The following is a 287,375-nucleotide window of genomic DNA, read 5'->3' on the forward strand; positions in this document are numbered from 1 at the left end:
AAGTAATATATACAGTGAATTGTATACATTTAATGTAACAAGTATATACATTTAGTGTAACTGAAGTAGGTCAAGAGTCAGAGGATTTAAATCTTCTTTAAGCTTTTTGTAACGTGAGAAATGATTGGTGCCAGGACATACACTTCTATCAGCGGTCTTTTGCTTCTGTTTGCTAACACTATTATATTACTTTCAAAACTACAAAGCATTCTTTCATTCTGCAACCTTTTGCAGAAATCAGACTTCTATTCTGAGCAGTTTATTCTTGCCGTGTTGATAAAACTCTCCTGAGGTCCCCTTCCTCCGACCAAGTCAGAAGTTAGACCCTGAATGCAGCTTGTTTTTTCAAATGTATCTTATAATATTCAATAACTCTCATATAAAAATATAGTAAGGGGATATATTTAAACTTTATGGGATTGGGAGTTCACAGAAGTCTTTGGGATTTGTATCACGTACACAAAACACAAGAGAGAATAGTGTAAAAAATATAATGACATTTATTTGTACAGTGAAATAATATAAAAACAATAAAAATAATTTAAAAAATACAGATTGATTTGAGCTTTACACCATCATAGAGGCTAAATGTACAGTGCAATAAACCTCAATTTTCTTCAACTTGTTTTATCTTCACATTCAAAGTGAAGTTTCCCTCATTTTTCTACGTTTCCAACGTTCTTCACACGATATGAGAAATATTCACATTAACTTCTTAGTTTATCTTTATATTTACAACATTTACACATTCTGAAGTTTCCAGTCTGGGATATGTTCAGTAGATGCTTTTTAAAGTGTTTTCTTGTCACAGTCACTCGGTATAGCTTGTGTTCTGGTGAATCTGTTCCCCTGCTTGGTGCACATGTATGGGAACCCCCTCCTCTGATGGAGCTCACATGGGATGCCGGCACAGCGGGCAGTTGCCGAACTCCTGGGAGATCCTGGCGTAGCAGTCGATACACACACACCGGTGGGCACAAGGTAGAGTTACTCTGGCGCTGTTTTCCATGCACACCACACAGCCTTCATCTATGAGAAGAGAGAAATCACAATTACCAGACTGATCACATCCCCCTCCTCCTCCATGTAGGTTAAAAATGTGCAAAACACTGATCACAGATCGCTCTGGAAATACTTTCTTACCTGTTAGGTCTTCATGCAAAGAGATGCTTCCATCACTGTTTCCATTAAGGCTCAAGATATCAATTGTTCTGTTGTGTTTGTTAAGAGCAGATGAGGTGAGGTGTTCAGGTGCAGGACAGGATGTTTTCGTCGAAGACCAGGTCACTTTCTTTGAGCCTGCAACAGAAAGTACAGATAATAAATCATTTGAACCTCGGGCAAGAATTACTCGTCGCTTTACAGTGCAGAAAAATTGGCTCAGCAACAAACAAAGAATCAAAGAATTTATGCGCTCGTGAACTCACCCAGCAGGAAGATGGAGTATGTGTTCCCGTAGATGTCAATCATGGCCCACAGCGGCCGGCTGAGATCCACTCCTGTCTTCAGCTTGTGCTTGTGCTTGTCGCATCCTGTGACGTACATGGAGCCTCCAGAGGAAACCCAGAACTCCAGCTCTGAACCCACCCCGCAGAGGGATTCCTGCACAGGGGTGGCCCAGTGCCCGGGTCTGTTTGTGATGTCTGGGATGGCCATAGCGGGCAGAGGCAGAGACATGGACGAGGGGGGGACGTTGGTGAAGCCCACTCGCAGACCTCCGTGCCAGTTGTGCAACTCTTTCTCCACCCGCAGACGAATCTTCTCATTGGGCCTCACTGGGCGACTGCTGAACACCAGGCCATTCTTAAACGTGTCCCTCTTCCTCTCTGCGAGGTGACCGCCCTGGCTCAGGCGGATCTTGCTACCTGTGGCCTGATGGTGGAAGGTCAGAGGGCCGAGGCAGGACCAGTTGCACCTGTGAGAGGTCTCTGACAGCACGTCTGCAAAGGAACAAAGACACAGTTATGAATGTGGAAATGCAAATCATATTTATATACAGGGAAATACTCTTCATCAGTAGTTGAATAAGTCTGCAACATCAAGCTGGGAGTTTTTTTTACCTACATCAGTGTAGAAAAGAATAAGTAGTGCTGCAGAATCTTAAGACTACAAGAAGTGAACAAAAACATGCATCATTTTCATTTTATCATGAATTGTTTGCTCCTAATTTGCTACTTACTGCTAAAAGAGATCGCTCCCATCATTGGAACTACTTCTAAGCGAGTTATTTCTTCAAACATTAACAACAATCTTGATGCTGAAGGTCACATGATGCCCACATTGCCAGTGTCTTTTATTTTAACCGGATGTAACCCTTAATCTTGTCTTTCAATAAAGCAATAAAGATAAGCCTGGTAAAAAATTGCAATAACGAAAGTAGAGACTTGCTTTCGCTTTTGCAGCGCATGTGACATCTTTGTACATGCAAACATTATTATCAAGAGTGAGTTCTGTATCTAATCAAAGCATTTGTTTCATTTACCAAATGACATGTCTCAGTTAACAATAACCCACGAGACGGCGTGTTGACTAAAGGATTTATCTCGCAGGTGTTACTCACACATGTGTAGCAATACCATTAACCTACATGCTGCTCGTGTGTGAAGCCTTTTACCCCTCAGTTACAATCTGAGCGTTTCCAGTAAAACATTTAGCTTCTTGTAAAATCTTATCTCAGTTATTTTACAGCTCAAATCCCCACGTGTGTGTTTCGAGCCTTCTTCCCCGCCTGCTGAGCTTTTATTATCACCTAATTATTAACAACAGACTCTGTTACAATAAAGCCTGTGTGGGAAAAAAACATATTTACTAGCTGAACTAATTAACATTGAAAAACAGAACTATAAGAGCTAATTTCAGACCAAAGTATCTTTAATTCAAAGAAATTTGTCCCTAAAATGTAAAATTGTAAACTATTGTTTTTTATATAAGTTTAAAATGCAGTAAAATCATAAAAACTGAAACTTTAAATTCAGTGTGTCTTTCTAAATATAATTAAAACGATGTTTCAGAAGAGTTTAAAACATTAAAAGTAATACTGTAAATTACATATTAAATTATCTGTACATATATATATATATATATATAAGACAGATCAAGAATAAACATCTCACCAGAGTTGTTGTTGAAGCTCTCCTTCATCATCTTGAAGAGTCAGTCAGTGTTTTCCTTTGATAGTCTTGAAAGAAGCTTTGCTCACGTCTGTGTCTCGTTTCTACTGTCATGAAGAGGAAGCGCTGGCTGCTTTTAAATCAGAGCACGTGTGTGCTTAGACAACACAAACAATCCCTGCATCACATGGAAAGTGAAAAGGGCGGGACTGAGGGAGGAACCAAACTTTGGAAATTTACCTAAAAGTTTAGAGCAGGGACGGCACGGAGCCAACATTTTTCCTGCTTTTATCTTGAGTTTCGCGACCTTTAGAGCGTCAGGGAAAACAAGAAACACAACGTGAGGCATGACCGATAAGTGACATATGCTCACATGGAGAAAATCACTTCCCTTATATATCTTCTTCTTGTGTTTTATGCTGACAAAGGTCACACAGACAGTTTTGTGCTTTGTGCACTAAAGAAACAGCAATTATAGTTTGACTAAAACTTTGCCCTTATTTTAACTGTTTTTCAGGTGGTTTAAACTACATTTGATGTTACGTTTAAAAAGTTGTTTTAGTTTCATTATATGTCATGGTAATATATATTGTGTTATGCTGACATACAAAGATCAGGCACTCATACATGCACATTCTTTTGAGCACGAAATAGAAATGAGTGCACAGAAATTTGAGACAATGATAGAAAGGAAATGCTTATATTTCTCAAAACTTTACTTTACTCTACTTTAATTGTTTTTTTTCATGTGGTGTTAACTACATTTGATGTTTCATATAAATGTTGTTTTACTTTCATTATATGTCATCGTCTTGTCACATTGTTTTATGCTGTACAAAGATCAGGCACTCATACATGCACATTTCTAAGCATAGATTAGAACTGATTGCACAGAAATGCCAGTAAATTTGAGAGAATGATAGAAAGCAAATGCTTATTTTGCGTCTTCCTGTATGCGATCTTTTTAACTGGCTTTCATCTATCAGTTGCCTGTACTTGTGTTTGCTGTAAAAATTTAATGTATGTTTTTCCTTTTTTAAGATGTTGAACAATCAAACCACCTGCACATTGACCCTAATATTTCCATTTCACCCAAACCCTAGCACAGCAGCCTCTTTAGGAAATGTGACTCAATTTGACCTCCTTTTAGAGCAACACTGGAAGAGTCATCTGATTCAACACAGGATGGAAAAATACCACCACTTCCACCTCCTCTTCCTGACTAGTTCAGTGGTTTTCAAGGAACTTCACACATGCTTAACTGATGAGACATTCAGAGAGCATATGGTGAGTGTATGATGTTGAGGCTCATACCTTAAAAACTTCCTGGTTTCTTCTGGGTAATCATGGATAAGCGCCCTGTCGCCCCCTGCAGGACACACACATGCTGTCATTCCTTTGGTCCTCATTGGTTGGCACTTGATCATGTGACAGGATGCAGCCATGTCTGGAATTCCAAAATCACATCATCACTTCTGGAAAGTTACTAGGATTGCTGCTTCTGGGACTAAAAACCACATGTCTTTTCCAAAGAATTGCCAGACGTACCATCAGCCCCATGGAACTGATCTTGATCCTGGAAGTATGGGCATGTCTGAACATGTGTTACGGCCTGTATGAAGCAAGAGTTATTACTGTAGACAAAGTGTTTCTCTCTTTCATTCATGCATGTACCTATATTATGGTTAATATGGTAGCTTTTGTAAAGTATCATTTTATTACAAAACTATAGAGACATAAATCAAATCTCAGAAGTGTTGCTCAATTTCAAACTCACATCAGGTTTACAGGAAACAGAGAGCTTTACAATAAGGACAGTAATTGTTATACGAGTATAACAGCATATAATGAAACTGAAGTCTGCACATCAAACGCTATAAATGTGTGGCCTGTTGCCAAAATCGATTATATCACAAGTTGTAACCTGCATACTAATTACAAGAAATGATTCCCGGAATTACTAAGACTGAATCTTATGACAGTATGAGGTAAAATGAGGTTACAGATTTAGCTTTCATTGATGATTTTGTCTTGATTAAATATATTTTTTATTGTAACGTTAGCTCGGTGAAATCTTTTGTCTGCATGACCACATAAAACTTGAGTTTGCTTCAGTAAGGTAAACTGTTTTGTAGGATTTAATATGTTTATATGTTATATTTTGGTGCAGTGGTTAGTGCTGTCGCCTCACAGCTAGAAGGTTACTCGTTCATACCCCAGTGTCGGACATGGGGGCCTTTTGCATGTTCTCTCCGTCCATGCTTGGGTACTCAGGCTTCCTCCCACAGTCCAAAGAGACGCTTGTTAGGTTAATTGGTGACTCTGAATTGCACGTAGGTGTGAGCGTGAAAGGTCTCTTTGTGTCATTTGTGTCTATGTGTGATTGACAGGTGATCAGTCCAGGGTGTTACCCCACCTCTCGCCCAATGACAGCTGGGATCAGCTCCAGCCCCCCTGAATGGATGGATGGATGGATATATTAGCTATTAGATATATATTAGATATTTTTATATGTACATTTTAGAAATGTTTAACAACAGTAAATACATTTTTTGCAAACCTATGAGGGTTGGGCGCTTTATGTGAAACAAAAAAGAAGCAAACAATGTCGAGTTTTCAGTATATTTTTCTAAAGCTTGTTAATGGGAGAAACACTGTAATAAGGATTTCAGACTGTCTATTTATGAACTAAAGCAGCAACACTGTTTTTACTGACAAATGATGAATTGGTGCATATTGTTTTGTTATAGTTATATTGTGCACAAAACAATTGAACCTTATTTTCTTTCTACAGTGTTAAAGCAGGAAACAGAGCAAACCTCCTCCTCCTCCTCTGTGCACTCTGGGCTCAGCTGCCTCCCCTCCACCACACTTGGTCAGACATGGCAGGCCATCAGAAAATCAACTTGTTCCCACTCCACCTGTTCAAAACACTATTAATCTGCTGCCTTCCAATAAAAGGCTCGGCTCTCAGCGAGGAGCCAATAGAGCAGCATTAAAGCGGTGAGACCCAGGCCAATCCCGGGCTGCATTCTAATGTGGCCTATCTTTATCAAGGTGCCACTCCATTTCCACATTCTGCTTATTTATGATTTCTGAGAGGAGAGCCGGCAGGAGGAACATTTCTTTAGGAAAATCTGTGTCCGGAGGGCTCGCATTCAGATATGGGATTATCACAGATTACACTGAGGCTGAGAGGAGGTGCAGGGCCAGAGTGAAGAGTCTGTCTGATGATGCTCTGTTTCTGATGAGGCAGCAACTTTGGAAACACCAGGGACTTTGTTAAAATTTATATTAGTGCTTTTAATTGTTCAAATATCGAGTGGCGGAAGTGTGAACCTAAATCCAGACATCATCCCGCGAGTGAGCGCTCCTTGTGGGCCCATCAGAGCTCTTTTCCTTCCTGGATCTTATTGGATGTGTTCCTGAGACCTGGACGCAGAGTTACACTTCTCCCCATGGATCCAAACATCCAGGGGTCTTTCCTCTTCAACAACAGCCTGAACCAGTTCCCCTCAGACCTGAAGGCCCCGGTGTGTCAGTACTCGGTGCCCAACTCTTTCTACAAGCTCAACCCGGCCCTGAACAGCCAGCTGCAGGCAGGGACGCCACACGGCATCAGCGACATCCTGAGCCGCTCCATGGTAGGGATGGGCTCCACGGGCACCACCACCCTGCTGTCCGGATACTCCACCATGGGCGGGTTCGGCCCCTCCGTCACCAGCACGTCCGTGTACTATAACCGAGACTACAACTCCAACCTGGGCGGCTTCTCCAAGGCGGGCGCAGACTGCCCCATGAAGGGTCGCAGTGTGAGCTGCTGGGCGGAGAGCGGCTGTGAGTGGAGAGGAGGGAGGCAGCAGTGCACCAACAGTGAGTCTCACACATTACAACTTCCATGTGTCTGTCTCTGATCACTATCAGACTAAACAGAAATGACACAGAAATACCGTCAAGACTTAAAGTTAAATTTGGTTTCTATTGTATTGGAAACATCTGTAAGATAATATTAAATGCATTATAAATATTTAATTGTTTAAATGTAGGATACGTGTACATTTCTGAGCAGTATAATCTCAAAGAATACAAGACTATGAGGAGGTTTATGAGGCAATAATTCTAATATGCCACTTTTATATAAAATGTGAAAGAAGCTGCTTATCCAATTGTGGTTAATGGTTACATTAAACTTATACAATATTCCATCTGTATTTAAAATGATGGGTTACAGGGTTCAGAACAGTTTGATCACCTTTTTTCCTGGTAACACAGAGACAATTATTCTCCCACCTATTTGCATAAACTAAAGTATTTGAGTGTCTTAATCTATCTGCAGTGTTTTTTTGTTTTTTTAATAATGTCTTCTCATCTGATATTTTCAGGTGGTGGTCCTCTGGGGGAGATGTCAGGCAGGAAGAAACACACCAGACCTACATTTAGCGGACATCAGATATTTGCTCTGGAGAAAACATTCGAGCAGACAAAGTACCTGGCCGGGCCTGAGAGAGCCAGACTGGCTTATTCTCTGGGCATGACTGAATCACAGGTCAAGGTAAAGATAACTAGATGTACATTACAACGATTAAATTATGCTTTTGTGTAAGGTGGTTTTAAAATGTATTACCCCAATTGTTTTATGTATTTTGACACTCCACCATCACATGATTTTATGTTGTATTTTATGGTTTAATTTGCAATTGTGAGCAACGTTTCACTCACTTACTTTTTACCACTTATTTTGTAAGGTACCATAGAAATGAATTGGATTTGTTTTTTAACTTACACGCGCTTAACTTTGGAATATAGCGTTTGATACTTAAGGTTTATCTAAGTAAAGAGGTTAAGAGAGCTTTAAAGAACGGGTTAACTTTCATCTTGCAAGAACAGGTACTTATCGTTTGCTTTGTTTGTCATGTTGCAGAACGTGTTCTGCTAACAAGTTGTTCCGGCTAACTTTAGAAATTCCCCGTGTTGTGTTCAGGTGTGGTTTCAGAATAGACGCACCAAGTGGAGGAAGAAGAGTGCCTCAGAGCCGAGCTCCACGCAGGCCAGCCTGGCCGGGCAGGGCGGGGAGGCCTCGGAGAACGAGGTGGAGGACGAGGAGTACAACAAGCCTCTGGACCCAGACTCAGACGACGACAAGATCCGGCTGCTGCTGCGCAAACACCGCAGGGCCTTCTCCGTCCTGCGCATCGGGCCGCACCACGTCTGACTAACTTCATGCTAATTACACACACACACACGCGCGCGTGCGCTTCTCAGCAGACCTGCATGCTCTAATGATTAGTTCATTTTGACAACAATGTTTATTCAGTGAGCATTTAAGCATGTTCAGCAGAGGTCATCGAACAAATGAGGGGTCAACAGACAAACTGGTTGTGTAAAAATGAAGCTAAAAAGACTTTTACTTTTATAAGTTACAGAAAGAACAGATGTCCTGTCTGTTGTTACACTGGTATAAGGGAGGGTTATGTCGTAAACATCATTTTGTAAATACAGAAGAAAAAGAAATAAAAAACTGCATGCTGCTATTGGTAATACTGATGAATAAATATGAGGAGCATGAAAACATTCATGTGCTCTCCTGTTGAACTGTGGAGGCTGGTTTGGATTATTTTGTTGTTTAAAAAGTCCTGAAATGTAATATAACCTTAAATATGAAACGTTTTACAGTCTCAATATAGGAGCTAAAAAATATTAAGAATAGGTGACTAATATCCATCAATCACAACTTCAGTCCTACATGCTTAAAAGAAACAGTAAAAAAACCTGTTGGTAAAGTCATTGAACATCCTTTAATGTAACTGCTACAGGCACTAAGTGACTTTCTTTTACGCTATTGTACACCTGCTTTTGAAATACACTGTAACACTGTTAAAGTAGACAATGGAAAGACACCCTGAAACCTTGCACAATAAATGATCAGGACTCATTTATTAAACTTGATAAACTGTTTTTAACTTTTAACTGAATCAAACTTTAGATTATTTGGCTGTACTGACATAAATCCTTCTGCTTTGTTGTAAAGTGACAGTTAAAGTGCAAACAAAAAGGCGCTAACACTGAAGAGAGGTGCAGAGGTCAAGGGTCAAATCTAGTGTGATTTACTGGTGAGGTTTAATTGAAGACAATGTCCCTCACCACCCACCTCAGCGTGAAATCAATACCAACAGACGGGCTCAGACTCAGTGAGTTCAGACTCCATATGGTTCAGTCGACACCAGGCTGGATGTCTCTGTCAGAGGCCGAGGAATGCTGCAGGGACACTTACGCTTTGATTACTCACAGCAGAGGTGTGAAACGTGCTGGAAAGTCAGTAATGTACTTGTGCCAATGTTAGAACCATGCATTTTCAAATGCCTATTGGAGCTTTCATAATGTGATGATCAAGCATTATAAAATCTTTGTGATTTATGAATTTTCAGGGAGCCGTTTATGTTTTAATCTCCCTCCAGCCTGCTGGTATTTGTGATTTGTTTAGGAAATCTGGATTTATCCGAGTTAAACCATTGAATCAGCACAAAAATGAAAAAGCAATGAAAGCTAGAATCAGTCTCTTGATGTGTTGTCCCTTGAAGACTTTCAATCCATCCAGAATGTCCTAAACAGCCCAGTTTTAGAGGGCAGGCTCAACACCTCTTTGTTTCAGGTCTCATTTTTTTTCTGCTGCAAAATAAGCACAGCTCAACCCAATGCATGATTTCTCTACCTATAAGAACTGAATGAATTACACAGACATACAGTAATTCACACCTTGGGTTAAGCTAGTGCAGGCTCTATGTCCATTTAGCATGAATACGTTTTAGAGAAAATGAAACAATTATTTTTTATATTTGTATTTCTGGTCAGTCCAGTCAAGATCCTCTTTTCCTGGAAAAGCTAAAGCCTTGAAGGCAGCTTTATTTAGGTGTGTAGAGAATTTATGGCATGCAGTACTTTAACAACCATTCAGGTTCATCAGCTTTTGATAAGAATGTAGATACAATCCTTCCCCAAACAGGCGTGACTGAAACGTGTACTGTAAAGTGATGACTGTTGTTGTTCCCAGAAGCAAAAGCTGACAGTGTCAAATTCCCCACAAAACAAATAACAAAGCAACATTTTAATGAGAGTAATATTTTATTTACAAAAGTGAAATATTACAATGGTGTAGTGTTTGACCAGAGTTAATCTAAAGGTAATACTGGCCCTTATAATAAACCCCACTCCCATAACTGGTCAACAGTGATTATAACCTGCAAACTGGTGAGTGTTCGATCCCACTTTACAAACTTGTGACAGTCCAAATGTGAATATCTGTTTGCTCTCTTCCACCTCGCTGGTAAGACAAAATAAAACTACATGAAAATGTTAAAACACACATCAGCTGCCCTCCACGGCAATCCTCCAGGATTGATGAAAGTAACCAACTTTAAAAACACGTTAAATTCTTTCAATTAGTCATTACTTTAGTCAAATCCAAACAAATCTAACCCATAATTCACACATCAAAATTATATATTACTGCTGCTACAGTATGAGACTATTAATTACCCAAACAAAAAAAAGACAAAAATCAAAGAAATCCAAACACAAACAGTGCCTTATGTGTGTGTGTGTGTGTGCGTGTGCGTGTGTGTGTGTGTGTGTGTGTGCACGTTCACACACGTGTATCCTCCTTTACCATAGTGAGAAGTAAACACCTGTGGCCTACATTGTAATTATTTTGGCAATGAATTAAGGTTGATACCAACCAGGAAAGGATGGGAGAGATTTCTGCACAGACGCCATGCGTAACAGACGAACAGTGCAGATAACCGTCTTTGAGTGAGGACAGATGAAATTAAAAAATACAGAACTGCTGGGTTAATAAAGCACTTGGTATTAATGTAAAGGTGGTACATGGAAATACAATAAAAGACTGCTACGTTATTCAACATGATGAAACTTTGCTGTGTGAGACAAATCAGTAACGCTCTTCCCAACACATGCACAAACTGGAAAAACACTGACGTATTCGGTTTGTTGTTGCTTTAAAATGTTTTGTTTTAAAACCTTTTTTTTAATCATTTTTACATCATTTAAATTTACGTAATCAAAAGCTCTTCTTTATGTTATAAAGAGTCATCATGTGACACAGATGACGCTGCTGTGAGGAATCAGCTACATGTAAAACTATCAAACCACTCGTACTTGTTATTAAAGATCCAGGATTTTTGAGTTGACATTATTTTGTGTTGACATAGACTGTGGCTCATAATAGTACTTATGTTTCTCATTATGTTTAGCTAAGTGTTATTTTTTGCTGCAGTTTATAATACTGGTTTCTGATGCTGCTAATTTCCACAGCTAATTTAAACTCAAGCCCTTTTCACACATGCACTCTGCAAATTTTCAGGACAGTCTGCCCCTGGAATTTTCCAGAGTTGCCCTTTCACATGTTTTTTTTTTAATCTGTCAAAGATCTTCATCCACGATCGATTAACTTACTGGACGCTCTTCCCTCGCGCTCTTCCCTGTCACAAGCAGCGTCTTCACACATGCTCGTGAGAAAAACAAACATATAGAGAGAGACGTCTGCTGCTACGTCCTCCTGTAAATGCTCCTGCTGCGTTCACACATTGGCTCACCCAGACTTCTTGCTGACATTGTACTCGGAGGCTGGCAGGAAAAGGTCTGCATAAAGTAGCCCATCTGAGTGCAGTGCATGTGTGAAAGAGGCTTCATTGAGTGGAAGCTGCCCAGTTCAGTTACTACAAGGTAGCCTGACTGACTGAGGAGATTTAATAGATCATTTAGGGCATTTAGTTTTGGCTAGAGGTTGCCTGAAACTGCCTCTAAAAACTGCAAAATTAAAATCACTCACAAAATTTAAGAAGGTTTTCATATCCATGAACACAACCATGTAAAGAGCCTGGTCCTGTGTCACATGCTGCAGTCTAAACATCAGCATTTGGACCAACCTGTGACACCGAGCTTTCAGGTCCGGGGACTGTGGAGGATCTTCCTCATAAAGCAACTGATAAATCTGTACTTGAGACGGGGTTCTGTGTCCAGACACACAGCCGGCTGAGCGGTGGGTTGTGGTGGGTGACCGTCGTGCTGATTATCCTCTGATGCTGTGGTGTAGCTCAGAAGATGGTGTGGGTATAGACCTGTAACATAAACATACATCTTACATGTGTGTAGATGTTGTTGACAATGATTATATAATATTATCTGACACTGTTAACACAATGCTTGAGTTAATTGGAAGACATACAAAGCTGCATTCAAAGCACACAGGAGCACCGCCCTCTATAAAGAAGGCTAACCCCACCTTTGTAATCATAAACTAATATAAATAAGTTAGCTCAAGGATATCGGCATCCATGATCTCCTTGAACTAACACACAAGGAGCAGGTTGTAACATCTTCTATGTCCCTTCATTGTGTGGATCTCATCATTTTGCAGCCTCTGCAGAAGAACCCTCATGAAAAAGCAGTTCATCCTTAAAAGAATAAATTCAAACGGCTGCAAAACAAAATCATGGCCGTAAAAATGCCAATACGCCGTCCGGTGAAATGCATGTCTCTCCGGCCGACCATCCACTTGGTAATTAATGAAGAGCGGGCCTGTGGTGCACTTAGTGTGTAGCCACAGTGACAGTGCAGAGGATTCAATAGACATGAATCAGTGAAAGGTGCTGATCGCCTGTGGTCCGACTACACTGGACACAAAGGAGCGCTTCTGTCCCGCAGGCACTTCATCTTAGTTCATATCTCAGCTCCAATGGGCCAGCCGGGGTTATGGCTCTCCGGGGAGCCGTGCAAGATTACTGTGATCGCTCCCGCACATTGAATCCCCCCTCTGGAATCACCACACAGACACCTCCACATGCTGTAGAGTACAGAAACACACTCACTGGCACTTTCTCTTACCATTGAGAAGAATCCCAGTCAATGCTCATTCGTCTTCAGTGAGAAGAACAAGAAAACAGGCTGCAAGAAAACCACATGAACACACCAGAGTTACTCTACATGACTGTACATGTTTCTTTTGCCTGAACAACATTCATCACATCTAATCTGTTACCTTATGGTCTCCCATACAGATGTTGGGACCCACTGTGTTGTAAACGATGGTCTTCTCATCATCATCATCTCTCTGGAAAGAAGAAGTTTTATATCAGCTGGACAAGTAACAAGCAAATTAAATATTAAAGCTTGAAACTGAAACATCTTTATAGCTCAAATATTGCAATTTTCTGTCCTCCACATGGTTGAGTGCAGCTCGATGTGAGGCTAATAGTAGTGGATATTCTCAAGTAGTTAGCATGTAATTCAATTTCCACTTCACAATTTAACAGAGTGGTTTCTCACTTGCTTATACTTTTAACACAAGGACGAACAAGCTTCACTCCAATACTAGACCAATGTCTTGTGTACTTCTACATTGATCAACAACTCCAGAATTTTTTCAGCGCTTAGCTATAGCCTCAGTCTCACAGGTAACCCAGTGTTATCATGTATTGTGCCATTTACACATTTGTATATTGTGTACCTTCTCGACTCAGACTGCAACAACTATTAATATCAGTCTTCCCCATAGTATCATTATTACAGTCGCTAATGCTCATAATAGACCTTTAACTTCAACTGTTACAATTATTACCAGCCTTTCATCATTACTATGCTGTTAATATGTAATGCTGTATTTTAATGTTAATTTTACACATTTGTTCCACTATTATTGGCATTGTAACCACAAGTATGATGTGTTGTTGATGTAACAAGAACATATGTTGTTGTTGTTCTCTTTGCCTGTCTCTATCCTGCATCTCCCTCTATCCCATTTTTCGGCCCATCCAGTGGAGGCAGATGTTCAACATGAGTCTGGTTCTGCTCGAGGTTTCTGCCTGTTAAAAGGATGTTTTCTGCCGCTGTGCCAAATGTTGCTAAGTGCAGCACACGGTGGATTCATGTTGGGTCTCTCTCTAAATAATAAAGAGTACAGTCTAGATCTGCTCTTTTTGTAAAGTGGCTTGAGATAACTTGTGATTTGGTGCTATACAAATGAAATTTGATTGATTAATTGATTAATAAATAAGTCAGTCAAATAAAAATCAGAGACAGTGCTGTTAACCAACTCATGAAGCTACAGTTAGCTTTGTTATTTAACAAGCTATTTACATCTGATTAAGTCTGCTAGTGACAATCATAATTTTCGAGTCTGTTTTGTTTAAATTTTGAGTAGTGAAAAAGTAGCAGTTATTATTTTTAGAAACTTCTGATAAACTGAAAATAGCCTTATACGGAGCTTGAGAGTTGTAGCAACTGGAAGTTAACTCCAAAAGAAACACCAAGGTTGTGTATGTTGCTTGTATATGACAACTATAGTCATATGTGAGAACAAATTACCTGTTTAGAAAATGCAAGTCAACAGTAATAATGAGTTAAAAACCTGGATTGAATGCTATATAACCCAAATAACTCACAGCAGCCATGCAGAGGGTTTTGTATTTCAGCTTTAAATGCATGATTTTAAGCTCGGACTGACCCTGTGGATGAATTCTTGGGCAGCGTGTGACATGAGGATTCGATCACACCAGGCAGGACAGCGAGTGTTCATGTACTGCGTCGGTTTAGTGTTTTCTTCGCTGTAGGGATAACTGAGAGACACAGACAGGGTATTTAACAGAAAAGAAAAGAGTTAATACACAGTATGTCTGCAGCACAGCTCAGTTATAATCCGTACCTGGGTGGAAACTTGATGTCCTCCTCTCTCACTACATCATGAAAGGCTGCGACTTCTTTGTCATATTTCAAAAGCTGGGGGATAGAGACCACGACTAGTTAGCATGACGTTTCAACACATTAAAAACATACAGGAGAAACTAGAGCACGGGAGAAAGGCCTACTTGCTGTCAAAGTCATCGCAGGTTTGTTTGCCTTCCAATTTTTTATATTTACTGTACTTAATAGGACTTCAATTCAGCTGACAGGATCTAATCTAATATCTACAAGGAAGTGCCTGACTGTAGATAAACAGCCAGCTGTATTACAGCTCAAAGTCAAAGCAGCAGCCGTGGTGTTGCTGATAGGATCATTGTGGGTTAAAGTTAAATAGTGTTCTTACTGCTCTGCCGTTGTTCTCCCTGAAAACCGCCTGGTGCAGGTAGGCAAACAGCTTCTCTTCAATGTGGAGCAGCACCTGCAGGTGAAGCGAGGGAGGGTAGAGTGAAAGCAGCTCTAAATACACACGTCAGTTGTCTTTACAGAAACTGACTAATCACCTGGTGGTCGTTGTCTTTTTCTTCACAGATGATTTTCTCCACTTCGTTACTGCTGTCCTTCTTCACTGTCTGCACGTCTGCTGAATTGGACAGATGCTGCTCACAGGAACACAGGAGTGACAAGTGTCAGTTAGTTTATAGAGACTTGTGATCCTTAGCTTGCTTCAGGGGAAATTTAAAGTGTTTCATACCTGGACCAGACTGTGTGCATCTAGACGGAAGTTGAAATCTCCAAACAGGAAGAAAGGCAGAGGAGTGTCGCGGCTGTCTGATATCCTAGAAGGAAATATCACAGTTGGAAATCACACAAATATTTTGCTATTTTTTGTTGAAAATTCCGATAAAAATAAATGTTAGACTTTATGTCCTGAAATATCCAGTTTACATGTTAGGAAAGGCATAAGGATAGCAAAGAATATATGCTAAAATTCTAATATATGCTAACAATATTAAAAAAACTGTACAGTCTACAGATCTTTTTTTGCTTCCAGTTTAACAGTGTGTTTATTTGCCGTCATCTTGCACATTTTTAAGTCATATTTCTTCATCGTTGTGTGCATAAGTGAATCAGACCTGTTGATGACGTATCTGAGAGCGTTTTTGCGGTTGGCTGAGTAAATAGAAGGACTGGCGTTGCAGGCAATGAGGTTGGAGGCATCGTGGAACAGGTGGACGTTAACCAGATCCAGACCTCTGTGGAAAAACACAAGCAGGTAAAATATGGTGATGTGAGACAGGCAAACAATTTAACACAAAAGCCTGGCTTCTGATAGGTTGATTTCTGTGTGTGTGTGCCAATGTGTGTCACTTCTGAGCTGCTTTCCTATCAATGAGTGCACTGGAGTTGACGCTGAATCCACAAACAAGCACATTTGTCTTTTGTGTTCACTTCTTTTCTTTGGCTGTCACTGGTAAACAATTAATGTGCATCCAACCAACGAGCTGTGTGGACTCACAGCGGGATGTTGTCAGCTCCTTTTGTTGTAACCCTCCAGGTACACAGCAGAGCAAATAATGATCAAAGTTCTCAGGGGGAAAAAATGTCTGTTACAGCAGCACTGTGTGATTCATTCTGGGTTATTCCTATAATTCAGCTGATTCATTACACACATGATAAATATATATATTTTTGTTCATTAAATAAAATGTGTTCCCGGATCTTTAACATTCAGCATGTTGGTCTGGGTCAGCACCAGGGAACCATGCAGCATTGCCAATGTACTAACTGAATGTATAATAGGATATAATTTTTAATTTACTGGCTATTGCACAGCAGCACTAACAGAGTATTTTTCTGAATCTAGGAGCTCAAAAAACTCAGAGGCAGGGTTGTGTATCTAACCTATTTTTTTGGGTTCACAACAGAAAGTAAAAACTGTCAAGTATTTAAAGTATTTTGGTGAAAGTTATCTTTTGCATCTGTTGTTGTGAGCTTTTGCCTTAAAGCCACCATATCTGATTTTGTATCCTCCTGTGGGCTGCAGAGACAAGCTGGAATCACAACATTGGCTTATTTTGACCTAGTTAGGTTGATGTAGTGTCCTTGTTTTCTTTGCTGTGTGTTGGTCTCTCCCAACTCCTGAAGGAAATACCTGTCTCTGTAGTTGCATTGAAATGCTCCAGTTTTTTAACTGACTAACTTTGAGTGTGTGCTGTTTGGTGCTGAGTCGGTAGTGTGTTTTTTAAGCCTTTTTGCCAAAAACAGCAACAACAAAACAAATTCACATGAAAGTAAGGTGTCAAGAAAGTCCAACTGATAAAGTGTGGTAGCAGAGCTGTTATTGGAAACATTTCTAATCCACCCAGCCCTCCTCTGAGGTGGTGTCGGAATAGGAAATAGAAAGAAAAACATACTGTCCTTTATATGACATTTGTGATTTCCTCCCTCTCATTTCTCATTACAGAGAATGGCAAGAGATCTGTCTTACAGTATCACATGTCCATAATCTCACTGGCTTTCACAACAGTTTGAAGAGAAAACACGTGGTATACGATCAGAGTGATAGTCTGTTTTCAAAGATTTTGCTTCTTCCCAAAAGGCAGCAAGCCACCAAAAGTGAAAGTGAGTTGAGTGTATCCCTGAACTTTCTTTGTGGAGGTGAGGTGAGTGCACAGTACATACTGGTTGTGTATGATCCAGCGGGTCCTCATGAAGCCCTTTCTGGACCACTTGAACTGTAACAGAGACAAATGAGAGCGAGTCACTAAACAGCAGTGAGCTGTGTCTGTGAAGGGCCAAACTGATAATTATTGATTCTTTCACATAATTTGTCTCATCTCCCTGTCAGAGCGGGCAGACAGCCCACTACAGCCCCAGTAGACTCATTTGTCCAAACATCTCCCTTTGGCTCTCACGTACCCCTCCCCACATCTGCACACACCCACACAGACAAATGCAAGGCATATACAGATGCACACTCTTGCATGCATACTCACATCAGGCCAGAAATTCTTTGGGAATTTTTCTTTCTCCACTGTGGCCACCCCGTCCAGAGAGCCCACGTGCTTGTTCTGCCCCGACACTGCTTTGAAATCCTTAACTGTGAGAGGGGGAGAGAGAAGGGGGGGAGAGGGGTGACATGTAAAAGAGTGAGAAAACATGCAAACAGCAATCAATAAACTGGTGTTAACCTCATCAGAGCGGCATGCGTGATGAGAGGATCTATAAGCGGGCCATTAGATTGTGTTTGGTGAACAACAATCGGTTTGGGCCGCGCGGCCGCTGGCAGCTGCGGGATGTTTATGGTTCTTCCATGAGCTTTTCTGAGGAGCTTTTTCACGCCTAACGTGACTGGACTATGCAGCAGCAAAATAACAGCCTCACTTTAAATTCAGGCGCTTTGCAAATATCTGGCTGTAAATGGGTGGCCATCAAAGCATCATTATACAGAGCAATGTCCTGACATGCCTCATATTAAAAATCTTGCCAATCATATGCAACACTGATGTTACTGCACTAATGTTACAAGCCCTTTATGAGCCAAAAACAGTGCAGGATGCAAGGGGAGGGGTTTATGTTGAGCGCTATCAATTATCACAAGCAATATAAATCCATCACCAGCTGACGGACAGTAAAATGATGAAATCGATGCAAACGTCGGGTATAAGGAGTAAAGTTTTACCATTAAAATCATACTGGTGGATGTTTTCCAGGGTCTTGTGGATGAAGTACATGCTGCCCAAAGCCTGCAGAGAGAGACATGACAAATTCACAATGACGTTTAAATGTATCGCCTGTCAGCACAAAATAAATAATGTAAACATTTTGCAGTAGTTTAAATCTTATTTATTGAGGACGCAGTATTAAAACATTCAAGATTTGACCTCATTTTAAATTTAAGAAAACAACAAGCAAACGCACAAGTCAGCAAGCAAAATAACAGAAGGGAACACAACTATCCCTTTATCCTTCCCCGGGACTTTACTTAATGTCACTGCAAAGAGGGTCATCAATGTCGTATAGTTATCCTGAGTTTGCATCTTCAATATATTGAAGAAGGGGATGCCAAGTCTTGTTAACTTATTTGATAGTAAAAGCAAACGCGAGAGTTTTTCCATTTCTTCCAGCCATAATTTAAGTGTTTTTTTGCTATGATAAGTGCGTAGAGACCATTTTGCAAAAGTGCAGGACTTTGCAGCTGGGGTAAAGATTTAAGAAAATCATACTGACATGACACTTATACTATTTTTGCAGACTTCAGTTTCAGACCTGTGCTGTAAAAAAATACAAGAAAACACCCTGAAGCTAAATCTTCACACATTCGCTGCTTAAAAAAGACAGCTACCCAAAGATCTGCAAGGTTAAATTGAATTATTTTAGCAATAAGGGACTTTAACTGTATAGTAACTTCTAAAATATGGTCACAAAGTGCTTCACGACAGTTGTATGAAAACAGAATTTAAGATATAAGAATTGTAATGGTAATATGTTATCATAATTTAAGTTAGAATAAAGTCAAAGGGAATATCGTATAAGATATTAAAAATATAAGGACAAAAACAATAAGTTTAATTAGACATACACAGCAAATAATTTAATAAAAGCATAATTCAAAAGTATGTTTTTAAAAGAGATTTCAAAGGGGAACGTGTGTGAGCCTTGCTCAATCTCCAAACACAGTTTAAGATTAAGTCAGAAATCTTTGCATTTTTAAAACAGCGAGATTAAACCTGATCAAACTTTAGTATTAAAGATGTTTAAATGGAAGCACTGGGCTCTGTATGACCCATTTACAGCTGTTTCACACAATGATCCACAAAGAAAAATAAACATCTATATATGGTGACAAAAACAGCGGAAATCATCTAAACCTCCGAGATGATAAATTGAATTGTTCATTTCACCATCATGTGAGCTGAATTGTGAGCCTTATATTGAACGATCCAGTACGACACAGTTTATTGTTACTCTCCCAAAGACACATGAAACTTTAAAGAATAGAGGCGTTCAAAGCGAACACACAACTGAGCAGCACATCCACACACAGCCCCTCATGCACACACTTCAGCACCCAATCATCCCTGACATGAGGCTGACAATTTTTAATGTACTAACTGCCTGCTCCACTGATCTGATTAATCATGCCCTGAGAGATCAATAAAGACAGAAAATTAAAACAATTTAAAAGGTATTAAGCAGTAGGCCTGCTGTCTGCCAACGCTGCCGCTGCGACTGGGGGCCGAAGAAAAATCAGCCAGCGCTCAGAGGGCTCGGGGCGTGACGGACCGCCGTGCAACCCCCCCTAAACACACACACTCACACACACGGAGACATCCAGCCGGAGCATGAGAGATCTCTCCCTGAAGAGATCATTTATCTTTAGTGCCAAAGTCATCCTCATTTAATAAAATGGAAGGGTCTCGGTGGTACAGTGAGAGGAAATTAGCGACAAAGTTGTTGAAACTAATGTTAAGACCAGGGAGATGCTTGAACAAGAGTTGTTAGCTTGATGCTAAAACTAAAAGCTGACGCAAAAATACTTTTATGGTACTTTTAATAATAATAAGAGCAAATGCATAAATTAAGGATATCTCCTGATAATTAGCTGAGGTAAACTGATCTGAATTTAGGCTAGGTTTATGTTGGATTGGTAACAATTTTATGTTTAAACAGTCTCCAAAGTAAACATACACACAGTCAAACAGAAACACACATTCTCGTCCACATACTCCGCCAAACACCTATCTTCATCAATCAGGTTTGTGCACAGTTTAATAAAAAAATATTGACTTACAAGTGATTTTTTATCAAAACACCATTTGTACTGGGAATGCATGCAGCTCTGCCCCCTCGGCTGCTGCAGCCCCTCTGAAAGGAGAACCCCCCAAACTCTCTCTTGGCCACATAACTGATGATCCGCAGCCAGGGGGAAACAAATTGAAAATCAATGCAGGTGGCACCGACGAAATGAGAATGAGGCATTAGGAGAGGTGGGAGTGGAGGGGGCTCTCAGGGCAAACAGTGGAGGGTGCGAACACTCGAGCGCAGGGGAAACTTAGTCCCAGCTGTCTTTTACCCCCCCCTCACACTTTATTTATCGTGCACAAATGGGCTGGGATCAATAGTTTTAATCTAGAGTTAAATGTATTGACTTTGGCCTGTCTCCCCAACACCTGGCCATTGACTTTCCCCGTTTTACTTCACACACCTTTGCTCTACAGATGCAGCCGTTGACCCCTACTGTCATACGCACAGTGTGAGGGTTTCACATGGGTGGAGTAAGGGTTAATAGTTTAAGAAATACTGACATTTTTTCGCAGGCGGAGGAATTCGTTTTTGTAACCACAGACTAAACTAACGCTGATAAACCTGTTGTGTGAAACTACAGGTTTCAATTCCAAGAAAAGAAGGAAATCTTGCTTGTGCCGCTGTGTGAGGGTCAATAAAAAGAACTTGTAAACAGTTCTCAGGACAGGTTGGGTACATCAGTCCATGACCTGAGGAGCACTGAAGAGCATGAGCTCACACTTAGAGCCAGACTCTCGGTTCAAAGATAGATGACAATTGGATATGTAGGTAGAGGTGTGACTGACTTCTCTTTAAGGACATTTCCTCGGTCTGAGCCATCACTGTGAAACTATGACTAACATTGTTTCATGCTATATCTTAGAGATCTATGCTAGTAACATACTGTGAGGCTGTTGTTTTGAACATGTCTGAGATTGTGCAGTGAGCCTTGATGTGTGAAACCCAACCGGAAACACAAACATAAACACAAACACACAATCTTTTCCCCTACCCATCATTAAAATATATATATATCAGATATTATATTATTTTATAACAGCTGTATCTTAATGGCCTGATATGTTATCATGTCTGTCGTTGTTGTTGGCCTGGCCTAACCTCAAAACAAGCTGAGCTAACGCTGAGCAGCTCAGCTCCAGCCTCTCCTGACATCCTGTGTCCACCAAAGAGCGTTGGAGAAGCAGTGAACTTTAAGATGAAACTGCTTTATTTTGTGTTAACTGGTTTTAATTATCCTAAAGTTAAAATCTTGAAGTTCTCAGTTTTGTTCTCATTGGCGGCACCTTATGGCGCTAAAAGGCAATTGTTGGAGCAAACATCCCAGATAACCAGACGTATACAGTTGGCTCCCTTTGTTACAGTTGTTACTCTTGATTTTCCTTGCTGACGGTCGCATTCCTTTTTAGACTGTTTGCCTTCATCTGAGCGTCGAATTTGTTTCTTTTTCTTTGGATTTTCACTTATTTTTGAAGTTGTATCTGTAGTCATCGACCTTTTCTTTGTTTGTTCAGCCATAGTAGATTACTGTTTACTCGCAACACTTACAGAGACTGGAAAAGCAGCCGCTTAGCTCCGCCTACCCTCTCTGGCAGACCAACCACTGCTGGCTGATGGAAAACGCGTCACTAACTGAGCGCTGCTTGTGATTTTTTCCATGAATGTCGCCACAGACGCCCAGTCCATAATAATACTATATACTGCAAATACAAAGGCTTTCATCAGTGGGCCATAGGCTCAATCACCATTGTGTTACCTCATTCGTCGATAGATGGTGATTTAACAGACATTTATTTAAATGAAACAATTCGAGATTATCACTTTAACTTTGAAAAAAAAAATAGATCCTTAAAATGTCCTGAATGCTGACATTTTGCTAGTTTTTTTTTTACTAATGTTACACTATCTGCTAGCATAATTAGATTTAATATTGTCACATGACCTGAAATGAGTTCTTCTTTGGTGCTTTTCAAACAGAACTTGCCTGTGGCAGCCATAATATATATATTAATTATGCGGGGGCAAATGTTTTAAAGTTGGGCATGTAAAAATGTAACCCATCTTATTCAGCATGCTTTCAGTTCTTATTTCGGGGAGCTCTACTCTGTCCATGTTTCCCAGTGAAACCATCCGATTAATTAAACATATAAGCATGAAAAAAGCTAAGAGTAAAAAGACTGATGCATATCTGCAGAACAAGTGCCCTCAGTAAAAAGGACATCATATCCTTCTATGACATAAACTAAAAAATGCAGTCGGATGGTCACTGTTTTCTGATCTGACAAAACATCATTAGAAACTGCAGACTATAACAAAAGAAGTGACGTTTATTTCTGCTCCGCCGGAGTCCACAAAACTCTAGCTTTCCCTAAAGAGTCGACCGGCAACCTGCTCTGCTTTTCACTCAACAGCAGAGCACATTGACTGTCTTCACGCAGTAACATGGAGGAGGACCCCATCTAGTGGAAGCACATGTGAACTACTCTGACTCAGTGTGTGTGTGTGTGTGTGTTTCTAACCGTGAAGCTGTCTTCTGCTTGGAACTGGTTGTCCACATAGATGCAGACCCTGTCATAGTCTTTCATTTCCTCACTGGACTCGATGCTCCTGAAAAATAACAAGCGTATCAAAGAGCTGTCGTTAGATAAGAGAGAGAAACAGCGTGTTGTCTTTGATGTAAAGACGAAGAGATTGGTCGATTAATTAATTAGACGATAGACAGGACATTAATTGGCTATTTCTAAGTCTGGTGCTTCCTCCTGAAGCGTTAATAATTCTTTCTTAATTAACTGTAAATGTAATATCAATATCTCTGGGATTGGGACTGCTTTGTGGACAAGACTTGCCATCTAAATATGTCAAGTTGGACCTTTATGAAACATGTGATGGGCATTTTTTGTTCACTTTCGTGATATTTTAAACGCCATGGATTACTGGATTAATAGAGAAAATAATAATTCTTAACAAACAATGAAAATAAGATGATGAAAATGCTAATAAGTTGGTTTCAGAGCATGACATCCAGGGATAATATGAGTTCTACCTAAAGAAGTTTTCAGCGTGGCCCATGTTGGCCATGTAGTCCTTCCCTCCCACCTCCTGGAAGTGTAGGGCGATGAACTGCGGCTTGTGGCTGTGGACAGTCTGTAACAAAGCAGCACAAACAGGTCTTAGTCAACAGCTTTTACATTACAGAGACATATAGAGTAAAGAGGGTTGTAACTGTTTGACACGATAAAGTAAACTATGTCGTATGTTATCTGTTATCAGCACCGTATCCGTTGTACAGACGAAGCTGCTGTGTAATGGGATGTAACCTCAGCCAGAAATGGTTGAGAATACAAACTGTGAATCATTGATGTAAGACAAAAGCTTACCTTATACAGCTCTTGTAACCATTCATTTTGAATTTCACCCACCTACAACATGACAAAGAGAAGACAAGAGCAGAAGATAATATGACACAGTTAGTGATTACAACAATGTGCTGTGTTCATGTCCCTAAAGCTATCTTGTGGACTCATCCTGCACCATAAGTAAGATGACACAATCACGATTTGGAGGAAGTGGTGAGAATGTTTTCCGTTTTTGATCATTTCAAAATCTAACTTACTATCGCTGGTTTGCACAACCAGCCTGCCCCAGTTTTAATTCTAGTATCAATATACACCATCCTTCTTCTTCTAGCTCTGCCTGGTCTCTACTTAGTCCTGGTGTGGAGCTTAAGCTGTAGATGCTCCCACACTTCGTAATGGCATATATTACGAAGGCAAAATATAGTTAGTTTTTTAAGTCCTTATTCTCCTGTTTTTGGTATTGGCCTCAAGCAGCAAAACTTGAGTACAAAAAAAACTACTTTAAAGACAAAACTAAAATGTAAAAAAACTGCAGTTCCTCAAGCGGCCACTTGAGGCAGGCTCCAATAGAGAGTGGATGCCCATTAGGCCCCAGCAGAGTCAAACATGTTTACAACCTCCAACTCTGTATAGCTTATTCTCTAATCATGAACAAATTACAGGAAGTTAATTTTTATATAACTCACCCATTTCAATTACACTGATGCTTAGTTCTGCATAACTAGGGGAAAGGTCACCTTGACTAACAGGTGGGAGCTGCTTGCTGTCTGCTTGACTTCAACACAAGCTAATGCTGTCACTTAACCTCCCAGCTGTATTTGTGTTGTAGGTGCCTTCTGTAGTTTTTTTTAATGCAAATATTGGACACATAATATGATTTGCTGTGGGGACCACCCAAGAAGCCAGTGCTCCTGTGGTCTTTGGTGAGTGCAAATCTAGTATTATGATATTTATGTGAGCAAGTAGGAGTTACTAGGGGCTGCACAAAAGGACTTGGCTTGTTAGCTTGTATGTGGGAGCAAGTGCACAGGAGTCATTATTGTTTTTGGCTTTCGCTCGCAGACAAGACAGCAGGCTGTAATGATGAGAAGACCAGCTATTTTAAATTACGTGGTTTTTTTTCTTGTTTATCTGCCATTTACTCTCTGCTGGGAAATTTGGGCGAGCGCGCCACAAGTCTGCGATGCTCCACAAGCTCTATTAGTATGTTAGTCTAATAAATAAACAACTCTTTTCAGCAACTAGCACAAATAAAATCTAATGGAAACATGATGGTTAACTTTCTCATTCATCAGTTTATGAAGACACCACGGACATAGACTGAATAGCTTTGAGAACTTTGCATCTGCAGACCCCTCGCTCCTCTCCACCACCACCCTCTTGTCAAAATGTTGTAATTTCTGGCTCCAAAAAAATAAGATGGTTGGTGACAATTTGAAGGATTGTGTAGCTAACTAGCATAGCTGAAATCGCAACTGGGTCAGTTTTAGTGTCATTGTGGAAAAAGTTGTACATCTTATCTCTCTTTGCAGATCATTTCCTGTACATGAGTATTTAGTCATATCTAATGAAATATCTCCTTCTGCTTCCTCATAACTGTCAAACATGCTCACTGTGAAACTCCAACAAAGGCTCTTTTGGTCATGATGCTGTTAATTGCTTCGTCAGACCTGGTGACAGCAGTGAAAGGATGACTATATAAAAATAGTCTGTCTTCTAGCGGATGGTGTAGTTTGCTCATATGGGTCATACAGAGGCATCAGTATTATAAGCAGTGACAAAACACTGCTAAAGTTTACAATTCATATTCACTTTAAACTACTGAAGCATCAATGTATAAAACTTTTGTCACAGTAGGCCTACTTCAAGCTTTTTACGCATGCTAACGTTAACAAAGACAGCTAGCTAAGACTGCTTCTATCCTCCTAACATTTTCATCTTCTCTTATATTTTTAAGGCTGAACAACTGGATGTCTTTTGACCTAGAGGCTCACTCTACCTCACGGTCTCTCCCTCCAACCTTTAACTTCTGGCTTTAAAACTACGATGCCAGCTAACAGACAAAGGGGTCAAATGGAAGTCATCAATCTCAGAAAGGAAATACTCTGAGCTAATATTAACTCCGGGCAGGTTTAAACAAACAATGAGGATCATCTGGAAATACTATCTTGCACTTTCCATTGTTTGTGTGTTCCAGGATGTAGTCTCATTCAAGTGTAGCTTCACCTGTCATAACCTGGCCACGGTTCACACATCAGCCCTAATGATGAGTTTAATACTGCATGGCCACGTGTCAGCTGAGTCTACTATGAGGAAGACAGGCGGATAAACCTTACACACAGCAATCTGTCAAACACGGTTGAGGCTTACTGAGCAGGCCCTTTGAAAACACAGCAGGTATTAAAGCTGCACCTGACAGGATTTGCAAGGAATAAAAGACAGTGAGAGATCAAAATTTAATTCATTTTAAGCTCTGATTCTTACATGTCTGTGTCAAGAGTTTGTTTTCGTGGTCGTGGAGTGAAATACGACCTGCTGCGAGGCCAGGTGGGCTCACATTTGTTGAGAAATGGCTTTGCATAGTGTATTTGCATGGCCGTGTGGCAGGGATGACTGCAGATCAGCCATTGTGACCTGAAGGACACATTTTACATCACTCTAGATCAACAACCTTGTTTGCTCACAAACACTGGCTCTGTCCACCAAACCTGATTAATTTAACTCTAATATATTTGTTTTAGAGATAAAGTTCAAGCACAAATTCTACTAAAGAAGCAATCCTGGTTGCTTATTGGAGAAGCACCAAAAAAACCCCATAAAACAGAGAGCATCTTCTTTCCCTTTATTGCATACTTTAAGCAGTGCGTAAAGCAACAAGACCGGGCACGTTGAACAAGCGAGGTCTCAAGCAAACTCCCACAGAAACGGGTTGTTTTAGGAATCTAGCATGGTGATTACGTTCATGCTTTGTTGACCCGAGCTGTCTCATGATACTTTGGAAAATTGGCTGAAATGTGTTTTTTTTGCAATGACGTTTTCCAGCAATTAAAGTTGATAGAGTTCATCATTTGTCTGACACCATTTGAATGAACAAAGGGCAGGTTTGTGTTATGTTTATATGTATTAAATATAGTCTATACATGGTCATTATTACACAGAAATAATGGATGTAATCTGTTACTGCCATGTCACACAAAGAGTTACAGTAAGAGTTTTCTGTCTCACTGGCTAACTGCTCAGTCAGTACACTTGGCCGGACCAGCACTGTAAAGCATCGGATTTATCCTGTGATGTGCTTAAGGTCTTGCTCTTATCCTGAAGGCTGAGTGAACATTTAGGAGTATGTTTAGAGAAATAGAGAGCCTAAGTTAGGAGAAAAGCTCAAGTCCCTTAGGGGAAAGATATTCATCTGTTTACATAGCTCCCACAATGGGATCTAACATGTTTTCATTGGAGACAGATCTGGTAACCGGAAACATGGTCCTGTGCCAAATTTCCATGAGTGTATGAGCCCTCCTCCCTGCAATGTCGGAAAGTTTTGTCATCCCATCATATGTCAAAACTGAAAAGGCCTGGATATTTATCCATGTTTCCAAAAGTTTGATACCAGTCGTATCTCTCTTATACCTTACTATTTAATTTTCAGTGATGCAAACACTAAAGACCTCTTCATAAAGTTACATTATTATTATAAACTTACAATGTGATAAGGATACCATAAACTGCCTATATTGAGTAACACAGGTCCTCTATGTTCTAACATTATACACTGTGATTTAACAGGGATTGATTGCACAGAGGTTAGTTGCCAGTTGGGGCTTGGCCCAGTTGTGATGTTTTTTTGGGGGAGGGACACACATTGAAGGGATCTACCTAGGACTGCATTCTATAAGTAATTACAAGGAGGACATTGGCTACTTTAGGATCTGAAAGACCACTACAGCGGTACACCTATCAAAAGTATGAATGACATGAGATGTCATTGATGTTCAGGGAAATTAAGTCAAACTTTTCTGATTGTTTTACATAAATATACACAATCAAAATGTCTTGTGGTTAACATATGGGGTCTGGTGGAAGACCTACATGGTGGGTCAGATTCTGTGTGGGTTATTTAACCCAAAATGTCCAGGCTAAGATATGCAGCAGCAACTGCAACATAACAGAGGTAATACCAAATACAAGTCCCAGAATTAAAATAAAATAAATTAAGTTTTACACAAAAGATTACTTTTGTACTCCTGCCAAATACAAAAAATGTCAAATACATTGTCAAAATATATTTCACTAGTTAACCCTTGCAGTAATGAAACAATAATTTTAAACGTTACATATACCTTTACTTTGATGAACATTTAAATGTTTTTTCAGGGATGACTCCACCAGTGTCTGTCTATCACATATTTCAGTGTAACACCGGCGTCTTACTAGTCTACTGAGAGCAGGTCACGTGAGGCGTAAAACGAGCGTGTCAAACAGGTAATAATAGGACTTTGGCTCGTGGCTCTGTTTATTTTAAATCAACGAAAGATAATGAACACTTTTGACCACATGCTTCTTAGAGAAAGACCAACCTTTGACACTACGAAATGGCATTAAATGCATATTTAACGTTACTTGGCATGTAATTAGAGGTAGATGTTTTGCGCGCGAGGGGGCTAGCACCCTTGTTACATCCTTGTACGTAAAGATGTTTGCTAGCAGCTGAAGCCATTTAAGGTACAACTTACCTCTCTAACGTTACACTCTCCACCAATTATTTATCTATCAGCCTAACAGCATTAAGTTTAATCCTCTGGCAACATGACAGTCTGGAGTTGTTTTAATTTTACTCGTACCGGTGTACTTACATTGTCAAAGAGTGAGCCGACATTTGCGGTGACGAGCAGCACATCAGTGTACGTTTCCATGTTAACGAGCCTCCTTCTCAAACAGCGCGAGGAAACTCCGTAGCGTCGCCAAATGACGCGCGTGCAGGCCTACAACGGCTACTCTCCAGGAGCTTATAAAGGCTTATTATGTGAGCCAAAACGCAACTACCAACGCTCAAAATACACCAGCATCCCCGTGATGAATTTGTGTTGCTTCTGGTTCAACTTGTTTGTTGGTGGCGGGCTGTAGTATCAAGTCTTCTTCATAAACCGGAGCGGTGTTCATTTCCATCGCCGAGCAGAGGAGCAGTAAGTTAGTTTAATAGCCGACATGGGTGGATTTCCGCCTCATCTACGTTAATTGGACTAGTAGCTTCTTAGAGGACTTAAACCAGCCTGGCCGGCGCATCTGCTGCTCCCTTGACAAACGCTCAGACAACCGGACCGAGCACTTACAGTCAGTGAGTGTTGGGTAATGAACTCCGGTGCTCCGCCTACACTCAGTCTTATACAGTCTTCCTTATGTTGCGTTTATCACGGCTGAGGCAACATCGTGACCATCACCCCAAAGTGAAACCTACTCTAAAAAACAACGAAACTTTGAGTGCACTATAAAGCTGTATACTTTGCATAAACAAGTTTCATAACTACAACATAAACCCCTTTACTAATAGTAAATACCTAACTATTACCATGACTCATAAGATGTCTGATAAATTCTATAACCTAACTACCCAAAGACTCTACACAACAGTCAAAATGCCTCAGCCTCATTCTGAGTAATTTCACAGGAAGTAAGTAATTTTCTTTCTTTGGAACTCCTTTCAATGTAATATCCACTCATTGAGCACACACAGTTTGCTCTCACTATAAGTATTCTTCTCCATAGCTATCATACAACTGGCAAGCCTCAAGATGCATATAGCAGGACATGGTGTTATTTTTATATTTTGTTAATCTGTGACTCAGGTGTGTGTGCTCATTTGTTATCACTGCTGTCAACTTTACCTACACAGTAACAAAAAGTCCTGCATTAGCAATACATATACTTGAGCAATATCAAATGAGAAGGAGTGCTGTTGTACTGAATATCAGCACGGCAGCGACTCAGTCACAAATGCTACTTTGTATAATGGACATTTGTCAATACGATTCCATTTATCGCGCAACCAGTGACATCAAACTGCATTGGCAGTTGTTTTAGTTGCATGTGATAATGATTAATCTAGACAAGCACTGTTTGCTGAACATCTTTTAGTAGTATTCAGAACTCCTGAGGTTGAGTTAAAAGTTTCAGTTCTGTTGTACTTTTTTATCAGCACTCATGGAATGCTTTTTGTCTAATCAGATAACTTGCTTGGAAATTCCTGTTGTATAATGAGTCGATCGTAGAACTAGTTTTATGTGTATTTCATACAGCAGTCATTTGCTCTTGAACAGCATGCCTCCTACGACTTCCAGTCATCACAACAGCAGAGTAACAACAATATTTCAGGACACAGCTCCATTAGCTTTCTCTCTAAACCATACAACTAAAGTCTCATTAGGAGTCGATGGATCTGTGCCATCCAGCAGTCAGCTCCAGTCCAGGCTAAAGCAAAGACTGCTGGGGGCCTGACTCTGTTTCTCCATAGTGCTGTAAGTGAGCTGTTCAACCATGGCATGGTTTACACAGCCAACCCTTTGAGCTCCCTGCTTCCTCCAACTCCTCCTCTCAGCACAGGGGCTTTATTCTCCACCGTCAACAGATGCATTTGAAACTATTGCAACAGAGATTCTAAAGAATGCTGCCATGTCCATCACCGGTTTGAAAACAAAGACAGTTAAAAAGGGGAAACCACCCGGAAAGGAGACGGAGGTGGTTTATTGCAGCCAGGAGGAGAGGCCCGGCTTTTGGATGGAGCAGCTGCAAAAGAATCAGCAACATACATCCAGAAAGACATTATTTAGACTCCAACCTGAGTGCATAGTCAGCAAAGGAATAAATACAAAAGATATAATGTTTAAAATAAAGCTCCCTGTACTCTTGCCCAGACTGTGTTGTAGTAGCTTGGTGCCCACTGGACAATAAATCAGACAGGAAATGTTACCAGAGTCCTGGCTCGCCTGCCAAGAATAGCACAAGAAAGCAACAGCTAATTAAGGCTGGACTGTTTGGAGCATAAACATTAGAGTCTAAAAATATCAAATGAAAAATGCTTTGATTTTGGAAAATATTTTCCAGTGAAGTAAAAACAGCATTGACTCTTGCGTAGGCTTAAAAAGAAGTGGTGAAACACAACTTGTTACCCAAAATTATGTGAAATGCAACTGTAATCTTTAGAAACAAATAGTTTTTGTTTTTTTCAAATACTTTGAAGTGTATCTAAAACATTGCACTTAAATCTCCACATTCACTTGCAGCCGTTATGGCTGTTTTTGCATCACATGATTTGTGAGAATACGTTTTTAACACCTCAGACAAAAAGAACCGTGTTTGTCAGTGTCTGAAGCACAAAGAAAAACCTCAAGTCAAAGGTAGAGTCACATTCTTGAACATTTATTTTGATGAACAGATTTGACACGGTCTAAACGACTTTCCCTGATAAATCAAACTCGAGGGCTGAGCCTCAGGGGTTCCTCCCTGAGGCCATCCACCATGTTTCAGCTCCCGCCCACAGTCCAAACTACAGCTGCACTCTGTCCCTCTTTGAAGAGGCGGCCAAGTAGGAGAAAGATTGTTGATGAGGGGGGGAAAATAAAGTCAAAAAGCTTTTAGAGTTCACATAAAATAAATTAGGCAAGATGGTCACTGCTGAAGCAGGAAGCCAATGAAAACATGATGCCTATTAGGAGAGTATTAGTTATGAATATTTATCAGCTAATTGTCATTATAACTATGTTTTAGTCAGGAGACCGATTGTGATGGTCATTATCCTACATCACTAGCTCTTACCCATGGACCTTTAAAGGGACGATGCTAAAAGCATCCAAAATAAATTCTTAATGAATGGACTAAAAACCCTTTTACTCCCACTATGCTGCATTATTAGCTGGAAGAGAAATCACTGCTTTGATCCATCAGAGGTACTGTGGGTGCACATTTCCACTTCATAATGTGAGGGTTTACACATTCCGTGGAAAAAACAGAAACGGACAACACATAAGAGCTCATCAGCACCGTTATGCCAATAGTGACCACATGGGTTGTTACAAGTCTTAATGTAAAACAAAAAGCTTAAAATACAAGTTTCTTCTCTTGAAAAAAGCCCATAAAAATATCTGAAATGTAACAAAATCTGGCATTGTACCCTAAATCATGGGCACGAGCCAGTCATGCAAAACCCCAACTCAGTCACAGGTTTTAGCTTGAAAACAAACTAGTTTTTACCTACGATAACTCTCCCAGGTATACTGAGGTCTGTAACTTTAACGCAGTGTGTACAAACATGACGGTTAATTAAAATTAAAAACTATAAAACAAAGAACTCAATTATAGATAATTATACGTTTTCCCTCAAAAAAAGACCAAGGAAGACGTTGCTCCTTTTCTGTGCACTCCTTACTTTCCACTGTAATGCCAGCAAGGCTTCAGACAAGCTTTTCCAACAAAGGGCAGCAGACTCAGAATGACCCGTAACAGCGACGCAAACCGAACATGCCAAGCTGAGGCAGTGACCGAGGAAGCTTAATGGAGTACTGTTGACATCAGAGAGGGTATTTTCCAGTCCGGGAGCTCCACTAGAGAGACTCAACCTGCTGACTGCTCATTTGGTCAGAGGAGTCTGAGTGGTTCTGAGACAGTGCACCATCTCTAAAGTCCTTCAGGAGCGACTGCGATCCTCTTGGGTGCCCACCAACATTTTACTGTACAGCTTCTGCTGCTCTTCTTTAAAGGTATCTTTTACCTTTCCCCGCTTCAATCCTCCATCCCTGCAAGAGAGTTTGAAATTAGTGAAGACAAGAATTGATTTAGTAAAAAGAAGTGCAGTTTCTTTCCATGCTCTATTGTGATTAGGTTCATTTGCAGAACCTTAGAGGATGGAAAAACTACAAAGAGTGTTTGAGCAGCAATAAAATGCAGACCAGATACACAGTATAACAATCTTGCCAAAATTGCCAATTATTAAATTAACATTGACTTTCTCATTTTTATTCTTCAGAAACCCCAAACACATTGGCTGGGAATTTAGGGTATCATACAAGGACTATTTGACTGGATAATCTAAATTTAATACGGTTGTTATTAGAGTTATTAATTACACCTGCAATTTCCCTGCTTTGCCATACCAAAATCAGCTGTCACTGGTTACCAATGTGTCGCAGCATGTTTACTACTTCTTTTCAGTCTTGAAATTGGTAGAAACCACTGAGCTGAATGTGTGTTGTCTTACCACAGGAGGTCGACCAGTCCGCCTTGCCTGGCTATGGCTGCCTTTACACGGTTGGCAAACTGAACAGCATCCTCATCCTCCTATTGAAGATTGACATTAATATAATACAGGCAATCATGAGAAATGTCATAACAAATAATAGCTTATGGCAACTATGTTTTGTTGAAATATGGAGCCTTTCCATATCCGGATGATTTAACACCAAACCAAAACTTGATTGTTATTATTGGAGGTGTGACTTTATGAATGTACAGAGTGAGCAGAAAAGAGGCCTGGGTGTTTTAAATTCCTTGCAACTGAGCTGTGACAACTTCTGTGTTTTCAGTCAACCTGAAAGTATTCATCGTGAGATGGGGAAATGATACCTTTGCTAGTTTTGGCCAAATGTCGAAGACGGCACAATCACTCTGCTTGTTACCACACTTAAAAAGGTAAATGCAGCCAACTCAAAAGCTGTCAATCTTTAATCTTGGTGAGAAAGAAAAAGATGCTCCACACTGCTCACATAAAGTTAAAGCCACTGTGAGGAGTTTTTCACTGGTTATGAAACAGACTGAAATGTATTCTGATTACTCTATGTGACCTACAAAAGCAAACCAGACCGAAAAGATTGATTATCTCTATATAGTTATTTTTAATGCCTGAAACTGCTGATGGAGGGGTAGGTGTCAGATGAAGTGATTAACTGCACGCTTAAGCATGTACAGGACAAAATCAGCAGAGAAATAAGAGGTACGGCTTTGTCCACAGGGGGCGCCAAAATCAACACAAACTGAAAGTTATAATACATACATATAATATAATTAAGATATACCTGATTTAGCAACCTCTGTTGAGCTTCAAAATTCATGTGTTATTTCTTCTTTTTTAATCAATATGTTGTGTTATTGTAAACTTGTTACAATGAAAAGTTTAATTGTGAGACAATTTCTCCATTCACCATGTTGGAAAGCTGTCAATAAAACTCTAGTCTTCTCACCTCTCTAGACATGGGGGGAAGGTACCACACGCTGCAGACGATGGCCCAGCTACTCATCATACGTAACAGGTAGTTGACCATCCCAAACTTGCTGCTGTTCCAGAAGGCGTCTCCAAATCGGGGATCATACTGTGATGGTCAAACACAAGTATCAATACATATTAATTTGGAACAAAATGTTGATTAAAGTTCCAAAAATTTTGATGTGTTAAATTAAAACAAAGCAGGTAATAATCACCTTAATGGCCACAGGGTAGACTGTGGCACCAATCTCAAAGCTGCCTTTCTTAAACATCATAACTGACGTGTTGTTAATGCAGGTGCCTGCAAATTTAGAGTATCAATATTAAAAACGTTGCCTGTAATCACACTATAATAATGTTGCAGTTTTCTTTAGCTGTTCAAAATCCTAAAATAGCTCACCTTCAGGGAAAATAAGAATAGGCAGTTTAGTTTTATCTTCTACATGGTCACTCAACCTGCAAAACAAAACAAGTGTTTACAGTAAAATCTAAGTATGATGCAAGTTATTTTCACAAATCTAACTTTTAAGTTCTCAAGACAGAAAATTAAGATTTATAAAATCCAACAATTTTTATAGTTAGAGTTATACAAACATCAATTTCGAAAGCATGAAACTAATTTTCACAATAAAAAGCTGCATAAAAACCAAAGCTGTAATTCTACCTTTTGGCCACTAGATGTCTGTCTTTGACTTCTGAGCGTTCAAACCACACATGAGGGCAAGCCTTGACCATGGATCTCTGAATGACCCCCATCAAGCCACCATGAATTTGGCCAACCTAATGCAACCACAACACATAAATAACAACAAATATATTTCAGGTGAATGTTATCCCAACAAAAAAAATCAAATACCACAGAAAAATAGTCACTAGTGTCAGTGTTTTTGTTACTTCCTGCTTAGCAGCAGTTAACTTACCATAGCATAGCAGCCGTCACTGGCCAAGATGATGACATCAATCGGGGAGGTGTGGTTTGCAACACAGATTCCTCCATTTTTGGGCTTATTTTCACTGGAAAAATAGAGACAGACATCATAAAGATTGTGAAACCGAAACAATGCGCGTTGAGATGGGTGAGTGTGGTAGAGGTGTCAAATGACACTTCAAGTGCTGAATGAAGAAAGCAATGTAATCAAGGGTCAAAACCACTCTTTAAGAAATGGTACACGCTGGTCCAATGCAAAGCAACAAAGCTGCCAGTGATGGAAATTTTAAAAAAGGTTTGACCCCCAGAGCATGCAGGACATGTACATCTGAGTTCACATACCTAAGATAGAGTTACAATCTTAAATAGAGAAAGAGAGAGCCCCACTTTCTATGTCACAAGAGTATTTTTAGCCCAAGACTAGAGAGGAAACGTGTTTCAACAGGCAGAGGCTAGATGGCAGACATTCAGAAACTCACAAGAAATTACACAGATCTTTGTCCCACTTATGCGCAGCACCACATCTGTATCTAGCAATCACTGGGTATTTAAAACTTCAAATTAATTGAAAAACAGAAATATATTTTTGTTTTAATTTTCTAATTAAAAAACTAACGCATGTGAATTTATTAAATCTTCCTTTTCCTTGAAGTATAGCGTGAATTGTCATGCAAATTCACAGAAAGTAATTTTACTTTGAAAGGCACCTTCAGAAATGAGCAAATAAGTGATAAAACTTCCATTCAGATAAAATGAGCTCTTAAAAACAATATCCCTCAAACTCAGATGACATTCAGCAGGTAACTTAAATTTAGCTGAGCCTGCACTGCAGTTAACCCCCAACAACACCAGCTGTGTAGATTACAGTTATAGGGGAAACACACAACGCATCAACTTCCTCCTCTGCATCCTGTTGCAGGTGGCATCATTTCTATAAAAGGCTCAGTCTGTGGTGTCAGGTTCCTTTTAGATTCTTATTCTGCCATATTTAGATAAAACCAGCCTCACTTAAAACAAAATCCCCACCACCTGTATCCACCTGGATTATATTACTGGTCCAGTGCACAGTTCTGGAGAGTAAACCAGAGGAGCCTGTTCAGTGAGAGACTGCTCCTTCCAAAGTGCAGGACTAACCGACTGAAGAACTCCTTTGTCCCTCATGCCATCAGGCTGTACAACTCCTCACTTAGGGGGAGGAGGTAACAGGGACAGACTCTCTCACAAGCGGTAGCCACTAATTCACCTCACAAAGTTAATAGTAGTTAACTTGTTTTATTCAATAGTAATATTTATTTATTTCTCAAAGGGTCATATGTGCAATAAAAATCTGTCAATGTGCAATAATCTCTCACCACAGTGCAATAACCTAATTTAGTTTAATTGAACTATTACCCACTGTTTACTTGTACATTTTCTAAGAGTGTATATTTTATATATTTTGTTATCTAATTTTGTACTTTTTTATATATATCGATAGATATATATATTTTGATCTTTATTTTTTACCCTCTGTGTGCTGATTCTTTCCTATTGTATTGTACTGTATAAGCTGCTGGAGACTGAATTTCCCAGAGGGAGTCATCCCAAAGGGATCAATAAAGTTGAGTCTAAGTCTAAGTCTAAGTCTAAAACATTTTTTATTAGGGTTTTTTAAAATACTGTAGCTTCATAGAGCCTTGGAGTGATGTATGAGGGAGCATTACTGACCAGGGTTTTGTGCTTCACCTAGGCTCATGTCGGCTGAAATGAACATGAATGTCAACAGTCTGGCCTCGACACCTTCCCTTCTATACTCGCACTCTGCATACTCACACTACAGCTGCTAACACACCCTGGTTTCTGTTCTCCAAAGATAACTCATCTGCCATTGTAGGAGCTCATATAGACCCCTCTGCTGTAACAGCACAAGGCCTGCAGTGGATCACGTTTGAGAAAAAAAACAGGGACCATGTGGACGAGATGAGCAGATTTTAGTTGCTTACATTTTTCATGTGATATCCCTGTCGACTAAAAGAAATTATAATTTAAATTGAAATTGGAAAAGCTTTTAGTAGTTAGCGTTTCTCAAAAATGTTTTGCAAAACTCTAAAGATTAAATTTGTACTGCTGATATTGTCCTTTTATGATCATTATTTGTATTGCACTGCTACACTTTTGTAACAGACCTCAAATAAAAGGATAAAACATAACATATATCAACATCGTCAGCGAGAACTTGAGCTTGTCAAGGCAGGGTAACCAGAGGCAGAAAGGAAATTGAGAAACTGCATGTGAACACAGTCAACAGTGATAAAAACAAACAATCAACCAGCTGCTGCATCTATCATGCCAACATTCGTGAAAAAGACTGACCCATTAAAACCCAGCTAGTGGGGCTGATAAGGAGCCTACGCTCCTACTAACTAAACAAACTCAAGGGAAATTTGTCAGCCGCAAAGCATTCTGTGAAAACCTCTTCTGTGACATGCAGCTTTCACAGTAAGAAATGGCTATTTTGCAATGAATCTCCATATAAGGAGGAATAAAATTGAATGTTCAAAGCCAAATGTGAGCATTTTACATTTTTTCTTCAATACATTAAAAGGCAACAAGGGCTACAAAAAGTGATTACTTTCATTTACATCATACATGCCAATTATGTTCATCGTTTTGCTTGTAAAATGTTAAACTAATTTTGTCCAAACACTCTTCATTGAACTGATTGAGTTATTAGTTATTTTTGCTTGAAAAGTTATCAGAATTGTCAAAAATTATTTTTGAAAATCATTGCAACTCTAGATGTGACTTTCAATTTTGTCAAAATATCTGCAGCCATGTGATGCCTTTCATACAGGTTTTGAATTATGTTTTCAAAAGTAGGACACTGGCTGTTGTGAGCAACAAGTGTTTAATATAAAACTGTATCCTAACTGCCAGGGTGTGGTTTAATTAAACTGGTCTGACAGTCTTTAGCGGGTCATTGTTGGGCTTCTCTTATTTATGATGACTCCATCACCACAAGTCATGTTGATCTTAAACTGATGACTCGAGTTTGTAGGGTTTTTGCGTACAGTAGTTTAGAGCCTATCAAGGATGCTACTGTCTCTCCCACACGTGCTCCTTCCCACCTTATACCGCCCTGTCACTATCTGACAGACTGTAAACACTTCACCAGGATGTCTACTGCTGCTGTGTTAAAAGCTCTTTGTTCTGGAAAACCTACTGAGAACAGGTTAATAACCAGTGATAGTCAGTAATCACATCACGTATACAGATGTAGGTACTTTACCTGTCATGATAGGTTATAATGGCAGTCAGAGCTCTGACACATATTCTGTAGCACATCAAATGGACTTTCTTACTAAGAAAGTTTTTCATCCTGCAGGAAGTAGAACACAACAGCATGATTTAATTTGTGTCTAGAGGGCAGATCAAAGATAATCACATTGATGTGACTGAGCTGATGATTCTGATCAATTTAAACACATCGTCTTACCTTCCGTTTGGCAAAAACCCAACAACAGAGGTGAGGAACACGAGGAGTCCTACACCAGTGAAGGCAAGAGTTACCCTGTTGGACAGACAGACAGGTTAGACATAATCCACAGGTAATCCTAAAACAAATAGGAGGCATTCATTTGGTTCAACAACATTCAAATTAATTATTCTTTTAATAATAATAACAATAATTCACTTTACATTATTAAAAACAACTAAAGAAACAAAATAAGAACAGAAAAAAGAAACTCAATAAGAGGTTTTAACTGGCATTTTAATGCAAGAGCATGATCCTATGCTTTAAAAGTTTCCATCTATACAACAAGAGTAACCACTCAGATAACATGTAAAAGGTCATGAGTAATGTTATCCAGCAGAGCAGGGTTTTTGTTATATATTTAAAGCACTCTCTGCTGCTCCTGGCTATAATTGATAACAGACTTCAGAGCCTGCAGTCGGGCATATTAGGCAATGGTTAATCCGGCCAACAGGTCGACTAAATCTGGATGAAGCAATCATTCAGGGTTTGGAAAGGTGCCGATTGTGTCAGGAGCAGAAAATTATTAAAAGAAGTTACATTTTCAAGTGGTGTAATGTTCAACTGGATGAGTACGGTGTGAGAGAATCTATTAGCTGGATGGGAAACTAGAGAGATGTCTGTCTGTGTGGCAGTGGCCTGATTTGTCCCCCCACTGGCTATTGGAAATGAGCCAGCCAGGCTTAGTACTGAGTCACTGTCCCTGTCTCTCTCTAAGCTGACCCCGAATGAGGAAGTCCCTCTTGCACTCACTGCGTGTGCCAACATTTATTGTGAGTATTAAACCACATGCAGTGTGCACACGTGTGGATTTTTACAATCTTAATTACACACAGCAAAAAAAGAACATGTCAGGCTCACATGTTATCATGCAGGGTGTCTACAAGTTTACTTCAACTTAGAATGTTTTCATACTTCAATGACAGTTACAATAGAAACTCTGAACTATATCAATACCAGGGTTTCCATTACAAAGAAATCTGTGCCTGTCCACGTGTCCTGGAAGCTTTCAACGTTCCAGACAAACGGGTGAAATTACGGTCAAATATTATCTGCATTTATTTAGCTTAAAAACAATTGATAGGCAGGCTATATCACAAGTGTAGAATTGGGTATGGAAATTAGTCAATTGTCCCTATAATCATTTTGTCCAAAAATTAATATATGATACACGTAATGTTGCACTTTCAACCTGCGGAGTCGTCGTGCATGAGACAGCCATCACTCTGTCTGTCACTGTAAACAAGGACTCCCGTCTACAGTCAACAGGAGCCGAGTGCACAAGCTGGGCGTAAAAATATAGGTCTTATCTTGACTGACACCAGTCAGAGCTGCGCCTGGTCTCATGATGCGCGTCCACGTGAACACTCGAAAAGCGGTGACTGTTACCAGATAACGGAAACCCAGATCAATACCGACGCTACGGGAAATAAAGGCTGTTCAAAAAAGCAGCGGTCATTTTGACATTGTAATTGGGGCGGCTGTGGCTCAGTGGTAGAGTCGGTCATCTTTCAATCCGAAGGTCAGAGGTTCGATCCCCAGCTCCCTGAGGCTACATGAAGACACTGAACCCCAAATTGCTCCCGGTGGCATAGCAAACGAATGTAATAACTGGTTGACAGTTGGGCACTTTACGTAGCAGCCTCTGCCATCAGTGTATGAATGTGAGTGTGACATGTAGCGTAAAAGCAGCTTTGAGTAGTAGCAAAGACTAGAAAAACACTATATAAGTACAGTCCATTTTACCTATGTCTGAGAGAACAACCCCACACACCACTTGATGTTTTGTAAGTGCTGTGGAGCAAATGTTATTTGGTAACGTTAACGTGATGTAAACAGAACCACAGATGAAGAAATAATGTGCAAGTCGTTTTTTGAAGGCAACTTAAAAATAACATACTGCTGATGAAGATGTCAACAGAGCAGACACAGACAGAGAGAGACGCAGAAAGCAGCAGGTGAAGCCGGTGGCTTATGGAGGTGTAAGTGTGTGTGTGGGGGTGAGAGGACTGGAGCAGGTGAGCAGACTGAGGGGACAGAATAAACTGCACCACAAGGTGTTCAGTTTTTACTCAAAAGCTCAAAACCAAACAATGTCTTTGTTAGAGGAACAGCTAATACCTGAGAGGCAGCAGGAAGCCGTAGCGGATCAGCAGGCCCAGCCCCCAAAGGACGGTCAGCCTAAGGCTGATGTAGTGGAAGTTGTTGTTGCTGCGGGTCAGCAGATTCCAGGACTCAAGCTCCTCAGCAGAGAAGCGCTTGGTCACCTCATCGTCCATGATGCTCTCCACTCCTCGTCGAGCAAAATAGAAGATGTCAGACATCTCGAACTCAGAGGCTGAGTCCAGGTCTCTGTTGCTGCCGCTCCGCCGGATCTCCTTGATCTCCTCCTCCAAAGAGGTGGGCTCCTTGGCAATGATAGCTGAAGGAGTCCAGAGAGACAGGATGTCAGCCACATCGCCTCTTAAACAAATACACCTACTGAACATGGACACGCACAGGAAAACACACTGACATAACATCTTACCATTAGAGTAAGGTTTGTACAGGGGGTGATTCTTTTCTTTCGCTCCTCTTTCTATCCGTAGAGTGGCCCACTACAAAGAAAGAACAGCATTTTAACCTCAAGAATTAAACATTAACAAATATGCGCACACATTAAACAGTTGCTTGTAGGGGGTATGAGATACACCATCGTGGAACATTTACAAAAGTGAGCCAAGGAAACATGTAGCAGCCAGCTGCCACGATTACAAGTTTAACTCTATATTCATACGTTGCAGAAAGTCAATCAACACAGCGAATTCATGATCAAATCATAACTGCATATTTTTTTGTTCTCTACTGGTAACCTGTCTACTGAGTGTGGTGGTTAAAGTTGTAAATTGTCAGGGGGCTTTAAGACCAATATTATCATGGCTTATCTCTGACCACAGCCCTGTTCTCGGAAACGAACACTATGAAGCACACATCTCCCTCTTTAGTATGTACAACTTTGTTTGCACTCTGCATGCTGAGACAAACCCAGCAGGTCTTTCCCAGAGAGGCAGAAAAGGGACAAAGTGTTCTAGCTGAAAGAAAAGCAGGAGAGATCAGGGAACATGCCAGCAGTCTCAGGCTACAGTTCATTCCACAGCACATGATTACTCCCAGGTTTGTCTGCATCAATCAATGTTAGGTAACACACTGACAGCATGCAAAAAACCCCAAAACACTGGAACGGGGCCCAGGGGCACCTCAGCAAAACTTCTAAGAATGTTAATTGAAACAACGATGGTGCCTGCAGCTGCAAAGTCAAGCTGGAAAACACTCCGCTGATTTAAATGTACTTATTTTACAAAAGACATTTCTGACTATTTTGCGTAATAAAACCCATTTCGTCTATGAGATAAATGACACATAACCGACATCCTGAAAATATAACCATTTTAAAAGCTTTTTGAACAGGCACACAAAACACTACCCTATGTAGCTTTCATTTTGCCCTTTTTTATTGAAGCTACCTTTAAACTGTGCTGTGACAACTTGTATTATTGAGTGAGTCATCGTATTAAAATGCAGCTCCAGTGGACAGTATTGATTTTTTTGGTTGGACAGAGACGGACTACAGAGAGCTGATCCGTCTCGTACGAGTACAGAAATGAAATAGAGTGGATCCGTCATGCAAGTATGTGGCTCCAGATCTGCACGTGAAAGAGTTTGTTTTTCCTTATTTATTCCTTATGAAGAATTGGTTGAAGTGTAGGTTTACAGTGCAACATAAGAGTGCAATAAATAGTGATTTTTATGTTAGAACAACCCAAATGCCACTGTAGTTCCAGAGGTTTTGGTTATCAGCTTGTGATGCCCTTGAGAACATTCACTTTTTAATCCAGCAAGCCTGAAATTGTGACCTTTGCATGTAATGAAACAAATGTAAATAATAAAAAAACTGTACAAATCAATTCAGCTTCATACTCGGCTGCATCTGTCCGCTGACCTTTTCTCTTAATCTAATGGTTGCTGCTGGAATTATGAGCTAAGAACATCTCTCAGATGTCCCACCGGCCCATTTATTTCTGGCACAAGATCTGCTCTCAGAGGAACAAGCTGGAAAGTGATGACAGCTTCACTAGTGAAGATACACCAGAGATAGAAACGGGTATGAAACTAGATAACTGCATCTGCAGTGAAATAGGCGAGGAGACCGTCTAATGGTAAATACTGATAACTGGAACTAGCCTCATTTGCAATAAATTAAGTAGAAGCATCAGTTCTATCCCTAGTGATTCAAACACATTTCTAGAAAGAGAAAACCAGTGAACACAATGCCAGGCTGTTGGAACCATGTCACAGATAACCATTACTGACAAGGTCTGTAGCGCTGTTTTCTCCTGTTACATAACAAGGGAGAAATGGCTCTGTGGCTGTGATGTTAATTTGTATCAGCCAGTGAACACAATAGTGTAATGATAAAATCAAGCATGAAGCTGCTCCTGATCGATGTCTTTCCTAAGACATGAATGAGAAGCCAGCAAACTTTTAACTGCAGATGAACTGCAGCTTAAATCCGATTAAATTTTATGCTAACAACTGTTTCCCAGAAACAATAACGCCCTGTTTGATTAAAAAGGTGGGGAAGAAGTACAGCACGAGCAAGTCTCCGCTGTCCCTGAATGATAGAGCCAAGAACTTTGACAAACTTAAGTTTGTTGAATAACAGGATGTTTGCCAGCAGCAGAGAGACAGTAATTAAACCTTTGCCTTATAGTCTTTCAAATGCATCCTGAGCTTCAACAAAATACAAACCATTTATGTTATCATATTATACAACAGTTAAAATTCAGGGTTAGTTATTTAAATCAACTAAACAGAAAGCATTCGGCCACTATGCAGCAAGCTCTTACCTCAAAGATCTTTAACAAAGTTTTCATGTAAAGACGTCGGATGCCAAAGGACACCCCAAAGATGGCAGGCACAATGATGAAGACGAGCAGCAGGGTGAACCATACGGTGAAGGAGATTCCCAGCAGGATACACACCAAGTTGTCAAAAGGGTTGAAGAAGAGCTCCATCTTGAAGACAGGAGGGCAACAAAATCTTCTACACAGTTGAAATCAGATGGCAGAGGAGGCACAGCGCTCCACCTCCTGGCCCCAAGTGGCCCTTATCTTTTGTCAGAAAAAGGCCTTCATCAAGATAACTAGGGGATGGAGCTTCTCCTCACACTGAAAACACAATCAATAAAAGTACATGGGACCATCTTGACGTGGCCCTTCTGAGCAATATAAGCGAATTTCATTATTTCACCATCAAAGGCTCTCTGAAATCCGACTGAATCCTATTCCAGGAAAAGTGAGGTTATGTCTTTAGAGCAGCTGTGATGATATAATGGCAAGTCCTCGCTGCAGATGTCCTTTGCTGTTTCAGTAAAGCCTCCCACCGGTGACAGAGATGTAAACAATGAAACAAAAACAAGTAGATACAGCAGGTGGTTCCCTTGTCTGGGGGAAGATCCGGGTGCTCCGCAGCTCTGTGTGACACGGTCCTGTAAAGATATACAAACAAATGGTCAGGGTGATGCATGTCTGAATGTTTATGTCCTCTATGACCTGAGTACATGTCGTGTTATTTAATAATGCAAGATAGAAGATAGAAAGGCTGTGTGCATTTAAATACAGGTGTGCATGGTTGATGCTAGCCTCGGATATACTGTAAAGAAATTGATGCAGTGAATACTATTTTTCTTTAAATTTCTCTTTTTATTTTTGCTTTAATGTTTAATATTATTTGTACCAGTCTTTACATTGCTTTTTTATTAAGAAAAAGAAAACGATGCTTTAGTCTTGGAATACGTTAAATTCATTTGCACGCGTCCCTTTTTGGTGAATGACAAAATAAGTTTAAATACAAACTCTTTTATCAGCAGCAGTGCAGAGCTAACGTTAGAGGGCCTCCGTCCACATCCCTTTAATGATGCAGCAGGTCGGCTAACTACAAGCTCCATCCCGCATACAACCATCACACTGTTAGCTAGCGTCATCATTACAAACAACAGTTAACGGCCAACACTTTAAAGAACAATTCAGCAATGTGGCAAATAATCCCAAGCACGACAAAGGCTCGTGATGGGTCGTGAAACTAAAGAGACTCGTGTTCAAACGGGCGGTTTTAACGTCTAAAGTTAGCTTCTGGCCTCCGAGCTAACGGGTGTGCTAAATTTTGTCTCCTCGCGTGCTCCACCTCGTTCAGCTAGCTCGCGCACAGCTCTCGGAGTACGTTCCGGTTGTATATAAAATGCTGAGAACCGTTTGTGTCATAAATCTGAATTCGTTACGTAAACTCAATATTTCACAGCTCGTCTCGTTACAAACAGTTAAAATACGTGGAGTTAAATTATCTTTACCAACCTTCAGTCACGTTATTGTCCACTGCCGGTACAGTACGGATCCACAGCCCTATCACTTGTGTCTTTGTCTTGCGGACTGTAGCCAAACTCCACCCGGCGGACAACATGGGCAGACAACGAGAGGCTCGCTGCTGGCTACGTATTTAAAACGACCAGCCCCCCAATGGCTTGACCGTACCCACACAACACACTCAGTTCGACAGCGACATCTGGTGGCCAGTAGACGGAACTGCACTAACAGTTAAAATATAGTTGTAAAACGATTTGACCACTGGGGGCGCTGTAGAGCAATGTTTTGATGAACGGGTGAGCACGTGATATGTGAAAGAGTCCCTCTACTGAGTGGGAAAGGAAATCAAGAAGCTGTAATATATGCAATTACTAGGAAAAAATAGACAGCAGAGATGCGAAAGAAGAAATAAAATGGGAAAAGTAGTTCTTCAATGCTTTGATCAGCAGAAACACAGGAACTTTTCACCTCCCTTGTACTATGGAGGTGGCAGTAATCCTATCTTCACCCTAAGCAAATAAAACAAAAGATTTACCTGTATAGCCACTAAAGTGTTTTGCTGTTAATCTGAGTAAACCAAAAATTTTAAGCATTTGAAAAAATACTGGAATAACAAAACTTTTTTATTCACACATTTACATTCGTCGGCACTCTTTTCAAGTAATTTCAGATATAGAGAAATGAAAACAGTACTGGAATTTGGCACATCATTCAACCCTTTAACCCTGAATTAACATGCCTTTTCCACAAGGAGAAAATAAATTCATATTTATATATAGTGTATTTTTATGTGTTATTGTAGCCACTCTGAAACACAAAAGTGCCATCGACTTCCATCAAATTTGTATTGGATATGAGGTCCAGAGAGAAAGTCCACAGCAAAAGTAAACATCTTCAACAACACCACAAGTGCATCCCCTTGTCAGGCTCCACTGCTCCGACAAGCATCATGCACTGCTCTCCAGTAGAGCCTCAAAGTCTGGGGAGCAAACCATTTTGTGTTTGACATTTCCTAACACAGTCAGGTCGCCTGTTTTTCCCTCCGTCCCAATAGAGACCAGCTCCTGAAGAAACAAAGGAAATACAAGGAAAAGCATGTCAGAAATGTTAAAGATTCTGATTCGATGATAAATATAAAGAAGAGACAAACTGGAAACGAAAAGAGTTGTGCTGTTTAGAGACAGATACAGTATGAAGACGGCCCTATAGAGACACATTTCAATTAATACAGTATTATCATACCTGAAGGAAAGAGCATGATGTTCCTAGAGACACATCAAGTGTCACTTGTCCCAGTATGAGCTGTACCCGGCCAGACTTCCTCACCAGCATCTTCCCAACAAGACCCTCCCGCAGGTCTTTCAGATTACAGCTGTTCTCTTCTGCTTCCTCCTCCTGGTTAAATTAAAACAGAGGGTTTACACACATATCCTGAACATCATCGTGTATTTAACACGTACATAACAACCTCTTTTCTACCTGAGATTCTGTTTTCAGAAGCACAGACTGTCCGTCCTCAGACTGCACCTCCGTTTTCACAGGCCTGTGCTCTTTGGTGGGGGGCTGGCCAGGCAGCGAGTCTGGCAGCTGCATGAAGAACAGCTCATCCCCTTTGCTCAGACTCCATCTCTGCAGCAGGTCAGGCAGAAACTCCGGCTCGGGAAGAGGGGGAGGCCTGAAAGCTGCCTCCAACTTCTTTGTTTCAGCTTCCACTGGCTCCTGTTTCACTGAGGAGAAGGAAATGTGGATTTTGAGAGAGCAGCGATGAGGACACAATTGTAGAAAATGAAGCAGGTGGAGCCAAAAGTACCTTCAACTGCAGATTCCATGGGTTCAACGTCCTCATCTACCTTCTCTATTTTAATAGCAGGTGTAGTGAATTCCTCCTTGAATCCCCATCCTGACACAGCGAGGGGGAGCTGGACGGGACAGCTGCTCTGCTCACTCCTCAGGAAAGGATCGTCTATGAACTACAACAATGCAGAAGAAAGGGACTGTTAAATTCATGCAAACATTTTTTTGCAAGAGCCCTAGTGGAGAAATGTGTGTGATGTGCATTTGCTTTGGATGCAAGTGAAAGAAAGACGATGCTCCTTTTAAATACTTTTTAAAAACTCTTCTGTTTGCAGGAAGCACAACTATGTTGAAATGTATCTATTTCTTATGCAAGATTTATAACTGTATTATGACAATGGTGTACTTTGTTCATATACCTTGTTTAGCGTATAGCTAGTAGATTCCTTTGCTCAGTGAAAGTAATTTTGTTGACGAGTTATTAACATTCCCCAGAGATGTTAAATAATGAGCTTACAGCTTTTAAAATGAATTTAAACCATCACAAGGGGTGTGCACAGCTATATCTCGCAATGTATTAAATAAATAACATATGACATACCGGTGGAGCAGGAATGCATTTAAACTTTTTTGTTCTTCTCTCTGTCTCTGTTTTTTTAAAGGGGTAGTTCAGTTTGTTTGAAGTGGGGTGACACAAACAGCTAATCCGACACCGTACGTTGTAGGCGTAGTAACACGTATGTGTTGCGGTCCACAAAAAGTAGTGCCAAGTAAAGACGCAGTAAAATATTCAAATGTAGCGTACGATCTATTCCACTATTGATTTTTAGGTGGGACGTCCTTATAAGTGGATAACTTACGTGTCAAATGGACGCTATGTGCCGCGGCATATAGCCTAGCTTTCGAGCCGGCACTCCGGGGCCGTGCTGATCGGCATCCAGTGTGTGTAGTACACTTACTATTGATAAGTATCTCATACAAGTCCACTTCAAACAAACTGAACTATCCCTTTAATCTCTGTTCTGATTCTGCTCTGTACATAGGTGATTCGATTCCTGTAAGAAAAACTCCTCGTGATTTCTTTTAACTGCTTCTGTAATACTCTCAACTAATCAAAAACTCCTGATGGTGGGTTTAATAAAGATGACTGATGACTTACATTATCTCGCTCCAAACCGCGCAGAATCTCTTTGGTCTCCTCCTCAGTCTCTCTCTTCTCCTTCTTAATATTGATGATGGGTGACGGTCCCATGCTCGGAGCATCTCTCTCATCTTCATACCCACCTGTGTTTAATAAAGGGGACTCACTTATCTGCATGTGTGATGTGGTGTTTGTATTGGTGAAAGACATCAGAGAGCAGAACACAGTTGGTAGTATTCCAGCTGAACTCCTACCTCTCTTCTTCAACATCATCTCTGCGGGCCCCTGTTCAAAAATAGAGTGGGACTGGATGACCTCTGGGCGACCTCGACCCCGGCCTCTGTCTCTGGGGCCTCGACCTCTGCCTTCATCCCTCCTCTCTCTCCTCTGCCCGCCCTCTGCTTTTGTGCTGATTTGGAAGACACAGTTTGAGTCCACAGTCAGACAAATTTAATCAATTTCCCTGATATTTTTATTCTTTTAAAATCAATTATGAACTTACTCCTCTTTGGCTTTTCGACCAATGATGTTGGGTGTAAATGTTTTCTAGAAAAACAAAACACAAAACCATTTCTTCAGCATGCAGACAATTATATAATCACAAGAATTAGCAAATATATTGTATAGGAATTATTGAGCTGGTATTGCATTTAAATATTTCCTGGACAGTGATTATTTTTTGCACCTCTCTTTTACATTAAGACGGCACATTACCTTCTTCACTCCTCCCAGTGTGAGGTCTCTGGATCTCATTGTGGGGAGTCGGCCGGGAGTCATGGCTCCGCCTGGTCGGCGGCCCATCAGCAGTCCGGCACTGCTTCCTCCAGGGGTTGGCACACGCTGACCACTGGGGTCATTTGAGCCTGAATCTGCCATCCTGAACTGGAGACATGCAGCAAAATGAATAAAAAATGGAATAATAATTCCCAATTATTATCACTAGTATCAACGTCATAATAATGTGTTTACTATTGTGATTTTGTTTTCTTGTCAAAACCTGACTATGAGTGAATTAGCTTCACTTTGTGTGGCACTTATCTACAGTTTATCAGTCACCTATAGATGTTGTTGTTGAACGTTTCAATCAGTGTCACCTCTTCTGTTATCTGACTAACGTGATCTTTCAGTGTGAACAGAAGCAGCCAGCCGCTAATGTTTGCAAAGAGATGACCACATTAGATAGCAGATGTACTGACTTCTTTTGCATTGAAAACAAAAAAGTTGTCCTGTAGATAATAGAATAACAAAGATGATGTGTTTTTTTTACTCTTTGAATGTTTATGTCCTTCTGCAGCAGCCACTGACTGTTGCACACTAGTGCTTTCCTCTGAATTAAGTAAGTTTATCTGAACGGTGAGGCCTGTACGAAGTCAATTTAGAGAAATCTAAAAGTTCTGACAAAAATGACAAAATATTTCATACATTTTTTTTGTTGTGTTTTTACAGGACTGATATTTAGACTCTATATAAGTAAAGTCAAGGTTTTAAATTACCACAGCACATGGTGTTGCTGCATCATGTAAACAAAGCAGAACACATGGGAAAACAGTTTTTCATTAATAACGGCATAATTTCAAAGTAAGTTATAATTTGGCCTTTAGAAAAACATTGTTTTCTGAATAGAGACAATATCAATTAGTACTTAAAAACAGGCCTCTGGTATTGCAGCACAGCAATGCTACATAAACAACTGTCAGCCATTTTAATGTACGAGTCAAATTTCCACGTTTCTCTTTTTGTATGTGGCAACCATGGTCCGTGATATTTAATAATTTCGCGTAAAGAACATCCAAAATTCAGCAACACGTGGCACAATCAAAACACGAATCCAAGGATACAGTACGATTACACTGAACTTTAACGCTGGCAAGACAAACTTTTGACGCGCTTTGCTCCTCCAGATACTTACGTTATGATTCCTCGGATGTCCTAATTAAATATTAATTCCAAACTTGTACGAGAAGAGGCATTTCAAGCTGTTCAGTGATTTCGCTGTTTCTGACACTGCGTGACGCACGGCGCCATGACACTTCCGCAGTGTCATCACCCTCTGTGTTCATGCGCATCAAGCCTGCGTAGAAACGCCCGCATATTTATCAAACGTTGTACAGCTCATTATTGAGGTATCTATCACATACACAATTTAGTTGTTTTTGTCCTATGTATATAATTATGAGTATACAATAAATCATTCACAATATGCGCAGATAAATCACTGCCAAAAGAACCTAATGTATCTAGGACACTTTGTACTTATGGGATGATGTGAGCTTTTAGGTCTCTACACAAAGTGCAGTTGGTTCAAAAAATGTGTTAAATAAACAGGACAAACTCTTAGTTTTTTTTAGACCTTTTAATGTTATTAATGAACAAATGTATGGCCACCACTTCTTGGTGGTTGAAGCTCTAAAACTTGAGAGTAGGTTACATTAGTGTTGCATTCATAAGTATGGAAGCCCTAAGCGGGCCATATATTTTATTAAGGATACTTTTTTCCCTGTGATAACAAGTAATTTGTTTTCTCGACTTATTTATCTTTGTTTTCTTGTGATCCAGAAAACAAAACAACAGGCTGGTCATTGTAATATTACAGGCCAGGACATGCTATGCTGCCATTGCCTACACTAATGAGGTAAGTTTAAGTTTGTTTTTCTTTTGTACTCTGGGGATATGAGTTATGATCATCTGACGTCATAGTGGTGCATTGTTGAGAAAACAATGGGAAATGTCGAAGTAAACAAAATGTATTGAAGCGTATCCACTTAAAGTTTATATCTTTTGGAGACACTAATAATCTGAAATAGATTTGACTCCACCAAAGGTTTTTTTAAAAAATATTTTTCCCCTTGTGCCTGTTTTGTTGATTGAAACAAATATGTCTGCCCAAAAAAAATGGCTAATGTGCAGAAGCCCTAAGCAGACATGCATCCATACATTTTATTTGTTATCCCGAGATAATGAGATAAATGAATCCATTATAATGGGAAAACCAGCTTTGTTATCTCGAGATAACGAGATAAATAAGTCAAGATCTCAAGAAAACAACCGGAAAGTACTCGTTATCACAGGGAAATGGAATAGGTAAAATGTGTGGATAAATGTCTGCTCAGGGCTTCCGTACATTAGTCACCTTTAGGCAGACATTTTTTTCCATCTACACAACACACTCATGTACTTTAAAAAAACAAAACTGATAGACGCCTTTATTTCTACCTCTTAAAGAGGTCTTATAAAATCAGACAATAGCTTCACTTAACAGCAAAATTAGAGTTAAAAACAAAGCTATATTCTTAGAACAGTAGAAGCAAAGATAATATCTAGTTTCATAACACATTTTCAGATATTTCTTAGCTGTGGTGTTGCAACCTTTTTACAAATTGTATATAAATGTTAATGTGTCACTTTTGAAAATTGGATTTCCATACAATGCATAAACATTTGTACATTTGGAAGTAAGTACAAGTTGTTCTGCATCTGCCGCCCCAGGAACAGGAGGGAGAAATAAATCCCTGCTCCCGGCTGTTTCTGACTGCTTTGTTGCCCCAGGCCAGACATCCTCTCCACCCTGCTGCTGTCTGCGCCTGCTGATAATGGATGGAGCTTGGGGTCGGTGGCGTAGTATGCAGAGGGTAGATTGTGGTGAATAAATCAACACAATTAAATCGCAGAATGTTAAAGGATGTTTAGGCATCGCTGAAATACAAGAGGATGTTGGCCTTTGTAAACATCACAAGGCATTTATGTAAATGGGGCAACATCGCCTCTTTAACAGACACAGCCAGGCCTCCTCTTACAAACTATTCCCACCTCTGGAGCCGCGAGGGTTATTTGGACAGAGGCAGACCGTCACGGCATGACTAATGATGGATGATTGCAATTTAATTACACTCTGAGGGTATCACTTATCTGTGGCTGGCTGGAAAGTAATGAAGCTTTTCAATACAGTTCAGTGTGTGGAATTATAGTAATACATCTTTGTCATTTTTCAAATATTGTGTGTTTGTGGACGGATTTTACTCTCTCTCTCTCTCTTAGTTTATCCCTTTGTTTTTATTCTATGCCCACGTCTATTGTTTTATCATCAGATTATAGCTGTTAATCTGGGAGGGGTCTCCTTAATCTCTAATGAAATCCTAAATGAAGTTGCCCCACGAGGTTGGAACAGTTCAAAAACATCCCTTTTATACAATGAATGCCAATCTGCTTACTCTGGACTTACACAGTGGCTTCCCTCGCCTCGGGACGGGGCTGTGGGGGGAGATGGCCTGTGGAGTTTAGTCCATATGGCATAACAGTTGGCACATGTATATTTTTGAGGTCTTGATGGTGCTCTATGGAAAGCGCTCGGGCATCAATCAGCGTAATCTCTTTTGAATCCTCTGCAGCCAGTGGAGCGTGTACAAATGCTTCATTTATTTCCTCTCGTGTGCAAACTGTCTCCATGTCTGAAAGGTGACAAGCAGCAAAGTGTTCAGTCTATATCAGTGTGTGCGTGTGTGTGGATTTTGTGCCTCAGGGAGGACTTACTGGCGAGGGTTGTGATGTGTATGACTGACCGACGAGAGCGTGATGCTGACAAGGTTGACCGAGTGTCTCACTGTGGTCGCACTCCTGCTGGACAATTCTCATCGCTTGCTTCTTTTTAGGTTTTAATTCGCCCTGTGTGGCCGCGCACATGAGTCAAGTAAACATCATCCTCAGAGCCCAGAGCGAAAATGAGAATGGGAGAGAGAGAGAGAGAGAGGGAGAGGGAGGGAGGTGGAGGGGGTTAGAGTGTTTGTGTGACACAGAGAGGGAGAGAGAAACAGACGGAGAGAAGAGGAGAGAGAAAGAGGAGAGGAGTCTGTGTGTTGGTTTCACCTCCTAATCAGTTTTCCCGGGGGATCTATCATCAACTGCAGCACAGGAGGAAAGACGAAGAAGATATTACAATTCAAACCATCTTTTATCTTCTACAATCTGAAATTTGAGCCTCATACAAGTAAGGAATTACTCACTGACTGATGCATGTAAATAAATCTGTTTTGCACTCGCAGCTAATGAACTTACCATGAAAGGAACTGATGATGCTTTTCATTCGCGCAAGTAGTACGAGTCAAAAACTCAGATGAATGCATCACTTTTATTTGCATGTTCTTCTCTTCTTGTGTGATGACATTTGTTGCCAACTTAATGCATTTATTGCATCCCACCAATAACATTTAACACGACACTGTGAGGACATTTCATACAGCAGCATCGGCTGGTCCATGAGATGTGATTGGTGCTTTTTTTCCCTAATATTTCACGCTTGGTTTAATTGTGCAGCGCGTCCAACTGTATTAGTCACACAATGTCTCAGCTTGTTCATCAAACTTTGCACAATATCTCTTAGTGTTGCAAACAGTAAAATAGCCATTTCAGCCTCGTTTTAGTTTAAAGCTGTGCTGAGGATTTGCTGCTTTTTCTTCCTCCCTCGTGCATGCTTCTAAGCGTATTTTAAAGTGTCCTCCTTGGAAGACAAAACATGACTTTGAAGCGCAGAGTTGCTCTCTGTGCCCTGCTCCATATGCACGAAAGCAGCAGCTTCTTTCATGATGCTGTCACACACACAGATAAAAACATCTCTGTAGTGGGAAAGATGCATCTGAGCTCTCACCCACTTCCAGATAAATGATGATTTATGATGCGGTTCCTGTTGTAATTATAAGTCAGACCCAGATGCACGATTAGGAGAAACAAAGCTTGTTTTCAGCAGATGTAATTGGCTGATATTTCTCTCTGATTTATGCATGAGGGAAATGGGATTGTGTGAATGGTATGAAAACCTGCTCTTGAACCGTGCTCACATGTGTTCGATCAAAAAGTGGGGCACACAAACGGAAACATGGGGCTTTGATGACTTGTCCTGTGAGAATCCCCCTCTTCTTGCCCCAGTTTCTGCCTCTGAAAAGACACCGTGGTGCAAAAATGAGAGCAGCAGCTGGATAAAACCGACGCGTGGAAACACACGTGCGTGATGCAACAGACAATCTCTCCCCACTGGCCCCCGTGTGAACGAGCTGGCGCACAAATTTCACAGTTCACAGCCTTTAATGAGCTGCTGCAGCCTGTCCATCATTCTGAGTGGAGAATACCTTAGTAGACCTCGGACTCAGACGCCGCTGCAGCATCTGTATAGGATCACAGGGACAGGAAAAGAAGCATGCAGTGATTGTTTGTTGGGTTATTTTTAGGCACATCTTTGATTTTGCATATGCTCAGTTGGAACAGGAGATTTTTTACTGGATTAGTAAGCAAAGAGATTACTTTTAGAAAATAACAAGCAAACTACAGAGGAACACATGAGCATTAAGTCTTAGAGCAAAAGAGGAGACGCTGCAGAGTTACCGTCACTTTATGGGAGGAGAGGTGACAGCTAATCAAACACAAACACACCCTAACCATCAGATTACCCCCAGCCCGGCACTCAAGGCTGTGTGCAGCCGCCTGGATCGAACCACTGATGGGCAACTAAGGAAATATGATCGTACATCACCTGCAGCTGATACCTACTTAAACCTCCTATTTCTGCCCAAACAACATAAAAGCTGCAGGAAGATTTCCCCCGAGCTGCACGAGCTCACTCGCTCAGCTCTTTTTCAAAAGGCATGCACTTAAACGAGGAGGTGTAAGTGTTTAAAAAGTTACCTTTAGATTAAATTAGTGCTGAGGGTGCAGCTGTGTGTTTTTGTTGTTGACTCCATCCTTGAGAAGTATACAGGAGGAGGAGATTGAGGGAGGCTGCAGACGTGTGGTTGCTGGGAGACTGCTGTAGGTGGATTATGAAATGCGCGGGGAAAGCAGAGGCCAGTCACTCAGCTGGGAGCGTATTGAGTTGTGTAATGATGGGAAATGTCAGTTAAGGGCAATAAAAGAGGGGAAGAAAAGAGCAGGGCGCTGAATAAAACAGCCTAAATGAAAGGTTAATTGGATTCTGTCTGAGGTGTATTCAGCCTGCTTGTTCCTGAGCTCTCCTATGAGTTTGCTTTGTAGCTCTTTGTGAAACAGTTTAATCCCTGTTAGCAGATGTTGCCATCGCTGCTACTACAGTCCCAGATTACCCTCCAGTCTAACTCTCATTTTTATCTCTTGGTTTTAATGGCAGACGACCAAAATGGACGCCCCCCTCTCCACCCCCTGCAACATCCAGATCTGCGAGGTCACCTGCGACTCCTTCCGCATCATGTGGGACATGACGCCTGAGGACACCACGCGAGCCACGCACTTCTTCATCGACCTGAGCCGCAAAGAGAGCAGAGATCCCAACCGCTTTAAACACAGGGTCTGACAATCTGAGACTGTAGCACCTCCTCATGTACCTTCCTCTAACCTTTCCCTGGATTTATTTTTCCCACCTCTGTGTCTCATGCTGTGCCGTACAGACTCACACCATTATGTCCTCCTTCTACTCTACACCCTTTTAAAATAATACTGCGCAGCCTTAATGCGACAGGAAACATGCTTTGTATTTAAATCTTGTTGGTTTAACAAATGCATATGAGCATCCTTTGATATTTTACATTAGAGTGAACACAGAACGCAGTGGTTGCACCCTCTCAGTCACATCCAATACAGGCGAAAGAGGAAAATGAGTGCAGTCAATGGCTTCAGGCCAGTGACTCACTTGTACATTGTTTCTTTTTTAAGTGGACAAAAGCTGACAAATTCCTCTGCAGCATACAACAGTTTTCATATAACAGAAAATCATACATCACAGACATTAGGCAGCAATGTAAGGGTTGTCCTTTTTCTAATTCTGTACTATTTAAAGCAGTGAGAGGAGATTCTGTGTCGCACATTAAACTAAAAGCGTTTTTCCACTTGAGGTCACTAAATCTGCAGATTAACTGCATCTCAGACATGTACAACATAAAGTATATTTTCATGTCATTAACTGGTGTTTCTTTAATCTGTTTAAGTCTAGCAGCGTGGCTCAAGGGATGGCCACCACTTTGGTCCAGGTTAAAATATCTCCAGAAATATATCTGATGGATTGCGCATGAGATTATGTACTCATGGTCCTCGTAGATGTGGCTTTGGTGCGCCTCTGACTTCACCTCTTGTTTTATATTTGGCTTTTAGCTAAATGTTCTGACTATTAGATGGCCTGACATGAAATGCATAAAACATGTTCCCATCAGGATGAATAGTCGTAACTGAGCGCCAATATAGGGTCCATTTCAAAGTGAGTAATATAAAACTGATGGCTTTCTCATTAGCAGCAACTGTAGATTGTGTTTACTATATTATCAGCAAATGTTAGCATGCTAACATGCTAAACTAAGATGTAAAAATGTATCTGTGACCAGTTAGCATGCTGTTGTTACCATTTAGCCAACCTCGGATCCCATCGGCTATAGTGTGAGGACGATATAGCCTCTGGGGACATATGCCGGGCGTGTAGCTAGCGGTTAGCGATAAACGACTTCTGGTCAAGACTTCCTTTTCCACGTACTGCATTGTTTACAGAAAAATAAACATCTCGTGATTTACTTTAATTAACGGGTGTTACCTTTGCCGAAATTTCAACATCCTGATGCAGATTTGTAAAAAGTAACATTGAAGCTCTGTCTGGTCTGTCCTCCAGAGGAGAAGAAAACTAATTTTAAAATGCTAGTTTGTTGAACGGAGGTCGGAGTGATCATTTCTAATGCATTCGAGGAAGTCGGGAAATATGAACACTGAACGGCTTTCGTGATGCAGCGTCAGGGAATATCTGAAGTTATCTCAAGTTGAATTTTAGATCTTAAATGGACTGTTAGTTGTTAGCATGCTGATATCTGTTTATAGAGATTAATAAGAAGCTAAATCATCGTCAGATGACGCTGATGGGAGCTGGAATATCATTACGGCGCATTACGTTCTGCCTGCTTTTGCTCTCCACACGGACTGTTTTTCCTGCGTACACCGCAGCCTGCTGATACGCGATTGGTCAATATTACTCGGACCACAAGAATAGTACAACCAGAAAGCGGAACACTTGCCGTCCCGAAAAACCCACGTCTCTGCCTACATATTCTACATTTCTATGTAGAATCTGTAAATAGAGATTACCATTAAGCTAAAAGTACTGCTCAGCCCCAGTACAGCCACTTAGGTAGGATGGCTTTGAATGGCCCAAAATCATATTCTTAGCATTTCAGCATTTTGATGTCTAAATTTATCTCCAGTAGCTGATGCCTTACATTTTTCATCTCGTTTTGCTTCAGATGCAAAATACTGACTGTAATTATGGTCTATTGCATCTGACATTGAGCAGCTTTTGTGGAGTCATGCAGGCGTAGGACTGAGTAAGCTGGTCCTGAATGGAGGATATGTTCTCTCTTTCTCCCTGTGATACATAAAGTGGCACAAACAAACTTGCATCAGAGATGTTGCTATGGATATATGAGCCTCTGCAGCCTGTGGTTAATTAGCTGAGCTTCTCAGAGGCCTTGGTCGAAACAAAGGAGCTGATTTGATTAGATGTATCCTGGTTACAGCAGCTTGGGCTTCAAGAGGAATATCACACTAATAAGGCAAAGTTTATGGAGGGAAATGGTTGACTTAACAATTGCATTTACATTTGCTTTGAAATGTAAATCAAACGCACAGCAGCCTGTTACAGCCTTGCATCCTGTCCTCCTTTTTTCCTCCAGGATGTGCCCACCAAGCTGGTGGCCAAAGCTGTGCCTCTCCCCATGGCGGTGAGGGGACACTGGTTCCTCAGCCCACGGACAGATTACTGTGTAGCTGTCCAAACTGCTGTCCGACAGCCCGATGGCGACTACCAGGTGTCAGAGTGGAGCCAGGTGGTGGAGTTCTGCACCGGGGGTATGTCTGACAGCTAAAGTAGCACTCATAAAGTATTACTGTATGACAGCTTTAACCGAAGTTATAAAAGAGCAGGACAAAGAACTGCAGAGCACAGAAGTGACAAAAAAAGAAATCCTGTCTCAGCACTGGTTACTCATTAGCATTTCAAAGCAGTGCAGACTTTTGAAATGATATTTTTGTCTCCTATCAACTTTTCAGACTACGCCATGGAGCACCTACAGCAGCTTCTTGACAAGGCGAAAGGCTCGGCAGGAAGGCTGCTGAAGTTCTCGGTGTTTTACCGTAACCAGCATCCAGACTATTTCGACACTGTCAGGTCAGTTAATTGTTAACCTAAAATATTTGAAGCTTCATTTAAGAAATATTATGAAAGTTGCCTTATACTTCGTTCTTGTTAAAATTCAGATGACATGATTGATACCGTTCTAATTTTCGGTCCAAAGCTTAGTACAAAGACGAGCAGAAACAGCTCGCCTGGATCTGTACACTGACGACAAAATCCACCCATCAACTTCACTATAGCTCAATAAGTAATGTGTTGTACAAAAAGACATGTAAAAACAGCAGATATTGTGGTTAAATGGGGAGTTGTGTGACACTTTTTCCTGGCTTGGAACAAAGACTGTACATAAAGATGGATGACGCGTCTCCATCTGCTCTCACTGTACAAAATTGAAGCCATTCTTGCAATGGTGACGTCATTTAGAGCCAGAGCTGCACAGTAGAAATCAGCGGGTGGAGCCGCCATAGCTAACCAAAACACACACAGTTAGAGGTATAATCTCGAACGTTTTCATGTAACTAAATGTCTGTTAAGTCACTATCTATCGCCGAATGAGGTAACACAATGGTGACTGAGCCTATGGCCCACTGATGAAAGCCTTTGCATTTGCAGTATATAGTATTATTATGGACTGGGTGTCTTTGGCGACATTCACGGAAAAAGTCAGAAGCAGCGCCCAGTTAGTGACGCGTTTTCCATCACCCAGCAGTGGTTGGTCTGCCAGAGAGGGTAGGCGGAGCTAAGCGGCTGCTTTTCCGGTCTCTGTAAGTGTTGCGAGTAAACAGTAATCTACTATGGCTGAACAAACAAAGAAAAGATCGATGACTACAGATACAACTTCAACAAGACTAGGTCAAAACCTAGTATGTGGCTGACAGCATCAGGTCAATGTGCACTTTTGTGGGCAATGTGTTACAAGGACTGTCCTTATGAGGTCGATGACAACGTGCACTGCGGACGTAGGTGAGGACAGCGGACGAGCAGTGGAGGAGCAGCCCCGCCTACTCCACGAACAAAGTATCCAGAGCCGTATAGACGGAGAGTCGCGTCAGTGGAGGTCCAATGTGCTCCATGGTCCGCCATTGCAATGTTGCTACTCTCTCTCTCTATGGCTGTGAAAGTACCGTCATTCAGTCAGTCTGTTACATACAGACCTGTGTGTAGGGCTGACCCCAGCAGTCAGCCAAAAATAAGTCAAAATCCAAAGACAAAGAAACAAATTCGACGCTCAGATGAAGGCAAACAGTCTAAAAAGGAAAGCGCCTGTCAGCAAGGAAAATCAAGAGTTACAACCGTAACATCGGGAGCCAATCGTGGACATCTGGTTATCTGGGATGTATGCCACCATAATTGCCTATATCGCCATAAGGTACCCCCAAAGAGAACAAATCTCACTTACCGGAAAAAAAACGTCTGATCCCGCACGTCGGCGTATTTAACAACAGAACAGCTTCGTTCCTCCTCTGCTCTGCTTATCCGGAACAGCTCGGCTGCAGGAGCCTTATTTGTCAACAGAGCTGTCAATCATCCTTTTTACAGCATCAAATAACTAAATAAAAATAAACTTCTATTTAATCTATTTGCCGTGTATTTTGATTTTATAGTTTGACTCATGTCCCATCTGTTAACATGGAGGATGCAGGCTTTATGACCTATACTGCAGCCAGTCAGCAGGGGGCCATAGAGGGGGTTTGACTTCACTTTTAGGGAGCTGTCATGTCGTGCATCTTTTTATACAGTCGGTTTGGAACAGTAATTTTGATTGATTCCATTGATTTCCTTATTAAATCCACATCTTGTAGCTCTACTTCCAGAAATATCAAATCAGTCCTTGAAGTGTAACTCTCTTTTCTTTCTATCTTGGATCAGAAGAGAATGTGGAGGCCTGATGCGTCCTGCCCTAAAAGACAGCAGTGGCAGTCATGGCTCTCCCATCAACGGCCAACTGCAGGGAGTCTTCTTCAGCTGCAACACTGAGTTTGATACCGGCCTCCCTCCCAAAGACTCTCCATACGGCCCCCTGCGCTTCCAGATCCCAGCTGGACACCTGCTGAACCCCAACATCAGCCTGTACTTCGCAGACTTCTACTGCATGTACACAGCGTACCACTACGTAGTACTGGTGCTGGCCCCCGTTGGCTCAGCGGGAGATACCTTCTGTCGTCCCCGCCTCCCTATGCTGGACTTGGCCTCCAACCCCTTCCTGACGTACACTGAGCCCCAGAGGCCGGGGGACGAGCCTCTGTACTGCCATGCCAGTGATGTCATCCTTGAGGTGCTTTTCACAGAGCCGGTTCACCTCGATCAAGGCAGCGTGGAGCAGATCAGCGGGCACCACCAGCTTAAAAGTCTGACCACAGCCAACGCAAAGAAAGACCCGAGCTGCAAAGTCTGCAACATCAGTGTGGGACGCTGAGGGATGCTGATGCAGGACAAGACCTGGGACTGCGTGAGCCTATGGAACTGAAAGAGACAGAGTTGCACTGAACAGTTGAGCCCATCGTGTGTAGGTCAGTGCAAACAGCCCACCTCTCGGGGTGTGTGCATGCTGCTGCCCCTCTTCCCTCGACTAGAATAGTGAGTATTTAATAGAAGACTTTTACAATGATCATGGTCGCAGCTGAAAATACAGCAGTCCTCTATCCACTGCTGAAAAAAGAAACAATCTAAGTACATAACAGGCTTTACAAGACTTTATTTATTGAGATAATCTCTACTCTGTGGCGTCTTTGTGGATTTTTTTAGAAATGTTCAAGTTTTTCCTGAAAATGTGTTTGATTTCATTTTTTGTTTACCGGGCTAAAAGTTTGATTTCCTTTCTGTCTGACAAAACCAAGCTCTAGAGGCGTGTCCCTTTTATAAGTCAATGTTTTTAAACATCACAGAGGTCATAACAAATGCTTCGCAATTTCTACTTCCTGCCATGCTCTCTTTTTAAAGTCACTGCCAGATGTTATTGCCAAATGTCTAAAAATAATGCTCGTTTTCAGCATCTCCGTCAAACACTGTAATGCTCTTTAAAGCGTGTAGAAAAAAATTGTAGAGTGATGGTCTCTGACAGCAAACCTCTGCTCCATAAACAGGGCTGAGCTAAGATTAGCTCGTCTCTTGCTATGGGGCCTGTGTTTGTCCCTGCCTAATAATCTCTGACCTATATGGGAATCCCAGCAATGGCCACAGTGAAAGGGACCCCCTCCCTGGTGCACAACAGTAACGCTGGCAGTGAAGAGCAGCCAAGATGTGCGACATGACAGGCGGGTGCTGACGGGGGTAAAAAAAAGGTGACGAATTTGATTCTTAACGTGAAAGAAACTAGAGTCACTGCCCTGTTTTAAAAACCTTTTATACAAAGCAGTTTATTAAGATGTCTAAATAAACAGGAAGTAAAATTCAGAGTAAAAACAAGACAAATATCACCACATCGTTACCAGACAAAAATAGGGTTCTAGGCTGACTTATGCCCTTTCACACAGACTCATGCTGCGACAGAGATGTGAGCTCACACACACTGTGATGCTGTAATTCTCCCCGTTGTTATTGTCCCAAAAAGGCTCGCTGTGTCTTCCTGGCAAATAGCTAAAACAAAACTCGATCTTCCTTTTGGCATCCAGCACTTTAGGAAGGGTAATGTCAAATTCAAAGATGTCTGTCTGAGGCCCTCCGAAGCGTTTCTGCAGGTGTGTGCAGGGCACATCTCTGTAACTCTGCCAGGAGTCAAAGGTGATGCGAACACACACGTCCTTCTGGTAGCTGATGTTTCTGACTCGGACGGTGCCTTGGATGGACTGTTCAGTTACATTGCAGTTCTCCAGGATTACCATGCTCTCTGCCAGCTTGGCTCGAAAGGCCTGGAAATCTGCCGAAGGCTGCGGGAAGCCCAGTTTGAGGCGTGTTCCTGGGCAGCAGGTGCTAACAGTGCAGCTGTAGCCATCTTCTGTCATGCTTCCCAAATCCTGCAGCGATGGCAGAAGGTCGAGGTCAGGCTGCTCCTCTTCGTCGGAAAACACTCGCACGGCTGTTAGAGACAAACCGTGAGAGTCAGCGAAAACCACGCGTTTGTTCTTGATGGGGAGAAAAACATCATCATCCAAGTCATCCAGGAAAGGTGGGAGGAGGTGGGTGAGAAAGGCCTGGCTGAGAATGTCAGAGGAGAGCTGATCTGAAACTGGAGGACGGATGCAGGGGCGCTGGGGCTTCAGGATGGGAACCCAAACGTGAGGGCACAGTTGTTTACGCTGGTTCAAGCACAGCCTGACAGCGAGCTCAGCGAGTCCAGCTGACTGCGCCGCTGACCTGAGGTCAACCACTGGCAGGACTCTGGGCAAGAGATAAACATTGCATTTAATACAGACTGATGCCCTAAAAGAGGCATTCAACTCTCTGTTTTTACTGGAATTGTGATGATTTTAGTTTTAAGATGCATCTAGAAACACATCACAAGACTAAAGCAACATGATAACATAGATGTGACAGTCATTATAAATCATCCTCACTTACTGATAATGATTAAAAAGTGATTAATGTGCTTACTTTCCACTGGACATTGACATACTGGAAGTGTGGTGTTGGGACTGATGGGGATACTGTCCTCAAAGTTTGGTTTGCAGCTCTAGAGAGTAAAAAAAAACATGTCAGTATGTATAAAAGTCTCCGTCTGCAATTTAATTAAAAAAAATTAGGAGTCTCTTAGCAGTTTAAAATCTTACTTACACACTCCAATGAGCAGCAAGTTGTCGACTGTAGTCTCAGTCATCCCTTTGCCCGCAGGCTACCTTCGCCCAGGATCCTATTTATACTACCTCAGTTACATGTCATGCTGTAAGCTCCTCCCTCTCTACTCGTCTGACCAATCATCTTCCTCCAATGTTGTTTTAAATATTCCTTTAATGTAACGTAGGTGTCTCTTCCTCTCAGCTTAATCCCACATTTTAATGTCAAGACAAAAGCATCCTTATTTTAGCTGTGAAGATGTATGTGAATGTCTGTACTGTATGTGCTGTCCAGTACTGATGAGGTACATGTAGTTCAACTTTATGTAATGCTAGTCTGCATTGTGGAAACTATTCCAGCCATCCCTTGCTCTATTCTCAGACCTGGCTGGTTCTCGCCCTGAAGGGGCCGCAGCCAAACAGTCCATCAGCGCGTGAGACACTGAGGAGGGCTGGATTACAAACAACTCTGAGCATGATGGTCCCCTAACTGAGGAAGCTATTCAAGAATCAGTCTGTGTACGTGTCCACATATTGTGTTACATGAAGTCCAACACTTAGTAAGATATATTTGGAAATAAAACACGTGGATTTTTATGACTGAAGACCTCAGAACTGGTGTAAAATGGATCATACTTGTCAAGTTTAGACTGATTGAGCTGACTGGTTTGAAACCATGTTTAGTGCTGCATTTAAGGAACAATAAAATCAAATGCTTTCACAACTGTTTTACAAAAGTTTTTATTCCTCCCAAATCAACTTTTTCAAGGTCTAACAGAGCCCTGCTTTCATTTCAACATGACAAACATCAACCACATACTCGAAATTCTTCTCTGTATGTTATGAGGCCTCTCCATAATCTTTTATTATTCCTAATCTCTGAATAATCATGGTACGTATTAGCGACATCATCGCTCGGTTTATCAAACTCTATTTTCCCTCAGTCCCTTATTAGTTCCAATTACTGAGCAATTTGTGTGAGGGCATAAAACAGCACTGATTGCAGCCTCTCTAACTCTTACATAACAATAATATTACAATAATCACGTCCAAGAGAAGACAATGTTCCATGTATCATTCAAAAGATACTTTACAGTTGAAGCAGAGGAGAGTGAGAGAGAGAGATATATATGACTTTCAATGCACAGTCATTTTTAGCATGAATGTCATTAAAACACAGCTCTGTCTGACATGCACGCACATTAACGTGCCACCTTTGATTGGCAGGCTCTTTGATGCCAAGCGAACTGATGAAATTTCACCTTCAGAATATTTGATGCGTCTCGTTATTGAGCTGCGGCGGAAAAAGTCCAACAATGTGAGTCATCTGGATAAAGTAACAGAATGACCCATAAATTAGCGGATTAGTTAGACTTGTGTTTACCACTCTCACTGACACCAACACACCAGAATGCATTATTATTACGTAACCGAACTTGATGATTAAAAGGATCCCAAAATAACACTACAGCTCTGCTCTGCTTGTTTATTTGTCTGCGAGTACTCCTCAAAGTACCAGCAAGGACTTGAAGACATGCTGCTGTAAGATGTCTCTGTTTGCGTCCCACGAATGAGTCTTTAATCCTGACAACAGTGGGTTTGATTGGAGCATTTCCAGATGTATTCTCTGCAGTGAATCTTCCTTCTTACTGCTATGTTATAACAATGAGGTCATGCTGATTTAAGTCCTCCTGGAGCCAGAAGCATCCACTCCAACAAACAGACCTGGAACATAATAATGATTATGTGTTAACTGCATTTCATGTCTGCATTATTTTTAACATTTGTACATAATATGTTGCCAAGAGACAATGAACATTACAAAAAAGGGGGAGCTAAAAATAAATCCAGATGTCACTTCAAATGATTTGCTTATGTAAGATCTGCAGAAATGAATGAGCAGATGTCTGTATGAGAGGGTTGTGAGGGCAGTGTTGAGGTAATGAGGAAGGCGACTCAGCTAAACTCACTGCAACTTACCTCAACATTCAAATTAACTGCACAGCTCCACTTGAGACGAGTGGTGCTATAGTTCCATACCGCATCAGATGCTGAGAGCCCTCATCCAGATCCACAACGTACTCTCTGAGAGAGGAGACGGAGGGCAGATAAGTTTATTCTGTATCCATGCAGAAAATTATAATAGCACTGAATGTGAAGAGGAAACGCTGCCACCTAGTGACAGCAGTGACAACAATTCAAGTTGATTAAATGTACCTTTGATCATCGGTTTCAGGCTCGACCAAGATGTTCTCCTGCCTTTCCTTCACCCGCAGAAACACAAAGGAGTCCAGGCAGGGCTCAGGCACTGGGATTACATTAGAATACATAGTTTAGTGTGACCGTCAGTGGAAATGTCAGAGCAAATGCCACCATCTGCCAGCGCATGCTAATAGAAATATTTCAAGCATGGCTCACTGAAGACTGAACACATATTAAGAGAGTTTGTGAGGTAAAACTTGAGAGTGTTTACCTGCTTTGAGCATATCCACTGTTTGCAGGTTGGGGGGCATGCGCTTCAGTGCAACAGCCTTCAGGTAGGTTTCTGTGTTGGCGTAGTACCTGTATGGCAGACGCGTTTGTACCCGGAGTGTCATAAAAACAGCACTGGTTTAAAAGACAAACAGCTGCGACCTTCATCCACCATACTCACTCTTTGGCAAAGGCAAACTCCTCAGGTGAAAGCAGAGACGGATCTCCCTCCCCTCTTGACTTTTCTCTCTCCAGGACATGCGGGAAAAACTTTTCAATCTACACAAACGCAGCACAAAGTTCAGGTCGTTTAGTCAACAGCCACCTCCCAGTGAGATGGGAGCAATATTTGCACGCTGTATTGTTGACCTGACTGACCTTCTGCAGCCGAGAGCGCAGGTAGCTGCTGAGCACAAAGCGTATCCTGTCTATTTCCATACGATGGATGCTGGCCTTCGCGTCACCTTTCTTCACACGCTGGAGGTTGGCTTCCTGTCGGAGGAAAGGTCAGGACACTGTCAGGAATGAACATTAATATATTCATGGTGACTTACAATGAAACAGCAACAGATTTTGTATATTTTAGCATATGATTGTGATACCAGAAGCCATCAATTCTACACTGATTTAGTGGCTCTATCATTTGACCATGTAAGTGCATAGATCCACCTCTGTCTCCACAGCTGGATCTGCTATTGGGATTTCAACAGCAGTAATATAATGTAAGTCACACTGATATAAAAAGCTTTAATTAGTTTACTGTATTGTTACTCAGCAAACCAACTGGAAAGGTAATACTAGTATTCAGACAGATTTTTAACAATGTTTAAATACCATTGCCAGATTTTAAATTCAATCATAAGGCATAAAAAAGTCCTTAAATCATGGTAGGCTTTCTTATTAATAAGAGAGTTTTTACATTTAAAAAAATGTAAACATTTTAAATAAAAAACCAACAAACAAAAAGATGATTGACAATCAATATTTTTTCACTAAAGTATCAAAACTCCAAGCTCAAAAAGTGGCACAGTAAACCACTGCACACACAGTAATGCATCGACAATAACTTAATATAATAATATAAAAGTGCCACACTCACAAGAGCCACTATTCTGCATTGTACACTGATACTATTGATATTTAAAGTACATTTTGCTTTAATATATTTGTCTGTATGCTTAAGTTACATTTTCAATACATGACTTTTACTTGTAATGGCATTTTACAGTGTGGTAATGCTACATTTAATGAAATAAATTACTTTTAAACCTCCACCTCAGCAATTTAAACAATCATCAAATCGATCCAGAAGCATGAGTGTTTCTGCACACACAGCAAAGACAACCCACATAGCAGAAGGTTCATATTCCCGGTGTAATAGTTTACCATGTGAGTGAGCTGCTCCATCACACACTCCACCACCTCTGACTTGTTCTCCAGCAGCTCCGGTGAGAACTTCTCATTCAGCCAAGCCTGCGAGAGACAGACAGTATACGATTATGAAGACACTGCTGACAGTCTCATAAGGAGATTATTCATTTTCAAGAAACTATAGGACGTCTTTGTAGCTTTGTTTTACTGTCAAAGGGCAAACTCACTTCTTCCAGTTTAGCGATCAGCTCCGCCGGGGTCATAACATCCTCCTGGCTGTCATCTTGGTTGAAGTCGCTGCCGTCATCAGACAAAGCGTCCGACATAGTTTTCCTTTAAAAGGTAAACTAACTAAATATTGAGTTTAAGCGAAAAGCAAATTCTATATGAAACTTTAAACTAAAGTTTAAACGATTCAAATGGCGTATGCTAGTAGAATCTGCTGTAGAGACAGTCACAAGCCACACAGCAACATCTATTTACACGAGAAACTCCTTGTTTATTCGCGCCACTGAAATTATTCTCGCGAGAACAAGAATGGTACTTTAAACCCTACGTTTAGCCTGTAAGGCAAGGTTCCTTATAGACCGTGAAATATGTATCATCGATGGACGGGCTCAACAATCAAATGCTCATATTTAGTAGACAATATAAGCTGTTGTTGGTACCATGGTTGAAGTAAGCGTCTGATTTTATTTACTTTAGGAGATAGAATTTCAGCACTGCTCGCGAGTAGTGCTTCCTGAGAGACTAAACTCAGGTAATACAATTGTGATCAAACTGACAGAGACTATTGTAGCCTATGTATGTGACACTATTCTAATAATAATTTAAACAGAATAACTATAATATAATTTTTCACCGAATTTTAACGTTACGCCTACGTTATTACCACCTGCTGCATCTCGCATCATTAGCATGGCCGTTGCAGACGGTTTAACATAAGAATATTTGAAGAAACAGCAACGTCCAGGGATGAAAATGAGGTAATTCGACCTTAAATTTCCTCGTGTTAATAAACTACAAATACACAAGGGGGCATCGGTGTAGCAATGCTGTTACTTTCCCTCCTAATGACGAAATTATATGTGCATACCCTGGTTACAAATCATAAAGCAGCCATTTTTGAAGTGCTTGAAAATACACTCATCTTTTCAAAAAGTAATTGTAACATTTCATCTTGTGGTCAGTTATGGTTAAATAGCGTGTGAAAATTTGCCATCATAGGAATGGTGGTCACATAACCTTAAAAACAAGCCACAACTTAAAAGTCACAGGTGCACTCCAGTGCTTAAAAATACAGCATTACATGTCTGACTAGGGCCCATTTGTCCCTGATTAGAAAACAGAGAAAGCCATTAGTATAATAATGATGATGTCAATCATAAATCTACATCTTTATTTTATTTAAGAAGGAACAATGCACTTTTCAGTGAACATTTACAAACATTTTGTTTAAATACATTTGAATACCAATGAAATCCACATACAATATCTTTAACAATATGTAACACTGATGCACAGTACAATATACAGAATCATTATTCTCAACAGACTTTAAAATACAGTACAGAAAGACCTTTTTTTTTTGGCTTTAAATACAAAGTAAATAGTGCGTTCAAATGTGCAAACTGTGATAACAATCATTTATACGTTTTTCACCTTGGGTTAACACCAGACTATGGTATGTACTCTTTTGTATTTAAACGTACTGTGAGGAGTTTTTAGCTGGTAAAGAAAAGGCGGAAATAAACGCTGATGCATCTACATAAACGACTAAAGCGGACACAAAAGCAGCGAGGAAATTTTTCTTTATAGCAACGGAAATAATAGCATGCAAAACAGGTAGTGCCTTTGTTTACATTTTCCATGGAAGAGTTTCATAGTGAGTGATACGTTTGAATATTAAAAGGAAGCAGGAGGATTTTTGTTGTTACAGAACACTACTCGCACATGTAAAGGACAGGATCAGTGAAGAGATAAGACTGCTTTGTCCACAGGGGTTGCCAAAATCAACACAACAAAAAGTTCCTCACAGTTACTTTAAAAAACTTTAAAAAATACACCTGTTTGCTGCCTGCTTCAGGGTAAAAATGAATGATTATCTACTTTCAAGTAACAACTTTTGAAGTCAGGCGTTGAAAAGAAAGAATCACATCTTGTGAGGATAAATGGGGTTCATGGCAGACAGAGTGTATCCAGTTTGGGGATTCAACAGAGGAAAGGAGTAGGGATAAGGGTAAACGGCAGACCCAATGAGAGCAGGGTGAGCCGGGCCCACTGGGACATGACGGTACATCATCTGAGATTGAGGTCTCGTTCTGTTGGGCAGATACGCCGGGTATAATGAAGGTTGGTGCCGAGAGTCTCGCCCCGATTTCTCGTAGCTCAACAGGACGCTCGGCACCGGGAGGCTGGCGGCAGAATGGGGCGCACTCTGCTGAGTTAAAGAAACTTTTTGCAGCATTGTCCTTGATTTTTCCCTCTTCTCTGTTTGATAAAGCCAAGGATACACGTTGTTCTGCTTCTTGGTGGAAGTCAGAGAGTGGTCCTGCTGCAACAACCGGCCCTGGTGGATTTTAAAGCTTGGCCGGATAGGAGCCGGCCGCAGGAGCTGCACAGAAGATTTTGGAATAACTTTGGTGAAACTAGAGGCTGATGTTGGCCAGTCAGGTATCACACTGTAAGAGGGCTGTAAGTGGAGATGATGGGGGATGTTTTTGTGGATCGGCTTCCAGGCAGAGTCTTTAATCTGGACTTTGATCGAGTCTGCGGATTGGGAGCCGACATCTGAGACATCTTTACTCTGTCCGGAGGAGTCTTTGGATCTCTGAGTACAGCTCACAGACGTGCTTTCCTCACTACTACGTCCGGATGTGCTTTTCACAGAGCTGGAACAGTTTTCGGGTAGTTCAGAGGGAGGTTTATCTTCAATCCCTACAGGACCGTCCTCTGAGGAAACAGAGTAAGGGGAAGGGCTGCGGGAAGAGGAAGAGGATAAAGGCTGCGGAGAGCCGTCAGAGGAGCTGCAGTTGTGGCTGGAAGAAGCTCGGGATGGAGACTGGGAGCAGTGGATGACGGAGGGCCTTTCTTTGTCCTCGCTCTGAGGACTGAGAGGCAAGTTAAGACTAGCCTGAGCCATTCGCTTCTTCTTCTCCAGAGGAGAGATGACCTCTCCGGCAGCGGACGGGACCTGAGCAGACCAGGTGCTGGATGTTGGTACCGGGACAAGGCGGGTATAGACAGTAGTGCAAAGATTGTTGGTGGCTCTGTTTGGCTGAGAACCATCTGGATGGTGTCGATCGGAGGTCCAGAGAGCACGATGAGGATGCATCACTGCTTCACTTTGGCAGGCAGCCTCTGGACTTCTCTGAACGAGTATCTATAAAATAATACAGGATATTTTTAGACACTTTATAAACTGATATCTAGCTTTTGAGACATGTTCAAAGATAGTAAGTTTACCTCAGAATCCACCTGAGTCCTTTTCTTCTTCCTGTCAGCTTTGTTGACCTTGCTGTCCAAACTTCTCTTGTATGGCTTCCGTGGTTTGCTGGGAGGCAGAGGTCTGTCCTCCTCTCCTTTTATGTGTCTTTCAAAGGGCAGCACCAGCCTAAAGAAATACATTTCTCATCAAGAATCTGTTGATGTATTTATTAAATGGACATATTAGTTGGAAACAGAATCATCCTCACTTCTCATAATGTCTGCGTGTGCAGGTGGCAGCACTGGTGCTACCCGGACTTCCTCCCAGCTCGTCATACACTTTCTTCCAAAGACGTCTCGCTGTCACCTGTTGGATAACACAAAGTGGTTAGAATCTGCATATGCACCAACACATGTCTGTGATTGTTGCTTTGATTTAACCTAACTTATTTGCAACCCAGGTTACCAACACATCACCTTTATGCATCTCATGCAGATGCACATGGTAGCATTTGTTTTATTTCTTTCTAACGTGGTTAAATTGAAACGATCTGTCAGGTTAGGGTTAGACAAAAAAAACTACATGGTGAAGGTTTGGACAAACTTATTAAGGAACCCTTTCCTTAATAGTGACTGTTTTTGTGTGGATATCACTACAACATGTTTAAGAATGTATCTGCCATAAAAACGTAACATAGGAACAGAGGAAAATACAGACAACGAAGGCAAGTAGTAAAGAGTATAACAGCAGGGAAACTCAACGTGAACGACTTGAATAAGGTAACACAATCGTGATTGAGCCTATGGCCCACTGATGAAAGCCTATGCATTTGCAGTATCACAGACCGGGTGTCTGGTGTGACTTTCACAGAAAAAAAATGGCTCACACACACAGTGATATAAAACAAAGTGTTGATGGTCTGTATCACTGTTTTTTTTGGTAAGAGGCCTCTATTTACCCTTTAAATGCCATGTATGCTGGCTGTCAGAACTGAAAGAACACTTTCGTTTCTGATGGGTCATGAAGGGTCCTCTTTGTCATGTTTACACCCAGGTATCTGAGGCCAAGTCTTTTGCTCTGCTTTAGTGTCATTTCAGTAGAAGTTGCACTCTCTTAGCTTTCTCACAGTGTCAACATCAAAGACAGCAGAGCATGGAGGGTACGTGAGGGGCTCTGCAACCTCAATGTGCTACGCTGTGGTAGAAACCACCATGCTGCAGCACCTGACCCACTGCTCATTTTCCACTTAGATACTTGCAAACACAAAAACTGTTTGCATCAGGCACTTACTGAATCATAGCCCCCAAGTTTCTCCACAGCTTTGTAGATCCTCCACAGGTTAACTGTGAGCAGAAAAAACATTACATTACAAAAACATTAAAACCTCATTTAAAATACCATATAATTTCATAACTACTAATAACTCACTCTGCTTGAAGCCCAGATGTGGGATCCTCTCTATGGGCGTAGCTCTGTCCTTCATAAAAGAGAACAGACCTTTAACAAACTCCGTCTCCTCCATCTGCGATAGACTGGGCCTCGCTTCTTCTTCACATTCAGTCATCGAGTCATTAATCTCAATCACAGAAGGAGACGCCTGGCGAAGGAAAAACAAATACGTAAGTGAAAATATTCTGTTTTGCATCGAAATGATGAGATACTGTAAATGTGACACGGTTCGTCGCAAACTGCTTTTACAGTTGAAGGTATTTAAAAAAGAAACGACACGCACAATAATCTCCTGGGATGCAAATGTTAAAATGAAACGTCAGAATCAGAGAGAAGGTTTCACCACTACTTTCAATAGACAACCGCTACACATCCTGTCTGGAGAGAAAGCAGCAGACTTGTGGGGTTTTTGGTCTCGAGTTGTCTGACGCTAGTATCACAAATGTCACTTAGAGAAACAAACAGAAGACAAAGGAGAAAAGTGTAGAAAACAAGACGTATCTGTGCTAACTGAGGAGAAGAATTCACAGTCTGCTCTGTAATATTCAAAAGTGGCATGTCGGTTGTATTTCTGAAGAACTGAAGTCAGCAACTTTGGAAAGTGTTTACGATACCAAGAAGTCAGGGAGAGGGAGTAAGTGTTAAAACCCTGGCTTCTGAGAAGTCCAGTTTAAGAAATTGACAATGTCACTGTTTGTGGTTTGTCAGAAAGGGGAAATGAAACAGTGAAGACAAACAGAATTAAAACCATCAGTTGGAGAGATTTCAAGAAGATTTCAAACATCAAACAATGAAAACGTCAGAGGAGTAACCGCTGATGACGCCTATGTCAGTATTCTCACCTTTTTAGTGCAGCTCTAAAGGTTACGTTTTGGGATTTTTCTCACATAAAATTAGATTAATATAAACAAAAAACATGACCTTACTGATTTGTATTTTCTAGGAAAAAGTGGCAGGTGTCAGTTTACAAGTAACAATCATATTCCTACCGTGTGAAAATGGCTCATAGAGCCTGAATACTGATACACTAACTTCTGTTATTGCAGTGAAATCAGAGATTACGGTATTTCGAAGCACATATTTAAATGTGGAATCTCACATCTCCGCTGTGTTGATCAATTTCAAAAGATTGAACGTCAGAGGAGACCACAGTGGACAGTGTCAATATTTCTACTTTGAATCACCAAGCGTACAAGCTGCTTTATTTCTGTGGCAGGCGCATTGTAAAACATAACGGCTGGAGGTGGTTTCATATTGAATCAAGTTCCTCTATGCGGTTCCTGGTTCCGAGAAGTCGGCCTCCAGAGTGAGTAATAGTGAAGGTGCAGACCTCTAACCAAGATAGCCCCGACTGAGTCACAGTTCAGCAGCGCACGGCTGAAGTGTTCCCAGCTCACACAACAGCACAGACTCTACACTGTCTTCCTTTACTACCTGCTGCTTCCAAACTGCAGATATTCTGGGTGTATTTAAAAAGGGTTTGTCTCTAAAACACATTTCAGAGGCACCTTGACTTCATCTCAAGAGCTGAGCTGATAAAGACGACCTAAAATCATGAGAAGTAGCAGAATTTTGCTTGTGATTTTGCATAAAATTCACCAGTATTCACAAAGGGCCTTTTGAAACCAGTTGTGATTCATAAAACTTTCAGGTTTATGCATCATTGGTTGCCAACAGGAAACGTCTGCACACTTTTACCCCTGCAGATTTCAACTCCATCAGATAGTGAATATCATTGTGAAACATTCGGTTGATTTCCACTCGATGAAATTTTTTGGAAATCCGTGTGGGTGATGTTGATGTCAAAGTGTTGATATGTGACTCTCGCTATGATTGTGAATGGCGTGCTGGATTGATGCAATCGTCAGGCCAGAGCTCACCACAGAAACCGCCGTGCTTTCAACTATCATCGACCTTGGAAATTTGATGAGCTAATTTGAGTTTCTCATATTGTGCGTCTCATTTCAGTTACCAGAACAGCGGCTGTGAGGGCCTCCTGCAGTTTCTGTTTGTGCCCTAAAATATTGTGGCGTCTTTTATGTGTTGAGATGTGCGTGCGTGTCATGGCCCTCCGAGAATACAAAGCCGAATCACTTATTCCTTGTTACTCATTTCACAATGGGCCATCAAGATGAAACAACTGTACGCACACAATCAGTACTTGAGAAAATTCAACACTCTTAAATTCTGTAAAAAAAGGGAAATGAAAACTCAGAAGTGGCTCTGAAGAGTCACGCCTGGAGTCTATGATTAACAGTAAGCGATGAAAAATGCAAAGATTGCAACTGACATTTGATCAGCAGAGGGTAGTACCTGTCCGTCTGTCCCCTGCTCTTCATCACTGGCTGCTGCTTGTTGGGACGTCTCACTCTGGTCCTCTGGAGCTGCAAACACAGAACGGACCCGACATTTTACAACTAAAGTGAGCCGTGAAATTTAAATTCAGAGAGCCAGAGCGCTTCTCCATACCCAGAAACACTAGTTTGCATTTTACAGCATAAAGAAAACATTTTTTTTTCTTTAGTAAAAGGGTAAGAGTAGTAATTTGAGTATTTTTCGGGTAATTGATCAGAAAAAAAACCCAGAAATCTGAAGGACATATTGTAAAGTGAGCCTGATATAAAACCACAGGTTGCAAAACCACTTCCTCCTCAAGAATAAAACCGCTTGCATGCTGCACTGTGTGATATTGTCACACATAAACTACAGTACTTCGCAAGGATAAGACAGTCTGAAGCAACAGACTGGCAATTACTGTTAGTAGAGATTAACAACATACTCCTCCTTGTACATGTGAAGTTCTTAGGAAGACAACAACTCAATGTTTCTTAGCTGTTCTCGCTCATGCCTCCAAATGCAGGACCACATTAATGCATCTCATGATAAAAACACAAGTAAAAACTCAAAAGACCACCTGCCCTGGGATTGGACTGTGATTCTGAGAATGAATGACGATTCCTCTCAAACTGTCATCTGAATATCACCCACAATGATATCACTTGTGTGAGAAAATGACATGCTTCTCTTTTCAGATCTCTTGTTTCCTGTGCTGTGGCTTGAACCTTTAATTCTGCTTTCAGTAGCCTCTCAGCTTCTCTATTTCCTGCGCTCAAGACATATTTCTGGATATTTAGTATCAATTATTAAACACTTTCATTGTGCACTGTTATTTCTTATGGGTTTGTTTTTAATGGTGTGTAAACAAATGCCACATTAACCTGTTAGCCATTCAGTTTTTACTAGATATTGAAATCAGTAAAAATATTGTTATAGAATATGTTGCTTACATTTTTGTTGATAATAACTTTTGTGAGATGTCACTAAATCATTTCACTTTTTGCTAAATGAGACTTAAAGCAGCTTTTAAAACACTAAAAAAGTCATGTAAAGTGTTGATATTAATCCAGCACAGTATATCCATGTACAGTATTAACCTTGTTGTAGTAAATAAATAAAACAGTAAATATAAAAAGGTTCTGACTTCAATAAAGATGATAATATTGCTCACCCATTTCCATAAGCGGTCTTCTGTCTCCGTCCTGTCACTGTTTTCTGACAGTAATTCATGCGGCTTCCCTTCAACTTCACACCACCAAACAGGAAGTCCTCTCCACGGAGCAGTTTCATTGGTCGACTGGTCGCTCGGCAGCTAATCAGGCTGGGAAACTGAGTTTCTGTTTTTTGTATTTAGTCACTGAATTCTCACAATGTCTGTTCTCTGTTTCACCTTCTGAGTTTCACAGAAAATTACAGCTGTGTTTAAACTATTTAAAACTCCTTATTTGTCCAACATGAATTGCAGATAAGAAGTAAAAAACATGAAACACACTGATTGTAATGTAATGTGTTGACTTTGTTAAAATTACATGAAGTTATTGTGCCCATGAAAAAAAAAGATATTTAATAAATAATCTAACATAAATTAATTTACTAATTTTGTACATATAGTGGTACAGTGGTTAAATCCTGCACAGTAAGCAGACTGGACTCAGATTGAAGCTGCTGCGTTAGAGGAAGTGAAACAAACATTTAACTGATGTCCAAATAAAGCTTTTAAGTTCTCTAAATGCAGAAATAACATTTCCCACATGTCCACATTATTCAAATAAAGTATTTTTAGATTATTTAACCACTAACTGCCAATAAACATCAATGCTTCAGTATACATCACACAGTCATGGAGCTGTCTAATAACTACAGCAGGTGCTTCAGAACCAAAAGGTTTAGTTTGGTTTTCATACAATAAAATGTCAGTGTTTTGTGTCACTGTGAGACTTTAGGAGGTTACAAACATGTTATCCAGAGAGGGGATTGATCTGGTGTTAACACAAACTGAACATTTGTCTTAAAGGTGGAGACATTTCCTGTAGTCAAAAAATATCTCACATTAAGATCTTTGTACAAAATTCATTTTAAGTATCTATGTTGAAATACAAACACGACAAAGGGAGGGGTTGTTCAGAGTGGAATTATTATGTGAGTATAGTACATAGATATGGTAAAAAAACAGCAGATTTATTTGATGGTGATGTAACTATAAAGTTACAGTAAAGAGTCACTTAACTGGGGTACTGGTTTAGCTCAGCAGTTAGATTGCACGTCCCATATACAGAGGCTACAGTCATCGTTGCCGTGGCCCCCAGGTTCGACTCCCACCTTCGGTTCTTTGTTGTGTTTCATACCCACCTTCTCTTCCCCCACTTCCTCTCTCTCTCTAATAAAGGCATAAAGGCCAAACAAATAAAAAACACACTCAGGATCACTAATTCAGGATCATCTTGCATTTTCACAAAATGTATGTGGGTATGTTATTTGTCATGTAACAAATGTGTCCATTCTGTAAGTAAAATGTCCTGGTAGTTGGAGGTGTCCTGTAATTACGGATGAAATCTAGCTATTAAATATGGCTAATTCCGGCATATTTCCTTTGAAGCATATTGCTGATAGGTTGATTCGTGTGCACTGTCCTAATTCAATAAATACATTCAAATCATATCAAATAATAGGTGTTATTGGAAATGTGCTTTGTTGCACCTGTTCCCTCGCCGAGCAGTGATGTCACAGGGTGCTGGAGTAAACTTCTACATCATCGCAGGAATGTAAATTGGAAAATGTTGCATTTATTTAACTGACCAACTGAGCTATACCTGCACTCCTATTGTTGCATTTATATTTTTCTTTTAGAAAAAGCACTTCCCAAATGTTGCTTCTTGAGTGCAAATAAACACATTTGCAGCAGAAACTGTCAGCAAGTTTAAAAGTGATTTTAATCATAAGTAAAAGAATTTTCTTTTTAAGTTTGCATGTATGTGAATAAAAATGTGTTGGGACTGGCTGGTCGCTGCAGGCATAGAAGACTTTATAATTTAAGGAAGAGGTGAAGCAGCACTTCTTTAAAAGAAGTTTCTGCTGGCCACCGCCTGAAAGATGAAAGCTAAAAATAAAAACCAGGACATTGCAGAAGTAGCTTCTTCCACCAGAAATGAGTAAAACAACGGTCAGCTATTTCTCTACTACCAGTTATGAATCTGAGGGAGTTGTCTTTCGATATTACGCTCCTAATGGCACCATACCAGTAACGCGGGGTCAAGTTAAACTCTCAACTTAAAGAGGACAGTTTACTGTATTTTTGCTCCTCTTTCTTCTGCTGTCCCACACACACTCACACTCTTAGACAGATCTCGTGATAATAATATGAAGAGCGATAAAGCTGCACTCGACACGATCCACATCTCCTCCGCATGTTTTTGATCTGTTTGAAAAGGGGATGCCCTGTTCCCCCATCTGTTGCGGATAGAGTGTGACATTTAAATGATTAACATTTAAATGTCAAAATAACCAAATATCTACAGACTGTCCAAAACGCAGAGGGATTTTTTTTTTTCGTTTGATAGATAAAAAACAAGTTTTTGTTTGGCTGTTTTGAGAAATTGTGGGGATGAACGAGCCTCGCTGCAAAAAATGGAAGAAATGTGATATTAAAACGATGATATAGAGGTTGTGATAAAACATTTTAAACAAGATTAGACCTGAATCTTTACATTCACAATCTTTATGTTACATATTAATAGTCTTAAATGAAGCTTAACAGGGAATTATTCTTAACTCCATTGAATTGCGACATTACATTTTCACAGGACTCTTGTGAGCCGTCTCCTGCAGCTGTCAACAAATGTGGAGACGATGAGCAAAAACAGGGGGTTGTTTGATTGAGAAAATCCCCAGCGATTCATTTCAGACTTTCACTGACACAAACACACGAGGTTGAGGTGAGGGCATTGTGAGGTAAATGAGAACAAGAGGAGAAAATATTGTGATTCCAACACAGAAAAGATTGAGTCACTTTCCTGGGAACAATCTGCAAACATGTCACCAGAACAGACAAAGATTCCAGTCATGGTGAGAAACTGTTTTTAACGGCTGCAGAGGGAAGTTTTATCACAACTGAAGAACTTAAAATGGATAAGATAAGATCATCCTTTATTGATCCCCAGGGGGGGAATTGGGGAGGTGTCGTTTTAGGGGTAATAAGTGTATCTGCGAGAACTGAGAGCAGAGGTGTTGAACTATAATAAACTTCAGGAGTGGGAGTTAATATTCTTCTCTTTGCAGTTTCTAGATGGTGGAGGTGTAGGATGTTGATTAGCATATTGATTCATTCAGTGACTAATATTAATAATATTAATATATTTAAAGGCAGTTTTTATTATTATTTATTTGGGGATTTTTGCCTTTATCTGATAGGACAGCTGAAGAGAGACAGGAAATGAGGGGAGAGTGGGGGATGACCGAATGATCGGCAAACCGGGAGTCTGTCCTGCGATCAGTTTGTCTATGACTGTGGCCTCTGAACAGGGGGCGGCCTGCTCTACAAACTGAGCTAAACCATCACCGCTTAAAGGCAGTTTTAATCTAACATTAATTTAGGCTGAAATTGAATATTTTATTTATTTCATTTCAAAGCACTAATAACAATGTTTTTGCGACACTTTATTGCAGGAGGACGTTAATGAAATCGTACCGATGAGCTGAAATGTCAAAGTTTCTTCTTAAGCAACTTTCAAAAGAAGTTTCCCCAATAAAAGTTTTGTAATTTGTGACCCACGCCTTTACACCGAACATCTCTGATCACCTCCCTGAATATACGTTCAGTAAATTCAGAAATTATTGAAGTAAGTGTGACTAGATGGATATTAAGTATGTGTTTACATATGTAGAGATGAACCTACACACGTTAATAAAACAAGGAGGGGTTGAGGTTGACTAAGAGTTTAAAATAATAAAATATCAAGATTTATGTTAAAAAACAATCAGTTAATACATGTCAGTGTGCAGGGTGCATCTTTTGTCATCCACAGAAGAAAGATTTAACTGCAGGATGTGGGAGAGTAAAATCAGATATTTCATGTGAAAATGAAACCTATGCTTTAGAGGTGAAATCCCCAGCTGTTGCCTCATTCCAGGAAACTGATTGAAGAGAACAATCTGAGTGTGTTTATACGTCTGTGTTCCTGTTAGGCCTCTGAAAATCCCTACAGGCTTTCTCTGTTATCGTCTAAAGTGTTTGCAGCCTCTTACAGAAGAGATGTCAACAAGGCTTCATTTTATTTATTTTATTATGAAGAATGTGCATTACAATAGACTCTGGAGAAACAAACATGATTAATTCAATGGATACATGATGCCCCTTTTTTCAATTCATGATCGATTCGGTTTTTCTTCAGTCGACTGAGCTAAAAGCTTAAAAGAGTGAGAAGTTTTCTTCTGTGATAAAAACTGTGAACTTGCATAAATTCAGACGTCAAACTGCTCTAATTTTCAAAGAAATGTCACCACACACTGCACTCACGTCGTCTCTTTACGGCCACGTAATACCACACGTCACTTTATAGAGATCTATCTGCACTCACACTCAACCTCAGACCAGCGAGATCCAACAAAAGAAAAAATATCTCTTCTCTTCAGCTCCACTCTGAAATGTTAAATCTGTTGAAATAGTTTGGTTCATATGACTTCAGAGGACTTGAAATGAAAACCGTTTAACACTCACAGTTAAAGGGAATTGAACCGTTTTAAGCATTCCCCGCTAAAGTCGACCACCCAGAGCACCGCAAACGTCATCTGCTTTGTTTTTTTTTTTAAATAGTCACTTCAACCACAGCCTGATCAGTACTAAAACATGGTTTGAAATTCACACAGGATGTAGGTTCAATCACATAAAAAGAAGAAGAATTCAGTCTGCCGGTAAAGAAAAGGCAAAAACAAGGCAAAGGATTATACTGTAGCTGGTACCGCCATCTTTGATTTTTTTCTCCTGAAATGTACAGGAGCTTTTGCTACAAGTAAAAAATAAAATGATACCTGAAATAGAACTGAAGTCACTTTGTAAGGAATGCTAACTAGAAGTGCCATAAACGCTCACAATGTCATTTAAGACTTAACAAAAGGCTGATATCGTACTGCATCACATTTAAAGGTAAAGAGATGTATACTTTGGGGGTTGATGGGAGTTTTGGTCAAGTCCCTAAACTATACCATCAGCTGCTCACAACATCAACAATTTAATGGAATCGCTTTCTTGAAATGAGGAAAGATAGAAAAGTTTCTGGCCCGCGATTACCGTCCGATCATTGGTCCGTGACGTGGAGGATCATTTGCTCCGTTTCAGCCTCATCAGCTCTTCTGTGTGCGAGGACTTACTGCCGTGTGTTGTTTTACTGCAGAGGTCCTCTGCCAGGGCTGCCACTGTGATAATCTGGGGTTGCTGTGGGGGGGGGGTCGGAGGGGGCGGGGGGGCGCTGGGCTAGATGAGCTCCACGTAATTGGCTGGGAACATTCCAAAACTGCCGTCTGGGCTGTAGCCTCGCCACCAGCCCTCGTCAATCATCTCGATCCCAGTGATGATTTCGTCAGGGTCGAAGGAGATCTCCGTGTCGTCAGCTGAGGGGGAAGAGCAGCGTCTCATTACAAATAATTGACTTTTAGGAATTTCTCTTTGTTATGTTTGCAGAGAAGGAAGTCTAATGAGCTAAATTTGACAAAGAAACTACCGTAAAATACGGAATATAAGTCGCACCAGAATATAAGACGCAGTCTATTTTTGGGGGTATCCCAGAGTGACGAAAGGTTTTCTGAAGCTATTTATCAATGAAAACATAATTTCAACACTATGAAGACCCGCTAATAAATGCCGATTGTCTCTTTTCCCATTGCCAGTGGAGTATACTCCTATCGGTCTCTTTTCTGTTGCATCACCATCTGATGTCACAAACGCACCGGAAACAGGGTTAGTAAACAACAGTACGCACAAAGAACTTACATTATACTCTTTGGTAAGCAGCATGGAGGCCAGTGAAGATGTTACGGTGGTCTTTATCCTATCTATTACTCATTCAGTCTATTTATCAAACTCGGTGCCGACAAATTTGGAACGATGTACGAGTGCTGATCGGACGGATATGGGCGGCAGCATCGCGTCGTAAAGGGGGCGGAGATTAGCGTATGGGTTTTGAGTTCCAATCATTGCCGATCGGAGCCGAGGCGATAATTACCCGGGTCTACTGCAGAGTCATTTGACCCGGGTCTGGATGCCGATGGTAACCTTTCCCACTAAGCATAAAACCCGGGTGTTAGCGGGTACTTAAAGCAGGCCTATTGGATTTATTTTTAGAACGGCTCAATTAAAAACAAAGTGAGATTCAAAGGAGCTGGACAGTTTTATTTCATGTCAGGTAAGGTAGGAACTTTATGTATTAACAAGCCACATTTTTAAATATTCATTTTTGTGCCCAATAACAGACACAACTAGTCACTTTGCAAAATATCCCACTATCAAAATATCGATCTTCTTATGAACAATTCACTGATGAATGAGGTGATGTTGGCTCTGAACGACTGCATCAACGGTTTGAGAGATCATGTTTAAGGGATGGTTGGGGTTGTTAAAAGGCCGAAGGGGTCGAATTAAAAAGGTTTGATTTAAAGAACACTAATGTTTACACTTCTTGTTTGCGCTGTTACTTGCATACTTAAATCAATTTGCTGTTATTGTGTTCAGATAAAAACTCACCAGCCTGGTAGTCATATAAGGCTCTGGCACAGATGCCTCTATCTGCTGTCTCCTCTGGAGTCACCTCATTGGAGTTGTTCTCCTCCACCTGGAAGAGGGATAGGTTGTTAGTATAAAGTTGTTTGTCTTAAAAGAAAACAGTCGTGGAATTTCTTGCTAAAAGTCAGTAAACAACCACCTGAGCGGGCTCTTCATGCGCTGCCTCTTGGACGTAGGAGTCGGCAGCCGGTGCCTCCTCTGAAAAGAGAGATTACCATCAGTATGAGTGTGTGTCTGTTATCTACCAGCAGGTGGCAGCAGCAGCAGCTGATCCTGACAGCACCGTCTGGCTGGAGGGAATAAAATGTGCTTACAACAGCATTTTATAAGAAGCAGATGTGAGGGTTGGGGGGCTAACATGGTTAACACTGAGGCTGGTGTTGTGTGAAATGGGCCCCACCTTTCAGCTGCTCCTCGGGGGTCACCTCTGGCTCATCATACTCACACCTGGACTGTCCATCATCCACATCAGGCTCTTATCACCCAAAACACAAGCACAGACATGCATGTACACAGAGGAACACGTTCACAAGTCCACACAGGCTGAAAATCACCACCAACACGGCATTCTTTACGAGTAACACCACAATAATCTGGAAGCTTCTCAGGAAACAGGAAGTACACTGAATGGAAGCATGATTTATGATTTAAAATGATGATTATGGGTAAAATAGACACGATGATGCAAAGAAACAACAATGAAGATGAAGCATGCAGCTTAAGTATGCAGCTGTCACCAAATATGAATGTGTGCGTGTATGTTTGTGTGTGTAAGCTCACACCTGTGGCACTGACAGGAGAGGCGGAGCCTGCTGGCACAGGAGAAGCTTGGCGCTGCTGAGGTGAGCTGGCTCGCTCAGATTCATACACTGGCTTAGACAGAAAAGGGCTTTGCAGACGCCCTGAGCAGAGACACACATGGAGCCCCCGAAACATGCCAAAATGAAAAACAAATGGGCGAGAGAGAGAGGAGACACAGAGCAGACGGGTTGAGCAGAAGAAGAGAAGACACCATGATGGAGACGCAGTGTTAAGTATGACCATGAGACCACTCGACAGTCTGATGGAAAGTTAAAGCCCTGAAATAGACAGCGTTAACCACACCTACCACAACCTGACAGAGGAGGCTGACAGAGCCTAGCAGTGATGCAGGAAGGCAGCGAGTGTGTGTATATAGAGGGGTCACTGTGTGTGCAAGGGTGATACCTGGCTGTGGGCTAGCAGGGGCGGCAGAGGGGACGTCTGAGTCGCTGGGGGTTATGCCCCTCTCTCGCTGCTTGAACATCTCTCTGGGGTTCAGAGCACGCTGAGAGATGAGAGAAGCTGCCTCCTGGAGTGAAAGAAAGTGGTTAATAAGCACAATGTGCAACCACAGGGTATTAATAGTGTAGTGGTTGAGAGAAAAACTACAGAGTAGACAGATGTCCAGTATCTGTGAATGATCATAGAGGAAGGAGAGATCATGCAGTGAAGACATAAAGAAAGCTGTTACATTCAGCTTTAAGAGGTTCGATTAGAGAAAGAAAAACACCTATTTTTAGATAAGCAGGAAAAGGGAGAGTAGTCTGTCCAGAAGAGAGCACTGTCAGGAAGGGGAACTCACATTAGCCTTTTCCACAGAGTCACCTCTCTTGATTGCTTTCTTCTGGGCCTCCTGGTTCTCCTCCTGCTCCTCCTGATGATGTCGATATCAATGTTTGATCTGCTCATATTAGCTACCTTCCTGACTGACTGAGTGTGCACTTCCCAAACTTATTTTACTATCAGTGTAATCATTGGAAAGCGGCTAACACACTTTATGAATGTTACCCATTTTACTGTTTTGTAACCAGAGACCCATTTACTCAAAGTGTAATCATGCAATGGGACAGCCAGACTCACCCAGCGCTGTTTCTCCTGCTCTTTACTCACAGAATCCTGCTGCTGCTGGTACTTCCTGTCAAACAAACGACCATTTAAAATGTAACTTGACTCTTGCTAGTCCTAACCAGAGTGCATTTCCTTCAGCTCCTTACTTCTGTTGGTCAATTTCAGAGGACCTCTCCTTGTCCCGTTGGTCCCTCTGCACTGCCTCCTTGGCCTCTCGGTCTTTCCTCTCCTTCTCCAGCTGCTGGCGCTCCTCGTCCGCCTTGCGCCGCTCCTCCTTGCGACGCTTCTCCTCTTCTTTCTAAAACCCACACAGACACGACACGGTCAGCGTTGTATTACTGTCATTGTAATGCTTTATTTCACAATCTAGGAAAACTGCACAGCACTGAGCACCAACTTTTTGAATGCATCTGTGACGGTATGGTAATGAGCCAAAAGTGCAAACAAAGGACAAACAGCAGTGCTTTTGCTGACTACATTACATCAGGTGATGGATAAAAAGTGCCAGCCTTGTATTTTATTTAGAATTCTAAGAGACAGGCAAAATGTGTCCGATGTTTCTAAACTGCTTCCTCTTGCAATATTGAAAGTTTTTGCTTACAATGACTCAAAAACTTATTATAAACAAAATAAACTTTTTATAGAAGTCATTTATTAAAGGGCCAGTTCGCCGATTTTCAACCTCCTATCATGCTATTACAGGGAGCTAATGCCATTATGGTAGAAAATATTGCAATTTCGCTCTGTGCCTTTAGAGGACGCTATCTGCTTCTCCAACTGGCCCTCCACCAGACTACGTAAAACGTGTCAGCTGGTGGAGGCCAGGGAGCTTGCTAAACTACACTTCCTCAATCTAGGACGCCCGCCTCCGATGTCATGTCTCGTTCAATACTGTCAGGTTTGAAATGTAGACTGCAGACCTGAACATTTTTTTGACGATCCACCGGTATATTCTCATTCGGAATATGTACCGCTCTGAGCCATTGCCTGCAGCAAAATGGTAGTATTTGACTCCAGCGTCTCTCGATGGGCCGTTCCTTTCAGAGGGAGGGGCGCAATGCACCCTGGGTGTAGTAGGAATGTAGAATGGGCGAAAACCACAACTTTTTCCACAGCCATGGCGCAAATTTCAAATATTATTGCTTCTATCCATTACAGAGAACAGCAGCTTTGACTGACTTTTCCAGGGGATAATTGCTCCGTTAGCTGAAGTCAACATGAGTTGAGGGACCTACCTCTGCCTGAGCCCAGAAGTTGTCTTTGTTGGTCTTTCTGATTTCAGACATAGCGTTGGTCTTCTGGTACACCGAGCCCTACAAGACAGAAGTCACATGTTAATATGAACATTTCACATAGAAAGAAAACAGGTACAGAGGAACATATGATGTTCCTGATTTATGCAGTGAGTCATTTTTTAAACCGCTATCAGATAGAAACTAGTGGTTGATTTCACTCATAGAGAGGCCATGACAAACAAAAATGAAAACCAAAGCAGAAAAATGCTGGCCTGTTTTTTCCACTGTTTGCGCTTGATTTGAAAAACTGTTTTCCACTGTAGAGACGCTGGCTTAATGGAAAGCCCGTAACAAAGACAAAAAACAAACATTTCAGATAAGTCCATGTTTAAGGAGGAGATTAAGGCGCCTTGTTAAGATCTAGCCCTCTGTTTATCTTTCTACTATGAAGCACAAGCAAACACTCTTGCATACCACGGGGCCCTGCGGACCGCTGTCCTGGAAGCGACTGGAGGCTTCTTTGTGGAAGCTGTAGTTCGCTCCTGAGGCTTTGGCCACCTTTTGCATGATCACCTCAGGTTCCACGTCCTCCTCCGCTCTGGCGTTGATTGTGACATGGGCCCCCTGAAAGAGCATGAATTAAAAGCTCACACAAATAAGGCTTACTAGTGCACCACCCAGTAGTTTGTTTACATGTGCTGTTATGGTGTGGATGACTCCGACTAATCCGACAAAGCTGTTGCATTATTCCGCGAATGCCTGCAGCTTTCTGTGCCGTATTTTCATCATTGTTTTTCTTTTATTTTAAGCCATCATTTAGATTCATTTCAGTCCACAAATAACCTCCCGGAGTTGAAATTCAAATGTGTATTTAAAGTAGACTTTGAGTGCTGTGTTACCTTAAGAAAATTGCCTATGGAGCTGACATGATTTGCACATATTCCTTTCCTGGCGTCCTTCACTCCCTCTCCGGTCTAAAACACAAACAGTTATTGTAAAAGTTCAAATATGGCCGCAGCAAAGAGGACAAACAAATGAACAATAGTTCACCGTGGCACACACCCAGTTGATGAGGACATATTTAGGCAGACCAGAGTTTGGATCCAGGACCCGGCAGAAGGCGTACATCACTTTTCCACTGTTCAGTTCCTCGACCAACTCCTCCAGTCCTCCATCTGATGCATAAACATTGTGGAAAATTCAAATGGTTTCTGTGGTTGGTTGTGTAACTGCAGACTTTTTTTTTCCCCTCTTACAAATGATGGGGTGAGAAAGCAGAGGCAAGCGATCCTTTTGTGCTGATATTCCAGTACTGCAGCTGTATGCTGACAGTGAAATTCCTGCGCACATTTGATAATATCTAGTTGAGATCATAAAGACTTGATTAAAATAATTCTACTTAGTCACTCACCTCCCTTCTCTGCCAGGCGGATATCATTACTGTTTCCCTCATAGGTGAACAAGGCCCTGTGGGTGGAAAACACAAGATTAAGAGAATTTAAAAACAAACGGAAAAGAAAGCACAGAGACTGAATAGCGCTTGTTTCTGAGGTTGATGTGGAATATTTCACACTAAACACAGTGGATGTTTTGTAAACCGGCTTTAAGAACCCTCACGCTGAAGCCCTTTACATGAGAAGCAGTAAATAAATAAAGTTTTGCAGCTTTAATCCCGTTCCAGATCAGCTAAGTAAGTAACCATTACTGGATGAGTGGCCCTGCACAAGCAAAGATTTCACTGGCTTTCCTTGATATTAAAACACTGTACATAAACTGGAAAACAACTTGTGCCATAATCCGATTCTGTGCAATAACTCATCTGTGCAATAATCTGAAATACTGCATTTATACTGTTAATTAACAATGTTGTGTTACTGTACTTAATCTGGCAACTATTTAATTCTGACATTCATATTTAAAGCACCAGAGAGCCCATTTCTGTATTTTATATTTTATTTTATGCTACATTTATTTCTTATTGTTGTATATACTGTATATACTGTACTTGACTTATTTCTTACTTAAATGTATGTTTCCTATATTCCTATATTTCTTCATGCTTCTCTCTGTCAGAGAAACTGTAACTAAATAAAGTATTTGTGATTCTGAAAACCCCAATAAAAACAACTATTCTATATAAAACTGAATAGTGACAAAACACAAAACATCATATTAATCACAGACACGTACTTACAAGGGAGGCTTTAACCTGTTCAGGTTTCGGTAGAACGTTTGACACAATTATTTATGACCATTTTGAAGCCTTTATAGTGTATTATTGTAGTCAATGCTGACTATAAGGATAGAAGGTGGGGGTAAAACTTTAACCTAATGTTCAGCTGAAATTATTTTCAATTATTCAATACGTTTAATCTGCAAATATATTATGATGATTGTGGATTTAAGTTATTTTATAAAAAGGTGAAAAATGCAGATGTGTGTGGATTTAATGCTTTTCTCTGCTGAGTATGATTGTAAGCTGAATATCTGTTGGCTTTGGACAGTTGGTTAAACAGAAGAAATTTAAAGACGTTACTTTGGGATCTCAGAGACTAGTTTTTATATTTTCTCACACATTATAGTAGACATTATAAAATGCTAATTATACTGTAAATACAATGCAGATAAATAACAATAAGCATTAGTTGCAACTATAACTGCTTAATAGTGATTACAAATAATATCTCTGGCATTTCCTGTTTGACAGAAAACTATTGATGCTTTTAATGATTTTGCCTTTTACACATGAAAATCATAATTTGGGCTGCTCCCATTCAGAAGATTGAATTATCTGCCTGCATTATGTTATCTTGTCATGTAATGCATTTTAATGGACATGAGAATTACTTTACATATAGGTCTCAATTGAATCCCTACTTGGGATGTCAGTTTCAGACCAAAGTAGGGCTGGGCAATACGACAATATATATCGTTAAAGCAACATGAAAATGTCTATCGTATGTGTTTTTCTATATCGTCTCTATTGTGATGCCAAAAAACCAGCGGCTAAACAGCTTTACGGCAATTTTAACGTCATTTTGACAACGCTTTACATTCTAATTCTTGTATGCAGGAGTGAACCATAGAAGGAGATGCTGTTTATTAACATGGACATTAACGTGCAGAAAAGGACTTGGGCTCAGCCCAAGTGAAAATGGAAACTCTGTACTTTTTATTTGTCAAGTATTAAATCACACAGGATTATACAAAAATAGGCTTTACCATGTGGTTATTTCATATAGATTAATTATTTGTTAAATTACCAGAAAACATGTTATATCGTGATATATATCGTTATCAATATATGAAACATCCTATATCTTGATATAGGATTTTAGCCATATTGCCCAGCCCTTTACCAGAGTATGTTAATGTTTCAAACATAAAAATACAGGAACATAAACTCACTGATCAGTTGTGGATACTCTCTACTCTCGCAAGGTAAGTGGAACTTGCTCATAATGAAACCTGACAATGAATAACTACTTCTTTTTTCATTTCTACATCCCTGTCAGCTTCATTTCTGAAAGATAACAGTTAGCCTACAGCAGGTTGTGAGCTTACAAGGCGGGGGCTGTCATAATGCCAAAAACTGATGAAGAATGGCACACATGTATTTATCAGAGACACTGAGTGTGGGGGCAGCAGGACTCCCTGTGCAATTACTGCTGGAGATTAATTTTAAAATGAATTCAGGTCATCTTTAAACACTGCTGCTGTCATCAACAGGTTGCATTTATAGCTCAAGGCGAGCACAGACACGTTATTAAATAACGCAAAGAGGAAGTTCCTGATGTGACTTTCTCATATTTGGTCTTATTTAGCTGCTGATGTCTGAACAGGAAGTAGTTGAAGTAGCTCGATCAGGAACTTATTCGTTAGATTTGATGACAGACAAGATTATGAAAAATACACACCATAAAAACTCAGCCTGTTAATTGGTCAGGGTAGCAGGCTAATTAAGGATGTTACTAGCTGTTCAGTTAGCTCATGTTTAGCACTGAGACATGTAATAGATGTGAGGAAGCAAAACTCCCACGTAAACAGAGCTTATTTAAATTCACGTTATCCCTTGTTTAATGAGGGTAAGCTCTGCTGTGTTTAACACAGTAGCACTGAGTCAAGGGTGAAGTTTATCCACCGTTAGGTTACCGTTAACTTACTTTACGACTGGCTCTATGGCTCTATGCTAGCCAACACTACAGCTAACATGATGCTACACGAGGCTAACACTTTTTTATTAATAATGCTTCTTACCAGTTGGTGTTGGACTTTTCATCTACCACTTCTTTAAAAGCAGCTGTTAATGCAGGGCCATTTTTGCTGAGGTTAACTGCCATGGTTATACCGAGCACAGCTAGCCAGCTAGCTATCCGGGATGCGCCCTTCCTACAGGAGGGGTGGCGATGATGCTGCTTTCAGCTGTACAGGAAGCTAGTTTAGCTCGAGGCTACATCTAAGCCAAGGTATGCTGCATAGCAACACCGGGATACACCAACAGAGCGGGGCTAGTTTTATACTTTAAACTCTGCTATGAAGTATTGCAATCAAGTCTCCAAATAAGCTGGAATGCTCAAAATTATCACTTTAGAAAAGATCGCTCTATGGCAATATTTTTGTCTGCACCACAAAAACCTCGCATGAGACCTCATTGAATCAAACGCACCATTGCTGTACAATTACAACTTTTTCTACTGAATGTTTTTGCCATCTAATGGTTTCTATTATCAGTATGTAATTAACGCTGCTGTGAGGAACTTTGTGTTTGTGTTGATTTTGAAAGCCTCTGTGGACAAAGCTGTCCATTCTTCCCCAAAACAATCACTCATTCATTGTGGATCTTACACCGAAAAGTGTGAACTTTAGGGCATGCCCAAAAGAGGTGGAAGTGATTTGCTTCTTGGGAGCCACAATTTTTATAGAGGACTTTTAACTACATTACATGTATAATATTTCCATAATTTTGCTAGTTTGAATGCATGGATATATTGAGGCTGTTCATTTAATACCATCAAGGCACAGCTTGTTCTGGCTCAGACCTCTACTAGTTATTAAAGCCCATTTGCACAAATGTGATGCGGGGATAAAGATCCGGTTAATCATGATAATCGCAATTTTTCTCAGAATTCTGTCTTTGTGTCTCAAAATAATGACTTGGTATCAAAACATTATGAGAAACTTTCTCAAAAAATGACTCTCATTATTTTGACATAGCAAGTCATTACCTGAGACATTAATTCATTTCTAGGAAATTTAATTATTTTGAGTGAGCGTCTTGATTTTCTAAGATACTAGCTCGTTACTTTGACAGTTTCTCAGTGTGAGATATGAACTCATTTCGAGAAAGTCTCATTTCTAGATTCCCGCTCATTATTATGACGGAGGATCTTTTATTTTAAGCACATTGGCGGAAACTGTCTGCCACCCTTAGATTTCACATATTAAGAGACACAAAAAATGACTGCATACGATGGTAAACCAAGATGAACTTTATTCATATGTTATGACAAGGTCAATAGTTATTTTGTGTAGGCTATGTGAGGACATGTGGACGTTCATGGTGGCAGTTCAAGCACACATACTCCAGATTTAAGGATGCATGAAGGCTGGTCCTGCATTCAGGAGAGAGCCAGGCTGAAATTTTCAACAGAAATATTGGTGCTGTTCAAGCAGGTTTCCGTGTCTGCTGATGAAATGACTCACCCATTCTGGGGATACAGCCCTGATAGCAAATTTACAGTTTATGACAATGTTTTCTCTTTATATATACACAGAATGAGGGTTAAGGCTAAAATTTCAGTCCGAGGTGTTAGGCAGATGAATTGTAACGAAATCCCTGATATCTGGCAAATGGCTGTGAGAAGGTTCTCCAGAGTGCAAAGCATGCCAAGCTGCCTATATAAACTCTATTGAGCACACTGGACAAAGGGAGTCAATGTCACGTCAGTCACGTGACAAATTGAGGCTGCATTCAGTCGTACAGTTGGAAGATACTCAGCTTTCAAATAAATAAATAGCCAGATGAACAAACAACAATGCACACAATGAACTACAACTATTACACACAAGCTTTTTTCAGTGGTGGTCTGGCAGCAAAGACATCTTCACTGCATTAAGTGGATATATTAAAACCTTATAGTTTATACTGTGTTTCAGAACTCTTTTGACCATTTTCTCTAAAGCAGCTAGCAATTGTGAAAATCTATATTTTGGGTCTAAACCTTGGTGTTATTTCTAAAATCAAAGCTTCTAAAATTTTCATGCTTTACTATGAACCTTTCTGGATGAATCCTCTCAATAATGCCTCAACAGCTAAATGTATTCCCCTTTATAACATCAAATAATTCCCTTTATATTGGCAGCATCAGCACATTATCAGCCAAGATAAAAAACAAAAACAAATGAAAGCATTTCCTAACTATTTCAGTCACAATGGATTATATTAAAACTAATATTACATTAGGACACATCACAATCATGTTTTTGAACTCTGGTGACTTGAATGAAAAATAAACAATAATGGCCTAAAACTAAAGCTTTCCAAGATACAATACAAAAGGTCACAAATATTTCACCCATACGATTGGTTTGACTTTTAGTGTCGATTGTTAGTCCCCAAACAAAACAAACTTCTGTAGAACCTGATCATGATCCTGAACATAAAAATGCTGAAAAACGTCACATCACCAGATATTTAAAGTGAATACAATTGTGACATCAAGTTACTGCATTCAAGTAACAAGCTGCACATGACTTAAAAATACTGTGATGTCTGTCTGAGTTCCCATTTGAAATGAACGTGACATCAACTGCGACCAAAGGCCTTCTCTATTTAGAGTAGAATAATTTAAACGCTCTCATCTAATATTAATGGATAAATGAATATGATGATGAGAGGAAGTTAAATCAGATAATGAAAACCTTCTCTGTGCCAAATAACAGACCTTCTGGAACATTATATGTATGTGACATACAGGAAATCAGGACGTTCAGATAATCAGGAGTGCTAATCAGTCTTTGATCATTTCGCCTCTTCAGGGAAGCATTAGAGTTTTCTTTTATGTGAACAAACCACTAAACTTGGATCAGCTTTATCTTCAAAAGGCTGATGATTCGAGCCCTGATCATTTTTCTCACCATGGGTCACTGCATGTAAAGGCTGATGATTTGGTTAGATACCTGAGTAACTGCACTGAGGAGGTGGCACACAGCTCGGCTATTGGCCAAAGAGTAGCTGTGTTCATAGCTACACATACAGTATATTAACAAGTCAACAGTAGTATTTTGTGCACTATGGACACCAGCCGTGGGTGGTTACTGAGACGGGATATGAGGGCAATGACAGCATGTGTGAGAAAAATGGAAGTTGACATTCACCCTCCTGAGTCCAACAACAGCTAGACAAGGGCCCGCTAGCTCCAAACAGCAGCTCTCCAGTGTTGTTAAAACCGTTTAATACTGTCGCTTCTTGAGATGCAGCGGGTGATAGAGACCGTTGATTCTTTACATCTTTCACATTGTTTTGGGGTAGAGACAGTATGTGCCAACAGATCAGCTGCTGGTAATGGCACTGCACCATTGTATGTTGAACAGGGAACATTCTGCCTCAATTGCACATATACCGAAAATAATAACACAGAAAGGCCACTAAATACATGGAAGTACAGTAAGAAGAAGACATCCAGTGGGACACAGACAGTACCTCTGAAATGAAGGGAGAGCCGATCTCCTAAAGAAATCAAACTTTTTGCTTCTGAGTAGCACAACGATATGACTCACGGACAGTGAAAATGATAAATAGCAACATGATAGTGATAATCACAATAGCAGGAGTAACAGTTTAAAGTCTGAGGGCGGCGGTATGGGCTGTGAAGAGTTTCCGGTATTCCATATGGGAGTGCTTTAAGGAGCCCATCAGGTCCTGCTCAGCAGATCCATACATGAAGGACAGCACATGGTAGCAGCTCAGCACATGGAAAGCCAGGTGGCACTGTACCTCATTGTTTCGCTTCCTCCTCCAAAAGATGGGCTGTTGTCTAGTTTTTTTTCCCCGTCTGCTGCTCATTTGCCTCAAGTTACAAATCAAACGTGTTTCTTCTGTTCTCATTTGTATTTTGATCTCCCTGGCGTTCTCACATTGCATACTTCTGCGTCCAATCTCTTGCTAATTTGTTGTACCTGCAAAACACAAGCAAAGTTTGTAAAGTTTAAAAGATAGAGCACTTTGTCACAGAAACAAAGAGTCAGCACTGACAGTGGTGGACAGTGGTCATTCATGTTTTACACTCACTTTTCCCTGTCAGCCTTGTATGTATGGGCGATCTCTGGTACCAGTGGGTCGTCGGGGTTTGGATCACAAAGAAGAGAGCAGATAGACAATAATACTGTGGAAAAATCAGAAGGTGTTTAGTCGACATGAACAAACTCTCAATGTGACAATCACCAGTATTTATAGGTGACGGCCTTGAACAGTAAAGGGCGATTCTTTCATCACAGCCAGGTAGGATTTTTACACGTTTTAATAATCCTCAAAATTGGGCCGAGTGATATCGATGGAAAGTGTTATATGACCAAATATCTTGAAATATAACAGATCATAGTTTTGTGTGTTGAGAATTTCAATTCCTTCATAAAATTTTTTCGCATCCTGTTTAAATTCAAGGAGACCTTCACCCCTGGAAAAAGCCACTGTCAAAGCTGGTGTTCTCTGTAATCGTTAGAAGCAATAATATTTGAAATTTGCGCCATAGCTGTGGAGAAAGTTGTACAAACAGCTTGTGGTTTCGCCAATTCAACACCCAGCGTGCATTGCGCTCCACCCTCTGAAAAGAACGGCCCAGTGAGAGACGCTGGAGTGAAATACTACCGTTTTCACTGCAGGCAACGGCTCAGAGCGGTACAGAATCCGAAATACAACGAGAATATACCGGTGGATCGTCTAAAAATCTTCAGGTCTGCAGTCTACATTTCAAACCTGAAGATTTTGAACAAGACATGACATCGGATGCGGGCGTCCTAGACTGAGGAAGTGTAGTTTAGTGAGCTCCCTGGCCTCGACCAGATGACATGTTTTCCATAGTCTGGCGGAGGTTTTCCAGGGCCCACTGGAGAAGCGGATAGCGTCCTCCAAAGGCACAGAGCAAAATCCTATTTTTTTCCTACCATAATGGAATTAGCTTTCCATAATAGTATGATAGGACTGAGGGTTAAAATTGGCAAACTGGCCCTTTAACATTTAAAAAGTATTTCAGAACTACATTTGATACCGGATTCCATTTGCTCCAACTTCACAAGTCTTTTTACATTGAACAATGACACTTTCAACATGACCTGATTTAAAATAGTACTGCACATTTATCTCAACATCTAACTTGAGTCAGTGGACTTACTTGAGTTGAACTGAGGGAATAAAGCGATTGAGTCAACATCGCTTTTAGACATATTACAACCCTGCAGTGGCTGCCATTAATGGAGAGAGCAGCATTCCCATGAGGAAAAAGTAAAGGCCATCAGGTTCAACAATGATCTATACAATGTATTTTCATGTCAGCAGGGATTACACTAAAGACACGACCTGAGGGCTACAAGAGCTAAGGACTTTAGTCAGAATACAACAGGAAGGTAATCGAGATTGAGACATGTTGCACAAAAATGTAACATAACTTTGACAAAATGGCAACTTTATTTTCTCTTGTATTTGTACCTATTGAATCTGGATATGTGCCTACAGTTAAATACTTTTGTAGCATTTTCCCCCCAAATGTAGATGCTGAATGTTTGCCAGTTTGCCACTGTTTGGAGAGTGATAATACTTGTTAAAGCTTGGTGTAGCAAATAAGATTAATAAGGCTGTGACAGAGTCAGGGCCCTAGTGCTGTTCAAGCAGTATCAACATTTGTCTTAATATATAAAAGTATCAACATACTAGTATAAATCACGTTATCCCTTACCTTTTGAAACTGTAAGTGCAGGAGACCATTGTGATCTCAGTATGTCCAGACAAATACTCCCATTGCTGTTGATATTAGGGTGGTAAATTTTTGTTGTGAATGCAACCTGTAACAAAACAAGGAAAAAATGTTGTATTACCTTTATCACAGCAAAATGAATAAAACATGAATAAAAGTGAGATGATATATTTGCCTCAATACGTAAAACAGACCCTCACTCACCTTGGGTGGTTTGAAGGGGTAATCTGTCGGGAAGTGAATGGTGAGGAAAAACACTCCGCTCTGATATGGACTGTCACTCTATTGAGATAAACATAGAAACAAGATAAGTTTGTTGACAGGAATTCTATTGTTTCTGCTGTTTATGTGCATCATAGTTTAAGTGGGTTAAGATACAGTTTCACTTACCGGACCCATTATTGTTGCCTGCCAGTGAAACACTGGGAAAAAAGATTAACAATGCCTTTAGTACAACAGTTTGGATACAAAACACAAAACATTGACACAGTCTTTTAATAAGGTACACAATAAGTTAATAAGGCAGTATTATGTTCAGGAAAACACAAATAAAGCAGTTTCCCAACAACTCACAATCATCTCCAACTGGTCCAGCGGAGCACTGAGCAGGCGGGTCCCTCTGCAGGTCAGACAGTTCCTAAAGAGAACAAAAACATGAAATGAAACAGCCTTGAAATGACTCTACTTGGGTTGCAAATAGAGGGGTTGTTTATATTGGGTACATGTAGATAAAGGAGAATGCTTGAGCCTAAACATAAGAGCAATGTTTCAGAAATGTCAAAATGAAAGACAACGGATGAATATATTTAGTTTGAAATAACTTTCACGCATCCTGGGGGATTAAAATAGAATTATAACTTAACAACAGAGACCAGCTTCATTTGAATTTCACTAGGACTCAATCCATGCAATGTCTGGCTTTGTGTGATGTATATATGCTGTTTTGCGTTTAACCACAAATTTCAGCCAGGTCACAATTACTATCTTTTCAGTGGCAGCCATGTTTGCTGCACATTCATCATTCAGGACTGTTGACATGTTAACAGTGCTTTTAGGACAAAATGACTAGATTAACATTTTAGTCATCAGTTCAATTTAGCCCACAGATGTTGACTCCATAACAGAGCTACATAAAAAGAATATGTTGTCCAGAAATAGCCATGGCAAAGACAGACAGGTTATTATACCAACATGAATGTTAAAGCTATGGCCTAACCCCACTACACACTATCCATGTAATGACACTAAGCACAGACAACATAAAAACAGATGGTTATATATAAATTAAGCCCGTTATTTAACATCTCCTGAAAGGACGCGTCTCTATTCTGTTATATAAATACACACCGTGGCCTGCTCCAGTGCCCCATTTACCATTCCATATATGGCAACACTGACACTAGGGTTCAATTTTGGCAACCAGCAAACAGCTGTCATTCTGCGACCAAACACATCACCAGCCATACTGTAAGTGGGCGACCACAAGGATTAAGACAACTGACAAGCTAAGAGTTTAAAACAAACCCTGTACATGTCAATCAGTCAAACCAATGAGCAAAGTTAGCCTGGCGCTGCACTAAGAAATTACTTTTTAAATTGTTAGCTAGCAACTAATGAAGTACTGATAAGGTGTTCAGTATCAGAAAGAAAATGAAAAACAATCAAAACTTCACTGTCAGCTATCAAAATGACGGCCTTGTTAGAGTGATTATTGATAGCTAGCGTAACTGTAGCAATGCACCAACAGGGCCACCAGTTGTTAGCTCGTCTTTGTCTGTGAATTATGTTAAAAAGAAGCCCAAAAAGCAAGCAAGTAAGGCTAAGTCAAGCGAAAGAAAGGACTACATACTGGTATGATTTTCACAGAATACAAAACACAGAAAAATACGTCAACAAGAAGGTAAGGTTGGCAACATGGAAAAAAAATACACACTCACCTTCTGAATTCTTTTCAACGCCATTGCATCAATGGCTATGCTAGGTAGCCTGTCAGCTAACCGTTAGCTCTTCACACATACAATTTGGCTTCTGTGGCCGCGTCACTTCCAAATATCACTATACTGTAATCAGGAAATTACGTCTAACGTATATCAGGCTTTGGGCTATTAATTACTAGTACAACCTATGCGAGAAACTGTGTGTTAAATGTCGATTTTTCCAAAGCTAACGTTGTAGAACAACCGAGATATTTTGCTCTCTCCTCTCATCCCTACTCCTCTTCGTGCCTGGCAAACGGGTTTTTGTTAATATCGCGAGATTTTTCCGTCAAAACGTGAACTGACAACTACAGCTTCCATGTTTGTAGTGCGAAGTACATTTCTTATTTTCTAGACGGTTTTGACACGGTCTTATTCACAAAATCAAAATGAGATTAATTCCAATATTAATGCAGATAGTTACAATGATAACGTATTAAAAAAACTGCATGTGTCCTTACTTTTCTTCAAATTAAAATGTCATTAAGATATAGGCCTAGTGCTTAATACCAAACAATATTACATTATTACAGATATGCAGATGATTTAATTTCTTCGTGGCTTTGTATTATATCTCTTCTGTTGACACTTTACCACACCCTTACATCAAAAGTACTGTTTTATATTATTTGTGTAAAAAATATCTTCAAATTAAGGTCAATTAAATCAGCATCATGTTCACTATAAGCATCATCCTTCACATGGTCATCAAATTCACAACACCAATAAAAGGCAAAGTTGCAACAACAGGGTAACTTCAATTACAGTCCAACTCCAACACAACAACCGAGGCCAGGTGTCCACAAGATGTCACTGTTTGAAAAGAGCAAAAACACACATGGAGAGACAAGGCAAGAATATATTATGTACAGCTATTCCAAATTACACAGTGTAATTTATGATATTTATTGTATTGCATGCTGAGAATCAACTAAAGAGTGAAAGTTTTGTATTCAAATTAAATTGTTAAAGTGCATGACAATGGAGCAGCGAAGTACAATGAAGCCCAACACGTGTTTTATATACATGTACATAAGAATAAAGAAAAAGACTATAGTATTGTTCATTCAATACCCAATCATTGTAAAGGCATATTCATCTGAGTCAGCTGCGTGCTCCGGTTTCTGCACAGCCTTGTCCCGCAAAGCCTCATGAGCTTCCCTTTATATGTCTTAAACAAGAGTGAAAAAAGAGCTCTCATTATTTTAGTGAGTGTGTATGAATGGGTGCCAGTGTTCATTCTTCTTAAATGGCTGATTCAGTGTCAGGTTGAGGATCCTATCGTCAATGTGACACTGAGAGGGACCATTTTCCTTTGGAAAGCTGAAGATTCCTTCAGATAATATCTTATTGTTTGCTCATCTCTGTGCTCTCAATGACCTGCCTGTCCTCGGGGCCTGCCTGTAATCAGATTCAGCCAGCAGCGGCAGCGGAGGTAGCAGTTTGTGCAGCAGGGGCCTTGTGTTCTGAGTTTGTCTACTTGGAGAGGCCATTTATCAGCATGAGGTTTTCAGACAAAGTCAAGCCCACACTTTGTTGGCTTAAAGCCTCAGTTCACAAAGCCTCCCACTGTCGCTTTACAGTAGTTTCCTCTGAAATCTCAAATCACATTGGTTTGCTTGCTACTGCTAAAGCCTATAGGGTTGATGCTTCCTTGTAAACGTTCAAAGCAATAAGCGGGTAATGTCTTATTTCTTGAAGGCGACATATCACTGACCTGCACGGGGAATTTCCAACCTGTTTCCAGAGTTTTTTGTTACAGGACTGGCGCTCCGAGTTCTGAATTGATGTACGAGCCGAGGTGTGAAAGTGTCACGACTGGGATGATATGGGTGGGGGGTTGACCTGTCTCATGAGGAAAATAGCCTGTAGTGCTGTTATTTGAAACCTTGGACTCAGCAAACTCCAGTGATGTGTCTTTTTGGTCACATGAATCATCGTTAAAAGAAGTTCCATTGTATCACAGAAAGCATTCCATTTATTGGGCCAATTATGCCAAGGCTGCGTCTGACTTTAAGAACGCTCCTCTCATTGGTGCCTTTTCCCACGACAAAGCACATATGCCTGCTGTCATTTTCAAAATTAACTTAAATGCATCTTGCTAATGTCTGAATTATCCAATAAAAGCAGCAGCAATTAATGCTGAGCACAGGCCGGGCTCTCAGTCCCCTGAGGTGTTCTACCTTGGGTCAGTGTATTAGCTTTCTGAGGGCGCTCTTATGGAACAAAGCTCCATTGTTCCCACATACTAAGAGATATTTGTTCACTCCTTGTATCAATGGTCCTGATTTGATTATACACTCAGGCAATATGTGCAAGCAGTGCTCATGTTTGCAGTGAAGTCAGCACTCTGCACAATCAAATAATTCTTCAGCTAAACAAGTGGAAAAAAATGCTCTTTATGAACGCAGCAATCAGCGTTTCATGGCTCATTTCCTCAGCTGTGATTTGATTTTGCTTGTCAGTGTTAAGGTGGCCTTTGACCTAGAAACTCTGAGTTACTCCTCAAATCTCCCCCTCGCTTTTGTGGGTATCACTCTGAGAGGGTTTAACACCTCGGATCAATAAGTAAAAGTGCGTTACGAGGCTTCCTCCAGCTTCCACTCGTCTTCTTGTTGCGGTTTGGACATTTAAACAAGCCGGTACACGACTGCATGTTTTTTTTTATTTGGCGCACAAGGTTTGAATGATGCAATCATATAAACATTTATAGCTTTAAGGATGTGCTTATTAAACGGTATTATGAGCTTTAACTGTTGCCGTAGAGAGCTCTGCAGGTTTTATTGGCCTAATTGCAGAGCTGGTTACGGGATGTCTTGTTTGCAAGCAGGGGTCCTAGGACAAAATAATTCTTCATTTTAATGTTTTCAAGGGACCAAAACGGTTTAAAGTGACAGGCTGAGTGATGATATGTTTACAGAATAACATTTTTTAGACTCACAGTTTTCATAAAAACGGAGTAATATTGAAGTTAATATGATAGAAATGCATCAGATTTAAAGCTCATCATATGTTTTAACATGTAGATCTCATTAGGGAAAGAGAAATCAGCTGTCAGAGAGACATGTGCTGATTAGATGAGGAAGAGTATCCAAGTGAAAGTACAAAAAGAAACGCACACAAAATCAGAAATGGAAAAACAAGTTTCCCAAACTTCGCATTTCTTCTACTTTATTTTCACCAAACATTGATGTTACTAAATGAGCAAACGTGAGTTATGGATTCACCATCTTCAAAATGATTTATGTTTTTCTTTTTAATTCGTCTCTGATTATTTAATGTCTCTCCGGGGAGGGCACGAAGAATGAGCTCAGATCCCGTCCCCTGTGCTCACCACCTCTGATCCGCCCTGATCAGATGTGCATCATGTGGAGCACAGGCACAAACCACACATAGAGTCATAAAGAAGCACTAATCCTTCGGGGTTAAGCACTTAAAGAGCAATCCCCCCGAGCCCTGTGTGTCTCTGCGTTGCACCACAGTTCTGGCACGCTGATTGACAGCTCTGGAAACTGTTTTACTGTGCTGCTCTTGCAATGAGTAGACTCCAGAGAGCCGAGGTAATAACTAGTCTGGAGTGTTGACTAATACGTTTAGCGGTGACTCTCCGTAATCAAATGTGTTCCAGCTGTTTGAGTTCTGATGACAACTTCAGGTTTTCCCAGTTTGCTGAGCTTCCTTGAGAGACAAAGGAGGGATTTCCTCTCAAACAGACAGGCAGGCGGTGGCAGCACCAACAAAAGGATTGGTACTGTTATCACATAGAAAGTCTGACTAAATATAAACTTATCATCTGCAGCAAAGAAGACAGGCTGCGTCATGGTGCTTGTAAAAAAAATAGTGCTTTAATATAAAACATGATAAAATCAGTAAAAAAGATCTCTTATACATACATTTGTTTATTTATGCACTGTTTACATTTATTTATATCTTAGTCTCAGTGTATGGTTTTATTTATGACCGGGGGAAGGAAATATAGTCCTTATCTTTATTTTTCTTGCTAAAGCCAAGTATACAACCCTCTCCTGCTGCAGCCACCTGTTGCCCGACAGGATTTCACTCTGCAGAGGTGTGTAGTAAGTGTCTCTGATTGTGTGTGAAAGTAAGTGACTGGGACACAGGGGGGGCTGTCCATCCTGCCGCACAATAAACAGTTTGTTTCCCAGGAGCACCCCTCATGTTCCTGTTGTTGGCTCCATCGCCGCTCACTGGGAAACGTCCTGGCCTCTATTGTCCGGGAGGTCGGGGGTCACAGGATGCTCCTAAAGGCCCAAAAGGGGAGGTAAGAGGTTGGATAGTGAGGCATGTTAAAAAGCTACCTCCCCCCCTTGCTCTTCATGCACGCACCCCTTAAAAAACAAAACATTAAAATTGCTTTCTCTTTTTCTCTTGTCGCCGTCTGTCATTCAGTCATCATGAAGAGTTTCAGGAAATGGAATCAAGACAATGCTGCGAATGAGAATGTCATATTTAACATCCTGAACGCCTTTAGTCTGCATGTGTAGAGCTCTGCCCCTCCTGAGCGTTCCTTGCATATCTTTAATTGAGACAGGGTAAGACATATCATTAAAGCCAAGAAAGGAGTGGTTGTATTGTAACGTTCTCACCACACAAATGTTAAACTTGAACCACAGACACAGCTTAAACACGGTGCAGCAGATTCATGCCTCTGATTGCAGTGACCTTTTAAATAGCACCGCACATAAACAGACGTATAAATGCTGCTTTTGCAGCCCGATTAAATATGTCGCCTCGTAGCAGCAGACGTTTATGATAAACACAGACACCACGCTGCCATAATGGAAACTTCTCGCACCTCTCCTGAGACTACACACAAGCCCAATTTAAGTTTTGTATAAGATATGTTTTTTAGTCTTATTTCTTGATTGCGCTTGAACCGAAGAGCTCCAGGGCCTGCAGCCTGGCCTGAGCCTCAACGTGCCGGAGGAAAGGAATGAGGAGACATGCTATTCTCCGGACATTCACAGGGACACATTTATCTTTTTTATGGAGCTAAGCTAACCGGAGCTTTGAACAATATTCCAGATGCTTGTTGCATTGCAGTGTATCCGCTTAATACTAATGGATGGCTATCCACTGCACCTTGACAGCAACAAAAAAAGCTGTGATCCTTTATGTTTGTATCCGTCCCCAGCCTGATATCGTTTATCTTAATCTGTGTGTTAAGAGACATTTGATATTTACTGCAAACAGATTAAAGATATATGAACTGTTGTGTAATGGTGAAAGCAGCACCAGCAGTGTAAAAATACTCCTTTTTAAGTTTTATCCTTCATTCAAAATCTTACTTAAAGCAGCTACAATCCATATATCTATAATAACTGTGTTTAACATGACCGTGTAAACATGTGACAATATAAAAATAATCTCTTATATGAATGAAAAAGGAAGAATATTCACCTGAATCTGCAGCTCGATAAGGATCTGTGGCTTCTTGCATAGCTGTTCAGGATGTATCTTTGGTGCTCTGGCTCACTCTAACCACTCTCACCATTTAATTGCAGAATTAAAAACCCTCTAAAAACACACTGCACACTATCAGCTCACACCTAACAGAGGACAGACACAGCTAATGACTAGCTGGTGAAAAGGGAGGAGCATTCAGCTGCTAAAGAAGCAGATATTTCCCCCTGGACTTGATAGAAGACAAAAACAGATCTAAAAGAGAGCGAATGTTAGACTAAAAACAAGACTCTAAATAGTTGATAAAGTTGCTCACTAAGTGCTGGATTTTTAGATAAGCAGCTGTGTGCTAAAAAAAAAGTTTGTCATATCGACTTAAAAATTGATGATATATGAATATTTGGTGCACAGTTTGTACAAGTAAAGCACAGTACCATCCGCAAAAATCAGTTATAACAAAAGGTCCTGTGATCGCTGTATTTCTGATTGGCTGATTACTTTAGAAGCATCAAACTGCACATTTAAACTTTGTTTTGTGTTGCTGGGTGGTTTAATATGTAAATATGTGTAAATAAGTAACTACACTGTATTGTAATCAAGTAAAAAAGACCATCTTTACCTCTTAATAGTGTATAAGAACAAAATAAAGCCGTATCAAGTGAAAAGTACTATTAGAGTAGTATTAGAGTATACTGGTGCACGTACTGGTTGCATTCCTCCACTGCAGGATTGTGGTTGTGCATTGTTCCTGGTCTTGTTATTGTCTGTAAGAAGACTTGTCGTGTCTGATGAAACGTAAGCAGTTAATGACGGTAACATGAGCGACAATAGGTGCAGCACTTGGCCGTCTTCACTTCCCAACCACAGGCAGTTATGAATATAATGCTCATAGTTTGAGTTACATGTCATGAATCTTCCTCGAGGCGTGACCCTCACCTCTTCTTGCCCTGTCAGATCAGGTTAGGAGTTAGAGAGCGCAGCGCGGACGTGACAGCTGGAAATGGTTTGAGGCTCTCTGGACAGTTTGTTTTCGGACAGTGCTGGAGGGAATGGATGAGAGGCATGTGTAGGTTAGCTGTGGTGTGTGTGAGCCTCGTGGTGATAATAGTGTAACTGTAAATGATATCAGTGTAAAAACCTGCACTGCAGCATATCCAGCCTGCTCTTTGTGCTCTCTGTAAGCGTGACAGTGATCCGAGCTGCGCAGGTATCCCAGTAATGTGTCACTATCTGAGCTAATTAGACTCCTCTGTGCTTTGAGCACTTTGACCTATTGGGGATTCATTTCCTGGCCTGTTGCGTTTCTACGTCTGCAACCGGTGCTCTGGCATAATTTGCACTCTCACTTCCCAATGCTTCTCAGATGGTGGGGTGCTTTTCCTTTCTTTATGACCAAATAAATCTGACTGGTGCCAAAGTAAAAAAAAAATGGGATTAAAATTCCCCTTTCGCTGTCTTGAGGAGCCCAGCTGCAGCGCACTGTTTGTTTTCCACAGCGCGCTGCAGCTGCAGAGCCCAGAGAGGTGGGCCAAAGCACAACAGAAATGACTTCTTTTTATTACCTTTCCATTAAGCGGGTGATAATTGTTTGGTGGAATTAGTAAAAGCAAGAACAACAGCCCGGTTGAGATCATTTTAATGTGGTTCAACACCTTTCGTGTAACATCTTCAAGGTGGTTTTTCTTCACTCGGAGGATTTTTACAGTAGCTCTTTTCTCAGACCCTAATTCTCTTCTTCTCACCACAGTCTATTTCAGAAGACACACTGTACTAACAGCAGCACCTACTGTATGACGCTGAGACGCATGAGGGGCAACACAAATAGTGACTGCTACCGGACGCTGATAATAACCTGGTTGGTTTTCAGATAATGTCTATAAAGCTACACGTACAGTAGTTTAAAAACTGCTACAGTTATTAAACAGACATTACATTTATATCAACCACACTTGAGCAGTGAGACAAAGAGAGAGAGAGAGAGAGAGAGAGAGAGAGGTGTCGATGCACGTGAAGATAGCACAGGGAGAAATGTGGTGCAGCAGGTAAGACATGTCTGAGAGCAATACTATCTGAGCCATGGCACCGTTCAGGGGATTGTTAATGAGCTCTAACGCTAACCTTACCTCACCCTAGCGAAAGGGAAAGAGCTGCAGGTGTAGCATTTAGCTTCATCTGATTTAATGCAATTTTTCTTTTTGTTGTGGAACTATTTTTTCCTTCCACAAACACTGCCCTACAATTATGTCATTTGAAGAGCTCTGATGGATCTGATCATGACTCAGTTCCCTGCAAAGAGCGCACAGCCAGTACAACAACAAGCGAAAAAACATTGCATCTTTTTTCTCCCCCCTGAAACATTTACGACAGCAAAATAGATCTGAACTTTACAGAGACGCTGTCACAGCTTGGAAACAAGAGCACGTTTGAGCCCCACATTTATATAGTGCTCATAAATGACCGCATCTGATCATATTTATCCCATCATTTCAACCCAGATCAGCAGAAATGTTTTACTTTTTATGACATGCCATCTTAGTCTCCTTATTACTCCTCATAATATAATTTAAAGTGCACTTAGTTTGGTAGAAACATACACACACACAAGTTTCCCCCCCCACCGCAGCCCCTCCTCCTGTGATTGTGCACACACTACCAGCTGCACACACTCAAGTATGAAGCAACTACCAGCAGTTATCCTATGCAAGAAAGATTTACGCAGCAGCACATAAAGATGATGGTTTCCAGACGCTGTGCATTATTCTGATTGTGTGCTGCCGGACACGGTCAATCTATAGCTGCAGAGGGTAGAAAGAAGCAACCGTTATTATAAGTAATTAATGTGAGAAAGAAAATTCCTCATGCACTGGGAATAACTTTATCATCTCCTGTGGATACGCGCAGACAAAAGCCATGCAAGGACGCTAAAAATATGCAAAGGACTTGTGGTGCAAGTTTCCCAAGGCCGGAGAAAGGAAATAGACTGACAGTTTCTCCCTGACCTCTTTACTACCCCCCTGTAACCTCTTAACAACCCCCACGGGGGATCCTGTCTCTATGTGTAAAACAGACAGTCGAAAAGCATCCTGGAAACTTTAGAGGCACAAAAACAAGGGGACATGAGGAAGTCCAATAAGCTTGTATGTAGAGGAGATAATCTGGAGGCCACACAGACCAGGCGCCAAAGCCTATAGAGGCTGAAAGCTCGGCGGCGCAGCAGAGCAGCGTGGTCATTGTTGTCTTTGGAAAGTAAGCAGCTTCAGCGAGGCCAGCGGTGTGAAAGCCACCTCTCTTCTTGAGTGTCTGCTGTTGACATACAGAGCAGGTGCAGCTGCTTTCTACGGCCGCATCAAGTAGAACCCCCTCAAAAACACACACACACACACACACATGGGGCTTGGATGTCACAAGATGCAGGGTTATATGGACAAAGACAAATCTACCATTTTCTTTAATATCTCTGTAACAATCAGCCGGGCCGTGCTGAGTTAACACAGGGCCCACAGAGGCAGAAACAAAGGCTGGATTCTTCAGGCCTGAAGATGGCTATGGGAAATGGCAGGGATGCCAGTGCTGATAAGTGACCGAGCGGCTCGAGTTACTTCCAGCTGTCTGCAGCCATGCATGCCTGCGCGGAATGTATGGTTCACGCATAATGCAAACCATTGCATTTGCGTAATGCTCATAAAAAATCTGGCGGACATATTAAATAAAGTCAACAGCCTCTCACTCGGGCGAGGGGTTTACATCACAAGAAAGAATCTCCAGTCCTCTGAGGGGCGGTGCAGCACGTCCTCAGCTGAGAAAACACAGACAGATGAGGCCTGTGACCCTGCGAGCGATAGCGTTAACTGGATCAATAAAACCAAAAGCCTGGATGCACATGTGGAAAAAGTCCGGCTTTGTGGACAATTACGGCAGTCACAGCGCTGGACGCAGTAAATAACGTCCAGGAGGACCTGTTGGCATTGTTGGCTCTGCTTGTTTTTATTCCCTGCACCATAAAATCCCATATAGACACAGCAAAATAAAGAGTATAACTGTCTTATTGCAATTAAAACGACGGGAAATTAAAGTTAATATAAAACCACGCCTGTAAAAGATTAATAGCGTTTAATACAGGCTGTATTTTTCTGCTGTAAACCGAGTTAGACTGAGAAAGCAGCGCCACACTGCATTAGCATCACCTCAATACCAGCGAGGGCCTCTTCCTGTCCATTTGGAAAATATAAGTACATTTTCAAGCTGCTGCACACTCCGAAAGGAGAGTGCTTTCTGCAGGCTTTGAAGTTCTCAGGAATAATGCTCCTTAAAAGCATCCCCCTGCAATACAGAAAAACATGAACATGGATTTCAGTAAAGAGGCGTGAGCGGACACTTCTTAGCAACCATGTAAATCCACAGCTGGAGGACCTGGACATGTTTGATGTCTTTAGAGTCTGATAATGTTTCACCTTTTGTAAAAGAAGCACTGATATGCCTTTATTCATCCATTCATTTGAGTTAACCAGTTAAAGCCCTGAACACAAATGAGTTTAATCAGCCACTGAATTAAGTGTCACTTTTCTGATATGATCACACAGACATAAACACACTCAACACTCATAGCTTTAAAGTTAAAAGCCTTAAATTGAGTTCTTCTTCCTGCAGAGGAACACTCTCTCTCTCTCGTGAAAGCAGCACCCTTCTGAAAAAGGACACTACAAATGCAACAAAGCAGCAGTAAGGCAGGAATCAAACTTTCCTTCTCTGCACAGTTTAGTGTTTCAGTTACACCCTGCAGGCAGTAAAAACTGTCGTCTAATCATATCCTCACACAGTCTTAAATGCCATATACGCCCATACCAGCCTGGAAAGGGGACCTTTCTGAGGATTAAAACGGATATGAGGTTATTTTAGTGAGATCCATGATTGCACGAGGCACTCCCATGCAGACTTAGTGCGATGACTGAGGAGGTGAGCTAATGTGGTGATGCAAAGAGAGAGTTGTGTAAGTTCATCTGCGACGGATCCAAGTGTTGCTTTGTGATCTTTTTAGATCTGTTGATCCTTTTGTTGTGTTGCGTGTGTGCGTAATGGGATCATACGAGGGGAAATACATGGCAGGATGCTTTCAGATATTTTTGGATAAATCCACAGCAGTGACAGGTATTGATCGGTTTACACGCTGTAAATAAAGCATGTTAGGTGAAGCCTCATACGTAGAGATATATCGCTACATCTGTTATAATTGTTCCAGATTGTTGTTTTTAGCCAATTTTCTTGCTACATTCAAGCTCTACAAAACCAAATTGAGTTATTCTGGAGGCCTCGTCGGATGAATAAAAGAACATAACTTGGGTACGCTTCAAAGACAATCAAGTGAGACCTAAATCTCCCGAAGTGAGATGGATGGAAGCAGCAGCAGCACATTGTGTGATCTGACATGTCCTCCGCACACTTTAACTAGTATTATTAGAGAGCCTGACAGGGCGGGTTTGGCCCTGGCAGGACGCGTTGGACGCTCTGCTGCAGATCAGAGGGAAAGGCGAGGGGAAAAGCTTGAACACCTCTGAAACAGTGAGGAGAAAGCGTGATGAGGAGGATGGGAATTACTGCTGAATTAAGCACCACTTTGATTGGGGAAGTGATTGACCGGCGGTTGGCAAAACATGAAAGAATGACCTTGAATTCTCCAAAGCGAGTATGGATTGGCACACTGCATCTCTCCCTCTCCTCTCCTCTCTCTCTCTCTCACACACACACACAAGGAGAAACACATACATGGGTATCGACACACATCAGTGCTCCATCTCCCTTTAGTGAGGGGGGGAAAAAAACTGAACACACAGTCACGTACGACAAGCCAGAGTTGAGAGAGCAACTTCAAAGTAAGGCAGATGCAGGGACAGCACCCTCTGAATAAATTTTCTGGCCACCAGTCGATCTGCCCTCGGGCTAAGATTGTGGCTGCTCGCATCTCTCCTGACCCCTCATCAGCTCCCAGTTAGAACCAATCCTGCTCTAACAAGGCTGCAACGAGAGACAACGAGGGATGGAAAGGTAAATATGCAGGAGATTAAATCTTAGCTGCAGAAAAATTAATACTCAGCAGATGCTAAATTGTGAAGAAAGTGAAGGTGCTTTGGTGAGGGCCAAACACATTACAGATACCTGAAGTTTCTCTGTCCACAATTAACCACTTTGTAGCATTTTATTCTCTAAACGTTGGTGCTCTTATTTTGAAATAAAACCTTCCAGACACTGGATTTGCCTCCTTTATTTACCACAGAGGTGATACATCTCACTCTGCTGCTACAGCTTCCTTTACCCCCTGCATGCCGGTGGTGTTTAATAGCACACTGCTGAAACTTGTGCGTGTGTGAGAAGTGTCAGGATTTAAAAGATATTCCTGGTCAGCAACTGCGTCTGCATGTCATTATTATTTTTCTGCGTGTTGACTTGTTTTAATATTTGATTTCTTTATTAATCATTCATGAGGCTATGGAGCGTGAGCGCTGAATAATTGTAATTACACCTGCTGGGACATGCATACTCCATTACATCTCTGACATGAGCTTGATTTAAAGAATAGAATCTGTGTTCTCTCTGCTCGGTGCTGCTTTTGGGTGTAGACAAACTTCACTGTGGGTCAGTGTTCAAGTAAAGGTTGCATCATCAATTGGGATGAGCAAAATGTTGCCCGAGCATCATTTGGAAAAAGCACGCTCTCACATTCTCTGCATACTGTAGCTAAGGAAAACAATGATCTGCACCCTGAGGGCAAATATTCACCTGTGTGAGTGCAACGTGTATTTCTGTGTAGCAGAAACCCACTCTCCATAACGACCCTGCGAGCTATTCATAGAAAATGCAGTATGCAACGGCCGTATATGTTGCTTTTAACTGAATACAAATACACACCCCGACGTGCACGCACACACACACTCGCACACAAACACCCAGGAGGAGTGGGGATCTAATGAGGCCCGTGGAGACACTGCTGGATTGTCAGTCAACCCTCAGCCTGCTGACACGCAGTCGACAACATCAATGACTCCTTTTCTCAAACGGGGGAAGCCTGTCGAGTTGCATCAGATGTAAAGACGAGTGTGGGGTCCACTGGATTTGGACTGAGAGAGGTGGAGAGAGGGGTGAATAAGGAAATGTGCTGCAAGAGAGGAAAAGTTAACTTAGGTGGAAGATTTTGCAACTTTTAAGCAAACCTTGGATTTAAAACACATCTCCAAGTCAGGATTTACGTCCAAGTTCCTCCAAAGATGCAACAAAAAAGTTCTAACCACTTCCCTTCTTCTTCTACGACTCTACCAAACTCTCCCTCCAATCCTGCTCCTCACATCAACAATGTATTTCACAGGATGCCTGGATGTTCTGTCATACCTATATTTGTGCCATAATGGGCCATGCTTATCCCAGGTGTTATTGCTCTTTGTGTTTCCCAGCGTATTGTTTCAGGACGCACAGACGTGCAATTTACATGGCAGTGTGTAATTATGACTTTCTCGCTAAAGCCGGGCCTGTCATTTTCACAAGGAGGGAGGCTGTGTGGTCTCTGCAACACTGAATGTATCAGCTGGTCACACCACATGACAGACTGCAGGTTTACTACAAGTCTAAAGAGGAAAACACATCATTATTTGGTATTAAATGCAACAAGCCAAAGCAGGCAACGCTGACTGATGCTTATATTTGATATCATTCCTGCAGTTTTAATATTATTCGAACTAAAGCTCCTGTGAGGAACTTTCAGTTTGTGTTGATTTTGGCGCCCCCTGTGGACAAAGCTGTACCTCTAATCTCTTTGCTGTTTTTGTCCTGTACATGCGTAAGTGGTGGTTTTTAACAAAAATCCTGCTCTTCCTGCTTTCCTTAACAGTCATATGTGTCACTCACTTTACATTTCTGCCCTGGAAAATGTAAACAAAGGGTGCAGTTAATCGCTTCGTCTGACACCTACCCCCCCACCAGCAGTTTTAGACATTAAAAATAACGATATAGAGATAATCAATCTTGTCGCTGATGGTCTGGTTTGCTTTTGTAGGTCATATAGAGTAATCAGAATTAATTTCAGTCTGTTTCAGAACCATTAAAAAACTCCATACAGGAGCTTTAATGTTATAATCTGTCTGGTTACACTGTTCCTCCATATTCAGACCCCTACTATTCTGCTACATGGTGTGGTGGCTCGAGGCTGGAGACTTGCTGATCTACATGCTGCTGAATGAAGTGTCGGTTTTCAGCTCTAACTCCTCCCCTATGGACGGACGGGCTGCGCTTTTCTTCCACTTGAACAACCAAGTAGTTTTCAGGGCGCATTCCCCGGCAGCAATGTGGAGGGAAAGGGCGACCACGTCCAGCTGAACACTTTTACACCCTTATCTCTCCTTTATACTCTCTAAACTTTTGTGTGTTTTTTTTTAGAGGAAAGGAAAATTCGTCTTCTTGGGAGGAAACAAAGCGAGTTAGAAGTGAAGAAAACTGCAGCCACAGCGTCTCGTGTTGTTTTTTCTTCTTTTTTTTCTGACTCGAGCCTTTGTTTGGATATTAGGAGATGAAATCGGACGTGTTTCTGGTTTTTGAGTAGTCCTCTCGGTGACTTGGACTGTAGTTTATGTGGTCCCTGGGCTCTGTAGGAGGAGGAGAGAGAGTCCCATTCCTCAGCAGCACAACAAGGAGACACACACAGGGGCCACAAGTTGTCCACAAGCTGCGAAGGAGCACAAACTTTGCCAAGTTGTTGCGCATCCGGCCACCGACGCCAAACACTCATCGATATTTTCTACCAGCGCCTCTAGTGCAACTTTAACTGTGGATTATCATCGCCATGGACAAGGGGAAGCCGATCAGAGGATGAATACGGAGTTTTGAATCATGAGCTTCTTGTAGTTAGTTTACTACTCCGGAGACGCGTTTGGACTACACTGATCTGATAAAAAACGCAAATTCTTTTTGCGATTATTTCCCCTCTTGTTGTTATTAAAAACTCTGCAAAAATGCCACAGCTGAACGGAGGCGGTGGGGACGATTTGGGGGCGAATGATGAGATGATTTCTTTTAAAGACGAAGGAGAGCAGGAGGAAAAGATATCCGAGAATGTGTCAGCGGAAAGGGATTTGGATGATGTGAAATCCTCGCTGGTGAACGAGTCGGAAAACAACAGCAGCTCGTCAGACTCAGAGGTGAGGAAACTGATATTTAAAAGAAGTCCGTATGTTACTCAGCGTGGGGAGAAATAGGGTTTAATGGTGTTGAAAGTTTCATCAGTTTCTTCCCCTCCGTGTGTGTTTCTCTCCTTGTCAGCAGGCAGAGCGGCGCCCCCGAGCCAGACCAGACTTAGAAAGTTATGAGAAAACAAGGGACTACTTCCATGAAGGTAAAACTAAAAACTTCCTCGGTTCTTTGTGTACTTGTACTTGCAATTCTGTCTCATTTTTGCTTTTATTAACCCTGTTTTTCCTGTATCCCTGCAGCGCTAAGAAGGCAGCAAGATGGAGGCTTTTTTAAGAGTCCTCACTATCCTGGCTACCCGTTTCTCATGATCCCAGACCTCACCAACCCCTACCTATCCAACGGTTCTCTCTCTCCCAGTGCAAGAACAGTAAGTCCCCCTGTTGGTGTCTTACACTTTCTTTCTTTACTCTCTTTTCCTCATTCTGTCGCACGCTGCGAAAGTTTTGTCCGTGCGTAAAAGTTCCCTGTGCACCGCCAGACCGCCATATTCCCTCCGAGTGGCCTCTCAAGGAGCACTAACTACTTCTTTGTTCTTTTTTGGGGGATATAGCCTACATTTCTGCCTGCCACCCACCACCCTCTGCAGGGCTTATGTTTGACAACTTCTCATTTTGGCTCAAAGTTCAGACACATTAGTCATTCTTTGTTATTTTGAAGGATTTATGGCAGCTGCTTGTCGAAAATATCCTGCAACACTCACGCTGGATCTTGATTATATACTTTACCAAAGCTGATTTATGTGTTTGCACTATTAATTTCCTGCAGGGACTTGCACTTAACAGAATACAGGCTTATATTCTGCTAAAGATTTATTTCACAGTTGCAAGATATTTTAAAGTTCGCCCAGAGGATTAGTAGCGTGCTGGTAGGAAATAGTGACACTACAGACATTATCTGCAGAAGAAGAAAAAAAAGCTGTTCCTGAAGTCACATCCTACAGTTACAACAATGTAACAGCACACATGGGAGGTATTTTAATGCACCCGCCATGACAGCTGCTGTCCAGAGACTTTAAAAGTCTGCAAAAGGTTGATAGAGTTTCTTGTTGATGCAGAAGTTGCAGCTTGTTTTTATTGTAAGCGTAATTATGTCTTTACAATAATTTCACAGCAGTTAGCAGTGACAATAACACGACTAATTGTTGGATATACCCCTCACTAAGGCTAAAGAACATGCCGTACTGCACAGTCATAATTAATGCAGATTTTAAAACAAACATGGAGGATTTAACGCCCTACAAGCACCACTATTTGGATTTATTGAGTACAGTTTATTCAGGACTATGCAAACTTCCTTGAAATAATCCCTGCTGGAGATCTGTGTCCCCCCCTCTGAGCTCGTCCCTCCCCCAATCCATGTCACATCCCCCCCAAAAACAAGTACTTTCGTTAAGGCCTGGCAGGCATCTGACTGAAAAGACAAGCCCCCCTCCTCCCTCCCTCCTCCTCCCTTTTTTTCTGTCTCCTTTTCACTGTTCCAGGCCCACTACTCCCCTCGCCTCCCTCTACCTTCCATTCAATTAGAAAGGCGTTAGTTGACCATTGTTATTCTGAGCAGTCTTGATGGCTTCATTGGAGGTCTCCATTGGGGCTCATTAACTAAATGGCTACTCTGCTCACACTAGGTGATACAGACCGGCGTGTAGATCGACTATCTCGTTGCTTTTGGCCACCAGAGTTTCACTGGGATGATGTCAGAGATAAGGGTAGAAAGGTGCCTTTTTGTTACAAACGTTACAGTTTTAAGTTATAAATGTTTGCAGTTTATCCTCTTCCCTCTTCTTGTTTTTGCCCCTCACTTTCACCGTGTTTCCGTCCAGCTCAAACAAAGTCCAAAATTAAAAAGTCCGCTCCTGTTGCTCAAGGCAAAGTAGCAAATAATTGGAGAGGATTTAAAATTCAGAGGAATAATCCTCCATATTGAAAGAAAGAAAAAAAGAATGAGGTCAATGGGACAGAGTGAGCTGACACTGTCAATCATCAGCGTGGCAGAAAACATGCAGGCAGACAATGGCTGGCATACTTAGCAGCCGTCTTAAGGTCTCAGCATTGCGCTTGGCTCGGCGTGAATGCAGCTCAATTGATTGATTGGACGTTCGACTTAGTACCTTTTCAGGCCCGCATTCTCGCTTTGTTTACCTGTGGGTGAAGTTCGACACAGTCCGGATTTACTGGGTGATATTCACCAGTGGCCTGTGCCCACGTCTGGCCGACATCTTGGCCTGTAACTAATGAGCTCCAGGGTTACATTTATCCTGCATAATCATTGTGTTAAACAGGCTGATTGGCTGCTGAGATCAAATTTGCCCACAGGGTAACCTCGTTTGCGTCGTCACCTCTGGGGCTGGGATACAAACAATCCCCGGAGCCAGCAAACACTTTATTATTACACTGTGTGTGTGTGTGTGTGTGTGTGTGTGTGTGTGTGCTGGGAAGGCCTGCTGGGACTGACAGATTTGTTTTATAAGTGTGGTGTGGTATGTGGTTGTACTTGTGCTGCATGGGACGCATTAAAGTTGTGCCTCTTAAAGTGATCATGCGATTGATAGCAGGCAGCAGAATTAAAGGAGGAATAGAAAAATGCGTGCACATGCACGCATCTATTTACTACTCCCACTTCTGGTCTTATTTTGTGCAAGAATAACAAGTAAAATGCGTTTATATTCTGTGCATATTGTACAAATATGTGTTTAAAGGGATACACTGCTGACAGAATGTTGCTCAAGAGTGATCGAGCAGTGATTTCACCCTGCACGTTGACGGATTTGAGGCCTGAACTCTTAAATTTGGATGTGGCAACCCTCTCATGAGCAATGCGAGACAGGCCTACATGGGATCAGCACAGAGTTCCCCCGAGGGCCGAGCATAACTGATTTAAAGCCTGCTCCGAGCTGACATTCTGCTGTAATCCGCTGAGAGTTGAGGAGGAGGTTTCATGTTTGCAGAGATGTTCCACCACCAGACTTCTGCCTGCTGCCGTGGTGAGAGAGTGTTTTTCTCCTCCTATGACAAATCCAGCTCATTGTTTGTCGTCTCATTGAAGTGATTATCGCCGCATTGTTCCTGTAGTGACAGACTGGTGCCAGATTTAATTGGTGAACACACACTGAAGCTTGACGCCAACACTTGTCAGCTTCATCAGCACTTTGGGATAAACTCTGCCGGTGCGTCATCGTCGTCACTGACGAGCGAAATGCCTCTTGTGTGTGAGAGGTGGAGGGTTAGCGGCGGCGAGGTTAGCCGCTCAGATATATCTTTAGGACGAAGTGGAGCTGCCGAGCATGATGCCTGAATAGAAAATAGTTTGAGATATGAATGAGCCTGAATAAGTCTGAACATGTCAGCGGCTGCACACGCATGCCTCTCTTGACTTCCATTCTTTCTGCTGCTTTCGCTGCTTAAAAATGTGCAGACAAAGAAAAAGTCAACACAGACATTGTCCCGCTGAAGAAAAGGGGCCTCTCCCTGCATAAGCAAACGCCATGTGTGTGTGTGGAGGTGTCTTTTCATCAGGTGGCTCACTCACCTTTCTGAGTATGTGTGTGTGTTCATGCATGCAGCAGGTTTGTGTGTGTAAAGTCTGGTGGCTGGGGGGGAGGTAGAGGGAGGAGGAGGTGGGGGGCGTTCAGGTGAGGCTCTGTGGATACTTTGCAACAGAGGGAACAGTGTGCCGGGCTCGCTTTCTGACAACCCTCAGTGTTGTGTTCCTGAATGTTAGAGCGCAAATATTTTCTCAGCCAAGCGCTGTGTCAACAGAGCGAACGGTTTGGACTAAGTTTATAGTTTTTAAAAGATTTTTCCTTCAAAGGCAAACACATCCACAGCAGTTTAGTGGCTCTGTTCAATTAGAAACAGGTCGCCAGCGGCCGCAGACATGCCATCGCTGGCTGAGAAGAGCGGCGTGGACTGATTCGTGATGAAAATGTTGTTTCAGTTTGAGGAAATTCTGTTGAATTTAGCAAAAAAAATATGTGGAAATATTGCAATAATCAGGATTTAGTTCGAGAAGGACGAGGAGGATGCACTTTTAGAAGCGTTTTTATTGAGTGCAGCAAAAATTGTTACGAATTTGTGTGTCTCAGCTGTAACTTTTAAATTGCACAGAGGTAATGCTGCAACTCGTGATGATCATTTAGTGTTTAAAATGTTAGAAAGATGTCTTTAAGTTGCATCTTTTGTCAAACCAACACTTCAAAACCCAAACTTTGATTTACAAAAAGATGGTGAGCAAGAAATCCTCACATTTAATAAGGTAGAAAAGCAAAAGTTTGACAGTTTTACCTTAAAAATCTCCCCAAAATTTCACAGATAATAAAAATGTTTGGCGTACATTTTCCGTTCGCTTAATTAATCGATTAGTCGTTGCAGCTCTGCACAGGGATAATAAAGGTCAGGTCTAATTAGTGCAACACAATGCAAAGCAGGTTATAGTGGTGATTATATTGTCCTAACATGTTACCATGATTCCACTAAACATGCCGTTACATATAAATCATATAAATCAGTACATGTCAGATCTTGAGTATGAGCACTGTCTGTCTTCAGTAGCTCCACATGCAGCCTGTCTTGTGCATCACACTCTTCCTAACATCACTCATCTGTGTGAAATGGTGTCAGTCCTAGGTCTGCATCCTTCCCTCTGCCGGTCTCTGTGGAAAGCACGAGCTGGCGTCAATCCCTCCTGCTACCCCTGCTAGCCCGCTAGTTCGCTACCTAACCCACCCACTCGCCCGCCTGACATTAGAAATTCTGTTTATAGCGCGCTCTGGCTCCTCGCGCGCAGGGCCCATCAGGAGCATCTCAGCACCCTTTGAGGAAAGGAGAACCAACATCTCCCCTCTCGCGCCGCACGCTCCCCATGTTCAGCGACATCAATGAATCCCTTTGATGTGCCAAGATGAATATGTGTGCAAATGTGTTTTTATCAATTAATGTGTTTTTCTCATTTGAGATGTTTGGCCGGAGCTGCTGTTGGAGTTTGGTGCGTTTGCTTTTCCACGTGAAAAATTTGGGCAAAAACTTGTGTTTCTGAGCTGAGAGACGTTTATGGAAAGGTGGGAGACTCGAGAAGCCCTGAATGTACTCCAAAATATATCTTCTTTTTACACCTTTGAAACAGTTAAAGCTGCGGTTTTAAGCACGTCGAACAACAAAAAAGTAGTGCCGTAATACGACATATTAAAGGGAATCACCAAAGTTAGATTCTGAAGCTTTGTTCAGAGGTCTCTTTCTGTCGCTTCTTTCACACAATCTCAGCCGTTGTCTAGTGAATGGTCAGTTAAGGGTTCAGCTAATTTAAAACTCAAAGGTAGAAGTTGAGAATGTGGCCCAGATCCAAATCTTTTATAGCATCTAATTATTCGGAAAAAAGTGAGAAACAGGACTTAAAGATGGAGATGTGGGTGGGGGAGTCACGTATCATGTGTCATGTGAATACCAGCTTAGTCATGTCTGTTCTGTGGTCTTAACCTGGGGTCCTGGTGCAAGGCGGGGGAGGGGATGGGCCTCTGGATTTATCAGGAGGTTAGTCAGACAAAACTCCCAGGTGACTACAGGCCCGGTCCTGAAACAGAAACTTAACGTGGAGTGATTACGTCGTTCATTCATCCAGTAAAATACGTTGGCTTCTACTTTTAATGCCATTTCAGGCTGTCTGTAAGTTTGAATATAGCTGAAACATTCAACTGATTGAAGGAAATCCAACAATTCTCACCATGTGGAAGCAATGCATCTTGGGAATTTTTGCTGGAAAATTGTTCAAAAAGCTGCTAATTAATGACCCAAATCAATATATTCATCGACAGGTCCAGTGACGTTAGCGTAATCTAAATCTGCCCATCAGAATAATTGTCCTAACATACAGCTACACTTGTATCTGCAGGCACACAGGGGGCTGGGGGGGTGGGGTGACAGTACACTGTGCCATTGGACTGTCCCATATAAGTGCGCTGGGCCCTCTCACGGCCGTAACCACTACTGTTTAGCTCACATAAAGAAATGTTTTCCCTCCATAATTGTACCTTAAACGCTTCTCTCCATGCTAATAAACCCAGCTTGTACAGCAGGAAGAGAAGGAAAACGCTCTAAACAGGGTTTCATCAGTCTGGTATTCCAAGCAGCTGTTTTCAGTTTAAGCACTGCAGGCAGCGGGCGAGCGAGAGAGAGAGAGATTGTTGATGAGATGCGGTGGTGGGAGCATGAACCGGGGCTGATACGGGTCCTGTGCCTGTTATCCCGAGGTGGGCCGGCTTCCAGACCTTGAGGCTCTCACTTATCTGAGGGATTCTGTCTCCCACAGAGCGCCGCTTCTTCACCGTAGACCACAATGCTTTGCCCTTCCCGTACAGTCACAGCCCAATCAGGAAACAGCGTGAGGCTATCAGATCATGCACATGTTGCATCAGTACGTGTGAGATTTGTATCCAGCTCTGCTGCAGTTCACATGGAAGCGCGCTCTCCCTGAACGGTTCTGTTAAAGGCCTCGTCCTGCAGAGTACATGAGCGCTATCAGGGAGGTTGTAGTGGTCATACTAAATTAAGAAGTGGATGGATATCCGTCCAGGATGAGGTTAGTTGACAGTGAGCAGAGCAGCTGTTCTTCGAGCAGAAGTTGTAAATCAGTTTGGCTGCTTCCCACCGAGTTTGTCCTGTAATGGTGGACGGCTGGGGCGGCTCGAGTCCCCTGACGGACGCAACACATTGCACCTGCAAACACGTGCAACCTCCTGCACCCAGATTACTCCAGAGTGGCTTTGATATAAGCATAATAATAGCTTATAAATGCATATACTTTATGTTCTGTTCTTCACTTCTTGATACCGATAAGATTAAAACTTGAAGATAAGCTTTCACTTTGTAAGCGATGATGTAACTGATGAGACTGACGCGCCATCTGTAATCTGAATTTAGCTCCGGCTCTAAAAACACAAGTAGTCCATGTAACGGATCGTATGTTTGACTACATAAATCTTAAAGCGAGCCGCCGGGAACTTTCCATGTTTAATACATTTATATAAGCAAGACACGTGTTACTGTGAGGTTACTTTTACAACACTTTAAGGGAAAGATTAGTCAAGTTTAAAAGAAGGAGCGATATAAAATATTCACAGTATTTCAGAGGTAAAATCAGCCTTCCTTTTAAACAGTTATTATATGCTGTTTTAATTGTAAGATGCAATGTGTTCCCATGGTTAATGTTGATGATAAGCTCACCTCTGGTTGCCCCCGGTTACCCCATGTTACCCTCATCAACCAATTGAACTTATTAAGAAGTCACAATGTTCTGCAGAGCAACAAATTCGATTACAGCCGAGGAAAGGCCCGAGTCATCTCAGATGTGTAGCCTCCTTATCTGCAACCAGACTTGCGGATCCCATTCGAACAAACAGAAAGTTCTGATATTTTTCTGCTTTAAATATCACGTTTTCTTGACCTCATCTGCGAGCCGGCGTTCTCGATTAGTGAGGAGTTGCGGGGGGCTGTTACGAGGGCCTTGTGCTCCTCAGACACAAGACGCTCTTCAGCGTCCGCGGGATTCCCCTCTCAGATGATCAGCAGCAGGATAAGGTTCCTTTGTACGCACATTTTATCACTTGACACACTCAGGTTTAGATTTTTGGCTGCGCTCGTTCTGTAACACAAGTGTTAAGTGGTAGATGATGGGCGGTTGGATGGCAGCTCCACACTTTACCGTTTCATTGGCTCGATACCGAATCCCTCTAAATGTGCCTGACTTATTTGCCTCAAATTTGGAGTCGCTACATTAGGAAAAAAAGATCTAATCAGCCTTATATGACATGGAGTAGGCCAAGGAGCCCTTTTGTTTGATTTGTACATGGGTTGGAGGGGCTGGCTATTGGAAATCCCTGAAGCAGGCTTTAGGGGCAGGTCTGATTCTCGTGTGAAATGGGAAGGCTCTATAGCTCTCGGCTGACTTGACTGGGGCTGTATGGGTGTGTTGGCAGGGGGAGCGCCGGTCATGAATAGGGTCTTTGACTACCTCAGACTTGCCCTGAAAGGCAGGACAAAGACCCTAGGGCAACGGCTTAGAGCCTCACAGCTGAGCTACAGAATGCTTGGCCGAGTCTTCCTCCCTCCTTGCCTGATTTAAATACTACAGTGGCTTTCAGCATTCTGGCGACGGAGGCTCGCATTCAACCGCGGCACATTTACCACCAACTTTTCTCTCTGTTTTTGTTTACACCACACTAATGCCAGAGCTGTTTACGTAATCCATTGTATAGAATCCATCAGAGGAGCTGGTGAATATGCATCAGTGACTCCCTGAAAACCGCCTGGAGATGAGCTTCATGCTGTTCGTATTAAGCAGACTTTAGTTGGATACAGACTAACTGCTGGCATATGTGTGCATCCCTGCTAATCACAACTCAACTCCAGGTCGTTAATTATGGAACGTTTCTGCTTATCTTAGTGCAAGACGGAGACGCTGGCGAGTAAACAAGACGAGTCTCGGCGCACACCTCTAATTGCTTGATTATTTTTGACCGATCCGAGCGACTCTTCAGCTCGGAGATTTGCAGGGGCAGAATAAAAAGCCATAAATCTTTTCTGCAGAGTTAATGGGGTTATTTGAGTCCTGTCCAGACACTCTCTCCCCACAGAGTGTCTAGTTTCAGATGTCACTCAGAGCTTTGTTTGCCCCCCAGGGTGAAGGGTTAGAGGTCAAGGTTCAGGGCCAGTTGGCTGAGTGGCCACAAAAGCCCAGGCTTCCCCTCAGCACATCCGATCCCTGCGTCCACACCAGCCTGTAGCCACAATGAAGGGATCAGTTTGCAACATTTGTCTTTTCTTATTATAACCTAGAAATTCATCTTCACTTGTGTCGAGAATCATACGGCTTCACGGTTTCGCAATGAGGCCATGAAAGTGTTTAAACTTTACGGCTTCAAACTTTAATTGTTTCAGTGGAAACTTGTGTAATTATTCAGTTACAGTCCTGATTTTGTTGCTTTTGCCGTCCAGCTACTGTGAAAACTTTAATTAGTGTAATTAGAGAATTTGTATTTCTGCAAAAACCCTCCTCTTCTCTCTTTCTTCGGGCTACATCAGCGAAATCTGACACCATCCTGCTGGGGAAAAAAAGTCTCTTTGTTCGAAACACCTCAGAAACTTTGCGAGCCCACAACCTCTCCCGCACCAGCCACCACCCACAACCTCAACTTCTCTCCCTGCAGCCCCTCCACCACCACCACCACCCAAACATGTCCTCCAGCCAGGTTTATTATGCTGTTTCACGCAGACCAAAATTGCAGCTGCATGGAGAACAATCTGGAGCACATTAGCTCAGGCGCTGTGATTTATAAATTGTTTCTCAGGCCATAAATCCCTGCTGTAATTGTGCACAAGCAGCCCTCTCTTTCTCCAGTCACTCCCCCTTCGTTCTCTCTCCCTCTCTTTCTCCCTCTCTCTCTCTCTGAGCAGCTTACAGTTCTGGGGTTAACACTAATTGTTTGCAGAAGTGTGCAGTTTGCATGAAGTTTGTTGCATTGTGGGGCAGATTTGGGGCTTGCAGATAACTTCATGAAAGATAAACTTTCCTACTTTTTTTCCCCTACAAACTCTCTCTCTCTCTCTCCGTCACGTGGTTTAGGATCGACGTCCAAAATGGGACGTGAGCATTTTGTCTCCAGCTCCATGTTGCTGTGGTTCGTGCTCTGCATTCCTGAAAACTGTGTAATTGTAAGGGGCCTCCTAAACTCTGTCCCTGGGAATTTGATATTTACAGCAGCCCCAGATCGTAATCACCTTGCCGTTCTCGTTAGACAGAATTGAAACTGAAAGATAGCAACAGCTGTATATATTGTTTTAAAGAGCATGTGCAGCCTTGAGTTCTCGGTCTGGTTAATGTTTGGAGGACATTTTGAGCGTGGACAGGCAGATATAAATCAATGCTAGTTCCTTGAAAAACATTTATTGAATATTGACAGAACAAAAAAGTGACACTCTCATGAAATAGGCCGTCATTGCTTACGTTTCTACTTCATTGTTTTGCTTTTACGAGACCTGCTGAACCTCACAGAGGTATACGGGACCTCATGACCCACGCCTTCCTCTAAAGGCTTTATCTCTGACCCCGAAAACCTACACGTTCGTAATGGAAACTTAACTCCCTACAAAGATTCAGACATGTAAACCGATCGCTGAATATGAACAAGAATTGAATTTATAGCCAAACCAATCCCAAGCTCCTGATTTAAGGCTCAATATCACTGTGCGCAGCATGATGAAAATGAAGTCTGCACATTGCAGGCAGAATGACTTTCACAAATGTTTCAGGTATAAAAATGCTCTGGCGACTTTCCAGACCTCCCTGCAGTCCGCTGACAATACGCATAACTAATCCTGGGGAATGTCATGGTCGTAAGTTGTGCGCTTTGTCGCACTCTGTGGAAGTTTGAAACCACTTTTGAAAATATTTTCTTAATAAATAAGATCCAGAGGAACATAGTGCTCAATTTTCAGGTCAAAGAAACATCTTTTTTTTAGTAGTTTGGTTGATTAAGTTAAGAAAAGACAAGATAAGTATTGTTCTTGGTTCGCCAATATGCAGATGACACCCTCTTGTTTAATGTTTCTATAAGTGCTCCCAAATGGCATGGGTTTCATTTCCAGCAGTCAGTCTGTGTGTGTCCGCGCGACAGGGCTAAGTGTCGGAGCATACCTTCAGCGTGTGAATGTGTGTGTGTGTGTTTGGGCAGAGCTGCAGGGGCAGGGCGGAGACAGGAGCCGGAGAGTGGAGTGAGCGGGGTTAGCAGTGGGGTGATAGGGATGTCAGGTAGTAAAATCTGAGATGAGGCAGGGCCCACAAGTCTGCGGGGCCTGGAGATTTGCGCCTGCACTCGGAGAGCAAACATAGGAGGCATCTGCAGGCAGCTGTGTGTGTGTGTGTGTGTTAGCGTAAGGGGGGTTGTGCTGCTGCTCAGGACAGGGGGGTGGGGGTGTGGAGCTGGGTGGTGGTGTTGGGTGGTGGTGAAGAGAGAGAGAGAGAGAGAGAGGAGGAGGGGTGGACTTGCAGAGAGAACACAATCAGCCCTCTGTTTTCATAAGACTTGTGGTATGTGAGAGCAGAAACAAATGTGTTTAATTTAGGCCCTTTTTTTCCTCCCTCGCTTGCCTTCGCCGCTACACCCACTTATGCCCACCTCAGTTTTTCAAAACTGACGTCCTGCCTTCAAGATGTCTCATTGCCTCTCCTGCCACTGTCAGCTGCTTTTAGGAAGTTTAAAAAAAGAGCCAAGAAAAGCTTAAAAAAACCCTCGTATACAATCAGCCACTGTGCCCTGTCAGAAAAAAACGACACTTTTAGCAGACGCGCTCAAATTTACTCATAGAGGGCGGGGGTAAATATTTATCTGGAAGACGAAGAGAAAGAGATTATTTTTATGTCTTCGCAGAGCGTTTGGAGTGATCACCGAGCTGTGGTATTTGCCCCGTTCAGTGCGAGGGGTGCATGCTGGACTTATTATTGCCTCCTAAAAGCCTTGGCAGGAAACGCTGTATTATATTGGTAACCCATGCTGTCTCCAGTCAATTTGTGTTCGGTCATAAATGAAAAATTCAGCTCTCACTTGTGTGTCATTTGCGTAGACTTACACCTACGTTCCGACACACACACACACACTTGATTTCTAAGTCGAGCTTTACTGTAAACATCCAGCCAACCGCTGCTAACCACCTCGTGTTCTGGAGTTAATTATACGGACGTTTACGGCTGTGAATTTCAATGAAACGAGGCTACTCCCCAAACAATAAAAAGTTGTGTTCCTGGACAAACAATGCCACAGGACATGGAAAAGGACGACATCTTTGACATTTGAGTTGCAGCCCGTCTTGACATCAGATCACGCTGACATTAAGCGAGGCGCTCTGTGACAATTGAAAGCAGATCTCCCAGGTACGGGAAACCACATAACTGACTTCACATAATTGACTTGAATAGCTTCGCGCCCTCCTCTCTGTCTTTATGAGATGGCCTTGCTCTCACCAGATGCATAATTATTTTCTTGTGTGTCTAATTATACAGTGAGTTTTATATGACCTGCTGGTGTGCTGCGTAACAGAATTACTCACATATTCCTAACTTTAACCTTCGCCAGACTGAGCAACTTTTCCTCTAGCTGCACAGCACAAAGTCAGCGAGACAGAGGAGGAACAATGGCGGCTTCATGCGACCTAGACGGCTTCTCTTCGAGCTGTGGATACAGGAAGCAGTAACTCAGGATCGTGTCATGCAAAAGGAAGAAAAAAAATAAACCCTGATACAAATAATTGCTTGAGCTGCAGAAATGCAAACTGCTGCTGAAGTGGCAGCTCCGTCACAGAATGTTAAAGAAGCCTTTAAGGGGGGTTTATGTTGGCCTTGTGTTCTGTTAATGCTGCTTTATTACTGAAACAGCAGTGAAGTCACTCCCAGGACTTTCAAATAAACGCAGGTTTTGCTTGCTAGTTTGGCCTTGTGCAGAATATGCATGAGGAAGTCATGTGACAGCGCTGCTCCTTGACTTTTTGGAAGTTGAATCTTGGAAATTCGTGCACTTAACATTGACTTTTCTCGACAGAGTAAGCCACTTTTTCTGACTTAGGATGAACAAATAACCCACATCTTTGTGTTCCCTAATGTTCTGTGTTTGCCACATACAAACGCGCACAAAGCTGCAGGCTGCGTGTCGACCATCTTGGGCAAACCTTGCCGCTGTGTTGTTAGGACCTCCCCTGCGCTGCCTCCCCTCTTCACTCTCCTCTCTCCCCTCTTTGCACTAATAGTTCTTTTGTGTACAAGAGCATGTTAAGAGGCCAATGAGCCTGGCCTTAATAGGCCACGTTGCCATAGAAACCACAGCACTCTGGATGTCTGACCTTTGACCCAGTTTTTTTTACCGGCTGTGAATAAGAGTGCGGGACGACCAAGCAGGTCACAATAGAAGCCCGGCAAACTGAGGGAGTGCCCCTGTCATAGTCACTTAACTTCATTCCTCTATGGGCTAATGGACACTTCAAATGTGGTCGCCATTAGCAGGATGCTATCTCCACCGCTGGACCAACAGGCTTCTCAGGGTTAAAATAATGTAAGCCAGGAGACTGGGCTTTATGTGGCATGAAGCGAGGAGGTGAAAGAGGGACAAAAGTAGCGCCTGATAAAAGTGTCGAGCGTCTAAATGCCGTTGAAAGAAACATTTGGTGCCCCAGTCATGAATCCAGGAAAACAAACAATATTTTATTGTGCCTTTCACTTCATACCCTCCTAAGATAGCTTTAATTAATAACTTCCTCCCTGACTAATCTACTTACTTCATAGTGCACCGGATAATAGGACATGGTCCCCATTCAGAAAAATTTGCAGTGGCCCAATAGTGCATTGTGGCTGTGACCGGCTGAGCCGCTTGTCGTTTCCCCATCAATTACACACTAATTAGCACAATGACTGCAGAGGTTTGCTTAAGAATTGTCAGTGTAATTGCCTCTAATGTTGGCAAACAAAGAGCCTTAATGCAAACTCTGAGACAAGGCGGGGACTGCTTATCACATCGTCTTTGTCCCGCAGGCTTTAATTGTGTTTCGTGCATAGATCAGGTTGAGGTGTCAATGGCCCCGCATGAGCAGGTGATATCAGCCGAGCAAACCAGGGAGGGGCTGTGGTGCAGGGGGTCTGACAGGGCTATTGTCTGAAGCTGCTGTTCATATGGGCAGGGGACGGTAATTAACACCTCAGCCAAACAGCACGCTGTGCGGCCCATTTGTTTTCTCTTGGGGGGTAAAAGAAAACAATGGGGAGGGGTTCTCCACACAGTGGGTGATTGACATTATCTGCTGGAGCGATCCGCGGAGGCATTCCTGCTGCTCCGCTTTTCACCACAAGTTGGGCGAAGCCATTTCACAAGCGTCAGGCCTCGTCTGAGCTGCCACTTTACACACGGCCGCTCTTTTATTTGTTCCTTGACTTTGTGTGATTGTTTGCTCCTGACTGATCGACTTCGATCGATTCAGCGTAACATGCAGGAACATACACAAAGTAGTCTGCTTTTTTACTGATGCAGGACATTTTATACATACTTATTGTAGTTTTGCACATTATATAAATAATTCTTTATAATGTTGTTTTAACTTTACTTTTCCCCTGATTGACAGTTTTTATGACTTCTCACCGCAGCCCTGAAACCGGCAGATAGTTGCCAGCAAACTTCTCCTCCTTTGGCAGAGTGTTTGACTTAGTTTGACAGCAAATGTCCAGACATCTGTCTCTCCTCCGTGCTCTGATGTGGGTCTGCAGTATGGCACCACACACTTCAGAGATGACAAAGACTCTTGGCTGTGTTTTCCTGCGCTCAGTGAGAGCAATGTAACAATTAGAACCCAGCTCTGGCAGGCCACATGCCCCAGAGCATATGTTACATTCTGTGTGTTCAGTAAACCAAAGGGCTCCAGTGCAGCTTTTTGGAAAATTTCAGCGGCATCACTGCCACCTTTGTCGCATCTGGGTCCTGTAAAAGTAGCACAATCTACTGATGTCTATTCTGAGTGTTGGAGGCAGCAGGGAAGCCTGGAAGACAATTAGAGAGCTGCGAAAATGGATCAGCTAAACTTCCCTTTGGTTTCTTTCAGTACTCTGTCCGAGCGTATTTACCAGAGCCCCCAGCTCCCAGGCTGAAGCAGACATTGCAATGGGCCGCGCCATATGTCTGTGTTTGTTTCCAATAAAATAAGGGCATGTGTAAAGCATTACTAAATGTCTTGCAGCTACATTGATATGAGTTATCTTCCGTTTCAATCTTCCTAAAACATTGAATATCACTTAAGCCATGTCAGAACTATTTGAATCTTCCATTTTAAGTGCTGGCTCTCATTCAAACTTTTCCCTTACACTTCCCTTGTGTGTTTTTGTCTTCACTCTAAAACTGAGAAAGTTTTTGCTGAGCAGCAAGGCGCACAGTTCCTCGCCTTTTGTTTCCTGAAACAGCTCGCAGACCCAAACACCCCTCCTCTCTCTCCCTCTCATGTGTTAGCGAGCCCTGTGCTGCTAGCAGCTAATGTGACAGTGAGCGGCTGGCATTACCTGGCTGGATGTTCCGGGAGTGTGTGAACACTTTCTCCACAGGGCACACTGGCAATTAAAAGAAAAGTAGGCGCTCAGAAAAAAAGCGCCCGGGGGCATGTTCCTCCGTCCTGGCAGAAGCTGTCAAATAAGGGACGGATCGGGTGGGAGAGCCGGGGTGGGCACGGCCGGGAGAGACCAAACGCTCACAATAGCGCTTGTTTCATTTGTGGAAGGACTCATGATTGACATAGATTAGACAGAGAAAACTGCATTGTTTTGGATTTTCTCTCCGGAGAGCAGCATTCATTAGGCGCCCTGCACACAGCAGAGTAAAGTTTCAATAGGGAGCTAGCAGCCTCTAAAAGCAACTGCCTCCTGACAGTTGTATGGACTCGGGCCCATTAGTTGGAACCTGCGATTCAGCCCTGAGCAGTATAGTGAAAATGAAGAGGGCTGATGTCAACTCCAAGAATTTCCCCCTCTTTTGGAAGGGAAAAAGGGTCCCCTTCCCCCTGCCTCGGCGCTCTGTTGGACCCCAGCTGTCAGGAAACAATACCCTCTGCCTGCTCCGACAAACTCATTCCTGAAAATGTTTTTTTTCCCTCCTTCCCTTCTCCCTTTCCCCCCCTCCTGCTATAATGTCTTTTCCATTTTTAACCCACAGCCATCCAAGCTTCCTTCCTCCTTACAAACCCAGAGTGATGAATGAAGTTTTAAAAATCACAACCTGAATGCATGACTCCTCCACTTTGCTTGTTTGTCATCATTTATCCTGCGACTTCTGAATAGTGGACAAAGCTCTGCATATATTCTTTAACTGTCTCTCTCGGTCATTTTTTAAGCGTCAGGCGCTATTTCTTGTCTTTCCCATTCATCACGTGTTTGCTTTGGGTGGACGTCAGACTGTTTGTGCGCAGGAATTCATAAGCGCAATGCTATGTAAATACAAAGCAGAGTATACATTGTAGAATGATAACAGAGGATGCGTGCTGAGATTTTGCAACAGCCTCTTACAGGCTGAATTTATTAGCTGTAACACGCTTCCGTACCCAAAAGGCATCTTAAAAAAATAACTCCACAACATGGGGCTGTGTGAGCATAACATAACTTATAATATAAAACCCTTTTAATTAATTTGAAATTGCACCAGGGAGAAGAATCCACATGCATGACAAGCTGCTGTGTCCGGTATTTAAACTGATTCATAAACCAGATGGTGGAGCCGTGCTTCCCGAGCTCTGGCTTCATGCTATCTCCATTGCTGGAGGACAGAAAAAAAAAAACATGCTCAGCTCGTCGTATCGAGCAGTAAATCATAAAAAAAAGTCTGCTGCGGTACACAGCTCTTACTACATCGCGCAGCAGCAGGAAAATCTTTGCAAAGTCTGAGAAGAAAAGGGTCAAAGCAAACACTTGCACAACCTTCATGATAACTTTGATACATGTGTGAAGAAATGGTGTAACTGAAAAGGAGGAGGGACTATTTCCTCGGGTCAAAAGGCCAGACGAATCGAGATGGACAGACAGGAGTTAGCGTCCAGTTTGCTGCTCTGTACATGGGGCTTCCTTCCAGCTGTCTCTTCCCACCCGCTCGGCGATGGGCGCCCACAGCTGGCCTCTTGTTTTTCCTTGTCAAACGGCAATTTCACAGTCCTCCACCAGTCCGCTGTGTTCACATCGCCGTGCCTGCTCTCCCCCCGTGCCAAAACTCACTGTCTGACTCCAGCAGCGATGTGGGTCTCGTACAGGTGTCTGCTGGAGAGCTCTGCGGGCTTCACACCATTCATACAACTCTTGTAAAAGACACAGACTCGGTTACAGTAAACATGAGGGTTTTATTTTTCAAAATAAGAGCCTTTGAGTTTGCTTCTGTCTCATGTCTGCTTTTCAATACAGTTTGTTAAATCTTTCAGTCTGAACTTACGAATGTTTTTTCTGGTTTATAATTCTTACATTTCTTCTCCTCTCACCCACAGTACCTGCAGATGAAATGGCCTCTTTTGGACGTCCCCGGGTCTGCAGGACTAAAAGACTCCCGTTCTCCAACACCAGGGCATCTAGTAAGTAGACACACAGAACTAAAGGCTTTTTGATGCAGAGAAAAGTGGAATAAAACCCGACAGAAGAGCGACATTGCTAGTTGGAGAAAAGAGAAAATCTATTCCAAAATGAAATTTCACCCACACACAAATTAACCATCTTGTTGCTCAGTAAATTCCTGAAGGAGAACACGAACAGCACAAACATTCCCTCCTTTATTTTGTAGCACTAATAAGTTGTTTCCTTTGGCCGTCTTCCTACGGGACATTCATCTAATTATCAAACAAATCATGTAAACGTATTGGGGCAATCAGTTTACTGCAAACTGTATAAATGCATTAATGAAACTCGCACCATAATGTAGTTATTCACAATAATGAACTCATTGTGCGCGTGTAAATGCTCTGATTCCCACCCGTCCATGTGCGTCTTTCTCTCCCCCAAAACAACCCCGGCAGCACCCGCAGGCTGAACCGCTGAACAGTATGTCTGTCTTTACCACGACAGCTCAGACTCCATCATAAATCTCTCAGGTTTGAACCTCCTTGGCGTTCCTGAACTTTCCCACACAGGTGTGAAGTAGTCATCCGGGTGTCTCACTCCGGTTAGACAATGCGGGGCCTCAGCAGACCTGTTTGGTTTGTGGCTTTCGCTGAGGGATGTGTGTTTCTGGGATTGAAAACATTAGATAACACGAGGCCCGGAGCGTTAATCTGACATCACACCTGTTTGATTGTATCGGGGCGTTTTCTGCATCAGGAAGTCATGTTCAGCACAAAACAACTGTCACTACTCTTCAGTAAAAAAGAGCTGCTGTGACTCAGCTGCTTGACCTTACTTATGCCGGCCAGACGTGCTCACTGGGTTTGCGGTTGATTCGCTGGATCACATAATCGCAGTGATGCACATGACAAAGTCCTCATTGAGTTCAGTCAATGGGAACTTGTTGTTAAGGGTTCGGAGTTTGCTCATGGGAATCTAGGACTGACTTAAGTCTCAATAGAAACCAATTACAGATATTTTATTAGAGTAAATGCTGACCTGTCGCTGACCCTGTTTTCCGCCGGACAAAGCAGCTACTGTTTGAAGTTGTGTTGCAGTAAACCTATTTTAACTAATCCAGCAAACGTGTCCAACTATAAATCCTCATTGTAGGGAGGAGGAATAAGAGAAAAAGGTCAAAACAATGAGCGCAATAATAGCAGTTGGATTTAAAGGAAATGAAAGCACATCGACTGAGGTTGAGTCCCCTGTCGAATTGTTTCTGTTCTGTCCTTCAGCAGCCGCTGCGACTTTTCATGTGGCTCCGTGTGTGTCTGTGCTCTTCTGTTGTTGTTTGGCCTTCGTCTGTTTGAACGTCATTACAGCAGAAAAAGTCAATACGGAGGGAAACATTGTAGAAGTCTGAGAATGTGAAGGATCAAACAGTTTTCTGGCAGAAATGTTGCTCAGTAATGACTTTCTTTCACTTATGTGTCCTTAAATATGGACTTTTCTTTAAGTTTGAAAGGTTTCTTCTTTTGCTGGCTACACTTTAAATGCTTTTAAATGAGCACACAAGTTTTACATAGTTGTTAGCATATATACGGGCGTCTTTTTATCTTGTTTTTCAAATTAAAATCAATACTTAACAGAGACTAAAGAATTGCACTACTCTGTTCAGGCGAAGGCCAAACACCTCCAATAGCAATATTAGATAAAGTTAAAGTGGCATAAAGGGTGGGGAAGTTCATTGAGAGTATAGCAGCTTTCAGTATGTAAACTAAAAGAGGAAGTCGTCCTGCTTGATCTGCTGACCTGTGATACAGGGTCATTTGATGTGTGCTGGGAAGCTCTAATACCGGGCGCGCTGAACCCTGGTGCACGGAGGATAGAGAGCGAAACACCCCGCTGTGGCCTTACCCCCCACTCTGGGCCAGGAGCCCACATGGCCCTCTGCTGTGCTGCTGCTGACAGGGAGCCAGGCTGATTATGTGCTCATTACTCCAGCCGAGGAGGAGAGAGAGAGAGAGAGAGAGAGGGAGAGTGGGAGGGGAGCAGCAGCAGGCTGGCTCCCCAGGCCTGCAGGCTCCCCAGGCCCCCACACTGCACTAATGAGAGCAGGGGGAGCGGATGGGCACACACGGGGGGCCAGGGATTACTGCCCAGGGCCAAGAGAGAGAGACCCGTGAAGAGGAGAGGAGGTGTGGAGGAGACCAGCAGCGGACCTGGTGCTCCTGCAGTCATTCAGCACGCATGTGTTAAATCTGACAGCGTTGTTGTGTTTTCTGACGGTCTGCACGGTTTGGAATATCTGTCAGGACCTGCTTGTAGCCACATGTGTGTCTTATATGTTACATGCATGTCAACTATGCATATTGATAGTGCTTATAGTCTAATCATTCAGAGGCCTGCTCAGTGAGGCGTCTCTGCACATCCATAAATCATCCACCAGCGAGCCACCGCATGAACACAGTGTTGATATTTACAGTTTTTCATGCATGATATAATCTCACATTCCTGCATATGCCTGCGCAAACTGAAACAGTTATTGTTGGTGAAACTGCTTTCACATGGCTTCCAATTCTGGCAACAAGATTCGAGCATGTAAAATAAAAATCTGAGCATGCAGCGGAGAGGAAAGTCCAGGGAAGACCGTCGTGTCACCGCGCAGATTGGGTCCATAAGGCCTGTATGCTAATCGTTGCCTGCTCTGGCCTGAGATCCTCAATTATTCAACACACAGGTTTGTTTAGCATTCAGTAGGTATTGCGCTTTGCTAGTAAGGGTGGTGGGAGGACTGGGAAGACACTTCCCTGTGAACACACACACACACACACACACACACACACACACACACAAACACACACACATGTCCAGCACCCCAAAACCCCCATATAAGCTCCGGTGTTCAGAGGGCTGCCTCTTCATGAATTATACATCAAAGGTGCTGCAGGGCCAGGTGATGCAGTAAGGGAACTTGTCAGCCCATCAGTAGTGGCTGCTCTGGACCAGGGAGGAGAGGAGAGAAAGGAAAGGAGAGGAAAGGAAAGGAAAGAAGAGGAGAGGAGAGAAAGGAAAGGAAAAGGAAAAGGAAAGGAGAGAAAGGAAAGGAAAAGGGAAAGGAAAGGAGAGGAGAGAAAGGAAATGAAAAGGGGAAGGAAAGGAGAGGAGGGAAAGGAAAGGAAAAGGGAAAGGAAAGGAAATAAAAAGGAAAAAAAGAAGATGAGGGGAAAGGTAAGTAAAGGATAGGAGAAAAAAAAGAAACAAAAGAGGGTACATGAGGAAAGGAAAGGAGGAGATGAAGGGTAAGGAAAATTAAGTAAAGGAATTAGGGAAAGGAAAGAAAAGGAAAGGCAAGGAGAAGAAGAATTAAAGGAAAATAAAGAAAATGTAACAAAAGAAAAGGAGAGGAAAGGGGGTGAGAAAATGTGAGGAAAGAAAAGGAGAGGAAAGGGGGTGAGAAAATGTGAGGAAAGAAAAGGAGAGGAAAGGGGGTGAGAAAATGTGAGGAAAGAAAAGGAGAGGAAAGGGGGTGAGAAAATGTGAGGAAAGAAAAGGAGAGGAAAGGTAGAGAGGAAGTAGAGGTGGCACTGCCGTCTGAATCATGTCCCTCTCATGCTCATCTTGAGCGACGCAGCGATTCACAGTCATTAACAGCCTCCTGATAATGATGTCAAGGCTGCTCACTTCCCCTTCTGAGGTCATTCAGTCACTTGCAGTAATTTCTCCTTAAGGCCCGTCCTCTGTGTCATTACCCACTACACTGACTCGTACTGTTGGTCTGGATCAGACTGGGGTGTGACTCCACAATGAGGCCGAACTGACCGGAGTGTCCGTCCGTCAGTTACTGCCCAGATCAGGGCTCAAATATGTGCTGATGTTCACTCGACAGGGCACAAGAATTGCCCTCTTTGTTTCAATATTGTGTTTGTGTCTGCAGCAATCACAGCACGGAGGGACCTGGTGCTGTCAGCGCGTCATAACTCACTTACTCACCGAGCTGTTTAAGTGAATTGAAGTGGCGAGGTCTGGAGCAGCATTCCTGACATGCCTTTTGTCTCCCTGCATGTGCAATCTTCCCCTTTCGGAGCAATAAGTCGAGATATTAATTAGAAATATGCGTTTTCTCCCCTCTCGCAGCGATACATGTGCTCGCTCTAGACCCATATTCTGTCGACAGACCTTTGACTGGGAGTCCGGTGAGATTTTCTCGTTTTGCATTAGGCAGTGAACAACCGGGATCCATCATGAAATCAAAGGCTTCGCGAGGACTGAACTGAATACTGATCTGAGGTCTGCAGTCCTGCTGGGCCGCTGCAGAGACGAGATCCTCCTCAGAAATGGGATAAGGAACCGATGCTTTGATTTCACTCACAGTCTGAAGCGAACAGATTTAAGATCGCAGGGATTTTTCAGAAGATAACAGAAATTAATGTTGTTGTATTCCTGCGCATTTACAAACATTTATCAGCAGCAGATCCCGCTGAGATTTGTCCGTCTTTAAGTCCACAAATGCTGATTTTTGCTGATTTATTTAATGCCCCCTGGGGATACTCACTCCCGTAATATGACGCCGCTCTCCTCTCTATTATTTTAAGCTCGAATATTACCGCCACTGACCTTTTCAGAGGCGATGACCAGACGTAAAGCACGCGTTGTCCGGGATGAATGGCATAGTTTTCGGAGCGGTTGATTTTAAAGACATACGACACGGTCAGTCCCCCTCGCACGTCCGCTTCCTGTTGGCGTTGACAAACAAGGCTTGGATTTCTCAGCATGCCAGGCATTCTTTTCAGCCTGTCTTTCCTGGAGTTTTGAAAGGCCTCTGAGCCTCCCACCCAGAATCACCGAGCATAAAGACACACAAAGCTGCGGGGTTATTCAGTTTGTTCTATGCTCTCTTCCCCATCGGCTGTTTGCCTAGTAATTCAATTCAGATGTGCAGGATCCAAAAACATGTTTGCTTGAATGAAATCCACCCCTCCACCCACATTGACCAAGGACTATGCTTTTCTTAGCGCCGTTCCAAGTTGGACAGCCAGGCGAGGTGCTGCCACCTCGGCCTTTTTACTCTCAAACCCTCTTAAGAGACAGACATCTTTTCTCTGCCACCTTTTCCTCTATTTCTTTCCCTTTAAACCTTCCTGTTACTCCGTCTAATCGCTCTAAGACCAGCTCTGTGTGTTTGTACTTGAGAGTTATGCACCGCTGCAGACATGTTTGCAACAAGCCTGTCTATGTTAGGAGCATGATTTCTGCCTGTGGATGTAGATACCATCTGGTTCCAGGTTGCCCTTTATCTGTCCTATCACGTCCAGGTTGTTTATATTTAAAACACGGCTCATGTTCCTTGTGGTTTCCTTATTACACTCCTGAAACCAGACGTATGAAGCTGTCATGGGCCTCAGGAATATTACCCCTACACATGAAGCGAAGTGAAAGGAGGCATTGATACATTACTGTTTAGTTTAAAGCCGTGATTTTTACAAACCACACGAGCTCTGGAGAGCTTTTTATAATTTAGATGAGTTTTAAGACGATAAAATGTGATTTAATTCGCAAGTGTTCCCGTTAACAGAGAGGAATTTGCTTGATTAAAAAGCCATCTTTGTTCCTGAGGGAGAAACTCTGGCAGGTAGGACGCAGATCAGAATAGTTCTGCACATGTGCGACCTGCTGTCTCCATTTTTCTCCTCATCTGAGCTCAAAGGCAGCACAGAGGCGAAACTAGCGCCTTCAAACTTAGAAATATGTTTAGAGCGCACGATTGGTGTATTCCAGGATATGAATAATTAATAGGCATCATTTCAGATTCTCACTGAAGTGCTTCCCAAAATGTGTTGGCACCCAGGTCTAGAGGTCTCGCTCAGCCCTCACAATATAGGGAAAACTCAGGCATATTGTACATGAAGTAGAACAACAAAGCACAACTCAAATATACATGACATGAGGGACCTGGGATTTCAAGCCAGCAAGTCAACACTATTTCTGCCATGAAGCTTTATCAAAGCCGTTTCTGTGCTGTGTTCTCTGCGCATCATCACACGCGTTGACCTCGCATGCTCCGTGTCTGGAGAAAACCAAAGAGTCCCGAACAGAGTGATCTTAATATAGCCATGTTTAACACCGGTAAATATTTTCCTCACTCCATCTGGCATTAGCGGAATCAAAGCGAGCTTTAGACGCGAGAAAAACCAATTTGCTAAAGATTTAAAAAGGAGGAAAAGGTTGGACTTAAGTTAGAAAAAAGTGGCAGGAAAAGAAGGTAAAGATTTGGAACAATTCTCAGCAGAGAGAGCGCACAGACGTCTCAAAGCAGACCTTGTTCCCGAGCAGACCACATTGGAGAGAGACGAGAGGTTGAGGAGGGGGGCGGGGAGGGATATTGAAGAAAGGTTAGCCTAGAGGAACAAGACTCCTTTCTCCCCCCCCTCCCCACCCATTGACCCTCCCATGTGACGAGTTGAGCCAACAAGTGCTCCATTCAGCCCGGCAGCCAGAGGAAATGACTGCGAGGCCGAGCGAGGCCTAATGAAAGTAGAGACGCTGCTTATTATTATGATTGTCTTCATCATCCTCATCACAGACACATTTATCTAAACTTATACAGAATGCGAAGCTGATTTAGTGTCATCCACTGAGGGGGGGATGATGTCTGCACTTGTTTATGTGTGTTTACTTCGTCTCTTTGACTCTACCTTCGTCTGATTGTGTTTGTTTGTGGCTCGCTGGTGTGACTTCTGGACTCGGTGGCACCGTTGTTTTTCTTGTTGGACTGAACAAACAGTCCTCTCCTCCACTAAACGGCTGTAATGGTCTTGGCATGTGTCTGCGAGGCTTTTTTAAGTGTTGCTTGGTGCCGGTCCAGATTGCATCACAGGGCCGGTCACACGCACACACTGAGATGTTTACCACTCACACATGATGGCCTGTTTACTGCCACGGGTTCTGTTTGAACAATGACCAACAGAAATCATGTGGATATACTGACTGTGGTTTTTAATACATTTGTTCCATTTTTTTACTTCCTGCTCATTAATGTCTTCTCTTTATTTTTCTGTATCAACAGTCCAATAAAGTCCCTGTGGTGCAGCACGCCCACCACGTGCACCCGCTGACGCCCCTCATCACCTACAGCAATGAACACTTCTCCCCCGGCACGCCGCCGTCACACCTCTCCCCGGAGATCCTCGACCCAAAGACAGGTACAGAGTCATGCATGGACACTGATTCACTTCATTGGACATCTTAAAGGGATATTACACATAAAAAGAGTCTTAAAGGGGGGGTATTATGCTAATTTCAAGCTTCATATTTTCACTCTGTGATACCTGTGGAGTAGCTTAGCATCATTTACAGTAAAAAAAACTCAGTCAGCTCTGTCCCTTTAAGAAACCCCCGCCCCTACAAGCCCACTTTCTTCTGATTGGCCGGCTCTCTGAAACCTGCTGAGGCTGCACTTTGTGACGTCACAAAGTGCAGCATATAGAAAAAAACAGCGTGAAACCTGGCGTTCACAGCAGCCTGCAGACTGAGCTGAGAAGCCTGGGGATTACTCCAACATACTTTTACCTACAGATTTGAAACTTCACCCACATTTTGTTTGAACATCCAACATTGTAACATTATATATATGTGTGTGTGAAACAGCATAATACCCCCTCTTTAATCCTAAAATGTTGTGTTTATTCAGCGTATCGTCACGTCAGTTACACTGAATTCAAATGCCTTTCAGTTATCACAAACATCATGTTCCAAAGCATGCCTGTGAGCTCAGCAGGGTCGTGGAGTTTTAAAAAAGGAAACAGAGTGTTCAGAAACTGATTCTGTTTGGAAAGCATGGAGCAACATTCTGTGGACATTATATTCCACCTTTTAGATCAGTAACAATCAGTTAACCACAGCTTCTGCACTGTGAAACGGCTTCCCTTTAAATCTACACTCAAAAGATTTTGAGTGGCCGATCAAGAGTATGATAAAGATCACGGCAGATCTTTTCAGTTGTTTTTCATAACTTCCTTGAGTAAGTCGCATTTTATCTCTGCGCTGTGCTATTTTTAAAGCTGTTTTTTCTTGTGTCACATGCAGGTATTCCTCGGACACCGCACCCGTCGGAGCTCTCTCCGTACTACCCGCTGTCTCCCGGTGCTGTCGGCTCCATCGCACACCCTCTGGGTTGGCTCATGCCACAGTGAGTTACTTCTAATTTCAGTTAAATAACTTACAAGTTCACCTGCAGTTAAAGCGCAGATGTTAGCAAATCAGCTTTCTTCTTTATTGTTTAACAACTTGATTAGAATCAGTTACAGATTCCTTGTTAAAGTTTAAGTCAAGAAGCAAGAAGAAAGGCGGAATAGTTTACTCTGTTGTCTCTCTGCAGGTGCACGTTATCGGCACAATTATACGTCCAAACATTTGAATTTACCAGCAGGAGATTTTGGGTTTTGCTTCGGCTCTACTAATCAATTTTAACGGTGCTGTTGCACAAGCGGGGGATTTGAGTTGATGAGTAGAGGATTAGTGCTGCCGGGTTAGCTGTCAGCTGTGTTTGATCCACCTCACGCTGCAGCGTTCACTCACTCTGTCTCCTCCTCCGTCTCTCAGGCAGGGTCAGCACATGTACTCCATCCCTCCAGGGGGATTCCGTCACCCCTATCCGGCGCTAGCGATGAATGCATCCATGTCCAGGTGAGCAGATCGAGTTCAGTAACACCCCGACTCTCCCAAAGGGTGACACCCAATATGTGCTGCTTCTATGACATCACATTTTTTCCTGCTCTTGCCTCGACTTTTTAAACTCTACATTAAACAAATGGATGATGAGCAGGTTTAAATTTCCTTTGTTTGCATTTAATGGAAAAATTTATTTTGAAAAACACACCTTCAACTTCCTCCAAACATCAGGTCATCGACTGTCAGAGGTTCAAGCCGACCTCAGACAAGTTCATCCTCTTAAATAGAGCATAGAAATTATTTGCATTCAGCTCTCCTCTCCTGTCTTTTCTCTCCCAGCTAAACTTCTGTGCTGGCCAGTGTTCTTAGCCACAACACACACACACACACACACACTTAATGCAGAGATGAAAGGGCTGAGGATCGATTAGGACGAATCAAAGCTCATCTGAACCTACACGTCCCGTCAGACTTAACTCTCTCGCTCTCTTTCGAAACAGAGGAGATTTGTAGCGAGCCTTCCGGTGTTAGCACGAGAGGAAACATTCAGGAGGGTGTGTGTGTGATCGATAGCAGGTGTAGCTCCATCCTGGGACCGGCTCACACCTCACCAAAGTGATTTTGTATTATTTAACGCATTTGATTTATTGCATGCAGAATATGACACGCTGGACGGCCTTGAGAAATATGAAACCTGCTTTATTTTGACATCATTTGTTATTCAGACTCATCAGAATACAGATTAAAACATGTGATAAAGATGTTAACGTTAAGTAAGTCATCAAGAATAAAATATTATAGACACAACATGGATTTTATAAACACGACTCCATTACATGAATGCTAATGGGAGAATTACTTTTCAAAATAAGGGGCTTGTTTTTGTGCCATCACTTGGAGCAGCAGTGAGTTTCTCATCAGGGACAAAGTGATGTTTACAGACGCAGTCACTATAGGTCCAATACCAAGGGGATGAGATGGCACCTCCTTGTTTATACAGCATGAATTATTAAGTGTTTTAAAGGGAAAAAGGAAAATAAAGCAAAAATATCAGCCCTTAAAGGGCCAGTTCACCGATTTTCAACCTCAGTGCTATCATGCTATTATGGGGAGCTAATGCCTGTATGGCAGAAAAAACCTCCGTAAAACACGTCATCCAGCGGAGGCCAGGGAGCTCGCTAAATTACACTTCCTCAATCTAGGACGTCAGCCTCTGATGTTTGCTCTGTGCCTTTGGAGCTTGCTAAACTACACTTCCTCAGTCCAAGCCTCCGAGGTCATGTCTCGTTCAAAATCGTCAGGTTTGAAATGTAGACTGCAGACCTGAAGATTTTTTAGACGATCCACCGGTATGTTCTCGTCATATTTCAGATTCTGTGCCGCTCTGAGCCGTTGCCTGCAGTGAAACGGTAGTATTTCACTCTGGCGTCTCTCGCTGGGCCGTTCCTTTCAGAGGGAGAGGCGCAATGCACGCTGGGTGTTGTAGGATTGTAGAATGGGCGAAACCACGAGCTGTTTGTACAACTTTCTACACAGCTATGGCGCCGATTTCAAATATTATTGCTTCTATCGACACCAGCTTTGACTGACAGTGGCTTTTTCCAGCTGCTCCTTTAAAAAGGGGATTTTTATACATTTCTTGTAGTTGGATACATTTTTGAAAATAGTTTCACTCATATTTTCTGTTTGGTTAAAAGAGAACAAGCTTTTATCAATCTTTCTTTCAGGCAAATGTTTTTGTTTCTGATGGTTAGAAAAGGTAAGAGAAGTCTTTGTATAGAAGTAAACACTGCGTTGCTCCACACCAAGTGTAACATGAGGTAAACCTGATGACTCTTGTCTCACCTCATGTACTTACAAGGCCATATTGTGCATTGTGTCTCATGACCGTCTCTTACAAAGAATTTAAATAAAGTTATTTTCCAATCTAGCATTAACTCCTGAAAGAGGCATGTAGAGCCTAATTTCCCCCGTAGGTCACGACAATGCTCCTTTGTGTGAACAATTGGAAACACTTTGTGAAGGTGTTCTGTGTGGACGCTCTCCGTGGTCTGAAACGTGGTAAGAAAAGTGGTTTCAGGTGTCACGGCCATGCTATCACCATAGTAACAACACACTCCACTTTTCTCCAGCTATGCCTGAATAAAGGGCCTTTTGAGAAAGTCTTTATTTGAACAAAAAGCGAGCATTTCCCTCATTGTGAGTATGATTTAGTCTAGACGGATGCAGCAGGCACGGTGGATTTCGCCTGCGGAGTGAGGCTGGATAGGGTGTGCAGAGTTAACCGATCACATCAGGTTAACAGAGGTTCACTTCTAATCCAGGCTGTTAAAATGTCGTCTCCTTTTTTCTCCTCAGCTTGGTGTCCAGCCGTTTCTCTCCTCACATGGTGACTCCGCCTCCTCACAGCCTCCACCAGACTGGCATTCCCCACCCCGCCATCGTCTCCCCGGCTATCAAACAGGAGCCAGGCGGTGACCACATCAGCCCCTCCATGCATGCGTAAGAACGGCTTAAATAGTGTATCAAAGTCTGCACAATATTTCCCCTTTTTTGCTCAAATCCACCAGCACTTTTTACACTTTATTAACAGCAAAAAATTTTTGTTTCGGCTTAGCAGGAAATCCCCCGTCGCGCCCAAGAAAGAAGAGGACAAGAGGCCTCACATCAAGAAACCTCTGAATGCTTTCATGCTGTATATGAAGGAGATGAGAGCCAAAGTAGTGGCAGAGTGCACTCTGAAAGAGAGCGCCGCCATCAACCAGATCCTGGGAAGACGGGTAAGTGGCATAGACACAGGTGTCTAATATATGTGTGTGTGGGTTTTTTTTTTTTACAATCCTTTGATGTCTCTTCTCGTCCACAGTGGCATTCCCTGTCAAGAGAGGAACAAGCCAAATACTACGAGCTGGCCAGAAAAGAGCGGCAACTCCACTCGCAGCTCTACCCAGGATGGTCAGCACGAGACAACTACGTGAGTAGTTATTTATATATCAACAAGAAGAGGAAGTGAGACTCAGTCAAACATGTCCGCCCCACTGCATTTGAGTAATCACGTATTTTTCCTTTTAAAACAGAAACCTCGAGGTGGTTTACTTTCACTTTGACTGTCTCTAACCTCATTGTTTTATCTGTGCAGGGAAAGCGGAAAAAGAGGAAGAGAGACAACAAGCCCGACTCAAAACCAGAAGGTAAGAGGCTTTTCTCCCTGACCGCCTTTATTTATTTTATTCTCCACGAAGTGGAATAAGCAAGAAAAACTGTTGAAACTAACAGCCACAGCTTTGTTTTTCTGTGCAAACTGTGACGCTGCACCTTCAAACTATCCTTTTTGCATGGATTGTTTCCCTCACTAACCCCTACTAACTTCTCTCCCTGCTTCTATACTTCAACAAGCAGCTTATGAGGTTCAGTGCTAATAGTGGCAGGTATGTCTGCTGTCGACTGAACATTGTTACTCGCCAAAATAAGAGCGTGCCACACTTCAGTGCACATTTTAATGTAGTGTGTCTCCATCTGAATATGTTAAACATCCTGTTTCACTCTCCCTGTTGTAATGTGATCCATGTTGAATTGAGCATGTCATGTTTCAGAGCTTTCACCGCCGCCGTCGTCCCTGTTTTAATAATCACTCGCTCGCTTCTGTCACCGGCAGCGTTGAGGGACATGATCTAGATTTGCAGCCAGCAGCAGATCCATAATTCAGCGTCTTCTTTCCTCCTTTTCTCCGCTCAGACTTCTCCATAAGAAGCAAGAAGCAGTGCGTGCAGTACCTGCCCTCGGAGAAGATGTGCGACAGCCCCGCGTCGTCTCACGGCAGCATGCTGGACTCGCCGGCCACTCCCTCCGCCGCCTTGGCCTCCCCCGCTGCTCCCGCCGCCACTCACTCCGAGCAGGCCCAGCCGCTATCGCTCACCACCAAACCGGAGGGACGCATGCACCACCACTTCTCCCTAGCGGGGAAAGCTTCTGGATCCACATCCTCCTCTTCCTCCTCCTCCTCCTCCTCCTCCCAACCCGCCATCTCCATCCCTATTGGTACTTCAGGTAGCCATTCGACTACACCCATCCTCAGCCGGCCGATCCCCTTCACATCCCTGCACCACTCCATGCTCTCCCCGCCCTCCCCTTTCCATCAGGCGGCCCTTCACTCCCATCATGCCTTGTTCCAGTCGCAGCCCCTCTCTCTGGTTACCAAACCAACCGAATGAACCCGCAAAGGCAATGTTTTTTCTCATTTATTGTGCTGTATATTGCTTTTCTTTTAAATAGCTATTAGAACAAGTTTTTTTTTCTAAATAATGAAAAGGAAGAAATATTATTGGTCAATATTTGACCGCCTCCTTTTCTACATCTCTCAATGAAAAACGAAAATGTATTTTTTGTAAAGTTTACTGCAGAACTGGTTTCTTTTTCGATGCATTTATCCAATGAACCTCTTGTATAAAAGAACCAATGTACATAAAGTTTCTTTATAAAAGACAAAAAGGAACAAAAAACATGTTTTCTTTTTAGCCAAATCCTGATTAATGTTAGTAATAAGTTGAAGTCATAGTACTGGCCAATAATTGCAGCGCCCCTTTTCAATTCACGAGTGTGTGCCCCTCTTTGACATGTTAAATAAACATTTGAAATTGTTTCTTAAAAGAAGCGTCTCCGTTTGTCTTTCCACCATGTTTTCAGCATTTTGAATTGTCATTAAAGGAGCAGCTCGCCCCTGGAAAAAGCCACTGTCAGTCAAAGCTGGTGTTCTCTGTAATCGATAGGAGCAATAATATTTGAACAGCTCATGGTTTCACCCATCCTACATTCCTACAACACCCAGCATGCATTGCGCCCTTCCCTCTGAAAGGAACGATCCAGCGAGAGACGCTGGAGTGAATAGTACCGTTTTCGCTGCAGGCAACGGCTCAGAGCGGTACAGAATCCGAAATATGTCGAGAATACACCTTCAGGTCTGCAGTCTACATTTCAAACCATGACGATTTTGAACGAGACATGACCTCGGAGGCCTAGACTGAGGAAGTGTAGTTTAGCAAGCTCCAAAGGCACAGAGCGAAATTGCATTTTTTTCTACCATAATGGAATTCGCTCCCTATAATAGCATGATAGGACCGAGGTTGAAAATCAGCAAACTGGCCCTTTAAAGCTCCTGTGAGGAACTTTTGGTTTGTGTTGATTTTGGCGCCCCCTGTGGACAAAGTCATACCTCTTATCTCTGCTGATTTTGCCCTGTACCTGCTTAAGTGGTGTTTTTTAACAAAAAATCTCATCCTGCTTTCTTTAACAGTCATATGTATCACTCGCTTTAAATTTTTGCCCTGGAAAAAGTAAACAAAGGCAACGTGCAGTTAATCGCTTCGTCTGACAGCTACCCCCCCACCAGCAGTTTCAGACATTTAAAATAACTATATAGAAATAATCAATCTTGTCGCTGATGGTCTGGTTTGTTTTTGTAGCTCATAGAGAGTCATCAGAATTAATTTCAGTCTGTTTCATGACCAGATAAAAACTCCTCACAGGAGCTTTAACAAGTTGGTTTGGGTTGATATTCTCATAATAGTGACCACAGTGCAAAACAGGCTGATAACAGCCTTTTGTAGGTGTTGAGATTGTAGATTTAATGAGCGGTGTGATTTTACTACAGCCACACAGACACTGAAGAAAGCCACACACCTGCCTGTTTTAGAGTCTGTACAGGGATCATGATTATAAAAAGCGTGCTGATGGTGGCAGATTTTAATGTTTAATAAAGCAGAATTAGGCTAACCACAGTGGAAAATGAGCGCCCCATCCAGGGTGACAAAAGCCCAAAATAAATACAAATAAAAAAATAATAGACATCTGCTCCCGCTCGGAGTTCAGCGTCCCACAACAATGACAGAAAAGCAGGTCAGCGGCGTCCCAGCACACCGAACCCTGCTCGGGTACCCCGTTCCTCTCTCCGCACTTTTTACTGCATCTTTATTCACCGTTTGGCACGCTGCTTAGGCTTTAATTAACTCCGAGGTAATGGGATGGAGCCCCTGGGACCTCATTAGGCATTTCAATTAGTGAAAAATACACAAGGTAGGTTACAGTTTTTGGTGGCTTTGGAGATGAGGAGTGGTGCCAGGGATGGACCAATTATGTCGGAGCATGGGGGGAACGAGCTGGACGAACCCACCGAGCCCCCCCCCCCCCCCAACATCCAGCGAGTGATTTCCAGTCATTATGTTTATTGGCCTAATAAAGATGTGCTTCCAGGTAATAGACGGCACCGACAGGCACACTGGACCAACAGAGCAGTGTGGGTTAATTCACTTTAACCTTGATTTTAGATGATTTACTGATGTTTTTGACTTATTTATTGAGCAGAAATCAATTGTCAGTGACATCATCATCATAACAAATAATTACCCCTCCTTCAGGCTGAAAATAACTACACAGACGTGGACTGAGGATGTGTTTCTGTTTGTGGCACCACAAGTCTGTCACTTCTCCCCCGCCTTGTTTTAAGCGATCATTAGCCACAGTAAGTCTTTGCTTGTTTGCTGTGGTATCTTAGATCATCACCGTCTCGGTGCTGTCCCGTGCCTACTTCACCAATCCGTCAGAGAAATTACAGGTAATGAGTTGTCAGAACAGCCAGCAAATCTGCCTCCTCAAGGCCAAACATCCAGAGCAATGTTCGATTCTGCTCAGACAGAAGCCTTATTATGAAACTCAGTCCCCAGGTGACTTCACATGTGCTGCTTTATTAAAGACATTTCCCTACCTGCGCCTGCTTATTATCCTGCATGAGTGTCATTATAGTGAAGGGAATAACAGAAGAGCTGTTCAAAACATGATCATTATTTTAGTACAATTTTACTACATTTAATCCGTTATATCTATTTGAAGTGGAATAAACGGTGTGTTATCTCAAGATTCCCATGCTCCACTCAAAATGTAACACCTCACTGTTTATCTCTAATAACGTGTGTGCTTGCTGCTCCTCTCAACATCTGCCATGTAAGCACCAGGTCAGATTTAATACATGTTAATTTTTGCTCATTAAATTCTTCCAATCTCTTGCCAAGGTTTCTTTTTTGGGCCTTCCTTTGATCTTGAATTTATTCCAGGGTTAACCCTTTCATAGTTTACATACTGTACATAATAATGCACCAGGAGCTGTCATTTGAGAAGACACTAAAACCTGCGTTAGAAAAAAAGCATTATTTTGAGTAAAAAAGAGTCTAAAAACAGACACGAACACACTGACGCTGAATATTTCACATCATTGCGTTTCAAACTATGCCAACTAAGCAGAAAAGACTGACACATGTGTCTTCCACTGACTCCTGACCTTATAGTCCCATTAATAACAGGATGCAGCGTTTGCTTCACATGTGGTTTCCCAAAGTGATATTAATTGATTGTTTCTGTAACATTCACAGAGCTGAGCAGCACTCAGCTGGGGCCTTTGTGTGGATAGGTATGGCTGCTGTGAGCTTAAGAACCTCCTTAATGTATTATTCATACCCGTTTGACCTTAAAGACGAAAATGCAAATGAGTGTCAAGAATGGGAGGGATCATCGGACTTTTCAAATGTCAAATAGCCTGCCACAATTAAGACATATTCATTACAAGAGCCCACAGGTGCCCGGCACCCAGCTGAGATGTAAAACACCTCCAATTAACATTTTCATGATTATCTTATCTGTGAAGCGGCTGCACATCTTCAACTGTAATCCCATAATACTGTTAATTATCACTTGTGCTGTTAGCAGCTGTTAAATTGAGTGACTTTATTTTAGTCAATGGTGTTTTACTCTCCTCACTTAATACTATTTTATACCTGTTAAAGTGTTTATAGGGTTATTCAATGTATTTATAGTTTCTGCAGTCACACACACACACGAAGTGATCTGCTGTCATGACGTGCTTTTGTCACATTTTTTTTAAAGTGCACTAAATATCAATACTGCCATCTGCTGATGAGGTCACATACTGACTTTACCTCATGTTAACATTTCCATCATGTCAGCGCCTAACCTGTAGGTGGCAGTAATGAGACAAACGTTATCCCATCCAGTCCTGTGGTGGAGAAAAAAGATCTTTTTTGGGGGGTATATATCAGTGCTGTCTTTGTCTTTAAAAGTGTGGGTCAGTTTAGCACAAAAGGGGATAACAACAAGAGGTGGATGTTAACATGACATACCGAATCTAGCTTAAATTTCTATTATTTCATTAACGTATAATTTAATTAAATGTCATACTTTATACTGTACCATTTCACATTGCTAAATGTTGCTGCTTTTACCCATATATGTCACTTTATCTTTGTCACTTTTGCATAGCAGTTGTGTTCACCTCTTATTTTTATTTTTATCTTGTCCTATTCTACTTGTACTTGCCTTCTTGCTACTTGTCTTTGTGCTGTTGCAACAACCGGAATTCTCCTCTGGGGATCAATAAAGTACTATCTTATCTTATCTTATCTTATCTTATCTTATCTTATCCTAAATAACGTGTTCTCACATGTGATATCCAAATTAAAAAACTGAATAATACAGACGTGAAAGTCAGGTTGTATCCTCCAATTGATTACCTGTTTATACCAACATTCACAGACAGACAGAGCTAAAGTCAACTGTCCCAAAAGTGCAAACATGCTTTTCTCAAAAAAGTCACATACAGTGTTATGTGCAGGTATTGTGCAATGACAGTTTAAGAAAAGAGGAAGGGGGTCCTTCACATCCTCCCAGTTTGAATAACTGTCAAATGCCAGTAAACAGCAGTGTGGTGACATGAGGGTGGCTGGTTAAAGTCACTCAAAGACCGGTCACATGTAGGCCATGGAATATTGAAGCTTCAAGTGTATCTCTCAGCCTGGTTACATAACAACTGCTGTAAAACTGCTGATATGTATTCAGTATAAAAGAAAATGTGATTATGTGGAGGGAGGATCTTTTGTTTTCAAACGGGGGGATCCAGGGCTTAAGGCTGTGTCGTATTTACAGAGAATGATGCAAGAGCTGTACAATCTGATTTCAACATCAGTATAAAGTTTAAAGGACAATGAACGGTCTTTTTGCCCCCCCCCCCCCCCCCCCCCAAAAAAAAGTTTACCCCTATCAAAGACAATATCTTATTTTCCAGAACAAATTAAATCTTGTCTTACAGGACATGAACTTATCCTTTTGTTCTCAGAGAAACATCACATGCCTTCACAGAAAAGAAAGGTGTGATGAAAAGATAGTCATGCCTTAAGCAAACAAACAGACAGACGGCCTTTATGAATGCATGCAAAGGCAGGTGATAATCCCTCAGGCAGCTGTAGTAAAAGTATTGTTAAAAGACCATGAAAAATATACATAGTCTATGGGCTGAACCAGCTAGCCCGGTTATGTCAGCATCCGCCTTTTAGGTGGCAGTAACCTCCACCCCTGTGTTTTTCTGCAGAAGAAAAGAATGCTGATTTGTACACACACTTACATCATACAGTAGTTTCCACTCTATGGTCAGATGATTTAATGTTTCTAAATGGGTGGATGCAGGGTTACAGGCTCAGTGTATTTAGCAGTATGATGTAAGACCTGCGCAACTACTGAATTTTAATTAATTATGACTATATGAAGATGAGGTTGGTATTTGAATCTTTGAAACTTATACAAATTAACTTGTATTTGTTTTTGTATTTCAACTTTATAAAAAATTCTTTACTGATGCATCCTGTTGAAACAAAGAAACATCACATGCCTTTACTGAAAAGAAAGAACAGTCAGGCCTTTCGCAAGCAAAAAGAAAGGTCATAGCCCCCTTGTGTTGTGTCAGGGAGCTGGAGTGGCAATATGGTAACTACTGTGAACATAGTTAAATGAGAGGAACATGCTTTATTCATTGCTTTCGCTGAACTAGCACATATCATACAGCCCTGTAATGGCAGCAGCCGGCCGTTAATGGCAGTAGACTCCCTCCCTGCGTTAACGTCCGCAGAAGAAGAGCGGAGTGATTTGTACACGGAAGCAGAACCGCGTCTGATGTCAAATCCTCCAACCTGTCGTTCTGCGTTTGTCAACGCGTATTCTGCCTTCAACAAAGAAGAGACAGCTTGAATAGCTCTATTTTGTGTGGTCACTGGTGTATGGACACAATGAAGACAGCTTTTCTGTTACTCACGTTATTTCTGTGTCGTTGCTTGGTCAAAGGTGAGTGAAGTTTTATATTACTACGTTACGTAATTTTGTCGCCCCATTGGGAGAAATGTTTGACTCACACATAATCCCGATAAGCCAATTAAGCTAGTGAATATATAACAAAGTGTTCACATGCTTCAACAGAGAGGAAATGAAGTAATCAGGGAGGTTCGTTTCACAAGTCCCTTCATTTGACATTTATAAGCAAATATAAATATACAGTATAGGCAATATTATGCCTGTGGTACCGAAAAAAATGTATTTGCTGTTTCCTTTTGTGACCAAACAGGTTTTGTAAAAAAAAAAAAAAAAAACCAGTAAGTATTTAATGCAAATATGTTTTTTTCTTTAATTTCTTTTGTTTATTTATTTTTTGTTTACACAATCGAAATAATGTGAAGAAATAGGAAAACTGAAACACCGAATTTTTACTGGCATAACCAGATTTGTCTGTTAACAAATGGGCCACATCTACTTCATGTTTGGTTTCCTGTCGCCTCTCAGCTCCCAGTAAGTGCAGTGTACACAACAGAGTATATATAGAAGCTTAATCACACACCCAGACAACCAGCACTCTTATCCTGGCCTTAGCATTATTTAAATGTCAATTAGCTTGTGACAATTTTAGCAAACACAGCTGAAAGGAGGAACATTAAATTATCAGCAATCAAAGACAAGATCAGGTTTTACCTGTTTGGTTTGTTTTTTTGTACCTGATAAGAATCTCAGGCCATATAGGTTGAGCTGGGACATACAATGACCTAGTTCAATATAAAAACTGACATAACTTATTTATTAAGTACACAACTGCATTACTTGAGTCAAAGTATAGATACTTCTGGTCAAATATTACACCAATACAAGTGAAAGTGGCTCAGTCAAATTATTACTCGAGTTAAAGTACTGGAGTACTTGTTTTTAGAAATATGTACGTATTCAAACTAATAGGAACAAAAGTAGGAACAACCCAAAATACCTGATGACCAGGAAATATGTCAGCTGTAGCCATCATTACCACCACTAAATGAACTGCCTGCACCGAGTGAGATTTGCTCTGCTTCCTGTCTATGTTTGCTCTACGTTCAACTATGGAGGTACGGCAACAGAAGTTACTTTGTTACTGTCCACCCCTGCATGATTCAGCCTGTTCTACCTTCCTCGGGTATGTAAAATGGCTGGGAAAAGCATTTTGAACACCAGAAAGCCCATTAACTAAAATGCCCCTGCTTTGAGCCTTTTGCATGTCATTCCCGATAGCTCTCTCTCTCTTTCTCTACTGTTACTGTCCCATAAGAGTAAACAAGTGTCTCTGTGCGTTTTATCGAGCTCTAATATCTGTTGTCCACAACTTTGATGACATAGCATAAAATAAAAAGCATAAAAATGTCCAAACTGAGATGCAAAACTCTTCTATGGTAAGAGTTGCTACATTGGAAATGGTAAAAAAAAAGCATTAATGAAAGGGATTCTACTTACCATGTTCACCCTGTATACCAAAATAGTTCTCATTTTTCCATGCTGTTCTCCAATTCATGAAGGCTGCCTCCCACAATTCAATGTCATGACCTTTTATGTTTGCTTTATACTGCATATAATTGAATCTTGTAATAAAATTATCTCAGATAATTTAATCAAAAGTAAAGGGGAAGCTGTCAAGAAGAAGACGGGACATTACTCATAGGGTTAGACAGAACAAGACAAGTTCTGATAACACATTTTCAAACATTTGAAAGCAGAGAAGGAATGACAAGCTTGCAGCTGTGTCCAGGTCCACAGTGGCAGTGTTAATGGAGTTATTAGATGGCATTATAGTATGTTCTGCTTGTGTCACCAGGCCCCGTGTACTATTGTTTTAAACTTTATATTTTCTGTTGTGTTTACTTATTTACAGGGGCTCCGCTAATTGATGGGCCCATCAATGGGGGGCAAGGCCAACAAGTTCCACAAACTTCCAATGACAGTCCATCAGGAGGATCCAGTCCAGGTGGGGAAAATCAAAATTCAGCTGGTAGTAATGGAGCAGAAGCAGCAGATAAGACTGATGAAAAGGCTGGAGTAAAACCTAACAGTGGAAGGACAGCACAGGATGTGAGTGGAATGGAAAAGGCAGTATCCAAAGAGGGACAGACAGAAGGAGAGGGAACCAAGAAGGAAGATACAGCAGGACCGGAAGCAAAGAAGGAAGAGGCAGCAGGACCGGAAGCAAAGGAGGAAGAAGCAGCAGGACCGGAAGCAAAGAAAGAAGAGACAGCAGGACCGGAAGCAAAGAAGGAAGAGGCAGCAGGACCGGAAGCAAAGGAGGAAGAAGCAGCAGGACCGGAAGCAAAGAAGGAAGAAGCAGCAGGACAGGAAGCCAAGAAGGACGAGACAGCAGGACAGGAAGCCAAGAAGGACGAGACAGCAGGACCGGAAGCAAAGAAGGAAGAAGCAGCAGGACCGGAAGCAAAGAAGGAAGAAGCAGCAGGACCGGAAGCAAAGAAGGAAGAAGCAGCAGGACAGGAATCAAAGAAGGAAGAGGCAGCAGGACCGGAAGCAAAGAAGGAAGAGACAGCAGGACCGGAAGCAAAGGAGGAAGAGGCAGCAGGACCGGAAGCAAAGGAGGAAGAAGCAGCAGGACCGGAAGCAAAGAAGGAAGAAACAGCAGGACAGGAAGCCAAGAAGGACGAGACAGCAGGACCGGAAGCAAAGAAGGAAGAAGCAGCAGGACAGGAAGCAAAGAAGGAAGAAGCAGCAGGACAGGAAGCAAAGAAGGAAGAGGCAGCAGGACCGGAAGCAAAGAAGGAAGAGGCAGCAGGACCGGAAGCAAAGAAGGAAGAGACAGCAGGACTGGAAGCAAAGAAGGAAGCGGCAACAGGACTAGAAGAATCAATAAATAGATTTCCGTTTGAACCTAGTATGAGGGATGAGGCAGAAAGCAGCCATTTCTTCGCCTACCTCGTCACTGCAGCTGTGTTGGTGGCAGGGCTTTACATCGCTTACCATAACAAGCGCAAGGTACTTGCCATTTTGTTTGCTATCTCTCTGAAGCACACTTCCTGTTTCCACTGACCCAGATTTGAGTTGCAAACATGTTTGAGTCAACCATGTTGCGAGAAACAAAGACGAAATGGTATTTCCAGTTTTGTTTCCGAAACCCAGAAATGAGTGTTTAAGTTCTCTGGAAGACCTTTTGTATTCTGTCAGGTGGAACAAGTTGACCATAGTTTAACACTTGTTGCACTCCACATAACTGGCATTTAGCTGAATTCTTGAAACATGTCGCCAGCTTGCGAGTTGCAGATATATTTCTAGGCCCAAAAAGGCAAATGGCATCTTACAGAAACCTTGAGCATTTTGGGGTAGCGAGATTTGAGCCGACAGTTGTTTTTACGTAGCTTAACATAAAACTAGAAAAAGGAACATAATATACAGCTATCCAAAATAGAGCACCTCTAACACTCACTAATTTACAAATTGTGTATCAAACAGTACAAAAAAAATGCAGTTTAAAAATCACAACAGGCTAGTTGGTTTACCCCAAGTCCACTTTTTTTAAGTTAAGCTAATGGCAGCTAGCAGTAGCCTCGACTGTACTATAAGAGTGGTATTCATTTTCACATCTAACAATTGGCAACTTAATAGAGCAAACATAGAAAGATGAATGGTCTGGTATGTCCCTTGGTTTAGCATAGACCCTTTTAGAGGCTACTAAAGGTTTAACTATGGACACACTTGTTTTGTGGATCGTGTTTCATACAAGAGGCTACGTCTGTTTAAAATGTCCATTCTGCTCACAAATTGGAAGTCGAAAGAGGAGACAAAAACAAAAACACAATATGTGGTTACCTGTGACAGAAATGCCCTTCCTGTTACAATGAAGAGCATTCAATGAACTGAAGAACACGTTCTTTAAAGTTCACCTCTGTAATTTCAGATGTCAAACTTATTGACCCAAATATTAAAAATACTCCTTAGATAATTCAACATATCTTTCTGCACAATATCCATCAACACCTCAACCTGAGGGAAATTAAACGACCTAGAGAGACACACACACACACACACACACACACACACACACACACACACACACACACATACATGCACACGATATACTGTAAATAAAGTTTCTAATTATTTAAAGCAAACTTCATGTTACATTAATGTTCATATAATTGTAACTGTGTGTTATCCAAGTATTTGGAGAACTGATCTCTTAGTGCTTAAGCAATGTTGTTTTTAAACCTTTCATGAAAACAAAGCCTCCTTCAATTACATTTAAAACTTGCCAATAACATACTAATATATGCCAATACTTTTTTCCAGATCATTGCCTTTCTCTTGGAGGGAAAGCGATCCAGATCGGCACGTCGACCTAAATCCTCAGATTACCAGAAGCTTGATCAACAAGTAAGTTGTTTATCAATGATGACTCCTTTTTTAAAATCAAAGCAGAGAAACATTTTATATTTCAGCCATATCTCGTCAGAGGGAGTGATGTACTGAATATCAGCACTGCTGTGATTTGGTCGCAGCCTCGTGCTGAAGATAATCACAGCAGTGCTGATATTCAGTACAACATCACAACCTCAAGTGTGATATTGCTTTTATACAACAGTTATACAAGCAGCAATTAGAAGTAAACAGTAATAATCAACAACAGATAATTATTTGCTCCACCAACTCAACTAGTTCCATAACTTAACTGAAACTGGACTTTTGTTGCCGTGCAACCCAAACATTCTCCAGCACTCTGTAGCCATGTCCCAATCCAGGGGCTGCAGCATTTGAAGGAGGCAGTCTACGGAGGATTCGTCATTCATAGCCTGCATAGACCGTTAAAGCCAAACTGAAATGAGATGGTCTGCGGTCTACGGAGGATTTCCTGTTTGCATCACGACTTGCAACAGGTAGCTAGCGGCCTAACTAGCATAACTAACATCACTTAACTTAAACTTTTATTTTAAAGACAATTTGTTTGAAGGGCCCTTTCGGTTTTTTTGAACATGTAAAGCTAGCTATTTGACTGAGTTGAAACCAACAACTTTTAAATTTAAAAGTTAATTCCTCGGCCACGTAAAAGTCCGCCATCTTGTTTGAATTTGGCGCGCAATGAATCTTGGGACACACTGGAGCCTTTGACGTGCTGCTGTGACGCAATCAGCCTTTAAATACAGCCCCTGGATGCACAGATTCAGCCTCTGTATTAGAACACAGTCTGTCTACAGGTTACCACAGATCAGCTGGCTTTTTATTATGCACATTTGTCTGTATGTTTTAATTGATCATCAACCAGTGGAATATTAGTCTGTTGTGTGATTCAGAGGTACCAGCTTGATCAATGTAGACATACACGGTCTGCTGTAATGTTAATTAACAGTATTCAGAACACCTGGCGGAGGTGGAGTGATATTTACAGTGAAAAGTCCCAGTGATGTCAGAACTAAGTGTTTTCTAATTTGTTTTTAATTCTTTACTATTTTCTTCCAGATGTGATCTCGCTTCGTTCTCTGGAAGCCATTGCCTCGTGCAGCTGAAACACTGGGGCTGGTGTCAGAAGTGGGTGAATTGATACTGGCTGTAGATATTTTCCTGGTGTAGTTTGCATTGATTTCACCGTGCGGTCAATGGAAATCTCTACCTTTAGATGCTTATTGTATGACTATGCAGATGACACCATTGCCTTATGGAGGGGTTTCGTGAAATGCAGTGGGGGTATTATAAGCATGTTGTTTTGCACTTGTGGCTGTTTTCCACTTTGAAGGCAATCTTGCAATTTCACCTGGCTAAGGTTTTGACTCAGGATATTTCAGTAGCAGATGACAATTTTAGCTTAGTGGATAGTTTGTACAGTACATCAGTGACTACACTGTGTACCTAAATAAGCCATCTGAATATGTGTTGTGTCAAATTTCTTTCAGGTTGTCTAAAATGTCTACGATAAGTCTGTTTCGGTGTGGGAAGTATCACAATGAGATTTCTGCTCGTGCTCATAACCATATGGTGTTGGCGAAATGAATGTAAAAGCAACCTTTAATTTCCAAACAAAATGTTAGCACAGTGCTAACCCACTTTACCTTCCTATATGATATGAGATTAAGGCTGTGCTTAAAGCAATAGTTTGACATTACTTTCTTGTGGAGTTGGATGAGATGATCACTCCTACATCTTTCTCTTAAATGCAACATAAAGGCTACAGCCTACTGTTGGTTAGCTTAGCCTTGCATACGTTTTGAAAATATGTAAACAACTAGCTTGCCTCTGTCCAAAGCTAACAAAATATGATCATCTATCGTCGAAGTCCTACTGTCAAAAATCATTTTGCAGTTTTAAAATCTAAGGTTGCAGGTTGCAGCGTAGGTCTGCTAGGCTAGCTTACCGGCTGATGACTGTAGCTTCGTATTTAGCATACGAACCATGTACTCATCTTAGCAAGAAAGGTGACCAGCATATTTCCAGAAGTATTGCACTACTCCTTTTAAAAATACAACCAAAAAACTGAGTGATGTTTTAATTGCTGTAAGGGTGCTGGGTTCACAAGTAAAAGCCTTTTTATTTATCCTCACTGACTATGAACAGTCTGTGTGGTAAGACTGGTGTTGTTAATATATCTAAACAGTTGTTTGGTTACTGTATGACTGCCCAACACCTCTGTGGATAGGTATGTCTCTTTTCAATCGGCATTACTAACGTGTGCCACTTCTTACTTTGCGTCACAACTCTTATCTGAATTGTTTCACATTTAAACAGTTTATGGGGGAAATTGTCCCACAGCTGCTTTGTTTGGACTGACAGGAATGCATTATGTCTTTCTGGGGATAGGTTGACCACTAATACAATAGCTGAAATCTTTTCTTAAAATAGATTTGTTTATGTTTAGAGAAAACAAACTGACATGTGTGCCAAATTGTGAACATTTTAACTGTGAGTTAATGTGTGATTCTTGTTTTGTGCCTGTTTGCTTAATTAAGATTATGTTGATACTTTGCAGTGGTCAGAATATATAGAGAGCCCTTTCTATGAAGAAGAAGGATATCTTACATCAATAATTGTTTCTTGGTTGAAGGAAGTCTGTGTTATGTTCCCCAAACTATAATTTTATTGTGAAATCTGCTAATTTTGTTTACAACACATTGCCATTTTCACAACTGACAAATCCAACAAAGGTTAATTAAAAACATCACGAATCACTCAGTGACTAAAATGAGCATGAAATAAGCATGTTTTCAAGATGTTAAATATGGCTACATAATAAAGATAAAGTATTTATTTCACTTTGTTAATAATGGCTGTCCAAACTGCTGTCCTTCAAATGTTTTATTGCACAAATGTGTGTGATCAACCAATTAGGGTGAGTATTGATTCACAAAATAAAAGCTTTTTGTACTTTCCAGTCTCAGATGAGTCTCATTGAGTGCTTCATGTCTACTGTCAAACTGCTTTAAGAGATTCAGGGTCAGTGGGACAATAAGTGCTTGGATCCTTAAAGTACAAATACAACAAGATAAAAAAGTTCTGCATTCAAAATCCCACAAAGGATTATCAGCAGACTACATAAATTGTTAAATTGACGGCAAAAGTCCTGCTAAAAAAAGACACTGAAATTGAGGTAATAGTTTATCCTATAGTGCGTTATAATGCCGGTTTAGGTGAAGCTAGTTAATCCCAAAAGAGTTACAAGATCAATCAAATGGGTCAGATTTCAAGTTTTCTTAAATTTTTGTAAAACTTGAATCCTTCTGATCCAGAGTGGAAAATAACACTAAAACTGATGCTCATAGAAACAGGAATGTGAAAAGGGTCCCCAACAAGACACTTAATATAGTCAGGAATAAGTGGTATAATGCTCAAAAATACATTGAATCTCATAAACTTATGTTTCTTTATTTAATCTAAGCCAATATCTTTATTTGAGAATAGAAACTTGCAAGTTTAACTATCAGATAAATGTATGAGTAGAAGTATAAACACGTAGTCAGGAGCACATTGGCTGCCACACACTGTACAGTGTGTTCCTCTTTTGTTGACTTATGTCCCCACACAGCAATGCAGTGACTTCTTCATAGTGGCATCATATTTCTGGCCTCCTCCTCATAAATGTCTGGTATTTCTCCCATGGAGGAGGTTACCATGCGCACAGAGTTACATCCACGCAGCTCCATCTCATACTGTGTAAGCTGCTTCCAGAAGCCATTATTTGGCCTCACCATGGGGCGGCAGGTCTTCACCCACCTGTGGGCCTCCAGCAGAGTCGCACCTCGGTGCTTCATCAGGTAGGCCATGCAAACGGAGGCAGAGCGGCTCACACCGGCGTTACAGTGCACTAATGTCCGGCCTCCGCGCTCTGCAGTCAGATGGATTTTATCTGCTACCTCATCAAAGTGCACACTGAGAGGAGATAGTGGGGAGTCAGAGACCCGGATGTGGATGTACTCCTCAACACCAGGAGGAGGAGGGCAGCTGCTCCCGGTCTCAGTGACGTTCACGATGCAGGTAATGTTGCACCGAGTCACCTGGGAGGAATCACTGGCCGCTCTGCCGTTACTGAGGTAAAGATGGTCGGTGACTCGGCACAGGCCTGACAGACCTGCGGGACCCGACTGCTGCATGAATAGGGTCAAATATACCGCTGCAATAACGTTAGCTAAACTCACAAAAACGTATCACGTAGCTCGGTTGTTTGGGCAGCGCGGGACAGTCTACTGCTATATGAGTAAGGCGAGTCAGGAAGGCCAAATTTATGTTAGCGGGCACTCTGTCGCCCCCAGCTGGATGGAGGTTTCATGAAGCGAGACGAAAGCGTCGCTCATTTTTGTGAGAAACCCCCAACAATCAAATAATTAAATAAATATTTCTCTGCTGAAAGCTTTGATTGGCAATTTTAGATGTTCAAATAGACAACGAACTATGGACATGCAGAATCCGGTTTGGTTAGTCATTTTAACACTTAAAGGAAGAATGGCCTAATAAACAAAATATGGAAAAAAAATAACAGATGAAATAAAATAGACTCTTTTAGGCTAGCCTACAGCATGGATTGCCATAGCAATAACTTTGTTCAACATATGGTTATAGGCTACTGTGTCAGTATTTGTCTAAAATCATGAGAATCTCACTCCAATTTATCTTCCTCTTACACCCTTTAGCACCATCTGCTGACTCAAACATGCAATTACAAATCTCTGAAAGTTTTCATATATAAAATAATCCATTTTGATTAGCTGTTACACTTACACTCCGAACCACAAGATCCATTTAGAGATAAGTTATTAGGCTACTGATATTAATGTAAAAATAGGCTACATAAATACGCAGCAGAATTAGATAATAAATTAGTTTTTACTTTAATTAATTTGTAATTACGTTTAATAAAAACCTTCAGTTGTATTACAGTATGTCCCGAGTTATGTAAAAACAAACAAGAAAAACTGTGGGCTAGTGTTTGGTTGGAGGTGGTTGGTGTGTATGAGCTGCTGGAGCCTGCAGGCAGTCCTCCGTTGCCCGGGAAACACAGATGGTGAATGAAGGGCGCGCATACAAAAGAGCTCAAACCTGTGGCAGCAGCTGGAGCGCGAGCCTGCTCATTAATGCAGCTTTGTGAGGTCCTGCTTAGTCAAAGACGTCGCTGTTCTCTCTAATACCGCCCATCCATTCTCTTTGTCCCGGGGCTTCCGGCTCCACTTCACCCTGTTTTCTCCGCGGACCGGAGCAGTCAGTGCGCAGCTGTTGTCGGCACTCCCACATCTGCTCATCTCTGCTCGGCGGCCATGAAGACGACGCTCCGCCGAGGCTCATGTTAGTGCGTAGCGTGTAGTCCAGAGGGCGAGCAGCCTTTTACTGAAGACGACAATTAGCCTACTACTACACACACAGCTTGTATGTGTAGGTTAGAGAGCTTGAACCCAACATGGAAGAAGAAGAAGAAGAAGAAGAAGATGTGATGTTTTCGCACCGTTTCATGCTGCGGACAGGTGGACGAGGAGCCTGAAGATCACTGGTAGGAGAAAAAATGACCTTTTAATGTCTATTGTTTGCTCTTCTTTTACTTCAAAGCGCCTTTATGTGCTAACCAAACAGGTTAAATTGGGATAAACTGCTAGATTAGATCAACATTTTTTAAAAATGTCCTGCAGAGGAGGGCCTAGTCTGTCTTTGCTCAATCTCACATCCTGGCAAGATTTATGAATTTTAAATTATTCTTTTTTATAGAAAAGCTGTTTCTGGTGGACACATGACAGATTAGAATAAGGCGAAGGTTTATTTAAACTTGAAGATATGTTGCTGTTGGCTCTGCCACAGTAGCTCTAGCCTGCATTTTCTTTCATCCATATATAAGCAGCAGGAGCTGCAGCCACTATACCAGGTGTTTACGCTGCTTGGCCAACAGAAATGTCAAACAAATGTAACTCAAACCTTAGCCATTGTCTTAAGTTCTTGTTTAGCGTATTTTTTTTAGGTTAATTGAAGGTAAATTCAGCCCTTAAATACAACAACTGTAATGCAAAAACATGCTGTAACATCAAATATGGTTATTTATAACAATCTTATTCAGTGTGCTTTCATTTTTTAGGTGACCTTGTGGTCAGCGTTGCATGGACTGTGCACAAGATTCATCTTCTGAGATGCTGACATGTCACCAGTTGGGACACGGGGAGGATCCAGCAGCAGGACAGGTTATGTGTACAGGCTGGGTTATCTTATTTAGAATCATGGGGGAGGATTGTCTTCACTGGCAGAGATGAGAATGGAGATGGAGTCTGTTAGATAACTGATCTAATTGTAGTCCATTTTAAGTGAGTGATATCTTACAGCAGTGGGTGTGCTTCAGTCTCATTTGTGTTTAAAAAAGGGGGGGGGGGAGGAAAGTAATCCCTGGGGTGTCTTTGGAAGATAGTTGGGTCGCGTCCCACTTTTTCTGCTGCTTTGTCTTGTGTGTTTCTCTCCAGTTACACCGAAGAAAATGCAGATCACGGCTCGCACCAGACCTCAGCAGCTGCATCGCACCATCGCCCTCTCCTGCGCCGCCTCACACACCGGATCCGCCTGTAGATTTACACCACGGTGACTTTTATTTCCCTCATATTCTCTTTACACTCCACACTGAGACTTGTTATATAGGTCTGGATGAACATAAACTGCAGAGCCTGTTCTTCTATCGTGCAGGATGTGCTCCTGTGTGTGTGTGTGTTAAGCCTCTGTGCTGGCTGAGCGAGCAGATAAATGGGGAACTGATACAACATGGGAGATTAGTTGTGTGTTAAATCGCTGCCATATTTTCTGCTGTGTGCTATAGTATCCTTTCCAAGGATTACGGTGAAGAAGGGAGATAAACCAACCTGAAAGTGAAGACCATATGACCAAATCAGATTAGCATAATCAGCTTTTCACACTCATTATTCAACATTATGCAGGATTATCTTCACAAATGTTTGCATGTTAGGATGGAAATATGTGTATATGGATATTTTTTAGGTGTTAGAAAGCAGAAAAATCTTAAAATCTCAGCACCATTTCTTTCCTCTTATTACCATAACAGATGTTGTGTTACATGTCCTGCAGTGATCGATGCATGGTGCCATTCCTGCTGTCCTGTACCTGCAGAAGGAGAGAATCCACCTTCATGTGTTTCCCCAATGAAAGACGACTTCTGCTGCTTCTGTGTATCAGTGAAGAGGGTTTCCAGTAGATAAACAGGCCACCACTCTTTTGCATTTACTGTCAGCATGATCAGATTTAGCGGGAAGGTAGTTTTTTTCCCTGTCTCCTTAGAATGTTTTGTGAGTAATACTGATATACTCTCTGATCAAAAACAGCCATCAAACACCTCTCATGCTTTCTTCTTCAGCTGCTGTGTGCAGTGACCTCTCTGCTCTGCTACTCTGTCAAACACTTCTTCTCCTTGTTAAAAAAAACACCTTAAATTCACTAGAAGCTTTGTTGTAACAATGCTCTCCTTTGTGTTAGCTTCCCACCAAAGCTAACATGTATCTTTGCCAGATCCAGAACCGTAGCGTTGTGATATTCTCGGCCTGTGATGTTAAAAAAAAATCTGCTAAAAGCGTGCGAGAAGGATGACTAGTTTTCTCACTTTGCCGAGGTGTAATTCACACAGTATGTTCTCTGTTTGTCTTGAAACAATACGTGCTCGGTGTATTTATTCAGTTGTGTGTGGGTGTGGGAGTGTCTGTGTGAGTGCGTGTGTTTGTGTGCATGCGTGTGTCCGTTCTGTGTGTGTGTGTGCATGTGTATTATATGTATTAGGTAAAACAGACATTTGAAAAGGTCCTGAAGCTACAAGCTGCTTTTCGGTAATCTTCTCGAAGTTTAAAACAAGCCGTCCGCTCTTCTTTTACACCCTAAATGTACCAGACACGGGATAAAAGATATTTACACCTGATTCTTAGCATTATTTCAGACCTCATTGAAGTACCAGTTAGGTGGGGATTCATGACTTTTGCTGTAAATGAATGCTGTGTACTTTTCTAAATGATGCCTGCTGGTGTTAATTAAACCGTCCTGTTGCTACGCCCCCATCACCTGATACTTAAGCAAATTACGCTAAATGCTAATAATTATGTGCAAATAGCTTTTTACCCACGTCTGCGCTCTACTAACAGCCTCTCACTAATATCTAACAATACTAATGTGTGCTAACAGTCGATGATTACTAACCTGAGCTCTGAATGCTGATGGCTGGCCTTGCTCTCTCTAACACACTGACTAACCCTCTGCTTTACGCCCGCAGTCCGACACACACACTCCTCTCTCATCGTCCTGCAATCCTTCTTCTACAAATGACCAAAGTAGATGGATTACTGTAGGAGAAAATCAATGAAGAAGTGTTACAGCGAAGGCAAGAAGGGTTTCAGGAAGTGGGAAGGGAGACGTGATTAACAAGATGAAAAGAGGAGCAGGAGCAGCTGCTGATTTCAAACTGGGTTGACCACATACTTAAAAACTGCAATCTGATTCCAAACGTTGTTAGCGCACTGTGTCACACTTCACAGGCGAAATTCACATCTTTGAAAACCTATTTTCAGTCTCTGCCTGCGCACTGTGTGGTCAACCTTCACAGGTGAGTGCGTGGCTTGTTGTCAGGTAATAAATAAGACAGCAAGACGCAAGCCAAGCAAATCTCAACTCTGCTACTACCACCACCTGCCACTCTTACTAACATCTCCGTTTAATTTTTATTTACTGATATCAGAATGAAAAGAAAATGAAAGCATGCCGAGTGTTTCTAAAGACGACAACTTTACGACATTGTACAGAAGCTTTTATCCAAAACATCCTCTTTTGCCATGAGTAAATGCTTTTAGCAAGTGAGGTCTTAGAAGTGCTTATTAACTTGCAAGACAACTTTGTTCTTCCAATAACCTACTAACATTACAATAAACTGAGACTAACCAACACGTTTTATTCGCTCTCTGCAAACTAACAAACTAACCTACTAATAAACTAATCATCTAACCAACACTAACTCAAATCACTAACTGTGTGCTGAATCAGTGACGCACCCTGATCTTAAGGAGCTGCATCGTTAATGAGTGTACTAACATGATTCAAAGCTACTGATGGGACTGAATGTGCCTTTCTGCATCTATGTGTGTGACTGTGTGTGCGTAGGAGAGAACACAGAGTGACAGTATGTGTTTGTATGTGTGTGCAAATGTAAGCAAATTCCAAACAGGATATGCGATCATCTTATTTGTGTTTAGCTGGTTTAGCTATTTAGCTTAGCACCAGGCTTCATATAAAAAAACAATAACTTTGAATCTTTAGGCATGTATAAAAAAATAAATTGAATGTACACAAATATTTTTGTACTTTTGCTAACCGCTAATTCATCGGCTGTCTTTACAACATACTTTTGTAATAAATGTTCTTTTAAAGTACATTTCACTGTCTCTTTTCTCACATATTTACACTTAAAATGGGGTAGACTACTCAGTCTGTAGGGACTTGGCTTGGGAAGCGTAGGGTGGCTGGTTTAAGTCCCCGGATGGACTGTCATGACAGAAGGAGCAAATAGGTTTAAGGGTGTGTTAATCAGTGTTATCGGGGTGTCTGCTGATGTGTGTATGGTGTAAAACGAAACTACAAAGATGGCCGAAGCCAACCAAACAGTAACATGGTGCTCAGAGCACGGAGAGCGTTGACGATAGAGAGAGTACCACACACGGGGAAGGCCAGGGCTTCGAGCGACTGGCCAGGTACTCCCAATTGCACTGAAGCCACGCCTACCAGGAAACTTTCAACACAGAAAGAACCACAAACAAGGAAACACAAAACAGTAGCTGTAGAGGTGCCAGTTCCACTTCCTGGGCACTGTCGAGGTGTCCTTGAGCAAGTACAAAAAGTTAAGTAAAAAAGGCACCGAATCCCCAGACTGCTCGTGCGTATGTCCATGTACAGCCCCCTCACTCTGACATCTCTCCATTAGTGCCCTAATGTCCATCGGGTCCCTGTTTGTGCACGTCTGTATTTCGGGGCCTTTGTGTGTGTAGCATGTTTGTAAAAACAGTAGGAAAAAAAGTGCGTCTTCTTTCTTTCTTCTTAAATTACAGAGTCAATCACAAAACATCAAATCCAAGCGAGCATTCAAACTCTCCACAACAAAAGGTACAACAGAGTCCTTACAAAGAATATGTTTTCTGCAACCAGCCAATAAATTACAGCGCTTTATTTCTATGGCGATAAGGAGTACCACCTCCAGGAGTGCCATTATAACGAACAATAATAAACAACATCTTTGCTGCTTGATTGCTGTAATCATACTGAAGCATGATTGCTGCCTCAGCAGGTTAAACACATGCAGAGTTCAAGAATCCTAAATATGTTTATTTAGTCATTTATGTGATGCAGTATGAGTTTGGTTTTTTCATGTTTATGTAAGACATAAAGGTGGTACAGCTATGTCACCATGTGGATTAATACATAAACCCTCGAAGATAATGCTGTCCTGTACATGTTACTACTTATCAATGGGAAAATGTAAAGATCGGCATGGTTGCAGAGTTCCAGCAGGGGGCAGCATCTCATCAGGTTAGAGCAGTCACTGCTTTTTGGTGCAGTCTGATCTCTCCCAACAGATTATTAGTCGTTCTGCTTCTATTTGCAGCCACTGGATTAATGTTTGCAAGATTTAACATCATCTAAATGAGTGATAAACTCTATTTATTCTGAATATTTACACTATATGTTTTCTGTCATGTGGTTAAAACTATGTAATTCAGAGTGGCAAGACCTGTAGGTGCAAGTTTAAATGCATCTTTTCTTGTAAAAAATGCACATTAAATTGTTTAAGTGCGTCAATTTTAAGGGAGTGAATTAAATGTTGTTGTTCCAGACACAAAGGTCAGAGGTCATCCCTCTCTGTATTCTGAGATTGGAGGCCATGCAGACTGCAGCAGTGTCCACTGACATCAGATCCACCAAAGTTTCCCCCAAAACGTGGCACTTGTGTTTATGTATTTAACTACATATGAGAAATAATTCACACATATCGCCGGACCCTCACTCCACCGTCCTCCTCCTGTGCGTGTGTCAGACAGAGGGGGCTCTGCTTTGCCCCCCACTTGAGCACGATGTGATCCAGATGACGGGGGTTTCCAGAGGTATAGGAGCAGCGGGGCCCGGGGTCTTCATGGGTCAGCTGTAATTCACCACAGAGCTCAGAGAGCAGGGTCTTAGCACACACAAAACCCCTCACAGAACATTGAGGCTCCACTTAAAGTCTTAAATATCACACGAGCTGCAGTTCAAAGGCAGGTATGTTGGGATGACAAACATTAATCGGCTTAATGATGTTCTTTTTGCCAGACTTTGAAAACACACTTATGCTGGAGTTTACAGGGACTTGAACGCAACGGAGGCATTCGTGGCCCAGAGAGAGAAGAAACTGCGCGCACTGGCAAGAAATAATTCCACAATTATCTCATCGTTTCAGAATTTCTGGAGGTTTTACCGATTGTCTATTTCCGTTTGAGTCTTTCCCTGAGTGAAAGGAGGAATGTCTGTGTGTGTGTGTGTGTGTGTGTGTGTGTTTATGTGTGTGATCCAGAGGCAGCTCTCTGTAACCAGAGCCTCCATCACAGGGAGGATGTCTGCTGAAATAACAGCTCGCTGCCTGCAACGGAATTTGTCTGTAAGCTGTAAAAGATGGTGAGGGAAGAAGAAGAAGAAGAAGAGGAGGAGGAGGAGGAGGAGGAGGAGGAGGAGAGCTGGGGAAGTGTTTCTCTGTGCGGCGCTGTAATCAGCGCTGCTCGGCCCTGCGGATTTTAAAATAGTAAATCCGCTGAAAGAAAGTTCAATCGCTGAGTTCTCTCCGCGTACATGTGTGTGTTTGTATGTAGTGTCTCTTCCTGAATGAAGACGTGTGTATGTGGTTGAGGTTTTCTATTTTTAGGACACAAGTCTTGTTTAGGCCTGCTCTATATTCACTACTGTTAAAGTGTTTTACAGGAGTAAACAGTTCATACTGTCCATATACGTTTGCAAATATACAAAAACCATAATGTAATCTACCTCCATGCAAAATATCAGATTGAGAAACCAGAACAAACAACACCTTTATGTCTCATTGCCAAGTTGCATTTCACAAAACATGCGTGTTACCAAAAGTCCTCTGTTGCAGACAGGTTAAGTTATGAAGAGACGTGTGACCTCGCTGCAGAATGTGAGGCGCAATTGCATTTTCAAAACCTGATTGTGCTCCTGTGCAGAGGTGTCTGTTATTTTTCTGTTTCAAAAATCCAAATTTGCTTTAAAAGAAACATTTGATTTTTGTCAGTGTCATATTTCTTCATGTATCATGAAGTTATCCCGAGCGGTCTGCGTACAGGGAGACCTCAGGGCTCATAGCCGGGGCTCTTATTATTTTGGGCCCCAACACAAGTATCGGAGAGCAGGAATGGAGGTGCGGAGCAGCAGAATTTGGGTCAGGGGTTGCGGGTCTTTAAATGTACAATAGGGGCTTTAACACAGGGGCAGGGGGAGTTCAGGAAAATGGTTTGCAGACTTTTAAAACATTTGAAGACGAGAAAAAATCCAGCTAATCTGTACGAACAGGGCAATCTCTGTTCTGACCAGGCTGCAGGACCCTCTGACCAAAAAAACATGCAAAGAATGACATGACTCCAGGTCTGTCGATCCACAGATCATGAAGTAAATCTGCATCTTGCAGCAAAGTTTACAGAATTTGCCTTCTGTCTTTAAATGACATGATAAAAGTAAATATCAGTTTAATGTCTATGAGTTAAGTAGAGCACTGGGGGAGTTTGGTTTAGCTTTGTATAAAGAAAAAACTGCTTAAAAGAAATACACCCATCAGCACCTTAAAGCCGACTTTTCTACTCATGTTCGAAAAGTTCCAGCAGGTAGCACCGCCTAAAATCACCCAAACATTTGATTTGTTGGTGTATGGATTAAACAAAAAGATTCACGCTGTTCATAGTATAAGAACTATGAGACCACTCCAAATGTTCCTTAAATCAGCATCTCGCTCTACATGTCGTGGCCAGCCCGATCCAGATCTGAACCCCATAGAATGTGATCAAGAGGAAGACGGATGGTCACAAGACATCGAGCAAAGCCGAGCTGCAGAGTGGCCTAGTGTCACCCAACAGCATGTTTTCTTTGCATTATTCAAGGCCTGAAAAACATGTTTTTGTTTTCTTAGCCAGTCGTTATTTTCTTCAAATAAAAGACCTAAATGAGAATATTTTATTTGGAAGCAGGGAGAAAGTTTCTATACAATTAAACAAAAGTTAATTTTGCACAAAGTAGAACCAGAGGAAAATGTATTTTTGCAGTGGACTCTTCCGGAGCTATTTGTCAGGATGGAGCCAGGCTTGTTGTTTCCCCCGTTTCCCGTCTTGCTAGGTTAAACATCTTGGATAAAGCAATCTACTTAATGCACAAGTGTGCATTTCTAAAACATATTAAACTTTTGACTTAAATATGTTTGCACCTAAGTGTGGGTGCACAGTTGTTAGAGTTATAGGTAGAGTTATGCACCCTTTTAGTTTGAAAACTGTTTCATATATTTCAGTCAGACAACTCACGTTGTTATAGTTTGAAATGTTTATTGCAGCAGATAATATCTTAAACCCCCCTAGTCAGAGCCTGCAGGTGGATGCTGGGGTGGTGGTGGGGCTGAAGGTGAGAACAGTACTGGTGCAGGGCAGCGATGGCCATGAGAAGCAGAGGGAGAGACTGGAAATCTTGCAGCTTAAATAGACCGCCAATTTGGAGGAAGTGTTTGTGGAAGTGACGCATATCAATTATTAAATCAGTGCAGCTCGAGTTGTCTGCCTGAACTAGTTCACAGACGTCGCCCCATTTATGTTTACTATATTTTCTATCACAGATATTTGTGTCACAATGTAGGGGGCAAAAGTAAAAAGTTGTTAGAGAGATATATATACTACTATGATACCTGAAAACTCTACATAATGAAGTTATCTGCCCACAGTCACGTCCTTCGTTGCTGATTCTTCATGTCCTCCCCTTTCTGCTCCTAAACTTTTAAATCCTCCTCCATTAAACTATTCGTCACATGATCTGCATCAATTAAACGATTTGACACATGATCTGCATGCTCACATCGTCTCCTCCTCCTCTTCATCCCTCTCCCTCCAAACACTGGATCCTGTTAATAGTGTGAAACTGGTGATATTAAGTCGGAGACCCGGTGCTTCCTGGATGTCTTTCTTCCTCCTGCCTGCAGCCAACATTCACAGACCAGATAAGTGGACATTTGGCGAGGGCCAATCTGTCCTGCTGCCTGCTGAATGATGGACAGTAATTAAAAGTTAGCTAATAACCTCTTCACACCTGACATTTCAACAGGGAGGTCCTGGACACCATTATCTACATATAGATTAAACAGCGTAATTGGCAGGGAGATAGGGTTAGGAGGATCGCGGGAAGGAAGAGGAGAAAAAAAAGGCCAGGCCGTCGCCAAACCATTAAGCAGAATATCTGAGTGACACTCTGATTTTGCTCCTCCTGCTAATGCGACAGGAATTGAGCTGAACTAAAACGCTAAATGAATGAAGCCTATCTCGGTGTGGTTATTACCGGGGCAAACATCGGCCATGGAAAATAGCTTTAATTTCATAATAATTGCTGGATGGACGTGACTCGTTAGAGACACAATATGAGAGTGAGGTGAGGGGGAGAGAAGGGGGTGAGGAGGAGGAGGAGGAGGAGGAGGAGGAGGAGAAACTCTTCTGAGGGTGAATTCGAATACCGTTGGGTTGTACTACTCGTACTCGTGATCTGTGAAAATATGAAATACTTAAATGTTCCTGAATAAGCCTCTACACAGCTTCAGTTACACCTTTATAGAACCTACAGGTTTTTATTTAACACTTATAGCCGATTAAACATGCACCAAATCAGAGCACTCACACTTGCTGATACTTTGTCATCCAGTGTCACCATTAAAGCTTTTAGGCCACATATTTAATACTCTGCCATGTTGAAAGAACGGTGTTACATGACTACACTAATTATGTTTGGTTGCCTAAAGTTGGACGAGAAGAACAAGACCACTCTCAAATGTGTCTGTTAGATATGAAGCTACAGTCAGCTAGGTAGTTAGCTTAGCCTAGCTAGCATAAAGACTGGAAGCAAAGGAAAACAGCTAGCCAGGCTCAACATAAACAAAAATCTGGCTATCAGGACAACTAAACAGGGGCGGATCCAGACTTTTTTGACTGGCCCAAGTAACAGCTTCATTTAATATCAAGAATAACAATTTAAAGTATAGTAACAAAAGAAAATGTGCCACATTAAAAATGCACTAAAAGCTATGAGCGGCCTGTTGCAACACAGCCCAAATAGTTGATTTATACACCCACTGTCTTTACTGCAGGTTGCCAGATAACTAGTCGTGACACCAGGAACAGGAAGTGGCTGCTCCTGGCAAAAGCATTAGAAACAATCATGGAAAATATCAACATGTTGTTAATGGTTGTACAGATTAAACCAACAGGTAAAGGAGTGTTCCCTTAAGATTTCCTGTAAATGATCACAATTCTAGCTATTTTATTTCCAGATGCATTCATAGCCTAGCTTGTGTTGATATCTGCATTAGCCAAAATCAAACTTCAACAATACAATGTTCCTCAGCTAACTCCATACACACAGCCAATCCTCGAAAGAAGAGGAAGAGTCGTCAACACGTCAGTCCGAAAGTCTTGATGTGCTTTAGCAATTCTTCTTATGAGGAAGTGTAACAATAGTTCAAAAAAGGAGTTAGCTTAATACAGCCGCCTCCTTGAAAACAGGCTCATTAGCTTCCTGCTAAAATATATCAAGCTGACAATAATGAAAAAAACATGCAGGAACGTCCCTGAAGTGATCAAACACTTAATGGTTACCTTAAAACCTGCCAGGTCAGTGCTCTGTGCTGCTTCTGACTCTTGTTATTCCCTCAGTGATGAAGAGAGACTCTGTCTGCAGACAGACGAGGGTCATTTAGCCCAGTTTCAGTCAGCTTTTCATTTCTGGACGATTATTTTCAGCGTCTGAAAAAGAGCAATTAGCCTACTGCTTGACGCAATTGCTTTTACACAACGATTGTTCTTTTCATTTTTCTGCAAGAGCCATTCATGAAGCAGAATAATGTACCACCCACCACCACCACCCTCTTTAAAGAAACTCCTCTACTTAATAACAATGTGTGTCTTTGCAGAGTCGTCATGTTTGTTGCAAAACAGAAAGGCTGTGATTGGCTGCTGCCACATGACATCATGAAAATCCTTTTCTTTTATGCATTTCGAATTTTGGAGAAAAGAATGAAGATTTTACATATAAAGAACAATTAATGTATTAATTAAAGTCAGTTTTGAACACTAGGATCAGATGTAATTAACATGTGAAGCCTTGTGTTTATTTAACCCCTTGTCACAAAAACATCTATGCCCATCCTACAGCAGCCAATCAGCAATCATACCTAACATAAGATGAACTGTGATATTTTTCTGATGTTTTTCACACACTTTATGAAAGTATTATGTATACTTGTAAGACCCAGTAATTCATTTTAATCCTCTGTGGGGGACATGAGTGATGTTTCTAAAACCTTATGAGCTATCGTGCTGAAACCTGTTGTGCCATGAAGAGGACATCCTGGCCTTTCCAACGAGCGATCATTTGTTGGGTGTGTCATTCAGCAGCACCATTTTACGGGAGCAAAGGAGGTAAATAGTTAAAAAATATACGTATATAATGTTTCTAAAATATATAGTTGATATGTTTTAACTAACTTACAAAACAGTTTGTTATTAACATGCACAAAAGTTTAACCCCCTAACAGTGTACTTTTTTGACGTCCTCCGTGGTGGTACTCACTTGATCTGTTTTCATATGAAGTTCATGCTATCACAGGTGACAGGAATTTGACTGAGACAGAGAACATTTTGCTCAGGATTGTGGATGGAGACTCTGACTCTGAGCTTTCAGATGATGAGGAGACAGAGAAACAGAGTGTAGTAGAGGATGCGTGACCAACAGCATTGCTCAGGCTGGTGGGCATTCAGTTTAAGTGGTATTATCTTCACTACCACCCGTTCAAAAATCTTGGACCAACCGACACAAGTTCAACTAGTGTGGATAAAAACCAGGATTAGGTCACACATGTTCTAGAAATACAATTTTATTTGTTGTCAAAGTGAGTGTAGCCTTTTAATCAGGTTATTCTTTTTCCTGAAAATGAACCTGTGTTCCTGTTAATGTTGATATCCAGAGTATCCGCTAAGCATTAGTGAAACTGCCAAATGTGAAATTGTCATAATATTGCCACTGTCAACTCTCATTTTATTTAAAGTGATAAACCCGAAGATCTCAGTTTCGTTCTCTTTGGCGGCACCCATGGCGATAAACGGTACCTGCAGGAGCACACACACAGTGTCGCATGTGTGACGTCCACTTGATTTTCCTCACTGACGGTCGTTTTCCTTTTTAGACTGTTTGCCTTCATCTGAGCGTCAAATTTGTTTCTTTTTCTTTGTATTTTCACTTATTTTGTATCTGTCGTCATCGATCTTTTCTTTGTTTGTTCAGCCATAGTAGATTACTGTTTAGTCGCAACACTTGCAGAGACCGGAAAAGCAGCCACTTAGCTCCGCCTACCCTCTCTGGCAGACCAACCACTGCTGGGTGATGGGAAACACGTCACTAACACCCAGTCCAAAATAATAGTATATACTGCAAATGCAAAGGCTTTCATCAGTGGGCCATAGGCTCAATCACCATTGTGTTACCTCATTCGGTGATAGATAGTGACTTAACATTTGTTAACATGATTATATCTTTAAATTAGCATCCATGATTGTTTTAGATGGTTCTGATGCTGCAGCAGGGTTTTGGTCTAATGCAGAATGTGTGTGTGTTATTTTCTTGCATGATGAGAATGAATAGTAGCAGGTTTAAACATTTACTTGGTTAAGTTTCCACCGGTTCAGGATGGAGGAATAGTTGTGTTGAAGTTCCCCTCTCCACCACTAGATGTCCCTCTTGCTTCAGTCTGCAGGCCGCTGTGCTGTGATTGGAGAGTGTTTCCGAGCCATCTGTCCATGACTTGTCTCTGCAGACCCCGGGTTCATCCATCATGTCCGGCGGTTCGAGTCTCTCTAAAACCAAACAAGCAAACATTTCTTTATTCCTCCTCTTCATCTCTCTCCTCTCACATTCTCCACATTCTCTCCCAGTCTCTCCGTCCGTCCGCCAGCCTTCGATAAAAGGATCACTTTACTGTTTATACAAGGGGATTGGTGTTGTTAACAGGTGTAGGGTAATGGGATCCCTACTGGCAGGCAGGCACGCAGAGGGTCGCACCCCTCCTCTTCCTCGCGCTCACGCTCACACCGGCGATACTCCTCTGATGGATTGCACCCACCATTCATCTAAATTATGTCACTGGCAATGAGCTATCAGTTCAATCTGGCCTAAACAGAGCACAGGGTTTGTTTCTGTTGACACTTCCTCAGCATTCACTTCTCCTACTGATTACTGTCAGGGCCTGCAGGAGTGACGCAGACTTACCAGGCTGTGCCGCACACTGACTCTCTCTGTGTGTGTGTGTGTGTGTGTGTGTGTGTGTGTGTGTGTGTGTGTGTGTGTGTGTGTGTGTGTGTGTGGGCCTGTTTTCACTGCCACTTTACAGCTGTTTGGAAGCTTTAATCAGGAGGAGGCGGAGGACTTTGAATCTGTGTTCTTCAGCTACAGATTGGTGTTACATGAACCGTCATATGCTGTTAATCAGAGCAATTTAATCTTGAATCCGGCCCTTTAACGACCTCAATCTAGTCTTAAAAACATTTATAAATAATAATAAAAATAGAGAAAAACAGAAAGAAATTGACATTACAAGTTGTTTTCATTTAAAAAAAACTTTGATACCAAATATGTGACATGTGTAGCTTTTTAGGAAAAAAAACCGCACAAAACAATTGCACAATAAATAGCTTTCAAAATAAAAAACACACTTAAACCCACACAGCAATGTTACAAGTACAGACTACAGTAATGTGTGGTGTCTTTGGCAACTATAAGAAAAAAATGTATATATGAGGAAAAGCGCCGCGGCCCGGTCAGTCCTCCCTACCGACTGCTCACCGGAAAACAGCGGCCGTGTCCGACAGGGAAAGCCAGGTAGGTCCCGCCGTTTAGCGACGGTGATTTCAGGTAAAAAAAAACATAAAACTAACATCTTCGGCGCTTTTCATTATGCATGGTGGTTCAGGATCTGACTCACAAACAATCTTATGTCTTCTATAAGATTGTAAATACGGGACTGTAAAAACAAAGTATCTACAATTCAAAAATAAAGACTTAAAAACAACTTTAAAATGACGGGCACTCTTGGGCGCTGCAGGGCGCTATGGAGTCTAAAGGGTTAAGCACAGAAATGCTTATGTTAGTAACAAGTATAACACCATCTGTTACATAAAAGGGAATTTAGGAGCGTCAGACTGAAGAAAAAGATGCAGCATTTTTAAATCTGTCCGTAAAAGTGCTTAAAGTGCTGTAAATGAACTACTTCATAGGTAAAACGTCACTTAAATACGTTATGAAGAGGATTTTCTGAAGGTCAAAAGGTCAGTATCTAAGGTCATTAGCCCTCAAAGCAGAGAGATTGGTCCGGTGTGACGTGGCTGTACATGACGGTGTTAAATTAAAGGTGTCTCTTTCCTCCTTCCATTTTAATCCAGTCCAGCCATTTTGGATCCCGCGTTCCTCCTCTCTCGCAGCCTCCTCTCTCGCTCCTCCCTCATGTGTTTAATTCTCCTGGCGTCCCTAAGAAATACACCCAGCTGCATAACAGATGTTAAATATCTTTCTTTCCTTTTCTGTCTTTCTTTCTTTTTTTTCTGCCTGAATCCATATTTCTGACCGCACCACCAAAAAATCAGACGCTACAGCTGAACCCGTGCTCGCCCTACAAGCCGCGAGGTCATCTACATTTACTAAAGCTCGGCCTTTCTTCCACTTTTTATTTCACTCCATCTTCCTCTCTCAGTCTCAGCTCGCCTGGAGGACTTCCACCCTCCTCCGGTCAGAGCTTTTTGGCAGGGCGAGTGATGTGGGGCCGCAGACTGAGCGAGAGTGCAAACGGTTACTCGGCTCCTTCCTCTCTCACTGGGTCAAATTATCCCAGGGATGGAGTTTGATTCATCGAGCGGATTCCTGAAGCTGATTATTTGACCATTATGCTCATGTGGGTTCATTCATCATGAGAAGCTTGATGATTTTCCTTTTTTTCCCTGGTGCTTAAAAAACACCTCATGGTTTAGGTTTCCTAACTAGACGAGGGTGGAGAGGAGAAAAGGAGCAGAAATTGGGAAAGAGGAGAAAATGAGGAGACGGCAGCGACATTTCGCTGCTTAATTGAGCCTATCTAACACGTTGTTAGCTTGTTATTTCAGATAAACAACCCAATAAATGTTCTCCAGATTACATTATTACAGTTGTAAAATGTGCCCAGGGAATCAGCTGCTATATAAAAAACGGGTGATCATGCCTCCCACATTGTTTTTTATTGACTCCTTCACCCACAGAAGCCAAATATAGCACCAAAGCGGCACTGATAGAAATAATATGCAATACTTAGTTTTGAATCTACACTCCCAAACGCTTTCAAATGCACACGTTATGCACGCCTGACAGCCAGTTCACAAGCCGCACAAAAGAAAGCCCTTTCACAACATTTGCGTCATTCCTTTCATGTCTAGACATTATATGCTGCTTTTTTACATCTGACGGGCTAGTATGTCATCTCCTAAGAGAGAGGTACTTGACTGAAGTCACTGTGCAGACAGTACAAAGCTTCCACATCGGCCCATATTCATGAAGGTGCAGCTATTACTGACATATTTTCTTATGGGAACAAATCACCAGCAGGGTGTGGAGGAGCTGCAGAGGAGTCTCTGGAGCTTTGTCACATCCAGCTGATCTGAGTCCAGTGTTTGGGTGTTGGGGCCTGTCGTGTTGAGGAAGTTCCCATGGGCGGGACGGATTTATGAGAGTCAGTGGGTGGATGGTGAAGAAGGAGGAGGGTTGAGAGAGGAGGAAAGGGTGGCAGAAGGTAAGATGTAAGGTGAAGATCAAGGAGGTCAAAAAGAGGAGAAGTCGAAGAGATATGAGCGAGCATCTGTTGTGTTTAGCGAAGTCAGCAGTTTGGGTTTGGCCTCGGGTCTTTCAGAGTTCAATCTGAAGCGGGTGATCTATTCCCGGAGCGGCTTTTGTGGTTTATCCGACATGCAACTCTCACTCTTGGTCACAACATCAGGACGAACGCATTACATCAGGAAACTCTCCAGAGACAAGACACATATTCCACAAGCAAACTCCATGATAGCTTTCAGATAACAGAGCATCTTTATGTTGACTTTGGAGAGTACTTTCCCACTTGAAATTAACAATGATTTAATAGAAAGAGAGAAAAAAAGCAATGTTGCCTTTTAAAGGGCCAGTTCCCCAATTTTCAGCCTCAGTCCTATCATGTTATTACAGGGAGCTGATGCCATTATGGTAGGAAAAAATGCAATTTCTCTCTGTGCCTTTGGAGGACGCTATCCGCTTCTCCAGTGGGCCCTGGAAAACCTCCGCCAGACTACGTAAAACACGTCATGTGGCGGAGGCCAGGGAGCTCGCTAAACTACACTTCCTTAATCTAGGACGCCCGCCTCTGATGTCATGTCTCGTTCAATATAGTCAAGTTTGAAATAAAGAAGATCTCTTCGTATTTCGGATTCTGTACCGCTCTGAGCCATTCCCTGCTGTGATTTATTTCACTCCAGCGTCTCTCGCTGAGCCGTTTCTTTCAGAGGGAAGGTCGCAATGCATGCTGGGTGTTGTAGGAATGTAGAATGAGCAAAACCACAAGCTGTTTGTACAACTTTCTCCACAGCTATGGCACCAATTTAAAATATTATTGCTTCTAACACTTACAAAGAACAGCAGCTTTGACTGACGGTGGCTTTTTCCAGGAGCGATAACAATAATTAAACAAAAAGAGAGAAAAAGCAGAAAGTGTTGCCTTTTAATGCCAGGAATTAGTCAGTACCCAGTTTTCCGTTCACATGATGAATTTATTGTGATAAATGCAGATAAATCAACAACTTTAAGTGTTTGCTAACAACAGTTTGACCTTAACAATGCTGCTATTGATCACCTGCACTGATTGTTTTTCTTGTGTTAGTTGGGACCATTTCTCTCTTCCCCGATATCCCTCCTCCTGCAGGATGACATTGAACGTGCTCCGGGTTGAGCACACATGGGAGTGAGAGTTAGCAACAAGTCAATAAGTGAAACGCAGGCGAGCGGTGAAGGTTATGGAGGTGTTGTATGCATGCCGACTGCTAAATGTGTGTATACCTGTGTGTGTGAATTAGCGCACTAGCATAGCGATGGCTTTGCTAGTCTGTTACGAGGCCGAGGTATTCCTCCTCTACCTCATTAGTGCTGATTTACGCCACAGCTAGGTGAGAGCAGGCAGGGTGGACCTCCCAACTCCCCCCACACACTCATGTACACGCACACACACACACACACTGCCCTGCACTCCCCCACCTCCCTCTCTCTCCCTCTTCTCTCCCTATCTCTCTCCTTCTCATTCTCCTGCCACGCACAGACAATGGGGCCCTGGAGAATACCGGCTTGTGCTGAATTATTCAAATCAGCAGTGGCAGCAAGCCGGAGAGCAAAGGAGAGAGGCAAGGAGGTAGAGGAGAGAGAGAGCGAGGGGGAGAGATAGAAAGTGAGAGAATGCAGGATGATGGGAGAGAGAGGCAGTGCAGAAGTGGTGGATCTCGTTGTCTCTGCATGCAAATATCCTCTCTCTCCCATCTCCCTCCCTCTCTCTTTTCTTCTCTATGAGTCACCTCCTGCCCTTCACTGCTTCATTAATACACATCTGTACCCCCGCCCTCCCCTCCACCTCCTCTCTCCCTGCTCTCTCCTAGTGATGAGGAAGAGAGAAACAGAGGAGGGGGTGGGAGGCGGGTAGGCGCTCGACAGCAGCAGCACGCTGTTGGCAGGAGGAGAATGTGCCGGTAATTAGCCAGTACCGGTACAGACAAAAAACAAAAAAAAAAAGCCAGGAAGGAGAAAGGAGAAGAAGAGGAGGAGAAAAAAAAAGAGCAAAGCTCTGAAAACAAGCCTCCTGCCAGGAGAAAGTCCCCAGAGGCGAGACCTGGACATGTCGGTGTGCAGTCTGGGAACAAAGGAAGAAGAGGAGAGCTGGGAAGAGATGGGAGGCTGAAGAGTGGGCCCATGACAGCACCTGCAGAGATGGAGAATCTGATTGTGTGTGTGTGTGTGTGTGTGTGTGCGGCATGTCAGCATTATTTTCTTGTGATTGTGTGTGCGTCTCAGAGAAGGATGCCTTCAGATGCACAGATACAAGATTCATCACTACAACGTCTCCCTCTCTCTGCAGGGTAACAGCTGTGTTTATGCGCCTTAAGTTCAAAATAATGTTATAGAAAATCACAAAGAGAGTCTCCTGTCAGGGCAGAATCCCTCCGATGCTGATTGGTTGTCTAAATCCACCTCCATACTGAGCCTCAGAGTAGCTGCACACCGTCATGTATGTAGACAGGAAGAAGCCAAGGTGTGCTGCTCTGTAACGAGGAAACGTTCATTAATTCATATAAGCAGCAGGATTGCCGAGATGAATGATTTCCAGTTAAAGCACAAACATTTCAGAGGTTCAGCTTCAAACGTGACTCAGCTGATCGGTTATTTATCATAATCTGCAGCAGACAGTTTCAGCCTTTAAATGCTAAAAAGGCAGCTGGCGCCTCCTGATGTCATAAAGGTGCGATGATGAGAGAGGTGCTCCGTCAAAGGTTAATGAACTTAAGTCTAATGAAGAGGCTCTGACCTGTCCTCACTCATTAACTAAGAGCCTCTAAATTTCACTGCTGCGCCTTTTTAACACAGAGCCTCAAAAAATGATGGTGAGGAGACAAAGTGTGTGTGTGTGTGTGTGAGAGAGAGAGAACTTGACCCCTGAGTCCTCTGCTAGCCTCATTAGTGAGAGGACTTGGTTCATTAAGTGATGTGAGCGAGCGGTGTGGGCTGAGCACGGATCACACACTGAGAGGCTGTCTGTGTTTTTCTGCTGCTCGTTTAGTGTTTTTACAGAAGAAGAAGAAGAAAAAAACTGTGGTCCCTCTCAGACACACGTGAGACACAGGTACATGTAAACGTGACCCGCAGATCTATAGAGAGAAGACTTTTAGGGATTATGTATGAACATTAAAGCTGCACAATGCTTCTGTGGTATTTTTCTCACCAAGGCCACAGAAGCAATTGAAGCAGTCTTGTAAGGTCAGGTTTGTATTCCGCTCTTTAATAAGTAGCTTTAGCACCATGTTTTATAAGCTCTTTATATGTATTGAATGTTAAACATTGTATTTGTTGTAATTCTGCTATCCGCTTCTCCAGTGAGCCCTGGAAAACCTCCACCAGACTAAGTTAAACACGTCATCTGGCGGAGGCCAGGGAGCTCACTAAACTACACTTCCTCAATGTAGGACGCCCGCCTCTGATGTCTGCAGTGTTCAGTTGAAAAAACCACATACCATAAAATGTAATCATTTGATCAGTGAGGTGCCTTGAAACGCTGCCTGCTCTCCTGTTTTCCCTCCCAGACTGTCCACATTTATAACTGAGTCATGTCTCGTTCAAAATCGTCAGGTTTGAAATGTAGACTGAAGGCCCGAAGACTTTTTAGATCCACCGGTATATTCTTGTCGTATTTCAGATTCCGTACCGCTCTTAGCCGTTGCCTGCAGCGAAACAGTAGTATTTCACTTCAGCGCCTCTTGCTGGGCCGTTCCTTTCAGAGGGAGGGGCGCAATGCATGCTGGGTGTTGTAGGAATGTAGAATGGGCGAAACCACGAGCAGCTTTCTCCACAGCTATGGCGCCAACTTCAAATATAATTGCTTCTATCGATTACAGAGAACACCAGCTTTGACTGACAGTGGCTTTTTCCAGGGGAGAACTGCTCCTTTCATGACCCTTGAATAAGCCTTTCCCGGTTTTAATGGCTTGTGTCCACTAACAGTGTTTTTTACGCTGGCAGCGCCCATGACATCAATTTCAGAGCGCTTCTCACCTGTGCTTACTGTTGCTAGGCTACCTAAGTTGTCTGGCGGCCCTTCTGCTCCCTTCCCTTCTGCGGAAAAATGAAACGATACGCTCCGCCATTGTTGTTGACAAAGTTGATATCTGAAGTCCCGCCCCTTCTTGATTTTGATTGGTCACTGATTGAGAAGTGACAATGACGGCGGTGTTCCAAAAGTTCAACTATTTTCAACTGAAAGCGCTGTCAGCACAGCAACAAAAAACAGCAGACGCAGAGGGTGTTTTTACGTGTTTTGTTTTGGCTGAAAACACTGAAACACAAAACCACCATTAGTAGACTCAGGCCCTAAATGATCAGAATACAGAAACTGTGAGACAAAAATGTAGAAACTGAAGCCTGACACTGAAGTACAACATGTCAAAATCACAGTTTAAAAGCACTGAGTGCAGTCTGCCACGCTCCCTCCTGCTATCATTGAAGTGCGGTGGCCTCTCATGACTTTGGCTGTGGATCGATTCAGCCCCACGCGCCTGAGAGCGTCGGGCCCCTCCAGCCGTGCGGGGCCCCAGGAGAGCCCTGGCTGTGGTTTGACATGCTCCGTGCTTCCCTCCAGCAGCAGCAGCAGCCAGCCAGCCGGCCGACCAGCCAGTCCGCCCAACGTCCCCCCCACACACAGTTTGGAGTGTCAGCCCAGTGAGCTCTGCTGGGAGCGCGGCTTGGCAGTGCTGGTTACGGGGCTCAGATGGACCGCTGATGGGGCCTTCTGGCCAGCGGCCCCATGAGGGCAGGTAGAGAGGGGGAGGGAGACAGGTGTGTTTGTGTTCCACTTGTTGCCCCCCCTCAGTTCCCCCCAGATGCCCATGACATTGATTTTGGAGCCAGCAGAGACAGAGAATCAGACAAAGGAAATAGACGGACATGGGACGGAGGAAGGGGAAAGAAAATGTGACATGAAGGAATGAAAATTGATCTAATAAAATCTGCTCAATAGAAATCAATGGAGGGTTCAATGGAGGCCTGTGCACATGATTTCCACTCTAACACACATACCGCCCCTCAGGCTACAAACACACTTCCAGGAAATCCATTTTTCTCAATGCTCCCTGGGCGGTTCCAACAGTCCCTTCACAGCCATCAGAGCCTTTCTGAGAGTAATGTGAATATTACAACATCAGTTTGGAACAATCATTATGCTGGTTGACGACGCTGACGACTGAAGCACAGTCAGGTTGTTGGGCTCAGCAGGTTCCCAGGCTTTGAGTAATCAGGGTTTGGGGATTCTAATTAGGACAATTAAATCCTAATTACAATGTAAACACATTCTGCTGCCAAAAGCCCAGACCCCCAGAGTGAGGCCTCTGTACCGCAGCCTCCCATTCTGCTGCGCTGTCTAAAGAACAGCATGGCCCCGTACTGTACAGTCAAATCAGAGGTTAAACTGCTACACAGTGAACTACCTATGGAGCGGACAGGTAACCTTTAACTGTAACAGTAACAGCACGCTCATGACATCAGCTTATATCTTTATAGTATATTTATTATATTTTAACTGATTGGCAAACTTTTTTGGTCACAAAATATGATGGTCTTTTGGTGCAAGTTTACATAGTGCTTGGCGTAGTTGACATACTGGAGGTATTAAGATGTTGTGCTGTCAAGCTTGAATTTAGCTTTGGAATTGTATATTTTAGTTTACAGGTTTCCAGTTTTCCTTGATAACTATCACCCCTTTTCCCACCTTAATTTAGCAAGTTGACGCAGGTTTTTCAGACCTTGGAATACCTGCTTATAGATGCTGATTGTCTCTTTTCCTATTGCCAGTGAAGTATACTCCTGTCGGTCTCTTTTCTGCTGCTTCACAGTTTGACGTCACAAACGCACCGGAAACAGGGTTAGTAAACATTGAAGATGTTACGGTGGTTAGGTCTTTGTTGTATCTATTACTCATTCAGTTTATTAAACTCGGCGCAGACAAATTTGGAACAATGCTCGAGCGCTGAGCAACAGAGCATAGCATCGCTCCAGAGAGGGGTAGGAGATTATCGTGATGACACAGGTTTTGTGTTCCCATCATTGCAGATCTTTTGACCCGGGTCTGAATGCTGATTGTAACCTTTCCCATTAAGCAAAGAAGCCGGATGTTAGTGGGTGTTAGTGGTTTTCTGACCAGTGGGAAAGCAGCTATAGTTGATTTTTGTCAAATTTATAATGTACTCCAATAAACCTTGACGGATGAGTCTTTAGCCTCAAGCCGAGATGAATCTAAGTCCACAGAGGATTGAAATCACTTCTTGCTACACAGATCTTTTTCTTTTTTAAACTTGAAGTCATCAGCCAACAGAATAACACCACTTTAGGCAATGTGTCTGAAACATATAAACAGACTTGGATGTAAAAAGTTGGTGGAATTTTCTCCTTTAAAGTTTACTCTTAAATTTGACACCAGGTGAGCATCCTAGAAAAGATGTTCATAAAAAATGCCAATGAGACCAAAAAAAAAGTCTTCAGATTTAAATTATTTGCATATAAAATGTAGTCAAATCACCTTAAGCAGTGGAAGGTTCAGTAAAAGGTGAATCACGATGAAGTCTCTGAAGTGTTGGAGTCAAAAGTAGTTGAAGTGAGTTCGGCTGCTGAAAGGCTTTTTAAATGTACTTAAAGCTCCTGTGAGGAGTTTTTCACTGGTTATGCAACAGACTGAAATTAATTCTGATTACTCAACATGACCTACAAAAACAAACCAGACCATCAGCGACAAGATTGATTATTTCTATATTGTTATTTTAATGTCTGAAACTGCTGGCGGGGGGGGGGGGGTAGGTGTCAGACAAAGCGATTAACTGCATGCTGCCTTTGTTTACATTTTCAAGGGCAGAAATTTAAAGTGAGTGATACACTGTTAAAGAAAGCAGGGTGAAATTGTGAAAAAAAACACCACTTAAGCATGTACAGGATCAGCAAAGAGTTAAGAGGTACAGGGGGCGCCAAAATCAACACAGGAGCTTTAAAGTAGTAGGTTCAGTAAAAGCTGAAAGTTTGGTTAAAATAATACTTTATTAAACAGTGATGTCATGAAACTATGAATTTAAGCCAAAGCCTCTGATATTGTTTCATCATGTGCATGTATCACATACACTATAATATGCATAACACATGCAGAACAACCTGTATCCTTTCATGTGTGAACACATAGGCGTTGTTTTCCTTTGGTCTTTGTGTAAGTGTGTACAAATATTTAACAGCATTTCATCTCTCACTTTAGATACAGGCTGAAAATGTATTATCCTGATTGTTGAGGGCATTTATGGTCCTGTTGTAGTTTGTATTGTAGAAGTACATGAACATAGGTGAGTGCATACGTAGTGTCAGGGCATTTCAGTGGCTGAGATGATGTCAAAAAAATTAAGAGTACGAATAAAGTTATACATTTGGAAACAAAAGCTCACCTCAACTTTGCATGGAAGGCGAGTAACCAGACAGAAGCAGCAGACAGGACTGAGCCGGTTGTTCTGCCATCAGCTGTGGACGCACAGATACGAGGCACAGCGAAGGACACAGAGTAGGAGCTCCTCTGAGAGCGATGCAGAGAGGTGACAGGGTGTCAGGGCGCTGTCACTGCCCGGTATCACGAGTCTTTGCAGAGGAGAAAGGAAAGCGGTTTGCTGAGGTCAAAGAGCCACCATGAGCTGTTATACCTCAGAGGGAAAAAATATGTGCTTAGATTTTTCAGTGTAAGCTTTTTCTAACTGTTGTATGCTGATGAAACCCCTCTGTCTATCCCGTAATCAATCAATGCCTTGTTCTTTTTGGCAGGTCTCAGTCTGAAGCTGTGAACTGTATAGAGTCCCTGATGTCCAGATTATTTCCTGGAAGCTGATTTTATGGAACATGTGAGTAAAATAATGTATTGCACCAATTCCATCTTGATCCACATTTGGAAGTTGTTACTTGTTACTAAAATGCCCGTCTTCCCCTGGATCATGTTAAGTCACACAGTAGGAGATTTGTTCTACATTTTGTTGTTTTTTTGGCAAACTTTCACGCCAGTTTTTCGTCCAGCAGGGATCCTGGCTGCCCTTCCACACCCAGCCCACCTCCAGTAGCACATAAGCACCCTAATTGTCACGCCACTTCCCATTACACATGTCATTCCTCATGCCACGCTCCCATGCCCGTGTGCCCGGCCAGCTGCTCAGAAAGGCGCTGGAAGGCAAGGGCAGGGCAAAGTGTCGCTGATACCATGTACAGATGTCACATGAACTTTGGTGTTAAATGAACAATAATCCGTTGTAGGCAAAGTTTTCGGGCCAAACTGAAATGATTAATTACAAAAATCTGTATGTATCAAAACTCTGTTTACACCTGATATTAACATGCGTCCTGAGTGATCTGATCACAAGTGGACAGCCTTACGTGTATGTACACAACCACTTCCTGTCCATATTGTCTGACTTAAATTTTCTCAGCTGAGAAATGAGTAATGTAACACGTTTGTTCTGCAATTCAAGTAATCCATGATTTAATTACTTTTTCAATAAAAGTAATCCGTTACAGGAAAAAAATTGCAGTATTTCCCTTTTCCTTTGTCGCCACAAAAAAGAAAATCCCTGTTGTGTCAGTGCGCATGCATAGCTGGCTAATTCATCAAGCCAGACTAGACGGAAAGGAAAGCATTTACTTCATGGAAATATTCTCATTATTTTTGGGTGAAAGGGATAAGAACAACATCACGGTGACATGAAGGTTGTGTCTGGAGGATAAGTGCTCGTCAGCTGTGAAGAGCTCAACTTCAAATTTGAAGTAGCATCTGCAGCTCTGCAGCACTGGTGGGGCTAAGAGCCTGTGTTGTTTTCGTTGAAACAGCTGTGCCTGATACTGTCTGCCTCTGCCCAGTTCACTCCCAGACTGTTACCATAATAAAGAGCTGTAAAGGTTTTATTGAATTATTGAATCTTGTCTGCTGTGAAGTTCACATACTTCACTGATTAACCTCACAAAGTCATTATAAAAGAAAGTTTTTACATCATGTCGATGCTGCTGTCCATATTTTTGCCGCTCCCTCTCTCCCTCTCTTGCTCGTCCACATGTGAACTCTCTCTGCGGTGAATCTGCACAACAATTTTTTTTATCAATGGATACTTTTATATAGGCTAATGTAGACGTTTGAGGCGTCTTGGTGATGGGATCTCACTTTCACTTGTCCGCTTGTGATCAGATCACCCTGGACGCATGTTAATACCAGGTGTAAACAGCCTCTCAGATCTCTCTTATGTTGCCAAAAAATATTACAATTGTTGTTTTTTATTATTTGTGTTATTTTTGTCGTGTATTTTTTTTAATGTTGGAGTGCTTCCCAAATATTACATTTTATTCAGGTTTCTCACAGAGCAGGATATAATACAGTGACAGTAGGAAAAAAGCAGTGTTAAGCACATGAGGAATACATTTGAACAGCTTGATATTAGACAGCTTTTGTTCCATCTCATTACCTTGGCAAATGTAATCTAAGACTCCAGAAGACTACCATCCTTTTAAGCGCATATGCTCTCCATGGTAGCATTTCCTCTGTACACTCCTTCTGTTCTGAGAATAGCTGGACTTGACAACTCCTCCACCCCCACCTGCCACCACTCGGACAAACCAGAAGCTGTATTCGGCAAATGAGGCACAGAACTGAGGCCATGGTTGACTGGTTCTAAGGTAAAGGCAAAGGCTGTGTCCAGGGGAGCGGGAAGCAGGAACCAGAAGCAGAAGCAAAATGAGCCTGTTTCACAGCCACGATGATCTCACTTCCTGGTGAAAAAGGTCTCGTGGAGTGACCTGCAGTTTTGTTGCTGAAGCGGTGCTGAAATGAAATAATAAAAATAAATGCGAACATGAACGTATACATAAAAGTAGGAAGATAAAACTACAGAAGGACATTCAACCTCACCAGCCTCCTTATATCATTCTCACATTGTGTGTCAGCGTGTGTGTGTGTGTCTGCTGCGGTTTAATGCCCATGGTTAAATAACTGTTTCTGGTGGCTCGGAGACCACTGAGACAGATTAACTGCTGCAGTTGCAATTATTACAACGACCGTTTAATTCCCGACTTGTTCATTAGCGCTGAATGAAAAACATCATCCCTCCGTCATAATGAGGATGTACTGGCTTTCTGTGGACACGGTGCAAGATGCGGTGGAGCAAACTGGTCATTTATCAGGCAGGTTTTCATTAGAACCAACAGTCAAAATCATCACCTTTTCTGGCTAGACAGTTATGAGCAGTGGTTGTTAAAATACATCAGATCAAATTATTAAAAGCTATAATCATTTTATATCATTAATGATGGGTCACTGGTATTAAGAGAGCAATTGTCAACTGATTCTGCAGCTTTAGTGAACTTTAGAGCGTCTTTAAGCACATAGTTCAAAGACGCTCTAGAGATTCTTTTCAACTGTTCTACGTACAGTAGGTAACAGTTGGCACAGCTCCTGTTTGGAGAAGCCAGGCCGGAGTTCCTACACGGAAGCTAACCTGAGCATCGCTGCAGACAGGGTCAAAAGTACCACGTACTTTAGCCACAGAGTCCTATATATAAACAAACAATGTTCACATTCAGTGGAGCTCGCCGTGTAATCTTTGAGGTAACGAGGACACCCTTTGTTTGAACAATTTCAGTCTGTGAAAAAACAACTGACATACGGCATAATACACTTCACGGCATGTGTGGGAAAACAATATCCTCTTTCTCCACCATGAACGGCACTTCGGCGTTTCCATAATATTGTATTTTCCTTTATTTGTTGACTCTTCTACAAACTGCTGACCCAAACAGCTGATCCGATACCGTGTGCTGCATTCGTAGGTATACAGGGCCGTCGTGCGGAGCAAGACATCAATGTGAAGCGGTGACAATAAAATAAAATGCAGCGTACACTTAAACTGAAGTGATTGTTTATATGTAGGACTCTTTTAAGTGGCTCAAGTATGTGGTAGTCCTGATTGTCTGCAGCGGTGCTTCGCTTAGCTTCCGTGTAGGAACTCCGGCCAGTACCTCATACAACGACACTTCAAAAAATCCGTACTATCCCTTAGAAATGGTTGTTTCTTTCTGCCTAGCAATGGCAGATGCAGTTAGCACCCAGCTGGTGAAGAAAACAAAGCATTTAGCAGCTACAGAACCAGATAGTTTTATTCAAGAGTAGGTGGAGTCGTGGAGACCAAATCAGAGCTGAAAGGAGAGTACATATTGGGCTTACATTCATCAGGAGGCCAGATAAACGACTCCAAAACAATGCTAATGTTTCTGCCTAACTGCTGGATGTGTAGAATAAGCTACCGCATGCTAGCATGCTTGCGCAGGGTTAACACCATATATTGTTTTAAGATATATAAAACAATATATAATATATATACGATCTCAATCATTTCTTCTGAAGGAAACCCTTCTGGTGCATAACAGATAAAAGTTACATAACAGTCTTTAGTGGAACTTTGAGGTTAGCATGAGTTAGCATCTGAGCAAGTCAATTTGATGTTGAAATCCTCCTCAGGCCGTGCAGTTTAAAGGTTTTCAACCACAGATGTCACCAGAAATAAATCGGAATTATATTTTATGAGCTGTGGTTAACTTTTCTTTCATTTTAATTCAGTTCCAGTTGTTTTGGATTTTTTAGTGAGGTCATGAAGCGGAAACTGGCTCTGGTAAGGAGCATGAAAAGAGGGAAGAAATTGAAGCAATTACATTTTTATTCAAACAAAAGAGAGATCTGTATTTTATTGGCAGACGACGACGAGGCTGCATTGATTTTAGATGAGGCAATATTGTTTCACCCATTTGTTCGATCTTTATAGCTGATTAGGTGATTATTCTGGGAATCGGCGGCCATGTTGGTTTGGTTTAGCAGCTTAGATCATCCTCAGTATTTACAGAACTTTTGTGTTCAGCATGTTGATTTAATTCCTTCTTAGAAAGTTTCTGTTTAGTTCAATATACAGTCATGTTTGAACAGGACGGGGTTGCCAATTCCCCTGCAGCTGGACATAAACTTTTATTCATCTGAATAATCATCTATGAAACGTGGTTCATAAAACAAATTGTCGTTATAAAAGACATAAAGGCTTTTTGTGAGCGGCAGAGAGATGGTGGAGAGGGAGACTGTTGAGAGGGAGGCGATGCCGTCGCCTCGTGTTCGGAGCCTTTTCCTGTGCTGCTTCCTCTTTTATGGTCTGACCTTTCTCTTAATTGGCTGCCATGTCTTTACACTGAGATTCTGTTGGTCTCCCAGCCAAGTAATTTCTCCCTCTCTTCCAGCTAAAGCGTCTCCCTCTGACCCATAAATTGGAAGTGCTTTAACCTTTCCTGAGTGCTCACTTTATAGTGCTCTCTTTATTCTTTTATTATGCAGATGAGGTGGGTTTTTCAAATTTCAAAAAGTGAGCGGTTTCACTCATACATGCTTTTTTTTATTGAATTCCTTTTATTTTGAATTTTGTGTTTAAAATCTGCATTTTTGCAGAGTGTGCATAATAAATATTCTCTGTATTATTGCAGATATTGCCAAGTGATAAAAAATTATATTCTCCTTATTATAGTCGGTAATCCCTAATCCATTTAAATCAGCTGGCATATAATATTGCTCATTACTTTAAACAGTCATACTAAGAAATGATGGCCTTGTTTGCTTATTTCATCCAGTTATCTATAAAAATCATTGCCTGTGCATTAATCAACCATCTATTAGTCTAAACAAGGTTCATAATATATCTGTGAGAGTGTATGTGTGTGCTCGGGGTGTAATATACTTGATGTATTGATATGTTTATTTCAATTTATTTCAAGACCTCATCCTGCGACTCTGACCCTGAAATCAATACCTTCATTTATGGTCCACCACCTTCAATCAATTCTGCCCCCGTCTCCTCTGCACGATGGACTGCCTCAGACTGGACACATGTAAGCAGAGCTCCATAGCTCTCTCTCCTTCTCTGTTTCTCAGCCGGCTGCCTTCTGTGTCGCTGTGCAGTGGGAGGTAACTGGTCACTCAAATGTTAGATTGGCTGCTGGTCATCATCCTACAGCTTTTTTGCTCTCCTGCCCTCCTCTTTCTGCGTCCTCCTCCGGCTTTCACCTCCCTGATCTTCTCCTGACTGGCAGCTATACGGCTCTGATTCATGGTAAACAAAGCAAACGGCAGAAAGAGAGACGCACGTGCAGAACGAGCAAATGGCCTTCAGTTCCATGAGCATCTTCTCTGTCTTAAAGTTTTGACACACTTATCTCCAGAAATGTGTAATCCAATAATACATAAATGCTGTCAGTCAGTCAGAGGCAGGACTTAAAGCACCTGTGAGGAGTTTTTCTCTGGTTATGAAACAGACTGAAATTAATTCTGATGACTCTCTATGAGCTACAAAAGCAAACCAGACCATCAGCGACAAGATTGATTATTTCTATATAGTTACTTTTAAAGCCTGATACTGCCGGTGGGGGGTAGGTGTCAGACGGAGCGATTAACTGCACACTGCCTTTGTTTATATTTTCAAGGGCAAAATTTTAAAGTGAGTGATATATATGACTGTTAAAGAAAGCAGGGTGAGATTTTTTGTAAAAAAACAAAAACCACCACTTAAACATGTACAGGACAAAATCAGCAAAAAGAAAAGAGGTACGGCTTTGTCCACAGGGGGCGCCAAAATCTACACAAACTGAAAGTTCCTCACAGGAGCTTTAAGTTTAATCTAACTTATTGGGCCTTTTTGGAATAAGTCGCACAGACATAAGACAGCGTCTGTTTTGGGGGATATTCCAGAGGGAAAAAGTTATTTTGACAGTATTACAATTTATTTTCATTTGAAACATTCAAAACACACACAAATTATAGCCTGGTTTCACCATGTCGTGTTTGCAATCCTGCTAACTACCGGTGCGATAGCTGAGCTCAGCCTACGGTAACGTTGACTGGCTAAATCCCAATCTCCACACTCATGGCGTCCCGGTTAAGTGTGAGAGTGCTGTAGTGGTGTCCTACTGTCAAATCACCAAGTGTGTGAGGGCTCTGATTCAGACTTTTCAACAACACATTTTTGACTGCAGACTTTCCTTTGGTGGTTACCCAAAGTTCATAGTGAACTTGGTGACGTATACAAACCTGATCGTCCAGCCCCCCACTAAATGTAAACAAATGTTGATATATTGAAGAAGTATTCAATATAGTTTTTACAAAAAAAAAAAAGTAATGTAAATGTAAATAAAGCGAGCATGGATGGTGATGGGAACCACAAATACGCTTATCTGGACAACATGTAATCATTAATCACTTTTGTGGCTTAAATATTCTAGTCACGCCCCTGGGTGCTGTGTACATGTAGATATGCTGTGGCATCCCTTTGACACCGCAAAATTGTGATCATACAGGCATAAGCGAAGCTGTTTGGGACGTCGCTTTGGCCTGGTGAGGGAGAATTAGCCGTTTACTCTGGTCACCTCCTCTCAGAAAAGCGTCAGGCTGAGGAGCGCAGGAGGTTTTATTCTCCTTAAAAAGCATGCATGAGCCGGCAGTATTGCTCAAACAGCCCTTTGCCTCCTCTGGATTTATTAGCCAATTTCCACTACCATTGTCTTTCACTTCAATCTCAGAAGTGAGGGTGCAGCGGGCAGAATATAGGGCCGCAATCATCCGAGTGTGTGGCGACAAAACCTCCAGCGCTCGCACCTGGAACTCAATAGATATTCATGAACATTCTCGTATTTAGAGAAGGAAATAACTTAATACCGACAGTGTCGATGGAATAATAGCCATTTCCTGCCTGACTTGCAGCCCCTCAGAAAATGAGATTGCGCCGGCCGTCATTTTTCTTGTCTGCTGGGTGTTTCCACGCCGAGGTCTATGGCTGCAGCTATGCTCCCTGCATTGGCAATGAGGTACAGATAGATAGAGGTGGAGGGAGGAGGGAGGGCGAGAGAGGAAGAGGGAGACAGAGAGAGAGAGTTAGGGTGAGGGAGCGAGATAGGTCGACTTCAAGAGGAGACGGAGGATTTTTCGGCAGATTTACCATGAATAAAAATGCAGGTTAAATAGAAAATAGGAACATAAAATATAACAGAACCATAAAGTGTGTCATTTTCTAAAAAACAACACGGTGTCCCTCTTTCACCTCCGGTTCCTTAAGGTGACAGACCTCCTGAGCTTCAGTGTAAACAGGCCTAAGGCAAATCTATCGTTACCATGATTAAGATTGATTACTTCTGCATGGGACGGGAATACAGGAGTGTCCACAAACACAAAAAGAGGAAAAAGAAGATAGAAGAGGGAATTGAGTGACGTGAATGGATGCCTGACCTGAGAGACAAAGGAATCCTTCAAACTATTCCTTACCATTACTCGGCCTGTCACGTTACCTCCGCCACCGCTCTTATAAATTAACCATCTCACAGAGGAGCTCAATCCTGCAACCCTCCTCTCTGCGCCACAATTAGGTTTCTCCTCTTTGTAAGCCTTCCTTATCTCTTTGCTTTTACTCCGGCCTTCATCAGCGCAGACATATATCACGATTTTCCTGCTCTTCTCCCCTATTCTTATTCAGACCCTCATCCTCACGAGTGCGCTGCATTCATCATGAGTTTGGGATGGTTCGTTTAAGATTCTAGAAAGGGTTGTTGCTACATTTGGTTTGGCACATGAATCCGAAATGGGGCCTTTCTTTTAAAGATTATCCTGACCTGACATGTTCACCTTTAGCCTTCTTTATTGGGGAGACACTTTAACAGAATTAAGACAATTTAGTGCCAGCTGATACAACAAGATGGCCTGATTGAATGTGTCTCTGCAGAGACCACATCCAGGATTGGGTGGCTGAGCTTTGGCCATTTGAGCGACTCTCTGCAGGGCACACACACACAGCAGTCTGAGCAGGAGAGTCTTGTTATTTCTGGCTGAGCTGAGTGACTCCTTTCTGTCAGTTTCTCTGTGAGAAGCAGGGATGGGGAGAAAAGGTGTCTGTGGGTTTGTGTGAGTTGATATTTGGGAGGTTTTTCTACAGAGAGTTCAGACTTGTGCGAGAGTGTGGAGAAGTGGCGGCTGGAGCGGGGGTTGTAGGAGTGTTTAAATTAATTTGATCTCGGATGCCTCAGAGACATGGCCGATGTGTGCGAGCCACGCACCCGGACAGAAACCTGAGCAGATTGCACCGCTGCTTTGTATTCCAAATTAATTGGCCTCTGAAGATCGCCCTCTGCCCCTCACAACACTACTGATGCACATTTTCCCTCCCCTCAATTAAAAGTGTGTACCCCACACGCAGCCCTCTCCCCTCGTTCCCGACGACTTCTCGCTCCCCTAGTTACCGAGAACAAACTGGGCCCACACATCAGAGCTCTGCAGGGCTGTGGGGTAAAGGAACAATTAGAGGCAGGAGGAATTATACAATCCATCAGTCTGAGTGCGCAGTGATTGTCATTAATTGCACTTAAAGGAGGCTGCCTGCATTTAACATTTTCTTGTTGCAAACGAATCCAATGAAAAGAGAAAAGCAGACGATAATTGATTCTACCCGCTCTGCAGCTAAAGCCTGATACAGCTTATTCCTCTGTGCCATTGTTGTCCAATAACTATTAAAGCACCGGCTTCAGATGCTATCAGACGATTTAAAGACCCGTTATCGGTTGTTATCACTATCATTTGAATGCTTTAGTCATTGCAACAATAATACAATTTTATGATTTATGTTGTAAAAGGGTTACAGTTTATTTTGGTTTACAGCCCATGAACGACCATAAACCTGCATTCTTCTAATGGTCAGCAGAGGGCGACTGCACTGGCTGCAAAAAGGTCTGCTTCTATGCAACAAGATGACAAATTTCCCTCACTTCTAACAAGGGATGGGACATAAATTTCGAATACTCAAGTAATGAATTTATAAAAAACGTAAAGTTCATGTGATTATTATCACATCTAAAAATATTTTTTTCCTGTTGATTCCTGGTTCTAATGCAGCACTATCGGGAGACGGTGGCTGTAGCGCATCTGAAAGCTGTTAGCTAACCGCCATTAAATAACAAAAGAAGAAGAAAGCATTAGCGCCAGGTGCCGGTAAGTGGGTGAAGCGCTGTGAGATTCGGAACTGGAGGAAAATACACAGACTTCTGCAGCCATCAAAGAGTTATGTGTGAACTTAAAGAAATAAAAAAGAAAGAGGTAAAGTGCAAACTTTGAAAAGTAAAACTACTTAAGTCTACAACAACTATGCACAGTATGTCTGTGTATTACTGTATATAGGGAAGATTCACAGTGCATTATACCGCGCGTTTTATGGGTTTTTTTTCTGTACACACCTTGACATAAAAATACATCCAACAGAGTTGTAAAAAGTAAATGGGTCTCTCTCTCTCTCCTTACGTCAGCATGTGGTTGCACACACGGGGGTTCTTCAAATATTATTTGAATAGTTCCCAGTGAATACTGAATTATATTTTTGCTTGAAATGCCCATCCCTACTTCTAAGATGGAAGTAGAATCATGTCAGTAAACATTTTACTAAATAGTTTATGGTCTCAGTCTGTAGCTTAAAGTCTTCCTCAACATGATGTTAATTTTGGTGTCATATAGAGTAAAATTGAAGATATTGCTATCAGGCAATGGGACCTTTGACTGACAAGTCCTTCTTTACAACTTTCATGTTTACACACAGTCCTCCTTTTATTATTTGTGCTTGTTTATAGAGACTCAATCCCACAATCACTGTCCTGCTGGCTTGATTACTCAATATTGAGCCCCAAATATGCATTAATCCGATGCTGAAAATAGTCCCTCAACAAATGAATGTTTTGCTGCTGTTTCAGGGTAATTTTTTAGCTTTAAGCCATTAAAGTTTTTTGTATCTTACTACTGTGAACTGTCTCGTAGGAATTCCACTGTATACAAGGGCACATTAAACATTTGTTTTATGTTTTAGAGGGTAAATTAATTAAAAGCTGCTTTTAACTACGAGCAAAAAATGGCACAATTCATATTGTTTTGTTTTTTACATCCATATCAATTACATGGTTTCTTGTGTGGCAGGCTGCATTACATGTGAAATGTGGCCTGCATTACAGCCCTGATTGTTTGGGTGTTTGGTTCTTTATGAACTGTGAAAGCTCCCTGAGCAGCAGGGGGGCAGTTTACAGCTCCACCTGTGATACACACAAGACATTATTACCCTGCTCCCTTTAACCGTAACCCACCCCTTATACGCTCACAGCAACAAAACCATACTGTGACAAAATGCTGACAATAAACAAACAAAATATCTTAAGTTTTCCTCTGATCCGTTATACCATAACCTTCTCTGTAAAGTCACGATACAGGAGTGGAAAAGTGATCCGTCTTGAAGTAAAAATAGTAGAAAAAATATTCAACACTGACATATTTATTTATGAGAGTTCAGAAGTTTTGAGGGGAAGTAAAAATGTAGGATGAATCTATTTATTGAACAAAGGACAGCAAAACACCACAACAAACATCAGGCGAAAAAACACTCCAAGATCCAAGATGCTTCAGTCAGGAGAGATGTGAAAATGTTCTCAGAGGAGAATTGCCCCTGCGGACGACAAATGCCAAAACAACTCTGACAAAGAAAGAAAGGAGGAAAATACGAGCGAACAGAAGGAACAACAATTATTTATGTAAATAATGTGCCATTGCTGCTTATAATTAGCGGGAAAATTAAGCAGAAAAGAAAAGGAGGGGGAAAAAACATCACGCATGTCACCCAACTAATTTTTCTCATGCAAATTAACAATCGAAATTATAAATGGAAATGGTGTTGTTGTGATGGAGAGAGAAGGAGAGAGATGCCCTGCTTTTCTTCTTTTCTTCACTCTGTTTGGAATTCATTAGCTGCTGAAGCAGGCGGAGGCAGATGTAGTTTGACACAAAGGGTGAAGGCAGAAGCAGAAGCAGGAGGAAGAAGTTAGTATTTACTGCATTCATACAGCGACCACCCTCCCCTGAAAACACGCTCAGTGTGGGAAGCTCAAATGCTGTCATAATGTTGAACTACTGTATTCAAGTTGGTCAAATAAATGTTGAGTACCTGACAATCGTTATAAATGTATCCCTTCTGCATAAATGAGTAAGTTGAGTGAGTTCTAGACAACAGCTAATTTTAGCATTAAAGTACTTCCTTACATTACATTAGCCAAAAATGCGTTAGCTAATGAGTACAATAACTAAATATTTGTTCTAAGCTAACATGTTAGCTTGTAATAATGTTGTCATACTAATGTGGCTCCTGCTGTACACCACCAAGTCAAATAAATGTTGGGTACCGGCCTATTGTTATTATTTCATCACTTCTCAATAAATGAGCAATTGAACAGACAACTGACGTGAAAATCTGGAGGAAAATCTGGCCATACGTCAAAGTAAAACAACACATTTGATAACCTGTTAGCTAGCTTAAGACAACAGCTAATGCTAGCATTCAAGCATTTCCTCAGAAACATTACGTTAGCTAACATTACATTAGCTAGTAAGTACGTTAACTAGTTATTTTTTCCAAGCTAATAGGCCTATTGTGTTAGCTAGGGATAATGTTGTCATAATGTTGTAGCCTACTACTATTCTAGGTTATAAGTAGAATAAATGTAGCCTACCTGACAATTGTTATCATTACATCACTTCTCAGTAAATAATAACCCTTTAGCTACCTTAAGACAACAGCTAATGCTAGCATTCAAGCACTTTCTAGAAACAGTATGTTAGCTTAAGTTACATAGAAGTACATTAAAGAGTAACTGCACACTTAAACATGTTTTTTGAGCTGTAATCTAAATTATATTGCTGTACTGTGATGAAACACATCAGTGCTGGTGTTAATATTGACAATGCTTATCAAATTTATGAAAATCGGCATTTCATGCTAGCACACTGTACATTAGCCTTTTAGCTAACGTTACGTTACCACTCAGAGACTGCGCCCATTCTCTCTTCAGGATCAGAAAAAACTGTAACAGGCTGCACGCACGGTCGGCACATGCACACTTGCATTGCCCCGGCTCTGAAATCTCCTGCTTCAGGTATTAGTGGGGCTGGAGCTGACAGCTCGAACCGATAGGGCTCGAACTGATAGGGCTCGGGACCACCACGGTCCTCCACCACACTAAAGTGCTCTTCAGGGGACTCTGGGGGGGAGAAGTCCTCCACCTCAAAAGAGCTCTCTGTGGCATATGTGCCTTGTGACTCCGTGTCGCTTTTCTCTGGCAAGGGGAGGGGACGTCACTGAGCTGCCCCTCTCCACAGCCCCTTGCCCACTTCAGCATTTTTCAAAATTGTGCATTGGAGTTATGGTCAGACCTGTGGGTGCAGTTACACTTTAACTAGTTATTTGTTACAAGCTAACATTGTGTTAGCTATAAGCCTTTCCTTTTGTATTTTGTAAAACCACGACGAGATAATGTTAGCATTCATTGACTTTCTAGCTTACGGTTATAAGCTGGATGCTAATGTTAGCTGTTGTCAGACCATAGCTAATGGGTTAAGAAATGTGTTGTTTTATCTTAGAATATAAGGCTAAGATAAATATAAGATGATCATAAGATTTCCCTCCAGATTTGTTCATTGTCTTTTGAGCTGATCAATCTGGAAGAGGTGAATTGATGATGATGGTCAGGTATATCCAGCATTTATTTGACTTTAAACCTGGACTACAGTAGTAGAACATTAGGACAGCATTTGAGCTTCCCATCCTGTGCGAAATTATTACTGACACTTGTCATCAGAGGAAAATGGCCGCCGTGTAAATTTGTTCTATTGACGATTCTGACAGAACAGCCTTACTCTGTAAATACCTCATCTACCTGTAAGGCAAGAGGGCCAAAGTAAAACAAGTTTATATTGGTTGAATCATTCAGTTCTTCTGTGCTGGCCCCTCAGAGTAAAAGCTGACCTGAGCTACTCACTGTCCGTAGCATCACAGATCAGGTGTGCTGAGGTGCTGACACAGTTATCAGACACAAAATCCCCTCCGCTCTCCCAGCTCGAGATACAGGTTGCAGGGACTATAAAGGCAGTGTCAATGAGGGTGTGATAACTGTGAAAGTCTGTCTACATGTGTCTCCTGTCTGCACGTCTCTCCTGTTCCTCCTCGCTCACCACCACACACACACACACACACACACACAGTGCGACCTGCTTTCTGCCTCCCCTCTGTCATTGGGAAGTGTTTTTTAAAAGGAGCCGGGATCAAACGAAGTCGGAAAATGCCTGTCTGGCGTTCATCTGACAGCCCTGCATCCTGAACCCTTTTAAAAGAGGGTGCAGAGGAAAAAAGGGAGAGAAAATAGGACATGTTTCGCACAATTTATGCAGCGTTAATTTTCCAGCCCACGCGTCGACTGTTTACAGAGTCCTGTGCATCTCAAACCTCCGTCTCTTGTTCTCTGCACCCCCCTCCTCCTCCTCCTCCCCCTCCTCCCCCCATCTCTTCTCAAACCACAATCCCTCCTTTACTTTTTTCTCCTCCCACCCCCCCTCACTTTTTTGTGGCTTATGTTATTCTGATTTTTTTTCCAGTCTTTTTTGTGTCACTAGTGAGGATGCTCTCCCTTGGGGTGGCTAAATTTACATCTCTCCATATGACAAACACAAACAAAGAAGCAAATAAATCAAAAGTGTGGGAGAGAGAGAGAGAGGAGAAGAGGAGGAGGAGGAGAGCTGCTGTGGATATTTATCAGTCCCAGAACACATATATGTTTGTATTCAACACCATAGCAATATTGGTAACGTATACAGATTGCGGCTGAATGGATACTGCAATGGAACAAATCTTTGTTATTTGTTGAAACACCTCCATTAAAAGCCAAACTGTCTTCAAGATACACGGATGACAATCTGTCTGACTGCTTCTGCATGAAAAGATTTGATATGGAAATAAAATAAAAGAAGTTTAGTTTATTTGTTTTGCCCAAAAAGGTCAAGGTCATACTAACATACAAATCAGCAAGACAACCTAAATATCTACAGAGGCCCTAAGCAGACATGCACCCATACATTTTATTAACTCTGTTTTAACGACTTAAGAGATCTCGACTTATTTATTATGTTATCACGCGACAACAACACGGCACCACCGTAACGTCAGATGATCATAACTCGTATCTCAAGAGGTGTAAAAGCACAAAACGAACATAGAAACAGGCTTAACTTCCCTCATCAGTGTGAGCAGCAGCAGCATGACATCTCCTAGTCTGTAATAATATAACAGTGACCAGCCCGTTGTTTTGTTTTCTAGATCACAAGAAAATGATCCCGTTATCACAAGAAAACGAGCTTTGTTATCTCGAGATAATTGGCCAAATGAATCCATTAGAATGGGAAAACCAGCGTTGTTTTCCCGAGATAAACTAAGTCGAGATCTCGAGAAAGCGTCCAGAAATGACTCGTTATCACGGGAAAACGAAAAATAAAATGTATGATGCATGTCCGCTAAGGGCCTCCGTAAATATCAGTGCAGTTGCACATATGAAAACCGAACTAATTCTTATTGTGTTCATTATTGTACCAAATTAAATGCATTTGAAATCAGTTTAAAATAGATAATGTGTTGTTGTTTCTAAAGGCCTTAAATGTGTGTGTGCTGCAGAAAAGAGAGACTTAACTGCACAGGAGGAAACATTACCTCAACACCAGCACAGTGTCACCTGTCAGACCTCTCCAGGGACCCCTCTACAGCCAGGTTGCGTGTGTGTGTGTGTGTGTGTGTGTGTGTGTGTGAGTCTAAACCCCTCACCTCTCCATACACAAGCTCAGTTTACCATAAAATATCACTTCAATTCAAATTCATGCGGTGGAAACAAAGCCCAAAAGAATCACATTGTGCTCAGTTCCCGTTTGCCTGTCTGTGTGTGTGTGCGTGCGTGTGTGTGTGTGTGTGTGTGTGGTAAGCATGTACATATATGTATGTACAGCAGGATGGAGGATTCATCAACAATGCACTATACACATGTATCAGAGCCGGGTGTCTATTTCCTCCTCCTGCTCCTATATCTGAATATAGAGAGGAGCATCGGTCGGGGGCTTTTGTAGAAGAGGAGGGCTTGATCAGCCTCTTTCCAAATGTGTGTGTGTGTGTGTGTGTGTGTGTGTGTGTGTGTGTGTGACAGGCAGAGGAACCCTGCTGCGTCTCAGCGCGTCCTCTCTGATACATTATTAATTAGGCAGCGTTTAGAGTAACGAGCAGAGCATTTGAGCCCCCTCTCCCCCCGCCCTCGGTGACACGCTCCCTGGGAATCCGCTGTGTGACTGCAGATCAGAGGAAGCGACAATCCGACACCGCATCACCACCTTCCAGGAAAACCAGAGAGCCGGGCTCCCGGGGAGACGGGAGACAGGAAGTATCACAATACATCAGGATGCATCTCTCTGCTCACACACACACTCACTGTGGTCTATGGAAGTGTGTCCGCTCACACGTTACCACACCTCAGATGTACAGATGTGAAAAGTTACTAAAGTGCTAATAAAAAGTTGAAATGAGCACTTTACTGAAATATTTCTACTTGAGGAAATGTGTGTGCTAGTTCTGTTGTTCATGTCTCACATCTGCTCACACTCTCCTCACGCATGCTCACTATTATTTACCTGCAGTCCTCAGCTGTTCTCACCTGGTCACATCTGCCAATAGCACTGCAACACCCCCTCATTGTTAGCCAATCATATCGTTGCTGTCATTTGGCTTTTCTCTGTCTCTAGTTCATTCGTTTCACCGACACTTCCACCTCTAGTGTCTGTACTCCATGGGTGGGTATATCTCGCTGCTGTTCAGGGCCGACACCCTTCGATCCAAGAGACTTCTGACCACGACTGATAATCATATCATCATTGTAAAATAAATATGTATCCTTATTTATTCACTTGTCTCTCTTCTTCGATACCTTCACCAAGTGCTGCTGTAAGAATATATTGTATCACAAGAGAAATAAAGTAGATACCGTAGGTTGAGTTTGATGGCTGTAAAGTTTTATAAATGTTATATCTGACATATCAACATGAAAATACATCTATAATATCAAAAGTGAAGTTCTTCAGAGTGAGCTGTTTCTAATTTGACAGAACTCAAACCAAAGAGTTCATGATGATTCCAGCTTGGTAAGAGTTAGCGTACTCTTACTCTTAATCATTATTATTAAACTTATAATGAACAAAACGAAAGTTACACCTTGTTTTGCAGTATTTCTTTCATTGTGCCATTACAGTATATAACGAGCTTTGAAGAACATAACTTATAGATAATAATCAATGTAATTTGCAACTATTGTTTCAAACAATATTTTACAGCATTTACTGTCACACAAAGTACTGGTGTATATATGCATACTTCTATTTTCTATTGTTTGTCATTTGAACTACTCTAATTTAATTCCTGTTTATTGTTTTGTCAGACATTAACCAACAATTATATTGTCCTCTCAGCTTCTACTGCTGATGCATCACATATTTCCAACTTTACTTTATCAGTGAAAACTTTAATGTCTTTGAGTGTGTGCGGTGTGTCTGTGAGGCTGGGAACACAGTGGGTGAGTTGTGGCACAACGGCATGTAAATGAGCCGCAAATCCTCCTCTCCTCTCCTCTCCTCTCCTCTCCTCTCCTCTCCTGCCCCCTCCTCTTCTCTTCTCTTCTCTTCTCTCCTCTTCTCTTCTCTTCTGATCCTGATGGATGAAGATTGGACTGTGCGTGTTCTTCTACCTCCCTTTATTAAACACCTCTCCCTGTGATAAACAATCCAACTGCAAACCTTCACCTTCTAATTCCTCTGCATCGTCTCTCTCTGCTGTTACTTCTGTGAGTGTTTAGCATGATTTCATACGTTGGGTCACTCTCCCTCCCCCATTAGACTCTTTCTACTATTACTGTCTGACTAATTCAATAATTTTCTCCCCCCTTTGTCCTCCGCTCGGCTCCCCCCTCTCCTCCGTCTGCCCTTCAAATCTTCTGGGTCCGACTGAGTCTCTGTTGTCTGCCTCATTACCGACTGTTCAGCCATTTGATTCTGTGAAACGGCTGTGCAGCCACGCTGAGACCTTCTCATCCCTATTATTGTCCACCACACACACACACGCACACACACACACAGAAGCACAGAGACCTATAAAGACACAAGCAGCCTCTCCATTTTTCTCACATGCAGCATCCATGAATATGTGGACTTTCTGAGTTTCCGGGCTCCGGACAGTGTTATAGTGCAGCCGAGCGTGATGGTGACAGCTAAGATTTAGCTTTTATTTTTCCAGGGCTACTCAGCAGAATGTAAAAAGTGCCTCCATAAAGAAGTGTATCGTGGAGCGACTGCCTGTGATTCCACACCACAGTTGGCGATGACACCACCATTCCTCTCGGTGACGGATGCACTGTTGGATCCTCCAAACTCTCGGCCCCGCTCCGGTTATGAATGTTGCTGGCAGAGTGTGGAAATACTGGGGCAAGTCTCTTTCTTCAGTAGTTTCTGTGCAAGGCAGCATTCTAGTCTAAAACACACCAATAAAAGACTTCAAGCATCAAAAGCAAGATATAAAATGTCAATTATTTGTCTCTCTCTCTCACCCGTAGCCTCATTTCCACAGGTAACCTCACCTTAGCGCTGAAATTACCACCTTCATTTTACTCCTCACAAACTCCTTGAGAATAGCGAGGGACGTCCCAACTAATATTGCCATTTCAGGTTGACAGTTTAACGCCCAATCACAACTTAAAACCTCCCACATTACAAGAAAACCAGCCCAAATAATAACCTTAGATTCAGGGTTAAGGGGAATCTACATCAAAAACGCGCATCACGTGAGCGTCACAGCAGCATCTATTTTGCAATCTACATCAGCTGCTACTACAGCAAAGATGAGTCTTAAAGTTAGCCAATGGTAGTTGCGATTCCTGGCCATAAATAGGGGTGGCAGTGGCGCCAAAAAGTGTGCAGTCTGCCGGAAACAGTAGAAGAAGACAACTCTGCAACCTGCGCTACAGCCACCTGCAGCCTTGTGACAGCGGTGTCCTGTACATTTGAAGTTTTGTGATCTCTGATTGCTTATTTTATTGACTACTAATTTAAAACTAAACAGATTTGATATAAACAAGGAATAAAACTCTAAACATATAGACTGAATAGTTCTCTTCCCATATGTTAGATTTGTTATTTTATTACTAAATGTTTTCTTCTGGCTGATGTTTTTTCTGTTCGATGCCTGTTGTAAATAGGAGGTTGTAAATTCTCCTGCTCATCTAGCCTATCAATCACTCCGATCGGAAACTGAAATCCAAGTTGGCCAAAATGAAGAGATCACATCGTTTAACATGGATTCCTTGGTTGTGGGCATGTATTAACATAGCAGTCAATGGCTTTCTATGCTCCACTGACGCGCAGCAGCGGGGGAAAATAGACTACGCGTAAAACGAATGACTTGTGTATTACGCCTGCAGCCCACGCAGCATTGAGAGATCGCAGCATTGAATAACATTGGAGCGGTTTTGTCCCGGCACACGCGGGTCAAAAACACGCTTCAAATACGTGGCCTGTGTAGATTCCCTTTAAGATTTAAATGATCTTTATTGTACCACAAGGGGAAATTTGTTTTGTAGCAGCACACAGAACGACACAATACACAGGAACAACAGCACCAATCCAACTTAAACAATTGAAATGACAATGTCAACTACGTCAACGGTAAAATCAGTAAAAGCCTGTCCTTAAACTTGATTAAGATTGAAACCGTTTTGTATGAGATAGGAAATAAATCATAGGCATACAAAGCTTCATATCTGCATCAAATAGCTGTAGATGAAATATGAGTTAAATAGGATATCACTACTAACAAAGGCTGCAATCAGACAACTGGAGTGACCGCGTTGCCCCACGTGGGATCGCACACGTGGGGGAGCGGCATCACTCCACTGTCGCTCCGAAGTTGTAGAAAACACGGCTGCTATAAGATCAGTTACTCGGCCTTATATGTACGAGCCAGATTCGCCAGGAGGTATCAGAATGGTAGGTTGAAATCTTGACGACGACTGGACAAGCTAGTGTAAGAAGGCAGCCAGAGGTGAACGACGGTGACTGACGATTTCAGCAAAAGCGAGGTTCTACGAAGGAACCTGCAGCTGTTCTGAACGACCCTTTTCAGAGGCGACCTTTTTAAACATGTAATTCTGAAAAACACGGAATCGTGCAGTTTTCACTTTTTCACTGTGAACACTAAACACCCTAACATGTGAAACCCAAAATATGAGAATATCCATTTAAAAGATATGTCCCCTTTAAGGACCCTAACACGTTGATAATGTTAAAGTAAGTAGACCCTCCTTTATCTCTAACTACGACTGAATAGAACTCATGTTCATCATATATTATTGAAAATATGGGAGTCAAAAATATGTGTTAGACGTATTTAAATCATGCATCTTTCTTTTTGACAATGAAATTACAGCTTGTTACATTATATTTCATAGCCAATCAAATATTTATAAAAGCAGCCATTTTTCCTCTGCTCAGTGTAATCCACAGTTTCCCAATTCAGCAGGAAGCCAGCCCAATGTGTCCACACTGGTCCCACCATGCTTATAATCTATCTATCTACCAGCTCCTCCCAGCCGGCAGCAGGTAACCCTGAGTACAGATATGAATCTGCTGGTGTTTGCTTAAAGAATTGTCTGATCGCTCTTCTCTTTGTCTCTGAGTGATTGTCTGTCATCTTTCTGCACCTTGCTCTGTTTTCCTTGTCTGTGATTGAATCAGCATACAAATTAGACTCAAGTGATTGAGCAGTGAGCTGCAGGTTTGGAGGCCTCTTGTCTCCCTCAGTGACAGATGTGACCTGAAGAATCTTCTGTTATTGTTTGATATTCACCTGAACTTCAGCTTGAAGATTTACCTGAATGATTTAGAAAGGCATGTTTAAAGAAGCCTGTGGAAGCGGTTATATGAACGCCTTATATGAAATACATACATTTCTATATCCTTCTATCTATAATTAATTCACACACATACACAAACACATGTACACAGATGCACGCTTGCACCTGCACATATTCGTTATCTCCCCCCCTGGAGCGGTCCAGAGGGGCAAATGGTGCGGCCACTGCAAGCCAAGCATGCTGGGAGGCTGCAGGCCAGAGCCAAATGGGCCGAGCACCTGCCCTAGGTGTCAACAGGCCCCGTCGGCCCTGAGTGCTCACTTCCTCCTGAAAGAGGGAGGAGATGAGGAGCCAGATAGAAAGCCATCTCATTACCTGCTCCCTGAGGCTGCGACTAAGCAGGGGATGGAGAGTGTGTGGGCCGTCTCACCTCTGCGGACGGCCCTTATGAACTGTCGTTAATTGAAATCTGATATATCTGAGTCCCTACTTGGCGCACAACCAGGAGAACAGCAGGCCGGGTTTCATCCTGCCAAGAGAGGCTGGGAGAAAAACTGGAAAGAGCTCCATCTCTCCCTTTTTTTCTCTGTCTGTTCTGCAGTCATGCAATCCACAGTTATTGATTTGTTTGTGAGCTGTGAACATGCTCCATCATTGGCGCTGCTCTAGCATGGTAAGAGCTGATCATAGAGCTCAGTTTGATGCTAACTCTGTGTACTGAGCGCGACCTTGGCTTGCTAACACAGAGGTGGATGCCAGGTGGGGATACAGGCGGTGAAGACGCCTCCACACAAAGAGCTGTTTAACTGTCCATAGGCCCTCTGGGTGCTCCACCTTTCACTTCACCCTTTTAATATTTCATATCCTGGCCCCAGCCACGCTCTGGCCAAATGCCTCTGCCCGGGCTGCTGGAATATGGATGAGAGTGCACGTTTACCCATTTACCTGGATGTCAGGAGGAAGCAGCTCTAAACAATACACCCCCCCGAAGCTCCCCCCACCCTCACCTCTGCTCACCTCGCTGGGCTCAGAGCGAGCTTGTTACAGAGAGGAAGAGGGATCGAAGACGAGAGGAAAATAGACAGAAAAATCCTACAAACAGGAGCCCTGGGATAACAAACACACAACAGCTGTGCGGAGAAGACGTTGGCTTTCTGTGGAGGGAGGAGTGACGTATTTGCGGTGGACACTTGTTGTGTTGTGAAGCGTACAATAAATAAACTCAAACTTGTTCTACCGCAAATATGACACAAATCACTCAATACATCAGCATCAAAGCTTATAGTGGGTTAACGTTAGCTAGCTTTACATGCTAACATTGGATAGCGAGTTAGAAAGCAAACTTAGCGAGTTCTGTCTGTGGTGGATGCTGTTGCATTGCTCACGTCGTAATACTAATTTGTAAATGATTACTTGAGTTCATCATTACAAATTCATCACTTCACACGAGGTCTCCATTACTTCTTTGACTTGTTTCCCGCCCAAGTAAAGTGACGTCGTAATACTCATTTGTAAATGGTCGCATATCAATCAATGTATGAAGTAACATTCCTTAATTGATGATCTACTAAGTGTAAACTAATCACATAATGTCACAGTGACTTCATCATTTCTTAATGGTGAGCGACAGGAATTCATGATACGTCCTGCATTAATTCATGTATTAAATCATCATGAGTCATGCATTAGTTAAGCATTACTTAAGTATATAAACTCTACCCTTAATGTAAAGTGTTACCAAATATTCTGTTTACTCCAATTCCAAGATATTTTACACATTATGATTTTTCGTTAACATGAATAATCATTTGATTCCATCCTGTTTCGCCTGTGACACCTTAGAAAGACAGTATTTAGTCATCTTTTAGTGCTGTTTGCTGTTGAGACTTTTTCTCATCTACTTTCATTTGTGTCCCAAAGCGGTTAGCCCTCCCCTGAATGTTTGACAAAACTGCAACGACTAGAAAGTCCAAAAATTAAAACATTTTTCTATAGCAGAATTTAGGAAGGGGGTCATAACCTTGGGTTGGGAACAAATGGACGAAACTGCTGTTATCATACACAATCTAGTAATAGAATATACAATCATTAGACAAAAAATTTCTGTCTTGGCTGATTTTGGGAGACCTCTGCTCCCTTGGTAACAGCAAGTGAAGTGTAAAATACAGCGAACACTTAACAGCTACTTTGTAAGAAGTATAACAGAAGAGCAAGCGATGTCTCTGTTAACAGTACAGCCAATAAAATGAAAAGGTTATTAAAGAATTCACTTTATATTAATAGCAACCTGTATCTGTTTAATGCTGCACATTGTGTGAGTAGTTTTTTTTAAACAACAGCAGAGCAAAGTATATTTAGTTACCTTCATCTAACAGCTCATAATTGGCTGCTCCTTCTCCTTCTTCTTTGTCCTTTGCAAAAAATAAAATTGAACTACTTTTTAAGGAAAATACTGAAAATAAACATTTGAAGACGACTTAGGAATGACTGATCACAGTCAGCGCTAAAAGCTCTGCAATTGCTCCGGATGCATCACGAAACCCACTCCAGGATATGCAGGATTTAATTTGAAAGAGCAGCAGTAGGAGAATTCAGTTAGCAATAGCAGTAACTTCCCTTATCTCTTACTACGACTGAATAGAACTCATGTTCATCATATATGTTTGAAAATATGGGAGTCAGTAATATGAGTAAGTGTTTGACGTATTTAAATCATGCATCTTTCTTTTTGACAATGAAATTACAGCTTGTTACGTTATATTTTATTGCCAATCAAATATTTATAAAAGCAGCCATTTTGCTCCGGATGCATCACAAAACCCACTCCAGGATATGCAGGATTTAATTTGAAAGAGCAGCAGTAGGAGAATTCAGTTAGCAATAGCAGTAACTTGGCGTTGTAGCGCTGATACAGTAACTAGAAAAGTGAACAGAAAACACAGATGTATTATCTATACCGCTAATCGGGTCCGGGTCGCGGGGGGCTGGAGCCTATCCCAGCTGTCATTGGGCGAGAGGCGGGGTACACCCTGGACTGATCACCAGGGGGCTGACACATAGAGACAAACAACCTTTTACGCTCACACTCACACCCACACCTACGGGCAATTTAGAGTCACCAGTGAACCTAACGAGCATGTCTTTGGACTGCGGGAGGAAGCCGGAGTGCCCGCTACATACAAACTGGGATTCAAAGCAGGAATAGTGAGCCAGTTTTCTGTCAGCATTATACTGAGATGGATTAAATGAAGTCATTGTTTCCTTTGGCAATTTCAATCTAACTCTTGCAGAAACATGTATCAAAAAAATAGTTCCTTTGAGTACTTTTGGTTGATAACGTCTCAGCTTAAGCAGGGTTTTAAATGCAGGACCAGAAATACCTTGAATTTAAGCATTTTTTTTTACTTTTCTTTAATGGATGTGAGAACTTCCTCACACGTCTTTATTGGCTGCTCGTGCCTGGTTGGTTGCCTCGCTAAACCTGTACATCACTGCGCACTAATTGTTCGTATGGAGTTTAAGATTGGGCAGCACAGACACAAGACTTCACTTAATGCAATTATGCTGTGGTTTAATTGTTCTTTAATATCTATGGATAAAGCCAGTGTGTTATAGAGTAATTATAGCTAATGAGTACAGTGGGAGAGACTAGCAGGAAGTGGGGTGTGTGTTGAAAGAATCCAGTGAATTCATTTTTGTCTAATAGACCTTTTGTTGAATCGCTCCCGTCCGCATGTGATAAGGGTGTTAAAAATTAATGATTTATAACTATTGAGCCAGCAATCACATTTTAATTAGGCAGTAATTTATGATAATTTGTCTTCTTTCACAGCAGAACACTTAATAATTGTTAATTAGCCGTTGATGATGTGTCCTTTGAACATATACCCTAATGGCCAATTCTCAGCCTATACGAGCCCCTGCAGGAACCATCCGAGCGTGTTTAAACACATGTGAGGAGGCAGACGTGGAAAGAATATAGAAATATTAGACAAAAACAGAAAACAGCAACATGTCATGTCCATCTGTACCATCTCTGTACTGGCACCAGATTTTCTCACATTACCAGGCTGGCTGTGTGCGCCTGCCAAGTCCGTCCATCCATCTCTGCCTCCGTGTGCCAAGCCAGCAGAGAGACGCACTCTTGGAGAAGTTCCTGCCAAGTGCAGAGAAGTGGAGAAAGTGGGGAAAAAAGGTAAAGACTCAGGAGGAAGGAGCGCAAAGAAAATACAGGAATCATACCTTCCCCGCTCCTTTCTAAACAAGTGTTATTTGTTTAACAATTTCAAGTGGCTGAAATCGTCTGTATGTCGAAGTCTTCGGCTTTAGATATTGACCCCAGGCTGCTTTCAGAGCTCTAAGTGCTAGCAGATTGCTGCTGGGGCTTTCCACTCTTTGCTGCACTCTCTGCTAACCAGTGCTGTTTTCTATTTGCCGTCTCCATTCACTCACTTCCCTTCCTTCCCTGTGAACCTCAGACTCTTTTAATACAAACCTCACTGCTACTCGCACGGTGGTTTTTGCGGAAAGACTCTCGTACACGTTCTGAAATGAGAGGTCAAAGGTTAGACGACTACAGGATGGACCTCAGCTTTGGTTTCGGTGGATGAGTCAATAGAGGACAGAGCTGTTAAAAGACTGCTAGTCTCCTGTATGAAAAGCAGAGAGGTAAAGTCAAACTAACCCCTTTTAAACCCTGTTCCTGAGTTGAACTGTTCATTCATTCCCCCAGTATATCTGAGTCTTCAAAAGGACGTGTCAAAGTGGCAGAGAGAGGGTGTTCAAAAGGTGACAATGAAGAATGTCAGGATTTGAGTTCCTTTGTAAGATTATTCTTCTGTTGGCTGCTCTGTTTGATGAGTAAAGTTCATCCTTAAGGTATTTAGCAGTTTTTAAATTAATAACAGAGTTCTTAACGTTTCAGATATATAATGGATATTTTTAACTTCTCTTCTAGGACGTCTCTTTTTGATAAAATGTCTGTCTTCAGTTGTTGCTCGTAACATGGTACAGACTGCTGTAATTGGAAGGAGTGTTTTGAGGAGGAATACTAAAAGTCTGCTTGGATAATTGAAGATAGAAATCCTCAGTGTCACTGCAGCTTTTGTCCATATCTGCTGTCAACTTCCTCCTCCACCACTGGAACTAAGTCTCATGGACACACCTCTTTTAGGAGTGTGCGGACCAGAGACGACCTACTGGCATCAAACTGGTGCTGGCATTTGCAACAAGCTCCTTATTTTGTACCCCAACACAAATCTCAGACTAATGCTAACACAAAAAGCTTGAGATAAAACCACACACACTGACTAGAATGCAGAAATTAGCAACAGACAGCACACCTAAACAACAGACGCTACAGTAGTATAATTCAAGCGCTGACGCATGATAACAGCACTTTAACACAATCTGAGAGCAGCAGAGCGCGAGGTGCTAGCCTAAAATCATATGCTCCACTTTAAGCTCAACATTAAGACACGGTTCATAATGCTACAAGAGCTCCAACAAAACAGAGGAAGAACACTGCACACAGCCACGGTATGATAATATATAAATGCGTCTTACCTTCAAGTAGTTATCAAGCAAACATTAGCACTAACGTAAGAGCTGCTAGCTGGAGCGGCACTGTCGATGACTCTAGTAGTTAGACCTGCCTCGCTGCGGCAGTTGTGTCCAGAATAAGGCGATTATTCTTTTAGGCTTGTTTGGAACATCCGGAAATTACTCATTATCACTGTAAATAAAATGTATGGCTGCATGTTCGCTCAGGGCTTCTAAAGCGTGGTGCCCTGATTCAGGATCTTTTAGCCTAGCAATGCTAGCGTAGCTCGTAACTCCGGTCCTGCCCTTGCTTGACTGTTTCACTGACAATATTTAGGGGATCATGCGCAGATTTGAAAATGTGTCTCAAATTCTTTGAGCCGCAAAATTGAAACAACTTTTTGAAACAATATTATCATAAACCAAGTATTTTTGCTGGTATTTTTTTATCTTTGTCAGTTTGATGATGACCCCATCTGAGCAACCCCAGCAGCCTGAAGTCAGGCAGCGTTTCTAGCATTTGCCCAAATTCCAGATGTCCAACCCGTCACTGTTGCTTACTTAACTTTTAAAGAATCCTACATCACCTTAAAAGTGCTCGCTCAGCTGTAAATTTCTTAATTTCATCTTCGCAAACTCACACCTTGTCCTCCCAATTTCCATCTCTTACCACCCAAACACAACTGTTGTTTTTGTGGGATATAAATGCGCAACATTTGCACCTGCAGAACTCAAGTTAAGGTCATCCTCTCAGCACTCTCTCATCCACTTCAGGCCTCTGTGAAACCCATTCACCGCGTTCACAGTGCTTTTTTGTGCTTAACCTCTTTTTTAAGCTCTGCAGTAAACACTACAGTCAGTGTGGTCACTGTAATGACAGCGCAGGACAACAGAGCCCATTGAGACAGTCATTGTAATGTATTCACCTTCTGACGTTGGCGGGTATTTTTGCTAATGCACATTTTCATATGTTTGTCCATGTGCTGCCATCTTTATGCATGTGTTTGTAAAAACTGGCCTATAATTACATTCAAAGGCTTCATGACGTTCACTCTAAAAGTGCATCAACATAAAAACCAAGAAGGATCCTTTCATATACTTTCTATTTAAATAAAGTTTATGGCACACGTCTTTCCTGACAGAGTAAACAGGAAGTCTGACTCCAGGTCTGTGCTGCGTTTCAACTCTTTGACCTGCTGTTCTTCAACTCTGGCTTTGTGGCCTGTGGTCCAAACACACACATTTATTTGTGCGTGCGTGCGCAGGATTGCATGCGGGTAATTATAGTGACACAGCTAAGTGTTGTCATATGACATGCTTTATTGAGTAGGCTCCTATGCAGCGGCGGAGAATATGCATCTTTTGTTTGAAGGCATACCATAACCCTGCGCACACAAGGCTAGGCAGCTGCTAATTAAATCAATATGAGATAATGAAGTGCAATTAGAGGCGCTGGCTGGGCCGATGCCTCGCTGTAAGCACTGTTTCCCTCCCTCTGGGCTCGCGCCTCTTTAGAACCTGTTAGTTTTTCCACTTCCAGGAGCCACAATCCCCACAGCAACCGTTTGGAGGAGTGATCGCTGAGCTCCCGAGGCTGCCAACGCGTTCTCACACTCAAACAGAGTTCTGCTCTGCATTTATCCTCACCCACCTCTCTTAGCACAGCATGCACACACGCTGTTTATCCCCCCCCCTCCACACACACACACTCTGTTCTGCAGCGTCTCACATTTTCACCTCTGCCTCTTATTGCTTCCTTAGCTTAGAAATGTGTAAGGTGCTCTTTTTTAGAAGCTGTTAATTTGTGTTTCAAGGAGAGTTTAGCGCGTTTACAGTCGAAAAATGCTGCATGAAGTGAAAATGTTTAAAACCTGTTTAAATTAGACACATCTGCTTCAGACTGAAATATTTCACTTGTTTTTACCCAGGTTGCAGATTTATTAACTGTGTAAGTACATTAGCACTGAGCTATATTCATTGTATAAGGTCTCCTTATTAATAAAGTACATTATTTCTGCTTTACATCATTTAATGATCTCCTTGGTTTGCCACCTGATTCTTTAAAAGTCACCAGATGGCACTATTTAGCTTCCACATCCTGCATACAGATTTCAACAGGAACATGTTAATACTCATCTTCTCTCATGCAGAACTTCAACAGCGGCTTCCTCCCTGAGGTCAGAGGTCACGATTGACCTCTACACCTGTGCAGGATCACATGCAGCTCTGCAGCGTGACACCGTGAGACGTTAGCAGACAGAAGTGAGTGAAATACTCTTGAGACTTCAGCCTTCAAAACATCTGCGTCGCATGTAGAGGTGTCACAGCCTGATCTGAGATCTGCTGCCACTCTCTCACATGTTCACCACATAAAATGAGCTAAAAAGTCAACAAACATATTCAGGTGGATGAAGGAGAAACAGGTGAAAACAGGAGTTGTTCCGCATCAGGTCTGTCTTCTTTCCCTTTGGCATCAGGAGCACTTAGCACCGGCATCTTCATGCACGGCGCGTGGTGACGTCTAATGGGCTTTTAAGAGCTTCGCAAGGGGACTATTTGTGTACCATCAGTGGAAGCCTGTGATCGCTATGTGACAACAGTATTTTAAGCTAGCTCCACAGCCGCGTAGGATGAGTACCCTGAGCTGTGGCTTTCCCCAGGGGAGCGTGTGCTACTGAGATCTAACAGCTCAACTTCTCTCCCACTTTCCAACTCAGGTGTCTGTTTCCTGAGAGACAACTGAAAAGTCTTGATTCCTCCTTTTCACCGGAAAATGTGTGTTTGTGAAGAAATAGAACACGACTAAACAGGGCGTTTTCGACACCCGCTCCGCAGAAGAGAGAGGGAAAGTTTTGATTTGTTGCAGGAAATGTTTGGTTTTCCCCCGAGACAGACTTATTTTATTATTTTTGAATTGACTCCACATTGAAGTTGTTCCCTGTTTGTGGGTAAACTCGTGCAGCTCAGGGACTTGACTTGTGCTATAAAGTTGCATTATGACAGGGTAACCAACACGCACCCACAGACAACTTCAACCAGCTGCATGAGAGCTCACATCTGATGTATATATATCTGAAATTCAACACACATAAATATTTAATTTCCCTTGTCCTTCTATAGACAGGTCTACAGGTCTGTGTTTATATCTTGATGTGCAAATGAACTAATAGTTGCACAAAGATCTTTCTCGATATATGGCTTCTTTTTTTTTTTGTATAACCTGTGAAACGTAGGCTTTCAGCATAATATGTCTAAAATGTCCAAGTTGTCTGTGTGTGTAGATATTGCGATTAAATTGTACGTATTTGTTGAGGTTTATTACTGTGAAAGCACACGAGGTACACCGGAGACGATTGAAGAAGACGAGTTCAACACATGTAAAAGAAAACAGGTTTCGACAGCTTAGAATAAAGGTAACGTCACAACGAGCCTCCTCAGTACAAAGCTGCTATTAAGAGAAAAGTACATAGTTTAAGGGACTGTATGTTTTTGTACTGTAAGTTACTTCTCAAAGTTTTATTTTTGCTTAACTTGTTTTAAACACAATAAAAAAAATACAGTTTTTTTTAAATTGACTTAATTTATTTACTCACTCTTTTTTTCTCCTTTGCAGCCACGAGGTACGGACGGCAAAAGACGCCTTTTTCTTTTTACTTTTTACATTTTTCATGATGTTTAGGACCACAACAGAGATGTTGGGTACATCTCGTCTGAAGCCACTTTTACACTGCCAGTTCAAGGCGGGATTATTACGCCTCATCTTCTATGTAAAACATAGACCGGCATCGGCGGTAGTAACAGAGGCGAAACAGAAGCGAAGCGGTGTCGGTGTAAACAACGGAGCTGACGGGGCAGAACAGCACCTTGTGTGTGTGTGTGTGTATGGGACGCACGCGCTGTTCGTTTACAGCTTGCCCACATTTTGCTTTCTCAACACCAGAACACGGTGTAAAACACTCATAATGGTGACGCTTCGTTTTGGCGCTGTGGCCGAATTGCAACGTAAAAAGTTTTTTCAGAGACTATATGTAGGTATTGACTTACACAATTTACATTCTTACTTGTATTTGTGCATTCCCTCTTTCTCTGAACCTAAAACAAACTGCATAGAACATAAAAAGAGTTGTAGTCCCTTGACTGCAAAGCTCCCCCACATACAAAAAAAATATTTCAGAAACTTTCTTTTAAAAAATTGACTACAAGAGAATTAAATTCCACAGACAACACTGAAAATAAGAGGTAATGGAAATAGCCAGAAATGGCCAAGAAAGCACCGTCCAATGCAATCTTTTGATTATTTGCAATCACTTGAAAGACAATTTAAACCAGGTGCTTGGCCTTCCCTGAAAGATGTAAACTATTCCAGACTTTTATTGGCTACCTTCCCCCATCCACGGTGAAACATATCTATACATACTGAACTAAAAGTTCACAAATAATCTCACCGACTCCTTGGTTACAAACTGCTTCCCAGCAGCACATATACTTTTTTCCTTCTAATTACCTCTAATGGCTCTCACTGGGGAACATGTTAGCAGAGCCAGTGGACACTGCACAACAACGAGACGGAGGAAGAGTAATTAGCGGCGTGTATGGGAAATGTCATTACGTATGCATGTTTATGTCAGATATATATAGAGTTTGTGGACTAAAACAATTAGCAGGAGTGTGGCTATAATGGTGCAGTTTAATTGTTTACTCTCCTGTTGGTTATAATAAAGTGAAATGTTGTGTTTGCATAATGAATTCCTGGAGTGACATGAGGAGTGGACCTGAGCTCAGTCAGTTATCAGCTCCAGCGTTACTTCACTTTAAGGCCTCATTTTCTTTTATAAAAATAAAACATAACTTTGCATTTATTCAATATATCTTTAAATATATGTTTATATAATGCTTTCAGCCCTTTTAGTCTTAAGTCCTTTAAAAAAATTTAACAGGAGAAAAGGAGAATTATTTTGGCAGAGTTGCCATTTTCTTTAACAAAATAAAAGCCTTAATGACTTTTAAAGATGGCTTTTCGTTCTGGTGTAAAGTTTGTAATAGCAGCCCGAGCCAGCATGACAGAGAGAGGGGGGAGATGGGAGGGAGATTAGGACTGTAGCGTGTGGGATGTTATCTCAGCTGTGAATGAGACAATATAATTATGATATGGAAATGATGCTGAAACAGGAAAGTTGAGCAGACTGGAGCTTTATCTTGTTAGGATTGCCTTCCATCCCCAGTATCAATTACTAAAGTCTCCATAACAATTACAGAATAATTTATCCGTTTAGGATTGAGTAATAATGTTATATACTTGAAATCAATTTGCTGTGCTTCTTGAAACAGATAAATGAGTGTGATGCTGTTCGGGCATTGTTTACCTCGTGTGATCGGCGATGCATGAGTGAGTTACTTTCAACTTCTCTCACCAGGGAGAACTTTTGGGAAAATGTGCGCAGAGAATACACAAATAGTCTCAATCTTTCGTTAGAGAACAAATTCAAACTCTTTCCACCCTGCATTTTAACACACGCGCACACACACACACACACACACACACACACACACACACACAAAGAGTGAATCTGCCATTTAATAATTATGAGGCGTAAAATCCTTGCCGACGGCGAGCATACTGAAGGATGTAATTATGACCCCTTTCAGAGAGCCCACGCTCAGTGGCAGTGCCTACATTTCCAACCAGAGAGAGAGAGAGAGAGAAAAAACTCCCAAGGAATGACGGGAAAATGTGCCCTTCATTGCAATTAAGGACAATAATTCTCTGCGAGAAAATTGTTTCAATTGCTTTTCAGCCCAGGAGCCAAATGGCATTGATGGGGGTGATGGTTAGAAATGGGGGTGACGGTGGGATGAGGACTGGCGTTTGCGACGGTGGAAGTGTTGGTTAAGTGCACGCGAGGAATTTAACTGTACGAGAGGTTGAAGTGAAATCAGGGGGTGTGAAGAAGAAACATGAAAAAAGTACATGTAAGCACAAAACATGTGTATCAACGTGAGACACAAGTCCTTCAGGCGGGGATCAGACTCAGTAAAAGTAGAGGATGTGTCAAACATTATGTTCCTGTGTTTCTATAACCTGGTACACATCTCTGCATGCAGAATAGAAGTACTCTTGTGTCCAACAGCTCACTTTAATCTGAGTTGTTTTTCCTGTCAGCTTTTATTGCTTCACTTAATTCCTAAATATCTTTGGATTGCAGTGAAAATAAAACATTTTAACCGCTTAAACCTCCTGAACAAATTTAAATATGAATATGAAAATCACGACTTCTCAGTTGGAGTTAAAGATGAATGCAAATTTGAAAACATTTTAATCTGAAGAAATGCTGTTAGCAGATGCCTGGCTGTATTGTCCCGTGTGCTGCACCTCCTCTACAACCATCAGCTGGATTTGAACATCATCCAGTTGTGTGCAACACCACAAGAATTTGTTGGATAATTCCTCAAGTTTTCTAACAAGTCTTGTCTGAAAGCCACAGTGTGGGATTAAAGGTCTATTACACTGAGAACATCTCGTACTGCACATTCACCCACTGATAAACAGAAGATGGGACACTGCCATGGCCTGCTGTTCAGAGAGAAAATCCTTCATATAATATCTGCTGCTGTACAAGTGAGCTTCAGGGTGCTAGCTGGCTGTAGAGGCAATGTGCTGTGACCGACCCTGACCTTTGACCCTGCTGCATAAGCATAAGGAGAATTTCCTTTAAAGATCAATACAGGATTGCATATTTATTATGGCACAAAGGCTGGCAAATTCAATCTGGAAATGATTAGGAAGGATGTAAGGAAGAGTAGATATAAATAAAACAGTACGTTATTGTAATTTTGTGATGCCTGTGCTCTTGAATAAAATGTGATTTAGCCGACTGTAATCAAGTTTTAAAATGACTGACAACCAACCACTGCAAAAGGTAGGCTACTTTCATGCCTTTAGCTAAACCTCACTACAGCCTAGCTATCCTCTCTGACAGACTAGCATCTCGTAAGCTAGTTTCTCTGACAAGTTAGCATCCCTGACAAGCTAGCATCTTTTATAAGCTAACATCTCTTAAGAGCTTGTATCCCTGCTAAACAAGGAAGGAGGTTAGAAGTTATTTTTTTGTTGCTTCTTTGTGTCGAAAGTATTCACAATCCAAAAAGTACAAATCCTAAACTATAAAATTATTTTTGATAAGTGTAAGAGTTAGCTAAAGCCCAGCTACTCTCTTTACAACATGATGGTGCGGACAGCTGGACTCTGAGCGGGGCGGGCTGCAGGCGGGGGGATCCCAATGCTGTGTTTGTGTATGAAATCCTGCGGTGGGATTGCATCTGTGGTAGCCGTAGGAACAAAGGTCTGAATGAGGAGAAATGGGCACCGGGGGGAAATGGAAAGCAGCTTTGGAGGAGGGAGTCATGCACACACGTGCGCTGGCTGTTTACATTGGGCTGGGACGCTACACGCTGATGCATTCCAGCGCTCACGGTGGGCTCACCAGATCCGGATCCATGTTTTCACGCTTGACTTTTCATTACCTAAACGTGTGTAAATGTGTGCGTCTGTGTCACAGGATTCTGTGTTTTCTCATCATGTGTAAAAACAGAAAGCTGTAGCTTCTTAGCAGGGAATATGTGGGAATCTGGTGTCTCTGTTTCCAGCTTCTTTTCCTTTGTTTCAGGATATTTTCATACATGTCTGTCACTTCCCTCAGCTTGCTGGTGATTTGACAGGTAGAGGGCCCGCCGCAGGGGTCACATAAATCCCACAATGCTTTTCTGTCTATAAACAGTTAACTTGGCTCCTGTCCTCCCCTCAGCAGGCAGAGGGTGCGTCGTCTTTACTGCAATCAAAATTCAGAAGAAAATGGAATCCTTTATATGCAAAACAAACAATGCGGAGGAAATAAAACATTCAGGCGAGCTGTCAGGTCCTTTCAAGAATCAATACGAGGCCTTTCATCTGCGGCCCAACCTCTTCCTGGTAATTATCCTTCATATTTTATGCCCCCCTCCATGCCTGCTTACACACAAACATATAATGTACCACACATGCACATAAACACACACACACTCGTCATATTTGTCACCACACACATACACAAAGAGAATCTCAGGCAAACAGATACAAACAATAGAAATACTGGTGTGCATAAATCCTTGTTAATATTCACAAAGAAGTGTGTTTTTGTAATTAAAATATATTTCTGATTCTGGACAACTACAGTTTTGTCACCTTCTGTTAATCATGACCCAACATCTCTGTATACTTCTTGTGTGTTTTCATACATACACAGTATACAGTGGAAACTCAGAGGGAGGGAGAGCGAGAAGTGGCCGTTCAGACACCTTGATCAGGATTAAAGTGTTGTCAGTGACAGAGTGACGTGCCCTTGAACAGAATCACCCTTAAAGTGTCCTGTCATCACATTCCTGCCTCCCATTACCAGGGCCAGGGGGGCCGCTGGGACGACAGAGAGTGATTGGGCGAAGCCTTCCCTCTCCTAACCAGGTTTGAGCACCCCGTGGTGCCAGACAAAAGATAAAAAGGAGAAGGAAGTGATGAGGTCTTATTGGTCCCTCGGTGGAGACGGTTATGAAACTGAGTGGAATACATGAACGGGCGCTGTGTGAAGAGACAAAAGTGACCAACCAGCAAAAGATTATCCTTTGTGGAGGATTATCTACAGCTAGTGGGTCACTACTTGCAAATGTAACGCTACTGTCAAAGCTTTATTTCACCCGTTTTAAGACGGTAGACCCTCGCGAAAATGTACATGCAGCAAGAAGAGGGTCACTTGGCTAGCTAGGGGTAGGAGTCGCTAAGCTAGCACTACTGCAAACAAGCTAAACTGTTTCATGTTTTCACTGCTAGCTAAAGTGTAATATCTAATAAATCACATTGACCGTGGGTTTGACAATAACATGAAAAATAGACACATGCGTCAGTTAGGATTGATTATTAACATTGAGGTTCTGTGGTTTTTGTTGTTTAGTTATGAGTGTGCATGCGTGGACTGCGCGTGCAGCCTGTTACAGTTGCTTCTGTTCGTTTAGGCATCTTTAGTGATCCAACATTTTCGGTGAAACCTTTAGCATGGTGAAAAAAGAGGATATAAAGAATTTCAGGGAAAGTTGAGCTCAGACAGTAAGTGATGAAAATCTTGCATCATTCACATTACTATGATGGCTAGCTGTTCCTTTGATTCCCCAAGCAGCCAATGTAGCAACTTTACAGATGTTAGCTGTAAGCTAGCTAGCATCAACCGTGTGTACGGGAGGGGATGGGCTTATATTCCTACCAGACCCCTAAACAACCAACGACAGCAAAGAGTACTTACCAAAGTCACATCTTTATTTCTCTCCAAACTGTCTCCTCTTGGATTTGATTTTATTAAAGCTGCAATACGTTGTTTTTTGGGTCAACATAAAATATGTTCAACTTACAACTGTGTAAATTTGTGGATAATTCCCATAATTAAATGTAACCACTGACTTTGTATGCAAACCATGCAGCGTCTAAAACTAACCAAGAGAGATGAATATGTTTACATTTATGGAATCACATATTTTCTGGCTGTATCACAAGCGTTTCTGTGTTTTTCCCTTTCCTTTATGGAGGTTTAATTATTCTCCAAGGACAGCTATGTGTTTACCTTCTTCTACAACGCTAGAAAACAAGTTAGCAAGGCATCAACACGTAGCCCACTGTTGCATTCACCTGTCACTTCATGGCTCTCACCTTGCAGGAAGTTGCAGTGGTCTGTCGAGGGTCTCCTGTCTTATCACCTTGAATTCTCTACTAAAGAAAAAAGAATTGCTTTCAATAATAAAGGAGAGTGGGTGCACACTTTTCTTTATCCTCTGTCATATTTTTTGATGAAAGCACACCTCACTGTTGACGCTCCTGAAACAAATCAATTTGGTAAAACTCGGAGGGAAAAACAAGAGCGTTCAGCGGCCGACAAACTGTGAACAAAAAGAGAAACTGCATCTCTTTCTCCTCTTCTTAGTCTGATTTCCAGCGCTGTAAGAGAAAAATCTGACCAATGAGACTCCTCTGAGACACACAGACAGACCGTACAGTGTGTGTGTGGTGCGTCGGGCCTGGGAGGGTGTGATGGAAGGGCTCTAATGAGGCATAGCAGAGAATGAAATATTAAAGTTTCTAATTAAATAGAGAGACCTCTTCCACTCTCGTCAAGGTTGTTTGGACCATTATCTCTGCCATGTGATCAGCAGTGACCCGATCCGTTTAGGAGTTCCCTTGTGCTGGAACTGACACACACACACACACACCGACACACACACCGCCAGCACAAGCACATATAAAGTACACATATTCGCACGCACACACCTATCAAGAAACTCCATCAACCTCCCTCTTCTGGCTGTCAGTGCTGCAGACTGACAGTCGAGCGCGGACCTGAAGCGCTCACACATGCTTGTTTATTGAAAAAAAAAAAGAAGAGAAATTTCTGGAGCAAGAGGCCGCTGCTCTCCTTGACATTCAGACCTGTTTGACTTTCTGTTGTTTTCTGAAGGTGAAACCAGCCTCCGAGACTGAAAAGAAAGGGGGAAAAAAAGAGCAGGAGAGTGCGGAGTAAAAGAGACAGACAGGGGGGAGAGGAGAGGAAGAAAGACGGCGCTGCAGACAGGAGCTCGTGGAGTGTGCAGCCGAAGCATCCAAACCCTCTCCTCGGCTTGTTTTCTCAGACCTGCTGGTGAAAATGTAAAAAGACCTTGCTCTTCTTTAGCAGCGCTGAGGCCTGGGACACAGAGACCCGGGGCCTGCATACTGTATGTTAAGCAGACAGCCATTGTGTGAGGAATAACTACCATCCTTGCTTGAATTTTAATCATACTGTTTTATTAAGCTCTCTGGGATTTTTCCTCGACACACTTTTAATGATTCGTCCGGCATGCCGGCTGTGCTGTAACCACAGTGTGTGTAGGTCAAAGTCGCAGCATACACGATGTGTTTCTCATGTAAGTTTCATCGGATTTATACACGTATCGGATTTTTTTATACATCACTGCAAATCATATGGATTTTTCAGTGAGAGTTACTGTATGTGTTATAATGTTATTCTATTTATTTACACATGCTAATCTGTTTATCCAAACATGAGCTTTAAATTAAGAGAACCTGACACATTATAGATTATTTAGTATAATTGTAATGCATTTATATTATTCTAATTATATTATCTATTGTGGTCCGAGTCTTTCTCAAGGACACAGTTTGAATCACGCACAGAACAATCTAACAATTTCTTCTTATTGTTGTTTGTTCTGTGCTGCAAAAGTATTTTTGTGACACTTTTAAGACTAATTTTTCAACTTATTTTTTTAGGGGGGTTTGAGATTATTGTCTAGAGGGGTGAATGCTGATGCTCGATAGGGAAATGCAGGGAAGAGAGAGAGGAGGAGGGGAGATCACACGCAGCAAAAGGGCCTTGGATGGAACCGAACCCGTTCAGCTGCGTCAAGGACGGCAAGGTCCTGTGAGGCACACATTCTCCCTGCTGAGTTACCAGTTTGCTCCATACTAACCGTGTTTTAGATGCTTCAACACAGAATAAGGGTTGATGCACCTTGCCCTCTGCCTTTTGGACATCAGTCTTGGCTTTAATAGGGACACAATAAGTGCCATCTTGGGGCCATCCATCCATCCATTATCTTCCGCTTATCCAGGGCCGGATTGCGGTATCTTGGGGCCTCATTCACTAATATCTTTTCTTACATTTGTTATTAAGACGGTTCCTAAGAAAAGTCTAAGGCAGATTCATGACCGCAAAACTGCAGAAGTGTTCGCACTTGTGTTCTTAAATTGATGAATGTCCTCGTAAGTTGGAAGCTCCAGTGGGGCATTAGACTGCAAGGAAACCACACAGGAGTGAAAAGGGAAGAGAGAACATGTGACAGATTGTAATTAAAACACCAGTGTGTAAATGTAGGTTATTATTATTGTGAATAAGTGCTTTCTTTTCAACATGATTGTTTCCTAAGTGCTTCGTTTATAGTCAGAATCTAACATTTTGCAAATTAGATCAAACATTGAACAATCAAAATTAATAATAAGTGCAGAATTAAGGAAAGCACAATAAGCTATAATTTGTCACTTGCATGTCAGTACTCAAATGTGTGTAACTATGCTCTATATATCTTGAGTGTTGGGAGATTTTCTTCTTGCCTAAGAAAAAAAACATTGGAGAAAGTCAGAATCATTTTGAAAACTGCCTCAGTGGGTTTCCTCCGAAGAGCAGTTGGTGAAGAAGACATTTGGATATTAAACAAATATTATTTTCATTTTTAGCAGAAGAAATATATATTTTAAAAGCACTTAAAAGTGACCTTTTTGTCTGCATCTGCCTGCCTTTAAATCCATCCATTCTTCCCTCCCTACCCTCATAAACTGTGAAGTCTAGCTTTTCCTCGCATTCACAAAGTTCCATGAAGCAAAAACGAATTATATTTAAACAGAGCCCTCCTCACACCTACATTTAATACCTCCTTAACTCTTTCTGTAAGCAGCTTGATCCTGTTGGCACACAGCAACATCAAACACACACTACCTGCTGCCCCTGAACACAGCACCAACAGCCTGCATGAACACACACAGTGTGTGTTAAAGCTCCTGTTGCTCTCTGACTCTGTGCTCCTTACTTCACCTCCTCCTCCTCCTCCTCCTCCTCCTCCTCCTCCTCCTCCTCCTCCTCTCCTGTTCTGTTCTCCCTCTGGAGACTTCGGTCTGATTGGATTCTGAAAGAGAGATCGAACATAGAGGTCAAAGAGAGCCTCGAGGACGCTCCTCATATGTGTGTGTGTGTGTGTGTGTGTGTGTTGCCACAGGCCTCTGGTCATTCAGGTGCTCTCTGACAGGAAAAAGTAACTTGACAAACCTCATTGCAGCTCTTATTGGGATTTATTGACACCTACCTCTCTGCAGCTTAATGAGCTCTGATCATATGCGTACATGCACATTATTAACCTTTGGTTTACAGTGTATCATCGAGGCGATTTATCACTGTGTGATCACCTGATTAATCACACTATACGGGACACCGGGACACATTTTTTGCTGACTTGAATTCACGCGGCGTCCCTCCAGTTCTGCAGCTCTGAGAACATGCAGTACAATCCTAATAGCGGCTGCTGTGCCTGGGTTAAACCCACGCTCAGGCACATAAGCACCGTGAAGTCAATTAATTTCTGGCTGCTTAATGACTTGGAACCTCGGCGGTGCAGACACCCCTCCCCTCGCCCACATCTCCAGATTGATTGAGTGGATTTCTTGGACATGGTGCAGAATCCACAGATCTGCTGCGAGGAGCGATGATATTCAATTTTCTTATTACTGCAAGTTAAAACGCCGTCAGGATCCTGTACCTGCACTGAGAACAAACATTAACATAATTAAGTCAAAGAAGTGGATCTCAGATGGTTGATTCTGCTGCAGAGGGAGAGCTAGCTTTAGCATGTGTTTGCCTTAACCTATAAACTATAATGCACATGACATGCAGGCATAATGTGAAGGTCACAGTGTACTCTGTGTACATGTCACATGTGTGAGTGGACTCTTTTCCTCTGGATATCATCATTCTAACTGCAGGACGCAAGCAGGCGAATAATTACGTCACTCAGAAAACCATCAGTCCTCCACGCTTGGGTCATTTCCTCGTCCTCCCTCTTCTCCCCCCCTCCCTCCCTCTGTCTGTTTTTCAGCCCCTTCCCCACATAAATGTCTCCTTGACGGGGTGGAAAACTGCCCCTTGTCCGCATGTTTATTTCCTGTGATTCCTGAGAGGAGCAAAAAAATGCACTGATCACTATCCCTGCTGTTCAAGGCTACCTGAAGGTTCCTGTCCTCTCGGTCTCTCAGGAGGACGGAGGGAGGGGAAGGAGAGAGAGATGGAAAAAGAAAGAGAGAGAGAGAGGAGGGAGAGAGAGATAAGGGAGATGTGGGGAGGCAGGTTGTAAGTGAATGAAAGGGAAGGTGGGGTGGGCAAGCCGTGAAATTGCTCCAACACCGGCGACAGCGCTGTGCACGCTGCTCCCACCGAGGCCTCAGCCAGGAACCCCCCTCTACTTACCCCCCCCTCACAAACCCTCAGCTCCCAAACCCCAGACCCCCTCCTGTATGTCTTTTTTTTTTTTTTTAAGGTCTGTTGCACACGGGGCGGAAAAGATCGTATTTATCACCTGTCAGCATTTGGCAGCCCTGAGTTACGCGACGCAGGACAGCATAAAATTATCATACACAGGCATGAAATTACAAAACCGCCCGGGGACCCCACAACAAAATTATTTCATTTTTTCCCCCCCAAAAAAAAGGGATGGAGGGTGTTTGGTTGTGAGGTGAGGAGGGGGGGGTGACAGGTGAGAAGTGGGGGTGACAGACAGAGGAGAGATGTGGGAAGAGATGTGATAGAGGAAGAAGTGCAAGAGGACGTTTGGGGAAACTGTCCTTCACACTCAATGTGTGAGGAAATAAAGGCCGGTGCAGGCTCGGCGGGGGCGACGCCGCCACCTCGGGTCCAAACAGACTTCTGCGGGGGGTCAGATGTCCATCTGCTGCTCACTTTGGTCGTACATCAGCAGTTTTTTTTTATCACCTTTATGCATGAGCTTCGATACAGGGAGGCTAAGTAATGTCTTCTGCAAAGGGGAGGATGTTTTTAATTGCAACTGCATGCTCTGTGCACAAAAAGGGAGAGAAATACAGATTACTTTACAGCATTATTGAGGAGGAGGAAGTGAAACTGAGCAGCAAAAGGCCGCTGTGTCAGGGGCAACATTAGTTTTAATAGTGTGGCGGATAAGTGGATAAAATCTGCCTTCAGAGATTCCCTAAAAGAGTTCCTCACCTTGGGTCTAAGTAAAAGGGCCAGTTCGCAGATTTTCAACCTCAGTCCTTTCATGCTATTACGGGGAGCTAATGCCGTTATGGTAGGGAAAAAATAAAATTTTGCTCTGTGCCTTTGGAGGACGCTATCCGCTTCTCCAATGGGCCCTGGAAAACCTCCGCCAGACTACATAAAAATGCGTCATCTTGCGGAGGCCAGGGAGCTCGCTAAACTACACTTCCTCTAGGACGCCCGCCTTCGATGTCATGTCTCGTTCAAAATCGTCAGGTTTGAAATGTAGACTGCAGACCTGAAGAGTTTTTAGACGATCCACCGGTATATTCTCGTCGTATTTCGGATTCTGTACCGCTCTGAGCTACTGACTGCAGTTAAACGGTAGTATTTCACTCCAGCGTCTCTCGCTGGGCCGTTCCTTTCAGAGGGAGGGTTGCAATGCATGCTGGGTGTTGTAGGAATGTAGAATGACCAAAACCACAACTGTTTGTACAACTTTCTCCACAGCTATGGCGCCAACTTCAAATATTATTGCTTCTATTGATTACAGAGAACACCAGCTTTGACTGACTCAGCTTTTTCCAGGGGCGAACTGCTCCTTTAATGAGGTCGAGTTCCTTTTAAAAAAAACATCTTACTCATCCCACCTTTACCTTCTGAAAATGACATTTGTCTCCTGCTTTCTGGACAACATAGTCTATTCACTGGGAGTGTGTAAGTGTCCATGTGTGTGTGTAGGAGGAGCTGGCATTGACAGAGGGAGAGGTGGCTTTACATAGGTCCTCCATAATGCTGTGGGTATACTAAATGCTTCATTAACGCCACACACAGGAAATGGAGGGTCAATATTTATAGACCCTGCACAGAGCACTATGTAGATACGGGATCTATCGGCCTGCATTCGAGGGAGGGGAATCAAATTAAGTCACTGAGGGACTGGAGTTTTTCTCCCCGTCTCTGTTCTTCCTCTATGAGACGGTCAATTTCCCAACGATCGCCGGTGGTGGCCGGGCGCCACGGGCTTGACCCTGAATGTGAGGAGAGGAGGAGGAGAAGTCAGGGAAGGTGGCACGGAGGAAAACTCCTCACGGTAGTCATCTTTTCCAGAGACGTATAATGAGATAAACTTATTGCTACGAACCAAAAAAACTTTTAGCAGATCAAAGAAAAGAAAGCATAGACTTTTCCTCCACACGGTGAGAGATATGGAAGTTAAATATCTTTGGTAGAAGAAGAAGAGAAGGTGAGACTGGAAGTTACATTAGCACAAAGAGGGGGATGAGGGAAGAGATGAGGGAAGAGAGAGAGCAGGGGAGTGTATGTTTGAGCGGGAGAGAAAGGAGTGAAGATATTGCCATAATTCCTGTGTGTCGGCATGGCTGTTAGGAGCTCAGGTGGTTGAGCGTTTGCCCCGGCCAGGCCTCATCAACGTGAAGGGCGATCTCATCCTTTCTGCATCTCTCCTCTCCTCCGCTTGATTAATTGGGTTCCAAATACGCCGGCGGAATACGTAATGCGCTCGCTCACAACAGCCCCCTCCTCTCCTCTCCTCTCCTCCACCTGCCTCCCAACCTCATTGCTCCCTGCTCACCCCCCCCCCTCCCCTCCGTCTCTCTCCTCACCCCCGTCTCCCACCCCTCTGCTCATCTCAGACCCTCTCTCTCATTCTCATTCCTCTCTGCCTCCCTCCATCTCTGTGTGTGCGCGCACGCTGGCAATCTCCAAAACACATTAGCATACACTTGGTATTCCAGGCAGAAAGGGAGGGGGGGGCCGAGGAGGAGGGTGAGGGGGGGGTGAGAAAAAAAATGAAGAAATATGAAAAACAATTTAACAATAATAATGACGCTGATGATAAAATTAATTATGCCCAGGGATGGCGGATGAGGAAAAAAGAGAAGGAGGCCTCGGCAGCAGTCGCTCACTTAATTTGATTCCCAGACGCTGGCGGATATCAGGTGCCATTTGACAAGCTGAATCTCTGCGTGTGTGTGTGTGTGTGTGTGTTATCCTCATCCACGGTGCTGTTACAAGCCTCTCAGACAACACATGGGGTAGTTCTCTTTCTTTCTCACAGTATGTGTTCATGGTGACACTGTGTATGACTGCACACCCTGCAGACAACACAGCAAACGTTACATGTGGGCATGCGTACATGCCAAGCCCACCCACACCTTCTGCCTGCACACTTCCTGCTTTAAAAAACAGAGCTCTGCAAACCACATCTGTAGCGCGGCACACAACTCTGCAAACACGCCGCAGCGAGGCGAGTGATGTCGCCTCCATCTTCCAAATGTAGATTTTCTCCACAACGTGTTTTTATTTCCTTACTCTTATGAAACACGCAGCCCCTCTCTCCTGGGACTGTGATTGACACATGCAGGCTTTAGGGATCGGAGTCAAGCATGACTGGCTCTCTTGGGGGGGTTAACATTTTAGAGTCTAACTGCTGCTGTAGTGATGTCTTCTGTTGCAAAGCTGTCTACAGTAACTCATCTCATTAAGATAAACGGTGAGATCATCCTGGGTGGGGTCTGTTTCAATCTCCCCGCATCTCATGTTGCATTATCAGGCCTGTCATCGTGCACGTGCCACGCTGTGTCCCTTTGTGTTATTTACACTGCGGCTCAGCTCGTCCCTAAAACTGCACGGTGTGCAAGCGGAGTAATAAAAACATCCTTATCTGGCTTATCCGGAAAATCTTTAAGGTTTCGGCTCTCACTTTCCTCTGTGTGTGTGTGTGTGTGTGTGTGTGTGAGAGAAGAGAGATGAGAGCAGGAGACGAAGAAGAAGAAGAGGGGGGGTTTGATAGAAGTGAAAGGGGGCAGAGACCGGTGGCTGCATTGATTTAATTTGCGGAGGTTTGCACGACGGCGAGGCCTCCCTTTTAACGATCACTAAATTGTTTTCTGACAGAACCCCACCAAGCAATTTCTCCCCCCCCCCCCTCCCGACATTTGATTTACATATGATCTTTAAACACCGCCGAGGCCGCGCTAGCTATTTGGTTATCATTCAAATCACTCTCCTCCGTGTCACACTCCGGGATAGGTCACTCTGCTCACGCCGGCTCCAGAGACGAGACGGCGGAGAGGGAGAAAAAGAGGAATGTATAACTAATGAAATAAATTGATTAAGGGACAAAATCAATTGGTTTGCAGCCTGCAATGAAGATCTAGTGCTTAATTTAGCATGGACCCTGCAAGCGCGGGCATTAGCAGCGGAGAGCGAGCTGAAAATCTAATTGGTGCTAAATGAAGTAGTGTACAGTAATGTGCGCGGGGACGCTAAGAGGGGTTCCCATCTTTTCCCTTTTTTCCAGCTCCAATCAGCGACCTCTTTGAATGCACTCAAAGCACACCTCAACTTTGATTCTCCTTAATGCATTTAATAAGGCGAGTTTATGGGAAAGCAGGTAAAAGACAGAGAGGGAGAGCATTTGCATGTCTTTGAAGAATGAAAGAGGTGCAGCCTTTAACCTGAGAAGCAGGAATCAGAGATTGTGAGCATGCTGATGGAGAGTAATGACTGCGTTGGGTTTTTTTTTTCTGCTTCTGGTGAACGTATGAAGTATCTCGACAGAGGTGGATTAATGAAATTTGAAGTATTTTAAGGTCCAAAGCCTTGATTTCATTTTTTTCCACAGAATTGCACGACCCACGCTCATGCACCTGCCTCTGTGTACCCGCCCCTGTTCCAGAAACCGACAAGAGGTGTGCGCTGATTTCTAATATTGTGTTGCTTTACAAAAGATCCATTTAAAATGCCGTTTTGACTGCCGCTCGAGCGATGAAGCCGCCGAAAGGTTAAGTTAAGTTTAAGCCAATTAGAGTCCCGCTGAGGACGGCGGGGTCTCCCTGCACATTGGCACAATTAAGGCTGATCTTTAAGATGAGACACACTGGCAGGCGAAGCTCTCCCCGTCAGGATGGAGTAGCTGTAAAGCACGGCGACAAAATGACATTATCTGTCTGCTTGTTCTACACCCAGACTAATGTAAAGTGAGCTTCTGACATTAAGAGGAGTCGTTTCCAATGTGCCGCCGCGTGTCCCAGAGAGGCTTGTTTCATGTTGACTCGTCCCATTTACTCTAAATGTTAGCACTAAGAGGAAAAAACGACAAATTTCGCATATCTACTTTTTTCTGGTGAATTTGTGGCCATGTGACGTGCGAGGCGCGGGCTGCGTCAATAAAATTCATAGCTGGTGAAGAAATGGGCATTGATTTTTTTGTTCCCGCTTTCTCTGTCTTTTTATGAATGTGTTCCACCTTTCCTTACCTTCCCCCGGACCGCTTTTTACAAGACAGGTTTTAGTGAGTCGCCATAAAAGCAATGAGGAGCTACTTAAGTGCACGACAGGGACAGAGCCCTGTAAAGACCATCAACAACCGTCCTCAGCCTTCACTTCCTGCAGAGGAGCGACTGCTGGGAGGATAATATAGGAATGTCAAAGATGGTAAATAAAAAAGAAAGTAATTGTGGGAAAGGTAGTTTTCTAAATCTTGCTTTTTAGTGCCTCGGTCATGTTAAGCAGCGGAGAGTTTGTGCACGGCGATAAAGCACCTGGATGTTATCTGCTGCAGACCACATGCAGCCTGATTACAACTGCTGGAGTTTGTTTCCATCTCTTTTGATTACAAATGCAGTTGTTACTTGAATTACTTTCCTTTATAGCCGGTAGACTTTTCCAGGAATGGCTTTTCCGTGCAGCTGCGCGGAAAGAGACGAAAATGATCCTAGATCTGGTTCTGCACGCGGACGGGAGGTCAGCTCTGCTCTCAATCCATCAGTCACCTAATAAACTGTTTATTTCTGCACTTTTTATTTAACCTGCTGCTTCTAAGAAATGTCTGTGTGCTAAAGAGCACGACAGATACCCAAGGCAGCGATGCCGATCAGGCCTGTAACAGTAAGTAAAAATGGAAGGTACATATTCATGCTTGATTTAGATGAATTATGGATCAGTCATCCGTCATCTGAAGGATTTGTTCAGCTGATTGTAAGTGTCTTTATGCACATATATATATTTATAGGGATAACATAATGAATGATGTGGAGGAATCTGTCAAGCTATTTAGATGGAGGGAGAAAGAGAGGGGGAGGAGAGGGATGCTTGTGCGAGTGGCTCGGAGTAGGAGAGTTATCAAAGTGGCTCTATGCATGTGAATGAGTGTATTGATCACGGGGCGGATCGATGCTGTATTTATAACACAGGGGAAGGCTGAATCAATGCATACTTAATGTGTAAAGAGGCGGGGATGCTGGGGCAGGGGTGCAGGACGAGGGCAGGAGGTGGGAGGAGACGAGGAGGGTGTGAGGACGGAGGCTTGTTAAATAACCGCCGTTTACACTTTCTGTTTACTCAGCACTCGCGCGGGCCGTGTGTTAGGAATGTTTGAGTGCGCGAGGTTACGCGTCCCTCACATCAGAGCCTGTTATTCTGATGAGCTGTCAATCAAAAAACGGCATGCGGTGATCCATGCGTGTGCCCCTCACAGCCATAGTTCAGAAGCCTTTACAGCAGCGAACTAGAAAATCTTTAAAAACAAGCCTTCAGAGTTCTGCACAACTGCACGGCAGCCCTCCTCCAGCAGCAGATGCGGGAGGCGTCCATGTTGGAGGAGGCTCTCGAGGAAAAGGCCTGCAGACTCGCCTCTCCTCCACATGTTGGAATCATACAAAACAATTAGCATTTTAATTGTTTTGTGTTTTCTTTCATTTGTTCCACTTTGTTTGCTGTTCTCCTGCATGGCTGTGCGCCTGTAAGGGTGCATAATTACAGCGATATCCTCTGGTTTGAGGACATTCCCTTTAAATGAATCAGGGAGTTTCTTTTGAATCAATTTTAATTATCCGAGAGGGTAAATTCAGCTGGAAAGAATACACACACTCATTAGGCAACCTCTTATAACATGTAAAAAAAGGCCAAATTCCACAGTCAGTGTTAGATTTATATGTCTCCAATAAGGCAGGAAGTGACGAATGTTTTCATTTTTCGCCTCCCAGCGGACTCATCACATGTCGACGGCCGGATCGAAGCTGGGGCATCGTGTCGTGTCGAGGTTCTTCCGTTCAAAGTGCTCCCACAGAACTCGTAACCTTTTACTGCTTTCTCCTGGCTGGGAAATTTTTTGGTAAGAATCCTCCTGTGGGCCTGATTTGGTTTTTGACTTTTATAGCATCCTACTGAAGACCGAAGGAGTGGACTCACTCACACACACACACACGAGCAGATATTTATAGTAGGAAAGGACTATATAGACTGTTTCCTGCGCCTTTGCCTGAAATGTCATCTTTATTATCAGTGAAGGGATACCACCAGTGTTAAAGGCGGTTATGTTTCCTACAGTGGCCATGACCTGCGGCGGTAGAGTCATTAAACCAGCCATGCGTCCTGGTTAATTAAAGGTTAAGTCAATACAACAAAGAGGCCTTGAAGCGAGAAAAAAACAACTAATATGACCAACATAAACGTCTCGATCAGATCAGTCACTGCTCATCATAAAACAAGACGGCCGCAGCCTTGACCAAAGAAACGGTGCGCGCCCAGCTCATCGAGGAGCGCGTTGGGTGTGTTCGAGTTTGACCTGGAAGCAGAGAGCCGCCTTGAGTAGTCGTCAGAGCGGGTCTTTAAAGAGGTCTGGCGGAGGTGAGCAGTCTGGCCCTCCGGCAGGTGCTTGGCGGCGTGACGACTATTTCCTGGAGATTTATGTCCCTGAAAAGCTGCAGGGAGGGTTCATGGAAACCTCACAGAGGTCAGGGAGCTGATTCCGTTTCAGCTCGGTGTTAATTTTTATTTCCATGTGGAGCTGATCACATTCTGCGAGAAGAAAGGGCAGGAGGAATGTCGGAGGCTTTATGGATTCAAGTCCTTAAAGCTGTGTGCAAGTTTGAATGATGCACAGCGCACGCTGATGTGTAGTCACAGACAAGCTAACGTAGGGAAACCCAGCTTTATCTGAACATTAAACAGTGATTAGAATTAAAGGAATACTTTTACATTTAGGATTTTTTTTTTGCTGTAAAAATTGGGCTACAGAATGCAGCTAGTTAGCTTAGCTTAGCTTAGCACAAAGCCTGAGCACAAAGAAACAGGGAAACTGCCAGCCTGAATCTGTCTTAAGGTAACAATATTTGAGCTATTCCTTTAACTTTTACTTTGTTTTTATGTAATTCTGGTTAATATTGACACTGCAACTCTGTTATAAGTGGGAAAAGTTGCGCAGTCGCAATTCTGTAAAATATTACCATTATAAAGAACTTTGGCAAAGTCAAAATTGTTTCAGAAGAGGAGAGAGAGTAACTATAGTCTGAAAATCATCTGTTGGACGTCTGGCCTTGACTCGGAGTCTCAGTTCTGGCCGTATGCTTTTTATAGCTCTCCCCCCATTTGAAACTCACATCTAAAAAGCAAACATTTCTCTCCCTCTCTGTTCATGCGCACCATCCAGGGCTCCTGGTCTCCTGCACATGTTGGCCCCGCTCCAACCCCAGCATCTGCTTTCTGCGTCCCGAGCCCCATCCAGCAGCAGGAATCCCTCCTCTGCATGGAATGTTTCTGTTCACGGGAAAATAGATCCTCTGCGCCGGCATTCAGCCTGTGTACGGGCCCGAGACGCTGCAGGCTGTTCAAAATGATAAGACCTTTCACAACAAGGAGGGCTTTCGCACACTCAGCTGAATGTGAATTGGCAGGTTCAATAGGCCATTAGTGCAATACGGGGAGAAAAGCAGCACAAAACATGACATAAGAAGTCACAATAACTCAATAATACCTCCTGTTATCATCATGCAGTACAAGCAGCTGAGGCCTTCAGCTGTGAGGCCTTTTTGTGAAATACTGCACAACATGTCATGTCCACATTAAGTACTCTCAATATTTATTTACATCAGCGTGCCGCGTATTGATACTGTGTGAAAGCACGGCAGCAGTATGTCATGCTACTTCTCACAATGAGTCTTTAAATGTCAGGCAGAGGTAGAGTCAAATCAGCATGTGCAGTAAAGCACCAGAACATCCACCCACCTACTGCGCACACACACACACACACTCAAAGGTGTGTGCAAAGGGAAACCTTACCTCTATAACTCAATTGAGAGTGGGATGTAAAAGTGAATACACAATGTGAAAAATGAGCACGCAGTTACAGCTGAAATATGGACGTTCACAGGTTCATATATTTGTCTGCACGCTGAATCATTTAATCTCACCTCTCAGGGACGGGAAAATCCTTTTCACAAGTAAATTTATTCTGTGATTAATCCCGCAACAGAAGAAAAATATTATGCATGAATATTTCTAATGTTGCAAACATTTAATTCAGCGCGAGGAGGAACCTTGGAGATGTGCTCGATGGCTAAAGAGCATTCAAGTAGGCACATTAACAATCGCTGAATTTAGCTTTACATGTTAGCGGTGTTTCCTACAGGAGGGCCGACATATGTAGCAAAAATGCATGCACAAATACTTTAAATGCAGAAGTTAATAGGTTGTATTAATTAAAGAGGAAAGAAGAAGGGTGCTGGGTGCAGAGATGTGTATTTCTTGTTGAAATAATTATCTGTATAGAGCATATTAAAACAGCAGGGGGAAGATTTGAAGAGCTGCGCGGCGGCTGACAACACACTGCTGATGTATGGCTCCGCAAATTTCATTAAGGGTAAGAATGGCCCCCGTGCTAAAGCCCAGAAATATCACCGGTGTTTTTTTAATTTGTCAGGTAATTTGTTACACTGTGATTGAAGAAACTGCTCATGTAATTGGAAAGAGTCAATCTATGAGGGGAGACGAAGAAGGGGCGAGGACGGATGAGGAGAGAGGAAGAGAGAGAGAGGGGATGAAGGTGGAGACGGGGGCAAGGAGGGGCGGGATAAATCAGACGCAAAGACAGACAGGGAGCAGCGGACGGAGATGTAAAAGGACAGAAGAAGAGATAAAAAGAAAAGCAGTGGACGGAGTGAAAGTGAATTAAAGCAGAGCGAACTCTGTTTAATTCTAAAGCCTGCGACGGAGCGTCTTTGATTCTGCCTCCCTGTCCTGTTATGCAAACATTACTCGTGTGTGTGTGCGTGTGCGTGTGGGTGCTCCACACATGTCCCCAGGCTGCGTGGATGTGGTCACTCACAGGACTTTGATAGCTAACCGTCTCTGAGACATGAAACACTCACAGAAAAAAGCTGAGATCATGGTGGTCTGCTGGAGGCTCGGTCTCGGCTGTGTGGGCCGCGCCGCTCCCCTCCAAATGCCGTGGAGGAGCCTGGACAAGTGACTGGACTCCTCTGATGAATCAACCTCTTACACGACACCCGGGTCACTCGGCCATGTGTGCTGCTGATTAAAACTTCTTCACGTCCCTGTGAAATGCATAAAAGATTTCCATGACGTCTCAAACTTTCCCGAAGCCTTATTTTTGTTGTTTTTCCTGCATTCCTGAGGTAGAATGACAGGTGTTTTGCATCTCATTCTTTCCAAACACCGTCGTCTGGGTGCCACTGATTGTAATCACGAGGACTGATGACGCTGGAGGCCTTTTTCTTCCCGTAACTTCAGGGGATCTTTCAACCAGCAGGAGGCTCAAACGGTGAAGTGCTTTAACCAACAATCAGACACAGAACAAACACAAACATACAGCACGCTCGTTTTGAATTTATGATTAGAAAACAGCTGTTGAATAGTCTGAATAAACGGTGCAAAAGTTGCTCTGAGAGTACGAAAACATGTTTGTTTGTTTCAGAATGTCGATTAATTTAAATCACCGACATGAACGTGTTTTTATTCTGTGTATGCATTTTTACTGGGAGTACGGCGTGGATGTTTCTACCTGATTTCTCTTTATTTTTGATGAGCTCAAGTGCAGCTGTGCATCTTAAAGGTAAGTAACGTTATAGATGTGTTAAATACACAGAGTTCCACATCTGTCATCAAGAATAAGATGGAAGCACATATGTGAGAGAATTTCATCTAATCATTTATTTTCAGTTCAAACATTGTGGTTAGAATGCCACAACACACACACACGGCTCCTTGTTGGATGCCAAATGTTCTGTAGTTTTCTATGTTACTTCTTGATAGCTTGATACTACATTTCCTATGTGTCTAGTTGTTGTTTTGTAAAGCGTTTGCATCTATGTGGGGCAGCTGTGGTCAGAGGTAGAACGGGTGTTTGACATGTAGTGTAGTGTAGTGCTTCGAGTGGCCTGAAGTAGGGATGCACCGATACTGATACCAGTATCGATTATCGGAGCTCAAGTACTCGTAAAAGTCCGGCGATACAACCGCACTCGATACCACTTGACGCTAGCCTCCCTTTAGTTAAGCAGGTAGGCAGAGAAGGAGCAATGTCACTTTTCAGAAAAAGGCTTAGTCCTCATAGACAGTACTGACAAACTCACGGCCAAACAAGCTAACAGAGTGTAACATTAACATTAAGGCAACTAACTTACATATTCACGGTCGCACACACGATAAAAAGAGTCCGTTGGCGACCGCTGATGTCTCCGTAGTAGATGCAGTGAACAAGTCCGGACGTGTCTCCCTCACTGACGTGTTTCAGGGGGATGCGCTGTGTAGTGCTGCGTTCAGGTGCGCTCAGAATTGGGAGTGCTCATTACGTGACTTTTTTTACACTATACGTGGTATGTTGTGTTATACTGAAATCCACTGAATGTGTGTTAAACAGGTTAAACAAAGGTAAAATGTGTGGAAACAGAGTTGAGTGCTAAAATGTCGGCAACAGTTGCATCACTCTGTCAATTTAATTTGTTACCGTCAGAAAGTGAGGACCATCTGATGAAAATGAAACATGCTTTTAAAGTCATTATGTGAACTGTAATGACATAAATGTTTATGGTAATACTGTCCTGCATTTATTGAACCAAAGTTGCAAAAACCTTGTTTGTAATGTGTGAAAAAAGAGAGCTCAAAGCTTTTGTGAGGAACTTTCGGCGTGTGTTGATTCTGGCGCCCCCTGTGGACAAAGTGGTACCTCTTATCTCTTTGCTGGTCTTGTCCTGGACATGTGTAAATCATGTTTTTTTTTCAACAAAAAATCTCATCTCGTATTCTTTAAAAATTCAAACATGTCGCTCGCTGTGAATATTTGCCGTGGAAAGAAAAAACGCTGATTTGGCAGCACAAAGTGAATCGCCTCATCTGACACCGACCCCCCGCCGTGGTTACAGCCATTAAAAATAACTATAAAGATTTTCAGTCTTGTTGCTGATGGTCTTGTTTGCTTTTGTAGCTCATATAGAAGCAGCATTATCAATTATAACCAGATAAAAACTCACAGGAGCTTTAAGCAAAGATTCAGTACAGTATATAGAGTACAGTTTAGACTTGCTCTTTATGTAAAGTGTGTTGAGATAACTTTTTTGTGGTTTGGTGCTATATAAAAAAAACAATGTATTTATTCTTTAATTTAAATTAGCTTCTTGGCTAGTTTAATACTGAATGGACACAGTACACAGAAGTATCGTCACAGACTACAGCTACTGTTCAGGCTCAGCTGATGCGGATCAGCTACAAGACCTCCTGTCACTTTACTACATGTGAGTAGTGTAACAGTTTGTCTTAACTCCACTTCTTCTGTACAACACTCGCTCTTATTGCCATCGGTCAGTCCTACACTTTGTAGGGAATTATAATCAGCACTGATATTTATTCATTTATAAAGCAACTTGACAGAAACTCCCACTTCATCTCTCAGCTCTGCTTTTCCTTTAGCGTGGGTAGCCCCGACACACACTCCAGGTCACGGCTCGGCCTGCAGGTTCCCACAACTCACAGAGTTAGGAAGTTCTGCTTTCCAAGATTAAAGCGCTGATCTTATTGATTTAAATTGTTTTTGCTTCAAATATATTTATTGTTCTTCTTGTTTTTTTGATTATTTAATGCATTGCAGCGTTGAGTCTTGCACTTTTACCTTTAGATATCGTAAATGTTCCTGTTTTTTTCTTGTTGCTTTGTTGCTACCCTCTTGCTTTCCCTGATGATTTTATTTGTATCTGCTCTGCTGTTGTCTTTACCTCAGCACCATTGTAAATGAGTGCTACCCCTCAAAATACACAAACAGAAGTAAATTCATCAAACAAACCAGGATTTAAAAGGATTTTCTGCAGCATCTGTACAATAAATCCGTTTGAAATGCGACTTTAAGTCGTGTAGTTTTGTTATTTGGCAGAAAAACGTGAAGTTAAGACACGTGCGTGCTCGTGGGGGCGTTCACCGACACACTAACACTCTCTCACACACAAACAGACAGTATTCATACATCTCAGAGGGCTTCATAGGTTGTGTCTGTCAGAGTGCCTGAGTCTGAGTGTCTGAGTGCATGATGCAGCGGTGGCAGTGTGATATGTTGCTATGGAAACATAGTGGCATATCTCTTGCCGTGGCGCTCTGCACATTTCATCACACTCGCCACAATAATAAGCATAATAATGTGGGTGGCGAGAGAGTATTTTAAAAGGGATCAGATCGCCCTGAAATCGATGTCAGTTGGACGAAAATGACAGCATCGATGTGAATTTGAATAAACGTCAGCGAGAAAAATTAAAGCTTCAAAAAAGAGATGTTCCAGTCGTGGGGAGAAGTGTGTGTGGAAGGTGTTATTTAGTCCCCATCTCGTCCTTCTCCTTCTCCCCCTCCGCAGCTTATTGGCCTTGGCCACCCTGTAATGTGTGGTGCCTGCACTGCCACAATTCCTCCTGGCTCTCGGCTGAGTGTGTATCGATTGCTTGCTGGTGTGTATTACGCTGAGGGAAGGTGTCAGGGAGAGGGAGGGAGGGAGGGAGAGAGGTGGTGGTGGTGGTGTGGGGAGGACGGGGTGGAGGGAGGTGAAAGACAGAGGGAGGGTTAGGTGGAGGAAATATCCTGACAGCTCACTCATATGTTCAACAAAAACACCTTCAGAACTTCTCGGGAAGAGAGCCGCTCAGAACGATGCGTCTCCATCTTTTGCAACTGTTCATCCTTTTTATCTGTTATTCACCAAACTACACAACAATCACAGTCAGATGTGTTCTTTTCTTCCATTTGTCCTCCTCTCCTGTCCAAACGTTCACATGAATTCCCCATTTATAATCCATTGATACTGTATCTTTCTCTATCCCCACACAGCTCCTCCACTTTCCACTGGCCCGTGATTACAACAGGCTATATTTAGGATAATCAGTGCACGGGGCTTCCCTCATTCTCATAAAGGGAAATGAGGCATACGGGTGGTGCAGCCCGGCTTGGCTCAGCACAGCGCTGCACAGACCTGCACGCAGACAGTGCTGATGTGGGTAAAGAGAGCAGGAATAAGTCAAGGAGGTGAAACTATCTGTATTTTTGCCCCCCTTTTCCTTATTTGCTCAATGATTTTAATTTATTAGTTGTTTTAATCCTTCTGCAAATGTTTATTTTGCTTCTTTCAGCGCTCACTTTTCACTATAATGACCCGATATCCCCACAGGGATCATTAAAGTTTCATCTAATCGTATCTAATCTAATATGCACAACTAGGCTAATGTGTATCTACAGAGAAAGGCCTCCTCTCCTCTCTCCTTTCCTTTCACCTGTCTCGCTCTCCCACGACTATCCCGCCTCCTCTTGCGAGCCAGAAAAGCATCTCTACAATCAAGAGCGAGGAGAGCATGTGGCCGTGAGTATCCCTATGCAGCACACAGCAGACAGGGGAGTCTGATTCATAGTGGGCCACTCTGCTCTTCATCACTTTAATAAATGGCCCCGGGGAGCGGGGAACATTTTGCCTGCTACAGAGGTACTGATCAGAATGGGGACATTTAAGCTCTCTGTCTCTGCCACCTCTTTTACCTTGCCCACTTCCTTTTGTCTCTCCTTCTACCTGCTCTCTCTCTCTCTCCCTCACTGTCCTTCCCGGCCACGTCTGTCTGGGTGTCTGCCTTAAACAGGATAGATTCTCTCGCTGCTTTAAAGGATGGCTACATCAGAGGGCCAGCTGGCCTCACTCCTTCATCAGCGACACTGACCTTCTGCTTGTCACCGCTTAAGCGGCCGTCACATCCACTCCACAGGCTCATCGGCCACTGCCACAGGGGAAAAAAGCTAAAGAGCCACCTTAATCCAATACAGCGTCTGAGAACCACGTAAACAGCCAGTGTTTTATGTACTGAGGCGGATGCAGTCCGTGTGCAGGGCTGTGTAAGGATGTATGCTGCCACGAAAAGGGCCTGTGATCATAGTTTGGCCTTGAGGGTTTGGTTTAAATTTATGACTACTATGTAAGTGTAAAGCACATTTTTGTTAAAGGACAATGCAATATGATACCATGCTATACCAGGCAGTACAATACGATGCAAAGGATGCAGAACAATGGGGTGTGATACGATACAATACGATACCATACAGCACAATAGGATACAATATGATACAGAACAAAACAATACCATGGCACACCATACCATACATTACGATACAATATAATACCATATCAAATCCTGAATCTCAATTTACAGACTCTATAATAGGATCTGTAGGTAGTGACGTGGATTTCCGGGACAGCAAGCATTCTGGTTTCTGTTTGAATTACGCTTGTAGTCCGAGTAATATTGACCAATCACGTCTCAGCAGGCTGCGGCGTATGCAGGAAAAACCCGGCTCGGATCAGCGTGATCTGAAGAAGAATTAGCTTCTTGTTAATCTCTATGAACTGACATGCTAACAGCTCACAATCTGTTCTACATCTAAAATTTAACATGAGATGAATTCCCTTGGCGCTGTGTCACAAAAGCCATTCAGCGATCAGATTTCCCGACTTCCTCGAATGCATCAGGTCGGCCCGACCTCCGTTCAACAAACAAGCATTTTAAAAGTTTTCTTCTCCTCTCGAGGACAGACCTGACAAAGCTTCATTTTTACTTCTTACTAATCTGCATCATGATGTTGACATTTCGGCGAAAGTAAGACCCGTTAATTAAAGTAAATCACAAGAGCAACGTTTTCTCTTTCTTTAAACAATGCAGCACACAGGAAAGTCTTGACGGGAAGTCGTTTATTGCTTACTGCCCGGCACGTTCACCAGTGTCCCCAGAGGCTATATCGTCTCAGACTATAGATGATGGGATCTGAGATTGTACCATACCATACAGTACAATATGATACAATACGATATGGTACAATACACTTCATTGTCCCCATAGGGAAATAGTCAAAAATCTGTCAGTGGTACTTCTAAATAAGAAACAATGAAGACAAACAACAATCAACATATAAACAGAGAAGCAGAGTATCATATCAACGCTGCAGCTGCTCCACATAATGCACAACAATGAAATGTGATGAGAGATAAAAACAAGCCATTGTACAACGTCTACATCCTCAAGAAACATGATTTACAAAGGATGGAGCTGCTTTCATGTGTATTACTGTTATAACACCAGGTTTAGTTTTAAGTAAGGTCATGTAAAACTACCCATCCAAAGTTCAATGATTCCATCATTTTACACCTATTCATTACAGGGATGTGAACACTCAAAGCTCTGCCCGTACAACAAGGCTACAGCACCTTCATGAAACTTTAACCTTGTGCGTGAAAGCTCTGTAAAAAAAAAAAAAAAAAAAAAAAGATACCGGCCCTTTAACGACTCCTTCACTTACAGTGCTGGGGCGACCCTGGCTCCCGAACACTTACTGACCTAAAGATGCAGTGACACAAAAAGCTCAAAGATAATTAAATATTGATTTTTGTTTTCTAATCCTATATAAAAATTGTCCTGAGACTCCCAGCGGTAGTTTTCACACTCAGTAAAAGAGGGGGAAAAAGTCTGGATTGGCGGTTAACCTCTATTTCATGTAGGGGGTGTCGGCGTGAGGGTGATGGGATGGGGGTGGCTGCCATGCCGATACGTTCTTGGCTCCAGCCTTGAACCTGGCCCGCACCATTACTCTCCTGCTGCTGATGACACTGATCCCCTCTCTAATCTTTCTCCTGGAGCGGACCGTGGCAGGCTGCCTCCGCGCCGCATGCCCGATTGATATTCTCCTCACCCACCCCCCCCCCCGTCTTGAATTTACACCCCCCACCCCGCCTTCTTCCTCCTTCTCCCGGATCCACTCCCTTTTTTTTACTACCAAACCCTGATATCTCGCTCCATCTCTTCTCGTGCACAGAAGCAGAACTTTGAGGTGACAGGGCGCTCTCTCAAAAAAACCTCTCTCTTTTGAATTTTCTTTTTCTCTCTCACACAAACTCCTTCACTTAAACTCATTCACAAATGAGTGGATGCAGTTACAGTTAAACTAATAACTGCTTAAACATTAGTTGCAACCAATTTCAATAATCAATATAAATCAGAATAAATTAATCTTTAATGTAAGGTGATGCAACAGCAACATTTATTTTCTAATGAATGTGAAAATGTCTCAGAAGAAGCTGCAGATGAGATTAAATTAGACATCTCATCCGTGAATCTGAGGAAACAATTACCATGTGTATTTCAATGCAATATAAAAAACTTTATTGACATAAATAAATTGCACAACATTTCAAAGCAGGCTTAGTGGATCTAATCTTGGTGGACAGGGGAAATAATCACTAAGATGCAGGATAGCGAGCTGATTAAGAGAGCAATATTTGTTGTTCGTTAACAAAAAAAAGTTTTTAAAAAATATAAAATATTATCTTAGAATGTAAAATTACAATGAGAACATTATCCTCTGAGTTGCCTGTCTTGAACAAGTACTGGGATTTTGTGGGGGCAATTTCCTCCTTGGTTTTAGCTAAAAGCTAACGCTAGGTTTTAGCTTTGCCGTAGGGCAACTAGAGAAAAAGATTCTGTAAAATAATAATGACCTTTATTTTGAAGAGTGGGTCAATGGGGCAAGAAGTAAAATGACATTCTGCGTTCGCTCACTCTGACTGTTAAGGAAGGTAAAAAGAACTCTTTCGTGTTTTGTAATTTGAATCAAATGACAATTTAAGAATGAGAAATACGTTAATTGAGGAAAAGTCAAGATCTTGTAGTTACATTTTTTTTTATTTCAACATCCAAATGACTGCATGGGTGCCTCTGGTGTAAAACAAAAGTTAGCAACTGGTGATCGATGTCAATAAAACTTTACCAACATTAATTCACAGTTTGAGGAAGAAACATGACAGCAGATGTTTCCTCGTGGCAACGCTCAATCAAAGACGTCATAGAAAGCTTCTCAAATGAGAATATGCACTACTTAGTCATTTGCTTTGTGTGTGTGTGTGTGTGTGTGTGTGTGTGTGTGTAGTATGATTCAAGCCAATCACAATGTACTGTAGCAGGTCTCAGTCAACATAAAGATGTCCACAGCTTATGTTGTCACATTTGTTTGTCAGCACAAACAAAAGCAACAAATACACACCTTCAACAAGCACACACACACACACACACACACACACACACACATACAGGTGGAGCATGCCCTGCAGGGGGCAGCAGTGACCAGCCCAGTCTCCTCCTGCTTGCTCCACTCTGCCTATGCATTAACTTTGTATCCCCTCCATCATGCACGCAGACAAACAAACACTCCTCTGGGGTTGTGGGCCGATAAAAAGTGATCTTATTATCCCCACCAGGCTCCCTGCACCATCACCCCCCTCCACCCCCTCCTCCTCCTCCCTTCACCCTGAGGAACATACAACTCAACCTGCTGTCACCTCAGCCACCAACATCCCCACCCACAAAAACACACACACGCTCTGTAACACCACCTTCACCACCCTGCGTGTTCATCACCGTGCATCCTGATCCTCTACTTCATTAAATAACACTCCAGCACCGCCACCACGGCCTCCACGGCCTCCACTCGCTAAGTGCTCCTCTATCGGCCCTCTTAACCCTGCGCTCCTCCCGTGTGGAACTGAACAGATAACCTGGTTAAGAAAAAAGATCCAATCCAGCGACTGAAGTTAGCCCCAGGTGGGTGCGTCAGAGGGGGCTACGAGGGAACATGTGTGTCTTCCATAGCAGATTATTGTGATCTCATGAATGCACTGAATACGCGTGCGGCTGACTTTAAACACTTCTTAAACATTTCGCCGTGTTGAGCCCTGACACGTTGACTTGCTGTGACGTTTCTTGTTCTTTTTTACCTGAAGAAGATGTTTATTCAAGGCGGCATCCACAAACACCCTCATGTTTTATTTAAAAAGCTGCGATGAACTTATTCGGAGAGACGTTCTGACCAGCACCAAGGTGATCGGGGGAGAAGAGGGTCCTGTTGGAGTTTCAAACGCTGCTCTTCTCACGAGACTCCGGCTGCGGACGCCATCCATCAGGATCTGTTTAAAGTTTAAATAACAATGTTAACCTGTTGAGCATTTAATGACATATCTTATAAATGATTCTGTATATTTAAGGTTGTCAAACACTGAAATTAATAAGTGTGTTGAAGCGTACATGCTGAATCCCTGTTATATATGAGTTAGAGGGTTTGTTTTGCTTATTTGTCATCAAAAAAGTAGGTCTGGTAGCAATTATAAAACTAGTTTTTCTGGAACTGTGACAAAATAAGTATGATTTTATTGGCTTTAAATGTACACACAGCGCACGCGTACATTCAGTATGCATCCCTTCACTCGGCAGCTGCAGGCAGCATGTTGCGTCTATATATCCGCGGCAGACCTACCACGGAGCTATAATTCTGTTTGTTACCTGCCGCTGTTATCCGTACCTAAGCTGTCATTATTCCTCTCTTATGCAATGTGTGCTGATGCGATCATCATATCGAAGCCCCGGGAAATAATGTATGTCTGTAAAGTCAGAGATTATTCAGGCCACCGTGTGAAAAGCTGCTCAGCACTAAAAATAGATGATGCAGGAGGTGGGAATAGTCTGTTATCTCTGTGAGCTGTTGTTCCCAACAATGTGAAACCACGACAAGTACATTTGGTCATATGAGGGTGTGTAGGCATCTTTTTTTTCTTGCAATTCTCAAACCAGCTCAAGTCATGTTTTAAGACATAAAATGCTCTACTTGAAATAATACACTGTGTCTCATATGTGTTTGTTTAACTACCTTGTAAAAATCCTCCCAAGGCGTCTCCTCCTTCTCCCTCATTAAAAATTCCTGAATCTTCATAGGCCCCGCCCACTGTGCACATTTCCAACCGCCCCCTTGGTCGCGAAAACTAAACATGTCTCTGCCATCGTTTAGCAGCAACTTGTTGAAACTTAACTAGCTTGAAATGTAGTAATTAGTAGGAGTAACGTTAACGTTAGTAGTCAGTTGTGAGTTTGCAAACATTACGATGACGGTTACAGCTGGCTCGCACATCGCCAAAGTGGTTGCCATAGGTTACACATAATGATATGCATAGCGTCACCCAGTCCATTAACATGATTGGCTCCTTAGGTTTGTGACGTGTCAAACCTGCCAATCTGAAAACGTGTTGTTCAGCCTTTCCTTGGTACACTGCAGTTTAAAAGCAGACAGGCCCAGCCATGGAGATGACTGCTGATGTTGTTCCTGATATGTCTTGTAGCACATGAAGAACACCACATGGAGATGTTTACAAGGTTAAACACTTGATGTTCACTTGAGGGGGTCTGTAGACTCACACACACAGAATAACTTTTCTGTCCTGAGAGCCTAAAAGACACCATGTATGACGATCATTCTCTTGTAAAGTGCTCTCTATTACTCATTCAGTTTATAAGAGTGAAGTATTATATTTCTTGATAATCATTGTTTTTCATTTTCTCTCAGCTGGTGTTTCTCCAAACTCAATCTCTCAGCGTCTCTTTCTAAGAATACATGATGAATATTCTTGTGGTTTACTCTCCGTGTTCTAAGACCAATCAGCATCCACTACAAGAAAGGTTTTGATGATAGACTCATTACAAAAAAAATGGGCCTTAAGGAAAACACGAGTGATAAATCAGATAAAACTAGAAGCCGAATTCGAGCCTGAGTATGACGACATAAACTCAGGGGACACAAGCCTGGAGGCAGAACGTGCACAGCCATGTTGGAGTGACCACAAGATAAGGACGGTGATTTATTATAGCTGTGCTGACTAATTGGTGTTTGGTAAGTTCCAGCCGATGAGCAGTTACAGTAGCCGTTATGCAACACGGTCTGCACAGTAACATAATGCAACATAAATCTATTGATCAAAATAATAATGTAAATAAAATACAACATATGACATAATGTTTTACAGGGGGGATAATACTTTGTTCTGAAAAGTTTAAAAGGAGTGTGTGCTCTTAAAGGACCCAGTAAACTTTCAAGAAGTAAATCCAAGTTAATGGTTAAAACTAACACTACATTATATTCATAAACTTCCTGATCTGTGTCTTGCTGTTTGAGATCTTCCTGTTTGGATGCTCTGAGTGCAGCAGAGACTCATCTCTCTGCTCCTCCGTCTCAGCGCGACCGCAAAGACCTTGAGCGCGTGCGCCTATTAGAGCAAAAGTCTGGCTGGATCCAAAATGAATTTGTACATGACGGCTCTGTCAAACATCCATACACCTCATTCTACCCCCAACCCCCCCGCCCTCCAGACGAGCAGACAGGTGGACGGCACGCGCGGGGGCAGAATGGCTGTGGAGGAGGTGGGTGGGCGATATTGATTCAATGTCTACTGTACTTGGAGAGAGAGGGGGCCAACGGCGCTTTTCTTACAAGGCTAACTCTGGACCAATCTCATCACACATTCTCTCAGGGGACTTTTTTTTTACCATCTCCCCTTTTCTTTCCCTCCCACTCCTCTGTGTTGCATTCGTTCCCTCTTTCATTTTTATTCTGTTAAAGGCAAAAAAAAAAACAAGGTCGACAAAGGTTGTCCTCCCAGCAGTCAACATAGAGAGGAGGGGGGGGGCACAGATAGCTCTCCAGAAGACAGGCCTGAGAGCCGAGATATCCCACAATGCAGCTGATAAGAAAGTGGGCCATATAACCTTTGGTGGGCACGTGACAGGAATGCAGACGGCGGACAGCGTTGTGAAGAGGATGGGGATGGGGAAGGAAGATGCTGCTGTGGCTGCTGCACTTGAAAGATGAAGTCAAAGTCGAGGAAGGAGGGAGGATGAAGAAGGGAGGCGGTGATAAGCAAAGGAAGATGTGAGGTGCCAGAGAGAGAGAGAGAGGGAGGGAGGATGAAAGAGAGATAAAGGGAGGAATTGAGGGGACGGAAGTGCAAGAAAGTGGTGTGTTTTATGTCTCACTGAAAAGACAAAAAACAATTGGCCTTTCTTTATAATAAATATTGAAATAAGCAAAGTAGACAGGAAGTAAAAGTATGAATACAAATTTTATTTTACATGTTGATAACCTTATAGGGTTAAAAATTAGCTCATTACTTCTTTACACTCAAATGAGTATTCAGTGGAAGTGAGATTTTTTGGTCTCAATACCTGGAGAACAACAGTAGAGCAGTGTTTTGCTAGCTACTAGCTTAAAAGTAACTGCGCATTAAATGTAGCTTAACAACACTGAAGCTACGCCCAGAGAAATGTAGCAAGTTAAGCTACAGCGACATGCCAAAGTGGCTTACTCCATCAGAGCTTTTTTTTTATTACAGTGAAGCAACTTTATTCCAAGTCATACTTTTACTATTGTATTTATTAGGACCACTATGTACTAGGCTAGCTTAGTTGGCGTTGGTTGTGTTAGCTTTTTCTGGAATCACATAAAAGTGTGTCTCTCTGTCATGTTAAGTCAAACATGCGTTCTGTACAGGTGAAGGATAGGTGCTGTTAAATTTTTACATTAGTACATCTTTCTGCTAAATATACAAGTCTGTGTGTGGGGTAGCTTCATATAGCTACTTTAGCCTTAGCAGTTTTCTGAGAGCACCGCCACGCTGCATATTTAGAAATGCTTGGTGAAATGCAGCTTTGGAGGACGCTACCAGACTTGACTAATGAATGAGCTAAGTTTCTGAAAAGCTACTTGTTTCAAAACACAGCAATGCTACCGCTAAGCTAAAGAGAAAGGTAGTTTAACTGGCGACATCGCTACTTGGAGCGCCGTTATTACCCAACGCTGCATTGTAGTTACACTAGTTCAAATGTCTCAGCCAGTTAAAGCATCTTTTCTCACATTCCTATCATTTATCATTTGACTGTGCAAATACTGTTTTGGAATCACTTGTACATAATCAGGCTGCCTGCTTAAATCAATACATACTGTTCCTTTTTGCTCGGCATCACTGGGGATCATGCTACTGCTAAATTCAGCTTCTCCCTTCCCTGCCGCATGCTAACACATATCAGCCTGATTTGCTCCAACATGGGAATAATTGACCCTGAACAATTATTACAATGAGTGCTCTCATTTTTCTTCTCCTCAGTTTCGGTCGGCCCTGCGCAGCAGAGGCTCCCCTCGCTCTCTAAACTGACGACTTGCTGAGACGCAGCAGAATCCCGGCGAAGACACCTCACAAATGAAGTTCTCCTCTCCATCTCAGGAGACTCCGTCGCCATTTGTTTTCATTATTTTGACAAGCCTTTTTAAGGAGCTCTCTCTCTCTCTCGCTCCTCTTCAGCCTCCGTTCGCCTGCCTCTTTCTAAAACGCTGCTTCTGTGCCCCCATTCCCCCCGTTTATTTGGAGCTCATCCCGAGTGAGGTGCAGCGATGTGTTTCAGTCACAGCTCTCTGCCTCAGAAGACGTGAGGAGGGGTGGGAGGGGATGAAGAGAGGCACTTCCTCACCTAGATAAATAGACACCTCCTCTCGCTCTCTGCTCTTGTACGTCTCTTTACAGGGAGTCCTGAGAGGTTCTGAACAAGTCCAGATTGGGTCACGTCGTCTCTCCAGCTCGATTTCTGGGCCTTCAGGAGGTTTTAACACAAGTACAACATCATCATGAAGCTGAGAAAGCTAAAACATGGAGGTATAAACTATTTTTTCCCATTTTTCCCTGGCTGAACACTCATTATTTACTCTTCAGGAAGTGTCTCCATCCTGCTGGAGGTCATACTATATTACAGAGAATATGTTAATCATCATTCCCATGAATATTCAATGCAGGTCATATTATTCAATATAACCATTACCTTAATTGTACTGTAATCGATGCTAAATTGACATCCTCTCTGTGCGTGTGAAGCTGAAAGGGTGGAAAATATAAGAGATTGAATCTGTAAGTGAAACAAAGTGTTGCACACTCGCAGACGTGTTCATGCTCAAGCCAGCGATTTCACTCAGTCCCTTCAGTGAGGTACCAAAATATCTTAAACAGACTGATTTGTATATTCCTGAAACAAAGACCTCCAACATCAACACTTCATCGAGGGTAAACAAATGGTCCTTTCTCTCATCTGATTTCACCTCCACCGCGTTCTGCTTCCTGTCTCAAAGCTGGTCCTGATTTGTCTTTGGTTTCAGCCCTGCTTCACTGCCGCACTAACTGAGCGATACATGAACTCAGAAGGAAAAGTTGAAGTCTTGTGGGAGAACAGGCTGTTCACACATCTGGCTGATTGCTATACAATCCAGCGAATACTTATTCTGGCATGTGTACGGGCGGAGTTTTACACATAGGACAATGTGGCGAGAGTAACTAGATATTAAACTTATTCATTCACTTCTTTTTTCATGTCTCCTGCTTCTCTTTTTATGAATTGTCATGACTCTCGTGAATCAAATGAATCAAGTCTGTGATGTTTAAGTCTGCGTGAAGTCAACTCTTACTTCAGTTAAAGTCCCTCATGTTTCTGGGTCCGTGCTGCTCTTTGGTGTATTTTTCTTTCAATGCTGGCTAAACAGAAATGAAAATGTGTCGTGTCAAAACATTTCAATATAGCTACAAAACATTTCGAAAGCAGACAAGTTTTACTCAATCGGAAACATCAATATTAACCATCATGCTTTGGTGTCAGTCAATCAGGAGAGGCTTTTTTTCTAGACTCAGAATTTGACAATTCTACAGGGAGTTATCCAAAATAGGAAAGACAGAAGAAAACCTTTTTCATACATACAATGTTACAATTTCATTCAGCAGATGCTTTTGTCTAAAGCGACGTACATCTGAGAGTTAATACAACACAAGCTACGATCAAGACAGGAGGGAACGAAGTCAGCAAGTGCCAACAAACAGCTTCAAGTGCGACCGGGCACAGGTGCAGACAGGCAGTGCAAAAGGCCGTGCACAGGACGTATAGGAGCATTTTTTCTTTTTTTATACAACATCATCAAGGCCAGTATCGTCATCACCATGAATATCCTATTCAACATCCTCAATCTCATCATCATCAATAGCTTCAACACCATTAAGTGCAGAGGTGTTCATGAAAGAGCTGGGTCTTTAGCTTCTTCTTAAAGGTGAAAGGGACTCTGCGGACTGAATGGAGTTTGGTAACTCGTTCCACCATCGAGGGACTACTGACAAGATGAGTCTAGTTAGCGACTTAGGGCCCTGTTGTGATGGGAGTACCAGGCACCTTTCATTGGCAGAGAGTCGCGGGCGGGAGGGAGTGTAAACCTGGATGAGGGCGTTCAGGTAGGCAGGAGCCTTTTTTGTTGCTGTTTTGTAAGCAAGTGACAGGGTTTGAATTTGATCTGAGAGAGAGCCAGTGGAGGGATACCAACAGTGGAGTGACATGTGCTGTTTTGGGCTGATTGAAGACGAGTCGCGCTGCTGCGTTCTGGATCATCTGCAGAGGTTTGAATGTGCATGCAGGAAGGCCTGCCAGTTCGTTGCAGTCGTCAATGCGTGATATTACGAGAGCCTGTACCAGCAGGTGTGTTGCATGCTCTGACAGGTAGGTTCTGATCTCTAGATACATTGGGTAATAGAATCACAATCATATTGCTCTTCATTGTTTCCACATCACATCACATTATTTCAGGTGTTAGTTCACTTTATGAACATGTAGTGGTCGAAGACAATAAACATGCCTTATAAGTGCAGTCCATTTAACACAGTAGCTTGATTTTCAGCTAAACATTTACTTTAAAGATTTTGTAATTCAATAAAATGTGCTATTAAATATTTATTGAGCTTTTAAACAGCCAAACCAGCAACACTTTACGATGGGTGTCACCTGCTCTGTCCATAGGTCAAATATTGCAGGGGTTCCAATTCCAATTTCCCACCTCTAACCCAGTTAAGTATCCCGAGGAATTACAAGCATATTGGAAAATTTTGCACTTTTACAACTTACCTCCAATTCCAAGTGCTAAGAGGAGGATGGAGAGAGCTGGGCAGGATTGCACGATGTGTAAAGCTTCTGACATGCAGGAGTCCAGAGTTTGCATCCTGTCACAGAGCGGCAGTTAATGTTTCCGTTATATAAACTGCAACCAAGTTTTCCCCAACATCAACCACTCCTTCGCCATAGTTTGTATGCCATAACGACAATCTTTCCCTTACCTTGACCATGTTGTAGTTTTCATGCGCAAAAACTGTGTAAAGGAAAACATTTTAAACTTCAATGTTAAAAAAAGCATCATTGCTGAATGGCAGAGCCGTCCAATACCATCATTCTTAGTTAAAGTGTCACTGAGGGGTTGAGACAGGCTCTCTGGGAGCTTTAGGGGAACCCTCTAACTGACATGGACACACAGGTGGTGATGCAGGTTTGCAGACCACGTTTAAGTTTAATACTTTATCATAAAACATCCAAGAAACCACATATTAAGACATATTAATGAGATATAACAATGAGTTATTTATAGTCTAGAGTCTACATAGTTCTTGCCAATCATTCAGCCTTATAAGTGTTGAAAGCAACAGTACATTACATTTTAGGGAAAAATACATTTAACTTTGTTATAAAGTATTGATGTTATCCAACAGGAAATGTGTATGATAACAGGAGGACATCTTTGTGACAGAAGGGAACAGACGACTGTTTGAAAAGGAGGGACAGAAAGAGAGAGAGAGAGGGAGGGAGAGGGAGAGAGCGAAGGCGAGATAGGGATAGTGGGATAGTTTACCACCAGCGCTCCTTTGCTCGGCAGTGATAGCCAGTGAAGCAGAAAAGTGAATTACCCTTCTACTCCAGCACTTCTTAATTTAATATCTCCGATGAGCGGCTCCAGCTCGGGATTGGACCGGGGCGTGCACATTGGAGCTGTGTCACAAAACATTAGACGCTGTCGCTGCTGTTCATTTCTGTATGGTAATTCTGAGGCACACCTCTTACTCAGGGCACCGAGGGACAGCTCGCTCCACATTTTCTATTTTGGGTGTTTTATTGGGAGAATTATCATCCACTGATGTATATTTAGCTCTTTTGTGGAACCGCAGAGGAATATGTGGTGGCTGATTGAGTTAAAGGGCATAAGTATTTTCATTGCTCGTGTATTGTGCCTTCATTTTTGTTTCCCAAGGAAGGAACTTGTTCTCAGGGGTAATAAAAAAATAAGTGTGAATGAGGCTAAATGGATTCGAATGTTAGTTACTGCTGCTCTACTCCAAAGTGCAAATGACAACACAATCTGTATGTATCCTGCTTTACTCCTTTTTTATACCAGCCTGTTTTCCATCCAGATTCTGTAAGTGAAAACTGGCACACTCCCAAATATTTCACAGGTCGAATGACTGTGTGGAAGTGAAAAGGTTACAGTGTGGAAATATGACAGAACAAGCTTTAAATAGACCAAATGGACTGCACTTATATAACGCTTCTCTAGTTATGCGACCACTCAAAGTGCTTTTACACTACATGTCACATTCACCCTTTCACACACACATTCAGTCACTGATGGCAGAGGCTGCTACGTAAAAGGCCCAACAGTCAATCAGTACCGACCCCATTCACACACCAATGGCTATGCCAGCAGGAGCAATTTGGGGTTCAGTGTCTTGCCCAAAGACACTTCGACATGTAGACTGAAGGAGCTGGGGATCGAACCACCAACCTTCTGATCAAGAGACGATCGGCTCTACCACTGAGTGAAGCCCGCGCCTATTATTTGCGCTTATCAGGAGTCGGCTCAAACATGAGATGCTTCTGAATGAGTATGGTGGCCTGATTTGGGAGCCTTGGAGGACGAGGTTTGCTTCCCCCCAGGCCTGAAAACCTTGTCCTCCTGGCAGCCCAAATCTCCTTTGATATTTTCTCCATAAAATAGGTCTTACCCACTGACTGTATAAAAAGATGGACGACATGACAGCTCCATAAAAATGAAGCCAAAACCTCAATATCGCCCCCTGCTGGCTGGCTGCAGTATAGGTCATAAAGCCCACCTCCTCCATGTTAACAGATGGGTTCATGAGTCAAACTATAAAATCAAAATACATGCCAAATAAATGTTTCTCAAACATGGTTTCTGTCATTATGGTTAATTCTTATCATGCTGATTTACATCCAAGTGGTCATTTTTCTGACAGGTTTATTTTTAATGAATTATTTTCTAGCAGAGTGGAGGAGGATCGGTGAGAGGAAATGTAACTAAAGCTACAGCCATTGAAGCCAGCAGCTCTGGCTCCAAATGACGTCACCATCGCAAGATGGCAGCACCTATCACAGGGGCTATTTTGGCACCAATATCATACAATAAAAGCAGATGGAGACGCATCATCCATCTATATCTATACAGTATTGGTCTTACCAAACTGCAGTTCTGATTAGCGGCCCCGACAGGCCTGGAGCACGTCTGTGATGATTGGATATGCAGCATTTTTCTGTTGCATTTGTTGTCTTGTTTTGTGTGTTTTAGACTTTGCAGCTTGTTTGCTGGTAATGGACTTGTTTATTTTTTTCATGAGCAACAAGTTTCTGTTTGTTTATGACTTTTGTGTTTCATCGTTTCCGAATTTTAAGCTTCTCCAAATGAAAATCTCTCTGTGCTGTTGCAGAGTGGTCGCCCATGACCACCGTACTTTAGACTTCACTGTGATCAACCTTGTGTGTTGCAACTTTTTAATGCTGGGTGCTAAGTGTTGCTGTATGTGCATTGGGTAATAGGACTCCCCATAACCAGCCCCCCCATCCTCATACCAAGGCAATTGGCAGGCAAACAGCTGCTTGGTCTAAGCGGGCTGCATATCAATGGCTCTAATTAATTGGATTAATGGAGAGGGTTCTGGGATTTGGAGGAGAGGCTGGAGGAAGCGTTTCAGCGGAAACAGAATTGCCGTCCCCGAGGGCAGGGGGGTCGTGAGGGAGCCGGGAGGGGGCACACGTCTGAATATGGATGAGGAAAAATTGAGTTAAAACAGAGGAGACTGCAGCATTCATTAGACCGCCCACCCTCTGAAGTAGCTGCTTAATATGCACGCTATTACTATGCAAATCAGCGATAATGAAACGCAGAGGATTTTTTTAATCAGAGGAAGAACAAGCAGATGTTGGGAGGGCTTGGAAAAGAAGTGCCACGAGTGTTTGCGCGTGTGTTTGTGTGAGAGTATGTACATGCCAGAGCTGGAAGGTGTCGAGTCCTTTTAAAGCAAATAATGCAATCAGTTCTTTAAAGCAGTCGTAGGGAATGTGCACAAACTCCACGTGAATGAACTATCTGGGGGCCTCACTCAAACTGATTAATCTTCTCTGCAGGAGTTGCATTAAGAAATCAGAATTAAGAACAGGTTATTTATTGGGGAGATTTGTGTTGGTACCTCGGGGAGAGATAAAGCTTGATCGACTCGTGCACGTCCAATCCCCGCATCGCCTACGGTGATGTGGTAAATCCCTGCGGCGGTCCTCCCGTACTGGAGAGTCAACATTGGGATACACCAGCTGTGCAGGAGGGTCTGGTCCTCCTGCTGGCAACACAGAGGAGGGTTTTGTGTGTGTGTGCGCGGAGCAATGCAATGAAGTGAGAATGATGCTGTGTGTTTGTGGCATCACATATACGTCAGCCGGTGTATATAAGGTCTGGAAAAGACTCCTGCATGGAAAGCTTCTCCCAGTAAGTGGCTCCCCGTGGCTGCTCGCTCGCACAGCCTAATCACGGCTGTTTCTCTGTGGGCCTGTTACATTAATTGTTCTCTCTGCACAAGTGGAGGAATCAGGCAGACTGGATGAAGTCATCGATCATCGGGCAGCTGCCTTTTTAGCAGTAGGTGCCCTGCAGCGCTGAGCCTGAGCAGGGAAGGCCGAGGCTGCACGATCGGGTCTGGTGACCAACCTGCAGTGGGTTTTATTTCCTTTGCCAGATTCAAACGGATGCATGCATCCTGCAGAGCTAATTGAGACGGATTCAACGAGAGGCTGAGGTTGATTTTATCTGGTAGAGATCAATACTTTGAGCCATGTGGATTACAGCAGACTAGGATGCAAACATTTGTGTTGCACCGAGACAGACTTCCGAGTTGCGCTTGGTTGTGTGTCGTTCATATGTGCGCGTGTGAGGAGGAGGAAAGAGGCAGAGTAAACAAATTAATGTGTCAGCCCTTTGCCTCAATAGATTGTTGTCATTAGTTGGAGAATGTCAAGTGGGTCCTCCCTCGTAGGCCGTACAGAATATTACAGGAGTGAATCTCCATCCTGTTTGACTCCCCATGGCACAGTAATAACAACAATCTAATGACGCACAATACATCAGGTGAACTGAAGTCCCACTATCCCGCAGCCAGGCTGGAATTTGATCTCAGCCTTGATAATGAGAATGGTGATGATGATGAGGCGGCTGACTGATGATGATGGTGGTGTCCCTTGTTAGTGTGTCTCAGTCCTAATTAGAGAGGGTTATTACAAGGCAGGATTTAAGAGCTACTGTATGTAGACGAGGCAGACCCAGACGGGTCGCACTGATTAACAACCCCTAAATAAAATCCATTTCTCCACACAGGCTCACAGCTATTATGAGGGAAGAAGTTTGCAGGCCCAAAAGTTCTTTCTGCTACAAATCAAACCAATGTGTCATCAAAGTTAGGGTCTGAACATTATTCAGCAACATAAGGAAACAGAGGTCACACGCAGCTATTCATCATGGTGATTCAGTAAGTTGGGAAATGTTCTTTGGAGATGATTTGGCTTTGGAGGAGCAGAAATATAAAACATCTAACGGAACACGATTCAGAGATTCTCATCTTTTTCATCCCACAAAATGCTACAGAGTTCTGCAGAAACCAGTCGCTAAAACACAGACAATCATTGACCCAAAAAGTTATCTGACGTGCCTCATGTTGGTGCAATACAGCCACGGTGTTCTGTAGCTCAGTGGTTCTCAACGGGTCGAGCCTCAGGACCCACCACCACCTTCTTAATGATGAATCACAACCAACATTTTAAACCACTCAAATTTACTTAATTAAAGTCTGTGCAGTTTGGACCTGAGGTGAAACAAACATCACAGCATGTCAACATCTCAAAACACAACAGTATAATAGTTAGACAAAATGATCAGCAGTCGGCAGTGCATAAGAAGAATATATTCCCTCTGCAGTTCATTCAATGAACGGCCTTTTTTCAACAGAATAAACTTAAAGTGCAACATTAGTAGTGTGGGCTCATCAAGTTTCAAGCATTAAATGTAACTGTAGCTAGGATTACCCAATCAGTGGATACATGTGTGAATAAACTTATTTTGAAGTAATTTTTGAAGATTTTCATGTAAATAAATGTCTGTTAAGTCACCATCTATCGCCGAATGAGGTAACACAATGGTGATTGAGCCTATGGCCTCTGCAAGTGTTGCGGGTAAACAGTAATCTACTATGGCTGAACAAACAAAGAAAAGATGGATGACTACAGATACAACTTCAAAAAATAAGTGAAAATCCAAAGAAAAAGAAACAAATTCGATGCTCAGACGAGCGAGAAACTGAGATGTTCGAGATTAGCACTTTAAAGAAGGGTAGCAAAATATACCCCATGACAAATTTGACAGGAGTGCCTCTTTACAGTCCGTCTCATGGACATCAAATTCCTCATTAACAGTCAATGCTCAAATATTTTATTTGGATGTCCAATCAGTGTTGAAAGTAAATGGTCACTTGAAGCCATCAGTCAATCAGTGCATACTGACAGAGAAAGCTGAGCTCACCTGTTCACCAAGGCGTCCCAGCAGTTCCTATATGTTGCATAGTGCCCAAGCTGCCGCAGCCTCGGCCTCAGTCCGCTGCATGTCTTTGGCCTTCCTCTGGCTGAAGATGGAGAAATGTTTGTGTCAGAAGCTGCCACTGTGAAATGTGTCTTTGAACATCCTCTACGCTCACATTTTTGGGTTCCTTTTCTCGCTTATTTGAAATACAAGCAAAAGTGGAGAGGAAAAAAAAACCAAGCCGACAGCCTGTGGCTTTCCAGGGCACCAACGACATGAGATGACGACGTCAGCGGGCAGAAGAACAGATGATGTCGCTGTGGTCATTTTATACAGAACATATTTTAGATTCATTCAGTGCTGTAGTTTTCTTGTACCAAATCTTTCACAACATGCAGTGTATTCATTCTGTGTGATAATTCCAGTACACCTGCAATAATCTAACTATAAATGTACATTACTCAGTGATAACACATCATATATGATTAATGGATCTACAGTGTAGAAACTAGTTCTGGGGTCATGGCTGACCTACCAAGTCGTGCAAGCTGAAGGTCCACACTGAGGGTCAGTGGTGCACTGCACTTATGACACTCAGAGAAAGAGCCATTGAGCCTCAGCGCTGATAACTAAAGCTCTGGCTGCAGCTCGCGACACTGAGACCAGCTCAGCTCTGCTTCGGCCTCAAACTGTGAAGGTCAAAGAGGATAAACCCTGATATGCTCCGTCGCTCCATAGGGATATCTCAGCATGTGTGTAAAAGGTGTGTGTCAGGTACTAGAAGAAGCGTATAAAATCGCCGCGCAGCACAGCACTCAGATATTATATTGAGCTGCTATGCTCATATTTTCCACCTTCACCACGTCCAACACTCACAAGCTGACCGCCATGAAAAATAAAGCCCCTCGCTGCAGCTCTCCTCAGTGCCGTTCGCTTTAACTAAATGCCACTTCTGTGTCTTTTTCTCGTCCTCTGTTGCCACCGGAGGGGCAGATCACATGTCGAAAAGGAGTTTATAGAAAAATGTTCAAACCTTGCTTTATTATTTAAGATAAAGCACCAACGCCAAAAAGAGCAACGTCAGCTGATTACAAGTGTTACTCTTCTCTGGATGTAAGCTGCTCTTTGTAAATGAGTTGTCGTCAGCGTTACAAGATTACTGCTATTTTAAAGTAACAGAGAAGCACTTATCCTCCAGACACAACTTACATGTCACCGTCACGTTGTTCTTGTTCCTTTCGACCAAAAATCAAAATAACGTGAATATTTCCACAAAGTAAATGCTGTCCTCTTGGCTAGCTTGCTAGTTGAATTAGCTAGCTACTATAGGTAGCTACCTTCTGTAGGTTTACATTCCGCTGGTATGCAGACTGGCTTGGGGAGTAACAAAATATAAGTATCAGCGTTATGTAATTAGGATACAAAAAAAGGCAACTGTAAAAAAAGAGGTAATTAGATTACAGATACATTTATTAAAAATGCGGATCACAATTTTAACATACATTTTAAAAGATGATATAACACTAAAGATGCTCTATAACATCTGTCGTTGTGACATTACGACTCTTCACGACACTCAAGTCTCACAACAGCCGCTCCTCGAAGTTGCCGTGGCCTGTGGTGAGAATAATGCTTTCACTGGGTGATAATGGGTTCTGCCTTCCGGCTGTGAAAATGCTGTCATTTTCCAAGGACTCGATATCTAACTTAAAGAAACACTTACAGGTAGGTGTCGTCTTCTATGACTACCAATGAAAAATAATTTGTGACTCTGGTGAAACTTAAACTTAACAAAGTACATTTAAATGTGCATAATTACTATTAATTTAAACAGCCATTCGAGCATGACAAAAGTATTGAAGTACACCAAAAGTAACTGAAAGTAATCAGTAAAATTGTGATACTTGGATTAGATTACTGATTACATTTTTAACAGGTAATTAGTAACTGTATCAGAATACTAATTTTAAAGTAACCTTCCCAACCCTGTACAGCTGCTACCTGCCAAGAAGCAGGAGAGAAACAGAAAGTACATCAGGGATTTTCTTTTTTTGTGGCGACAAAAGGAAAAGGGAAATACGGCAATTATTTTCCAGGAACGGATTCCTTGTTATGAAAAAGAACTAAATAACGGATTACTTGAATTGCAGAACTAACGCGTTATGTTGCGTGTAACAACAAAAAAGTAATCCTTGTACTCTAACAGATTACTTCGTAACGTGTTACTCCACACACTGCTTGTCATGATGTATTACTTTTCCAAAACAATGACAGACAAACCGCAGCTCTTGTGTACAGCTTCTTTTCTCCCAAAGATCACACATTGAATATGCCAGTATGTTTCTGCACCTCATTTTTCTGCTCAGCTGTTGTGTCATTAGGCTTGAGCCGCAGAACAGCGCTGCTGTTCGTGTCATATTTCCATCTTTAGCACGATCCTGCAGTGTATCTTGCACTTTTCTGTGTTTTTCAGGGTGTTGTCATGAGCACTAAATCTGTTTGGATGTGTGTCTGTGTGCGCTTGCCTCGGTTTTCTTTGTCTGCGTCGGGCCTTGGCATGAAGGGGCCGGGAGGTTTGGTCAGAGAGGCGCGGGCTGATGTCAGCTGGCCAGTGGGCACATGGTTCAGTCGCATCAGATTGCCATCACAGGGCGGTTTTGGCTCCAGTCTGACACGCTCATGCTCAGTCTCCTGTCTCTGCCTCCCAACCCCCGTCTCTACTTAATAACTCCAGTCTCTTTGTCTGCCTCTGCTTGTTTTTATACACATTTGTGTGCTGGTAATGCTTTGGAACCAATTCATCTCTCATTTTAAAACTACCTTGGTGTAATACCCAACTAATTCTGAACTGTTACCCGAAAAGCGGACGATTAAGAGCATTATCCTGTGCGATGTGCAGGTGGTTCGCAGTTTCAATTTCACACAAGCCAAAGTCTATTTACTTCCAGTTGAGTGTGTTTTTTTTCTGCTTGGAGAAAGCACGGGCCTCCTTAATATCTATTCTGCTTCAATTAGCAACAGATGCCTCCTCGCAGAGCGCTAACCCTAATTGTACGTGATGAGCAAAGCTAATCGCCCTGGTGCTGCCTGACCTTCCTACAGCTGTGAGGGGGAACTTCTCCCACAGCTCCTTCAAGACCTCATCCAAACACACACACACACATACACACTCTGTGCTCCCCAATATTTAAAAATGAGGGTGGCTGGGGGCACTGGGAATGAGGCTAGCGTTGGTGACCGCAAATTAGCTGCTGTAATTGCATATCCCTCCCTGTGCCCGTAATTTTTCAGGCCTGTTTGGTGCAGTGAGGAGAGTTTGTTTGTTTTGGTGTCAAGGCGATTTAGAATCAAAATGAGGACCTCCGGTGCACATGTGGACCCCCGAGCCAAATGGCAGCGCCATAGCCTTAAATAGCCCCGCCTCACCCACTGCGCAGTGCGACCCAGAGGGAGACACAGAATAGGGGCGGGAGGGGAGAAGAACCAACCGAGTTCACTTAAATATTTTGCCTGACTTTCATGCATTTTGCTGCTGGCTAATACAAATACCCAATAATTCATGCGCCCCCTGACAGCAGTTTAACATCAGCTCTGATACTATAAATATGTAAAGTTACTGGCATGTTCGGGGGCTCCTGTCCAGCTGAGGGACCTCTGAAATTTTCAGGGTCACCAACTGTTTTGGGCACGATTAAATAACCATTAAAATGTTCATGGGAAATGTTGCATTTCTACAAGGTCGTGTTAATATCCTGTACCACCACTGCCACGAGAGTCATTTTTTACTGTGTATGTGGTGTAACATGAACCTTTTTATTATATACAAACACTGAATGTGACGTTCTTCCTACACTGTAACTCTTTGTGAAGTTTTCAAAATCCAATATCATCATCATCCAACATTTGATCCTTGCCAAAATGGAATTTCACAAAGTCTGGAGCTTATTGTTTTGCATTAAAAGTGGTAACTCTTCAAAACCCTCCGGCTTATTGCAGAGGCTTAAGCGGAGCTTACACGAGTGTGTGAGGCAGAATAAGCGAGCTTTGTGTGCTCGTAGACCACCGGGCAAAGGAGTAAGCCAGTGTAAGGCTTAGTGAAAAGTCCAATTTTTCTTATTTACCAAAGACAATGACTTGCAGATGATTTTGCTCTCCTCAAAAATGTGCAAGCTAGCAAGCAAGCAAACAAGCATAAATCACATTAATTAACTTTGCAGCTGTGGTGAGGTCCTGTCGATGCCTCGGCGGCTTCAGCGAGATAAGAAATCCGTATGCCATAGTGTAAATACAAACAGCAAACTAAGATTGAACAACAAAGAGCAATTAGTGCTTTGGGTTGATCATTTAGGCTCATATTAAGATTAATTATACTCTTGAGGACGTGAAAATAAACATTTGATTCAAACCTATCTTAATCAAAGACAGTAAATTACCTGAGTAAATCCTCTTCATCCTTTGCTTTAACTGCGGTTTAATCTCGTTTAGTTCTCATCATTCGTAAACGAGGAATCGATAGAGAAATATTTGAAGACGGTGGATTAAAGCAGTAATTACTAGAAGAAATGTGCAAGATAAATTTTTCCTGCAAAATTTTTTTTTGTAAATAAGTGTTAATCTTTCTCTGCTCTGACTCAGTTTGAATTTAGATTACATGCAGCATGCCTAATGGATAATAACACATGGCCTGTATATATAACTCACAGTTTAAACAGATGTTCACAGTGTATACGTTAATAAACTTAATTACAATCACAGAAAAGAGTCGAGGACTGTACCTGTTGCTACCTGAATGAACACATGAGGATTGTGAATTGTACGACACACTGCAAATTCACCATGTTCACACAGCGGCAATTTTCCTCTGACATCATGTTTAACATGGGAAGCTCAAATTATATTGTACTGTCGTCCTGCTGTGTTCCAGGTTTTAAGTGGTATTATCATTAGGAATCTGACAACTTCTTATCTTTTCACTGCTTCCCCATTGATTGGCTACTAAAAAGATATTACTATTTCAAGTTAAAACATATTTTACTACCTGTTAGCTGTGGTCAGGCAACAGCTAACTTCAGCATTTAGCCACTAACTAGCTAATATTACCGTTAGCTAGGATATGGCTGAAAACTAATACTTTGGTATTGTTACATGATACAATAGAAAAGGTGTAAATCCAGAGCCAACGTAAAAGCTAGCTAGAAATGTACTTCCTTGCTAACGCAATGTAAGCTAGGACGTGCCTGAATGCTAACGTTAGCTGTCACCTTAGGGTACTTAATGGCGTATCATGTTTTTATAACTTCAAATATGACCGACAACATTGGAGTTTCCCACCCTGACCATGATGTCAGAGTAAAATGGCCGCTGTGTGAATACTGTCAATGGGCACAAGTTTCAATTCCAAGTCGCTTGGAGAAAATATTGTGTTGAACTTGAAGTGAAAGATTGCATTTTGGCAGTGCGATCATACTGCAGGACAAGCGCAAGCGCACTACAATGGCCCAAAAGGTTTTTGTGTGGAGGAACAGACTACATACAAAAAAACGTGCTGAGAATTGTGGGTCACAATGACATACAACACGGGATAAAGATTTACAAACGGCCAGTGTTTTCATGGACTTGTCTAATGCACCAAAGCTGTCTGATTAAGCAACATTCTGGCTGATATTGTTTTCACCAGTGGTTCTCAAAGTGGGGTCCTAGGACCCCTGGGGGCCTGCGAACCACAGCCTGGGGGTCCGCGAAATATTTAAAATAAATTTATAATAAATTCAAAAATTATGCTGCATCATTGAAAACTGCATGTCCACAGACGATGACCATTTGCACCAATGAAACAAGCATATTGTGTCAATTACTCCCACCCACGTTAGCTTTGGACCAATAGAAACTGATGTGATTGTGACACATCACGTCAATCTGTCATGAATCACTCAACTCACTCAGGTCGCAACGAACCGTTCCTGTGGCTGTCTTGCTGTTATTCATTTTCTGAAAGCTTTTCATGATCAATTACTTGAAAAGTATAAATGCTGTCAAGTTGAGTCCACAAGCAATTGGAATAAAATGCCCCTCTGTTTTAAAGTATAGAAGTGGTATTAACATGATTCAAATGGACAGAGATGTTTTTCTGTTCATCATTCTGAAACAGGTCTGAAGTATTTAGGTTGATAAGTTTTACAATACAAACAGTTCCAATGGCATCCAAGACTGCAAATGGTAGTACGCATATGCTTAATCGGTGTTACGATTATGAGGGGTCCTTGGAAAATGTTCTCCCCTGTAAGGGGTCCCTGGCCCCAAAAAGTTAGAGAACCCCTGGTTTTCACTGAACATGAGGTTAATCTGACACTTGGTGCATTAAATGGGTCTTACATGTCTGAGCCTTGTTGGAAATGTTTAATTGACAGTTTACAAGTAAAAGTTTGACAATCGATGAAACCAATTTCTTTTCCCATTGTCTGAGGCCTTTCAGCATTTTGCAAGTGAAGAAAAGAGGACTTTTCTCTGATAATATGTTGGGCCAGTGCTGAAATTGTGGTCAAAGTTGCAAGCCAAGTTTTATTAGATTATTTGACAGATATTAGTGGGCAGACAACTGTTTGTTTGTCGCAAACATCAGTGTTTGTGTTATTTTTAGGCAGTGATACAGACAGATTTCATACCAACTTATCTACTTTCACGGTGTTGTCATTCCGTAACTATTGACGTGACCACTCTGAGCAACGAGGAAAAAAAAGATTTTCCATGAGTTGTAGTCCTTTTGCAGCACAACAGCAAGAGCCGATTAATTCTTGGTTTGGGAGCTGTTGGCACGACAGTGACATCAAAGCATGACATCGAAGTTGAACGATGATTTCTGGTGAAGGCAGCGCCAAACACCAAAGCAGTGAATGTTTCTCACTGAGGCTGCTGCCCAAAACCACAAAAACAAGAATCTTGCAAAAAAATATGGACTTCATTTATCACTTTAAACAAGTGAGTACCACCCACGTGACAGCATGTTTTCCTTCAGTAACTAATGTTTCTGTTAGAACTCTCTGGATGTCTCACTAAGCGTTGGGTGTGGCGGCGCAGGATTAGCTCTAAACTGATTTAATCTGACTTTTGAAGACCACAGTTATTGAGTAATGATGAGAAGAGGAGCATGTTTTTTTTATTGGAAGTGGAACCACTGGACTGCACCTGATTTCCTGTGCTCTATCTCTGGACTTGACCTTTAACATTGCAATTGTTGGTTGTGCACTATTTGACACAAGCAGATGAGCTCATTCGCGCAGATTGGAGGTTTAAACAGAAGGCTAACATGCTAATGCTCGTCTTTGGAGCTAAATGAAGCCTGGGCATAAACTGTTCATGACCGCATCCTTTGGCCACCACACTTAAACACCATGTTGACCACTGCTGGTCAGGAACCCAACCAACATGGCCACTGAAAATTCTCAGTGGTCAGAACTTTTTTTTTTCCATTGCACTATGCAGCAAAACATTTCACTGTTCGGAAAGAATGATGAGAATAGCAGCAACTCTGGTGAAAGAATCACAGCATATCAAATGAAACCATATAGAGCTGTAGTTTGTTCAAGATTGTCAAATTTTGGCGTAAATACTTTTATTTTGAAAGGGGCCATGACGACCAGTAAGCCATAGCTGTGGAAAGAACAATTCCTCATTCCTGGTTTCCCTCAGAAACCTCCTCCTTCTGGCAGATGGCTATCAGACATGTGCATCGCATGTCTCAGCAGAACAAGGCAGGGTGGTAATATTGTTGATATGGTTTGGGCCCCGAACATGTGCTGATGATATCATTATCTAGTTGTAACCCTGATCAGCTCCATGTGTTTGTGGGAACACTGCAAGAACAAAACAGAGAGGGTTCACTGCCTCCATGGAGAAAACACAAACCCAAGCAAACTTGACGTTTTGAGTTTGACTCAAAATGAAAAGTGAGGGTTTTAAAATGAAAACACTATTTTATACGTCTCCTTTAGATACACGTAACTCCTCAACAATGTGCAATTCCCCCCCCCCCAAAATAAAAGCAGAGAACCGAACCGCTACATCGCGACTCATACACGCAACAGTGCCTCTGGTGAAGTGAGTGGTCACAGTCTGAAACCTCAACACCAATGGTAGCAATTTGCCATCAAATGGAAAAAGGAAGAAGCAGCAACTACGCACAAATGATAACCACTGAGGAGCCAGACAGGAAGAGGACGAGGAGGTCACATATGCAAGTTGTGAGTTATAACAGCTTCCAATTGTTAATGCTTTGAGTATTGACATCTCAGTGACATGGTTGAGATGTACATGATGTCTGAAAATCATTCCCAAAAAAACCCCCGATCTACGGCTCCTGTCGGCCATCACGCCCTGATCAGTCCCGGTCCCTGCGAGATACCTGGAACTAATGGCCTGGATGATTTTAAATGCCCCAGCGATCTAGGGGGAAAATATGCATGCCCCAAGCAGCCAGTGCTTCCCGTTTTCCCCAGAAAGTAATTGTCAATACCAAGCGTGCCGTTCTACGTTCGAAGCATCCGTGGCTCGAGTCTTCTACATCACAGGACGCTGTGTTTTGTTTTTGCTGCTGCCATTTCTCTAATGAAATCGGGGGAACAACTACTGACAAATAGAGGTGCACAGTACTTGAGTACATTATCTGAGAGGCTTACAAAGCATGGAACATCACAGGCACACTTAACTTGCAAACAGCTGTGGGGTGGCAACGTATCCCAGATTATAAATGCCCAGCGATCCCGCGACACAACAGACATCTGTGTTTTAACATATGCTAAGGTTTATATTATTTATATGTCCATATATTTATATATTTAACAACCTATACACTGTAATTGCAGTAGATTTTAGATTTACTTGAGTAGGTTTACTTTTCAGACATGTTAGTTTATTTTTTAGACTCATATATTTGAGGTTATTATTTATTATTGCTGTCAGAATTCCTGGATGTTCCTTTCTTTCTTCTAGTGTTATTTTTACTGTGTATTTATTTTCTCCTGTGCTGTAGTCGCTTTGATAACCTGCTGCTGTAACGCCACAGTTTCCCAGTTTGGGATCAATAAAGTACATCTACCTACCTACCTGGTCGGGTCGATCCATGAACAAGCCTGCAAGGCTCATCTCTGGAGAACTGCTAACACCTGAGGATCTGTATCAGCTTTATTGTTTGTTCAGTTTCTGTGGTCTGCCTAATTCTCACAATATTTAACTCTGCCTCCGTTGTACGCTTAGCATTTGCTCTATTTATAGTGAACCCCCATCCTTAAAGTTCAAACTAGGCCTTTGTATCCCTCTAAAATTAAATAGTTCAATAAAATGTAAGTCTGTATCCTTCATTTATACAAACAGTGAGGTAGCCTTTGTTGTTATAATGCAAATATATATATATATTTTTTTTTAATTACTCTTGGATTTTTTTTAAATTTAGCTAAATGGTAATCTTTATTTAAAAACAGTCCGTGTAGAGAGCAAAAGCAGGCGGAACGTAATGCGCCATAATGACACCCCAGCTCCCATCACTGGTCTGAAGGTAAATCATCTAATGATGATTTACATTCTTATTAATCTCTATAAACAATCTGTTCTAGATCTAAAATTCAACTTGAGATGAAACCCCTTGACGCTGTGTCACGAAAGCCGTTCAATGTTCAGATTTCCCAACTTCCTCAAATGCATCAGGTCGATCCAACCTCCTTTCAACAAACGAGCATTTTAAAAGTAGTTTTCTTCTTTCTGAGGACAGACCTGAAAGCTTCATCTTTACTTTTTACTAATCTCAAGAGGAAAAGGAAAGTCGTTTATCGATACATGCCCCGGCATGCTCACCGTTGTCCCCAGAGGCTGTATCATCAGCAGGCTATAGCCGATGGGATCCAAGATTGGTGTAATGCTGACTCAACATTTTTTACATGCAGCATAACTTTTGTCTGTTTCCATCGTGCCATCTTAACATAGAAAAAGAAAGCATCTACAGAACACATCTACATCTCTGTGTGTTCTGAATAATAAGGTGTTTATTGGTGAAAGTAATTAGCTGTGATTGTAGAGGCGGCAGTGGTGTGTTTGTGCGGTTTCTTACGTACGTCTGTGAAAACAGAACAAATTGAGAGCAGCACATTTCTCTGTGCAGCCGTCTGAAATGACTCTTGAAATCTTGGAGGTAATTGTAGCACGTACACACGCTGCTCTATGTTGATTAGTGTATTGTTTCCTAACCAGCATGCCATGAGTCAGTTATGAAAGGGCTGCGTTAAGCCGTAACCACCAAAGTGCTACGGATGTGATTTACAATGCTTCATAAGCGTAATTAATACAGGCCCTAATGATGTTAAGTGTAGCAAAGCTTCTAACACCCTTTGTATAATTCATGACCCCTGTGTCGTCATTCTTCTTCTTCTTCTTCTTCTTCTTGTTTTCCAGGCGACGTTCCCTCCAGTCATCATGTTTGCTGTGCGGGGAAAGTTGCTGTAGAGATGGAGCAGGAAAACATCTTTCTGAGGATGCAGCCATAAACAGATGAACGTTAAAGACCTCTTGTGCACGAGGCTCTTCATCTTTGGTTTTTCCAGACATTTTTCATCCCTCAAAATGAAACATTTGCAACATTTGCGGGATATCTTCTTAGAATTCTGCGTGTTTTTCCTCTTTGTCTTCGAGGTACGAGCTGCAACATGTGCTTAAGGGGAATAAAAACCCAAACAGATGTTGCATTAGTCCAGATTTTGAGCAAATAGTCGGCTAATTCAGAAGCTTAGAAAACTGTAGTGATAATCTCGGACCAGTTTGTCTCCAAAGCCTACAGTAAACGTTAATCAGCGCCTGAACTCAAAGAAACAGAAGAAAAGTGATGTCATCGTGCCAGTGATGCTTTTCTAAAAGTCCCGTTCATTTCTGCCAGCGGTGGTGCCTGTGCTCTAAAAATGTCAGTCACGCTGAAGAGGTTAACCCCGGCCCTGCACCAGAGCTGATGGAATATTACACAAATAGACGGACTGTATCTGATCCCAGCTCAGCATGTTGTAAGACCATCCCATTCCCATCTCGCCTCTCTCTGTCACCTCATTAAAAATACAAAGAGGGTAAAGAAGGGCCGGTCCCAAGCAATCTCCGTTAAAGCTGCCAGTGAATGCGGCGGCGTTAATGTCATTTAATGCTGTTTCATCTGAAAAGCCACATTAGAGTCAGATTTAGTAATCTGGGTTTGCCCGTGCTCGTCTCTATGATGTCATTATGCTAAACTGACCTTTACTGCCAGATTAGGAGGGGTGGAGGGACTAGAGGGGGGCTTTGGGAAGGGAATTAACAAGAAATGAAAAATGGTATATTTGGCATGTGGATGATGAAGTATTCAGCTGCATTTTCAACCTAAGTGCCATCGACTACAAATCAGAAGCAGAGTGACAAAACGCCTCTTTGTGGTTTCATCTGCTCGTACCCGTGTCTTTAAATTAATGTTGAGCTCTTTCAGGAATTCCTGGTGTCAAAGCTTACACACAGGAAGCCTTAGCACAAAAAAATAAACCGCTTTGTTGAAATCCACTGCGCTTTTTAAGTTCATTTGTTCCACTAAAAGGTTTTCAGATTCTTCTCAGTCTCCCTGAACTCCCCGCAGAGTAATTCCTGTTCTGTTCACATTTGGACAACATCTATCAATATGAGCAGGCTGCTCTGCACTGAGACGAGGAGCTGCAGCACACTCAGCAATCCCTCACTCCCAAACTTCGGGAACAGAAACAGCACTTAAATACAGTTTTCTTTTAAACTAAATCACAACAGATGGAGTGAGAGGATTAATAAAGCCAGCCATATTGATCATCTCCTCCATATTCTGAGAAGTTAGAGATCTCTACCTGTAAAGGTATCGACTGCATTCGCCGCTCTATCCAACACCACCAATTCCACGCTGGACCGAACACATCCCGCCCACTTCAGCCTCACATAAGCGAGCTCAAAGAAAGATTTGCACTCTATAAACACTGAGAGAGTGAAGGGAGGCCACGTTACATCAAATGTTTTACTGTGACACTCTTCAGCTTTGGTGGGATTGAATTACTGGGCAGTGAACTTACTGCTGCCCTGTTGGCACGAGGGGGGTTTTCCCTTTGCCTCTCTCCTCCTGGTGGCTGAAGACGGGAGGCTTCACTCTGATGGAGGTGTCTGTTTGGCAAAAGGGGAAGACATATTGTGTTCTCGCTGAGCTTTGGCACGTCAACACCGGCATCAGTCAAACAGTCCTGAGGTCTTGGAGGTAAAATGAAGAGAGGAAAGTGTATGTTGTTAGTAAGCAACTACAAGTAGGGGAGACTGGGGACAGTTGCAACAAGTCCTATTTCTCCAGTCAGAGACATGAAAGTAATTTTCTACTGTCCTTAACTTTCCTCAAAACTCACTTAGTTTGTATCTTTGCTTTGTTGACTTCTAGTTACAAAGTTAGCATGTTTCAAAATCAGTGTGTCAAGCTAACACATGATGTTCTGTCATGGCTAGGCTATGTGGACATGTATCTATATGAATAAAAATATGTAACAGTAGGGTTATTTGAATTGCAAATTTTTCATTGTGGGGCAGCAGTGGCTCAGGGGTAGAGTCGGTCGTCTCTCAGTGGGAAGGTTGTGGGGGGTTCGACCCCTGACTGCTACAGTTGAAGTGTCCTTGAGGAAGACACTGAACCCCACTTTGCTCCTAAAGGCATCGCTGTATGAATGTGCATGAATGGTTAGACTCTGACTGGAGACTGGCATTTAGCCTCATAGCAGGGGGAATGTGACATGTACTTTATAAGTGCTGTGGGTCTGTTTAACATTTATCATTCCTGTCACATTGAAATATAGAGCGATTTAACATCTTCTGTGACATCTATTCTTTTGATAGATAGATATATATTTTTAGAATACAATGCTTTTTTGAGAGAAAAACAAAAGTTTATTAGTGCAGTTTTTTTGTACGCTGCAGCTGTCCCTGACCAGTGTTGTAACTACCCCTGAGTTTGGCATCAGTTGCAACATCTGACTGCTTTCATTCAAATACATATCGTGAACACATGTAATTATCTTTAAATGGTATGAGTTATAAGTAGACAGGTGTAATTTTAATCTATATATATTTGGTTGGTCTGGTCCAGGGGTGCACAGTGGTGCAGTGGTTAGCGCTGTTGCCTCTCAGCTAGAAGGTTACTAGTTTGGTCCCCGATTGGGACGTAGGAGGCCTTTCTGTGTGGAGTTTGCATGTTCTCCCTGTGTACGCGTTCCCTCCGGGTACTCCAGCTTTCTCCCACAGTCCAAAGACATGTACGTTAGGTTCGTTGGTGACTCTAAAATTGCCCGTATGTTAGCGCGAGAGGTTGTCCGTCTCTATGGGTCAGCCCCGTGATTGACTGGCCACCTGTCCAGGTCGTACCCTGTCGCCCAATGACAGCTGGATGGTCTGGTCCAAACTGTTTTGCCATAAATGTGCATCCATGCCCAGTCTTTTAATATTAGAAAAAGGTTTCACTTCTTCAGTCATAAAATACATGTTAGAAATGTGTGGCAACTGATGACCTGGAATAAAGTATTATTACAGTTTCCTGCTCTGGTGTTTAAGCACGTCAACTGTACAAGATGCATAACTGTGACACGTTCCCACTGCATACACCTGACACATACACACGCAAGGTCTTCTTTACCTCCTGACACTAAACGCATCTCTTGTCAGGTGTAGTTCCTCCTCTGCTGACATGATAAGCGCTTACTGCACAGGGGGCAGATTCATCTTACACTTCCTTATCGTGTCATTATCACAATGTCATGTCATTATCATAATTATTATCATGTTATGTCCTTCCAGGGAGGGAGTAATTGATGGGTCAGCGAAACTCCTCTCTAAGGAGGAGGCATCCCCTTGTTAGTGATCCCTGAGAAATTGCCCAGTGAGCATGTTTGCGGCGCGTGTGACCGAGGTGTGACTGCTAACGCTAAAGTGAGACCACCAGATGGAGGTGGTGGTGGGAGGGGGGGGGGGTTTGATTGCTGAGTAAAACTGTAAAACATACAGTGCTTCAGACATGGTGGTAAAACCGAGCGGTTTCCCGCAGACAGAGAGAGACTGCTCCTGTGAAAGCATAAAAGACACGAGCAGGTTTGTCTCCTTTTCAGTCGCCCTGTGGGACTCTGATAAAACGAGCGCACGGTTCCTTCAGCAGTGGAAAATGGAGCACCTCCATCCTCCATCCTCCCTGTATAACGGCCAATTCAATACGGCCTGTCCGGCTGTAAGCTGGACCAAGATTCAGAAACGATTTATTTAACATACTATTAATAATGCGTGTCTATATTTGAAAGACACATTTTTGTCTTGGAGCACCGGGAAATCCAAATCAACAGTAGCCTTCTATGTGATGTAGTGGTAATGCACAAACCAGGTAGCAGCAAAATATCCTCATTAAAGTTTCTGCAAACTTCACTGCAATTTCTTTTGAACTGGGCGTTGTTGCGCACGGGCATTTATTCCAAAAGTTCATATATTCTGTGAACGTAAAAAGTCACACGGCAGCTTTTGGTCTGTTAACGTACAGCTCTAGTTTCAGCTACAGGAGTTTATTTCAGGTCATAAATGATGCATCTTTTTAAAAAGAAGGTGTTGAGCATGGACCTGGGGAGTTTTGTGTTTGGAAAAATACGTCACTAGCTAACGCCAAGGAGCCCACAATTAGGGATGGGCATTTCACAGTGGTGGACTAAGGACACAACTTCATTACTTGAGTCAAAGTATAGACACTCCTGGTCGAATGTTACTCCAATACAAGTGAAAGTTTCTCAGTCAAATTAAAGTACTGTGGTACTTTTAAAAATAGTGAAGTATTCAAAGTACTTAAAAAAAAATCTCAAAACGTTTCACAAAGCATGAGTGCAGTCAAGTACACATGGGTGTACATGGATAACATTCTGCTACGTTATGTTTATTTAGAAAACATTATTCAAATTTTTAAGCTCACATGCTGCATATTTACACATTTACAGCTCCAAGATAATATGATCAATAATATGAAAAACCAAAACTACCTGATGACCAGGGAAAGTGTCAGCCAGGCTTTACACAGTGAGAATCCAGCCATGTGTGCTCAGGTGGAGAATCGTTATCCTTCTCTGCCGTACTCATCATTACCACCACTAAATGCACTGCCTGCTCTGAGTGACGTTTGCTCTGCGTTTGCTCGAGGTTCAGGTATGGCAACACCACTTAGACAAACCACACGCAGAACTACATGAACACAGTTTGTCTTTCGGATATTAGAAAAGAAAAGAAAATTCATAAGCTCACTACAGAACAAAAGTAATGAGAACATTGATATAAATGTAGTGGAGTCAAAAGTACGATGTTTGTCTTTCAAAAGTAGTGGAGTAAAAGTCACAAGTTTATCCAAAGAATAATACTCAAGTCAAGTACAGATACTCAAAAAATGTACTTAAGTACAGATACTGAAGTAAATTTACTTCTTTACTGTCCACCGTTGGGGATGGGCATTTCACGCAAAAATACTATTCGATATTCACTGGGAACTATTCGATGCCCTCCACCCCCTGTGTACGCAAAAACATGCAGACATATGGAGAAAGAGAGACCGGTTTATTTCTTCATAACCGCTCTCAAATGACTGTGCATCGTTGTTGTAGACTTGTTTGCACATGACCTCATGTTTGTTCACTTTTTCAAAGTGGTTCAACACAGAAGTCTTTGACGGCTGCAGAAGTCTCTGCTTTTTTCTCTGGTTCTGACGGAAGTACCACATTACAACCGAAATATTAGATGAGATAATAGTCACATGAACTTTTTGAACTTTTATAAATTAATGACTATTTAAATATTGGAAAATCATGACCCATCCTTACTATCAGTTAGCATAGCATTTATAGCTTTCAGAACAAAAAGGGGCATCTGAGCTAACACTGCATGTGTATGCTAACTATGTTACAGATAGAACAGATAGCAAACTATCCAACAACCGATTGAAATTAATATTTTCAGATGGCGGTTTTATAATTACTCTGATTCAGACTCAGACCACTAAAGGTATAAAGCTGCACTACGCTGAACGTCACACGCTCCACTGTTGTGTGTGAGGGCAGGGAGATGTCAGCAGCCAGGCCCACACAGTGTTGTTGATCACCAGGTTTTTTTAACACCTATGAACGTATTTTTTCACTCAGATTTTTGTAGATGTTCTGTGACACTCTCAGCTTTGATATCATTTATTCATTTTTCCTATCTGAAGCCACATTTTCAGAGAGCTTTAATGTATGTGATGTAGTCGTAGGTGAAGAAAGCAGCAGCATTAAACAATGAAGACAGGCAGGTAAACGATGCAGCTTTGTTTCCACACAACCTTGATCCTGTTGAGTCGCAGTTTATTCTGTCACGCTAAGCCTGAGTGTTCTCTGTCATTCTGTCTGCTGAGTCTAAACAAACAGTCGATGTTTAGTGAAGAAAAAACCTGTTTGCTCCTTTTTACCCATTTCTCTCTCACCTCTTGTCACAGACGCGCTCTCTGAAGCCAGCAGCGGAGTCTCAGCAAAGATCAGAGCGACAGAGACAGGCAGCAGAGGGAGTGACAGTTACGGGGCCAGGAGCACTGCCATGCTCAGTGCTCGTGCACTATTCCATCATTAGCCAATGAAGCCCTCATAAAAGTGAGTTATGTGCCACGAGAGGGGAGGTTCCATATGGCACAAGTGATCCAGAAAAGCAACGTGTCGCAAAAGACCCCTAGAGCCCAACAAGTCAGCTTTTACAGGGGCCTCCCTCCCCGTCATTAATTGATTTTAATAACAGGCTGCGAGGGGCAGAATGCTCTCATTCATTGGGCTGATGGGGCTTTTCCCAGGTCCCTCAGCGAACACTGCAGCACTTAGAGCTGTTTGTTTGGATTGCCTTCCAGTGTGTGTGGCTCTGCAGGCCCGGCTCGGTTACTCAGTCAGACACATACTCAATGTCCCGGACGCTCACTCACTCGCTCGCTCAAACATTTGTTCATTTACCAGCTCAATAATTTCTTCACTCAATCACTGGCCCGGTCATTTATGCACTCATTTATTCATCCGGGCCGTGTGCGCTCGCTACGGGCTATCATGCTTTAAAGCAAAGGTTCATGGGAACATGATCTGTGTCTCATAACAGGTCAGCGCCGAGTCAGACACCAATGCTTTTTTCTCAACCTAAGAACAAGTCTCCACATTGCTTCAGACTGTTTCTTTCCAGGTAGCTGGGTTGAAAAATCCCTCATTCTGCATATTTTTACTCTTTACTTTGATTTTGCAGCAGTTTGATTGAAGCTGGGGGGTGAGGGGGGCCGGGGGGGGCTGTATGTTGGATGATGGGGAGGGGATAGGGAGGGAGCTGGGCCTGTCATAACGGCATAATACACCCATTACTCCTGTGCAGCAGAATTACCACTGATGGAAATGGGATTTTGGAAGATATATGGAATGTAATTATTCTATACATATATGCATAGGCTTTTTTTACTCTGAAAGGGAGCTTTGGACTGATATGTTCAGGTGGGAGTGGCTCCTGTGTGTGTGTGCAGCTGTCTTCATGTGTTTATTCCCGCGTGTGCATTGAGTTACTGTTGCCTTACCCTGACAGGAGTGCAGACAGTATTTTGATGTGTTTTTTTGTTGTTGTTGCTTCTTTTTGTGCCTTAAAGGTGGCAGAGTGTTTTCCTTACCCTGGTATTCCTGTAAGCAGTCGGTGCTGCCTCTTGCCTCGGCACCTCTGCAGCATCCTTCATGCGGGTTTGACCCTGTGCTGAACATCTTTCTGAAGGCTAAGGTCTGACTCTCCTAAACAGGCAAAAAGGGTCATGCTGACTCATTCCAGCAGCGAAGCTGTCTGAAGAGTTATCTGCCTCCAGAATACCAATTTTTCAGGCTCCCTCAACCAAATAAGACACACACAGCGACCAGATTCTCCTGCAGTGAGTAACGCTAAGATAAGAAATAGAGGATATTCGCTTTAAGTGAGCAGAAGAAAATATTACATTCAGAATGCCATAACGTCCCATATTGACTTTCTGTATTATTCTAATACGTGTGCAGCTGAAGCATGCAACACGACAGCAGCAACATGAGGCGGTATGTATGGTTTTCACTGTGGTGTACCTAAGGCGAGGGGCCTCTGCAGGAGGTTTTCTTTGGAAAGCACCTGGGTGTGAAAATAGGGCCTCCCAGTCTGGCCTGAGAGAGGCTGTGTAAACACCAGCTCCAGCAGGGCCAGCCTGCACCGGACTGGACCTCTGCAAACAGAAACCATGAGTCAGCCTCAGGAACCCATCCACGGCCCTCCTCCTGGGATAATCAGCTAAATGCAGCCAGGAAAATGTACACGCTATAGGGGTGATGGAGGCAGCAGGCTGTGTAAGAATGTGTAGTCTTATTCTGGAGAAGAATCTGGAAAGAAAGTGGAATATTGCCACTATTATTTATACCTGATTTAATCACAGTAAACCCTCTCTCTTCTTATTTTCCTACACTATGAAACAGTTCTCAAAAGCACCATGAAACACATGAAGTCTCAAATTGTATCTTATGTGACTTCATGCATGTGAACCACTGCACAAATTGAGTCAAACAAACACAAATAAGGAAGTTTTTCTTGATAAAAGGGAAAAATGTTTCCGAGGTGTCTCTGCAGCCGTCTTCATCTGCAGTGTCTGCTCGAGTGGAAGGCTTTATTAAGGCCTCTGAGCTCCGCAGAGTGGGAGACTTTCCCCTCATCTCCGGTCTGCGTGAGTGGAGAGGCAGGGGCCTCTCACTCCACTAAGGAATATTTATCTTTCCAGCTGGTTAGATGGATTAAATGACCATCCCGCCGAGAAGGGAGAGGGAAAGAAGGAGACGAAGAGGTGAGGGGATGGAGAAAGTTTTGTAGAGGAAATGTGCCACAGAGAAAGAGAGCAGAGCGAGGGCGCCGAGTGGAAAAGATGCATACAATCTTTCACTTAGAGGAAAATAAAACAATAAAGAATGACTTAGCAGAAGTCACATTTACCCCCCGCTGTGACAAATATCATTGTGACTTTGTCTTCTTTTTGATGGAAACATGCAAAAACACACTCGTGCAAGTGTGCACGCAACGACACACAGAGCTAATTAACTTCCTGACACATTCACAGAAATTCATTTCAAAGACAGAACGCATATGTTCATGCAAATGTGATGAGAAACCGTTAAATGCTGGAATATCTGAGGGAATGGAAAATATTTCTCAATTACACACCTCTTTGTCAATTTGTCTGATTTTCAATTTGTCTATATTTCACAGCGCGAGGACACCTGCTGTCCCTGCTAACGCTCCTATTAAAGGTCAACTCAAAGTCATGCTAATTACTTTCACTGAGACTCAAATACACGACTTCCTGAGTGTAAAATTGTTGTTTCATGTGTCTGTAAATGAGTAAATAGACTAGGAATGCACGATATCGGATTTTTTGCCGACATGCCGATATTTTCCAACCCTTTTTGCCGATTACCAATTTCGATACCGATATATTAGACACATGTTTTTTTCCATCTTATTGCAGAAAACATCAAGTCTCCCCCGTAGTGGAATTGATATCATGCCTACTGTTATTGTAGTGGCCCACTGGCTGATGCAGAAATAACATAACACAGTGCTTTTTAAAATGTACACATTCACTGGGCAACATAAGAAAATGACTTATACTTGTACAAAATGTTGTATTTACTTGTATGCAACATTTTCTTTTAAATAAAACTGTAATATTCATACAACTTGTACCTATGGCACAGAACAAATACATAAAAATACATTAGGGAAACGGCCATACCGCAGACATCTTGCACCCTTCTTCACGCTTGATGGAGGAGGCGTGGGGCAGGCGTTGTGCAGGTAGTACGCGCACACACCCGCGCCGAGTTAATGTAGCAGCATTACGTCAAGCGTCTTTAGGGAATCATCGAGCATTTAGGCAGAATGAAAGCATTGATTTATCAGAGGAAAAAATCAGCAGAAAAAGGATAATTTTCAAGCCATAATCTGCAGATACCGATAATGTGCCGATAATATCGTGCATCCCTAAAGTAGACCAAAAAAACCCTCGAAATCGACACATTATCACCTGCCTGGTTTTGTATAAAAAAAGGACAAAAGTCTCATTACCAGGAGTTTTTCATTCCTCCTTTGATTCAGTCACTCCTCCATTTAGTGCACTGGGCATTACATATAATCAGCCCGCTGGTATAAGCACATAAACCGCAAATAAAGGAGGGTAATAACATCAAAGACCTGCCCTGTGAAATGTGATGCCGGGGCATTCAGACAGGAATGTTGAATGGGTGGCAGCTATGTGTGTGCGATTGTGGTTATGCAAAGTGCAATCTAAGTGGGGAGCTGAAGTCATGGAAATTTCCTTCTATAAAAGTGAAGCATGACAATGGATTTGGAGCATCAAGGCCCGCGGGATTATGGGGATCACATAAATCCCCCCCGCACCATAATTTTAGCAAACCACATCAAGCTCCATGTTAGGGGTTAATAATCCAGTTCCCCACCTCTTCCTGCTCGCCTCGCACCCAACCTCAAATCCCCAACATTAACATGTGTAACCAGATGTACAGACTGTAAGGACATGCGCACACACATACTGTACACAAACACACACACATATATATAAACAGACCTGTGCTGGGATTTACACATGCACAGACCGCAAACCTGGCACACTTACACACACACCTATACAAACACACACACACACACACAGTCTGACAGACCCACACAGAGAGCGGCTGTGTTCTCAGGTCTGTCATGTCCCTGTGTGTCTGACATCATGGCGGTGTTATAACTGTTGGCAGGGTGTCATAGAGGACCTGCCCCCCATCTCAACCCCCCCACCACCTTTAACTCCCCTCTCTCCTGCAGCCCCACCCTGCTCCCACAATGCATCTGGAGGTGTACGAGTGGAGGAGCTCGTCGTAGGAGCCTGAAATCGATCGATGCGCTACAACAAGCTCAGCTTCCCTGCACCTCTTTTTACCCCCCCCCCCCCTCCTAACACTTCAGTTAACCGTGTATGTGTGTGCGTGCATGTGTGTATGTGTGTGTTTGACTCTCTCTGTATCTCTCAGTCTGTGTCCACTTTAACATCTGTACTAGCAGTAATCAACAGTTTACACACACACACACACACACACGCACACACAGCGCTCTCCTCTTGCTGTTTGGAGAGAGAAGCACGCCACGAGGAGAGCTCTCGCTCCTCTCCTCTATTAGCCGGCTGTCGGAGGGAAGGCAGGGATAATATATAAGCCAACAGGATTAGGAGGCAACAAAGCATCAGGCTGAAGAAATCTCCTCCCAGCCTTGGGGTCCAACCGAGGCCTTCGCCCGCTCTCTGGCTGTGCGGTGGCTAACCGAGCCTGTATACCCAATCACTGCCCTGTTCACGCTACGTGTCTCCAGCTGTCATCCAGTCCAACACTCCTGTACTACTACCTCTATTATCACTCATTTTTACCCCTCCTGCTGCAACAATAATAACTGGATGCTGCACATCCTGTAAATAAGAGGTCATATTCACTATAGGAAGCCTTATTTCCTGTTTGACAGTCATGATTATAGCTTTGGGAATCTCTTCCCTCCGACAGGCGAACATGCTTTAACCACAGTCAGTGTAACTTGTCCAACATTTGCATCTCACAGACGACGTAAGCACCTACATCATGAGCTTGATGGCTGCCTAACAGCGGCACAGCTCCCCATATGAGGTGTTGAGCTGGAAGTAAATCCATGTGATTAATCAGGTCTGAAGCTAAAACATAATAATAACCCCCTTTATATTAATGCGCAGCTCATGGCTTGAACAGCTCCGTGGAAAGGCCATTAGTCACCAGCTCCCTGCAAAGCCACAATTAAGCAGTCGCATATTACTCTCTCTCTCTCTCCCTCTGTTTCCAACTTTAATCACAGCGCTGTCTCCTTCGTTATGTATTCTGTTCCTGGGTGATCGTGTCTTCAGGCGCTGACTTGGACGAGGAAATCATTTTATTTTCCTATTTGTTAAGCTGTGTATTAACAGGGGTAAAGCTAAGGTAAAGAGAGAGAGCGGCTTGAAATGGAATATAAGCTCTCTAATCTGAGTTAAAGCAAGACTTCCAACATCCTCGGCGAGAAAATGGTGCAGCTTTTTGGGAAAAGCTTGGAAACACAGCATCACAGATATAGATATTATTTTAGAACATTTTCAGAAGTATATTTTGCACCTCGTCACCCGCTGTTCTTTCAACTGAGGGAGTGGGTGTATGAAAAGGGGGAACTGACAGATTTTATAATTGTTATAGAAATCTTATTTGAATTCAGGAGCTTAGTGATTTTTTTTTTTCTTGTGAGGGACACTTTAAAAAGCTGTCAAGCGCACCAACCACAGGCATTTCCCTCCTCCCTCCCCTCCCCTCTCTCCCCCTCATTTCCTCGCTCTCTCTTTTTTGTGATATCCTCTAATTTTGCCCGTGCCTAGGCAAATTTGTCGCGGCGCGTGGGCCCGTTTGATTTCATTAAACAGAATATTTAAGCATAAAAATTGTTTAATCGTCTCATGTCATTAGGAGATGGATTTCATTTTGCATACATTTGCATACTTCCCCCTCAAATTAAACCCGGCAAATATGCAAATGCAGAGGCCCAGGTTATGGCGGAGGTGTTTATTGTCATCACTTCAGGCAGTTCCACACTGCGGCGCCTCCGCAGAACAGGGGTGACAGCAACATCTGGACGCCTGGGGGCTGGGAGGGAGGAAAGGGCGGAGGCAGAAGGTGTAGGTGTGGAGATGAAGGTGTGTAATAGGCTGCTGTTCAGTTTTAACATTTTTAACACCAGAGCTGAGACTGATCCACCGCTGCAGCATCTAGCACACCAAAAAAAACTGAATCTCCGTCTTCACATCATACCGACTGCTTTAATTACTAACTTCATCCCCAGTGCTTTGGATGCTGCAGCGCTAATATATAGTGAGCCAATGAAGACATAAAACACAGCACTGTTCTTTCAACTGTAGCCTCTGCATGTGTTTTTATCAGCTGTTCTGCTGCTATTGTCCACATGGCTAAGCACTGCTGCTAATGAGGCAGTAATTAGCAACAGCGTAACGCTTCTTCACCCGTGCTTAAGTCCTCGCTCATTTTTCCCGCTGCACTGTAATTTTCTCATGCTGCAATTTCAGGCATCACAGCAGAATTTGTTCCCGCACAATAAAAGGTTGAACCGTGGAGATGAATAGGGCAGCGCATTAGCACAAGTGATTGTAACTTTTGCAAAGTGGAAAATGTAGGTCTGGATCTAACCTCATTTTATTCCCAATCAGAGGAATGAACTGCGGATGATCTAGATGAGGTTCCCCTGTAGAGATCATAATTAGGTAAACATTCCCCCATCTAGCACCTTATAATCTATTTACACTATACATGCCCCCTCCCACTTGTTATTTAGCCTAATGAAAAAAGTAGGATGCATTTAATCTGTTATATGTGTAAATAAATATACAATATGTGACAAGTTAATAGGCCATGCACTCATAGTCTGTTACAAGTTAAAAAGCAGAATAAATTCATGGTTTATTTTGTAAAGTTAAAAAAGCTCAAATATTCATGAAGATTTACTTAAACAATAACATTTTATAAACTGTAACATGCTTTAAATTGTTAAATGACTGCTATTGTGTTTATTTTATTATTTATTGCTTAATTTAAACGGATATGTAGTTGATCTGTGATCTGCAAAATGGTCTAAATCTGAGATCGATTGCTTTTGTCTCCATTCACGTACCTGGAGAAATCGCGCTATTTTCCTCATTCTAATTAAGTTGCTGTTGAAAGGACATGACTCAACAGTCTCGTGAATTTTTCTAGAGAATTCTCAGGTATGTGGTGCTTTTTAAACACAGTTATTTTGGCTGTTATAACGTGCTAACATGTCAGGAGTGTCATGAGAGTGTAGGGGTTACATTTTTAGTAAGCTGAAGTTAACGTTAGCAGACAGTAGTAAGGGACGTGGGTTTGAGCGAGTGGAGTCCGTGCTCGGTCACACGGTAAGCCCCGTAGATCTGTCGAGTGCAGCCTAATTTCTGAAAGTAAAGTAACGTTTACACATTATATTATTTTTTGCTCTGTAATGTTTTATGCACTTTTTAGTGATTTTAAAAAAAAGTTTTGTGAGTATTTAGTTTAAGCTTCTTTGTGCTTTACAGTTTTATAAAAGAGGATTATGTGTCTGGTAAGTTATTGTATTATTGTTTTTGTATACTATTGTAACTCACAAAGGCTGTATGCGTTCTACTCTCTACCTCCCTGATCTTGGTGAAGTTGATATAAGCATGTCAAATACATTATGCTACAGTCAGTGAGGAAACATCACCCTGTCAACTCTTGTGATTATTTCTCCCTTTATATCAGTGCGCATTACATACCTATGTTAAAAGAAATAAATATATTTTAAGTCCTGAAACATTTTGGTGAACTGACAGAATGAAATTGCACTTGAAGTTTAAAGTTAGCCACTTTTGTTTCTAGAGCTTGGATAATGTTTCTTGTAATTTAGGTGCCCCGATTGTGGTTTCTAGTCTCTTTCCTAAATAATGTTCACATTTGGCCTGTGTATCTAATTTATACACAACACAATAAATAAGAATAAAAAAATATACAATAAATGAAAGTGATGCTGTAGAGTGTTTATCACAAAAATAAATTGTTAAACATGTACGAGGAAATTCTAGCAGGCACAATCAGTGTGTTTATGTGAGCTGTTATTACCTGTAATCATGAACAGCCGGCAAACTTATTGGTCAACACGAGAAAGGGGGAGAAAGAAAGAAGGAAAGGCGGGAGAGAGAGTGTCTCCAAATAGTAACAGACTAAACATACCTCAGTGGGACTTCTTTATGTCCCCCTGCGGTCTATAAACAAGCTGCAGACACAGAAGAAACTGAGCGTGTGTGAGTGTGTGTGTGTGTGCTACTGTACATGTCTGTTACAATCTAGGAGAAAAAGACAAAGAAGGATCCTGACAAACTATTACTTTCATATGTTTCTATCTGACCAACATTACCTCTCTGTAACAGGTTACCCCTCTGCAGACAGCTGGAGCCCAACGCGCGGGTGACAAACTGAGGCCTTGTAGTGACTCTGCAGAGTGGCAGAGGCCCGATGACACTCAGCCCCTGTGGCAGGGACCGGGGTAATAAATCACGGGCAGTGGCAGTCAGATAAACGGAGCTCCGAAGCTGATTGGGAGGAGAAACTATTGTGACGAGTGTGTGATGGTGAGGAGGCACTGACGACCTGTGTGAATAAGGGTCAGCACTCCGCAGAGGCAGACCCAAACAGCTCCCTGCGTCTTAATTTACCCTGAAAAGCCATTACAGCCACTCGGCGTGCTTCTTCCTGACCCTCCCTCTCCTCTGTCCTTCTCCTCCAGCTCGCAGTCATTCTCCAGGACCTCGATGGCCCTTGAAGCACAGAGTCTGAAATGAGCTCACCTTTCTGGAGGCAGACGCTGCTGCAGGCTGAGGAGCCGGTGTCTCACAGAGCGGGGGCCCCTCTGCTGGTCGTTCAGGTACTTCTCGACTAGTTCACCCTGTTCAACGATAGTTTTATTGATGGTTTGAAGAGCTGTTTGCTTTGAACAGGAAATGAGAGGGACAGCATTTGATAAATTGAAATGTTAAATATTTAGTTTCCTATAAATGAAATATTGTCTCAAATGTGCAAGACTTATTAATATATATATAATAATGTTTGTCTGTATGTTTACCAGAGTAATGGACAGTAACTGAGCACATTTTCATAAGTAAATAAAGACTTACAGTAATTATACTTTGAGTGAGTATTTCTTATCCTTCAACTCAACTTAATGTTTGAGGGAAATACACTTTATACTCCGCTAACTTCATTATAAAACTGTTGTTAGTCATTTTATATATACATTAGCTCTTCCTCAACCACCTATTAAGAATGCTAATAGCAAATTAAATCAGTTGTAATATATAATTGCAGGATAAACCATTTGGACATGTTCTGTCATTATGAGTCCCTTTTCATTAGATACTTTAACATGTATATTTTTATTTTTCACTGCTCACAATACTTAAGCTCATGTAGGACGTCTAAATATATATCAGGCTCCTTTCACTTTAATACATCTGCCATCTAGAATGTAGAAAATAAACAGTTTACTTTAGATTAGACAATTACAAGTCATGCATTAAGCCTTATGTTTTAACATTAACTCTCCTGAGATGGATGTATTAAATAAATGGGCATATCATTACACTGCACGGTTTTAATGCTTAAAAGAAGTCCACACAGCGATGCTACCCGTATTATTGTGGCTGTAATGTTGTACTGACGTATGACTTATCAAATTATTACTTTATTTATCTCTGCAGAGTTTCACATCTCCGCCACCTTCCAGGCTCTGGTTGTTCACCAGTAAGTTAGACATACACTCACCGGCCACTTCATTAGGTACACCTGAAAAATCTACTGTAATCCAATACACCAGCTTAGCCATAAGATTTGCTTTGATGTTGCCTGTAAATGCAGGCTTTTTTCTAAGCTATCATAGACGTATTAATTCAATGAGCAGCATCAAGGTCATAAGTGGTGTTTGGGGCTGTACTGAGCTGCATTATATTCAGAGGTGTTTCTAATACTGTGGCCCCCTCATGTATGTATGTAGAGACACATCTCAATATCATTAAGTTCAGTAGGACACCACCTTTAACTACGACCTCAGTAATAAACATAATTGAATTTACACACTTCTCACTTCTAAAGAAAAGTCAACAAAAACTAAACTTGATAAAAGCAGAGTCCCTGGCAGTGCTGTTGAACTGCATTAGATTTTTCAGGTGTACCTAATGAAGTGGCCGGTGAGTGTCTTTTTTAACATTCATTAAGTCAATAATTTTGATAGTTTTGAATTGCTTGTTTAATAAATTGTGACTCATATATAATAAAATATATCATCATTAACTTCTTAATCTGCAAAGAAAGTGAACTCGTCATATTTCCATAGGCGTGATGTGAGCACAGTGCGTCGTTATGCTCTTTGGCTGCTTCACTTTGGAGCCGACTTCTTGCTGTTAAATAATTAGTCTGACTTGAACTAAAACAGTTGAAAGTAAAGCTGGCAGTGTAGGAGTTATAAGGCAACCTTTATGAGTCACAGCGTTCACTGGAGCCAGCACAAACACTGCTGTTGGACTAAGTGTGCTGTTGTGCTACTTGGCAGACTTAATAACTACTCTTTCAGAGGAAAAACAGTCATCCCTCATGATCACTAAAAAGCCATCCAAAACTACTAAATTGCTCTTAAACTTCATTTCAACAGTAAATCAGTGCAGCGATTTATTTTCATTTAGAAAAGGACACATTTTTCATTACAAGAATCTCTATTAGCCTCCAGTTCAAACCACCTGATATTAAATGTGCGGAGAAGTTTTACTGTAAGCAGAGGAGCTGATTTCAAGTATCAAAAGATTGGTGTAGAACGTAGTTTACTTTAAAACCTTTTGTGTTACTTTATGTTAATCCATACAGTCATAGTGCTGTGTCTTATAATCCACTCAGTGCTGACAGAAGCAGGAGAAAAGTGCTGCTTTATGAATAAACTGGTGAAACAGGTCAGAAGTCAGAATCAATGTTTCGTCGTACAGAGTTTATTAAGCAATTCACTCCCTGAACACCCAAAGTGACCCTCCCAACTTCTTCATACCCACTCATACCACTAATGCTCTGTGAGGGATCATGTACAGTGAGAGGGTTGTTTGAGTGGAAAGTAACCCGGGCACGGTGATGCAGGTCTTCTATCACCCTGAAGAGGGTTTATTATGCTATAACAACCTGCTCACTGTGCATTATCCTGCCTATTAAACAGCTACTTAAAGGGGACATATTTTAGCTATGCAATAAATTTTCTATTATTCTGATGTGCGTTTGTTTCTTTTTAAAAATTGTGGATTGTGTGTGAATTTTTGGAGCCTCTCCTTCCTCCTGAAACAAACAAGCTGTTTTGCTATTCAAAGGTCACTCCTTAGCCACGATTGGCTGACAGTATTTGCAGTGGCCGCGTTGCCCCTCCCCCACGTGTGCGATCTCATGGTGGGGAGTGGCCGCACTGCACTGTCACTCCAAAGTTGTAGAAAACATGGCTGCTCTAGGATCGGTTACCTGGCCTTATAAGTACAAGCCAGAATCAGACCCAGAGTGGGCGGCAGCAACCCAGGAGTTCCCAGGAGGTATTGGAATGGTAAGTTGGCAGCCTGGGGTGAACGACGGTGAATGATGATTGGTCAATTTCAGTGAGAGCAAGGTTCTGTGTAGAAACCTGTGGCTGTTCTGAATGGCCCATTTCAGAGGCTACCTTTTTAAACATGTAATTCTGGAAAAACACGGAATTATGCTGTTGTCACTTTTTCACTGTGAACAATAAACACCCAAAAATGTGAAACCAATGCAAATATGAGAATATCCATGTAAAAGATATGGCCCCTTTAATAAAGAAATTAATTAGGAAATTGTTATATTAATTTAAACATGTTTTTTTTTCTTCCACTAGAAGAAATAGTCCCTCAGATTCTACGTGTGAAACAGTAACCTCTGTAGCGTTCTTTGAATTAGCTGACTTAGCTGTCATAAGTCACACTTAACTGAACATTTCAATTTATTTTGAAGGAGATTTGAGTTTTTCTGCCCGATAACTGTCAAAGTCTGTTGACATTTTCTTTTCCATTAACTACTCTTACTGCCAGTGCTATGTGTGTAGCAACGGTATAATTGTTACGTTTCGGTTCTGCCAAAAAGAGAGAGGACCCAGATGCAGACAGAAAGACAGAAACAAGGCAGAAACAAAAGGCTTACTTTTAAAAAAGTCCAGTCCAGAAACAACAAGGTCCAACTAACAGATGAGCCAAGAGGAAAATCCATACATGGAACAAGGTGACAAGTTTAACGAAAGGGGTTCACCTAGGTTGATGAGATTTGACCAAAGATAAACTGGCAGATAAATTCATGATAGATAATTAGACAAAGGTTAGACTAGCATGACACAGGGGCAGGAAATAAAGCAACACAAGGGTAATTAATGACAAAGTGAAACAGGAAATGATACTAAAAAAACAAATATATAAGTAAACAAGGATCATACATGACAATAATCTTCATAGCAGCATCTGCAATACAGAAATGGTAGACTGTAGGATGCTGTAATTGACCAATGACAGACGAGTATTCAACACAGCTGTGAAATGACTACAAATATAGAATTTGTGTACATTACTCTTTGGTTTTCACGTATGTTTATATAAGTAAATAGGTTTTTTATTTTTTACTCAGACAAAAAGTAAGTTTGACTCAGCGTGTGTGACAGCATAGTTACAGCAAAATAAAAGGATGTTCTGTTTTACTGTTTGCATTGATTACAGTCTTCTCAGTGGAAAGCATCCAGAAGTCCAGTCCAGATTACACACATAAATCCAGCCCCTCACTGTTTTATAACAATATGGTGACAGGAGCCTGTGTACAGAAGCGCTGTGCAGAGGAGGAGCTGCATTGTTTGCAGTGGCTCATCTGAGCAGCACCCGGGTGACTCTCTCCCCTGAGTGACGCCTGTCAGTGACACTCTATCAGCTGCCTACATGCCACCAACACCCCCTCTGCTTCACCCCTCTTTGTGTGCTTTTTTTCTCTTCCCACTGTGCACTATCTTCCCTCTCAGGTTTGATTCTTCCCGTTTCTCAATTTCTCCGACTCCCCTGCCCTCCGTTCTTCTCTCCGTGTCTACATTCCTTCTCCCTCCTCCCGTCTTTCTCTTCCAACTGGCTCTCTTTAAAACTCTCCTCCTCCTCCCACATCCTCCTCTCCCCACCTCACTCCTTATCCTAGCTTTTCCTTCCTATTCCCCGTCTCATGATTAGATAGCATTGGTGTTTGTGCACCGGCTCCCGGTGGACAATCAAGCCGTGAGGGTGGACGAGGGAGGGAGGGGGTGGATGTGAGGGGTTCCATTTTCTATTAGAACAAAACACGCCTGTGGGGCCAGCAGGCATCAACTGGAAATGCAATCTGGGCCTTTGAGCTGACACCCTGGGTGGGGTAGAGGTGTGGTGCGGGGGGACAGTGGCTGCTGTTGTGTGGTGGTACTCCACAGTGAATGTTATCGTCCTCGGGAGATCCCAGACTGCCTCCCCGGGCCCTCACCCTCCTTCAAACTTGGACACCTTTGGGAGAAGCGGGTCCCAGTGGCCTGCGATGACGAGGGCTAATTCTGAGCACGATGCCCTCTAGCCTCTCCCCTTCATCGTAGCCACGTGCAACGTTCAAAAGTGTTTATCGATCGAGGGGGACTATTTCTTTCAAAATTCTCCATTTATATGACTGTGTTATCAGATAGGAGTGTCATCTCCGCGGCGGAGGAGATAAGTGAGAGGAAATGTGTAGGAAGAGGAAAGAGAAGGGCAGACGGAGGGAACGTATAGGTGGTTGGTCTCGGCAGGGCTGGTGTGAATGCAGATTGGGAGTTCCTGGACATGCATAATTCACCACAGGGGAGATAGGAGAGGAGGTGGGTAGGAAGAAAGGGAATGGAAGGGTGGGTGAGAGAGAGAGGAGGGAGAGGGAGGGAGGGAGGGAAGGAAAGGGGGAGGAAGGAGAAAGAGGAAAATGAGCAGTGCGTCTCAGGCAGCGTCAGCGTCTACAGTGAGGAGGTAATTAGGGAGCTGTCACTTGTTCCTGTCAGGCACCACTCCCGCTGAAACATCGAGCGTGTGTGTGTGTGTGTGCGTTAGGTCGCTCTTGTGGGGGAGGGCTGAGCTTGTGTATAACTGTGTGTGTGTGTTTGCGTGTATGTTTGTGAATGCATTGCGGGGTTTGCATGTGTATATAAATTGTGAGGAAGAGAGCGGGGAGGGTGCGGTGCGAGATGAATTCGAATGAGACAGAAACACAAGAAGAAAAACAGAATAAAGTAAGAGACTCACTGCGAGGGAATTGTAATAATGGTGGATAAATATGACTCAGAAGTACGGCGCTCAAAGTATCAGAAGAGAGGAGGTGGAGGGGGGGAACTATCGCGCCAGGTATTTGGACAGGGACACGGATGGAGAGAGATAAGGATGGATTGAGTTTGATAAATGATATTTGTGGTGGCAAAGAATTCCTCTTACACACACACACTTGCATATGCCAAGTCAGGATAAAACCTCGCCGCTAAAGCCAAGTGATTTGTTGTGGTAAACATATTCATATGCATGCATTATTGACACAAGACTCACATATATACACTCAGCAGCCAGTGTGTCAACTGTCAGCCCGCTGCATGCTGATTGTTATCCCAACTCAGAATAACAATACACTAATGTTTGAACAGTCCTCTTGTCATATCAATGTGTGCGATGAGAATATGTTTGACACATCCTTAAGACAGAACATGTTGCAGGTACATAAATGCAGACATATGTAACACACACACACGCGCGCGCAGAGTCAGTGAGGGAATGTAATGCAAAGTCGTGAATGCCTTTATAATCTGCAGCCCCTCAGGAGACAGAAGCTCTCCATACGAGCGGAGCAGTGTGGGCCTGTCGGTGCAGTTTTCACCGTGACACCGGCACTCATACCACTCACTGGGTGTTCCAATTAAAACCCACCCCTGCCAGCAGAGCCACAGCTCTCCAACAATACTCACTTCTCCCACACGTACATGTGCGCCATGCATGTGCACACACACACACACGCAGGCCGCTGACAGACCACAAACACAGGCCGGCTGACGATGATGGATGGTGTGCATAACCTGGCTGGTGATATAGACTTTGGCTAAACAGCTCAGGCCGTCCCCGGGGGTTTGTCCTCGGGCAGGTGGTGAGCTTCTTCCACACAGGTGGTTTAACAGTGATGTGGAGGATAATTGTCTCACAAGTTACTCAGAATAAGGAACGTTTAAAGACTGTGAATGCACCACAATAATGTGCTGGCACCATTAAACTGTCAGAGTTTAGCAGAACTGCTCGCTGTTTTCTTTATGCCGATAAATGCTGCTGATTATTACATGAGGATACTAATTGGCAAGTCTGAGGACGCAGAGAAAACAAGCTGATGAGACTAAACAAAAACATGGATGCTCTTTCCATAGGGCACATAGAGACGAGCATAATAACCAAGATAACAATTTGTAAGAACTTCCACGCATTGGTTTTCTGACTCGCCAATTGAGTGTAAACAAGACATATTGTGCAGCAATGTCACAGAGTGAGATGAGCCATTTTCCCTGGGCTGGCCCATAAAAGACTCATTAGGGCACTTCAGACGTATTTGCACTGCGAGGGGCTGCCATTAAACACATCACAAGGCCTAATAAATGCATTATTTAAAAGCTGTGCTCCAATTACTAATTGATTAGAGTCGAGCGCCTCATCAATAACGCAGAAGCGGCCCCTTCAAATCAAAATACACATGATTTATACATGAAAGGCTTTAAAAGGGATAAGTTCTCTGCTAATCAGTCATAAATGATTTAAACACCCAAATTTTTACTCACGATTTGAAAAAAAACGAGGGCCTGTCAGAGTGATGTGTGGGTGTGTGTGTGTGTGTGTGGTTTGGGAGAGCAGTTTGGAGTTTGAAATGTGCGCTACACACAGAGAAACACATCTCTCCCATTGGGAGTCAATATCAATGAGGCAGAAACGTAGCATGAAGTAACCCTTCAGTCAAAGACGACGAGTTCAGAGGAGGCTGATTTTATTTCACTAACTTTAATTTGCTTTGCAGGGCGAAAGAAATTACAACAATTGTCCCCATAGGCAGTGTACCCTGGTCTTTGTGTGCAATGGGTTCATTAGCACACTAATGCAATATTAATTATACAATTATTTAATTACAATGTATGCTTAAATGTGTCATGTACAATTGAATTGAATAATTTATTTAGTCATTATATTCAAAGACTTTAAGAATGAAATGTACATATTTAAATGTGGAGGAGCGACTGTGGGGGAAGTAATAAAACATAGAGCTACGAATGTATTTTATTATAGATGTTTGAATGGAACACATCTATGTCTTTGGTGTGTTTTTCTAAACCTTGTTGCCAATAAAACTTGATAATTCGGGTGGTTATCAAAGGTCTCGCCACATCCGTCTGAACAAGGAAAGACTGGTCATTCCTCCACAGTATGAAACACAAAATAAACTCTCAATTCAAACTACCAAAGCAGCATCAATAATGCAATAAACTTTTCTCTTGCTTCCCAAAGAGGCATTGCAGTATATTCTTCCAGACATTTGAGCCCCTGTGCATATCGCTCGTTCCTTGGTGGATCGTAGCGTGATAGCGCACTATGAGGAAAGCGAAGCAGTATGAGGAGTAGTGTAATGAAAACAAAGAAATAATCAAAGGCCTGAGCCCCACATGAGAAAGACCCAGAGGACAGACCAGAAAGAGAGAGAAAAACCTCACCTCGGATATCAAACAGAATCAAACGTAAAGAGAGTTTAACGTGATTATGTCATCCGTGTAATTCTTGCGTGCATCCTGCTCTTCTACTGCAGGATGTTCAGATCTCTGAATCATTTATAGTTTGCATTGATTACAAATGTTATGATTTCAGCCAGTTAAATTATGCACCAAACCAAGTCAAGTTGATTTGTAGGAATATCAAATACAGTGTGTCAGTAAGCTTAACAGGCTGATCCATACAAGCTCACGGTGACCTTAAAAAGTAACTTGTTAAATTCTATAATTGTCTTTAAAACTACTTGATCCAATAAACAAGGGGTCTGTTCAGCAAAAGCTTTATATGGCTGTATTCTCCGGGCGATATATATGTCCTTTGATATGCCAAAACTATTAAAGGACAATTTAATGGGCCAGATCGTTACACTGGGTGACTTCATGTTAAGTCATTGCAATGACAGTCATTGTTACTTACTTGAATCCGAGTCCGACAAAGCAGGATGCAACTAAAACTAATCCCCAACACTGGCAACATTTTCTTGTATTGGAGTAGCCTTTGTTAAAAACTAAAGTTTGCATCCATTTTAGGGATCTAGAAATAAAATAATTTATTGGTGACAATTGTTTAAAAAGATGAACGTCTCAGAAGGAACAGATGGGCTCGGGGCCGAGAGATAGGCTGGAGGATGAGAATTACAGAAAATGTAGAGAGGAAGGCGAATGCATTGTTGGTTTTAGTATATAAATGGTTTTGTTGATAAAAATAAATAAAATAGTAAATCTTTAAAAAAAGTTTTCAGTTGGGTGAAAGTTATAGGTTAAAGTCAGTGTTGGGGGTAACGCGTTACAAAGTAATCAGAGTACTCAGATAACTTTTTAACAAGTTACGTAACACATTTTTGTCCCACAAAAAAAGCATTTACTTCGTGGAGATATTCCCATTATTTTACATTTTTGGGTCAGAGGGACAAGAACAACATCGCAGGGAAATGTAAGTTGTGTCTGGAGGATAAGTGCGTGTCAGGTGTGAAGAGCTCGACTTCTAATGTGAAGAAGTTTCTGAAGCTAAACACAGCTCCGCAACACTGGTGGGGACTAAGAGCCTGTGTTGTATTGTTTTCATTAGCCCTTTTTACATTGCAGTTCCGTAACAAAGCTCTGCCGTCATACCGCCTTAGTCATTTTACATTGGACCAAGCCATGCCAGCATAAAACCACCCCAGTGTGTGTTTTTAAATAGCGTGCCAGCCTTGTGGAAGCAAAATATACACGAGGTCTTAACAAACAGAGCATGTTTCACATATACACACACGGCACTGCTCAGAGAAACGTAACGAGTTACTTTAAAAGTAACGTTACCCAGCTATGGTTAGAGTAGATATAAAACATATACGTATAAAGCAATAACATGTAGAGTGTAAAACATCTTATGACAAAGGTAATAGAGGAATATTACATGGGTATCAACATTTATAAAGTTACATGTGACAGGACAGTTTGATTATCCACATGGACTCCACTCTGTAACTGTTAAGTCATGTGAAGGTATCGGTGTTATAGCTGCAGACTGTATCAAACCCAGCGTGACGCCACCAGCTATCTGATGCCTAACAAACCATCCCAATGAAATAGGGCATGGCGGGTCATCCTGCTCACTGAACAGGCTGGAAGGAGGAAGAAGATGAACGTCTGAACCTTTCGGGGGCAAACAGCCTGTGCACTTTAGTGGTCAGAGCATTCACATGTGAATGTCTCCACATCAACCAACCTGAATACATAAAACCAGTCGAATCTATCGCAGCCTCTGAACAAGCTTTACATCCAGCTGCACCTGTCAGTCTGGAGTACGATCAGGACGAGACAAGTACGACAGCTAAGTTC

The 287,375-nt window shown here is 42.3% G+C and overlaps 14 protein-coding genes and 1 long non-coding RNA gene across 25 annotated transcripts; 5 read left to right on the forward strand and 10 right to left on the reverse strand.

Moving 5' to 3' along the window:
• Positions 1–507: 507 nt before the first annotated feature.
• On the reverse strand, positions 508–3,217 carry LOC138610594 (E3 ubiquitin-protein ligase NEURL3). Its single transcript, XM_069683382.1, has 4 exons — positions 3,114–3,217; positions 1,428–1,940; positions 1,144–1,299; positions 508–1,029 (listed from the first exon to the last, which is right to left on the reverse strand). The coding sequence occupies exons 1-4, from the start codon at positions 3,142–3,144 to the stop codon at positions 893–895; spliced, it is 837 nt and encodes a 278-aa protein (XP_069539483.1). The 5' UTR covers positions 3,145–3,217; the 3' UTR covers positions 508–892.
• A 3,351-nt stretch (positions 3,218–6,568) lies between these two features.
• Positions 6,569–8,322, forward strand: nkx6.3 (NK6 homeobox 3). The gene is made up of 3 exons (XM_069683843.1): positions 6,569–6,983; positions 7,493–7,662; positions 8,092–8,322. Exons 1-3 carry the CDS (start codon positions 6,569–6,571, stop codon positions 8,320–8,322), a joined length of 816 nt encoding a protein of 271 aa, XP_069539944.1.
• A 1,888-nt stretch (positions 8,323–10,210) lies between these two features.
• inpp5l (inositol polyphosphate-5-phosphatase L) lies at positions 10,211–29,290 on the reverse strand. Its single transcript, XM_069683318.1, has 16 exons — positions 28,816–29,290; positions 23,987–24,028; positions 23,653–23,753; positions 23,129–23,216; positions 18,487–18,550; positions 17,801–17,904; positions 17,487–17,539; positions 15,938–16,057; positions 15,556–15,640; positions 15,365–15,460; positions 15,208–15,282; positions 14,827–14,900; positions 14,629–14,740; positions 13,165–13,236; positions 13,011–13,070; positions 10,211–12,244 (listed from the first exon to the last, which is right to left on the reverse strand). The coding sequence occupies exons 1-15, from the start codon at positions 28,873–28,875 to the stop codon at positions 13,029–13,031; spliced, it is 1,188 nt and encodes a 395-aa protein (XP_069539419.1). The 5' UTR covers positions 28,876–29,290; the 3' UTR covers positions 10,211–12,244; positions 13,011–13,028.
• A 2,064-nt stretch (positions 29,291–31,354) lies between these two features.
• On the reverse strand, positions 31,355–45,129 carry LOC138609988 (glycerol-3-phosphate acyltransferase 4). Its single transcript, XM_069682680.1, has 13 exons — positions 45,043–45,129; positions 43,540–44,180; positions 41,181–41,250; positions 40,775–41,075; positions 38,615–38,689; positions 38,408–38,497; positions 35,132–35,225; positions 34,876–34,991; positions 34,612–34,667; positions 34,427–34,512; positions 34,189–34,317; positions 33,210–33,289; positions 31,355–32,748 (listed from the first exon to the last, which is right to left on the reverse strand). The coding sequence occupies exons 2-13, from the start codon at positions 43,705–43,707 to the stop codon at positions 32,640–32,642; spliced, it is 1,374 nt and encodes a 457-aa protein (XP_069538781.1). The 5' UTR covers positions 43,708–44,180; positions 45,043–45,129; the 3' UTR covers positions 31,355–32,639.
• A 557-nt stretch (positions 45,130–45,686) lies between these two features.
• polr3d (polymerase (RNA) III (DNA directed) polypeptide D) lies at positions 45,687–50,011 on the reverse strand. The gene is made up of 9 exons (XM_069683427.1): positions 49,896–50,011; positions 48,701–48,868; positions 48,489–48,532; positions 48,241–48,395; positions 48,005–48,129; positions 46,862–47,021; positions 46,531–46,778; positions 46,294–46,446; positions 45,687–46,115 (listed from the first exon to the last, which is right to left on the reverse strand). Exons 2-9 carry the CDS (start codon positions 48,860–48,862, stop codon positions 45,999–46,001), a joined length of 1,164 nt encoding a protein of 387 aa, XP_069539528.1. The 5' UTR covers positions 48,863–48,868; positions 49,896–50,011; the 3' UTR covers positions 45,687–45,998.
• Positions 50,012–52,790: 2,779 nt separating this feature from the next.
• LOC138610644 (phytanoyl-CoA hydroxylase-interacting protein) lies at positions 52,791–63,539 on the forward strand. The gene is made up of 5 exons (XM_069683437.1): positions 52,791–52,967; positions 55,113–55,289; positions 57,646–57,820; positions 58,022–58,139; positions 59,976–63,539. Exons 2-5 carry the CDS (start codon positions 55,122–55,124, stop codon positions 60,520–60,522), a joined length of 1,008 nt encoding a protein of 335 aa, XP_069539538.1. The 5' UTR covers positions 52,791–52,967; positions 55,113–55,121; the 3' UTR covers positions 60,523–63,539.
• On the reverse strand, positions 61,505–62,862 carry ppp1r3c2b (protein phosphatase 1 regulatory subunit 3C2, duplicate b). 2 transcript variants are annotated; one of them, XM_069683438.1, is made up of 3 exons: positions 62,817–62,862; positions 62,637–62,715; positions 61,505–62,423 (listed from the first exon to the last, which is right to left on the reverse strand). In XM_069683438.1, the coding sequence occupies exons 2-3, from the start codon at positions 62,654–62,656 to the stop codon at positions 61,562–61,564; spliced, it is 882 nt and encodes a 293-aa protein (XP_069539539.1). In that variant the 5' UTR covers positions 62,657–62,715; positions 62,817–62,862; the 3' UTR covers positions 61,505–61,561. The 2 variants fall into 2 exon arrangements, with proteins under 2 accessions (XP_069539539.1, XP_069539540.1); XM_069683439.1 differs by lacking the exon at positions 62,817–62,862 and having other exon boundaries at positions 62,637–62,736.
• A 31-nt stretch (positions 63,540–63,570) lies between the features above and the next one.
• gins4 (GINS complex subunit 4 (Sld5 homolog)) lies at positions 63,571–67,050 on the reverse strand. Its single transcript, XM_069683440.1, has 8 exons — positions 66,886–67,050; positions 66,674–66,760; positions 65,666–65,779; positions 65,469–65,566; positions 65,289–65,377; positions 65,033–65,123; positions 64,796–64,900; positions 63,571–64,540 (listed from the first exon to the last, which is right to left on the reverse strand). The coding sequence occupies exons 1-7, from the start codon at positions 66,982–66,984 to the stop codon at positions 64,804–64,806; spliced, it is 675 nt and encodes a 224-aa protein (XP_069539541.1). The 5' UTR covers positions 66,985–67,050; the 3' UTR covers positions 63,571–64,540; positions 64,796–64,803.
• Positions 67,051–68,126: 1,076 nt separating this feature from the next.
• arid5a (AT-rich interactive domain 5A) lies at positions 68,127–75,070 on the reverse strand. The gene is made up of 7 exons (XM_069683521.1): positions 75,043–75,070; positions 73,848–73,918; positions 71,514–71,682; positions 71,376–71,428; positions 70,354–70,451; positions 70,124–70,271; positions 68,127–70,040 (listed from the first exon to the last, which is right to left on the reverse strand). The coding sequence occupies exons 1-7, from the start codon at positions 75,050–75,052 to the stop codon at positions 68,811–68,813; spliced, it is 1,779 nt and encodes a 592-aa protein (XP_069539622.1). The 5' UTR covers positions 75,053–75,070; the 3' UTR covers positions 68,127–68,810.
• Positions 75,071–79,138: 4,068 nt separating this feature from the next.
• Positions 79,139–89,152, reverse strand: dbnlb (drebrin-like b). 7 transcript variants are annotated; one of them, XM_069683310.1, is made up of 15 exons: positions 89,004–89,152; positions 86,158–86,213; positions 85,809–85,921; positions 85,646–85,720; positions 85,221–85,370; positions 84,747–84,824; positions 83,658–83,809; positions 83,524–83,578; positions 83,246–83,317; positions 82,849–82,972; positions 82,425–82,544; positions 82,043–82,117; positions 81,782–81,840; positions 81,604–81,691; positions 79,139–80,474 (listed from the first exon to the last, which is right to left on the reverse strand). In XM_069683310.1, the coding sequence occupies exons 1-15, from the start codon at positions 89,084–89,086 to the stop codon at positions 80,338–80,340; spliced, it is 1,437 nt and encodes a 478-aa protein (XP_069539411.1). In that variant the 5' UTR covers positions 89,087–89,152; the 3' UTR covers positions 79,139–80,337. The 7 variants fall into 7 exon arrangements, with proteins under 7 accessions (XP_069539411.1, XP_069539410.1, XP_069539412.1 ...); XM_069683309.1 differs by having other exon boundaries at positions 81,779–81,840; XM_069683311.1 differs by lacking the exon at positions 83,246–83,317 and having other exon boundaries at positions 81,779–81,840.
• A 1,067-nt stretch (positions 89,153–90,219) lies between these two features.
• Positions 90,220–96,934, reverse strand: ube2d4 (ubiquitin conjugating enzyme E2 D4). The gene is made up of 7 exons (XM_069682796.1): positions 96,652–96,934; positions 95,288–95,351; positions 95,105–95,136; positions 94,919–94,996; positions 94,697–94,802; positions 93,037–93,130; positions 90,220–92,924 (listed from the first exon to the last, which is right to left on the reverse strand). The coding sequence occupies exons 1-7, from the start codon at positions 96,673–96,675 to the stop codon at positions 92,879–92,881; spliced, it is 444 nt and encodes a 147-aa protein (XP_069538897.1). The 5' UTR covers positions 96,676–96,934; the 3' UTR covers positions 90,220–92,878.
• Positions 96,935–110,442: 13,508 nt separating this feature from the next.
• On the forward strand, positions 110,443–141,695 carry tcf7l1b (transcription factor 7 like 1b). Of its 4 annotated transcripts, none has more exons than XM_069682771.1 (12): positions 110,443–111,290; positions 111,412–111,484; positions 111,582–111,709; positions 128,370–128,453; positions 135,485–135,620; positions 136,504–136,606; positions 137,020–137,103; positions 139,447–139,590; positions 139,706–139,868; positions 139,955–140,062; positions 140,228–140,279; positions 140,824–141,695. In XM_069682771.1, the coding sequence occupies exons 1-12, from the start codon at positions 111,105–111,107 to the stop codon at positions 141,297–141,299; spliced, it is 1,737 nt and encodes a 578-aa protein (XP_069538872.1). In that variant the 5' UTR covers positions 110,443–111,104; the 3' UTR covers positions 141,300–141,695. The 4 variants fall into 4 exon arrangements, with proteins under 4 accessions (XP_069538872.1, XP_069538874.1, XP_069538873.1 ...); XM_069682773.1 differs by having other exon boundaries at positions 139,709–139,868; XM_069682772.1 differs by having other exon boundaries at positions 111,415–111,484.
• A 5,389-nt stretch (positions 141,696–147,084) lies between these two features.
• Positions 147,085–154,621, forward strand: tgoln2 (trans-golgi network protein 2). The gene is made up of 4 exons (XM_069682884.1): positions 147,085–147,261; positions 149,141–150,243; positions 151,555–151,638; positions 152,719–154,621. The coding sequence occupies exons 1-4, from the start codon at positions 147,198–147,200 to the stop codon at positions 152,722–152,724; spliced, it is 1,257 nt and encodes a 418-aa protein (XP_069538985.1). The 5' UTR covers positions 147,085–147,197; the 3' UTR covers positions 152,725–154,621.
• LOC138610177 (dual specificity protein phosphatase 18) lies at positions 154,319–155,931 on the reverse strand. Its single transcript, XM_069682885.1, has one exon. The coding sequence runs from the start codon at positions 155,835–155,837 to the stop codon at positions 155,289–155,291; it is 549 nt and encodes a 182-aa protein (XP_069538986.1). The 5' UTR covers positions 155,838–155,931; the 3' UTR covers positions 154,319–155,288.
• Positions 155,932–156,726: 795 nt separating this feature from the next.
• On the forward strand, positions 156,727–161,125 carry LOC138610953 (uncharacterized). Its single transcript, XR_011309587.1, has 3 exons — positions 156,727–157,225; positions 157,799–158,289; positions 158,788–161,125. It is a non-coding gene; the product is annotated as an uncharacterized lncRNA (long non-coding RNA).
• The last annotated feature ends 126,250 nt before the right edge of the window (positions 161,126–287,375 follow it).

Source organism: Semicossyphus pulcher, unplaced genomic scaffold (assembly GCF_022749685.1).
Source record: "Semicossyphus pulcher isolate SPU_LCO1_2020_fin unplaced genomic scaffold, fSemPul1.0.p SCAF_6, whole genome shotgun sequence".
NCBI lineage: Eukaryota > Metazoa > Chordata > Actinopteri > Labriformes > Labridae > Semicossyphus > Semicossyphus pulcher.

Bases quoted from the DNA above. Each gene is read 5' to 3' on its own strand.
- nkx6.3 (XM_069683843.1), top strand. From the start codon at position 6,569: ATGGATCCAAACATCCAGGGGTCTTTCCTCTTCAACAACAGCCTGAAC. The intron at 6,984-7,492 runs GTGAGTCTCACA...TGATATTTTCAG, and splicing joins GAGGCAGCAGTGCACCAACA to GTGGTGGTCCTCTGGGGGAG. The intron at 7,663-8,091 runs GTAAAGATAACT...TGTTGTGTTCAG, and splicing joins TGACTGAATCACAGGTCAAG to GTGTGGTTTCAGAATAGACG.
- LOC138610177 (XM_069682885.1), bottom strand. From the start codon at position 155,837: ATGCAGCAGTCGGGTCCCGCAGGTCTGTCAGGCCTGTGCCGAGTCACC.
- ube2d4 (XM_069682796.1), bottom strand. From the start codon at position 96,675: ATGGCGTTGAAAAGAATTCAGAAG. The intron at 95,137-95,287 runs GTGAGTTGTTGG...CTTTTTTCCCAG, and splicing joins TGGACCAGTTGGAGATGATT to TGTTTCACTGGCAGGCAACA. The intron at 94,803-94,918 runs GTGAGTGAGGGT...GTTTTGTTACAG, and splicing joins ACCCCTTCAAACCACCCAAG to GTTGCATTCACAACAAAAAT.
- LOC138610594 (XM_069683382.1), bottom strand. From the start codon at position 3,144: ATGATGAAGGAGAGCTTCAACAACAACTCTG. The intron at 1,300-1,427 runs GTGAGTTCACGA...TTTCTGTTGCAG, and splicing joins ATACTCCATCTTCCTGCTGG to GCTCAAAGAAAGTGACCTGG. The intron at 1,030-1,143 runs GTAAGAAAGTAT...CTCTTCTCATAG, and splicing joins TTTGCATGAAGACCTAACAG to ATGAAGGCTGTGTGGTGTGC.
- tcf7l1b (XM_069682771.1), top strand. From the start codon at position 111,105: ATGCCACAGCTGAACGGAGGCGGTGGGGACGATTTGGGGGCGAATGAT. The intron at 128,454-135,484 runs GTAAGTAGACAC...CTGTATCAACAG, and splicing joins CTCCAACACCAGGGCATCTA to TCCAATAAAGTCCCTGTGGT. The intron at 135,621-136,503 runs GTACAGAGTCAT...TGTCACATGCAG, and splicing joins GATCCTCGACCCAAAGACAG to GTATTCCTCGGACACCGCAC.
- dbnlb (XM_069683309.1), bottom strand. From the start codon at position 89,086: ATGGCAGTTAACCTCAGCAAAAATGGCCCTGCATTAACAGCTGCTTTT. The intron at 84,825-85,220 runs GTATGCAAGAGT...TCTGTCTTGTAG, and splicing joins GCGGTCCGCAGGGCCCCGTG to GGCTCGGTGTACCAGAAGAC. The intron at 83,318-83,523 runs GTGAGTCTGGCT...CGACATCATCAG, and splicing joins AGCAGGAGAAACAGCGCTGG to GAGGAGCAGGAGGAGAACCA.
- arid5a (XM_069683521.1), bottom strand. The intron at 71,429-71,513 runs GTGAGTTATTAG...TTCTGCTCACAG, and splicing joins ACATCTGGGCTTCAAGCAGA to TTAACCTGTGGAGGATCTAC. The intron at 70,452-71,375 runs GTAAGTGCCTGA...GTTATCCAACAG, and splicing joins AACTTGGGGGCTATGATTCA to GTGACAGCGAGACGTCTTTG.
- ppp1r3c2b (XM_069683438.1), bottom strand. From the start codon at position 62,656: ATGTCAATGTCCAGTGGAAA. The intron at 62,424-62,636 runs GTAAGCACATTA...TCTCTTGCCCAG, and splicing joins ATGTCAATGTCCAGTGGAAA to AGTCCTGCCAGTGGTTGACC.
- tgoln2 (XM_069682884.1), top strand. From the start codon at position 147,198: ATGGACACAATGAAGACAGCTTTTCTGTTACTCACGTTATTTCTGTGT. The intron at 147,262-149,140 runs GTGAGTGAAGTT...ACTTATTTACAG, and splicing joins GTGTCGTTGCTTGGTCAAAG to GGGCTCCGCTAATTGATGGG. The intron at 150,244-151,554 runs GTACTTGCCATT...ACTTTTTTCCAG, and splicing joins CTTACCATAACAAGCGCAAG to ATCATTGCCTTTCTCTTGGA.
- LOC138610644 (XM_069683437.1), top strand. From the start codon at position 55,122: ATGGACGCCCCCCTCTCCACCCCCTGCAACATCCAGATCTGCGAGGTC. The intron at 55,290-57,645 runs GTCTGACAATCT...TTTTTCCTCCAG, and splicing joins CCAACCGCTTTAAACACAGG to GATGTGCCCACCAAGCTGGT. The intron at 58,140-59,975 runs GTCAGTTAATTG...ATCTTGGATCAG, and splicing joins GACTATTTCGACACTGTCAG to AAGAGAATGTGGAGGCCTGA.
- LOC138609988 (XM_069682680.1), bottom strand. From the start codon at position 43,707: ATGGAGCTCTTCTTCAACCCTTTTGACAACTTGGTGTGTATCCTGCTG. The intron at 35,226-38,407 runs GTAAAGTACCTA...CTATTTTTCCAG, and splicing joins ATTATAACCTATCATGACAG to TGAAAATAAGCCCAAAAATG. The intron at 34,513-34,611 runs GTGAGCTATTTT...CTAAATTTGCAG, and splicing joins TATTCTTATTTTCCCTGAAG to GCACCTGCATTAACAACACG.
- inpp5l (XM_069683318.1), bottom strand. From the start codon at position 28,875: ATGGAAACGTACACTGATGTGCTGCTCGTCACCGCAAATGTCGGCTCA. The intron at 16,058-17,486 runs GTATGTACTGTG...GTTTTTCCACAG, and splicing joins CGCTGGATCATACACAACCA to AGGTCTGGATCTGGTTAACG. The intron at 15,461-15,555 runs GTATGAAACACT...TCCTGTGAGCAG, and splicing joins ATGCACACAGTCTGGTCCAG to CATCTGTCCAATTCAGCAGA.
- polr3d (XM_069683427.1), bottom strand. From the start codon at position 48,862: ATGGCAGATTCAGGCTCAAATGACCCCAGTGGTCAGCGTGTGCCAACC. The intron at 48,533-48,700 runs GTAATGTGCCGT...TTGTTTTTCTAG, and splicing joins CACTGGGAGGAGTGAAGAAG to AAAACATTTACACCCAACAT. The intron at 46,779-46,861 runs GTACTTTTGGCT...CCTTCTCCTCAG, and splicing joins CATGGAATCTGCAGTTGAAG to TGAAACAGGAGCCAGTGGAA.
- gins4 (XM_069683440.1), bottom strand. From the start codon at position 66,984: ATGTCGGACGCTTTGTCTGATGACGGCAGCGACTTCAACCAAGATGAC. The intron at 65,780-66,673 runs GTAAACTATTAC...TTCCTCCGACAG, and splicing joins TGGAGCAGCTCACTCACATG to GAAGCCAACCTCCAGCGTGT. The intron at 65,124-65,288 runs GTAAACACTCTC...ATGTAATCCCAG, and splicing joins AGTGGATATGCTCAAAGCAG to TGCCTGAGCCCTGCCTGGAC.